The sequence below is a fragment of the Colletes gigas genome, unplaced genomic scaffold (assembly GCF_013123115.1).
Source record: "Colletes gigas isolate AHSC1104 unplaced genomic scaffold, ASM1312311v1 Colletes_gigas_Sc00037, whole genome shotgun sequence".
NCBI lineage: Eukaryota > Metazoa > Arthropoda > Insecta > Hymenoptera > Colletidae > Colletes > Colletes gigas.
In genome coordinates this window covers 549,684-755,963 of record NW_025106666.1, presented here as the reverse complement: position 1 = coordinate 755,963, position 206,280 = coordinate 549,684, and the positions used below count along the sequence as shown (strand labels likewise).

The window sequence follows — 206,280 nt, the reverse complement described above, 5'->3', positions numbered from 1 at the left end:
AAATTTCAAATCATTCTGGAAAAATTATTTTCGATTGCAGGAATCAATTACAATCATTTTTGGTCAATAGATATACTCTCGAACTCCTATCCAGTTTCGAGAGAAAAATTCGAGAAGGTGTGAAATTTTTCGACAAAATTAAAAAATTTCAAATCGTTCTGGAAAAATTATTCTGAGTTGCGGGGGTCAATTGCAATAATTTTTAGTGAATAGGCCTATCCCTGAAATCCTACCCACTTTCTTGAAAAAAAATTCTGTCCGGGCGGAACTTTAAACGTTAATAACTTTTTAACGAAGCCTCCATCAACAAATTAGTATTCTCGATTTTCGTCTTATTTTGGCCTCTAGAATCTCCCGTTAAAATTTTTCCCAGTGGTGGCCGAACACCCTGTATATTGCAAATTTCCAAACGTTTTGGAAGGCGTCCCCTCTAACAGAAAAGAAAAGGATGGTTGTTACAGCATGCAATCTGTCTACGTTAACAATTTTTGCACTCTTTTTCGGAAACACTGCACAGATTGTTTACTTTCAGATGGACAATTTTTCGCATTTTAAATAAACTTCGAACGATCCTCTGTCTTCTCTAATAATTAAAAGGTTGAATCTTGGTTTCTCTCATATTTCGACAATTTTTTTATCCCGAATTTTCGTCTCATTTTGGCAAGTAGGATTGCACTAAAAAAATTGCTTGCCCCTAATTAAATACTTTGCACGAAGCACTCGCATACGGCGTTAGATTAGTTCAATTACACATCGATTAGGCCGAATATGCATTAACTCCGTGTATCGAGTCAGCATTATACTTTGTTTACTATCGATAAAAAATGATGTTCATCAACGTGCACAGAGTCGTCGTTTTCATTTTCGCGTTTTATTATTTCTAAACAATGCACGCGAGAAGGTGGAACGTGAATTGAGTGGCGATCTTCAACTTTGATAATCACAGGTAAGAAACGTTCCGTAAAACAATCGAACGAAAGTGCACCGGTAAAGAGTTCTATCATTTCCGCTTGTAGAACCGACGGAAATGAAAGGATCTCATTTGGCTAACGACGCGTATGATTTCAGAGCTTTTCACTTGACGAACAAAAGAAGAAAAAAAAGGAAGAAAAATCGATAATATCGGGCAAAACAGATAAAGGGAACAGCCGTTAAGCTGCAGAACGAATGATATCGCAACACGAGATAATTAGTCCAAAAATGTTTAAAGGTCTGCTCGCCTAGAGCTGCGTTAATTGCTTTTTTCCTTTGACCATTCTTTCCTTCGCTGAAATAATTTTCAGTCAAGGAACGAATATTACAGAGCTTTACAATTCAGACGCAAGCATTTAATATTAACAGAGAGATATTGCACTCGAGAATTCTGATTTTTACATTTGATATATTAAATGTTGGTGTTAATCGAAACAAGCATGGGCTGGAAGATTGTTGAAATATAATGTGTATCAAATTCATGATTAAAAGTAACGCAAAAAGGGACTGTAGCAAATGCTAAATTATATTTACATGATAAATAGTAAATATTTATGAAACAAATGAGGAAATTCGAGACCTACACTTATCGTGCAATGGAATTGATATTTAACACTTCAGAGTATTAATAATTGAGCGTCTCGTTGAACGAAATGAAATTCTCGCGACGAACTATTTAATTTGAATATTTCTAGTGCTTAATTCATAAGATCCTTAAATTTTCGTATGCTTATGTATTATTATAGAGGGCATTGTAAACGCTGAGAAATGTAGTATCTTCTATGTTACTTAATTTAGCACAAATTTCGTTTGTACTAACTGTATTGGAACAAAATTCCTATTAACACGTTGACTGTCAGACTAAAACCGTAAGTTTGTTTACGAGACCAAAACTTTTATTTTAGACAATTATAAACTACATAACTTAAAACTTGTCGTAGCACTTACTCTTGTAACTTCACTAAAATTTATAAAACCTATTCATTTTCTTTAACATTTCAACTTGAGAATTAATTGTTTTAGTTTCACTGTTAAAAGTTCTGTCACCCATATATGGGTGACGTGGCAGTCAAAGTGTTAATAATACACGTAGAGCTGCCGTTTTGTTCCATCGAGCAACAAACGGGCGCTCTATTAGTTGAAAATACGTTGTCGTTACGAGTTAAGGGTACGCGTTTTAAAATAATAAGATATGGGACACGAGGAAATACAAAAATACGTATCTGTGTTTAGTAATGGTTTGGTTGGCCGTCGAAAAAGTCATGCTCGTGAATTTCCATCACAAACTATACGTAAGTAGAAAACGTATTCTACGGTCGGGGAGTATTATCGTATAAGAATCACCCAATTGGTGTAAAAATTCTCTAAAATACGTAATCTTTTATTCTACCAAACGTTTCTTATATTTTATGCAGGCTGACCCACGTAGAACGTTATTGAAATAGTTAGGGAGACGATGTAAGAACTTTCGTCTTTTATATTACAGAGTTTAGGTTTTAAATATTTAATGAAACGATTCTCAATTACGTATGATACGATAAATTAAATTTCAAATATAATAAATAAGTCAGACGTTCAGAAAGTATTGTTCTGAAAAGAGCGTTTGTAGTTTAAATTTTTTATTTATTTAGAAGGAATAATTGGTCCTGATGAATGAGTTTTATATTCATTAATTTATGCGTGCGTGGGGAGAGCTCGTACCGCATTACGTGGACCAGACTGTATAAGTTGTTTAATAAATCATAGAAGGAGCTCGGGGATTAGTTATTTCTGGACTTAAGAGGTAAAATTATAAAAAAAAATTAGGGGACTCCATGGGAAATAGAGGGGAAAAATTCCACAGCATGAGATTGTACGCGTTAACGTGTTAAATAATTTTGAAAATAATTAATATTCGAAGGTGATCAAGGAATAATTTGCAAAGTTTAAATACATACAGCGTCCAGTAAGCTATTTTCCGTGAAACAATTAGAAAATCGCCTTCCAATTAGGTTGATGAACACGTGTCAGCGATATCGATCGCCCGTTTTCTCGGACGAGAAAAAAAGCAGCGAGAATCTAAGACAGCATCTAAAAAGTAGAATTATATAAAATTTATTTAGAAATCAAAGGAACGCGAACGGTTCTTCGAATTTTAAACGACGAATTATCTTTTTCGTGAATTATCTGTCGGTCCGGTGAACGCTGAAAACACTTTGGATCGGACGTTAAAATTCGAAATGGAAATTTTCGCGACAAAGAAATTAGTTTCGGCCGTTTCAGTCGCATATGGTTGATAAAGTGTCGTCGATGCACACCCATTAATTGATCCCTTTCGCGGATGAGGATAAATGACGATGAACAGGACGAATCTTGATCCTTGAAGGATTTTACCCCGAACAATCATTCTTTTCTGCGGACACTGACGTGACTACGACAGGGCAGATAGTAGGATTATGCAGATGGCCGCTCTAGATTGCGCCAGAATGTTCGAGCCACTACCCCTGGATGACATGGATTGCGCCGTGTTGTCGATTCTTCGTGGTCGAACCTCGTTATCGATACTTTTTTGCCCCTTTGTTGCCGCGTCGTTTTTAGCGTTGTACCCGTCGCTGCTGGCTCTACCGTGTAGTCGAATATCTAAGAAAATGTAACCAACATATTAGATCAATTGTACACGGTATATTTTCACTATGCAAATTTTATATTTCTAACATCTCGTCCACGATGTAGGTAAATATTACTGCTTATCGATACGATGTGGATTCACTAGTACAATAATAAAAGTTTTTTATTTCTCCTTTTCTCGTTTCGAAACTTTTAACATATCTGTAACGTTTAACTAAAACCAAATACGACACAACTTTCACTTGTTTTTAATAAATTATAACAGAAGCAAAATTTATTTAATTCGTGTTTCTTTATAACCGAGCCAGTCAACTTGCGACTCTCCTGTCACTGTTAATATCGAATTTGTTCGCACAGAGACTCGTGTCATTTAAATCGATTTTATTTAAACCATTCATTAAAATAATTCGCTCAATTTAACTTCGCGACGAATGAGCTAATGAAAGAAAAATTGTCATAGACGATTATTAAAAAAGCTTAATACGATTCAATTTCATAAAAGTAGGAAATAGAAAATAGTACAATTTGATAATGCACAGAGAAAACGTCGGATTTACTGAAAAACTATTCTAGAAAGATTTAAGAAACTTGATAATAGCTTCTTTAATAATTGTATCTTTTAACTCGAATTAATTGGCCATTTTCTCGTAAACGTTCTTGCAATGAATAAGACCAATTTAATTTTTCGTTACCGTTGACGCAAAGAAGATTTGATTCCTCGTGAATGAAATAACTAAAAAGTGCATGTTCGAATGGGGGTGGAAAATGCGCCCCGACGATACAAAGTCTTGGGGCAGAAATTCCGAGCTTATTATTCTCATCTTTCCGCCGCGTTTTCTTTCTTTCAATGCCTGTTCCTCGGCTAGATTCCACATTTTATGCATGGCAGTTGACGGTCGCTTTTTAAACACATTTCTCAGACTTAACGTCACTCAAATGCATCTTTCATAGCAATTCCATCGCGCGCGTACATTCGCAGCCAGGAAGACAAAAATCATTTTCGGTGATACAAAAACGTACAACATAATCCTCGAAGAAAGGACACTGTTAAGTCATAGAGGGGTTTACTGACCCAAGAGCGTACAGCATATGCTATACACCGTTGGAAAGGTCTCGCCAAGGCAAATCGACTGATACCATTTTTAACTTCGATATCAGATGGGATAATGTCGAAAAATGGCCTCAAAGTTCGAGATTTTGCGGTTTTGAACAAAAGAAACCGGTAGTAAAAGCCCATCCGGCCCGAGGGACCTCGGGTAGGCACCTGAGGAAAAACCGAGGGGTGTAAGCGATACTCTAGCAGATTGGGACGGCAAATGTGCCATACCACCTTCATTTCAGTGCCGTGTTGGGCCTGCGTTTGCCGCATGGGGCCCGTTCCAAATGCCAAGGGCGAAATCGCTAATGGATCAGTTGTTTTTCATGAACATATTATTCATGGTAGACAATTCGCAGGTATAAGTTGGGAATGTGCAGGTTAGTATTCAGACTAATGCGTCACTTACAATAGTGAATGGAGTGACATTTTATTGATTGAACGAAACATAATGATGTGAATACTGAATACTAACCTGCACATTCCCAACTTATACCTGCGAATTGTCTACCATGAATATATTATGTTCATGAAAAACAACTGATCCATTAGCGATTTCGCCCTGGGCATTTGGAACGGGGCCCATGCGGCAAACGCAGGCCCAACACGGCACTGAAATGAAGGTGGTGGGGCACATTTGCCGTCCCAATCTGCTAGAGTATCGCTTACACCCCTCGGTTTTTCCTCAGGTGCCTACCCGAGGTCCCTCGGGCCGGATGGGCTTTTACTACCGGTTTCTTTTGTTCAAAACTGCAAAATCTCGAACTTTGAGGCCATTTTTCGACATTATCCCATCTGATATCGAAGTTAAAAATGGTATCAGTCGATTTGCCTTGGCGAGACCTTTCCAACGGTGTATAGCATATGCTGTACGCTCTTGGGTCAGTAAACCCCTCTATGACTTAACATTGTCCTTTGTCTGTAACGTTAAATCGATTTCAGATTTTACGAAATTATCTTCGTTTTTCGTGTTTTTTGCGAGCAACGCGAAGAAAAGCTGCGAAAAAAATTTCTCGAACTGAAAAATCAGATTATTTTCTATGGCTGAGACGACGCAATAGTTTAAAATCTTGTTGAGAGCGGCGTTTGTCGCCTCGCAGAAGATATACGTCGTAATGCCACGTTGCTGAAAGTTCGCGGGTAAATTTCACGCCTTCTCTTAAACTTCGCCTTCAAAAAGTTTCCCACCCTGCTGTGCGTAAGTTCTCGCATTATGGCTGGGAGATGATTTAAAAGGAAGTTTTCCAGAATTTCTGAGCGGCATAACGTATTTACGTTAAAATACGCCCACTCCGTCACCTCGTTTTGTACGCCTTAAACTTTACGATGAAATTCTATAATTAAATCCGATATGCGACAACCATTCGATTCAAAAACCTCAACAGATTTTGTTCGATCAATTTCAAATTTACACAAGCATTTATAAATTTAGGGGAAACGATTTTCTGGACGAAAGAAATTCTCTTTCTCGTAATAAAATATCTCTAACAATTTTAAAAAGAAATATCGATCCATAATTGTCTCGTAAAGGATTAATATTTGTAAAAATTGATATTCGTTGGTCCATTTATTCTGCTCGAACGTTTGATTAATCTGAAATCGTCACGAAAAACGTTAAAATTGCAAAACCTTTTGACGGAAAAGTTTCCAAGAGCTGGGCGTTTTTAGAAAACGTGAAAAAATAAAGTTTCCTTTTATCTAAAAACCGGTTAAGCCCCTGAAAGAACGAGTTCGCCCACATGATTGGGGGAAAAGGGCTCAACGACCTTCGTAGAGTCTAGAGAACCGGACAAAACGGGAATGCCAATGTAGCATCGTAACGCGGCAAGTTTAATTCAATTTTTGTTTCGAAGTTAACCGGGCGACATGTAAGCCGCGGTGCGCACGTTTGAATATTCAAACTTGTTTCGACAACAGTGCAACTGTTGCTGGAATACAGAATTGCAGCAATGAAATGTAAACCGGGATCGTTTTCAACGATACCTCGAGATATTTAATGCGGAAATGAGACGGTGGACAAGAATTCGGTTCGTTTGCCCCGGGGTAAAAGCAAATTTCAAACATGTTTTATAAATGGGAAAATATGCAACAAAACGATCGTTTCGCGGTGTCGTGTGGACCGTGATATTCTACTAATAAAATAAAATTCGATTGGATAATTAAAATCGACGGTGCGCGAAATTTAATATTGTAATCGCGCAAAATGTTCGCGCATACATTTGTTTAAGAATTTCATGTAAAATCCTGTAAATTTGCATTCCCGGGCCGTTGGGCGTGGACGTTTGTACTGTTTCAGCTTTCGATAAATTATTTTCAACTTACGAATCGAACGGGGGACAGAATTTTGTCAAAGGAGGATGATAAAAAAGTGCCAAATTTGTACCCCGTCAGGCACCTAAAATAATTATAAGGCATCATTCTACAGATTCTACACTTCGAATTGCGCACAATTGTTTATAGCAAATGTGATGAGAAAGTCGTAAAAAATGTGGTTGAAGTTGACGATGTTACGAAAGAGGAATCATAACTTTCTGACTTCAAATAACTACTTTTAACTTCGAAGTGAATGCATGAAACGTAACAATTCCGATGCTATTTTGTAAAGAAAAGTCAATATTTATATAATATGCAAAAAAATGTTGCCCAGATTTTTGGTTAATAACAATAAAACGCAAGAGATGTATTAGGATGCAAATATTCCTCAAAATATTGTGGGGATGTGAATGTGAGTGTGTTGTTGTGAAAGTGCGTGAGGCGTCAATTGATTGCTATGACCGGAGTCGAAGTCAGCTGTTCATACCGAGTAAATAAATTAATCGATTGCCAGGTTGCGAAGACGAATGCAGAATGCGTGTAGGTTTTGTCTCAGGGCGTACGTGTGTGTGTGTGTATATGAGAGATTAGGTGAATGTGATCGGTGGAGGAGAGTAATAGAAGCGAGTGGAAAAGGCGGACCGGCTTGATTCTACAAATTGGGGGCTCGTCCGTGCTTCGAGGAAGTGAAAGTTATCCTCGTGAAGCAAAAGTGGCATTTGAAATCAAGACGACAAGAGGGATTCAAGATAAAAGTGTTAATTATAATTGTGACGATAAAAGTTGTGAAACTGTGAGAATTAGTTAGTGGGTCATTCCATGCGAAGTCGGACACCTTTCGGAGTACCATGTCGGATTTTGTTCTAGTTTGAATATGTTGTAGTCTTTAGTGATATATAAACGTATCTCGAAGGATTTTTAAAAATTTTAAAAATTGTTGGTTTTACATCTGTTTGAAATATAGAGCTCACTTTTTTTCAATAAATAATAGCTGCTAAAGTAAGGAAGTTATAAAAATGAAATTTTTGGTACTTGTAGCAGACCCATGGGAGTATCAAATAAAAATTATTTCAATTAAAAAAAAAATTTTGTTAACTATTTATTTTGCAATTGTTTACAACAAATGTCATTTTTTTATAGCGGGGAAATATTTAAAAATCTGAAAAAAATGGGCATATAGTCCTGTTTGTCCCCTTCACGGACCAAGTTTTAAAAATACGGACACTTTAAAATTGGCCTTATAAAAATTAATTGAATGGAACGCTGGGTCGCGTCGTGGTATGCTGGCTCGACCGGCCAAGTCGCGCAGTGCCTGCAACCGCCAAGCGGCTATACCTGCTATTGTTATACATAGGGTGTTGGACTGCTGGAAAATGTAACAGTTATTGGACACTCACTCTTTGTCAATGACACTTAGAATTATACACATTTAAGTTGTCAATATTCAATGGGATAGGATGTTCAATGTTCTAGTGGGATAGGATATGATGGGATGTGATGGGATTAGGTTCTGGTTAAGAAATAATGGTTGGATTGTACCAATGATCATCTACCGGATTAAATTGTTTGTTATAAAATTACTTACCTCATAACAGCTACAACTGTTGTTTTTTCACTGTCTGAATAAATTCGGGCAGTTAAATGCGTTAGTTCTTTAGTTGGTGTAAATAAGTGAAAATTGCGTGTTCCGCAGATTGTTATAGCCAGTCCACGCCTTTCCAGCAAGAATTCCGAATGTTTCTTATATTCTTCTGTTGAGCTGAATTGCAAATGTATATTTTTAATATTGGCAGTTGCCCAATCAAATAATTTTTGTGGTGTCGTTATCTGGTCTTCCAACGGTCTTTGTAAACTAGCTCGAGCAGTAAGGCGTTTTAAAGAACCACCAATACCATTTCATGCATTTTTGCCATGCGATGTTGCAAAGTAATGCCATTCGGCGTTGATTCCAAAGTCTTCAAAATGGAAATTGAGAATTAATAAATTATATTTATTTTTGTACTATGATGATGCTCCGTCAGAAAAATATTTGATTTCCTTGATAGTTGTGCCATGTGTTTCCTTCAAAAATTCCACTAATTTCTTCTGGTATAAATGGATTGCAGTGCTGTCATGTTGGAGACAATCCGAAATAATTACAAAGTTTTCATGGTTTAAACAAATATCCACCTGATAATATGCAATGAATGTGTGTATTGTCGCCTGTTTGTTGGACCAATGATAATTTTGGATTTCGTCTTGGGTAGCGAAGGAATAATTTTCCGCAAAATCGCCGACGACAACAAATTCATCAGGTCCTACATTTTCTTTAGAATATTTAAAAAAGCTGCTTTGACTTCTTGCAATAAAATCGTGAATTTGCAACTTTGGTAATCGGATTTCTAATTCATCTACAAACTGTGTTGCTGTTAAAAATGTACATTTTGAATTCAACTCAAAATAAGAATATAAGGAACATTCGGAATTCTTGCTGGAAAGGCGTGGACTGGCTACAACAATCTGTGGAACACGCAATTTTCACTTATTTACACCAACTAAAGAAGTAACGCATTTAACTGCCCGAATTTATTCAGACAGTGAAAAATCAACAGTTGTAGCTGTTATGAGGTAAGTAATTTTATAACAAACAATTTAATCCGGTAGATGATCATTGGTACAATCCAACCATTATTTCTTAACCAGAACCTAATCCCATCACATCCCATCATATCCTATCCCATTAGAACATTGAACATCCTATCCCATTGAATATTGACAACTTAAATGTGTATAATGCTAAGTGTCATTGACAAAGAGTGAGTGTCCAATAACTGTTACATTTTCCAGCAGTCCAACACCCTATGTATAACAATAGCAGGTGTAGCCGCTTGGCGGTTGCAGGCACTGCGCGACTTGGCCGGTCGAGCCAGCATGTCACGACGCGACGCAGCGTTCCATTCAATTAATTTTTATAAGGCCAATTTTAAAGTGTCCGTATTTTTAAAACTTGGTCCGTGAAGGGGACAAACAGGACTATATGCCCATTTTTTTCAGATTTTTAAATATGTCCCCGCTATAAAAAAATGACATTTGTTGTAAACAATTGCAAAATAAATAGTCAAAAAAATTTTTTTATTAATTGAAATAGTTTTTATTTGATACTCCCATGGGTCTGCTACAAGTACCTAAAATTTCATTTTTATAACTTCTTTACTTTAGCAGCTATTATTTATTGAAAAAAGGGAGCTCTATATTTCAAACAGATGTAAAACCAACAATTTTTATTATTTTTAAAAATCCTTCGAGATACGTTTATATATCACTAAAGACTACAACATATTCAAAGTAGAACAAAATCCGACATGGTACTCCGAAAAGTGTCCGACTTCGCATGGAATGACCCTAGTGTGATTGAGATAGTGACGGTTAGCGTTGTGAGTTATTTTTCATTTTACCATGAGTCTGCTAACGAGAGCTGCTAGTGAATTTTCCGTAGTGGAATTGAAGGAGAAGCTACGAGTTTTGGGGCTGAGTTCGTCAGGAGTAAAATCGGAATTAATAAACCGGTTAATGGAAGCTGATCCATCGGGTAGCTGGACGTGAGACTATTCAATGGAATCGTCAGATCATCAGGAGGACTTAATTGAACAGTCGGGGGCGACAAACATCCCTTCTATGAGTGTGTTGGAACGGGCAAACATGCAACGGGAGATTGAGCTTTGCCGGGGAGAGAAGAAATTGAAAGAAGACGAACTTGACCTGGCACGCAGGGAGATTGAGTTTTTGAAAAGCATGCAACAATTTACAATTGGTGGCAATAATCAGGCGATTAATGCACCTCGTCCGATACAATATGAGACAACACCGCGCTTAACTGCACCGATGGTAGCGGACATGTTAAATCATTTCGATGGCAACAGCGAGACGTATGAAACATGGGAAAAACAAGTGCGGCTACTGAGAGCAACATATCAGGTGGCAGACGGAATAGTAAAACTTGCCATTTCGTCACGATTAAAAGGGAAAGCGTTTGAGTGGTTCCACTCAAAACCCGAGTGCATCGTAATGACGGTCGAAGAGCTCCTAGAAGGTTTACGAGGAATGTTTTTTCACGAGCCAAGCAAGATTCATTTGCGGCAGGAATTTGAACGGCGTATTTGGAAACGAGAGGAAGCGTTTAGCCAGTATATGCACGAAAAAGTGATTATGGCGAATCGTATTGGCTTGAGCGACGGAGAGACAGTGAACTACATTATTGAGGGAATTCCAGATTTCACGTTAAGGAAACATTGCTCGTGCTCAGAGGCTGAACACGAAGACATCGTTATTGGAGGCGTTCGGGAAAGTATCGTTGTATGGAAAATCCTTGTCGACGACGTATCCATATACAAGGAAGGAAGAAAATATGTTTCGACCATGGAGGACAGAGGAGAGGATATTTCGACCATGGAGAACAGAAGAGAGAACGTTCCAGCCATCGAAAATAGAAGAAAGAATGTACCGTCAACCGGGTCCTGGCGACAGAGCGTATAGACCGCTGCGACTGGAAGAGAGGCCATTGCGACCATCGAGGGAGAACGAAAGAATCACATCACCGAGAGTCGAGGGATACGAGAGAAGGGAAGTATCCAAAAGTGTTAATCGTTGTTTTAATTGCGGTATGGAAGGCCATTATAGTGCGAACTGTCATTTGAAAAGTCGCGGCGCGAAATGTTTTAAATGTCAAGCATTTGGTCACGTAGCGGCGAATTGTTCAAAGAAGGACGATGTAAACAACGTTTGTGATATTTCGCGGTATATGCGCGAAAAATATTATAAGAAAGTAAGGATAAATGGAGAGAATTTAACAGCGCTAGTTGATACCGGTAGTGATTTGTCGGTAATGCGTGCAGAGCAATATGTGAAAATAGGATCACCACAGTTATTACGACGAGAAATTACATTTTGCGGAATTGGATCTCAAAGTAACAAAACAATAGGCGAGTTCAATGCGCAAATAGAAATCGATGGTAATAAATACCCAATTAACATCTGGGTAATATCTAATACGTTAATGCAACATGATTTGATAATTGGCACCGATTTTTTAAATGCAGTTGAAATGAATATTAAGAGAGGCGAGATTTCTATTCGTAGCGTTGAAAAAGAAGATCAGTTAGACAGTAATATATCCGAAATTTACAAAATAGATTGTATAGATGAAGCAAATGAGATCGATTTGTCGAATATTTCCAATACCAAACATAGAGGCATCATTCGCGATTCGATAAAAAATTATGAACCGGTCAAAACACGAGAAACGGGTATAAAAATGTCCATAACGGTTAAAGATGATGAACCAGTTTACCAGAGGGCTAGACGATTATCCCCTCTTGAAAAAGAAGAAGTTGACAAACATATAAAGCAGTGGCTTGCTGACGGTATTGTGCAGCCGTCTCTTTCTGATTATGCCAGTCCAGTAGTACTTGTAAAGAAAAAAGACAATACAACCAGGCTCTGTATAGATTATAGAAAACTTAATACAAAAATAATTAAAGATCGATACCCGTTGCCACTAATCGAAGATCAATTGGATGCTCTACAAGGTTCACATATTTTTAGTACGTTGGATTTAAAAAATGGATTTTTTCACGTGCTTATAGATGAAGATAGTAGGAAATATACTGCTTTCATAGTTCCAAACGGCCAATATGAATTTCTATATGTTCCATTCGGTTTATGTAATTCACCAGCGGTATTTCAAAAATTTATAAATGCTGTTTTTAAGGATTTAATTAATAAGAAAAAAGTTATAGTTTATATGGACGATTTAATTATTCCCTCATTAGATTACGAAGATGGTATAGAAAATTTAAAATAGTGTTGCGCGTTGCAGAAGAATTCGGTTTGAACATTAACTGGAAAAAGTGTAGTTTTCTGCAGACAAGAATAGAGTTTTTAGGGCACATAATTGAAGACGGAAGCATTCGCCCGTCGGAAAAGAAAACAGAAGCAGTTATGAGATTTCCCCAACCACAAAATTTCAAGCAGAATCAAAGTTTTTTGGGTTTGGCTGGTTACTTTAGGAAAATTTATCCGAAATTATTCCGTGATTGCGCGACCGTTAACAAACTTATTGAAAGCAAACGTTAACTTTCATTTTGGGGAAGAGGAAAAATTAGCGTTTACGAGGTTAAAAACTATTTTGAGCAATGGACCAGTTTTTGAAATTATATAGATTAGAAGCGGAAACGGAATTACATACTGATGCTTCAATGTATGGTTATGGTGCGATTCTTCTACAGCGTGATAGTAATGATAATAAATTTTATCCAGTATACTTTGCAAGCGGAAAAACAACACCAGCAGAATCGAAATATATTAGTTATGAGCTGTAGGTTTTGGCAATAGTTAAAGCCCTACGAAAATTTAGAATATATTTGTTAGGTATACCGTTTAAAATAGTTACAGATTGTCAGGCGTTTACATTAACGATGCGTAAGAGAGATTTGTGCGTTCGAATTGCGAGATGGGCTCTTTTATTAGAGGAGTTTAATTATAAAATAGAGCACCGTTCGGGAAATAGTTTAAGACATGTAGACGCGTTAAGCCGGAATCCGCTTCCAAAGTGTATGTTAGTAGACGAATGTGAGGATAGTATGATTGTGAGGTTACGTAAAGCGCAGTGTGAGGATGAGAGTTTGAAACCGATTGTTGAAGCAGTGAATGAAAAACAGTTAAGTGGGTTTGTAGTGCGGAATGGCCTTTTATTTAAAGAAATTGAGAGTGACGTAAAATTAATAGTGCCGCGTATTATGCAATCGCAAATCATTCGACGTGTACACGAGAACGGTCATATCGGGAGTGCGAAAACGGAGACACTAGTTAGGAAAGACTATTGGTTCGCAGATATAAAATCAAAAGTAGAGAAAGTGGTGCGTAATTGTGTTCCGTGTATTCTTGCTGAAAGGAAACATGGGAGACAGGAAGGATTTTTACATTCTATTGACAAGGGAAATGTGCCATTAGACACATATCATATTGACCATCTTGGACCACTTCCATCTACGCGAAAGACTTATAAGCATATTTTTGTAGTTGTGGATGCATTTTCGAAGTTTGTGTGGCTGTATGCCACGAAGACTACAGCTACCTCCAAAGTGATAGAACGTTTGAAAAAACAATCGTCAATTTTTGGAAATCCCAGGAGAATGATCTCTGATCAGGGTACAGCTTTCACTTCTCATGATTTTCGGGAATATTGTAGATTGGAAGCGATAGAACAAATTTTAATAACTGCGGGAATGCCAAGGGCTAATGGTCAAGTGGAGCGCGTAAACAGAACGCTAATACCAGTAGTGACAAAGTTGTCGGCACCGAAACCGGAAGAGTGGTATCGCGATTTGGATATTGCGCAGAAATTTTTAAATGCAACACCTCATAGGAGCATCAGTACAACGCCGTTTAAGTTACTGTTTGGGACATACCCACGAATGAAGGATAATCCGGATATTCGTGAGTTAATAGAGAAGGAATGGATTGATTTGTTTCAAAGTAACAGGGAAGAGCTGCGGAATCAAGCTAAGGAAAATTTTTTGAAGATTCAGCGTGAAAATCGTCGCGGATACGATAAACATAGAAAGAAAGCTCGGCAATACAAAGAGGGAGAGTTGGTTGCTATAAAGAGAACCCAGTACGGCCCGGGTTTGAAATTTGCGTCCAAATTCTTAGGTCCGTATCGAGTTGAAAGAATCCTAAGGAATGATCGTTCCATTGTGTGTAAGGTGGGCGAGCACGAAGGTCCGCAGCAGACATCGACTTTGGCGGAACACATGAAACCGTGGGTTAATGAAGCTAGTGATATCTCATCAGGTGAAGAATGAACAATGGATATTTGAGGGCAGATATCATGCAAGATGGCCGAGTGTGTTGTTGTGAAAGTGCGTGAGGCGTCAATTGATTGCTATGACCGGAGTCGAAGTCAGCTGTTCATACCGAGTAAATAAATTAATCGATTGCCAGGTTGCGAAGACGAATGCAGAATGCGTGTAGGTTTTGTCTCAGGGCGTACATGTATGTGTGTGTATATGAGAGATTAGGTGAATGTGATCGGTGGAGGAGAGCAATAGAAGCGAGTGGAAAAGGCGGACCGGCTTGATTCTACAATATGTTTACGTGTATACTGTAACTCAGCTCTAAAACGGGATGGAATGCATTCAACATGAAGAACTATTTTATATTTCATCCTCCTCTTCTTCTTCAGATGATATTTCTTCGATTAAGTATCTGTTGAGGAAGTTGGCAGGTGAATGTATGGATGTTTGATGTCGCGCAAATTCGAAGTACCATAATACTGTTACCATATGTGAACAACACCCCACTACACTTTGGCCTATTTTACACTCACAAGTATGTCCAACAATTGCAGCAAGTCCAACCTTACTTTTAACGAACTCTGTAAACTGCAACCAAAGATGCCCCTTTTTCTTGACATATGACTTCTGTCAATGTTCAGCAACACTTTTGAACTCTGGGAACTGCTTCATAAAACTAATCTACTTCTATAAAAGTGCTGTCACCCGTGCTATTGACATTTCTGCTTCGATAGCATCCCATACAATAGCAATTGTCATTGCACTTATGGTATTTGTTTCGAGCTAACTTTGCAAGTGACTTGCTACAAATAATACAGTTTCTCTCCATTTTACACTATAACGTGAGCTACAATACACTACAAGAATTATATTAGGCTACAAAGTACATTACACAAATCGCACTAGACTACAAAGCACACTACACGAGCACACTACAAAAATCGTAATACAAATGTAAATGTAATGTAAAAACATGTCTTCAAAATAAAATAAAATCTCAAATCTAAAAAAATCTAGGAATCGCTTGGTTTGCACTGGATAGCATTTCATATAAGACTGTGGTCCAATTCCAGACGAAAGAAAAAGTATCGTGGAAAACCATAGTGGTGTCATCTTCTCCAGATAAACAACTCTACAAGAATGTAACGAACCAGCTGAACCAACTGAAGTATAAACACTTCAGATCGCACGATAGCAACCATATCGTATATGTTGTGAACGTCATCGTTAATGTTAAATTCATTAAAAAATTATGATCCAAAGAAGAAGGGGATGAAATATAATAACAGTTTTTCATATTGAATGCATTTAATTCTATTCCAGGAAAGAGTTACAGTATACTATTAAACGTATTTTGAGGAATATTTGCATCCTAATACATCATCTTAATCTCTTGCGCTTTATTGTTACTAACCAACAATCTGGGCAACATTTCCTTGCATATTATAGAAATATTGACTTATCTTGACAAAATAGCGTCGGAATTGTTACGTTCTATGCATTCACTTCAAAGTTATAGTCATTTGAAGTCAGAAAGTTATGATTCGTCTTTCGTAGCATCGTCAACTTCAACCACATTTTTCACGACTTTCCCATTGTACTTGCTATAAACAATTGTGCACAATTCAAAGTGCAGAATCTGTAGAATAATGCCTTATAGTTATTTTAGGTGCTTGGTGGGGTACAAATTTGTTACTTTTTTAACATTCTCCTTTTTACGCGAGTCTTAGATCGAATTTGAGCGTCAGTCGACCGTAATATTAATTATTACGAGAAGCTCGAAAGCTGATTTCACAAATACCGATCAACGTTTTGCAACGTCTATATTTAAGATGATTATTAGTAACGATAAAAATTACGTACCATCGTTTCGAATCATATTGGGTAGCGACGAATCCGATTTTTGATCTGGACCGAGTTCTGCGCCAGGGAACGGTCTCTGTCGCGAGTTTTGTATATTTTCAACTGAAAGCAATCAAACGCAAATATCAGTGTTACTATTTCCGCGTTACAACAGCATTTGTCACAGTGTAGATTGTGGCTTGACGCTTTCACGGTCTATGACCCGCATACGGGCCATAACGCTGTGCGATTGGATAGGCCTGATGAGAGTCTGGACAGTGAACGTGTTACCATTGCGGAATTAAAGGAAAAATAGAATTTCGTGGTGATTTAAGCTCTCAAATGCGAATCCCAGCTCCCACCACATTGTTAACCATTTTATCTGACCTTTTATAAACATTTCTTTGCTTTAATAATCATTCTTTGTAAGAAATAATTTAAATAATTCCCTTTAGTTTACATTGAGCAATATTACTAAATAAATACTACTAAATAGTAATATTCATCCGTAAGTATCTGATATTTATTATTATTACTGCTACAACTCTTTATACGATGGGAATTATCCGTGAAATAACTCATTATAGAAATTAAGTGTTTAGTAGCTGTACGAATGTACAATACGACGATAAAGTAACGATATTGTTTTTTTTTAAATTGGATAAATTTTCAGTCACCTAATTTGCTATAGAATCGTTGCAATTAATCTATCGAATCTATCGGGGACTGTTTGCACGAAAATAAATACATTGGTATCTTTATTTTTATCAGACCCATTAATTTTCTGTCGCCCTGAGTAGCATTAATAACAGTTAAAGAAGCATTACGTTGCAATTTATTTTACCTTCCTGAATCGTTGGGATTGGGGTTGTAGTCGTCGTCTTCAATTCCGTTGTCGGTGATGGAATATCTGCAAACAACGTAAATTTAATCGGTAGGTTGCATATTTTACAAACAATGCTCGCACAAACATATGTACGTTTGTTATCGTTGAATGTATAAAATCCTTTCGATTAACCAAATGAAATATAATTGTTACAACGAGCAAAACTGAACGGCTGGCCCAGTTTATTTAAATAGATTTCACATTTTGTTAAATATAAATCGTGTTGGAGGGCAAGAAATATTCCTGTTCGACCCAGTAACGAGAAAGCGGCACATTAAAGATAAATTTTCCGGTTTAATTTCGGCTGTCCATTAAAAATGTTATTGCTCAATTTGTGAAATCTCATTCCATCAGGGTTGCTTGCTATTTAGAGGGGAAATTTAATACGGATACGTGCATCAAATCGCGATCGCGACCGAACGACTGTTTAAGTAGCTTTCCCAGGAACGTATCGAGCGGATAGTTGATTAAAGCGCCATGTCAAGAAGTTCGATCCGCGAGTAGGGCAACGCAGAACACACAATTACGGCTTGGATTGATAGCCGCGGCTTCTTTTCGTCGGGAAACAGAGGGACGATCGCGGTTATCGGCGATTCGCGGAAATACGATTTTCAGGAAGATAGAAAGGCTCGCTTTATCGCGACGATAAATTGCTTTTTGATATTTGCACCCTCTGAAACGACTGGCAATCGTTTCCAAGACTATTTTTCTCGCTCAAACACTTTTACGAAATTAAAAAAAAAACTTTAAAAGATCAGTCACCAGAGGTTTGCGATTTTTGATCAAATTTCTTCGGTTAAAAAGAATGTGAAAATAATTCGAAGAACTTCCAGACTGCTGTAGCAATTTTTATTTTGAAATCGTTTATAATTTAATAGATTGTAAACATACTTACGATAGAGAGTAATGGTGCCGTCCGTTTCTCCGATAGAATTCCGTGATATGCATTTATAGGTTCCGTAATCGGTCATTCTCACCGATAGTATAGTGAGTAACATGTGTACCTTGTACGTACTTATCGTTTGCGACAGGTTATACTTCGCCCCTGGAAGAGAAAAGCAACAGTTTTTAAACGATAGTAGCGTCGTGAAAAGTTTAAACGAAATCGTTGACAACTCGACAAGAACTAAAATTAAATGATAAGAACGTATTTTTCAATACTATTTGTATAGTTCAATTATAAAAGATTGCTTCCAGTAATCAATAATCGCTAAAATGTAGTTTTAGAATTATTAAAGTTTCCAGAACGGGCATTTCTATTATTTTCTTTTATCTTAATTTTTCTTACGACTTTGTCGGTTACTGTTTAACATTTTACGTGACACTTGGAAGGAGTTATGAAAATTCGAATCGGTTCTTGGCTCGACCAGGTAATTTCGTGCAGATAAGGAAACAGTTTCTTTTCCGGAACCGATTATTTTTTATGACAATAGAGAATCGCAGCGATTTAATTTGAATTTAACGCGACTTTCAATTATCGTAGCTTTCTCGTTAAGATCCTGTGTATCGATGCCTTTGTCATGTACAACGAGGAAACTTTATACCATATGCTTCCAATAATGAAAGAAACGGAGTTGGAGAACTATTATAGAATTTTATCACGCTATACGATCATTATTTCGCCGCTGGACGTTCGAAACGAGACTAGTATATTGCGCAGAATTATGGGACTAATTTGAGATGTTCGGCTCGTAATCCACGGACATTGTATACAGCAACAATGAAAGAACTAAATTCTTGATCGCTAACGCGACCGTTCCTTTACGAAATAAAAATAATTTCTACGTTTTGATTTGTGCTATTTCTAAAATCAGAAATAAATTTTAGAGCATCCAGAGAAGATTTCAAAGAAACGGTATGCTAAATTCGAAATATTTGTATGATTTATGACATACATTTTACACGAACCTCTCGTTTCCTTCTAGTTCAAGCAAGAAGTAATAAAGCATAATGCAAGGGAACAGGCAATAATAATTAACCCGATATAAATTTTACTGAACGTGGAATTCTTTCTCAGGGGTTAACGAAATTCCTCAGAAACGAGAAGAGTGACGCAAAGAGCAAAAGTCACGACAACCACGGCGTCATTAAAGTAGTGCATGGGGCGCGTTTACGTCGAACGAATCCGCGTACAAATATCTAAACATTGTCGTTGAATTTCAGAAGGTATTCGCGAGCTTAGAATTTTTTTTCGCCCACGAATTACCAACAGAGCAGACGTCGTTTTCCCCGGGTGAACCGCGCGTTAGAAATGAAAAGAGCGGCGCAAAGAGCAGAAGTCATGACAATCACGAGTCATTAAAGTTGTATGCGTGGCCCGACGAACCCAGAAAACGTCTGGTTTGAAATGGTCGAGAAGGGTGCAAGTCGTTGTGATGCAGAGAGGACGGGTTAGAATGGTGCAATGGTTGAGAAGGGTGAAAGGACAGTAATGGCATTGGTAAGTAGCTTGAGGCAACCCACTCTTCTGCAGAGGTTGCTCGAGCACCGCGTTACTTTCTTTTAATATTGTTCGCGTGATGCTGCCCGCTATCCACCAACAATCTTAGCTTACGATCGCGTGGACAGCCACGAGGAACGAAGCTCACTTACAAAACCAAACGAACGTGGATGCAAGTGTCAATAGTAGATAGTCAATAACGAAGTTAGGTTTGTTACTTTCAAAAATTGATTCGAGTAAATGATAAGTAATAATTTTGAAGAACCTTTCCACTTGTCTGAGTTTTGCGTTTTCTGTTGTATTCTGCGATAAACATCGTTGAATCGGTAACGAAATATACAGGGTGTTCAACCACCTCTGGGAAACATTTTAACGGGAGACTCTAGAGGCTAAAATAAGACGAAAATCAAGAATACCAATGATTGTTGATTGAGGATCCGTTAAAAAGTTATTTACGTTTAAATTTCCGCCCGTACTGAATTGTTTTCTAGAAAGTGGGTAGGATTTCGAGGGTAGGTCTATCCACCAAAAATGATTGTAATTGACCCCCGCAACCAGAAATAATTTGTTAAGAACGATTTGAAATTTTTTTTTCCGCCGAAAAATTTCACACCTTCTTATATTTTTTTCTCGAAAGTAGATAAAATTTCGAGGGTATGTCTAATGACTAAAAATGATTATAATTGACCCCCCCAAACGAAAATAATTTTTTCAAACCGACTTGAAATTTTCTTTTTGTAGCCAAAACATTTATTCCCCTGTCCATTTTTCTTAAAAGTTTGTTTTTCATTTTTAATAAATTTATATAGATACCTTTACTACTGTAGGAGTTATGGCCGTTTGAACATTGGACCAGTTTTAGGGGGTTTTTCTCATTTTACGGTGTCAAGGAACAACTTTTTCAATACTGTTAGAATTTCTACATATTCTCCACTAAAATACGCATTATTTGCCTTCTGAAACATTAAAATCGTCCAATCCGTTCAGGAGTTATGATGTTTTAAAGATTCGCATGAAAATTCGGGCAAGCATTTCTAGCCTCACATTAGATTTTCGGTAAGGAATTTTTTTCTCGAAACTGCGTAAGAATTCTGGTGTATGTCTATTCACCGAAAATGCTTGTAATTGACTCCTGCAACTGAAAATATTTTTTCCAGAACGATTTGAAATTTTTTCAATTTCACCGAAAATTTTCAACTACTCGAATTTTTTCTCGAAATTGAGTAGGATTTCGAGGGTATGTGTATTCACCAAAAATGCTTGTAATTAACTCCTGTAACTAAATATAATTTTTTTTAGTATGATTTGAAATTTGTCAATTTCGTCTAAAAATTTCAGTACCTACTCGAATTTTTTTTTCGAAAGTGGGTAGAATTTCAAGGGTATGTGTATTAACCAAAAATGATTCTAATTGAGCCCCGCAACCAAAACTAATTTTTTCAGAATGATTTGAAATTTTTTAATTTAATTTTTTAATAACTTTTTAATGAAGCCTCAGTCAAGAAAGTGATATTTTTGATTTTCGTCTTATTTTGGCCTCCAGAATCTCCCCCGTTCAAATTTTTCCCAGGGTTGGCCGAACGTCCCGTAAACATAAATAAAAATTCAAGTGCCAATACACTCATGCAAGCTCCGATAGTCGAGTAACGAAGCTAGGTTAATTATTTTCAAAAATTGGTTCGACTAAACGATAAGTGATAATCTGGAAGAACCTTTCCACTTGTTTGAGTTTTGTGTTTTCCGTTGTATTCCGCGATAAACATCATTGAATCGGTAACGAAATAAATATGCATAAATAAAAATACATCGTGTCATCGATTCCACACGGCGCTCAAACAATAATACGTATTATCAATATGCAACAACTCGGCTGTAAAACGTTTTTGTTTCTTTATTCGCCGTGTTTCGGTTTATAATTCTCACGTGCGCGCGGAAAAGAATAATCGAACGTATTATTGTGAAAATACCGAACGTTTCACACTGTTGTATAAGGATGAGAGGTGTGTTCTATGAATTAGAAATTAAATTCGAACCATTTTTATTTTTAATTTAAAGACAAATACAGTACAATTGAATAATTTTGTTTAGTTTCTTCGGAAAGAGTAGAGTCTTGATTTTATTTAATTTCCCCCCACTGGAAGAACTATAAAATGAAATTTCGATGCTAGGATAAAATGCAAGATTCGAAATTAGCAACAAAAGTTAAATTAAAAGCACGCGAAAATAGCAATCGTATCGGAAGGAAACGAAAAAATAAGAGACAGGTATATGATTTCAGTTGCAATATGTTTTTTCACCGCGTTTGTCATGCAAATTCCTCGCCATTTTTTCCTCTCTGTGATTTTGTTATTCCACGTACAAAGACACCTCGTCGTTGTCACGATGTTAGTTCGGATAACATGCTCGTTAGCTCGTTATTACGTTAATGCAGACATCAGTCGGAAGGCAAAATACAAGGCAAGTTACCAAGCCTTAGATATCTAAACGGTAAAGCATGTCATAATTAGAACATCGAGTCGCCTTAGGGCATATCCGAATCGAGTAGTGAATGCAACATGTTCAATACAATGCTTCGGATCTACCTGTCACAAGATAGGCCGAAATAATATATATATTTGTCATAGTAAAAGAAAAACAAAAGAACGCGGAGATTAGAAAAGTTTTTCGAAACGTTCCAAACAGCAGAGACCTTGAATAACGAAACTACCAAGAATTTTTATGAGTCCTTCGAAACAGATACCGTTTATGTTTCAAGATGGTCGAAGGTCAGTCAAGGTCACTTACCAAAGTTTTTAACCACGTAAACTTTCCCGAGCGGTTTAAAATTACGAATCTCGCCTAATTAAACTTCTGAGGCTTCGCAGAAGTTTCTAAATGTGACTTGTCTGCAAACGCAGTGTTACGCTTAAAAGGAGTTTAATAATCAAGTAAAGTGGTACGGATTAAAACTAATTATTAAAATTGTCTTTGAACTTGATTTTTATAGAATTTATAATTTCTGTTCTATTTTCATTGCAACATTAATGTTAATAACTAAACTGTATTATGGGGTACTTTAACAGACCAGCGACAGTATTTATTTTATTCATAATTAATATCTTGCTCAATCCCTGTTTTATATTTTGAAGGGAATATACGATACCAACTAAGGATTTATTTTCTCTAGAGACAGGAATATAAAATGCTATTTTTGAATAATTTATTGTTAGATTATATTCTCGTGTTTGCTGCAGAATTAATACAGCAATGTTTAACTCGCAGGCACAGTACGGTGCATAAAACGGTATTGTTATATGCACAAACGTGGCGCTAAAATATTCTGTAAATAATCCTCGTGCTCGAAAAGTTTAGCACGAAAGTCTCATTATTCGAAGTAATTATTGCTCCATGCATTTTCGTGTATCCCATTGCGACGTTGTTAGACCGTTCCAGTAATGTACGGTACATATGTGTCGTGTACCGTGCGTACATTCGTTAATAAAACAGCGTTAACTATGTTGGCCAGTACGGTTCAATCGCTCTTCAGTGAATTAGCAGGCCAGGAACACGTCCATTACAAACGTGCAAATGCGAAAGTACAGTAACGACAAATGTGTGAATCTCGTAATACGGGGGAAGGGGAACACATTTTTATTTAATCTTATTTATTTAACACTGCGTGTACAAGTTTTAAATTATTTCGCATTAACGCGAAGACAACGTGAAGTACGAGGCAAGGGGATCGTAGACCTTCTTAACATTAAACGTATCGACACTTTTACGAACTATGTCGAAATTTTTTAATTTTCATCGGATAGATGATGAAAAGCCTTCGAAAACGAATTTCGTTTCAAGTCGATACCGTAGTTGAAACAATACGCATGAAATTTCAGTAAAATAAGTTCTAGTCAGACATTATAGTTTCGGTAAAGAATTTTTTGTTCGAAAGTGCGTAGGATTTCGGGGGTATGTTTGTTTACCAAAAATGGTTGTAATTGACCCCTGCAACTAAAAATAATTTTTCCAGAACGATTTGAAATTTTTTTTTTCCGAAAAATTTGTCCACGTATTAGAATTTTTTTATCGAAAGCGTGTAGGATTTTGGGGGTATGTCTATTCACCAAAAATGATTGTAATTCAGCTCCACAACTAAAAATAATTTTTTCAGAATGATTTTAAATATTTTAATTTAATTTTTTAATAACCTTTTAACAAAGCCTCAATCAAGAAATTGATATTCTTGATTTTCGTCTTATTCTGGCCTCTAGAATCTCCCATTAAAATTTTTCCCAGGGGTGGCCGAACACCCTGTATATTTCCTATTTAATATGTGCAAACTAATATGTATACAAATTTTCAAAAAGACAAACCTCACGGTTTATGCATTTTAAAAATAAAATTGAAAATAATTTTTAACCAAGAGATAAATGAAAGGACTTGCATGCATATCGAAAACACAGATGCTAGTGCATTAAATCGTAATTAAACAAGCAAAATTCTCAATGGCAATAGTCGGTGGTAGAATTACTTTGTTTATCGCGAACGTGTTTGTTCAAACTTAATCGAATTTGTATTGCTTGTTTAACTATAGGCACCGTGTAATGAAAATTGGGCGCAATAGCTAATTTCAAATACCAGATTCTATCGTCTCGTTGTTTTCCTTCTTCCAATAATGCAGCGATCTCGGGAATGCTTCTGAATTACACTCCAGAGTCATATCCTGCCCTTCCTTCGATCCTACCAACTGATTCTGTATATAAATCGTTGGAGGAACTGCAAAGTCCCGGCAAACGAAACGCGGTTTGAATTTACTGTGAACTCAATTCGACGTTTAAAATATTTACTTGTAATATGAAAAATCTACTCACAATGCACTGTGAGCATTATTCTTTTGCTGACTGTAGGCGGTACTCCGTTGGAAGCGATGCACAGATATCCGCCCATCTGCATTCTGTTTATCTTCGTGATATTGAAGACCGATCCGTTTACGTTTCTCACTGGAATGTTAAGTAAAATCGTGACAGACAAATGTTGAAAAATTCACAGGAGAATCACAAATTAATGTAATTGTGTGGGAGGACTTTGGTAGTCAAATTAAATAAGCCTCTTCCTGTTTAACAAATTAACGTATATATATTTTTCACAATGTTCTCTCCACGTGTGCATCACACTCTCTCCATACATGGGACTTCCGCGCCCCAGCGTTGCCAACATCCACACTCATTCATTCCCTACTCACTCACCAGGCATACCACACAATAAAAATAACCCCACACTCACCCCCCTTGGTTTTATTTGTTATTAACATCCATGAAACCTTTAACATTCTTCAACAAGTTGGGTCCGCTCAAAGCCTTAGTCAAGCAATCAGCCTTCATCCGATCACTTGGAACATGTAATACTTGCATGTTATCTCTCTTTACAGCTTCTTTAATAAAATAACATTTTCGATTCAACAATTTGGATTTAGTTTTAAAATTGCCCCCATTCGCTAACTTAACTGCATTCAAGCTATCACACCTAACTTCCTTTCTTAATTCTTTTCCCAATCCAATCTCATTCAACAGTCTATCAGTCCATATCACTTCTTTCACACCTTCTATCATCGCTTCCATCTCACTTTCCGTTGATGACAATGCCACGACAGTTTGTTTTTTTGCATTTCCAAAAAATCAAATCACTATTTCTATAGATTAATACTCCTGTAAAAGATTTTGCATCTCTTGTTTTATCCCATGACGCGTCAGTTTCACAAACGATTTCATTCCTGGAGCACTTATTTCCAAATGTTAGCTGATAATCAATTGTGCCTCTCAAATATCTCAGCACTCGTTTTAATCCTGTCATGTGCATCTCTCTGGGATCAGTGTTGAATTGTGACAGGCAGTTTAGTGCATATGAAATATCTGGTCGTGTGTGGACACTCAAAAACATTAGTCTCCCCATGAGCTCTTGATAATCTTTTATGTTGCATCTTTTGCTTGTTTCATAATTATCCATCTTCACGTTTAGGTCTATTGGAGTTGTAGCCGTATTGCATTCTCTCATCCCGTACATTTCCAATAATTTCTTTATGTATTCTCTTTGATATACATGTATAATTCTTTTCTCTTGATCAATTTGTATTCCCAGTATACTCTTTGCTTCACCTAAATCTTTTATATCTAACCTTTCTTTTAATTTTTTCTTGTACTTGTCTTCAATTTCATCGCTATTCGATACCACTATTATGTTGAGTTATTAAAACTGGCTTCGCAAACGCGCGACGTCTTAGCCAGACTCGGGTCTAAAATAGACTGGGCGTCTTTCTTCTCACGTCCCCTGAATATATACAATTTCTTACCCTAATAGCAAAGGTAGAGAAAAAGAGACAGGACAGAAAGACGGAAAAACGAAACTGGAAAATACTCAGTGTAGGAAAAGTTTAGCGAAAGAGAGTCATAAAAGTCAAGAGGCTCGCCGGGCCCGGATCAGGGTGGTCCGAGGCCCAGGCGAAACCTTGAGGGGAAACAGACGCCTCGCACGGCTCTGGTCGCCAAGTGTTTAACAGGACGACCAGGCTCGCACGAGACCCTGGGAAAATGGAAAAATAGAAAGCTTAAAACTATCCTTACATTCCATTCCCATTCATACTCTGGCAAGGGCGTAGTGGCCATACAATGGCCGCTACAATGTCATCCACGTGAACGCCGAAAAACAATAGGTCATTTCCTTCCTTTTTATAAAACAAACATGGATCCTCTCTTGATTGACATAATCCGCTTTCTATGAACACTTCTGTCATATACTCATTCCAGCATCTTCCTGCCTGCTTCAGCCCATATATGCTTTTCTTTAATTTGCACACTTTGTTTTGATTTGCCTGATATCCCATCGGCGGTTCCATATATATTTCCTCTTGTAAAACTCCATGCAAAAAAGCAGTTCTGACGTCGTACATTTTTATTTTTCTCCCATTTTCGGCACTTATGCTATATAGTAGTCTAATTGTTTCCGTCCGAACAACTGGAGCGAAGGTCTCGTCATAATCAAATCCAGGACGTTGTCCACATCCTACAGCCACCAAACGTGCCTTATAACGCCGTTCACTCGTACTCGGATCTTCTTTTATATTAAAGACCCATTTACTGTTTATGATTTTTTTATTGCTTGGACGTGGTACAATATCCCACACATCATGTCTTATCATGGATTTCATTTCTTCGTCTATTGCTTCTTTCCACTTGCTCCAATTATCGGATTCTTTGGCTTGTTGTATACTCTTTGGTATTACTTCATCAATTATTAACATTGCTAAATGTTGATTTTTTATTCTCTCTGATCTCCTAACATCTCTTTCTTTGACTCGTTGCTCTTCTTCCTCTCGTGCTTGTTGTTTCCGTAATTCCATGACTTCTCTGGTCGTTCCTAAAGGTCTTCCTCTATCTCTTATTTCTATACGATTTCCGTCTTCATTTTCTCTCAGTAAGTCATCTTCATCACTATCCATTTCTTCAATTGCATTTTCATCATCACCACTCCTTGTTCCGCTTGTCACTTCTATGTTTTCTTCAATTTCGTCATTTAGTTCAGTTTCTTTGTCCTGATTCTCAAAGTCTAGTCCCTCTATGATCACAACATCATTTCCTTCATGTTCCTCTCTCTCCTTAATTTTCAATAATTCTCCTCCACTCCTACTTTCATCAAACTTCACATCACAATCACTTCGGATTTTTTCCATATGCGGAATATATACTCTGTATGTATTGTTTGCTGCATATCCTACAAATACTCCTGTATTTGTCTTCGGGTCAAATTTTGTCTCGACCCTTCCTTATTCAATATGTATGCAACACAGCCAAACCTTTTCATGTACTTTATATTTGGTCTTCTTCCATACCATAATTCATATGGCGTCCTTCCATGAACATTTGATTTAATCCTGTTCCTTATGTGTACTGCCGTACATACAGCTTCACCCCAGAAATCTAGTGGCATTTTTGAGTCTGACATCATGGCTCTTGTCATCTCTATCACCGTTCTGTTCCCTCTTTCTGCAACTCCGTTGCATTGTGGCGTTCTTGCTGGACTGAACTCATGTTTTATGCCTTTTAACTGCAACCATTCTTCCAGGTCTTTCCCAATAAATTCTCCACCATTATCGGAACGAATTGCTTTCAACTTCCTTTCAGTTTCGTTTTCTCTCAAAACGACCAATTTTTTTTAACTCATTTGCCGCTTCACTTTTTTCCTGTAACAATGATACAAAAATTACTCTCGAATAGTCATCAATTATCGTAAATATGTAATTCCTTCCGCCTCTTGTTGAGGGTTTGATGGGCCCAATTAGATCCATGTGCCACAGTTCCATTATATTACTAGCTCTCCTTTTCACAATTCTTGGATGGACTTTCCTGCATGCCTTTCCTTCAATGCATGAATCACATTGAACGTCTATTTTATTTTTTTCTTCCATCCCCACAACCAGGTCTTCATTCTTCATTTCTTCTATTACTCTCTTGTTTGCATGTCCGAGCCTTTTGTGCCAAATATCATCTTCTTTTATTGTTGCTGCTTTTTCTTCATTCACACTCTTTGATTTTACATAATACGCATTCCCTTCACGTACAGCTATCATTTGTGTTTCATCCTCATTCTTATATATCATTGCACCATCTTTGTCAAATAATACTTTGTATCCGTTATCAGTAACCTTTGCAACTGATAGTAGATTTGCATTTAAATTGGGAACATACAATACATTTTTTAATCTTACTTTGTTTTGAATCTCCTGTTGTTTCATGACAATTTCTCCTATTCCGCTTGAAATCAGCTTCTTTCCCTCTTTATCTGCCATAGTTACTTCTCTCTTTTCTTGTTCCATCACTTCAAAAATTCTCGCACTGTTTGCCATATGACTCGTCGAGCCTGAGTCTAATACCCACTCTAAGTCTTCTTTTATTGTTCTCTCCATAGATATTTTCTCATTTACCTGCAATACAGTCTCACCATCGGTTCGCATCATTGCTTCTCCTCTTCCACGTACATGGGAATTGTATCTTCCTCTACCAATTCTTCGATGTCCTCTTCCTCGTGTTGATACAAACCTTTTAGGCTTTTTACATTCTGCTGCAATGTGATTATGTCCTTGACAATTGAAACATTTTAATTTACTATAACATTCCTCTGCCATATGCCCTTTTTTCCCACAATTATAGCAATATGTTTCACTCTTTGGTTTCTCTCTCACCTCCCTTACGCTTTCATTGTCTCTTCCAGCCCTTTCTCCCCTTCTCTTTTCCTTACGTAGCTCTTCTTGTTTTAGTGTGTACCTTATATCATTGATGGTCACATCTCTCTGACACTCTAGCACTCTTACATTTTGGTCGAACTCTTGTCTCAAACCCTTCAAAACATACATTCTTAGTTCATATTCCTCTATTGACTTACCTAAGAGAATACATTGATTTTTTAGGGCCTCGGCTCTGTTTATATATGCATCCACACTTTCCTCTTTCTTCATTTGTAAATTTGACAACTCACTCAAGAATCTCGCTTTTAATTGCTCTGTCTCAGCTGCCATATTATTTTTAATTGAGTGCCATAATTTGTCTGCATTCCTTTCATGACTGTATCTTAAAAGTTGTGCCTTAGTCATTGTGTTTAAGATAATTGTCCTAGCAGCATAGTTGTCATCATCCCATTCGTTCCATGCTTTATATTTAACCTCATAATCAGCATCTTCTTCTTCAGGTTTCTTCAGTGATTTCACCCCTATGATTTTTTTCCATAGTTTTTTAGACCTCAATATTCCTTCTATCTTTTCACACCACAGGAAATAATTTGTATCATCTAACGGTTCCACCGACGCTATATTCCAACTTTCCGCCATTACGCAGCACGTGTTGTTCTTCTCTTTATTGTTTATTCTCACACATAAAAAACACTTTATAAACTACGAACCACTCTCTGCTACCACTTGTAGGAGGAATTTGGTAGTCAAATTAAATGAGCCTCTTTCTGTTTAACAAATTAACGTATATATATTTTTCACAATGTTCTCTCCACGTGTGCATCACACTCTCTCCATACATGGGACTTCCGCACATCCCCCTCTCGCGCCCCAGCGTTGCCAACATCCACACTCATTCATTCCCCACTCACCCACCAGGCATACCACACAATAAAAATAACCCCACAAATTGCACCGTATTTTAGAAACAACGCTGAATATCGCAAATAATGCGAAACAATATTTCATTAAACAGTTTTCTGTAAATAAAATGAAACCTTAATGAACGTCCATAGATAAACCCAACGGAAGATTTTGATTGAAACCCATTACGTCAATGATTACATTAAAATGAGACTCTTCTAATATAAAACTATTTATTAATATTGTTTCACGATACGTTCATAAATTAATCCAGTGACGTTGTAATAAATTAATTAACAAGTATTGGACGCGTGTAAACGAATTTTTCGACTCAAAGTTTCTACATAATTGCTTTTACTCGAACGTATAACGGGTTCATCGTTTCTGTTGGCAGATTAATACTCATTTGGAGAACAGTGGCGTTGATTTTGCGCCACAAAAGCATCGTAATGGCGAGCTCGAAATTAATATTCACTAATCGAGCCGCCTGTTTGTTTCTATCGATACCGTAAACACGCTTTTTGTTAGTCTGTTTAATCCGAGTAAGTATCTGATACTGTAAATACAGTCTCGGAGAAATGTGTTGTAGGCATAACGTTTGTCGGGGATTTCTTGCTCGCAGTGGTTTACTAGGAACACGCTTGATTATGTTCTCTTGTACCGTTTAGAATCTGATTATGTGCCCAAGGAAAATTATATCACGGAACGCAATTTGAATTGAAGGAAAACGAAAGGCGCCAAGTTACCGATATTTCGTTTTACTATCGTTGTTTGAAAGTTGTTACTTAAAGAGATTAAAATTCAGATAACAGGATGTAAATAATAGTATTCAAAGAGTCGTCTCATCCCCAATTACAGGGACGATCCTGTAGAATTAATTGTAACGCCAGTATTATTTTAAACAGCGTGAATCTGTCGTATCTAAAAATATTTAAAAACATCGTGAGATAAGTGTTGCGTCGCGAAACGTGTCGTTCCATTTATAACAGCAATTCAGCGTTTACATTGACGCTACAAGTCATTAGCTAAATGGTTTTAGTATCAATGTAAACTAAATCACATAATAACCGCCATAAAGGGCCCACTCCAGCGACCTCGCGACCTGGTCCTGACCGTTGGGCCAGGGTTTTTCCCGAAACCTGGGATGCTTGGTCCACCCTCGCAAACACGAAATGCAAGAAGTATCAGCGCACCAGTCCTGAACGAAAAGGGTTCTGATTGGATGCGGCTGGCTTCTTGCATTAGGATATAAGGCGCAAGATTTAGCATACAAGAGACAAATTACAAAACGTCGAAACATCACACACAACACCGTACGAACGAGAGAGGGCCCACGTCCAACAGAAATGCAGTCCACTACAGCAAACCAACGCCTTGCATATCAACAGACGTGCAAGAAGAGCTCTCGACGTGCAACACATTGCACGAGCTCTCAATAATAAGAAAAGTCGATGATTCGTTGGAAGATTTCAGACGGTGTCCGTGAAAATAATTGCGCCAATTGCAATAGTAATCGTACACGGAGCGCTCGGCGAATGTAAATCTTGCGGCGGTAAACTAAAAAGCGGTCACGACGGTCGTTTCTGGTTAAATTTTCGATTCGTTGAGCTCTGACTTTGTCTGCCTAAGCGTTTAATCTCTGTACAAAGCAATATATGTTATTGAAACGCCTGTCGACTCCGCCCGTAATCACTTGCATACCAGATAAACTCTAAACCACTAACCAAACCACTCGATACGATTCGTGTTAACCGCTTTAATTAATTCCTTTCCAACTACGACTGTTACCCGTGTCAGTTCTTGATCGTCCATTCTTTTTCTATTTTTCAAAACAACGATCACTTACGATTATCTTTGGAATTTTGCGAAAATTAATAGTACAATATAGTAAAGTCTGCGTTATTAAATAGTAGGAAAACCAAAGTGGCGACTGGGTGATAAAATAATTTTTAAAGAGACGTTTAATGTATACGAATTAATAATTCCTGAATTTTTTCACTCTTCCTAAAGTAAATATTTCCTTTTAAATTTATGAAATACAATGATGGGCTCTGAAAAGTGATATAACTGAAAAACTTATGCTAATAGAGACTCGTGCAAGCTATATAGACTTTATCAGAATTTTTGGGAACGCAAACGCTTAGTTATCGCGGTCAAGAAGAAAGACGGACCGACTTTCGAAACGGTCGCTCTCGTTTATAGATTAATTTTGGCAGTAAATCTTCTTATAGAAGTTTCGTTCGCCGTGGAAAAAATGTATGTAAATAAAGACGATAATTTACGGTGACTCGCGCTATACACGCAGAGAAGCGTTAAAACTACAAGAGACATTTTTCTCGCCGGGGGCAAGACAGTTCCCTATAGAAGAACATGGCGCTGATAACAATCGGACGAGCGCGAAAGACAAAAGAGTGATAAATCTTTATCGCGCCACGGCGTATACGAATAATGCCGTTGATATTACTCGGTATTACTATACAAAATGCAGAGTATGTATTTCATTCCGACATCAACGGCATACCAACCGAACAACGACTGCCTCGCATGATGCTTTTACAATACTAGCCGTTTACAACTTCGAAAGGAGCCAGTGATCAATTTTCCATTACGTGTCCATTGTTCGAATGCACCTTGAAAAATTGGCTAACGATTTCACTCGTATTTTTTTAGGCGTTATAGTTTCTCTACACAGACGAAATTGTTATAACTTTAAACAACTTTCATTTGATCAATTACAACGTTCAAAATTGTTAATTAAACAGGACTATGTTCTTGATTTTCTCAGATTTTTATATTTTGTTATTACACTTTCGAGCTGAAAAGATTTTTATTTAGCTCGAAACCTTACTCTTATCCAAGCTGCGAATTCTACTATAATTTCGTCGATATTAATGCTAATCATCGTGATCTGCAACGAAACTTTTATTTATATGTATATTCGACTATTCCTAATTTATTGGCACGGTGAGCGCCAACACCGAACAATGGAACCGTTTGGAAGAAGAATAAAAATCCCTATGTATTGGAGAATCGAATATTTATTCGCGAAGAAATAAAATAATTATCGAATCATCTCGTGAATAATTTCTACCAAAAACATTAGTATACATATATTTATTACCTTCTTCTCCGTTGCTCAGACGTATAGTTTCTCCGTCCTCTCTTCTCCAAGTGATATTTGGCGTTGGCAATCCCGCGGCTGCGCAACGCAATGTCACGTTGGTTCCTTCGCGAATCACCATGTCGGTGCTCGTAGAATTATCCAAAATATCGGGTGGAACTGAAGGTAGCAAAATAAATAGAAATAAGTAACGTTCGAAACACATTCTGATATACCGTTCTATAACTATAACTTTTAACGTTAGAACTACAGTCAATTATGGTGTTTTGGCCACGAGCAAATATTCGCAGGTTACACAAATCTTGCTCGTGGTCGTTGCGTATTGCACAGCCACTCTGTGCCCTTAACCTTTGCCTTAACCCTCAGAAGCTGTTGCTTCTGATGCGCAGAACTGAAGTCTGCGGAGACTGATTATTGAGGTTGTTTCTCTGTTCAAGTTAATCAATCAATCTGACCGTTCTCTATTTTCCCATAAGGAAACCTCGGTTTCCCCTGCCAAGGTGACAACGACGAACATTGTCTACCGGAGGGAGGATTGGTCAAGCCAATCCTCATCATAGTCACCTTGGCAGGGCGGTTCCTAACAATTTGCAACATTCCCGCCCACCCTGCCGTCCAGTGTCCAGGTAGACCATGCAGGAGTGAGCGAGAACGCTGTATTATTATTAACATTGGGAAATGCCCAATGATCGCGAGACCCCGGTGGTCCGCAGCTGTGTGCCAACGCGGGTGTACGATACGTCAATCGCTATTGAGGCGAGGAAGAGCTCCAAGGATTCCAAGTCCCGTGTGGAGTTTGGAGGTTCCTTAATGACCGTATCCTAATTTATCAAGTAAAAATGTCTTGAAGGCCTAATCCTCAAAAATAGCGGAAAAGTCACGTCCATATCATAAACTCGCTCGCTGTACCGAGCCTGAACATATGGTGTATCTATTTGTAAATAAATGTTTATTCGTTCTGTCATAGAAAATCATAGTAAATTTGCAAAAATCCTGTCAAGTAGATTTATTACAATTTTGATTAGAAATTACAAATCAATTTTGATCACTTCTGATAGTCCTAGTGTTGATGTGAAGATTTTAATGTAAAGATCAGCGTGAATAATAATTTTTGTTAGGTTGTATAAAATTAAAACCAACCTACAACTTCCAGGTAACCAGTCTGGCTCTTCATCGGTTCAGTATTTATCTGGCACATGTAAGCGCCTCGATCGGTTTCACGCACGTCGTGTATGTGCAGATGCCATGATTTGTGATCAGTGTGGGTTATTGTAATTCTTCTGTTCTTCGTAATCACGTGAGTCTCTATCGTCAAGATTGTTTGCGTGTCCACTCGCAGCCACGCCACCTGTAAGAAACAGAAAAGGCAAAATTCAGCTTGTTTTTGACGATTATTTACTTGCAGAAGAAGGGAATTTATTTTATTATCATAGTGCTCGTTGCAAACTGGTCGATATCGTTGGAGAAAAATTTCTTCGAGAAGAAAATAACTATATTAATAACACCATGATGGAATACAATAATAATATATTTTTTGTGAAAATTGCCCATTCTTCTGTATTCTCGTTCACAATTGATGCAGAATACGATTAAGACAATCGCTCTATTTCGGTCTAAGATACTTTAATACAGAATATACAGTCGTTTGTACGGGTAGAAACGTCTGTCGCAGTGTTCAACTTTAATGCCGTTTTTCTCAGGACTGCTTTTCCCGAGTTCACGCCCATAAAAACTCCGACATTAATGAACCTTCTTTGTGAAATATGACACACGCACCGAGTAAACGCTTGATCGTCAGCGATCATTCTCTTCCATTTAAAAATCACTTTCTGTTGAATTTTGCTACTATTGTATTTTTTAAATCTTTATTGTCTCGAGAATGCTTCTGTTCTTTGCGCATCAGACTATTTTCTTATTTTGGAATTTAAACAATTTATTTTCAAGCTGAAATGTTAATGGAAATAAATTTTAATTCATGCAATTTACGAGGGTGGTCCCAGAAATACCCGGCCTGAGGTATATATGGCGGTTATTGTTTTAAAAAAATGACTATGGTCGGAAGTATCAACCTTACAAAGCTTAAGTTTCAAGTTTGAAGACGCTACATTGTTTAGTATTTGTTTGACAGCCATTAATAGTGAATGCTCTCAGTGAATTTGTAAACATGAAAAAAATTGGCCATCGTTATGTGATACAATATTTTCATTTAAAAAGTCACAGTCCGACCAATATCAAAATTGAGCTAGATTTTACTCTAGAGGAGTCTGCTCCTTTATTTACAACAATAAAATATTGGGTTGCAGAATTTAAACGAGGCCGTACGAGCTGCCAAGACGAACACCGCAGTGGTCGATCAAATGAAGTGACCACACAGGAAATGGTGAAGAAAATTCATTAAGCGGTATTGGACGATCGTCGACTGAATTCCAAACATTGGACTCAAACATTTCCAAAAGTGCTGTACAACGCATATTGAGTGAAAATTTGGATATGAGAAGGCTGTGCGCAGATGGGTGCCGCGCTTGCTTACAATGGAATAAAACCAGCGTCGTGAGGATGTTTCAATCGAGTGTTTGGCGATGTTTCACAGGAATAAAGCCGAGTTTTTTCGTCGATTCATAACCATGGATGAAACCTGGATCAGGTAAGAGGAGAACTAGCTCCAAAGAAGGCGAAGACAGATCCATCTGCTAGCAAGGTCATGGCGTCAGTTTGTTGGGATGCGCGTAGAATAATTTTCATTGATTATCTTGATAAAGGAAAAACAATCAACGGCGAGTATTATGCGAATTTATTGCAGCGTTTGAGTGACAAAATCAAGGAAAAACGGCCCCATTTGGCGTAAAAGAAAGTGTTGTTTCACCAAGACAATGCACCAGTTCACACATCCGTTATCGTGATGGCCAAAATCCAGGAGTTAAAGTGCGAATTTTCTCTTTCCAAACTTGAAAAAATGGCTCGGTGGTAAAAGATTCTCCAATAATGAAAAGATGGAGTCTGCGGTTAATGGCTATTTTGAGGAGTTCGATGGTTCTCACTATAAACAGGATATCGAAGTTATTGAACACCGCTGGGAAAAGTGTACCCAGCTAAAAGGAGATTATGTTGAAAGACAAAGATATCTGTTTCCAAATTTTTTGTGTTCTTTTTTTTAGGTCGGGTACTTCTGGGACCACTCTCGTACAATTGCCTAAAATCAATGTTTTGGTCTCACAAGAAATTTCACGGTTCTTAATAAATCAAAATTTTATGTAAAGAAGAAAGAAACTCTCCGTTTAAAATGCACAAAGTTCAAGAATAGTCAAGGATAACTAAAAAAAAAACGATCTGTTGACGGCGTTGTGAGAGTTTGCAAGTAAAGTAACCCGCTTCTGGCGTTCGTTAGATCGATTCGCTTGAAACGAGGGTCGCACGAGATCGCTCCAGGGGCAATTCGCGCGACAGAAGAAAGCTAAAAATCAATATCGATCCGGGGATAGGTTGATTTGCGCGAGGAGATAACGAACGTTTTGTCTGAGCAACGTTACTGGTCGGGGCAATGCCCAGAGAAATCAAACCGTCGTATTCCGAGGCATATTGTACATTGTTGCTATTCAAACCGCACCGTGAAGAGCAAGTTATTGTTGAGCATAGCACAATTGGTAAATGCTTGTTTGTTCCATTGTGTTCGGGGAGCGGAGTAGACCTAAGAGAATTCCGTTCCTTGATGACATAATGACTGCAATGACAATCACGCGTGGGAATTTCATCGCTACCTGTTTAAATGCTCGCCAAATTTCCATTTGTCAGAAATATTTCCTATCGAAACGAACTACTCCATAAATTAAGCGTTTGTTCCCGCTTCGAGGCTCGTAGAATAAGCTTCGACATTTTCGTTAAAGGAGTACTTATTGCGATACAATTAAAACTAGATTTTTAGCTGGTCTAATGTGTCCTTCGAACGTTCGAAATGATTTGTATTTTTTTTACATCAGTTTTCAAACGTTGGTTCACATTTGTATTATATTTTTCGTAAATTAAGTAAAATTGTTCAGAAATGATATTTTTTGTTTATCAAATTAAATACAGTTTTCTTTATTTATTCAGTTACGAACATATATATACATTATAATTTAGTTACATGAATCGTTGATTTATGTGTCCACTTTCTGTTTAATTAGTTAAGTATAATATAACTCTTTAAGTAGAATCGAACTTCTAAAAGCTAAAAGCTTTATAATAAACCACTCTTTAAAAAGGAAGCTTCATAATCGAAAGAAACGTGAGATTCTCAAATCGTACGAGCATCGAGAGATTTTAATTAATTTGAAAGCTAAATAAGCACGTCTTTCTCGTCGCCTATATTCCTATATTTTAATCGGAATACGTGTCTCGCGAACCGATATCGCTTTTATCGAGCCCTCCGCGCGACGGAAGTCGTAAATTAAGCATTCCTCGAATATAAATCTGTTCCTAACGTTTATTTCTTCGCGTAAAACGAAGTTTAATGAGAGAAAAAAGCGAACGAAATACACGTAAACCTGTTGATATCGTACATTTGTCTTTCTGACTTTTCATTTTCAAGACTCACACTTCCGCGCGAAGGCACAGGGGTATACGGATGCGTTGCTGTAAGTAAGAATGAATTGCCATAACGTAAAAGCGCATCGTTGTACAGTGGGGTGGAGGAACGGAAAGAAAAAATTACCGCGGGACAAAAGTGGAAGGTTTCGCCTCATAATACGGAAAGGGAAAAAGAATCGTGCTTCGTCATGTCGGCGATTAATAAATGGGCAAAAGTTTCTTCCTCTGATGCCCTGTTCCCCATTAATATTACCAATTTTCGCGAGAACGAACGGCCCAACAACATCGTACGCAACAGTATAAAGTTCTACGTTGTACGTTCACTTATTTATGGGACAATCTTTACGCGACTGAGCCGAGAAATTAACATCCTATTTAAAAAATAACGCGTTATCCGCGTTTATTACACTTCTATATTCTCGCGTTCAGATCTCGTTCGATTTTAAACAAAGTAAGTCTATAAATATCTTTTGGTGTATATTTTAACGAAGCAGCAATTAAATAAAAATATACATTTTGATACATTACACTATAAATAACTATTATCCTCGGTTAGAATAATATTACAAATTATATTTGAATTAAATATCAGTCATATTTTTATTTCTTTTTTGAGAAACCAGTATGGAGTTAATTTGTTGTTTCGTACGATGAGAATATCCGCGAAATTTGATTGTTGTTTTCCGTATTCTATAGAGAATTTTAATCATGGATGTATCGAGTCGAAAACCTCAATGTTGTGGTCGACGCTGCCTTTGTATACGCAGATTAAAATATTATCCATATATTGCTTGTAAAACCGGTGGCATATGTGTGTGTGTACTTTGTTCAAACCCTTCCACTTCAATTTTTACTCGAACATATGAACAGAGGTAGAAGAGCCGATTAAACCCATAGAAGAACTCATGAATCTATAAAATATATTTTTAGAACGTATTAAAATAAGTATTTTAAAATAATTAAATGAATTGAAAAATTTAACGAACGAAACACGACATGCAGAATGTTAGTAACAAATACGTAGCGATGGAAATATACATAGAGTAGGTACGTTCCAGTAAACAGTATCGATATAAAGAAACGCGAGTAAAACGGCGACCCCAAAATGAAACTTTCAAGAACAAATTTTCATTACTTCCACAAGATTCGCGTTCGGCTGGCAGAACTCCAGAAAAATAATAACGTAACATTTCACTTCGAAGCGATCGACTTCCCGATTTGTACGAGGATTCTTCGAAAGTTATCGCGACCGATATCGCAATAAACATTGAATCTTTTCGAGAGAGGCGTTACTTTCGAACACGTACGATCACAACGAATAACCAAATATGGAATACATTGAATACCAGACAAACGCTATTTTATTTACTCGATCGCCGCGAATGACTAATTGGAGTTCACAAGAAGCTAGAATCGTTTCAAAGATTTCCACTTCTGCGGAGACTCAAGATTTCACAATTTTTAAACGATTCGATTCTTTTAGACGATGTTAATGCAAACGTTAGCAAGGTTACATTTATTACAGTCCGCTACACCTGCTCAAAGCATTTATGTAAATGTCATGTCGATTGCGCGTCACTACTCTCGAAGCACCACGGCATATAATGCGTTTCAAAATTCTAATGACAAATTAAATTTCGCTTCGCGGATTATGGATGCACGGAAATTTAAACGGAGCAAACAATATCTGTAATAATTCCACGTTACGTAACGGATAATTCTATTACAATCTGCTATTCGTGCTCTTTCATACTCCTCGATTGTTAAATCGCTATATAAATATTTGTAAATAATTTTAAATGGGCATAAATATTCAAGAGAATTTCTTTTTGTAAATTCTTATACAGTTGAAGAATGTTTGTAGAAGTTGTACATGTTCCTCAATAGGAAATGTTATTAGCCATTATATAAATATTCTTAAATAGGCACGAATACTGAGGGGAATTTTTTAAAAATTCTTATATAGTTGGTGAATATTTGAAGAAGTTGTTTTACTGTTACTGTTACTGTTACTGTTACCACTACTCACTTACTTACTTACTCATTCGCTCACTCACTCACTCACTCACTCACTCACTCAAGTAAGTAAGTTACTGCAGTTACACGAGTAGTGAGTAGTGAATAGCAAGTAGCGAGTAGTGAGTAGTGAATAGTGAGTAGTGAGTAGTGGTAACAGTAACAGTAACACTAATCAAACAGTGAGAGTGACACTAATCAAACAGTGAGAGTAACTAACACAGTAACAGCAGACACAAACACCAAAGGAAATTTTTAAAAAATTTTTATACAGTTGAAGAATATTTGAAGAATTTGTACAAGTTCTCCAGTACTAAGATTACAAGTCCATCGAAATTTTTTTCAGCGAAACGATATATTTTTATCATCACAACAGCTGAGTTCGAAACGAATGTACATCAAATTTATAAAAGTTGAACTAATCGATGCAAATGGCGATGGACGATGATCAGCGAAGGAAAATTTATTTTAACAAGTGTTGAAAATTACGAATGGGAGATAGACGAAACAAATCGACGAAAAGTTTGGCCGAAAAGGTGGAAGGACGTACGTTATTTCGTTGAAGTTTGTACGCTGGCTCTCAAAAGGAGTCTCTTATCGACGACTGCTATGATACTGGAAATATCGGAAAGTCGGTAGCGAAGCGTAACATCATCGCCATCTTGAACTCGAGCCAACGAGTGCATTATGCTCCGCTCGGCTCGCTGAATTATATCAATGCGTTATTTGCGAGCAAAAATAACAGGGATAATTAAGAATTCAACGACAACGCCTCGAAACTGCGCGTTTTATGGTGTATGTATTATCGAAACTTCGTGTGTAACCGTTAAATAGAATGCGTTTATTTACAAACGAGGCGTCGCGGCAAAAACAATCAGTAAAATGGAAAAGCCGTGAGCAGTTTTCTCCATTATCGCGAATTTATATATTAGTTGTCGGGTCTGGCGCTGCGGCGTTGCATTTCAGTTTCGCGACGATATTTAATTTGCGAGTTGCTCGACGTCCAGTTTCGAGAGAAATTAATTCCCCCTAACTATACGCGACGACAACGGTCAATTCTCCACGCTTTGATTTCTGCTGTTCTCTGTAATCGCCATAAACGTCGTACGCTTTTCGCTTTCCCACTTTTTATTCGACGTGTCCAGTCGAATGTTTCGTTAATAAAATTCTGTTTGCACGTTTTGTTTTCTTTTCATGAACCGTTAGCTTAATATCATTTTCATTCCACCATTCGATGCAAATTTTTAATCACCGTTATTACAATATTATCGGGGAAAAAACTGTTAAATCGTTAGTTCAGTTTGAGAGTTTTATCGATTCCAGTGGCTTGAAATCAAGTGCGTTTAATATTTACACTTTCGAGTCTTTTTCATTGTGGAAAATGGTTTCGTGATTGAATGAAAAGATTCTTATGAATCTATATGAGAATGTATAGAATTTAAAATACACAAGTTCTGTGAAATAATTTTAGTGAAACTTGGAAAATGGACGTCGATTTTTTAATATTACTTCAATTAAAATTTGTTTAACTATTTCGTATCTACGTTGAAATAAATTTTATAGTTACACATCGAACACAATTATTGACTGACTCTCGTACTGAGCACAATTAATATCCTATACCACTTGTCACCCCCAGTGAACGTTTTAAATGCTCTGTTTGTAAAGCGTGCACACTTTAGATATTTACTAATTGGAACCAGCGAAAGCGTTTTTTACATACTTGTTCCGTTCCAATTTTATTTATCGTCGTTAATTAATTGCTTCTTTGGCCTTATCAATCCGCTTGGAAGTTCGCTTTTAGATACATTTATTGTTATATATTATATGTTTTAACAAAACCAGACCGCTAATTTCTTCACCTGATCGTTGGAGCTAAACATAAAGCACACTTTTCTGTCAAAGTGCACTTTTAATAGCGAATACAAATCGAAAACATTAGAGTACACGTTCACTGACTGTCAACTTTCATGATTAAATACGAACGTTTATATACAGTCGTAGACAAAATTAAGTGGACAGAACATAAATTCTGAATAATCTCTATTTTCATCTATTGTATTATCAATTTATTTGAGATGCTTAACATGAAAAATGTTTATACACAACGAAAGAATATATTTAGTATGTAAAAGTATAGATATAATGTTTCTGTTAATATTTATACGTATTTGTTTGTATGGGTGTCTTTGAGACCGTGAACAAAGTGGATGCAGAGTACATTCTGTATTGGGACGGAAAAAATGTAAACAAACGTTCCACTCTCGCAATGTGTGGAGTATATCGTCCTCAGTAGACATTGAAAAAGTTAATTGTTTCAGAGTGCAAAAATGGTCTAAGTTATCGTAAAATAGCTGAAAAATACAAGGTTACTAAGAGCACAGTGCATAAAATTTATTACAAGTATTTACAGTATAATACTGTTGAAAATTTAATCGATCGAGGACGAAAATGTAGCACAAATTCATACGGTGATAGACAAATTGTAAGAGAAACTCAACGTAATCCATTGATAACATCACGAAATATTGTTGAAACTCTACAATTAAATATTTCTTCAAGAACTGTGAGACGAAGATTAAAAGAAGTTAATCTGAAGAGTTGTCTAGCTAGACGCAAGCTACACATTAGTGCATAAAAAGAAACGTTTGGCTTTTGCAAAAAAATATGTGAATAAACCATTATCATTTTGGGAAAAAATTATATGAAGTGACGAGAGCAAATTTGAGTTATTAAATAAAAAAAAAAGAAAACACGCGGGTAGAGAAAACCGAATGAAGCTCTCAAGAAGCAGTATGTGTTGCCTAAACTCAAACATGGAGGGGGATACATAATGGTATGGGGATGTTTTTCTTGGTATGGAGTTGGAAATTTAGCACCCATCCATGGCGTCATGAATGCAGATAAATTTATTGACATTTTAAATGAAAATATGGGAGAGTCAATCCTAAAAATGGATCTCGATGAGGGATGGATGCTACAACAGGATTATGATTCTAAGCACACGACAAAGAAAACGAAAAAAGTTTTACAAGATTGTGGGATAGATGTTCTCTCCGTTAGAAAAACGTCATAATAAAACAGTATTTTTAAATGAATTGCAATGAAAATTTCAACAAATTGATCGAAGTTACCTCCAAAAACTTGTGGAAAGCATCCTACGACAATTAGAAGCAGTAATTAAAGCAAGAGGTTACAATACCAAATACTAATTGTTTATTTTTTAAATATTTATAAAGTGTCCACTTAATTTTGACCATCAAACATTGTATACAATTTCGATTAATGATTATATAATCTATTATATTAATTGTTATTATTGATATTATTGTTTATTTCATTAAAATACACTTTGTTAACTTAAATGTTCCATACAATTCTGGTTTATTAAAATTGTGTTTTAAATTGCATTGATTTTTTATTGATCATTAAACTTGTCCACTTAATTTTGTCCACGGCTGTAAATCTAGCATGTAAATTGATATTTCTTAATTTGTCACGTTTTCAAAAAACAGAAACTAACTCCCATCCTTTCTCCGTTCCATTCCCAGCAGTTTTAGTTAAAAGTTCGGACTATATTTTTTCCTTTAATAGATTCAGGCGCTTAATTCCGTGCGAAGCAATCGCAACTCGTGATTCGTTTAACGAGTAGAAGAAACTTACGGAATTGTTTTCCGCCGCTGTTCTTTCCCCGTGTCTGCAGCTTCCTGTTCCGTCCATTTGCAACCGTTCACGATGGAAGAGATTAAAACGTGTACGATTCGAATATCGCGGAATTAGTTTAACAATTTAATAACTACATTCGTTTAACGTTATTAGATTTTCTATTAAAACGTTTCCGTAACTGCGGGGTCACAGTAATTATTTCCCCGAAAATGTTAACATTTTCTATCGCTTTTAAAATCCCCGAAAATCCCTCGTTTATTCGATCCACAAAGATTAAATGCGATCAGAGTAGGGCAAATTTTGTTTTAGAATAACGAACAAACATTGCGCGTGTTTTTAAACGAAATTTTAGAGTTTACGGATAAAGAAATTTACGATTCTCAATTCATTGTTTGCGAATAAAATTTTACCTTAGAATAAAGCGAAACGAGAACGGAGACATATTTTTTTTTCAGTTTAGAGTTCGGAATTGACCGTTCTCGTGTTAGTTCGAACGTCATAATTATTTTTTTAGGGCAATACTTTAATTACCGGAATTGATCTAAATCCAGTTCGGCCGCATACATTCTACGGTATGACATTGGGCAGCACGGTATAGTAAACAACTAGCAACGCCACCAATCTACTAATGGCGCAATGATACGTGGCTGTGTCTTCTTTCAGAAAAAAATGAAAAAAGAAAGCACGATACTGCAAACCAGAAACGCGGCAATGTAACTGCGGATGCGCCGGCTAAATCCTGCTGGTGAGACAGTACGCGGCTTGGAAATTGAACTACACGTTTGCGTTGGACGCAACAGTCTAATAGCCACGGCAAACCATATTTCTAACGATACACTATGCTTCACTTTTTTTATGCTCGTGATACATTGTTAAAGCTCTGTAACGACCAAAGAAATTTCAACCGCTACGGTGACAATCTTTACGCGTACAAAATGAAATCTCGAAAAAAAATCGTATATCAATTCTTAGGATAGTTGCTCAAGAAAAGAAGCTTCGATATTCAAACTCGCGGCGAATTCAATCGTAGAAAAAAATGTTCAGAAGATTCTGGGAGTAGCCCAAATAGTTTTCGTATTTTAGAAAATTTTTTCGCTTTTCTCTGAGTTTAAAAAGGTGCTGTTTTCACGATGTTATTAATTTCCATGGGTGGTGATTAATCAATTTTTATTCGTTTGGAACTTAAAACGCGATGGATTCTTCGTTTTGGTGAAAGTTTCAAACGCGCAGCGCGTGGATGTGCTGAATATGGATTCGGTTGGTTAAAATTAGTCAATATTCTCCGTAGCTTTACGAAACACGCGAAATAGGTGTTAGAAGCGTGGGTGACAACGCGTGTAATGGGTAAAGTGTGGACCCCTTCCAGTGCGAATCTGTTCTGCAAGCATGATGCTCGGCATATTGCCAACATCCTAATTATTCTTGCTCCGTTAAGCTCGTTTAATACATCGATTTGGCAATTTCTGTTATTTTACGATGTATATAATTTATGCCTGTACAACGCGTTACGCGCGTGTTAATTCGTTAAAAATTACAAATCTCTGCAAACGTATAACTTTCGCGCCTCGTGTCAGTATATTACGATTATACAAAGCCAATCCATTAACGGTTCAATTTACTATACAATCTACGAAATGTACGAGATTACTGGCTTAAACATGTATATTACACTTTTATGTTTCCACTCAGACTTTGAAACTTATAAACACGAAATTTATCCACAAACGTAATTAAATTAAACAGAGATCGTCTTTAGTACTTTTTGTTCAAGGTTCACTATACGGTTGGAATTATTTTAAATAAATTGTATTCAATGTTAGAAGAATTTATAATAATATGTTACATTATATAAAGTAGTAGCAACAGGCGAGACAATTTCTTCCATTATTCGTCGAGGATGCAAATAATTATTCGTCTCTGCCAAAAACTATTGGAACAAAATTTGCGTTACGTGGCGTTGGGAAGTTCGCTAAATTTTTACAAGCAGGCCACAGGACAATGCACCCTGCTGGAAAATTCCTACTCGCCACGTCGTTTCACCGATCGAAAGACAGCAAATCGTACAGAGACGAGGTGGAAAGTTAACAAGCGACCATAGGACACGCAATCTACTCACGTTCGTTATTCATTCGTACTACGCTATGTTCGGCCAAACACATAATTTTCTTTTGACTTTGAACACACGTAAATGTTTATTTTTCTCCCGGCGCGTGCATTTGATACTCGAAACTTCCAGGAATATACTCGTCCCCTCGTCCAAATTGTCGATCGCTATAACATGCTGCTGGTTGGACGGATGTTTTGCATCCATTTTTCGAAAATTAAAGAATACAACGAATCGTAAATTAATACCACTTCTAACGCAAATTCAACTCTCTGTAGAAGCAAGTTACTTTAAACAATAGTTCAAGCATCTGTAATAAAATTAAAACAAAATGTTCGTTCATTGTTAAAATATTAATTTTATTGTACGTAATACAAAGGTATACTTCAATTACTTATTTAGTAGTAATTAATCATTCGTTATGTATGGAATTTAGAATTATGTACAAGTATAAATAACGTCTAAAAAGTGTGAGTTTGATTTTAAAAGGTCGAATTTGTAGTGCAAAACCTGTATGGATACCCATTTTTATAATAACAATCGTCTAAAAATTCACGTCCGACAGTAGATTGTAAAATAAACGTAGAAGATGGCGTAAATAATAATTGTTGTTGTGGTCATGGGGCAGGGGATGAGAAGCCCTTTAAAATGAGCGTTCGTTAAAGTCGATAGCGTAATTTGTTCCGGAGATATGGCGATTTTAGTTTCAAGTCGATGCGGTGGCTAGTTTCGGAGATATAAGGGTCCGAAGCTTTGTTTACATTTCATTGTTGCGGTCGCGCGAGGTCATTGATCACACGCACGTAGATAGTAAAGAGTGCGTAGTAAATTCTTGGAAATGGACACGTCAGACGGAGACAGAGATAGTCAAATTAAGAAAAATACCCTTTTACATAAATTATGATATCTCGAAAACGGGAAATCCGATCGCCAAAAACCGTTTTAAAGGGGAAGGTTTACCGCTTCTAACGATGGCTCAATAATTAATAAAACACTAGTAGTTTCGGAACAGCACGCGTCTAAAGTTTTAGTATTTTTAATACGCGTTAATAGGCTTGCGTAAGACCGCGAGTGGAATTTTAAAAATTACCTCTTCATATAAATTACCTATATCTCGAAAACAGAAAGTCGGATCGTCAAAAACCAAAAGCCATTTTAAAGGGGAAGCTTTACCGCTTTTAACAATTACTTGATTGTGATAGAACATGAATAGTTTCGGAACTGTACGCGTCGAAAGTTTTACTATTTTCCATACGCGTTACCAGCCCATTTACTAAAATATTAGAATTACTCAGATAATTTAGTTCGTAACAATTCTATTAAATGTTTTTGACGTAATCAACAATGATTATTTCATGACATTTTGTTTATTTTGATAGTCTGGTAGCCTCTATTTAACGAGACTAACACGATTTCAATTAAGCCGGTTAAATGAGGTGTCGAAATTTGGATATGCAGTCAACGAGAGCTAATCGGCTTTCGCGGATGCGGACTGGGCATAAAATACGATCGATAAAAAATCGAACTTTGGTTTTATATTGCAACGAAAATTATTTCGTAAATCATAGTTGCTCGAATCTCGTAAGCAACAGCAGATTCAGCAACAGGACAAAACACGCAGAGATTTAAATTAAGAAAGACGTGGATCGAGCAATTAACAAATTATTATTACTGTCGTCGTAGTTGAGAAATGTTCAAACACGTAAGAAAAATTTAAAAATCTTTGTTTTCGCTAGGGAGTTCTTAAAAGTAATGTAGCAGAACTGTTTTTCTCGAACAAGACTTCTACTTTTATGCTAAACAAAGTTGCCTTCCTATCTGCTATATAGGACTTATGCTCATTAGTTTACGCCACATATGGCCAACTGCCACGTACGGCCAGATGTAATCTGCAGCATTTGCAAACAATTTATGCAAAACGATGTACAGTTTTGATTCAAAGTATAATTCGTTATTCATCAATGTAAATAAGAAATGAACTTACGCAAGTATACTTTATGCTTTATGCATTTTTGGTATTATTTAATAGACCGTTTAATAATCTGAAACCAAAATCAGAGGTCGAAACAATAATAGAACTTTTTCTAGAGATTCCGTAGACGCAGCTGAAATGGAACTTTTATAATAAAAGTTCTCATATTATAAGTTTCGACAAAAATAGATAAATAAAAATTCTTGTGTAACAGGAACAAATCTTTCCTTCATCGATAGTAAAAAAGTTCTCGATCACTTTTACATCCGCAATCTCAAAACTTTCAAAGTTCTTGGCGGGATCTTCTTAACTTCGATAAATAATTTATAACTTCGTAAGTACTAATGATTTTTAATACAATTTTATGCATAAAACAATAATTGTACCGTAACGGGGTACAATACAGTTTTGATCGTCGTAGGTTTATATAAAATTAAAATACAAATGAAAGTGAACTAGTGAGAGATATTTTAAATGATGGGGATTAAAATTTGTATTCTTTTTTGAATTTCTAACTTGACATTTGTTTCTTCTAAAGATTGTTAATATTCCTCCAATATTCGTACACTGTTTTTGGCTCGTTATTGCCTCTAATGACATCAAAGTTAGCACTTTAAACCTATTCAATTTGTCCATACCGAGGCAACGTTTGTAAATCCTCTTTTAACTGCTTCCCTCCGACATTTATCGGAATTTCATTTTAAGGCATAAATGCAATTAGTCGTAACACTACGAAAGAAATTGATGAAAAACAAACGTAACGTACACTACTTATAAGGCAAATTATAACTATTTCCAAAAGCATCGTTTTATAATTTGGTCGATTAAAAGTTTTGGAATAATTAAAAGATTTCATAACTGTATTACTGTAATCGCATGACATTACATGTCTTTTGATCTATATTCAAAAATTTCTCTTTCGTAACTTGGAATCTATACAAAAGTATTCGAAACAAAATATGTTTCTTCGCGGTTCAATTATTTACAACCAAATTAATGACTTTGAAATTTAAAAAATTCACCACAGTACGCCCCCCTTCCCCATACCCCCGTGAAATTAAACAACTTCTGCTCGAAACATTTAAAAATAAACGAATCGTCCGACCGACTCGTCTCAAATTACCCATTCTGAAAATAATTTTATTTCGAATCAAATCAATTAAAACTAATTAAATGCACGGCTTCGGTGAAATATCAAATCGACGTTCGTCGCAAAACACGCCAGTGTCTCTGAGATCGTAGGTGGCACGATCTACGCAATTTTTTGCTAACACCGTGAAATAACGAATGTTTGATGTATAACTCATGGCCGATTCTATTACTCTTTCTTATTTGGTCAGTATGTAATAGGTCTGGAAGGACGATAAGTTGCCGAACGAATCGCTGGGAATATGGCAAAAACTGTTCCTATTTCCACAGCTGAGGGTGGCAGGGATAACTTCCGCTCTGACTCCCAACCGCAGTGGAAAGGAGACGTATATTTCTTCTCGAAAGGAGGGAGAGGGGGGGAGGATAGGGTGGAGGCAGATAGATCAACCGACTATCAGATAATTAAATTCCTTGTGCACTGACACATTTTGAATATTTTATCCATCTGTGTCCGGTTATTTTTTATGGATCGTCCAGAAAAATGCACCGTTTAATTAAAATACCGGAAAAATCGTTCGTTTAAATTCGCTTTACCTTTATCCGCACTCGCAGTATCCTTTCGCTTGGTTCCAAATAATTAAAATTAACCCCCGAACGACGGATACTTCCTCTAATTCGGTTTCCAAAGTATCGAAACGATATCTATGGTAGCCCTCGTAATTTGCCAAGGAGACAAAAAAATGTTTACGAGAATACAATAGTATTATCTGAGAAAAGAGATTGTACAGTACTTGCGTCAGCCTAATTAGAGGTTTAAACCGTGTTCGAAATTAAATTTAAAACTAAACTCAGCATTTACTCGAGAGTAAAATCCGATGAGTATTACAGTTTGTTTACCAAAGTTGTTAAGTCCCTGAAACGCGTTGAAGTTAATCGTTTGAACTGAAAAACTTTTGATTGTCTGCTTTTTGAGAACTCTTATTAATTGGAAATGCCAACGGAGATTAACGTCCGAATATTAAAGAAACGAGTTTCGTTAAAAGTTTCTTTCGGAGTCGCAAAGTTTTCGTTTCCAGTAAATAAAAATGCTATTAATAGTAAGAGAACTGATAATATAAAAAAAATTATTAAATAAAGAATTTGTAAATAAAATGTTTCGAACCAAAATGGACCCCTGAGACGCCGGTTCGAGGGTTGATTACCAACCAATTAATTCATGGACCGTTTACAATCCAAGATCCACTACTAAAATTGACTGATTATCCAACTATTGGAAGCATGATTGCTTGCAGGTCTCGTATAAGTGATCGATAAGTGACTACTAACTTCTGAATGCTAACTAACCGCCAAGTATTTCAAAGGCATTGCGGACTGCTTTCAATTGCATCCTTGACGCGGTTTCCTCGAGAAGGAAACGATACCTGTTTCTGTGTTCGCTGGAGCATACATTTTCGGCAATCATGCGAAATTCCGGGCCTCGAGTTGACCAGGATCCCTGTACCATCACTTTCTCCACCTTCAAAAATATCTAAACTATGTTCTTCGCTTTCTAAAATTTTTTAAAAGGTTTCAGAATTCCACAACCACAAATATTACATATTCCTAATAAATTTTATAAAAACTTTTAGCAATTTTTCTGTACGTTAAGTGATTTTAATTTACAATTATCACACGTTACTTTTGATCCCAATCTGTTATTTATTATTTATTATTCCTGTTCGGTAAACGAAAGCTCGCTCATTCCGCTGGCCAACTCGAGTTGTTTCCGGTCCTTTATGTTGCCAGATGCGGGATCGGTACTACGTTGCAAACGTCTTCGAGTCTCTCGCATCTGGCAAATGTCAATGTAAAAGAATAGCATTTTTGGAAAACGAAAGAAACGCGACACTCGAGTTGACCAGCGAAGGGCTATATTGTTCCGCGGGTGGTACGGTCGTCGAGGCCAAATGTAGGCACCGACGACAACGGCCATCGCCGACACGCGGAACAATATAGCCATAAAAACAGACGTAGACCAGACGCAACCCCTTGTTGCGTGGATAATCCGGAGTTCCGTTTCTTCCTCGATAAATTAACGCGGCCGTCGACTTGGGGAGGAAACCTCGGCCACCCTCGCCAGCGTGGCCTGGGACTTTCCTCCACCACCGAGGTGAAGGAGGAGCTTGCTGCCAAACTGGGGCAGGAAAATGGGTCCTCCTCTCCCAAGTCGATGGCCAATCAATCGACTCACGATTCCACAGAGGAATTTGCAAAACACCCCCAAGTGTACCTCTTGGAGGGGATCTAAGCTGAGGAGGAAACGGACTCCGGACACATTGGGCATTCTAGTTTCAGTCGTCAACCGACAAACCAGTTTCGATTCTAGTTTCAGTCGTCAACCGACAAACCAGTTTCGATTCTAGTTTCAGTCGTCAACCGACAAACCAGTTTCAATTCTAGTTTCAGTCGTCAACCGACAAACCAGTTTCGATTCTAGTTTCAGTCGTCAACCGACAAACCAGTTTCAATTCTAGTTTCAGTCGTCAACCGACAAACCAGTTTCAATTCTCGGTTCAGTCGTTAACCGACTAAGTCTAACAAGTCTAACTAACAAGTCTGTAACAGTACAGCAGTTTTACTTGAGTTGAACGCATTTTGATAAAGTAAGCGCGGGGGAAACAGTTCCTCCCACAGTTCAACGCGCTTGAAAACATTCATACAGTCCACTTTGTTATTATTAAAAATAAACCATTTGAAAACTCTCCAACACGACGACATCGCATCACTCCAATCCGACCTACAATAATTCGGGCGCGAACAATTCCTACCACGATCGTTGCTCTTAAGGGACCTTTCTACTTTATGGGATTTAAAAAGTTGAATTTTGTTTGCATTTTCTTTTAGTATATAGTCTCGAAAATATATCTACCAAATATTAAATTCAAATTCGGAAAACTAACGAAATTATAGCCTGCTGAAATGTACTACGCGCAGGTATACATAACAACTGGACGTGAAACTTTAAAGCTGTTTTTTTCGAAACTGCATTTTTCAGCTCTGCGTAGACGATAACACGAAAACTATTCAAGATATCGACATCAAATTTATACAGTATCTTTAGAACTTATCTCTCTATTGCATGAACTAGGATAATTGCGATATATGCAATACTTTTTCTTTTATTAACAAAAAAGCAACCGAACATATGAAAATATTCAGTATCTTTTCGTAAAATAGCTGCCATTGTGCCATTTTTCGTTTTTTTTTTTTAAAGATTCTAGTTCATGCAATAACCAAACTAATCTATATTAAGAATATCTTTGGTTTTTGGATTTAGAAAATATCTTCGCAAAATATTACATACGCAGTCGGGCGCGGTTCGTAAAAACTGTTGTTCGTTGATCAAGAAAATCTGCGTAATCAATAGATATTATGCGTTGCAAAAAATCGTAAATATAGTTAAATATACAGGGTGTCCCAGGATCAGTGGTATAACTAAGAAGGGGGTTATTCTATATGAAAAAACAAATGAAAATTGAAGAATAAAATTTGTTCATTTGAGGCTTTGTTATTGAAAAAATTGATTTTGAATATTCACTGAGTATGTATACATTTTACTATGTCGGATAGATCTCAATACAGACTTTTATTGTGTTTTCTGCACTCCTGCACACTCGTGTTGACAAAACCTCCTGAGCATGTATCACAATTTTATTTATTGTCTTATTGTTAGTATGTTATTATCTTTGGTTTTGATTAATCATGGTCTCCAGATTTGATACTTCTTGATTTTTATCTATGGTGTCATGTTAAAAAAAAAGTGTGTAAGAAGAATATTTTAAGCCTTCCTCAATTAAAAGTGAGAATCATTTGGTATTTGAATAATTAAAGACAGAGAATACATTAGAATGTAAGGTCTTACAAATATAATTCAGAAAGTACAGTTGTGTTACAGCACAATGAGCAATTTCCAACAATTATTGTATTAATTAAGTTAGTTTAATAAATTAATTACATGCCTTATTTTCATTTAAATCCTGTAAATATTCATACTTGATTTTCTCGACATCAAAATCTCAAACGAAAAAATTTTATTTTTTATTTTCGATTTGTTTTTTCATGTACAATCACCTCCTACGCGCTTGTACTACCGATGCTGGGACACCCTGTATAATAAATATATCCACAAAACCCGGAATTAATAGCTCTTTAATAGCCCGCAAAAAAAATCACAAAGAAACACGTATTTTTCTTGCCTACAAAGTAAAATGGCCCCTTAAATGTTTACACGTAAAAAACTGTATCAACGAACTATACATAGGTATATGTTATTCCAGTTAAACTTAGTAAACGCTTAAACAGTTTATTAGTCGATGTACGTTTAACGAAGGAGAGACCAAAGTGCTAAAGGAAACTTTCCTGACAAGAAACTAAAATTTCAGCGAAAATGTTCGCTAAACTCTTGACTTCGTTATCAACATAATATTATCGACTTCAATTTTGGAAGAGTCTCGGAATTTGTACTTTGTCTTTAAGTGCTCGACGTACTTTAAAGTCCCTTTAATGAAAATAATGCGAACCGTGCAGCGAGCAAAGTGTACTTTCACGACGAGAAACGATGTGTATTTTTCTTTCGGAAGAGTCGCATAAAAGCAAAATACTTTTGCAACCGTTTTCACAGGGCGCGTGTCGACCACCAATGTATCTCACTTTGCTAAATTAATACAAAACATTAACACGAGTCCGTGTGTTTCGCATTTTTCACAGAATTTCTTTAAAATAGAAAAAAACATTAATACTGTGGGATCGGGAAGGTAATGACTCCGCCCTGTTCCGTTCCGCACAATTTTATTGTTGCTGTCGTACAACGACGTGACTCGTGGTGCGGGTTACGCTCGACTCTCTGGTACGATCATCGCCACCGTACCAAGAGGCCTTCAAAAACAAAAGACGGTCAGAGACGACAACGGCTTTTCGGCTCACGCGGCTCTGGTCGTCTCGTGTGCAACCATCGTCTCGTGTGCAACCATCGTCTCGTGTGCAACCATACATTGTAGCGGCTTCGAACGGCTAAGGCGTATGTGGTGCCTTGGCCGCCACAATACAAACGTTAGAATCACTTGCTGTATACAAATCGTTTGAGCGAAGTCGAGATTGGATTTTATAATTATAATTAGCTGCCACTTTGTACTTCTTTTCTTTTTATAGTATGTATCTATATTGATCTTTCTTCCATGTTTAAACTGTATGTACAGCTTGTCCAACGAAGATACGAGAAAAATAAGATATAAACAAATTGTTGGAATCGTGGCCATTTACCAATAGTATTTCCAAAGGAATAATTTATTATTTTAAAGAATACAATACACGAGAAAATTTTGAAAAACATTGACAAAAATCGTTATGAGGTATTGTTTAATAAAATAAAAGGTTCTATTAATTTTCTACGAAAAGGATAATATTATTTCAACGTTTCCAGTATCCAAGCATCGTTTCCCAGTTGATAAAAAGTGTTTGTAGTTGAAACGATAGCGATTGATTGATTGTTTTTATTAAAACGCGGTAAAATCGTCGTGACAAGTATTTACGTCGAGTCAGAATATGTAGAGATTAATTCGTTCTCCACCATGTTATCTTGGAATACCTAAATCTGTGCACGCAATCACTAAGGGAATCTCATTAATTATTCACGAGCAAATATCCGTGACGTGAAAGCAATCACCTTGTCGTTCCTGTCGTTTAATGTGTAGCTACTAGTCCGTACAGAAAATCGATGGTAAATATTAGACACCATTGATCACTTGTATCGCGGTATAATTATTTGCGCTGTGTTTTGTGGCGACCGTACACAACGGAAGTTACGCGTTTCTCATTAAACGAGATTTACTTTTTGCTTACCCGAACGCGTCACGGATTACTAGCGCGCAAAAATAACAAATCGTCCGATTCTGGTCCTCGATACTTCAAAACTGTCATTTCCTTAATTAATATTCGTTACACTCGCGTTTATCGAGCGCCTTTCTTAACCATCTATAACAAAAAATGACCCGTAAGCGTAAATTTTTAATTCTTAATTTAACATGCAAAGTGATTTTTTTTCTAATTACAAATTAATAGTAGTACATTAAATATTGTTGTATAAGGTTTAGGCATATTTAAGTACAATCATCATAGGCCAAAAACAAAGATATATATTATGAAATTATACAGATGAAGGTTACAAAAACTATTCTACATAACGTTCTTGGTCGGACTGCAAGCGTGCCACAATGGCTGCCAACTTATATCTCTAACAAATATAAATAGTATGATTTTATACTTTCTGAAAGGTAAACTATGTTTTCGATGCTTTACCTTATGAATAATGAATTGGAAGAAAGATGAAAGACGCTTTGCAAAATATTTCGTGTACCATCTTATTTAAAAACATTTGTTTCCCGCGTACGCGAGAAATTCATTCCAGTGTTTTTCAATGGAATTTCGCGGAATATTTGGAAAGTGCACGTGTTAAAAGTAAATCATAGCGTTGTATCGAACGGTGTAATTACTGATATATTTTTGGCACGATAGAACCCGTTTAAAGTAGCGCTGCCATGAGTGAAATGGGTTCAATTTGCCAAAGTTGGTTCACCGTGGGAGGGAAGACAACTAATCGGATGTCGGGCAATGCTGGCTAACAGACTCTTGATTTCTATCTTTGCGTTTCGTGCCAGAAACAATTATTTTTAACGATTAAGATCCGCTGTGTACACAAGACTTATTCCTTATTCGGTATCAAAGCGCGTATACTTCTATCGTCTATCTATTTCGTTAATTTCCTGCGACTTCGCAACAGTACTTTGCGAATTTAATCTCCTCAACTATTAGCGCTCATGCCAAACGAGGAAATTAGAAATCTTTTCGCGTTATTCAATAGCGATACCGCACGGTGGCTAATTTCATAGATGTAGGTGGATACAATGAAAATATTAATGTTATCGAAAAAGCCACAAATCCTGTGAATTTATTTCATATACTGTAACATGCCTAACTTCATGAAAATCGTTTGATTGCGTAATAGAAAAGTTAGTATTTAGTTTGTTATACGTTTATTAGTTTGTATTTATTACATCAGTGCATGCTATTAAAGGAAATATCTTTATCATGCTAGAAGATTCCGTAAAATTTTTAATTTAATTAAGTGTACAATTTGATTTCCGTTTTATTCTGTAATAATTCTTTGATTACTTTAGGGAACATATATATTGATGTATTAATCTGGCCAAAATCTGGTTGCCCCGACCTGCCCCTGTAGTTTTTATATGTATTTTCAGGAGGCTATGTCATACCTCGTAGTACTCTCTTCGAGATATGGCTCAGCAAAAGAGAGAATTTCGACAAGAACACGAAACTGTATTCATACATTGTTAATTATTTTGATGTCAAAAATGCTGAAAAAAAAATATTGAAAATTGTTAGGAATAAAATTATGAATTTTTGTTATAAACTTTCTGAAAGATGGACAAGATGTAACTGCACAGAAAAGAGGTTCTTAAATAGCACTGCGGAATGGTTAAAAAAAGGAATAGTATTTCAAAATCCTATATCACCATCGTCATCATCACACCAACAATAACAGCAGCAGCAACAACAACAACAGCAGCAATAACAGCAACAACGACAACAATGACAGTGACAATGACAATAGCAATGGCAATGGCAATGACAACGACAACGACACCAACGACAACAACGACAATAGCAATAGTGATAACAATAACAATAACAATGTAATGACAATGATAATGGCAATGACAATGACAATAATTAATATCACCATCATCATTATTATTAGTATTATATTACGATGCGTTTATATTATTGTTAAAAACCGTAAATATGTATAAAAAACAAGTAGTGGCAAAGAATTCATGAACCTGTTTCTTAAGTTTGTCCATCTAGTTAGTTTAAATTGCCCCCACTGTGTACCGGCTTGAAAACTTTCGAAAATGCACCATTTTGCGAACGTAAATTTTCAAATGCTCTTCATCGTCCCAAGAAACTTCTAATTTTTAATTTGACATGCTGTAACAGATACCTTTTTACGAGAATAACAACAATAAAATAGGGACAGTGAAAGAATTATTTTTTTTTATTATTAATTTAACCTTTTTTTTATATTAATTCAATCTTAATGAATTTAACTTGAACAAGTGACCTGATATAAAATATAAAAATTTCTCGTTAATGAATCCAGACTTTTTATAACGTACGTTTCATTCTTCGCGTGTAAAACTAATATTATGAAAGACATGAATTCAAAATGGTTTTGGTAATCGTAATCTTGAAGAAGTGCCGTGTTCTACGGGGGTCTACGCAAACACGAAACGTATTTCGACCGTGGAAAAAATATTACAGGGAATTAAACATTGGAATAAATCTGAGTCTGCGTACGACACGCGAACGAAGTTTTATTGCACGCGAAAGGAGAAAGGAAAAATGAAGATAGATGATCCCCGGTAATTCATAAACTGCAAAACTAATACATATATTTTCTGTGACGCGAATGTGTACTTTCATACATATATTACGGAGGACGTGAAATGATAGATTAAGAGTAATGCGTGCATCGACGCCTTGATCGATTTCTGAACACAAAAGTACTGCCATGAAACTGCACTTTTGTCTCAGAGTTATTACAGCTGTCGTCCATAGTAGCCATTACCGTCGTTGATGCCAGTACTAAACTTTAATAACCAGAGTAATATTTTATCTTCTTTGCTCGTATAAATTATCGGGCGATGTGTCGACAAGACGAGTGCGTTTATTCGACTTCGGAGTTAGAGATATTAGTCTGGTTAATATTTTACAACCGAATACACGTCTCAAAATAGAAAGTGGAACCAAATTGGAACTTTTGCCCAACCGAGCAGATTTATTTTCCTATTTTTTTGTACGTGATTTTAAGATGCTAATATATTTTTCAATTCAACTTCCTCATTATTCACGACGATGAATAATTAATTTCCTGGCAGAACTATTTTATTATAAGTAAGAAATTCAGTAAAATTTACTACTTTCCATTACCCTTCGCAGAAGCAAAATGAAAAGTGATTTTGTAAACATAAAGTTAGAACGATTATTTGAGCCTAAATTTTACGAAATGGCGGTAAAAATAATTAATAGTCTCGATGAAATACATATGAATCGAACATACTCGAAATTTTTAATTTATCTTAATACATTATCGGTAAATTATCAATATTATAGATAAATTATATTATCGGCAATAATTTCGATCGGAACGAAGTTTAAAGTCGCGAATTATGACGATGGAATTTATACTGCGTGTAGCAATTCCACGAGAACTCGAATTCGTGGAATCGTTCGCGTTCTAATTAAATTAATGAGGCCCGTTCCATTACGCGCGACGAATATTTTAATAGCCACGTTCTTCTTCGTGTAATTTTCTGGACTGACGGTCGCGGAGCCATTGTCCGTCGTAAGATTCTGGTAACAAGATTCTACGATCCGTGTCCGGCATATAAACTTATCCCAACGCGATTGCCGACGAGAGAAATTTGGAACCGAACGCGTTCGATTTTAAGAGCACCGTGGAAAACGTTTCCGACTCGCAATTCCTTCCAACGGCGATTCCAACTATCCAAAGTCGGGGGGCCTAACTCTTCTTCGCCATAAATAGCGAAAAAAGACAGCCCTGAACGACTGACGACGCTCGAACACGATTGGTCGAAGTGAAACATTCCAAATTCAAGTTCTTACAAATCAAATTCACCGACAATTATTTCCTAAAAGAACGAATTATTTAAAAGGATTACTAATGTGCGTGGATGATCACAATTTCAGAGTAAATCCAAATCATATTTATCGACGCGCGTCGCAGGAAGAGATTTTTTCTATTTTGCAGGTGAAAAATATGAGAGCGGTGAATAATCTCGATTATTGCATAAAACCTTGTTTATCGCAGGACTGACAAAAGAGGTGTTTTATTTTTTATTTACCTGAATGAAATCACCCTTCAAAATTCACAAAAGGACCGAAATTTTCTGTCATATTATTAGCTCGAAAAATGTTACAACATCCTGTTGAATAAAACTCGATACAAATTTAATGCACGTCAGAACTGATCATGATAATTATTATCGTCCCTCGTCGAAGGAATAATTATCAAAAATTTACAAACTACAAAATATTAAATAAATGTTTTCAGAAGGTCGAATAGAAAGCAAAATAATAGAATGCAAATAATTATTTTACGGTGATCCAAACGTCCATTTTGGAACATTTTACAAATTGTAATGTTGTAATTAACTAAAGAACAAGGAATTATAACCGTGAGAAGTTGATTTGTCATCTCGATGCGAACGCGTGCCAAATGTTTAAAGCGACAGGAGCAACTCCCATAGAAACTCCATGAAATATGCATGTTACAAATTACGTCTCGGATTTGTTGGCAACTTATTATAAAGTTTTACTATGCATATGTAACGCGATTCTTGCGCGACACAAAGCAATAACACTTGTTATATTTTAATCAAGAATTAGAATATCCGTGTATACGCATGGGTGGCAAACTACATTCTCGCGAGTTCGCAATAATATTGCCACGGAACACCTAATTTACGCGACGTTCTATTTGCATGCATAGATTCCTAAATTACATTGTGAAAAACGATAATAAACTCGATACCTTTTTCTGTTTTGTAATATTCATCAACTTCAAAAGACCCTGATCGATGCAGGAATTTGCAAAGTTGATCTCTCCGGATTTAAATCGTCTTGTCTTTCTTTTATGGGCCTCGTGGATAAAGGGTACATGGTTCGTGTAGGTGCAGAACTTAAAACAACGGATTAGTTTACATTTGTAACGCGTTTAAACTGGGCGTTGCAGCGACATATAGGATCTTGAATCTGGGACAAACCGAGGATACAAAAAATCTGTTCAGTGCACTTGCATTGTTTGGCATAAATCGATTCTCCTCCGTGCATTAAAAACCTCTAAATATTTTTAAATAAATTTGATATCGCGTTGAATGGAAATGTATTTTACTCCCGTCCTGATCCGAAATTCGAAACGCGGGAAATATTTTTCTATTTTAACACTTTGTACCTCTATAATTTCTGCGATACGAGAATTAAAAATGTGAAATTTTTACTTTTTAATGATATAAATGTAGGATGTGGTAGAGAGGGGTGACGAAAAGACGGTAATCTAACCACTTAAATGAGGAACAATATTTAATGAGAATAAAATAGGTAATCTGATGGACTTTACACGTGCTTTTTCTTTGACTCCACCTTAGCGACTGCCACGTCGCGGACGAACAGGACGATCGTCCACTGTCCTCACGCACACACACAGCATACGCGCTCCCGCGCGCACCTACTTTGTAACATTCCCTCATAAATGCAAACAAGGAATCTCTCAAAGAATCGAAATAAAGTGTCACTGTTTTCTTAAATATTATTTTTTTCAAACATTTGTAACCTAAATTCAGTGTATCACAGGTTGCATAATTGCATTCGTGATGTAAGTTATACAGTCACATAATTATTTACTATGTAGATAATTCAAAATGTCGGAACATTACTCAAACAGCTCGTTAAAGAACAGTTTCTGTTGTTCCCATTAATTATTGTACGCAAGCCGCGCGTTGCACATCCACGAATATTATATGTAAATAATCTACAATACAGATACATAATTTTAACAAATGGCGTTACTCCGTTTCCCGCTCGGAGCGATTAAACTTATGGACCGTAGTGTATGTAAAGATTAATCAATCTTTATGCTGAAATATATCAGGCTGGAGTACATGATTGCATGCTTTAGTGCAAATTATACTGTTCGAACTGATAGTCCTCACCCTGGAAAGTGTCTTTTCAATGAACTTTTACAGTAGGATACTTGAAGGAGAATCAATACTTACGAGGACTAGTTACGATCTTGACGAACATTTTTTATTAAAAGTAGATCCACGTATAACGAAAGATAACGTTGACCAGTGTTGGGATAAAATTTAATTTTCAAAGGATAAAATATTTTTTCGAATTGATGCAAAATCGATCATCTAGAAAATAGGTTGTGGTACGAAACAGTAGTATTTTCGATGTTATAAAAACGTTAATAATGGTTTTGTTATCGCACACGACTACGTAATTACACATTCCAAGCCTTTATTACTTTTATCTAATTTTACTCGTGTCATCTAAGAAAGTGATCGAAGAATTTATTGTATAGTTTATAATTACAGTTTACAAAATGAGGTCTCTGATTCTATAAAATATTTTTGAGATAAAAAAAGTTAATGAGATTGATCACGAAATAAACATATTGTACTTTGAACGTACATATTTATTTCTGTGCAATCATCATTTAATGTAACACACTTCTGTAGACTCTCCAATTTTTCCATTTCGTCCATGAAGAAATATTTTGATTTACTCTCAATCCAACTGTTTTCGAAGACATTCAGAGAAACATTTAGAATATTGTTAAACCTCCAAAAGATATATAATGTAATATCTACTACTTGTATACATCAGCTTATCAGACAGACAAAACACGTAACCACGTTGATACATCGACATAAATTCGAGAAGATGTTTCTCCAAATATCCCAAAAAACAACGAACCCACAGGAAAATATTTCCAGATAAGTAAAATATGATTTCGAAATGGAAACGTACGTTTACGATCTCAACTAAAATGTAACACCCTATACACCTACAAAACCTTGAATATTTTTAGTTTCAACCTGTCGAAAATTGCATTCACATTGCACGACCGATTATACTTAAATTCTGAAACTTGTATATCGGTAATATATTAATTTACGCGGAGCATCGTAATCCGCACAATGGGTAACACAGTGTGCTGTAAACTGTAGTCGTAAACCTAACACGCACGATTTAATCAAAGTGTAGAATTAGTGATTAATATAAGCGGCTTAATTATTAATAAACCAGCCGTGCGGCGTAACGCCGAGGACATCGACGCGTTACGAGTGCGTTGTTACAATTACGGTGTTGTTGAATCGATATTTGCCGTGGTCCGACGTGCAAATGGGGCAATAATCCCGGACGCAATATATAATTATGCCTTACGTGGCACGTTATTACAGATATAGGCTTGCACGCGACTCTTGCGCTCACGTCGGCGCAACCGGGCCATTCTCTCCAGAGGCTGTTATCTTCTCCTCTCGGTGCATGTGCTCGGCTAGCGAGTAATGCGAACCTCATATGTAAATCCCATTCTGATTAACATCCACGTGTACCAACACAGAAAGCCCTTACATCACCCTCGGTATCCTTCTTCGACCCTGCCTGCCCCTAAACCCTCTTAACTGCCGCATCATGTGAATGGCCCTTCCGTGTGTAAGCTCGTTCCTGTCGCGTCTGCCAATATTAACTTCCTCGAGGCTTCGCGATATTCCCATTTGCCTCGCGGTGCCCCAAAAATTTTTATAAAATACACCACATCCTTCCAAACGCCGCAATTTTTCGATTTTACTTCAAGGACCACAAACTGGGAGTCAGTCGTTAATTTTACGATTTTTTTTTAGTAGATATCGTTTCTATTCGTTGGTGATTCAGAAAGATGTTGAGAATTGGGAATTGAGAATAGTTCGGTGAATCTAAATTAAAATTTAGGGTACCCCAAACTTTTTCCTCGCCAAAATATACCACACTCATCCAAACACCTGAATTTTTCTATTTTATTTCAAGGACGACAAACTGGGAGTCAATCGTTAATTTTACGATTTGGTTTAATAGAGCTCGGTTCTATTCGTTGGTGATTTAGAAACATGTTTGTTAATACTTGTGAAAGACACGTACGAAAATAAAATAATACTAGAGAATGTAATTAATCAGAAAATTGGGGATCTGTCAAGGATGGTACATTTGCAACTGCATGGAAAGTAGACCACACTGAGAATTGATAGTGAGGTCAATCTGAATTAAAATTTAAGTCGTTTATATTCGTTGGTCATTCGGGAAGACGTTTGATAATACTCGTGAAAGACATGTACGAAAATAGAATAATAGTAGTGGATGTAATTAATCAGAAAATTGGAGATCTGTCAAGGATGGTACATTTGAAACTGCATGGAAAACACACACACAGTGAAAATTGATAGTCTGGTCAATCTAAATTAAAATTTAGGTCGTTTATATTCGTTGGTAATTCAGAGAGATGTTTATTGATCGTGAAAGACACGTATAACAATATAATAATAGTAGAGAACGAAATTAATGAAATCTTTGCACCTGTCGTTATATTGTACTCTGTTATTAAAACTCATTTAAGAGAATTTAGGTCGTTTCTATTCGATGGTGATGCGAAGAAATGTGTGTTAATAATAAACGAGTACAAAAGTATTCTAGTATGTCTAGTACAAATGTATTCAGAACCAGAACAATTAATAATTCATTTTACTAATCAAGGTCCATGCCTTGCTTCAAGGCACGGACACTTTGTTTGCAATATTTCCACGACAGGTTTTCATCTTCTGCCACGGGAGCGAACACGTAAACAAGTTTGGACTGTTATTATGACACTGACAAGGAAACGAAGAAACCAAGAAGTCCCCACCTATGAATAAGGTTGAACTCGTCTACGAACTAATGAAAAAAGAGCACGATGATTCGAGACTCGAGTACTCGAGGACTCTAACCATTCCAACGAAAATAAAGAAAAATTATACAGAATGACAATTATTTTCTCATCTAAAATGTTTTCAGTTACAAATACCAATTAGAAATGACTGATATTTTCTTTCGTTGACCAATATAACCACTATCAACGAGGAAAATATATTTAAAAATAATAACTATCTTACAAGTTTCTACAACAAAAATCATTAACGAAGAGTTTGTTACCTAAATGAAGAATAATAAGCGCAAAGTCTGAAGCAAATTTTTCAAAAGACAATTAATTAAAAAATGTCGATTTCTTAAGTTTTTGGTTACACAATTATTGTTCACGACCAAAACATAACTTGTTTTCCAACTGCATTTGATTAACCATTTCTTTTATTTTACGACGTGGTTTACAATTTATCAATTTTTGGTTCAAGTTGGAATTCAAATTACATCATTTATGGTTTGCAGAATGATTAAGATTTTCTTTGGTAGAGAGATTAATATTTCGTGTTATGTAGGGTCACGTGATACTATAGGATTTTCGCGATTACGCACACATGAATGTAATAAAGCGGAAAATGTCTGCGTTAGAAAGCTACTCCTAATCCAATTTCTGTCGGCTATTTTGATGTGTATCCACCTTCTGACGTGAATAGGGCATTTAATATACAAGTTTGGCGATGACAGACCTGATTTCCCGACACTGTTACGCGAGAAATTACTGATCGTTGATCCTAAATAGAGGTTTCATTAGGAGCGAACATTATAATTTTGATGAAAATACTCAATTCCGACGACGTCCCACGTCAGATTTTAATTAGAGTAGAAATGCAACTGTTTGGCAACATCTTACTACCTATTTTCAATTTATATTAATTCTGACTTATTCCAGAAAGAAATGAACGGAGTTATTTTATTTAAATCCCGACTTTACAGTCTCATTCCATGTGCAGTATATATTTCTCACTAAATATCATTTTCATGGTCAATGTTTACTACAACGATTCTTCTATGATTCGTTATAATTCGTTAATTTTTAAAAGAATAACGTCGTTGGAAGCGTTCAGAAATAATTTCTTTTAACTCGATAATTATTTGAATCTTTCTGTAATGTCAAAAAAGGCGATCATAATTTGTCTGGAACTCGTGTTTCATTTAGTATTTATCGTAACTTTAAACTCTAAATATGACGAGGAACGAGATCGTTGAAAATATTTAGAAGTGCATCAAGCTCGAAAAAATTTAGGAATTTTTCCGGTACGTCGTAAATATTAAACATAAAAATATCCAGAGACGTTTTCGGGGTGTTCCGCTTAGTAATAATTGCAAAGTGTTAAGTTGTAAGATGGATGACGAGACTAAACGGTGTATTATACGGTGTAGGGGAATCCTTTGGAGAATGTAGCTCATATTTTTCCAAATGAATTTCGCTTGTCACGGAAGAAATACGTTTCCTATTTCAAGCGGTTCGTGAACGAGGTTACCTTAGCTCGGCCGAATGGAGAGCGGAATGGTGAGAAAATGTGCGAACGAATAGAAGACCGAAGAGAGAACGCGTTCACCGCGGACAGTAAAGTTTCGGCGTGTGCTGTTCTTTAAAGCGTCGCAAATCTCCTGCAGATTCTCTCGCGTATTCACGCCGCCCCTGAATCCTTGTCGGAAATGAACTTATTCTATTGATACCGTCACGCGAAACCCCGGTCCAGCGTTTCTCAAACTCCCACATCCCTTCCACGACAAAAAAACGCCCCACTAAACAAGAAAATCAAACGAAAATCGTCCCCAGTATTTTGCATTCGTTAAAAACAACCCTCAGAATTCTTCTCGTAATTAGCAAAACAGAAGAAATACGAATATTTTACACGTCTGTCAGAAATAATAAAAGATATCAAAGTACGAGTAAAGAATATAAATTTCTTTTTAAATAGTATTAATAAATTTCAAGAATATGTGGTTGGAATTATTATATATATTTATTTACATTGCTGTGAGAAACGAGATTTAAAAATATATATTTTTTTAAGACTATTTTGAAGCCAATTAACGTCTGTAAATAGGTTTTAGAACGATTGTAGTCGAAGAATAATGATTTAATTCTACCCTGAGGAGTTCTACGGGTTTCCTTCGTTTGAGAAACACTGTTTTAGACAACGTGACAGGCGTCGATGAATGTATCGAAACTATCTTTCACAGATTGAATAAAAATGTACCGTTGCGCGATCGAAATTTATCGCAATACCGTTCTGTGAAATTGAAATACGCACGAATAAATATTACGTCCACCTTTATTCGTATTTTTAGATCATCGTTCCAGAAGTTAAAAATCCGACAATCTTTTTCGAACAACCTCTTCGGTAGTAATTTAAAACGCTGCGTGTTTTCTCGTTTTTCGACGCTTCAAACTTCGGAGCGGATAACGATGAAAACATTCGTGCGAACGATATCTCACGAATATGAAATAATAATAAGAGTCGAATCGAAATCGGGTAAAGTTATTTTCAGGCATTGTTTTTTATTTTATCCGAGCATAATTGCTGAAATTGAACGAATAATATAACGAATAAAAAGTTTACATGCAGGGTGTTCGGCCACGTCTGGGAAAAATTGTAATGGAAGATTCTAGAGGCCAAAATAGAACGAAACTCAAGAATACTAATTTGTTAATGGAAATTTCGTTAAAAAATTATTAACGTTTAAAGTTCCGCCTGTACTGAATTTTTTTCTCGAAAGTGGGTAGGATTTCGGGAGTATGTCTATCGACCAAAAATGATTGTAATTTACCTCTGCAACCGAAAATAATTTTTTTAGAACGATTTGAAGCATATGAAATTTCAAGGGAATCATTCATTCATGGACAGACATTATATTTTCGGTAACGAATTCTTTTCTCGAAATTTGGTAGGATTCCGGGGGTATGTGTGTTCACCAAAAATGATTGTAATTGACCCCCGGAACCAAAAATAATTTTTTCAGAATGATTTGAAATTTTTTAATAACTTTTTAACAAAGCCTTAGTCAAGAAATTGATATTCTTGATTTTCGTCTTATTTTGACCTCTAGAATATCCTAATGAAATTTTTCCCAGGGTTGACCGAACACCCTGTATATGTATTTCCGAACTTCGGTTTACAAATTAATTCGTTGATTGATTTTTACAAATCGACAGGGGAAAAAGTTAATTTACCAACGATTCGTACGAAAGTAAAGTTTGCTCGACTCTGCTTACGAGCAATAAAAATAAATCGGCGGGGATGAAACGAATTCCAAGAAGTAGTTAAATTTTTTTTTGTCGCTGATATCTTACAACTATTTTATATTACCGCGGCTGTATTCATTCGGGCGATGCATTCTCCGACTGATTAAACCAGTATTCTCGGTATTCTAGTATTCGGTGGAATGGGAAGGTGGAAACGCGATAGGAACAGCTTCCGTCCGCCAGGAGTCGTAATTGCGCAATATCCTTGCTTAATCTGACACAGTTAAGCTAAGTCTGCTCTAAGTCTGTCAAACAAACGGCCATTCAAATTTATATGAATTTCATGTACGATTATTCCTGCCTTACAGATTTAAATAACAATTATATCGTACACGTTCGAACTTTCATATATTGTATTATTATTAGTTCCATTTCCAAAAACACTAGGAAACTATAGTTAAAGGTATTGATACAAATAAAGCAAAAATAAGCGCTTGGAATGTTCCATATAATATTTTTCTAAGTATTTTTTGCCACACTTTTCTCTTAATAATTACCATTAAAAATTCATTTATTACACTGTATTCTTTTTTGTCGACTTCCCAAATTTTTTCTTTAAAATTTCAGATTAAAACTGTTAAAACGATAAAAAACTCGCGGCGCTAGAATATCTATGTACGTCCATGCACGCGGACAATAATACCCAGCGTCCATCTTTTTTGTTTGCTCCGTTTCAGATAATCCACTCTTTATTCCTGTTACTGTCTGCGTCACAAATGGATTACCAGTCTTTTTAATAAATAATTGCGAGTTAAAATTGTATCTAATGAACTCTTTCTCGTTAATTCGAGCGGAACGCACCGATTCGTTTTTACCGACTTTTACCAATGGACGGAGGTCTTCGCAGAAATTAATAATACTGTATCAGTATCTTCGCTGTATTGCATAAATGTATACAGTAGGTAAAATATGTAAAGAAGCAGAAAATTTGCACCCAAAAATAATTTTTAGCAACGATAAAAATAAACTCGTTTCATTTCGTGCAACCACTGTAAAATATTTCTCAAATATTTTCATATTCTCAGAATTCGATATTACAATAAAGTCCATGATAAATTCCTCCGGACCAGAGGAAGAACGAGTACCATATATCGAAGATTTCGTTCGAAGTTTAAACAAAGCAATGTTTCTGCGTTTGGTGTTAATCGATTCGAGTAAAAAAATAATTATAAAGAAACCTGAGGAACTAAAAGTTAATTTTTGGGATAATTTAGCACCGTGGACGACCAACTATCGAAATAAGAATGGAAATAAGGGAAACGCGAACGTTACGGTAAAATATTCTCGGGCGACAAGAACGTTCGAGGTTGGCGTAAAACGAAGAGGAAACGTAGAAGGGTGACAGGAAGCGTCTCCGGCTCGCCGTGAACCGTGACTTCGCAATACCCATGCTTAAACTGACGCACTTAAGCTAAGTCTGCGTCTGGTGTCGAGCTCATTTCACCACCCGCTATACTCATTTTAACCCTCTACAACTTGACACCCTGCCATTCTCTTTTCTCTCCACCGCTAACTCCCCTCCTCGTTACCTCCGTCCCCTTCCGTTGTTAAACTCGCAATAATTAGAGAGATTTCTATTTCTCTAATCTTTCCTCTCGCGCCCAATTATCTTCGAAACGGACAATTTCGAAACATCCTTCGGTCCCGTCTCGTTTAAATAAATTTGAATTTATTTAAATAGAAATTACGTCCACGCCGCACGCGCGCCCGATCGATCTTTTTCCCTTTTTAGTTTCGGCTTCTAGGTATTTAAATTTTATGCCGACCGTGTGTGTTTCGCACGAATAAGTAAGCAGCCACTGTCGGGGGTCAAAGATCGAACGAGAAAATTGTTCGAAACGCAGTCGTATCGCGACGATGTTTCGTTAAAACGGTATTCAGCCGCAGATTCCCATATTTAAAGGTACATTTGCGATCAAAGTTACGAATATATTTTACAGAAATAATAACGTAACCACTTAGAGAAAGGTCAGATTACTAACAAAAATATTGTACTAATAAATATGCAACGATCAATCTTTTTCGTAGCAAAGCTCGATAGAGTAATAATTCTGAAACTATAATAAAATTATTAAGCTCGAGATACAGTAGTGCCTCGAATATTGACAGAATTTTACCCCCCTTATAAAGTTAACAGCTTTCACATTTTCATTGTATCTTTACGAAAGTATCGTAATTGGAATCACGACTATATTCAGACTACTTTGCACGCAAAGAAGCACTTTATACTAATGTTTAAATATAAATGTGAAACTCTATATCGAATTAAATTAAATGTAGCAAAAGTAATATAAGTATCTGTAGAATAGTTGTTCTCGTGTAATTCTTTTTATTTTCTGCTTTGAACCAACCCCTTTCATGCGTACGATAAGGAAACGAAACGTATTAACATATTCATGATTATATTAGGACCGTTGATTCTCCATGAATGATAATGGAGAACCGTTCGTAAATCCAACGAGCAAAAATTTCGCAATATTGCTAATTTGTTTCGCACAAACGACTTTCCGCAGCAGCAATTCGTGATTATTCGATCGCGAATTCACGAAATTTGCTTACGCTCCAGTTTTTCGTGCACACCGTTCCCCAATTGGTCATGCGAGAACTGTAGCCTTTTGTTCTTCAGACTTTGCTACGCGAGCTAAAGGATATTAAACGGAATCGACTCCTATGAGGGAAATCGGCGAATATCTCTGTCGCAGGTTCGGCCTAAAGTCTACAAACACTATTTGTGTATCTCAAAACTAAATTAAATTTCAAATTTTCAACGTTCGATACCTTAGATATCGATCAAAAAATATAATAAACATTTTCAATAATACGAACAAACAATTCTAAAGATGCGAACATGTAGCTTGTCCACGAGCGTTTTACTAGTAAATGAAAAATTTTAGTCTCGTGCGTGACACGGATGTTTTAATTAATCTATTAATGAAAACATAGCTTTGTGTAAAAAATAATTTACCTCCAATTAAGATACTATTAGTGAGATACGTTAGGGGAAATTAATTTTATTTGAAAGCAATTTGATTGTAGTTTTCGCTGCTCGTCACGGTTTGCTCTACCATCCACGTATTTAGTACCTTTTTGACCTATACTTAATCGCCTCGTATTGATATATTAACACGAATTTAACGGAAATCACAGCCAACGCGACTCTGCAATTTGAACGGACGTTTCGACTACAGTGAATAATATTCACTGAATATTATACGATTCGGGAATTATCGCAGACGTCGCGAAACAATTTCTACGCCACCAAATCATTCGGTTTTCCTTAAATTTAGAAATCGTATTGTTATTAAGAACTCGTCAGCATCAGAAATTATCATCAGTATTTTATATATAATAATTAAAAAAAAAAATTCGTATAAAATAATTGAAACAACAGTGTCAATTTTAATGAAACTCTAGAGGAAACTCTACGAGCAAACAAAAAGGAATATACAGGGTGTTCGGCCACTCCTGGGAAAAATTGTAATGGGAGATTCTAGAGGCCAAAATAGGACGAAAATCAAAAATACTAATTTGTTGATGGAGGCTTCGTTAAAAAGTTATTAACGTTTAAAGTTCCGCCCGGACAGAATTTTTTTCTCGAAAGTGGGTAGGATTTCGGAAGTATGTCTATTGACCAAAAAGAATTATAATTAACCCTCTGCAACCAAAAAATAATTTTTTTAGACCGATTTGAAATTTTTGAATTTTGTCTAAAAATTTCAGTACCTACTCGAATTTTTTTCTCGAATGTGGGTAGAATTTCAGGGGTACGTGTATTCACCAAAAATGATTGTAATTGAGCCCCGCAATCAAAAATAATTTTTTCAGAATGATTTGAACTTTTTTAATTTAATATTTTAATAGCATGTTAACAAAGCCTTAGTCAATTGATATTCTTGATTTTCGTCTTATTTTGACCTCTAGAATCTCCCAATGAAATTTTTCCCAGGGGTGACCGAAATGACCGAACCCTTGTATACTATAGATGAGGCAGAAACCATTGTAGCAAGAAAACGTACAAGTTTATCAGAGTGTCAACATTCTGATATAGATTGATTACAAACCGATGAAGATGGCGTCGATGAAGAACTAGAGTCTAAAAAGTTCCAATTGGAATTGAGAAGAAAAGAAAAGAACAAGCGACACTATTCCTTTCCTGTGCACTGTTTTCCAATTGATCTACACGTAACAAATTTAAAAAGAAAAATTATCTTAACGTTCAAATTATTGTGCTTACATTAAATAAATGGTACCTTACATTTTTTAAACTAGATACAAACAATTTCTTCTCTCTTCTATTCTCTGTCTTCGTACAAATTATTCTTTAAAATTTATTGATTCTTATTCGTCTAAGCTTTTCCAGCGATAAAGTAGCACGTGAGGTTTCGCCTTTCAGAATATCTGCTTCACGGTTGTCAAAGCTGAAAGCCTTTCCTTGCCACTCTTCCAATAATCAACAGCTTTCTTCTCGTAATTGGGCGCGATGTCTTCGCGAATTGATTCTTCCGATTCCGTGCGTTCGCCACCTGAATACCTTTCTTTCGTTTCGCGTGGCAAAGAGCTCGCATAATTGGATCCATAGTATCACAGGCAGTAAAGTTCAATATTAGATCTTGTTCCATATCTACGTCCCTATGTGTCTTAATCAGATTGCTGATATGGTCTGGATTAGACATTTGAAAATATTAAATTGACCTCCGTAATTCGGAATATAAATTCTTATTAAATCTTTCTTTAATTTTAATCATTTACGAGAGACTTGTTTCGACATTCGTGAACAAGCATGTACTAGCGAATGCATACATTTACTTGTGATTTTAGCGAAAATATACACCGAAACATTCGAGCTTATTATAATTAGTATGCGTGACATTCCTAGTGAATGTATCCATTCAGTTCACGCTTTGGCGGCAACGTACACAAATAGAATGACGTTTCGAAATGTTGCCTTATTTATGTAATTACGCCCATTCGCGTTTGACGACCATTCAGCACTTTAATGGCGAAAGTGTCATTAGCAAAATGGTGCAAGTAAATACAGTGAATATTATTTGTTAATTACAAAATCAACAACTATGATTGCATTATACCGGGCATAATAAAACATAGAGAAAATATTTTTATTGAAGACGACTCTGTTAAACTTTGAAAATCCATGCACATAGCATGAATTGTAATACTGTTTTCAAAGAAGATTTTAATCAATAAATTACAAACCCTCGTTACTAAAAGGATCCAAAACAGAAAATAAATTAACTATCATTTTATCGGTACATGAATGTTTAAATATAGTATATAAATTTTATTAGAAATAAATAAATTACTAGAATAATTAATAACGAATATAAATACAAATTTAATGGATTCGATGATATGTACGAATTGTTATATGAAAAATCGTCAATAATCGTCCGCTTGTTGACTCTGCTAACGAGAGTAATCCCGAAAGTCTGGCCACTTGGCATCTTATTGTAAACCGTTTCAAGCCTACCTCCACACATAATCAATGACCCGATTTACATCAATTGTCACTTATCGCGCGTGGTTTCGTCATCGAGCAGGTTTTCCAACTGCTTCCAGTTCGTTCCACATATCCAGCTCTATCCGGTTCCTTCAATTATCCAGCATCGAGCATCGTAGTTTCACTCCGCCACGTTATTTCGCTCGCGGCAATTCGAAAAACACTTATTTATCCGATTTCTTATTGTCGGTTCGGTGTCCTTACACTCGACGAAACTCGAGTGTTTTCGGATAGAGTGTTATTGTTCGCAGTCTTCGAACTAGGTCGATGCAGACCACGGGACTTGAACTCGTCGACCTCGGCTTGACCGCACTTTCGAACACGAACCTGTGAATTAGTTTATAGATCCTGCACACCGGACGACCATCAATAGTTACGATAACGGTGCTCTAAGTATTCTATCGATCAACTTAAAGTCAATTCCAGGTATTGCTCGAGTACATTCATCGAAGGTGCCTCATTTTTTTAATATGTTATATCCCCTGTCGTTCGAACTTTCGTGCATTTGGCCTGTGGTTTGTTCGACGTTCTTACTGTTGTCGTTTTGTAGGAATCCATGAGCTCTACTTCATAAATTTTCAATGAAGCACACTCACTATTGCAGGTGTTATAGTCGTTTGAAAATTGGACTATTTTTATGGGGTTTTTCTCACTTTACAGAGTAAAGGAACAACTTTTCGAATATTTTTGGAATTTCTACATATTCTTCGCCAAAGTACACGTTGTTTGCATTTCGAAATATCAAAATCCTTCGATCCGTTCGCAAGTTATGATGTTTTAAACATCACGCATGAAATTTCACACATTGTATTTTTTAAAAGGAATTCTTTTCTCAAAAGAGCGTAAAATTTCGAGGGTATGCGTATTCACCAAAAATTATTGTAATTGCCACACGCAACCAAACTAATTTGTTGTAGAACGATTTGATATTTTTTTTTGCCGAAAAATTTCAGAGGAATCGGTCAGACATTGTATTTCCAATAAAGAATTTTTTTTCTCGAGAATGGGTAGGATTTCGAGGATATGTCTATTTACCAAAAATGATTGTAATTAACCTCTGCAACCGAAAATAATTTTTTTAGAACGATTTCGAAATTTTTAACTTTGTCGAAAAATTTCAAACATACTCGAATTTTTTTCTCGAGAATGGGTAGAATTTCGGAGATATGATTATTCACCAAAAATGATTGTAATTGACACGTACAACTAAAAATAATTTTTTTAGAACGATTTGAAATTTTTGAAAAATTTGTCCACCTTCCTCAATTTTTTTCTCGAAAATGTTTCTAGCCGTTTCAGAAAGAAAAATAAAAAGAATATGTTCATTAAAAAGAGTACATTTATGGTTGAAACTAGAAAAAAATCAAAGCTTTGATAAATAAAAAAATGGGGACACTTGAAAGTGAAAATTTCGATATATTAGTTACTCATAACTAGAAACATATCAGTCAAAAAGCATATATAATTTTTCTCGTTCGTAGTTGCAACAGTTTTGATCATAACATTACTTCAAGAACTTCTAAGTGCTCTTTGAAATTAAAAACACAAGAAGACTACAATACTATTGTGTTTAAAGATTTAATGGCGAGTGTTCGAATAGTTTTGTGAACCACTGTTCCGCGATAGAACCGCAGATTGACTCAGCCAATAATGAAAATTCGCTGGAGCAGAGATATCGTTATTAGCTACAGCCAATCAGTCCGTCTATCCAACAAGTCAGCCCCGCACAGTACATCAGCGCTGTCCAACTAATGGCGCCTCCCACGCAGCATTTACGTTGTCAGAGAAACCGCGTGACGTTAAAGAGGCAGTCATGATAAGTCCAGCCGTCCTCGAGCGTTAAAGTAGTTCCCTGGCTACAATAGCGCTCAAAAGTTAAACATAGATTCCTCGCCATGCTTTTCCACGCGTGCCTTGTTCCCTCTATGAAGGGACAAAGTTATGAAAATGCGTGTCACTCGCGTAAATGTCGCGTTCGCAGCCTACTATTAAACTGGCAACTTCATATAAATTTAACACCTCCGAAGAAATAACAATTTCCTTCTGCAGGTATTTTTCTTTCAATTTTCTTATTCAATTATACGCGGGACAAAGAATATTCTGTGAAAGTTTCGTTAGAAAATTCCCAGAGTCGACAAAGTTGTTACAGAAATTGTAGGTTTAAAATTGAATAAAACTCTGTTCGGTTTACAGATCATGTACACAACACTTTTGTATTTTTAAAAAATGATATATGGAATTTTCGATGCTTTGCAATTATCAGATCTGAACGTTCTTCGTATAGGTGTGATATGTAAATGGTTTGAAACTTCTTCTAAATTTTTTTCTCAGCTCCTAATCCCTTTTTTTGGCACAACCTACCCTCCTGTGGACTTAATCTTCCTCACAGTGCAATTTCTCTCCCGAAAATCTTGAGTTACGCTGTATCTTTAGTGGCGTTTCGAGCGACTGTTGCTACTTTGCGTTCCTTTGCTTCCCCGAGTAACGCGTCACGTTTTGTCAACTCATTCTGAACTCATACTTCATCACCCCTCCCCGAAGATTTCCCTCGCTGATTATGGTGATTGTGGTTTATGGACCCTGTTTTCTTCCCCTTTCCCCGCTGCAGTTCTTCATTCGGCGAATAAGACCTAGAAGAATAAATTTCCACGAACTCCGAACGTATTCGAATAAGTTCGTATAATAATACTCGTATAAAAGTGATCGCATTGTTATACAGAGTGTCTCGAGCAACCGTATTCTTTGAAGCTATTGGATATGTAAGAAAATTTCAAAGGACAGAATTCCGCACAATTCTATCCGCAATTTCAGAAAGTGGAAAATTGTTTTCTGTACAAGCGCGTATGTACCAATATGTTTCGATAAAAATAGAGTTCACCTACCAATTTTTAAAAGAAACAGGAATTACAAATTTTATTTAATTCACCAAATAAATAATAGACTATTTTAAAACCACCGTACTCCACAAACTGTACGATACAAACGTGGTAGCTGGTTCCACAAATGGAATGACGCGTTTTCGATTGCAATTGTTTTTTAATCGATCGAAAATGTAATTGATTTGTGCCGAACGCAGATTTCCAGCACGTCGTTCCAACACGAGCGTTTCCACGGTCTGGCAATTTAGAATAATTGCACTCATCTGCCTGACACACGAAGAAAGCGACGCGAGCAACGTATTTGCATAAATGTTCAACCTATAAACAGCCCAGGTACGAGAATTACACCACGGGATCGTCTGGCTGGTGTAAGCGAAGAGAAGTCGATGCAAGTGGCATAACTTGCGCGAACTTCCTTCAGATCCTCTTGTGGGAGCTATTCATCCCGCGTATGAAAATTTCGGCGACGATTGTCGCCTCGAGTTGCTTACGTCGGCATCAAACCGCTAACGAGATGGATTTCTAAGATTCTAGTTAGCGAAACACTTTCAAAATCAGCTGTGTTAAGGATTCTTAAGGAACCTTCACATCGCGGGGTTTATGATATGGACGTGACTTGTCCGCTATTTTTGAGGATTAGGCCTTCGAAATATTTTTACTTGACAAATTGCGTTACGGTCATTAAGGAAACTCCAAACTCCACACGGGACTTGGAATCCTTGGAGCTCTTCCTTGCCTCAATAGCGATTGACGTATCGTAAACCCGCGGGAGCGCACATCTGCAGACCACCGGGGTCTTGGGGGCGTTGGCTTTCCCCAAATGTTTATAAAAAAGGCAACGTTCTCGCTCACTCTTGCATAGTGTACCTGGACACTGGACACCAGGGTGGGCGGGAATGTTGCAAAAAGCAGGAAACACCCTACCAAGATGACGACTTTGAAGATTGGCTTGACCAATCCTCCCACCGGTTAGCGCTGCGCATTTTCGTTACCTTGGTAGGGGAAGCCTAGCTTAGGTTAAGGATAGCATTAAGTTTTCGGATTAGACTCGTTTTTGATCGAGCCTTACGAACTCAACTAGACTCTCCACAAGACGTTTCATACTCTTGTGTAACACGAAGAGCAACGGGCTCTCAATCAGAATCAATGGGCTTCAGTTATCGGTATTTTGCCAAACACCAGTTTGGGTGGTCCTTCGAGCACAAGGAAAGGGAACACAGTAAGGAGCTGTGTAATACGCACGGTCCGCGCAACACATAGCACGTGGGCATAGTGCTTCGCGGCCGAAGCAAGTTGATTAAAATGCTTTGCAAACGACAATTTTAAAAACTCGATCATTTCTTGCACTGCTCGTTGGTTCTGGTATAATCTTTTCGAAATATTAAACGAAACAAATCGTTCTAAATAAAAATTTCGTACAGAATAAATATGATTTTGTTTTTAATGGGTCTGCTGAAATTAATGTAGAAATATTCACGAAGTCGTTTCAGAAAGTTCAATCGAATTGATAATTACAATTGAGGTTGCATGTATAATTATAATGTAATTTAAAAACGGCAGATGTATGTTTTCTCAGAGATTTTACATTTTTCTTTAGCAGTCGATGTTTCCTGCCTCTTCGATATGAAATACTTTTTATAAAACTTTGAACGAAAAGATTGAACTTTTGATAGGTGATAAATAGTATAGCCACCGTGGTCCCGTTGTTAGTCGTGTGTAGCGAATAAAAATACAATGGTGGGAAATAATTGGAACTTTTTTCACCCAGCCATCCATCTTCATATTCTTCGCCGCCATTAACATTTCGTCGGGGGCGTAACGAATATACGCAAAGTTCTACGGCGAAAGAATGAAAAACAGAACGCCCGGTAGAAGAAATATAATGACTCTCGTAAACGTGGACCCCAGACGATATAGCCATCAATTATTATTTTAGAACCGCGTCTAGAATGCCTTTTCTAAAAGACGCGAACGAATCATCTTTCGAGAAAATTTTTCCCCCGAAAGCTACGAAAATATTCGAATGCTTTCGAACGAAAATCTATAAAATAATTAATAGGATCGATAAAACGAAGAGACTAAATTTCAGTGTATTATTACATTTTAATTGAAACTTATTATATTTTCCTGAAATTCTTGGAGTTTTATTCTGGAGCAGAATTTTGCACAATTATAATAATTTATAAATTAATAAATTTATTAATTATATAATTAATAAATATATTTTAGTATTTTTAATAAGCTTATAACTCTGATATAAATTTCTAATATAATTGAAACTATTTTTAAAACGACGAGAAATTATTGTTTTGGGAGTAATATTTTAGTTTGGGAGCAGAATTGTGTACAATTTCATTAAATACTTTTTAGTATTTTTAATAAGCTTGTAACTCTAATATAAATTTCTAATATAATTAAAACTATTTTTAAAATGTCAAGAAATTATTGTTTTGGGAGTAATATCGTTCTAATTGTTGTACCGTTTCCGATTGTTCCGAACATTTTTAGTATCATCCTGCGAATAATTTGCTAAACGTATCTAGGAATCCTCCCGTCTTAATCCTTCCATTTCAGGAGTTTCCTATGTGTACCAGATGATTCGCTCGTATAATTTGTCACGTAGCAGAGTGGAAAAAATTATTATCCCGCGACGAACGAACTTTAATTTATCAAAGTTTGCAGCGTCACGGGAAGGATGTTCGTTATACCGCAAAATCCATTTGGAAACGTTCAAAGTGTGCAGCGTGCTGGCGAATGCATTCTGGACGATGGAATTTCACGTTTATTTCAATCATTAGAGACTGGAAATTCAGTTAAATCTTCAACGACTGCGTACTATGTAAATCAAGTGTTCCATGAACTTTTTCAATACACTGTCATAGCAATAGCCAGTGTGAGAGTCAGACTTTATTGAAATTTCTTAGCTATTTTCCAAAACATACACTCAAAATTCTAGCAAATATTAGCGATGGAAAATAGCGTTAACGATTAGAATTATTGGTAAAGATCAGTGAAACGTTTTATTTATTTTTGGAACGTAGAAATTCTACAGGACATTTTTTTTAGAAAATATACTCGCACTACGTGACTTTGAAAACTATTTCGAGTTAAAAGATAAATTTAAATTTCGTTCACAGTCCTCGTAGAACCCTCGTTAGTAAATGAAAATTTTACAATTGTAATTGTTTGATGTTTACTTCGGGCAAAATATTGTATTTATTTTGAAAATTTTAAAGAACATTTTTACATAAATAAAAGTAGTATTTTGTCTGTAATTTAACGAACAAATTTGTAAATGTTTCGAGGATTGAATGATTTCAAAAGCGTATTCACATATTCTGTGTCCTTTCTTCATTGGATCGCGCCGTTTTAGCTCGCGGTTGCTCTAAAAGTGTGGTCAGAATAGGCAAACAAAAGCCGCGATGTCCGTCGATTCGGCCCACAGGCCGGTTGAAATCGAGTTACTCGATCAAAACTTGCCGCTCGACGAACAACCATGGATTTTTATACCAAACAAAGCGTTACATGCTGCTCTACACGAAACCACCGCGAAAGTATTCAACACTAGCTCTACCAAAGGCATCGAAATAGCAAAGAATTTCAACTTTCAAATTATTTTCCTGCCCTGTAAAAAGCTAACTGTATTCGTGTTTTCGAGGCTTGATTTCCATTTATGGCCCCGTGTCGTCAGAGTACCTAATTAGACAGCAATTTACCAAGTTTCGCCATCGTGTTCATCGGATTCGCGCGGTTTATAAGTTTAGAACTTGCAAGTTCCACTGTCTAATGAGGCTAATGTTGCGAGTCGCTCAGTTTAGCAACGAAACATTTTCAAGGTTTTTGGATGACGATCCCCCGGACAAATTTTCGAAACAGTCCCACAGGGATCGATCTCCGTCTCCGAATAAAAATAACTGACGTCGTTATTGCAAAACTTTTACGGTTTCAAAGTTCTAATCAAAAATTGTATGAACACAGGCGAAAGAATTTATTTCAGCTTGCCTATTATAATTCTGACGTAAGCACGGATCCGATGCGCCCCGAATTGCTTTTGCTGATTAGGATCGGACGATGCTCGTCGGTAAAAGTCTGAACAAAGTGTAAGATTAGGTGACATTGTTAGTGGAGAAATTACCTTGTAGATAGAAAGATTCGCGACGACGCAGTGAAGCACGGCGTCTCTGTTCATTGAGACCGTCACGTTTGTTATTGGTGAAACGAACCTCGGTCCCTCTGAAACACAAGGTCGTCATCTTCTTAATCAATCTATCAATATTTTTATCACAGAGTAAACAATCAAGTTCGCATTAGTTGTCTGTTCATATAAGTGTAATATATTCCTTTAAAATTGAGTAACTCCCTGGCCCCACTTCCTGTCGTCGCTTTGACTATTATTTTCATAAATGTTAACTTGTTTGAACATTCATACAGTTGTTGATAATCGGGAGAAAAAAATTTTGAAACTGTGGCGCTGCTTTGCTGCGATTAGGAACTTGCGGAATTTTGTAAGAGGACAGAAAGGCTTTCTAGCAGGCCCTGCCTTAAACGACTAGGATTATTGGGAAGGATTATATATACATTATGTAAAATAAGTACCTAGAATTTGTAAATAAAACTCAAATTCCTTACTTAATCATCCAAATTTATTTTATCGCCTTCAAAGTAGGCCCCATCAGAAGCAATGCATATACGCCAACGCTTCTCCCAGTCTTCAAAACACTTTTTAAACGCTGAAGAAGGTAGCGCCTTCAGCTCCTTCTGCGAATTTTCTTTTATGGCCTCTATCGACTCAAAACGCCTTCCCCGAAGGGGTAATTTGAGTTTCGAAAATAAGAAAAAGTCACAGGGGGCCATATCTGGTGAATACAGTGCTTGTTCGATCACATTTGTTGAGTTCTTGGCCAAAAATTCGCGTACCAAGATCGATCTGTGCGACGGAGCATTATCGTGGTGCAGGATCCAAGAATTGTTTTTCCACGCATCTGGCCGTTTCCGACGAATATTTTCGAATATTTCGACGCTCAAATAATATTCTTTATTTACTGTTTATCCATCTGGAAGGAATTCCGAATGAACATCACTACGATAATCAAAGAAAACAGTGAGCATGACCTTAATTTTCGAGCGACTTTGACGCGGTTTTTTAGGGTTTCGTTCATTTTCTAAGCGATATTCCGAAGCTTGTTGACTTGTTTGCATATTGTACTCATAAACCCATGTTTCGTCACCGGTTATGATGCGTTTCATGAAGATAAAGTTACTAGAAGCCCGTGAAATCATGTCTTCAGCAACTGCTTCTCGATGTTCTTTTTGCAGAAAATTCAGCTCCTTCGGAACAAGTCGTGCAGCGACGCGTCTCATGCCCAAAACTTCAATTAAAATGTTATGCACGGACATGTGAGACATTTCCACTTCATGAGCCACCTCTCTAACACTCAGGCGACGATTATTGATGGCCATTTTTTTTATCTTTTCGATGTTTTCGTCAGTCGAAACTATTGACGGTCGGCCGGCACGCGGCAAATTTTGCACTTATTCCCGGCCCTCTTTAAATGCCTTGTACCATTCATATGTTTGCGTTTTTAATAGGCACCAGATACCATAGGCTTTCTGTGACATTTGTAACGCTTCGGCACAAGAAATTTCGTTAGAAACGCAAAATTTAAGGCAAATTCTTTGCTCGACAGTTCTTTCCATCGCAAAAATCGCAGAGCACACTCGAGATCGACTGGTGTAAATAATTGCCGTGAACACACTGGTTGTCATATTGCGATCAAATTTAGCGTAACAACTGAATACAATGTTGCCTACTTACACACAAAAATTTGTTTCAATACATGCACTGTGGGATTTAAAAGTGAGAAATTCCGGAAACTTATTTTACACAATGTATAGCAACCGAGGGGTCTGTCGAGCACTTGTAAGAACGCGATCCCCTCTGGTGGCGAGCATGGGAAGCGACGCCACAAAACATACAACGTGGTGCCACGTATTCAAATTCTTAAACCTGCTTTAATTATTTTAAATAGAAAATAACTAAGTGGATTTATATTTCTATTCGAAGACATTTTATTTTTCACTTTATTGCCAATGCATATTATCGAAGAAAAAAAGAAACAAAAATACATCAAGTTCTAATCGATGAATTAAAAAACAAAAATACTTTTACTATTTGTGCAATAATTGCTACACCGGTAATAAAATTGAATCGATCGATAAAAGATTCTTTGCTTGGACAGTGAAATTACTACCACAGTGGGAATTTCGATGCTTGCCAATGCAGGTTAACTAAAGCAAGGAAATTTGAACCGCATTTTTATTTCTATCCATACATATTCAAATGTAACAGTTTTTAATTAAATTTCTCCGTGTTTTTTTTTTGTTTCTTTATGTTCCGGTTTTTCAGCTCCAATTCTTCTCGAATATCGTTCTAATGAAAGAACGAATAAAAAGTACGGGATTCGGGATATTTATTAGAACGACTGTATCGGCCGAGAATGTTCAATAAAAGGAACGCGTCTGGCTAAATTACGAAACAGAGTTTCCCACTGTAAACACGTGACGCTTCACGTTCCCCAAGTAACTCGTACTCCCGCATACTGTTCCATCGGCATAGTATTGCAAATTTACGTTCTGTACAAGCACGTGCAATATGTATATCCGGTTAAACGTAGTCAGAGAGTTTAACACGTTATGTTACGTTTGCTCGACAGAATTTCGCTGTCGTTCATCTTCCCCACGCTGTCACTATTTAAGACAATTTTAACAAACCTTTTAATATTTGTAAAGAAACAGTAACGCTCGAATGTTTTCATTTTAAATCAGAAGCTTAAATTATACATATTTCTTTAATTGAGATTAAATTTATTTTAGTAGATATTAATAGTAATTACCCAATTTCCAGCTAAACATTTTAACTAAAAAATTACCTTGATCCTTCGAGCAATATATTATTCTACTGGAAATGTGTTTAAATATAGTTTTAAATAAAGTATCCTTCCGCCCCATGTTACAGCATATTTTACCTATTTAATAAATTCAAATTTATGTGTACTGAAACATGTATTTATATCGCTGACTGAATTCGAATTTACTCCTATATTCTAGCTGTAATTATACAAATGCGTGGCGATAATTTAAAATGGCGGGTTGGCATTTATAGTGGCATAAGTCAGACACGTTTTGCGTTTGCTTTAAAAAGTTCCATACAGTAAAGTTTTTGTACTCGTGTATCGAGTAATAAAGATGTTAAATAAATAAAACAAACAGTCGTTTTACGATCAAAATTGACCTACTGGTTCGACACGCCAGCGCTCGAGAATTAATATTTTATAGAATATATCTTGTATTTAATAATTGCTTTCAACTTCCTATGCGCAGGATCAATTTACCTTTCTCGTAATTGACGGTCCTGTTTTATTTCCCCTTTGCGAATGTTTCATTAAAGCGAAAGAATTTAAACATAGTAACCTTCGTAATTTTCCTTTTACACATTCGCGTAAACGCTCGATCGAACTTCTTTCGAGAAATTTAAACGAAAGGCCAATGCTAGAAATTACCTGATTTTTTACCTGCTTTCAAAGTGCACAATTATTTATCCTGAGGTCATGAAAAATTAGCATATAGCCTATTTGAAACATCTATTCCGTAACTAATTTTCACTAACATATTATGTATATTTTCAATATCAAGTTTAAGTATACTTGCTCTATAAAATATTCAAATATGTATATTAAGTCATTATCCGATCTATAATGTGCAAATTAGCAACCATCCCCTAGTCCATTATAGTGTACTGTGATGGAACCCCCACCATGTTTCAGTGTATCATTTTATTCATAATTTAAAAATATTTCAACGAGCACGGTTTATTTTAAATAAATTCTCCGAGATATTTAAAATCAAATTACTACACGTCCTCCTTGATACCAAATTACTTTTGAAACATTTTTTTTTTGCACAACAAATAGTTTGCAGGGTTAAATAATACCCTGTGTGACAGAAAGTTTCGAATCTAAAGACTACATATTTTAAAGAAATATAATTTTTAGTCAGTTCACGTGTACGTTGAAAATACGTGCATTTAAACGAGGCAAAAAGTTATGTTAGAACAATGCAAAATTACTGTGATTTAATTAATACGGATCGAAGCCTTACAACAAGAGCAGCCACCATCAGAATCCAATCACCGGCGCATAATTAGATACAAGCTCCAATTTATGCAGATGTGATAAGGTAATAAGCTGCGAATAATATTACTTATTAATTACATTAGGAGACAATACTAACATACCCCTATTTGTAATACAGAAACTGGTACGCGTCCAGATAATACGAACATCGATTACATTTTGTAAATGTTAACGACCTTCCCACCAGAAATAACAAAAGAAATATATCCTTGCAAAAATAATAAAATTAACGTAATTGAAATTGTACATCCAATAGGAATTGCTAACAAATAATATTTACGAGTCCTATAACAAGCATGTAAATAGAGAAAGAATTTTTTTTCGATATACAATACATCCTTTTAAACTTTTGTAATTCCTCTCGTTCTCTTTGCTCGTGTTAAAAGTATAATACTTAAAAGTTTTGTCGAGAAGGTTTGTTTAATACTTATATGGAGTCTGAAGTTTGGTGAATCGAGTTTTTCCTACTTTCGACGACCAGTAAACCGTGTTATTTGTTAAAAGAACAGTGCTTTTATAAAAAGGGGGAAAATTATATTTAATTCGGAGGATTATAGCCAGTTAACAATTCGTTGGTAAAACGGTTCGAAAGCAGTTACGTTAAGTAGTCATGTAGGAGTCGCGTAAAGGCGATGAGGAAGCAAAACGGGGATGTTGGCAACCGGGTTCAAACCCGGTGTGCGCCAACAGATAAGCACTGATCCCAATTACACGTTGGGTAGACCGGTTCCCGGGCTGAACGGATCATGGATTATTGACTCCATCTTGATTGCTTGGCTCCAATCAATACAATTGAGAGATCGATACACCTTGAATTTCCTCCACTTGTACCGCGCGCGACTTTCGTCCATATTTACAACGCGTTTACTTCCTTCTTTTTCCTTTCTAACACTCAATTTTTAAATCACCATTTTTTAAATCACTTTTTTTCATTGATTTGAATTATTTTGATCCTTCGATTTTCCGAAGAAGTTAACTGTGTTGGTACGAGACATCTTGTTATAGATTACTTTGATACTTAAAATATAATTCGACTATTTATAAATGTACAATAGAATTACCGTAAAGAAGCCAAACATTAATTTGCAGATGTAATGATAGCCTTTGTAAGGCGTTGGTCTCTCGATTGCACTCAAATTGCACGTAAAATATGATTCGTGGTGTATAAATAAATGTATACAGTTTATGCATAAAATTTGGTACACGACGAGTCTTTGAAACTTGCGTGAAATCGAAAGTTCACTGTGGGTCTGTTAATTAATTACTGTTTTCTTTCAACCTTACGAATACCTCTAGACACGTTTCATATATATTTATGCTAATACGTATACAGAGACAACGTTCATCATCATAATGCTAAACGGAATAGCTTGTAGATGTATATATATATTTATCTTCAACAAATATGCAAATCGTTTGTTGCGGGTCTAGGTTAATTATACGGTTCAGCTAATTTATTTAATTTATACGATGTGGCTGCATGCTGTTTAGAATACTAGTCCGTTAATTATTTACAGGCCAATAGGCGCCTAGAGGATTTTTCGAAATTTTCTGATGAAAATTATTCCACCCGTAATTTTGTTCGTGTAGTCAAAATTAAGTTGACTTTTTTCTTCACTTTTAATAGTTTCGTTCAATCGATAAAACTTTTTATTAAATTTAATATTTTCCAAAGCTCGGGATAGCTTGAATATAGAGACTTGTAAAAATGGGTGATATAAATGTAAAACAAACAATATTGGTGGTCATAAAAATTTGTACCGAGAAACGTTGTTAACAAAAAATCGGGGGTAACAACCGTAAAGTCCGAATCAAATTTTTTGTGCAACAACGCGACTAAAAACTATCGATTTTTAAATTTTTTAGTCGCCCAATAATCGTTATCTGTGACCGATATTTTTTTTCTGTCGCGGGGAAAATATTTTTTCCGTCCCGTTCGACCAATCAATTTTTCTGCTTTACGTATCGGATTTTGTTCCACCATAGCCAGATAGTATAACATTTAGAATTAAGGGCGACGCTAACCGTCGATGTAACTTTTCGAACGACGAAAGAAATAGCGAATAATCTTGCGTTTAATTTGGAATCCGACTTCTGCGATTGGAACGGTCAAATCCGATATTATAAGCGCATTAAACCGTAGATTGGAATCAACCCGTTAAGGTTATGAAGATTATGCTCTAAGTTTTAAGCTGTGCATCCGATTCGCATTCGGTTACGTTAATTAATTGATTAGTTAGATGAGCCTGGTGATTGACGAAATCCAATTAGAGTAACGAGTTGAATTCTCGAATAGGATTTAATAAAATTACAGGATTCACAACATAGAAACATAGTTAATTCCGCTGAATTGTAGCTCCTATGTTTGTGTCAATTCCAACTTCTGAACTGCACCTACAAACCGTGTGTTAACTTCAGATTACACTGTTCAACGTGAAAAGCAAGTATTTTTGGTTTAGAAAGACCAGTCTCGTTTCGGAAATCGACGCGACCGGACGTGTTATCAAATAATTCGTACCGCTGACGAGTGCCATATACCGAGCGAACAAACAAGTGTCTACGTTAAGCTGTGTTGGTCGCACCAACACAGCTGTGCGAATCCACAAACCGGGTATACGTACGTGGTGTGTGTGAGTGCGTGTGTGCCACCTTGTCGCTAAATAAGACCCACCACAAAGAAGAATCCGCTACCCGCAAAGATTGCCACCAAAGCGATAGAAACCCATACACTCCAATGGATAAGGACCATAACATTTCAAACAACTCCACCGATCCAAAAGTCTCATACGCAAATATCACGAAACAAGAATATATACCAACCCAAGACCAGGCCATAATACTACAGTCAGTTGATGGCATTACAATAAAAGAATACGCTCGGGCCATAGGAAACATAGTAGGACCCAAAGCAATCAAATTCCTATCAAGAATATCCAATAGTAGAATATGTATGTACCTGGATAGTAAACACGCGGTCACAAACCTAACACATAAACATAAATCGGTGAACATAAACAATATAAACGTTGAAATCAGACCAATGGTGCTACCAGCCCAACGGATTATACTATCTAACGTTGCACCTATAATCCCCAACACCCACATCGAGAATATCTTTAAAAGCAACAATATTAAACTGCTCTCGAAAATTACTCCACTAAAAGCAGGAATTACTGATCCAGATCTGTCTCATATTCTAAGCTTTAGGAGGCAGGTTTACGTCGATCCGGAATAAGCCAAAAGTATACCGAGTTCCTTTACAATAACACTAGATAACAACACATATAGAATATTTTCCACAACAGAGAAACAGACATGCTTCAACTGCCAACAAGAAGAACACATAGCAAAACAATGTACAAACACGACAAACCCAAACAAACAAGATTCACACATCCATACACACACAATTCAAAATCTATCCCCATACTGCCCTCCTGCCGATTCCGCACCTGAAATCGAAATGCAAACTGAAACAGACATTACTAAAGAAACCGATCCACCAACACAAAATATCCCCGAAATAGCCGAACCCAGGAATGAAGGAACAGGAGATCCAATAGAAAACAAGACAGGAAACAAGAGACCACTATCCTCGACATCCGAAGAAAATATAATAAATCCAGTAAAATTAAGTGATCTTGACCTGGATACCAAGAGCCCAACTCGGCAAATAACGGAGAAACGTCACAACGCCCCTGAGCCAATCTTCAAAAAACCTAATCGCCCCCAGTCGCCCGCCTTCTTGATAGTGTTACGAGCGGGAGCGCGAGATCCTGGATTCGGTCGAGGGGCAGTACTCGACCGGTGGTTTTGGGTATGGTTAGGAAAAGAAAGGAGGCCCGGACGAACCAGGGGCTCTATACCCTGGGAGCCGTAGGTGGAGGTTACGTGGACGAACCAGGGGCTCTATACCCTGGGAGCCACGGGGTTAGATTTATAGGGAAAATGAATGGTTTCACGGACGAACCAGGGGCTCTATACCCTGGGAGCCGCTAGTAGGAGTGGACGAACCAGGGGCTTTATACCCTGGGAGCCACGTAGGTTTTTAGGATGTTTTAGGATCTTGCTCTCTTTCGTGATGGTACACCTCGAGCGGTAAAGGTGTACCGGGTTCGTGAGATACCCCTAGCCTTACGGTTAATATGGTTCAGGGTTGCCTTGAGTGAATAACACACGTAAGGAACAATAACTTGAATATATATTTTTGACGATGCTCAAGTACAGCTATGGGTTTACAAGAAGTTGTACAATTGCTAAATTGCCTCGAAGGCGAAAGATTCGTTATCGGCTTTTAACGCGGCGCGTTCGCGGGAGCTCTACTCGATTAATGGACACTCACTGATAAACCGCTAAGGTAGATAGTCGTAGATAGTTGCTTGAAGGGGATTATAGCCCGATCTTGCCCTGAGTGTCACAGTAACGTCGTGCCAAGAGTTTAGGTAAAACTGAGCTCCCCGAGTAAGAAACCGCGGCCCTTATATAGTTGAAAATGCCCAGTACTAAGGCGGGGCATTACCATAAAAGGCAATGAAAATTGGGCCGGGTGTGCGCATACGGCATGAGTCAACCCCGTTCAAAGGGTTGCTCGCTAGATGCTCGAGCCAACGCCCAAGTCACCAAACGTTTCAGCCCCATGCATGAATGATATGTAACAATAGATAGAATTGACGAGATGCTCGAACCAGCAAAAGAGTACATCGACGACAAAAAAAATAACCAAGTTTTGGATTATCTCCAATTCAAAAGCTTTTTAGAAAATGCAATAAGTGCACACAACCCGAAGGAAATTTCCAAACAGTACACCAGCAACATGTCAGCCTTAGCCGAATTACTAATTAGAATCCACCCCCTACTCAAAGAGCGGTCAATCAAAATAAGAATACGCAAATTGCACCAGAAAATGGTTTGGGACCCACCTGAGCAATCCACACCCAACTGGTCATCGGAGGTAGAGGACGACTCATCAAGCTAGGTAACTACTAATTATTACCAAGTAGTCTCTAAACAACAGCCTGCTGCACAATGAAAACAATCATTCAGTGGAATATAAACGGATACTACACTCACTTCAAGCAACTTCAAATTATTGTTAAACAACACAATCCAGATATCCTATGTCTACAGAAAACAAATTTCAAAAAAAACCACAATCCATCACTGAAAAATTACAGCCTCCTTGTCAAAAACAGAGAAAATAGTAACATCGCCAGTGGTGGAGTAGCTATTGCAATTTCCAACAAACATTCAGCAACTGAAATCCCGCTAAAAACAAACCTGGAAGCAATTGCAGCGACCATTCACTTCCCGAATAAAATCAATGTTTGTAATGTGTATTTACCAAATAGCCAACCCCTTCATCTCCAAGATATACAAAACTTAATAGAACAAATCCCTCCACCTGTAATCTTAACCGGGGACTTCAACAGTCACAACCCTCTGTGGGGGTCATCCAGGACTGACGCCCGTGGAAAAATAATTGAGAAGTTACTGCAAGACCCAAAACTAATTTTGCTTAACACAGGGCACCCTACACACTTTAACGCAAGCAACGGTTCTTTTAGTGCAATCGACTTAACCATCTGCGATTCCAAACTGGCTCAACGCATAGAATGGAGTGTGATAGAAGACCTACACGATAGCGATCATTTCCCACTCACTGTAACCTATGAAGACAATACCACCTACTGTCAACCGTCACAAATTCCTAAGTGGAACTTGAACAAATTTGACTGGGAAACATACCGAAACCAGATCAACATATCTCTTATGCCAATACGCAATAACACAATTAACCCTACTAAAATTAACGATATTGTCAGTGAGTTGGAATCAATTATTACCAACGCAGCAAAAGCGGCCACCGGTTCTACTGTAACAAAAGTTCCAAAAGCATGTAAAAAACGTTTGACTCCCTGGTGGAATAAAGAATGCGAAAGTGCGCTAAAAAATAGCCATCACGCCTTCAACAAAGTCAAGAAGAATCCTTCTACAGAAAACCTAATAGAGTACAAGAAACACCGCGCCAAATTCCGCAGGGTAATTAAAGAAAGTAAAAAACAATCTTGGAATGTTTATGTCTCATCCATAACAAACCAAACTCCCGCTAAACAAGTGTGGCAAAAAATCAAGCAAATAAATGGGAACAACCCTTACTTCGGAATCCAATACCTCAAAACGGACCAAAATCAAGTGATGACCAACGCAAAGGAAATTGCCAACACCCTCGCCGAAAAATTTAAATCAAACTCGAGTAGTAGTAACTACCCCACAGCCTTTCTTTCAAACATTACCGAACGAGAGAACGAAATAAAGGAGAAGCTTCGCCGTAGGGACGAAAAGGCAATAGACCCGATAATAAACTCCGATATATCTATGAGCGAATTAACCAACTGCCTTCAAATAACGAAAGACTCATCGCCTGGCCCAGATAATATTCCTAACAGATTACTGAAAAACCTCCCCACGAGTGCGAAAAGCTACCTGCTACAAATATACAACTGCATATGGACACATGAAGTCTTCCCTGATAACTGGAAGAAAGCCATCATTGTTCCAATTCTCAAACCTGCGAAAAACAAACACGAACCTGAGAGCTACCGCCCAATTGCACTAACTAACAATATGTGCAAACTATTTGAAAAAATAACCAATAGAAGACTCCGCTGGTTTCTTGAAAGTAACAATCTCCTATCCCCAACTCAATATGGATTTCGCGAACATGGCTCCACAATGGACGTACTCACCAGCGTGCATACAAATATATGCGACGCTTTTCAAAATAACGAGGCTCTAATTGCAGTGTGCATGGACATCGAGAAGGCATACGACATGGTCTGGACACCGAAAATCATAAACTCTCTCATCGAACTAAACATCAACGGTCCCATGCTAGCCTTTATCATTAATTTCTTATCGAATGGGTCCATCCAAGTAAGAATCAATAACACGCTATCAGATCCGATGGAAATTGAAAACGGTGTACCCCGAGGTTCGGTGCTCAGCGTCACGCTATTTCTGCTTGGAATCAACGACATAACAAACGGCATAAGACCACCTGTAAATGCTCATCTATTTGCAGACGACCTCACACTAACGTGCAGTGGGAAAAACATACAAACCCTAAAAGAAATCCTGCAAACATCAATCGATAACCTACAAGAATGGTCCTATAGGTCTGGTCTCAAATTTTCTCCGCAAAAAACCCAATGCATTTTGTTTTCCAACAAACCCCGTCGAGAAACCCCAAACCTAACTATGGGGAATAATGAAATCAAATTCGTTGACAGCATCAAACTCCTCGGACTAATTTTTGACAAGCGACTATCCTGGATCTCCCATATAAAACATCTAAAATATTCCTGCCTAAAAAGGTTAAACGTCATCAAAACTCTGGCCAGTCACAACTGGGGTTCCGACCAAGAAATCCTACTCAAAACATACCAAGGCTTAATCAGATCCAAAATTGATTATGGTTGTACCGTATACAATTCAGCGAAACCACATATTTTAAAAATGATTGACCCCATCCACAACGCGGCACTGCGATTATCCATGGGACTATACCGCACATGTCCAATCAGTGGTGTGCTATTTGAAGCTGGTGAGATGTCACTGGAGCACAGAAGAAAATTCCTAAATATAAAATACGCACTCAAAATGTCATCTACTCCCAGCAACCCCACGTACCATTATACATATATTCGACAATAGATATTATGAGCTATACGGAAAAAAACCAAACCTGCCATCACCACTGTATGTCACAATTAAAAAGTACCTCCCCTCAATTACAACACAAAAAACAAGTATCATAGAACGGAAGCAAGACAAAATCTCCCCCTGGCGGACCAAAACTCCGGAAATAGACACCACACTAGCCGAGTGCAACAAGAACCTCAGATCAAGCCTCGAACATAAGACCATGTTTCTAGAACTAGACAGAAAATGCACATCTTGCAAAAAATCTTCACTGATGCATCTAAATCCAAACAAGGAGTAGGATACGCCATTATAACAGATGATAACGTTATCAAGAAACGTCTACCTACCCAAACATCTATTTTTACCGCAGAAGCCTACGCAATACACGACACACTCAAACATATACACACCTCTGATGCTCAAAACCACGCAATTTACACTGACTCCATGAGCGTCACCCAAGCCCTAAAGAACACCGTCAAAAGAAACCAAAACGAAATAATTAAAAATAGCTTAATACTGTATACGGAACTCATCTCTTCCAAAAAAAAGATATCCATCATATGGGTCCCCTCAGACCAAGGAATAACTGGCAACACCCAAGCTGATTTGAGGGCCAAAGAAGCAGCCACCCTCCAAATGGAACAACATCCAACTCCTATCCCACTTCAAGACATCATCCACCATGAAAAAGAAAAAATTAAAGACGAATGGAACAACATATGGAAATCGAAACCATAAAAAATCCATAGCCTAACCACAAACTTTTACCAGGATATGCCCCGCGGTCACATGAGCAGGAAAGAAAGAATTGTACTCTTTCGTTTGAGTACTGGTCACACCAAGCTAACACATGAATTCCTCATAAAGAAGACCGACCACCCCTTCTGTTGCGAAGACCCGCTTACAGTGCACCACATTCTATATGACTGCCAAAAACTTTCTACCCAACGACTCAAATATAAAATCAACTCTAACACGGCCCTTACGTCTGAAGAACATACAGGAAACACCATCGAATTTCTCAACGAAACCAACCTATCCCACAAAATCTAAGACCAACACAGCAACACGTCGCTAATGACCACGATGTTGATGCGACGTAAAAAAACTCTACATAAAAAAAAAAAAAAGACAATAACAACACGGAATAGTACGAACGTCGTTTAAAATTTTTGGAAATCTAATATTTAGTTTGTAAGAGGACTAGTGTTTCCCTGTGGAAACAGGGAGGGAAAAGAAGGGAGGTATTGGGAGAGGATGGAGAAAAGGGGGTAGATGAGGAGGGTGCGGGTGTTTAGAGTGACACGAACGACTTGGTAGGATGCAGGAGTCTGCCCGGAGGTGGACTCGAGTTTATTGTAATGCGTATACAAAAGGTCCGGCGGAAGATCCGCCGTCGGAGATCGTTAGGCCCTGGCCAAGTGCGCGGGGCCGTTGAGGATTTCTCAAAGAAAGGCGGTGGGCGCTCTCCTGCAGTTTGGCACGTCCGCGTAGGAGCCGGCACTGAGGAGCTTTCCCGTGGCGAGTATACCCGACGGTTAGTCGATAGGTTTTCCAGCAGTTTGGCACGTCCGCGTAGGAGCCGGCACTGTGGAGCTTCTCTGACTTTAGTCGGGTAGCGACTGCCGAACATGGGCCTGAGCCGCCGCTGATTGGTTGCGACCTTTCTATTTTTAGTATTACCTGCTTGTTTCTAGCTTAGTTAACACTAAGGGCGCGGTGTGTCTGCGAAAGTCGCGTCGTCGTTCTTATATGTATGGAAAAATATTATGTCGCGTTACAAGTTTAATTTTGCTTCTAATACAAACGTTTCGTGGCATTCGTACGAAAATTTCATCGAAAAGCGACGAACGTTTTAATTATAGTTTTCATAAACATCCAATTTATTTACTTTTTTATTATACGATCCGTTAACCAAATATTGATATTAAAAATATTTTTATAGACAGACGTGTGGCGTCGCCTCCCATGCTCACCACCAGAGGGGTCGCGCTCTCACAAGCGCTCGACCGACCCCTCGGTTGCTATATACAGTATTTTCTCTATATAAGCTCAGAACTCGTTCACGATATAGGCAAATATCGTATCCTCTTTACTTATCCCCATTGCGTACCGTTAGAACTCAGCACTCGCTGTACCGGCAAGTGTGCCTTCCTATGGGCGGTTCTTCAAGATAGCGGCGCGCTTGACGGTCGGTCGTCGAACATTGTCATACGATACGGGTTCAAATTACTAAGGCAACACTAGTGCAATAATACAAATTTTGTATTTCTCCTTTTCTTGTTTTGAAACTTTTAACACGTCTGTGACAATTTTCTGATTTAACTAAGATCAAGTACAACATAATTTTTATTATTGTTTTTCATAAATTATAATATACATTTGTCCTTTCTTTAAAGTGTATCCTCATCTGAAAAAAGTAATTGTAATTTAATTGGCCTATCATTTATTTGCCGAAATCGTGAGACAGCTCAGAGTAAAATAAATTGGTTAAACAGTACAAATTCGCAAGTTGTATCTATTTGAGTCATATCACTATTGCAGTAAACGTGCGACACATACATATATGTACTGAAGTTATGACACGATTTAACTAGTACATAAACAATATTAAATCAACAACGAAATTTATCTTTATTTTTGCTCTTCCTTTTTTCAAACTTCATCAACATATTCGTGATACTTTTCTGATTAAAATGACACCAAATACGATATACAATTTAGATCCTATTTACTAACGCAATAAGTGATCAAAGGCACGCATCGCTCAAGTGACTCCATGTCGGCTGTATCGAAACACAGGCGATGTTTACAGGAACCTATACAGAATCAGTATTTCATTCTGCGACCTCTACCAAGAGAGGTAGAGGTCGGAATTAGAACACTGATTTCATATAGGCTTGCGTAAACATCGCCTGTGTTTCGTTACAGCCGACCTGAAGCCAAGGAAGCGATAGCAAATTCGGCGATGCTCGGGCGCTCAGTCCCTCTTTGTCATATGCTCGCTGTTCTTTTCTACACTCACCGCCTCCAGTAGGCGTCAACAAAGTATCAAAAATCGTTTCTTGTCCACGATATAGCCGAGCGTTGAGCCCCGAGAGCGTCGCTTCTATAGAGACAATACTGTATACATTCCTCGACCGACTTCCCAATATCCCAGTCGGCTAAGGCAGGGCCTGCTAGAAAGCTTTACTGATGAGTCCACAAGCAGGCCCGAACGAAACGCGCCCCCTCTTTTCCTTTCCTGTTCTCCAACGAAATTCCCCCGAAATTCTATCCACAGCGATGCAGCGCCACAGACGCAATGACAAAATTAAAAGCTAGTGAATTTATCGAAAAAATTAATTTTCGTATTGTAGGGAAATATACAAAGTGAGAGAATTTTTTTTAATTAATTTTGTTGTATTCTTTATTGATTAATTTCTTTTTTTTTTATAACAGAGGAGGAAGCGTAATAATATTTTCTGGGTAGATGCATAAATGGAGCGAACGGTGGCTGTGCTTGAGAGTATTAGCAAAAGAGTATTAAATAATTAAAGCGAATGTTTCCTCAGTTTTGTAAATTTACTCGGCAGAAGGGAGATTTCGTTTCAATTAGGTATAGGGAACATCACGTTGCGAAATTGAATCTGATGATCTTCTGTTTGAAAGCGATACCGCATAAAGTTTCAGCAGTTAAACGTAACTGGAAGACTTAATGAAAGATTCTTCCGTCTATTGGATAGGTAATTTATACAATGTCTCGCGTTTAAAGATCCTTGTTGGAGATTTATCTAGCTCCGATAAACAATACGCGGATCTTAGTCTTGATACAAAAATGAAAGCCAGATTCGTCTCGAGTTCTATTTATTTTTTATTCCGACGATGCAACGAAATTAACAAGGAATTTAATATTATTTGAACCATTACAATTTCTTGACATCACGCGGTTAGCGATTTTTTACCGAGCTTTAAACGTTATTAAAAGTCATCGATATTTACGTTACTCCGAGCAAAGGAACAAAATCTCAATTTTAATTAAATAATATTTTCACTCGAACCATCAAACGATACTTTGAACATTTTATATGGCGCGAAATAACTCGTGTTCTACATCCGAGTTAGTGAAAAATATTTATCATTGTCCATATAACGTTTCGTTTGAGAAAATTATGATAAAATCTCTAAAAATTGATTCTTCGTCGTACTTTAATATTTACCTTCGATACTTTATTCTATAGTCGAAAAGAAATTTCAGATTAAAATTATATACATTTTATATCTATGAATTCTCAACGCGTTTAAATTTCAAAAGTCCAATAAAATGATCGAATACGAATGTTCGTGTTTTCTCAAGAACGAGCAGTACATAAAATTGTCAAGTTTTCTCCCTAAGTATATTTACGACATTTATTTTAATAATAATCGATAAAATTTCGAGTAAAAAAAGTACGCGCGTAATAATGATCTATTTGTCGAGAAATCGTAAAAATGGTTATTTGTTTCAACGATCTGTACTGTTTGATTTCTAATGGAATGTGACGAGGTGACAGCGGAATTCCGGCCCAATATTCTCGAAATCGTCGATGGTTGCACATTCTAGTAATTTTCTACGTAGCGAGTACTAAATGCGGATCCATTGTTACCGGCTCCTATAACTGCAATTTGCAGATCATCGGATTGATGTACGTTACGGTGCCGTTGTAAATGTCCTTGTCGGGCACAAATCACGGAATTCCGAATCACCCTATGATTTGTGTGCCCGTCGATTTAGGTATCTTTAACGATATAATTGTGCTGCCGCGCTATAATTTTGCCTACACTCTCCCAATGCCAATATCATATCTACAATTTCGCTGCCCGTGTAATCTGCCGTCGTCCATAAACGTCATACAAGCAACTATAATGGGTACCAAGCGAAGTAATTCCACTATAATCATTATACAATATTCAACGATTGACTTTCATCGTTCGTAACCTCGTCGACATCTAACGTGTACTGTTCGTAAATTTTTCATTTTGGAAAACTATTCTGACATCCGAAACTTGGCCTTGAGTGATCTTGCGTGTCATAAGGTTATTCGATACCACTTGGAAAGCCAAAGGTATCAATATTGTAAACATTAATTATTTACATGGTTTTAGAATATAGAAAATATTAAGTGAAGCCCTCATTCGTTGCATGCTCGAATTAATAACGTGTAAAAATATTTTTATTTATGAACGTGCTTCTTTGGTTGGTGTACCTTGTACTATCAAAGCAATATATCAAAAAATATTACGTCTCTGTACAATTTTTTTTCGATCAAACTACACTTTGAAGTCGACAGAACGTGTCACTGATTTTTGACAAGCTCAAAACCTTGTCACAGTTATGAAAGTTTGAAAAGTACGACTATGAAAGGCTTTAGATATAACAATTGTGGTTCGAGTAGATTTTTCGGAACGAAAACATTGATTTTTGATGCTCCTAATGCTTTCTACCTCTTCGATTGTTTAGCTCCAAGAGTGTTTGTGAAATTATCATGAATATAAATCTAATTTTCTACTACGTCATTCAATTTTCAATTTTTGTATATTAAACGGTTATATTTCCCATTCATTTGCGCTATTCTACGCAGAAAAATAAGTAGAAATAAACTTTATTCGTACAATGCTTCGTACTTGATCATTTTAAGTAGAAAAGACGAATATATGTCGGACATGGCGGACAAATGATATGGACGTTCCACTTGCCCCAGACATACATTTTCAAATTTAATTATTTCGAAAACAAAGCACTTTAGGAACAAATTTTATTTTACATTTTTTATGTATTTTTACGTTTAGAATCATCTCTTATTTTAGGCGCACTCGTAGAAACAGAATTATTTCTACCAAAGATGTCAAGAGACCAAAGGAAAACTATTGTTTACGAACGCAATGATGGCTATTAACAAAAGTAGACACGAAAGAAACTTCAAGCTGTTTTGTACGTCTAGTTGAAAAGTACAGAGAGCCCTGCCTTTAAAAAACTAATTTCATAGTATGCGGAAGATGCTAACCTCCGGGTTCCCTCTGTTAGGTGAATGGAGGAGGCTGTCTTGAGGAGTCGAGACGGGAATGCAAGAATGGCTACGAGAATTTTTTGTACGGCTTTCTGAATTTTACATGCGCTCCACAAACCTCGTTACAAGAGACATTCAAGTATGCAATACAGAAACGTTTACCGTGCCCTGAATTTAGGAAACTCGGTCTACGATTTCTCAAGATAAAATCTGTCTCGAATCAAGTATTCGCCTGGCCTCGCGTAATCGTAACTCCTCCAAATAAAAAATTAAATTTTCAAAATTTCTTCACTTCGAACGAACAAACTAAAGACAAATTAATATATGATACACGCGTAAAAATAAAAACCAAATTACTTTGTTACTGCAAACCTGGTTATTGTTAATAAATACCCACTGTAATAATGATGAAAAAATTTAGAAGATCTCTGAAAGTCTAAATACAATTTTGCACTCGTAACGAGTTTTTGTATTCTACACGTATTATTACACATAAAAAAAGTCGCCTTTTGAAACTAATTAGAATATTAAAAAACAATTTTGTCTCTATTTTTAATAGTACCCAGACGACCAATTTAAAATACTCGATGTAGCCAATAGTGTTACAAAACTATTTAAAGTTCATTTATGTTGGACAACTTTGTGAAATTTGTGTCTAAAATTTAATGAATTGCCCTAACTAGCTTAGAGCATTGCACCCTTGCGCTTAGAATCAAAGGACTTTTCGTCTGGTACTGTTCTCGCAGTTTCTAGCTTTGCTATCGATTCAAACATCTGGCGTTTCAACTACAGAATATCCTCGCGTTTATGGCAGGGTCCACTATATTACCTTACTAAGAGTATAATAGTCGAGGAGACAAAATTGGTCTGTCAAGGTCGTTTCTCCGTCCGTAAAACACGCAGGACCACTGCATTTACGATCTTGGTACTCTATTTAATATTATTATCAGTACCATAATTACAGGTAAACTATGCTAAGTCCAAAATAAAAGTATCTTCATTGCTATTTTTATTGCTATTTAAAATATTAAATTTCGAAATATTTTTCACCCTCATCTTTTACTATTACAAGTATCACGAATTTAAAAATATCAATTCAAAATTGAATACGTTTTATTTTAACACGACCATAAATAATTTTTTTTCCTGTTACCTTCTACCTCGGTACACGTAAATAAATAGGAGAATAATCGTAAAGAATACAAACTGTCGTTCTCAATTTGTTGACTATATTAACTAACAAATTTTCTTTTCGTTATCAGAATTATAAATGGATGCTAAAATCTAATATAATTCCCTTATGAATTGCTCCAATAATCAACAGATAAACTTTTATTTGTTCGATAAACGAATCTCGTACGTAGCAAATAGATTAAATCTTTTTATCACGATTTACTTACCACTCGTTCTTTTTTTAACGTTTAATATATTTATCTCAGAGAGATACATATCAAACATTAGTTAGTAATACTAAATTGTTGAAAATTATTGGTACGTTATTGCACGCAAACATCGAAGAAGCTCAGCGACAAATATTTCATAGGTGATATTAACAATTTATGCGTCCGCAAACATTGGCGATATTAACACTCATGTAAACGAGCGAAGCGTCGATATCCGACACTGAGCAATAATCCGATAATTCGATAATTGATTTATCATGTATTACCGGGTGTATAAAACTAATCCAACTGGGGATTGCCAGCGTTAATTAAAACAAACACGCCTATGGATTTACCAACGAAACTTTTCTCACCGCGTATAACTAACTGAACGATTGAATTCGTTGTTTATAGACAATTGAATTACCGTGTACAGTTCAATCACTCTTAAACGAATCGTCCCATGCTTTACCTTCCTTTTTTTTCCACCGTCACTGATTACCACAGATTTCGATTTAAGTTTCATCGTCTCGGAAACGCTAAGCATTCCATAAGTAGGAATAATTTTTATACGCAGAAACGTAATCGCATTATTGCAGATTATTTCCCTGATTACTGGACTGACGTTTAATCACATTTAACTTTAATTCTACGCCCGATAATCATTGTACGATTGCAATTTTTACAATAATGAGCCTTTCTGGTCTGGATGGAAGTAAATTTTATTTTATATTTCATAAAAGTATATTTGGGAACGTTTATAATATTCAGATTTTTCGTTCCTCAATTTCGCGATTAAAACGACTTGTTTGCAAATATATATTACTGAATTCACATGTAAAATATAGCGAATTATCTGGAATATTTTTATAATATTTTGTTATATTCTTTGGCTCGAATATCGAACGAAGGAAGCAAGTTTTAAAATCCTCAAATCTGCAGTTGAATATCTCTCGTCATTAAAACTTGTTTACGTTTCGTTAACGCTTTTAAACGTGTTTCAAATTTTATTTTGCCAACTACCTAACAGTCTTGTGAGGTAAAAAGTGGCAAACCAGTGATAGGAATATTTTTGGTGGACTGTATTTAAAGCGATTGAAATCCGAATTTCACACTTTTGCGCTAAAAGTCTACCTGTAACATTATTTTGTTGGAAATTTAATTAGATTAATGTCGTTAATACTCGAAAACTTTGTCACGGCGCGCCAGTTACGTTATCACTCGAAGTTCGGTTTTCTGTCTCTGCAATCTGTCGAATAATTAGTAGACTTACAAGTTTTAATCAGTTCCACCCTACGTATTCGACAACTTCTAGATTCCCTTCGATAATAGCTTTGTAATATGCGCTTCCCGCGACCTTCAAGGGAACCCAGCTGTTTCTGAAACTTCCGTGTTAGACTAATTAAAGTGTCATTAAAATATCAGGATATCGTCCCACTCGCGGTGACCGCAAAACAAATCTTACGTAGAATCGAAACTGTATTTCTCAGAGAATGCTAACCTATGACTTCGTCGATTTTACAATATTCAACTGCAAAGTAAAAGAAATTGCATTACTGGAGCGTTCGAACAATTTTATTCCTGGTTAGGAGTAACCTTCAAACTTAAAAGTATGATCCACGAAAGTTCACCAGGAACTGTTGCTTATTGGAGACCGTCGCGAAACTGGAGCAACTAAGAGAATAAGTAGCGCAAAGTACAAAGTCGTTCGAAAGCGCCACAAAGACTGTGAAATTTAAGTGCTAGTAAGCAGAAGCAAACTCCCATTAAAACGGAATTTTGAATTTATTCGTCGTCGAAAAATCTCTGATATCGATTTATCAGTGAAATTAAACCGTCCATATTTCTTTCAGAATATCAACGCCAGATTTACGGAATTACGAAATACTCGAAGTTGCAGAACTCGTGATTATTATTTGTTATTCTAAATGAGAATAAGAAACTATTTTAAACTGATAAGCTAACCACTGGAAATTGTAGTTCTCGAGTATTTTGTTATTCTTTCTGGCAACTTGTATTTGGTAAAAAACAACACATGTTGTAATCGAGGCCGTAGCAATGTTGTAAATAATAGCTCGAGCATATTTACGTTCTTGGGATCCAAGGCTGTTTTCCGAGGAAAAACCAAGAGATTTCATAGCCGCATCGGTAATATTTATGCTTGGAAAAATGCAACTGGAACGGCATACAAACACCAAGATTTAGTTTTTCTTCAATCTCCGCGAGCGGTGTACTGTTTTATGTATGTGGGTGAATTGTGGAACGGTTCAGGCGATATGACATGACGTTTATCAGTATTAAGATGCATTCCATTTTCCTTGCATTAGACATTCAGTTTCTCTGTAGGTCACTCTGCATTTTAATAGTATCTTCGCCACATATCACTCCCTCCAGACCTTTACAATCGTTATTAAAAAATAACGAGACTGATGTACCATTGTATCTTGTTATTTCAATCTTTAACATGGAATCTAATTTTATTATTAATATCTTGTTAATTGGAACGCCTGTTGCAACGTTATGGGGTGAGTGAATAATTTTAGGTTTGTATTAAATTGCCAATAATTATTATTACAATTTTTTTATCTTCATTTCTAGTACTCACGTGGCTTTCTTAACACAGAATTTTCACCATCTTTCTAAACTCCCTCGTAAACTTTTCCACCTTTTATTATTTATTCGAAATATCGTGCAGAATTTATTTCTTTGAGTTTTCCTCTACTGAAAACCTTTCCTAGGTAGGTTCGGAAATTTTCAATAATTCGTAGCGACCCCTAATGCACCCTAAGTTGCCAATAACCGTCAGAGGATTTCAGTATGAAAGCGCATAAGTCCGTAATATGACACTGGACCGTTCTATTCACCGATTTAAGGATATCGTCGAAAGCTCCTTAAGTTTCCTATCTGTGACCTAATGCCCCAAGAATTCTTAATATTACGTTCTATAGATTGTAAATTTGACATACTAACCGAAGATTCGTCGCGTATGTGTGCCTCGTACGAATTGAGAAAATGGAATATGCTTCATAATCGAGCAAACATGAAGTAGAAAATATTTTACAACCTTTGCATAAGGTTTTACATAAAAAAAGTAAGCTGGGATATCTTCATTTTTTAATAAATTCGGTATCAATTTTCTTTCTATAGCGTGTAATCTCATGAATGTACGATAAATAATAAATTCAATTATTTGCTTCTTAACGCGTTTATGCGCCGAAAATTTCGTTTGAACTACACGTCATTCTCAACTCCTTGATTTTCAATTACATCGCGTTCTCATACATCAAAAATTCCAAGTGACACGTAGTTAATTACTTATTGATTGCAAAACCTGTACTTCGAGGTTATAGTGTGTTGCCTGGCGTACTCGAAAGTGGTCCCTAAAATTTTACTTATTTTTTAAATTAATTTCTAACGAATCATTGAAATTGTAAACAAAGTCTTGAAAACAAGAAAAGAACAGAATTGGCTGATTCTAAAATAATTAATTCACAGAATTAAAAATTCTACTATCAAAAAGTTATAATTTCGAATGAATTCGTCACTGTATTTGCAATGTTTAACACCAATAATTCAATTCATATTTCGAGTTCTCGGCGAAGGAATATAGCGACGCAGGTCAGCCATTGTAAGTGGTGGATTTTCTAAGTTTTTATTGTACTTTAAGGGGGCAAACAAGCAGAACGCATTAAAGGGAGACCGTGTTCGTCCATCTGCTGCATCTTTCAAACCCGCTGAAGTCTCTGAACCATTTCGTACGAATCTCTCCCTAGTAATTCAATCACGAATTACTTGAATAAGGTAATTTCAACGTATTTTGCCAGTTAACGCAAGACTTTGAACCAAAGGGAATTTATAAACTTTCAAATCTGAAGTAAAAACTATTTCAAGCACTTTGAGTTTTAAATATTAATTAAATTTACTCTTGAACACTCGTCTTTTTTAAATTACCTATTTCGCCATACGAATAATTTACAACGCGAATATTCGACTAATTTTCGACAGCGTTAGTAAAAAGTGAATAACGACATTCGAAATAAATATTTCGATTTCCTTCGAACTAGAATAATTCTAAAACTAACGAGACGTTGAGTAATAAAACAGTTTAAAATCAACGTGGATAGAGTGTAAGTGAGAGAATTTAATTCGGAAGTAAAGTTACTTCGTTCATAAAGTGTATTAGCAGTTCGGAGTTGTTGATTAAAGGCTCAGATGCGCTAAAGGTACGAGCAAATATAGATCAAAGGTGAAGAGACATTCATAAGTCTCGCCTCACGAATTAGAGCCACTTGATGCGATCATTGCCAAATCGGAGAGTAAACAGCATACAGGCAACAGCCCCAATCTCGACAACTTAATAAAAGACCTTTGATGCAGCATATCTGTCTCGTAACGTCGCATTTATCCTCAACAGGATCTTATTTATCATTTGACATTTTCACTCACACTCAAGCCCCTGAAAATTTTCAGTTATTAATTTCTTTAACGGATACGTTTACAAAGTCACTTATTAAATTACTAATTTTCTTTTTTTCGTGCCTGAAAGATAAAATAGCTTAAACCTTGGAGAATTTTACATGGTATTGTGGCGTCGCCTCTCACGCTCGCCACCAGAGGGATCGTGCTCTCATAAGCGCTCGACCGACTCCCCAATATCCCAGTCGTCTAAGGCAGGGCCTGCTAGAAAGCCTTACTGACGGGTCCGCTAGCAGGCCCGGATGAGACGCGCCCCCTCCTTTCCTTTTCTGCTTCCTACGATTCTCACAAGTTCCTACCCTCAGCAAAGCAACGCCACAATTGGTGACCCGGACGGTGAATAGGACAACTAGGAAGCAGCTCGAGATTTTTCAAGAAACGCAGACCGGACGTAGCCTAAGACGAAGGAGGCAGCGCCAAAGGACAACGTGTCTAATCGTATAGCAAATAGCTTTTTCGTAATCCCTTTCCTACGGTGGCCTTTCGTTCACTCGATCGCTCGTCCTGACTAAATCTACCTGTCGACTCCAGGAGAACTCACAGGATTCGGAGCAGCAGCAACAGTAAAGCACGCATAACGGGGCCACAGGTAGGACAGCAGCATATACGCTCGATGGCTTCAGCAGCGCAAGGCACGAGAATGACTCGCAATATCCTACGGCGCAATAGAATTGAAGTTCTAGCCAGATTTAGAAAAATCTCCAGAGATTGTCAATCGAGATAGAGGCGCTATGCAAAAACACGACGACGATAAGTCCCAGAGGAACGGAATAACTGTAAATAAAATGTACATAGTATTCGATAAGTCCTGTATATAGAAGACTAATCCGGTACCGTTAGCACTGGCAGAGGGGTAATGTGGCGTCGCCTTTCATGCTCGCCACCAGAGGGGCCGCGCTCTCATAAGCGCTCGACCGACCGCTTGGTTGCTATACACTCCTCGACCGACTTCCCAATATCCCAGTCGTCTAAGACTGGGCCTGCTAAAAAGCCTTACTGACGGGTCCGCTAGCAGGCCCGGATGAGACGCGCCCCCTCCTTTCCTTTTCTGCCTCCTACGATTCTCAAGAGTTCTTGCCCCCAGCAAAGCAGCGCCACAGTATACATTTCTATTTCTAATTTTGTTTAATTTCTTATAAGCACGCGTTACGTTTTGTTTCCTTCGCTCTTTAAAAATATATTTAAACCAGTTAACATGCTAAATTCAGATTAAAGTTTTAGTTTCGAATTTCTTCAATTTTATACGATTATCATCGTCTCAGAAACTAACGGAAATATTAGGATTTCGAATATAAATGGTACCTTCGACTTTCATTAAACCGTATTACCATACAAAGGGATATGCAGAATAAAGAGTAATCTAACAATTTCCGTTCGATAATGAAGTGATAGGAATTCGATCTGCCGCGGAGCAAGTAAAATTTATTGTAAGAGGAATAAATTTTTCGGGATAGCCTGATGGCACTGTGGTATTAAAAGCGTCACGAATGCCAAGGCTTTGAAAGATCTTGAGGATGTCAGGTGTATCAAGAACCTGATACTGAGACTGAAAGCAGAGTTTTCTTTCGTATCCAGCTGGAAAGTGGCATTCAATGAGTGTGTACTATTCGAGCGACATGTCTTTCAAGGGCCACTCTCTTCTCCGGCGAGCTCTAACAGAAAAAAAATACCTAGTTGGTCAAAGAGTTGCAACTAGACGATCCGTCTTCGCTCAAATATTAAACTGCGCCCACCAATCTCGAAACGCGGAGAACACAGCATTCACAGCAAACCATTTCTACTGTTTTAAATCGTCAAACAAATATTTAACATTTTTTGTGTATCATTAAAAATATCTGTATTTCTAGAATTATTGTTAGCAATTTATTTTAAAACGTTGTGATTTTATATTTCATTCGGGCGTATTTTAACTTTAATCGTGATACGTTTTCAAATTTAATTTTTATAATTAGGAGAGACCGGAGTCAAAAGTAACGTGTTAAATAATTTAAAATCTATCCTACAGGGCTTTCACGAATTTTACACACATTTATTATTGAAATTTCTGTTTCAAATGCGTGCAGCTATTAAACGACCTACGGAAGATCGTTCGAATCGAAGTGATACGGTTTGGATCCTCCCTTAGTAAGTGCCCTTCTCCCTCCAATAATTGGTCGATAACCGCTAGGCTGATGAGAATATACATATAAGCCTTAGGTCACGTTCTCACATACGCAACAGCGCGCAACGAACACGTACCTGTCCTGGGCAGCCGAAATCACGTCCAGACATACGTTACGCGCTCAAAACTTCGCTCGAGACCCTTGAAAAGGGTCGATTTGATGAGGCAACGCGCACTCGCAGGCGTTTGAGGTCCGTCGATCCCACTCTGGATGGATATTACGCGCAAATGCGCGCATCGTCAAAACCATTGGCGGAAAATTGTATACTCCGACCGAATATATTCCACCCACGTCCCAAAATTAAACCATCTCTCGATCAATCGATTTGCAGGAAAGAAAGAATCAGAAGAATATAAGCAGACTGGATTAAAAATATAGTATCTAATCTCAGCCAAGTAAAATCAATTTCAAATTTCACGTATCAAATATTATTTTCATAACCAATAATTTCAAATGTTGTTATTATATCTCAGAAAAGAAAATAGTAGATTAATAAGTCAGGAATGTTTAATAAAATTTGTTCGTATAGTGTTTTGTTTTCGACGTAATTAAATTTTAGAACATTTATTATTAAAAAATTCCGATCAATATTCGCTATTTCCACTTCTGCCAATTTGCAAGTCGTACTAATTGAATGTTTAAGGTCACATGCACCTTCTTAGGTTATGAGTGACCACGATTGCTTTGGAACTGTAAGGTACTTATGTAGGTTCATAATTATCTTCAAGGCTTACAGTTTGTGATAGATTCCGATATCTTTCAGGAAGGCTAGGATTTTCCTGCATGAGTCTGTCTTTTGTAGCATGCTTGTTACGCTTGATATATTATATCGCATCCTTTTGGCACAATATTTGGGGCATTGGACTAGGATGTGTTCGATGGAGATTTGTTCGTTGCATACTACACACACCATTGGGCTTGATTTGGTGATTAGGAAGGAATGGGTTATTCTGGTGTGGCCTATTCTTAATCTGGTTAGAATCACTTGATCTCTTCGGTTCATGTAAACTGCCGGGCTAATGTCATATACATTGTCGCGAATTTTGTGTAGTGCAGTAGGTCTTGAGGTTATCCAATCTTGGTTCCATCGTTCCTTTGCAGCTTTGGTGAGATATTTTTGGAGATCTTGACAGGGAACAGGTATACATAGAACATGTTTCAGATGTGGAGGTGCTCGCTTCTTTTGCCGCTGAATCTGCCGCTTCGTTTCCTTTAATACCTACATGTGATGGGATCCAGGAGAATAGGAGGTTTTTCCCAGAGCTGTTAAGAGCAACATTTTTTTCGATAATATTTTGTATTATTGTATTGTCGGTTTCCAGATTTTGTAAAGCGGATATAGTACTTAGGGAGTCGGTTAATATAATAAATTTATTGTATGCTGATTTCTCAACATACAGCAGGGCCTGGAGGATAGCATAAGCCTCGCTCGAGAAGATTGAGTAGGAATCCGGTAACTTGAAAAGGAGTTTGTCTTCTGGGGTGCATACTGCGCATCCTGTCCCTTCTTTTGACTTCGACCCATCCGTAAATAGTTGTTTGTGGTTTGGGTAATCATTAGTTAGTTCAAGAAACAGGGATTGTATGATGTTTCGATCTGTATTTTTGGTGACTTGTAAGAATTTGTCTATTACACAAGGTGGTTGTATTGTCCATGGAGCAATCGCTAATTGTTTTCTGACAAGAACTGGGGAAATTTCAGTTTGCATGTCTTGCAAGTATTTTTTAAGTCGGAAGTTCAGTGGTTTCGGATGCGTAGGTTTTATGCGGAGGCTGAGTGATTGTTCATCTGACGTTATTAGGCCATGTATAGGGTTTGATAGCGTGGAAAGTTTGGCAACCGCGTAGGTTAGACTTAATTGTTTTCTTCTGACTTCAAGTGGTTGTACATTGGCTTCGGCTAGTAATGCGACGACTGGGCTAGTCCTGAATGCTCCGGATGCAATTCTGACCCCACATTATGGATAGGTGACATTATTTTAAGAAGGTGCGGTTTTGCCGAATCATAGACAATTGAGCCGTAGTCGATTTTAGAGAGAATTAGAGCTTTGTATGTTTTGATCAGAATATGGAATTCAGCTCCCCAGCTTTTTGATGCTATGGTTTTTATGATATTTAATTTCTGGGTACATTCGGTTTTTAGGTTCTTAAGGAATGGAATCCATGTGTGTTTTTTATCGAAAACCAGTCCAAGAATTTTGGAGGTGTCTGTTGTTTTTAGTTGGTGTCGCCCGAGATACAATTGGAGTTGGTAATTTTTATCCTTCCTACTACTTGAGAAAATAGTTACCATAGTTTTGTTCTTGGAGAATTTAAAGCCAGTTAGTGATCCAAAGTTTTGGAGTCTGTCCAGATTGTCTTGCAAAATTTGTTGGCTAGTTTTGATATCTTTCCCGGTGATATAAATTGTACAGTCATCCGCAAATAAAACATGCTTGACTGGTTTGGTGAAAATATTTGTAATTTCATTTATTGCTACTAGAAATAATGTTACACTTATTACTGAGCCTTGTGGTACTCCGTTTTCGATTATGGTTTTATTCGAGAGGTGACCGTTTACTCGGACATAAATTGATCTGTTTCTGATAAAGTTGCTAATGAATTGAAGCATATTTCCCTTGACGTTTAGTTTCTGTAATTTTTGTAGAATCCGGTGTCTCTATACCATATCATATGCTTTTTCGATATCTAGGCAAACTGTGATTAGGTGCTGTTTTTTAAGGAAAGCCTCGCATATGTTTGAGTCCAACATGGCGAGACTGTCGATTGTTGATCGATACTGCCTAAAACCGTTTTGGTTTTCGGCCAGTAGGTTGTTCTTCTCTAAGTACCATCGCAGCCTTTTATTTAAAATTTTTTCTAATAGTTTGCATAGGCAGCACGTTAGAGCAATGGGTCTGTAGCTGTCAGCGTGGGATTTATTTTTGCCTGGTTTCAATATGGGAACAACTATTGCTTCATGCCAACTATCAGGGAACACGTTATTAAGCTATATGCAGTTAAAAAGTTGTAAGAGATATTCCACTCCTGACCTTGGCATTTGTTGTAAAAAGATATTTGGTATATTATCGGGTCCTGGACTGGAATTTTTTAGTGTTTTAATCGCCGATTGGAGTTCAACCAATACTATTTTGGTATTCAAATTGTTGTTATCTGCACTGGCGTCATGCCACAGAGATTTTTCAGCCTGAATTTTAGCGTTGAGGAAGTTTGGATCGAAATTTATATTGCTAGAGTTCATAGCAAATGTGGTTGCTAATATGTTGGCTATTTCTTTGGAATCAGTTGTGATGGAACCGGTTGGTGCATTAATGGAAGTGATTTCAAAGTAGGATTTTTGACCGTTTATTTTCTTTAACTTACTCCACATTTCTTCACTTGTTGTTCTGCTATTTTGCGAAGATATGTAATCCATCCACGAATTTCTTTTGGCTTGTTTCAGGGTTTTCCTTGCTATTGCTCTTCTAAATTTGAATTCACTAAGATTTGCGTCAGTCTTATGCTTCTTGTAAACGTTGAAGGCATGTTTTTTGTTTCTTATTACGTTATCACATTCTTGATTCCACCAGGAAAGACTTTTGTTACATTTGTTATTGGAAGTTTTGGGTACGGAATGTGAGGCTGCGTTAATAATTAGCTTTTCGAATTCTTCCAGTAGCTTGTTGATTTGTTTGCAGTTGTCATTGTTAGGAAATTCCAATAATGGAGCGTTCTGTTCTATTGTTTTACGGTAGTTTGACCAATCCGCTTTTTTAAATTTCCATCTGGGAGTGATTATGAGGTTGTTTGTATTTCTTCCTATTAACTCGATAAATAGAGGAAAATGATCGCTGTTATACAAATCCTGAGAAGCTGTAAATTCTATGGTGTCATAGAGGGAAGGACTGCAGAAGGCCAGATCGATTGAGCTGTAGGAGCCGTTTGTTAGGTTAAAATGGGTTGGTTCGGTGGTGTTTAGTAGTACGAGGTCGGATTTGGTTATCACATTTTCTATAATTTTGCCTCTGGTATTTGTGTATGTTGACCCCCACAGCAGGTTGTGGCTATTCAGATCTCCTAACAGAATAAAAGGTTTAGGGAGTTGTTGCATAAGGGTGATTAGTTCCGCTTCCCGCAGTTGATAGTTGTTCGGGATGTACACATTGCAGATAGATATTTTCTTTCCAAGTAGCGTAACTGAGGCTGCAACTGCTTCCAGATTGGATTTGAGTAATATTTCGGAGTAGTATATGTTTTCTTTTAATTTAATCTAATTACTGTAATAAGATCTCGAGTATTTTGACATATTTGCAGTAGTTGAGGACTATTCTGTTTGGGAGAAGACAACAATGCTGTCCAAACGCGAACGAAGGGAAGAAGTGACGAGCGGAAAACTATGCGTTTTCCAGATACCGCAGAAAGATAGCAAAGTAGCGGTTGTCTCGGTGAAATGATGGTTAAGGGGAGCTTTAGTGGATCGTTGACTCGGCTTGATATTCCATGCGTCGCGGATTACGAGGGGTAATAACATTCCTAGAACGATTCCGTAGATATAGAACGCGATCTAAAGGAAGATCAGCCAGCGAAGAATACTCGAACGGCTCGTCGCTGAGAAGCATGTTGATTTTTCCCGGTGGTCAGCCAAGTTCTTCGAAATTCAGGCAGTTTACTTTCATGGCGGGACAAAACTTTCTTTATCTAGAGCACCACGTGAAATATAATAAGAATGCAATTCGAATGCAACTCTCCGCAGACGCAAGTCGAATTTCTCGAATGGGATTCACGCTGCGAGGATATCCCTAGAAATCGGCCAATTTTCGACCCGATTGGCAACGACTGCTCTTCACACGATATACTCCGAGGATTTAATATAATCAGGACTATCTATTATTCCTGGATTTATTCGTCGATATCCAATATTTCACAGTATCGAGAGTAAATAAAAAATTGGAGTTTTAACTTTTTTCCACTCGACCATTTTTTGAAAATATACAGGGGGGTTTGGCCACCCCTGAGAAAAATTTTAATGGGAGATTCTAGAGGCTAAAATAAGACAAAAATCAAGAATACTAATTTGTTGATGAAGACTTCGTGAAAAAGTTATTAACGTTTAAATTTCCGCCCGTACTGAATTTTTTTCTAGAAAGTGGAAAGGATTTCGGAGGTATATCTATTGACCAAAAATGATTGTAATTGACCCCCGTAACTGAAAATAATTTTTCCAGAACAATTTGAGATTTTTTACTTTTCGAAAATTTTCACACCTTCTCGAATTTTTTTCTTAAAAGTGAGTAAGATTTCGAAGGTATGTCTATTCACCAAAACGATTGTAATTATCGCCCGCAAGCGAAAATAATTTTTCCAGGATGATTTGAAACTTTTCAATTTTCAGGGTAACAGACAGTTATAGTCAGACATGATATTTTCAGTAATGAAGTTTTTTCTCGAAAATGGTTAGGATTTCGGGGGTATGTCTATTTACAAAAAATGATTGTAATTGCCCCCCCCCCCCACCCCTCTCCCAACCAAAAATAATTTTTTCAGAATGATTTGAAATTTTTTAATTTAATTTTTTAATAACTTGTTAATGAAGCCTCCATCAACAAATTAGTATTCTTGATTTTCGTCTTATTTTGGCCTCTAGAATCTCCCATTAAAATTTCCCCCAGGGGTGGCCGAACACTCTGTATAATATGGAAAGGTTGAATTTCACGCTACCAGCAGTTCGCAAAATATTACGAGACGTATCTGAAAGCATTCGACGAGAAGCAAAGATAGATTACAAACGCGTTTGTAATTTCTTTGGGATTGATAAACTTTACTCGACTTTCCCAATTTCGAAGGAACATATTGGAAGTTTTAATTGGATATATTTGTTCTTTTCCTGTTAGAAGTTAAATTGCATTGTAAACAGTGGCGTTTACATGCAAACGAGTGTCCGAGATAACGGTCCCAAAAATTCGAATTAAAACTTAGAAAAGTTAGGAGCTTTTTTTCTCCTCTTTACGAATAGGTGATTCCCGGGCATAGTCAACCCGCGAGAATGGCGGATTTTCCGACGTTTCAAAACTTTTAAATCTTCGAAATCAACTTTGCCAGTTTCTCACAGTTAAAGGCATGTACTTCTGCAAGTCTAGCGCGAAATTCGAGAAAACAACGAGGAAACTGTTCGACGTTCCACGCCGTTGAAATACGCGATGAAAAGGGAAATTAGACCGTCCGCTATAGATCAATTTCTAAAACCGGACTTCTCGCGAACTTTTAAAGCCAGATTAAACTTTTCAACGGGGAAAGAAACATGGGAGAAATATGGTGTAAATGAGTTTCGTCGCGAGCTTGTAACCGCGACACCTCCTGTAACAGTCAGGCATCTTTTACCCATAGATAATAAATTCCATCGTTCTATTTCGTCGTTATATCATTTTTAATCTTATTAAGCTTGGAAAATTATATGTATTCAATTTCTCCAAGAATTGATACTTATATTTTGACCCAATTTTGAATTTTATTATTTCGGATTCCGGCAAGATTTCTGGTTTAAATTATTCTTTATAGTACTTGTAAATTCTTTGTTTACATATTGTTTAACATTTATTAAAGGAAATAGTTTGCACGGGTCTGAATGGACCCAGAGTCCACAAAGCAAAGATTGAACAACAGTGTAACATTAGAAAGAAAATTCAAAACATTTGTTATCATTGATAAAACGAAGTATATTCGATACAGAGACTGCAGAATCAGTTCCAAAATAAATATCTTCGAGTTCAAGATAGAGAATACACGAAAAGATAAGATTCGTGGGAGTTGTAAACAAAAATATTCGAGCTTCACGATGGAACGTTTTCGGATGGAGATGGGGGCGAGTGCAATCGACGCGATGTTAAATGTTTTGAAATAGTGACGAGCGTATGAACGCCTTTCGCGAGTGCCTTTACAACCACCGAACGATAAATCTACCTTCAGATTCCTGTTGAAACGCCAGACGATTTGTCGTATGTCACTGCTTTACCGAGAGCAAACCACTTTCCTTTCCACACCTATTTCATTCTCCGATGTTTCACGCTCTATACCTCGCATCGAATTGAACCTGTGGCAAGCCTCCGCAAATAGTCCAACACTTACTATTTTGGGAAATGCAACCGTTTGCAAGTGCCCGATATTCGCCTACAGATAAATACGCTACGACTGCACCTGGCAATTGTATATTCCGGTCTGGGCTTTCTTTATTTTTGTTTTTTTTTTAAGTCATAGACTTTGCTTTGTATTGGGATTTTGCGTATCAATTCAGCGATGTTTTGAGCATACACAGTATTTTTTTCAAGTAAAAATAATGAAAATTGTACAATCAACCGCATCGTCGAAGTCCAGAATCAAGACATGCGATTTTTAGACCTCTGTATTATTGTTTAAAAAGAAAACCCTGAACTGTTTTGTATTGAAATTTTGTACATATATTTAGAAGTATTGTGACCATATACAGTATTTTTTTTAAGTAAAAATAATAAAAATTGAACAATCTAACGCATCGTCGAAGTCCGGAATCTAGAAATGCGATTTTTAGACCTCTTTATTACTTTTTAAAAAGAAAACTGTGAATTATTTTGCATCGAGATTGTGCACATATATTTAGTAGTGTTTTGAGCATATACAGTATTTTTTTTGAGTGAAAATAATGAAAATTGTGTAATCTACGATTCCTTGAGGAATATCCTTTTAAGGGTGTATTTATAAACCAGCCTGGAGTTTAGACGTGCAATTTTTGGACCTCTTCATTATTTTTTAAAAAAGAAACCGTGGACTGCTTTGCATTGGGATTTTGCAGGTATATTTAGCGGTATTTTGAATGTATACAGTATTTGTTTCAAGTGAAAATAATGAAAATTCTACGAGACACAGAGCAATAAAAAAATACTGAAAAAGAAAGAGTAACTTAAATTGCATTTTTCGTTAGTTCAAGAAATTTCGTAAAGAACCAAAACAAACTAGTATCTATCGAAGATTCAAGTTTCGATCCTCAGTCTCATCCCTGACGTCCCTTTTCGCAATGTTAGCAAATACAAGACACCTTTAGCAATTAAAACGAGCGAATTGCAAGAAATAAATTCGCCCAGTTCGGTCGCAAGCACACGGGTCGAAAATCGTCGATGTAAAGCATGAAAATTGGTGGTCCCAGGATGTCGGGGCGTTGGAATGGCAGAAAATGGCGCGGAACGGGAACGACCAAGGCGAAAACGAAGAAAAGGTGTCCGGTGCTTAAAAGGAGAACAGAAACCGGAGACTAATATTTCTCGGCGGAGTTTAGACGCGTCAAAAGCAGCGGCGCCCGTATTGACTCCGCCGGCATATTGGATGTACGATGAGACCGGTGGAAGGTTTGCACGAAATGGTCAGAAAAGGTTAGAGAAAGAATGAGGAAAGCAACGCCAGCAAACAGGTGTCATAAAGTGAGAACGTGTGTCCGGACAACGGAGGCAGGCTGGGAGGTCAAAACTAAGACGTGACCTTACGTCCACTGCTAGGGGTTACTACCTTCCGCTGGCTAACACGATCTATGTTCAGCCATCGTTTCCGGTTACAAACGGTGCTCCGTAAAAAAATCTTTATGGATCGATTCCAGTGGCCAAAAGTCCCCAGTGCAAATTCTACGGTTACAATACTCTCCATTTACCTACTTGGAGGGTATTTATTTTTATACATTAACATTAGAGGCAACAACGATTAATCTAGTTGTAATATTTATAAAATATCTTTACTCATATTTTTCTCACGTTTTAAAGTGGAAAAATTTATTATTAATAACGAAGAGAGTTTTTCCAAAATGGAAATAGAGACGTATTTCTTGCATCTATCTAATTCGATGTTATTTAAACCTTGTTCTTGCGATTCTTCGACGAACGATGAAACAAAATTGATTTTGATAAATTTTCACACTTTTTTTTCATTCTTTGACGTTTAAAAGTGGTACATTTACTATTATTAGCGCAGACAGCTCTTCCAAAATGAAAATGGAGACGTATTTCTTGCATCTATCTAATTCGATGTCATTTAGACTTTTTTCTTGCGATTCTTCGACGAACGTCAAAACGAAATTGATTTTGATAAATTTTCACGTTCTTTTTTCATTTTTTCTCGTTTAAAATTGGTAAATTTACTATTATTAGCGCAGTCAGTTTTTCCAAAATGGAAATAAAGACGTATTTCTTGCATCCATCTAATTCGATGTCATTTAGACTTTTTTCTTGCGATTCTTCGAAGAACGATGAAACGAAATTGGTTTTGCTAAATTTTCTACGCTAAATTTGTCGAGGTTGGTCTGGTAGAAATTACTTTGTAGCGTGTTTCGGAAATGAAATATGTCCAAACGTTGGAAGGTTGGATTCCCAGTCGAAATTCCTACGAAAAGGGAACACGGTGCGTACGTTGGAGGAAGGAACCTTATTACCGAGGATCGGGTGAATACGAATAGGTGGAGGTATCCGCAATCCCAAGCATGATTCGTCGATAGTGTTACCGAAACGTTCTCGACATTATACATGGTAGAACGCGTATTTCCTGCCTTTGGAAGCCGACAGGACGGTTTGTATGCTCGGATGGCTTGGTTCTTGAGGAGGCGGATCAGACGACGTCCTATGTACTTTGCGCTTTCAATATTACACTCGTAGGTGGATGGTACGCCGGGAATGCGAATCGAGACCGGAAGGAATGGAGAGTACGCATAGTATTCAGGTATTAGTCGCTTGCTATCGCCCAGAACCAATCCATCGTTATTTGCTGGAAGGATTCGTGAAAGCGCGAAATATTGACTTCTTCGCTTCAACGGGCCCCGTGAGACTTCACCGACCGCATCCTGAGTCCGGATTAAAGTGCTATGATAGACAGGACAGCCAAGAATTCTCCTCGCTATCATACTTCCGCACACGAACCGCGAAAAATAGTCGTGTACCCTTCTTCGGCCATTTTACACGCGTATGCGATATATTCGGAGAAACTTAACTCGAAAACCAATTTTTACTTTCACCAGCGACTCTTGGATGTTTGAAAAATATTAATATATTCTTGAATTATGTGATATCGTTGTACGAAATAATTTGAAATTCTTTTTCTTTCAAGTTCTTACGAACTCTATTTGATCGAAGTTCGAGAAATACTTGTCTTTTTGTTTCTGCAATTTGTAACATTATTCAGGAAGATGAAAAGAACCACGAGGCTGAATTTATCGTTTCGCTTCTGATTTATTTTGTGCGTGTGTCTCCGTTCAAGACAGAACGATCAAATCGTAGGATTCAAACACGTAGGCAATAAACGTAATTATATAAATTATATTATTTAATATCTACTAAAACTATTTAACATAAAGAACATAAAACATAAACGTAAAACCGAAACTGTTCTCGACTAGTGTTGGATGCAAAGTGACGTTCCTGCAGTCAAAGTCGAACCTTCCTTATTCCTATCTTCATAATAATCTAAACAAACGCACGTTCGAGGCGCAGTCCCCCGAACGCATTTCAGCCTAAACCTAAACACCTGTGGGGTGAGTGCGTGTGCGTGTACGTGCGCGTGTGTGCGTGCGGGCGACCAGGTCATGCTGCGACAGACCGGCGCCGATATGTTTGGGAATCCGTTAACGGTTCAGCGTTGCACACGTCGTGGTTTGCACACGGCGTGGTTTGCACACGGCGTGCAATCGCCCTTTTCGGTTATGGCGATCGTCGATTGTTAAATCGAACCGTTCTTAAGACGAGCACCGTGCCGTGCGTTGATCAGATCGTCGCGAGTTCACGTCGGAGAGTCTTGGCGAGTTGCGTGCGAGAAGTCGCGTTGTTAAAATATAATAGATACACATATACAGGGTGAGGCATTTTAAACAGGTCACCTGAATAACTCGCTTGTTTTTGAAGATAGGAGAAAATGCATTAGACCAAACTTATTTGGTATCGGGGGGCTCATAATCTGGTATTACCAATTTTTTTGTAGGTGGAGGCGTCAAGGAGATATGAAGGTCAACTTTGTTTTTTTAAATGGAACAGTATATTTTATTACTTACATTCTGATAGAGTGTTTCAAGGCGAATACAATGACCTATTATTAAGGTCATTCAAGGTCACCCAAAGTCAACTGCAATAGAAAATAAATTGTGTCAGAGTACATTTCGAATACTTGTGTATCACGTGTGTGTATTGCGTGACACGGGTCACAAAAGATAAACAAACATTCAATCACATTGTACGCTTATCCGTATCCTCAAACATTATTGGTAATTTTACTACCGACTAGAGCACAGCTTCGTAACATTTATTCAGTCTAAGTGTTTAGTTTTCTAAAATGCGTTACACGATAGCAGAGAAAGTAGAAATGGTTCTTATTTATGGTGAATGTCATAGAATTATGAGGGAAGCGGTACGTGTGTATAGTGAAAGATTTCCCGATCGTAATAATAGACCTTCACTTTCTGTCTTTACAAACATTATAAAAAAGTTCCAAGAAACTGGAACTGTGGATAACAAAACACGTAATCTTGCCAAACGAGCAACTGATGATGGAAACTCGATAAATATTGTAGCAGCTGTAATACAAGATCCACATGTTAGTACAAGACAACTGGAACGCGAAAGTGGCATCAGTCAACGAAGTATTTTACGAATATTACACATTAACAAATTTCATCCGTTCCACATATCACTTCATCAACAATTAACTGAAAATGATTATACAAAACGTTTACAATTTTGTGAATGGGGCTTACAAAAACTACAAGACGATGAAATGTTCTTGAGTAAATTGTTATTTACCGATGAGGCCACATTTACAAACCATGGAGCAATTAACCGTCACAACATGCACTACTGGTCGGTAGATAATCCACGATGGTTGAGAGAAGTCGACAAACAGAGACCTTGGTCTGTAAACGTCTGGTGCGGTCTTCTTCATAATAAAATAATTGGTCCATATTTTATTGATGGCACGCTAAATAGTAGTAAGTACCTGAGAATCTTAGAAGACGTTTTGCCAGAATTGTTAGAAGACACTTCACTGGACATACGACAATCCATGTGGTTCCAGCAAGACGGATGCCCTGCTCATTCAGCACGCAATGTTACAGAATTTCTAAATAGAAAATTTGGAGATTCTTGGGTAGGTCGATCAGGAAGTAACAAATGGCCGGCACGATCCCCAGACCTGACACCTCTCGATTTTTATTTGTGGGGAAAATTAAAGGCAGAAGTGTACCGCGAAAAACCAACTACCAAACTTGACATGCAAGAACGTATAAGAAGAGCTTGCTCTGTAATAGATACAAATGAAATTTGCCAGGCAGTGTCATCAGTATTGCAACGATTTAGACTATGTATCCATGTTCAAGGTCGCCATTTTGAACACTTGTAATAGCAGTATCAAAGTATCCAAGTGTTCGAAGAGTGCTTTGACACAATTTATTTTCTATTGCAGTTGACTTTGGGTGACCTTGAATGACCTTAATAATAGGTCATTGTATTCGCCTTGAAACACTCTATCAGAATGTAAGTAATAAAATATACTGTTCCATTTAAAAAAACAAAGTTGACCTTCATATCTCCTTGACGCCTCCACCTACAAAAAAATTGGTAATACCAGATTATGAGCCCCCCGATACCAAATAAGTTTGGTCTAATGCATTTTCTCCTATCTTCAAAAACAAGCGAGTTATTCAGGTGACCTGTTTAAAATGCCTCACCCTGTATATATATACCAGCGGGTTACATTTTATTTAACCTCCTCGTTTCCAGAGAATCCTACACACCTTACTCGAAACGTACTCTACCTTAGACTTGAGGGGGCTGGTGGGTCAAATAATAAACCCGACAATCTACCCCACAATTATTAATGTTTATTCCCTAGGGTGTGGGTACGTAGTCACAAGTAGGTTAAGGTAACAATGATACTACGACGTCTCTAGCAGACTGCGCACGTGAACGTCACGACATCTTTACCAGACCGAGCCTATGACAACACCGTCGTTAATCGACTGAGCTATGTACACGACGTCTTTACCAGACTGGCCGTAACGCGTCTCTAACAGGACTGAGCCTTTTTCTTCAAACCTCCCTTCAATATAAACATTTCCTTAACCTTATTAGGTTTACTATTGTAAAGGGGGAGAAAAAGAGATAGGACAGAAAGGCGGAAAAACGAAACTGGAAAATACTTAGCGTAGGAAAAGTTTAGCTACAGTGAAAGAGTCAAGAGGCTCGCCGGGCCCGGATCGGGGTGGTCCGAGGCTCAGGCGAAACCTTGAAGGAAAACAGGCGCCTCGCGCGGCTCTCGTCGGAAAGTGTTTAACAGGACGACCAGGTTCGCACGAGACCCTGGGAAAATGGAAAAATGGAAAGCTTAAAACTATCCTTACATTCCATTCCCATTCATATCCTGGCAAGGGCGTAGTAGCTATACAATGGCCGCTGCAGACTAAACATCATCGACGCCAAGGGTCCCACAGTCCAAACGCATACACTTCTTACAAATTGAAAGAAATAAAATTGGTTTTACTCTCTTCAAGAAGAAGGTGGCGAGCAGTGGCCCTGATTAATGGAGAAGAGGCCACGTAGCTGGATTTGAAGCTGCCTGTGCCAGAAGATCCTTTCCCAGTTGTGTCGAATCCTCCGACGTGTCTTTTCCTTTCCTTAGACGGTGATGTTGACATTATGACGGATCAGTAGCGAAAGGGAGACGCTCAACGCGAGGTTTCGCGAAGCCGGTCGCGCCCCACCACCAAACTGCGCGTATTGGGCAAAGGCGCGTTTTCACGACATGTTACAAATTATGCACTTAACATGCAAAAATATAAGAAATACTTAAAGTAAGCAATTATTATTTTATTTTAATTTCATCAATTCTATTAGTAAAAATATGAATTTGCATAAAGATCCGCAGTCTGGTGATATTAAATTGTCTTTCATATTAGATTGCAGACAGTCGTATAAAAATATAATTCTAGCAATTGTTTCATTATTGTGCAAAGCTAGCTATTTTTGCACCACGATTGACATTAGATACGACAATTTTCCAATTCTCCGTGCAATTGTTAACGTAAAAGTTTGCAAGTAAAGGTACAGAGTGAGTCGTTAGAGGAGACACTATGTCACCGATGGGTATGGAAGTCGTAAAGTAAGCCGTTACTGTTCGTTATCGGTTCGAGATTTTAGTGACAAGACACAAAGCGTTTCTTCCTCGACGCCTTATTAAGGGAAACAAATGTACCCATGCGCAGTGAATCCGTAGGATCCGATGAAAGGGCAGATTCAGTGGTCCCGCGGGTATGAATCATTTCCGACCAAACCGTGGTTACGCTAGATGATAGCTTTTCTCGATTTCTCCGTCCCTGTCTTCCCCGTTCTCTGCCCGTCTGAACCGTTCTACGAGTAGAACCCCGAGACCCAGTTTTAACGAGGAAAACACCGATCTGCATCTACGAATATATGGAGCGTCCCGTAATACGTATCCTTCCATCCGCGCTTTCTGCAAATTTTCAATCCGTACGCGTTTGGAAACGATAAATTTTTTTCAATTTTATTTTACGAGGGACACTCAATGACTGCAAGTGAATTTTCCGACAGACCCGGCGACAAAATACTGAAACATTTATTTGCTATTTTTATTAAAACATTTTTTAACATTTTTAAGAATTAATACGAAGGATTTTTACTCGTGTCTATATTAATAAAATTATGAAGAGCTGGTTGTTAGACGTTCTCGAGCGGACATTTGAAAATAAATGTTTACACATTTTTATAATAGTTAAACAAAATTAATGTGCACGTTTCATTTATTGCGTATATGTATATTTTTCTTTTCATCTTTAATATTTTATCAATGCATTCCAAGTGCAGCTTTGCAAAAGTGAATGGTATATATTTGTCTTGGAAAATTATTCAATACTCTTATAAAAATCTCGACATTCTTATATACGTTCAATATTATATAAGTAATTTTATATATTATTTCTCTAATAATATTACCAAAATTCTTGCAATGTTAATTTTTATACAGAATAGCTCTTGTAGAAATATTCGTCACTCTGCTGTACAGTTAAATTGCAATATTTTATTTACACCAGAAATAAAATGGTTTCCATTATTAAATTCTACATATTGGTTTTCAGCTTTCTGTCGTATCTCTATTTTTTTAATAACATTGCTAAAATTCTTGCAATTTTTTCCACTGGTGTTCTCGTAGAAATTCTGTAAAGAGCGGTAACAATAAAAGAAGCAAGTCTTTTATGGGATCGAACAAGACCTCGTTAAGTACAGGATACGCGCGAAAGCCGATCAATCTATTTCGGATGGAATTCCGTGCCACTCGTATCAAAGTTTCAAGGTGCAAGCAGCATGAGCCAAGAAACCATGCGATCGGAGGCGGAAAAAAACCTGCTTCGGACACAGGGTACGAATCGATCACGGAGGACGAATGATCATTGAAGCCGTCTATCAGGAAAACACGTTTCACCCAGGGCTGTAAAGTCTGAACGAAGTACGAAATAGTCGAAGTAACACCACCGACTTTTTCAGGGACAAAAACAGTAGTAGGCTCTCGTTAACGTTCGCTATTCTTCCTCGATAATTGTTCGCGATGTCGTCTCCAACATCCCATCAGTTCATAACACAAGGTTAACAAAATTTTCTCGAAAATTTTTTACTTTAGTAAATAATCTTATAGTTGCTATGTTCAATATAAAAAATTTAAGTTTAAGCTGTATTCTCTCAACCTATTTTTATCACAACAATTTTACTAATATTATCGTTTCAATTGCAAACGATTAACAGAATCGCATAAACTACAAATCAGTTATGTGATACTATTCAGGGTGGTCCACGCAACTTGTGCAGCTCTGTAATTTCCAAAATATGCGTTACACAGAAAAATTTTATATGCAAAAATTGCATGGTTTAAAGGGATACATTACGTAATATATTTATTTTTTTTTATTGGTGGAGACATTTCGATGATTTGAAGGTCAACGTTGTTATTTTAAATAGAATACTATATCTTTTACATCAAAATATGGAAGAATATCGAATTCTGAATAAGAGAGTATTGACCCTTATTAGCCCTAAACCTAACAGCTAACGAGCAATTTCACTTTATTTCTTGATAATTTTCACTGCTCTGCAGAAATCTGTGATAAGGTTGAGTCTCCAATTTGATCAAGAATTTGGTCAAGAAATGAAGCAAAATTATTCGTTAGCTATCAGATTTAGGGCTAATAAAGGTCAATACTTTTTTACTCAAAATTCGATATTCTTCCATATTTTCATACAAAAAATATAGTATTCTATTTAAAAAGAACAAAGTTGGCCTTGAAATCTCCGAAATACCTCCACCTAAAAAAAAAAAGTAAATGCACTACGTAATGTACCCCTTTAAACCATGCAACTTTTGTATACGAAAGTTTTGGAAGTTACAGAGCGGTACATGTTGAGTGGACCACCCTGTATATGTTGAATTAGTTAAAAGTGATCTGATTTGCATGGTGTTTGGGCTCGTTTTGATCGTCAGAATCCCAGAAACGCGTTGGTATCGTTTTCAAAATAATCAAACGAAGTTTTACCGATTCTCTTTTCGCGCATGCGAAAGAAACGAATCGTGAGAAGTTAACGGGACAGATTTTAACGAAAGTTAACCGTGTACCTCGAAGTGGAGCACAGTTAGCCTCTTATCGATTCGGACTCCCTGCGTTGGGTGATTTCCTGACGGTTAGCAGCTCAACCGTCCATAAATCTTGGTCGACTCTGAGAAATACGGCTGGTCATTACAATTTATTTTTATAGGGAATCGGAAGTCACGGTAACTCGCGAGGAGAACCAGCGAGTACATTGGGACCTCTATGTGGGAAACGGTGAAATTTTAGTAGTTGCAGATAGGAGAGCTGCCATGTGCCAGGGGGTAGAGGTCAGTCTCACGTGATGGCTAACGAGCACGGTGATCGTTGAAAGAGAAGTGGGGTAAAAGGAAGAAACCCGGTTGGAAACCCCAACATTGCGGCTTCAACCCGCTAGGCATTTCATCTGAAACAATTTTACGCGGCCCGTTCCGTACACCACGTTTCCAGTCTGTCTGCTCAACGAACACTTTTTATCTTTACTTTGTTTATTTAGACAGATTAGACGAGTACAATTTTTTTGCTTGTCGGAACCTCTCGTGGCTCTGCAGAATATTAAAATACCGGGTCCCCCGATTGGAACTTTCACACAAAGGCCACTTCGATTTTGTTCAAACTGTATCCAATATTTTAATGGTTATTTTATATCATTCCTAACGACAGTAACGATATTTAAAATTTCATCAAAACTAGTGCTCGTTCTATTTTATAAAATCGTTGTAAATCTACATGGCACTAAACGGAAACTTTTGCAGCACGACTTTTACAGATACCTCCCGTTCGGTCTGCGCGCGCACGTTTATTCTTTGGATAAGTTTCCGTTTCCGGAAGACAGCTTTCGAGAGAACGTAATATCTGTGATATATAGTACTAACGTATAGAACAGTTCAGCTTCTGAAATTGAATCGCATTCGTTTCAAACGATTCGAAGCGAAGAGTTATTGTCTGTTAGAATTTGTTGTACCCTCGAAAATTGTTTATAATCGTATCGCTCGGAATGACAGGCAAACCCAATTTCTGTATGCCAGGAAATCAATTATAATTAGCACCAAGTCAATGTATTGGAGACTCGTGAAAATTATTTTTCTCTAATAAATTTGGAAAATCGAAAAAAGGAATATACGATTGTGCTTTGGGTATTTTTTATGGGAGTCTCGAATAAATCAAACTGAAAGAATATAGTTTTACTAGGTGTCGCCAATAGTCAACAAAAAATAGATACAGAAATTATATCTTACTGCAATTTTAAATTAATTTGGATGGACCAAATCCTGACAATTTTAATATACACATCCAATCTTGAGATTTCCTATAATCCTCTGCTTTATTCGAATCTAATTTCTACGATTCTTCTAGGCCACAATTAAGTGTAGAGACCAGAACCAAATAAAACTGAAAAAATTTGGTACTTTTGATGTACGCGTGTGTCGAATCGCCTGTAAGTAGCGCGGAGGTCAAGTAAGGTTTGGAAGGGGATGGGGAAAAAATAGGAAAAGAACGCTGAAGGCTCTGTAACAATCCCAAGAGACTGCGAAGCAATTTTAGATTCCGCATTGGACGTATGGCCAGCTTCGACTTCCACTTTCACGAGGACGAATTCTGGGAAGCACATGGAATCTGAGGTACGCAATACGAACAAACCGGGCAGTTCGACCTAGTGAAACTGGTTGGTTCCCGCAAGCAGTATCTCCTTTTATTCCCCGGGAGATTTTTGCGGGATCCCACTTCACCAACTGCACTCCATCCGGAAGACTCCTTTCTCATCCTCAAGATAAGGCATCTCAATTTCAGCAACTTTCTCTCTCTCCGGTGTCCTCGTTCCTCCGTCGGTGTGTCTCTACCCTTTTTCAGGATCAGACGAGAACCTCCTTAACCCCTTATATAACCGTACCGCAAAATATCGATTACCGCGAATGCTTTTGTTTCCAACGAACCGTAAATACTTGTTGGCATGGAAGCTAATTAGTCCGGTAAATTTATTTGTCCGTGAGAACATTAAAAGTATTCGACGGGTAAAGAAGAGAAACGAATCGAGAATGTTTGAATAAAATTTATTTTTTTACTGCTGTATCGCGGTTGTTTTGTTCCGATCACTCTCGCTCTTTTCGATTTTTACCACGGGAGTAAAAAAGTATTCGGACAATTTTCCAATAAAATTCCGTGTAACTTTCTTTATTATCGAATCGACGTTCGAGTAAATAATTTTGTACTACAAATGGATATTTTAATTTAAATTATTTGCCAGAATTACACGCCTATATATAGAATCCTCTGCCAGGAAATTAAATATAAACAAGCTATTTTTTTTGTGGCAAACAATGGTAACAGTGTAGTTAAAGTCGTAAAGATAAATAAAAAGTGGAGACGAATTTCGTGTTTCGCAATGTATCGCAATTTTCCCACCGAAATATTTCGTACTGTAGTGACGATCGTGAAATTTAAAAGATGCGAAATCGTTAGTCTGAGTATATAGAAAGAAGCTTATACTCGGATTTCTGAAAATAATGAAATTCGAGCTGAGGTATAAAACTTTCAACGAGCTTTTCTCGAAACTATGTTTCGCAGGATTAGTTTTTCTCAATTATCGTAGCACAACGATTTCACAAATATTTTTCGATATATTTCGAAAAGCGAGAGACACTAAGAATACTTAATGAGACTATATTAAATTAACTGTCGAGTGAAGGAAGTTTTCGAGGAGTTTTTAAAATCATGCTGTTCCCCGAACAACAACATCCTCGTTAAAGCAATAAATTCCAATAATACGAGACAATCGTGGAGGAGGGAGGAACGCACTTGACGATGGCTGCCAACTTTTGAGGAGTTCAAAAGAGTTTCGGGCAGGACGAGTTAGGTGCTGTTTTAATTGCCAGTAAAGTGACGGAGTTTCCTTCTTCGGGGGCTCTCGATCGGCCCAAAATTGAAAAATAAGATAGAGAAAGTAGCAGGAGAACGAAACGGTTCAACCCTTGGGAGCTACATCTTTTTACGACAGCTGCTTAATGTTCCCATTCATTTCTAAAGCAGAGCTCGGCTTCTCAGGTTTCTCAGAATGTGAGTTCTAGTTCGTTTAAAATAATCACTACCTTACTTCGTTCAAGGGCAAATTAAACTTTGTTTCTTGTTATTTTTATTTCTTTATTTAAGAAGAAGAACGTATTGCAATCGAAAACAATTTTTAACGAGTTTATTTTACGCGAAAAAGCGCATCTACAGCGATCGTTGAAGTTATAACAAGGTAGTGGCATACTAGCGCCACCAGTGGGGAAGCGATAGTCACTGTAGCTGCGCAAGATAGATGCGCAGAAGGTTATTTCCTCAGTTTTCTAATTTTTCTTATTTCTGTAATGTGTATTTGTTATTTTTAAAAATCCTCAACAGCATTTCAAACAAAATTCAGAGGAAATTAAATTTAACATAAAACAATAAGTTGTCTATCTTCTTTAATAGAGAAAAGATTAATGAAATTGAATCCATTGTTGTTGAATATCTTTGGCTTGGAAAAAAGACAAATAGACATATCTATTTCTTAATACAATTCTTATTTTGAGAATATTTTTAATTCTGAAGATAAGAGTTCTACGGTGTTCTTTATATCTGAGAGTCTGTTTAGAAACAGTATCATCTCTTAAAGGAAATGCGAAACAAACTGAAATATTCCAGTGACAGTGAGCAAAGTTTCTGAAGAGGAAACATTCTCGCTCCCCTTGGAGACCACGACTTCCTAGACGGTATGTCGGAAATATTTCGCTGGCTTAGCGTTTTCACAACCCATGATGGCATAATGCTCGTTTGATGGTTCCTTGTGCGATTCATGGCTTAAGCAGGCTCACAGGAAACGACCGTACCTCCATTTTTCATTTCGCAAACGATGCTATTCGATATCGACGCGTTGTTGTTCATATATGTATGTCACGTTCGGGTTAAGTAATTTAATTCTCAAAAAACAAACAGCAGTTATTTTCAAACAATTACTCTAAAGCTAATACTTTTAATATCAAAAGGGACTCGAAATTGCTTTCAACACTAAGAGATAAATAGTGAGAATTGAGAGAGTGAAACAACTGCTGAAAATTGTTACAAATTTTACACGATTGCTCGACTATGGTATTGTTCGTAAAATTAGTTGGGATCCAGTTTATAAAAAGCGTGTCACTGTTTATTTCCATGCGAAGCGTTATTGCTGGCAATATGAATGATCTCATGAATAACTCTCCGAATACCGACAGCTTTTATTCGCCTCGCAACACGAATTAAATGCTTTCCACTTTTTCTAGCAATATTTTTTCATCGTAACATTGCCGAACGCTCAAACGCGAGAATACGGGCTATACACGCAGCTACAAACATCTGTATTTATTTGAAAATGTCAGGACAACCTTAAGAAATAACCTTAATATTTTCAATCGGTGGAAAAATGTTAAATTAATAATTGATATATTTTTCGAAACCAAATAACTCCGGGCAAGCAAAAACTTCAAATATTGCTCACTTTTAATTGGTAATATTCTTTGTACATTTCTTTGATATAGTTACAATATTATTTTTTTCAATGGTTATTTGACATTTTATTTAGTATTATTCATTAAACTATCCTTTCTATTTGATTTTTGTACACGTAAATTGTAAATCATTGTGTAGACATTGAGTCTTCTAATTTTATTGCCCAATTAAACAGATCGTAAAAGTAGACACAAATTAATATTCTTTTTTTTCTTACTTCTCCCTTGTTTGTTCATTAGGAAACGTAATAATTTGCATTAACGCGTTGTGGAATATAGTTTATACAATTCGTGCAGCTTGGGGAGGTTACAGACAGACGAATATTTCTCTCACTGTGGTCGGAAGGCGCGGTCTGGCGTGAAACTTTCTCACTAAATAAAAACTCAAAATTCTGCCCCATAAGTTCAGGCCGGGGGAACTCTGTTTACGGAAATCCTAACGCGGAAAATGCAGAGGGTGCTTTGTATGTCTGCGTATAACGCGTTCTTCTCCAAGTCTGGCATTAAAATTAATGGCCCACCACGTTATTTCAGCAGCGTGATTTTTAAGCACGCCCCCGGTACTTTCTGTTTGTTCCATTTTTCTTTAATGCCTAATTAATGTTGCGGTTGGAACGCGCATCTGGATCATTTCTCGCCACGGTTAAAATCATTCTCCTTTTCAGGACGTTTTACACTTCGTTTAATCCGCGTATAAACATTTCTATATTTTTTTATCAACCTTGGACCACTTTTATTATTTATGGTCAGAAGTTGGTCAAAACAAACTGACATCATAAAATATAATTTGTACGATATAATAGTTTTTTAAATTATCGATTAAAATATGCTTCGAAATAGACGTTTTTTTAAAAGAAACAATCAAATAAATCTACGAAAATTTATAGTAATGTAAAATAATTGCAGGAAGATTACATTTATATTTGCAAAATGAAATGTGATCTTCACGTGAACGTGCAATATTCAAATTAATTTATTATGGGTAAATCTCCATTAATATTCATGTCTCAAATTATTTAAAAGCCCCATTATTCTACTTCTGTTTGAACATAATTTCGAATACTCTCTGTTCTAAAAATATTAAATCTCTTTCAAGGACTTTAACAATATTTTCATTAACGATAACAAAAACTACGCGAACGCGAGAGCAAACGGAATTACCTACATTTCGTTTCAGCATAATGAATGCAGACATCGCGAATTCAACTATTGTTAAATAACCTCGAGGTAATAATAAAATTCATAGAAAAAGACATCCTTTAAACATATAAAATCCAACTGATGTTCGACTTGGTTTATTTACTTTGTTATGTTCCAGAAGAAAAACAGCTTTTCTTATTTTTCAGTTCGATTATTTAAATACGTTATCGTTGGAATCGAAGAAAAAATAAAAGAATATTCAACAGACCTGTATCATTTGTTGAATAATCTTCAGTATCTATTAAAGAAATATCGTTTATCAAAAAGGTTACAAAGAAGCTCAGAGACAGCTTGTAAAAATAATTATTGACTTTAGTGAAACGATATACAGGAATTTATATGTGTTTAATATTCCATTAGAGTCCTACAGCATGTCGAGGTCATTAAAGTCGAGCAAAAATTAAGTTTGAAAATGAAACGCGTATTAAATGTAATGGTTTAATATTCTGAATTTCCTTAAGGACTTGTTAATTGCAATTGAGGCCGCTATATACGTTTTGTATTGTACGCTTGACATCGTTAGTCGAATTTTCCATACGGAGAACTACTCGGAAACCCTCGATTTCTCTTCCGACTTTCAGACGTATACAGCCGCTTTCAATAACCGTGGAGAATGACTGCCATCTATTTTGCATACGCCATTCCGTGCACATGTATAAGATTTGCGTTATATCGCCCAATATCGTTTTATTTTAAACGCGATCATTCGTTCCTTTCATGCGTTCAAAACACATTTCACGCTTTTCTGTTCAAATAAGGTAATCATTTTCTTCTTCTATTTTCCAACATTCCGTATCCATTTCTTTTAATGAAACGGGTAGAAAGTATTAACGTTTACATACAATTCTACTTTTTAATGAATGCCCATCGAGCAAATAATTCATACGCATTTTCAGAATCGTGGAATAAATTTTATCGACGGATGTATTCAGATACGTGATGTAATTAAATTTCTGTTAAATGCGCATGTAAAACTGGGTTGAAAGTGTGCAACAATATTTGTTGATACGAGGCTTCGTTTATGAGAATATTAAATTTCAAAATATATCTGAAACAAGTGAAAATCCGTACCATTTCTCAGCCCTGTCTGACCATATACAGACTCTTTCTACTTGGTTTTGGTATTTGTATACACAAGTCAGGATATTATTTATTCTAGTTATTTGTGTTAATTTTACAACTTTTAGGAACCGTTAGGACCGTTCGAACATTTTTGTTCTACAGCACCAAAAAGATGCAGGTGGAAATTCAATTTAGGTACGCGAAAGTACATGGCTTAACCTTTAAAATGATTCCAAGAAAATCGCCGTAAGACTTCCTTTATTTCCACCGTAGATACACATTGTGACCGTATTTATTTTCGAAATTGAAACACATAATTTGAAAAATAGAGTCTGCAATAAATTTCACCTATGACGCACAAAATAATTTCTACGCGTAACAACTGTATGAGGCGTTGAATCAATTATTGATAAAGTGATTAGCGCGATTGGCGCAGAGAAATATTTTCACAACACAACGTAACTACCTAAACGAATAAATAGTTTATATTTGTCATGATTTACTGCGTTAATAAACAATTCATACCTTTTATTAACATTCTACTGTTACTCTTTTATTTAATACATACTATGTGCCAACTATTTACTTCTAGAAGTGCATATAATTTCTACATATTCGTTATTTGTGGAAACTCTAAGAGAAAATATTAAATTTTACATAGAAAAAATTACACAAAATATTTTCATTTAAATAATTTCCGTACCGTATAACTATTGTTTCAAATAATTATTTTGATGCTGGAAACAGTCAGAGAAACAAAACGCAATCCACCGTTTCTGCTTCATTCCTTGCCTATCGGTCGATAAAATCCAACGAGTCGGTTTAAGTATCGACGCGATAGGATTCTGCGGGTGTAACCGTCTGGTACTCGAAAAATAGAAATCTAAAGTTTGGGTTTGTAAGGTGCTGATACTATCTAAACCCAGAATTTATTCAAACAACGTAGGAGGCGGTGGGCTTTCGAATTTCCATAATCTCTGCGTACGTTGTTGAAGGAGTTACTTCCGCAGGTGGTAAAGGCTAAAATATGATGTATGCGACACACTGGAACGTTGTAAATCATGCTCCCATAGACGCTCCCATTTTATACGTTCGTCGCAGCCCCGTGGCATCGGACCCGATAAACATAATTTATCGTTGTTGATTTGTCCTTGATAAAAAATTTATTGCCAGAGATATCCTCCTTACGACTTAATTTATGCCAGTATCTTAATTATTCCACTATTGTTGGCTCGAATGTCTCGCTACACAATTAACTGCGCGTTAAGTTTTAATCTGTAATCGTAAGGTTCAGGTAAAATGTATAAAATTTATATTTTCGCGTTTATCGCGAAAGCATTTTCCGATATTTAAGAAACCCAATGCATACAGAATTCACAGCTGCTGTATATTGCAACGTTGCATCGTCGCATCATTCATTGTTGATGCATAAGTCGGTGATAAGAAGCCTACATACATCAATAAATCCATACGAAACAAGCACGACGTCCGGAATGGAAAAGATTTTCTTGCCGTACCCTTTCTTATGATTCGCTAATTCGTTTCTTGTTGTTTGCTTTCTTGCCAGAATCTGTCCTTATGTATATTTTCCTAATAAAACTACTGTTGAATACGAGGAATTTTTATTTCAAAAATTATTGAAATAGCATGTCGACGAATTTCCAGTCGATTTCAGGTCCAGGTCTTTGGATAGCTGTGAATGTTTACGAAATAAACACACATCGAAGAATAAATGGCACTCATTTTATATCTTATAACAATACTTTCTTTCGAGTCTGGCTTTTCGAAGAGACATTAATTTTTCGAAAAGTACCAATTCATTATCTATTAGAATTTTATCAACATGAATACGAAATTACGATATACTTCCGTTGAAGTTTAATACTATAACAATTCTTTTTTCGAGTTTGGTTTTTCGAAGAGAAATTAATTTTTCGAAAAATACCAATCCATTTTCTATTAGAATTTTATCAACGTAAATACGAAATCACAATATATTTCCGTTGAAGTTTAATACTATAACAATTCTTTTTTCGAGTTTGGTTTTTTGAAGAGAAATTAATTTTTCGAAAAGTACCAATCCATTTTCTATTAGAATTTTATCAACGTAAATACGAAATCACGATATATTTCCGTTAAAGTTTAACACTAGTAAATAATACAGTATATGTCAAGGGAAACTGAACGAAAACTAGCTTCTTTGGACCGGAAGAAGACATTTAAAAAAATAGATAGATATAAAACTTGGACCGATAGTATTAAAGGGGGCGAATGCAAACACTGTACCCTCGACATAAATCTAAAATTTCTCGAAAGTTATGCGATCCGACGCATTTGTGTCATGTTTCCTGTTTATGTAAATACAGGCGATAAATCGTATTCTCGCGTGAATTTGTTACTTCCGGCCGGTTGCCTTCGATCTGTCGAGCTTCTTCTTCCCAGCAGCCAAACGTTCCAGGGAAACTTGAGCATCTTTTACCGATTTCCTGTTGCATGTTTTTCGTCTTTTCGAAATTGAAAATTTTCGAAGATGTTACTATGAATATTTACTTCGCCTTTGTAAACACAGCGATACGTGAAATATCATCGAAAACGTGAATAAAAATAAATCTATTCGAAATACTGCAACCTCATAATCTCTACCTCTCTTAATCCACGTCTGCTATCTAGTCTTCGAGGTTTTCGTCACAGTTGTAAACTTTTTGAATTAGATTGAATTGCACGTTCAGTTACTGATCTCTGGCCGAATACTCGGTTAAGTTTTCGAGCAGTTTCAGCAGCTTGGCGTCCAAGCTCGAAGTCGTACAAGAAAATCATAGAAAAGGTTTCTTTTCGAAGTTTATTTCCAAGGACGAAATCAAATATAATAAAAAAAAGGCACGGAAGATTTGTCCAGTACGATCTCGAGAGCTCTTCCACCGAGCTTTGAAATATTATTTATTGTATGTAGCATTCTAATCGAGCTTAACAGTCTTTGGAGAACGAATTTTATTTATTCACAGATTTCATTTTCTAATTGAGAGACGTAATTTGCGAATTGAATGATCAAAGACGGGATACGGGTCAGAATCGACCCCCACTTGAATGGTAAATACATCAAACATTGGGAGTTCTGCATAGTCTGTCGATACAGAGGCATAGTGACGCGATACACATGGTGTTACATCAGTTTCATCAGAAGCATTTCAAAGGTATGACATCCAATATTGCGCTTCGACGAACTTATCAAAAAATGTCTTTGTAAAGGATCCATAAAAAATATTGAAATTCATCAATCGCACGCGGAAAGTGCTTACTTTATAGCTCGTACGACTCGTATCGATGTGCTTCCTTTTTTATTGACGAATTTATTGAACATGAAATCTGTAGGCTTATAGTTTCTACAATGCTTCATCCTCTCTCTCTCTATGTATGTATATACGTATGTACATTTCCACGACTTTGTGTACAGTTCATTTATAGCAGAATACGGGTTTGACAATTTAATTTTCCTTCAGCCGACCGGAAAATTCGGTTCATCCAGATTTGTACTTTCTTCCTTAATCGAATTTTCTTCTTCCCGTATACACGTATTGTTCCGCGAATGCTATCGAATTTTTTTACCCAGTAAACAGGACCGGGAAACTTGCTTGGACAGAAAGGAGGAAGAAACATGTAAAAGTATATTTTCTTTCAGTAGAAACTCAAAATTTGCTTCTCATTCGTATACTGATATTTGAATTACTTACTTATGCAGCCAAAATTTAAATTTCACTGGAAATATACATGGTGTTCGGCCACCACTGGGAAAAATTTTAATAGGAGATTCTAGAGGCCAAAATAAGACGAAAATCAAGAATACTAATTTGTTGGTGGAGGCTTCGTGAAAAGTTATTAACGTTTAAAGTTCCTCCCGTACTGAATTTTTTTCTCGAAAATGCGCAGGATTTCGGAGGTATGTCTATTAACGAAAACTGATTGTAATTGACCCCCGCAACCGAATATAATTTTCCCAGAACGATTTGAGATTTTTTACTTTTGTCAAAAAATTTCACACCTTCTCGAATTTTTTTCTCGAAACTGGATAGGATTTCGAGGGTATATCTATTGATCAAAAATGATTGTAAGTGACCCCTGCAATCGAAAATAATTTTTCCAAACCGATTTGAAATTTTCTTTTTGTCGCCGAATTTAGACACCGGCCTCTGTCGGTTTTTCTTACAAATTTGTTTTTCATTTGTAATAAATTTGTTTGACGCTCTATAGAAAAGTTGTCTAATACTTTTTTGTAGGTACCGATGAGGTTTACTCCAGAAAAAAATTTCAATGAAATACCTTTACTACTGTAGGAGTTATGGTCGTTTGAAAATTGGACCAGTTTTAGGGGGTTTTTCTCACTTTACGGTGTCAAAGAACAACTTTTTCAATATTGTTAAAATTTCTACATATTTTCCGCTGAAATACGCATTATTTGCCTTCTGAAACATTAAAATCATCCAATCCGTACAGAAGTTATGATGTTTTAAAGATTCACAGAACTATTTCTGACCTCGCATTAGATTTTCAGTGAGAAATTTTTTTCTCGAAAGTGCGTAGGATTTCGAGAACATGTGTATTGACCAAAAATGATTGTAATTAATCCCTGTAACTAAATATAATTTTTTTAGTATGATCTGAAATTTTAATTTCGTCTAAAAATTTCAATACCTGCTTGAATTGTTTTCTCGAAAGTGGGTAGGATTTCGGGGGTATGTTTATTCACCAAAAATGCTTGTAATTAAGCCCCGCAATCAAAAATAATTTTTTCAAAATGATTTGAAATTTTTTAATTTAATTTTTTAATAACTTTTTAGTAAAGTCTCAGTCAAGAAATTGATATTCTTGATTTTCGTCATATTTTGGCCCTTCGAATCTCCTATTAAATTGTTCCCAGGGGAGGCCGAACACCCTGTATAAAAGTATTCAAATCTTTCAATTTCAATTAAAAATTCATTGTTATCTACATAGGTCCTTTAAATGTTATGTTTAATTTTAGACACTATACAGTTAGCTTAAGCACAGTGTTTAGAAGTAAATATATCTGAATATTAAATTATAAATGAAAGTGGAAATGAATTTGACGATATTAGAATGTAATAGACCATGGAATAGAATGTTGGAATAAAATGGAGAGGCGATGTTGGTTTTCCTATAAAGTTTATTATCTCGCGAGTGTCCTTCCTACAAGGAATTTTCACGCATAGAGAGTATTTAGATAGTCACGGTTAAAGTGGAACTCGTGTTGGAAAACGTGAGATACTAGATGGGGGAAAAGGATAGTTTTCAACCGTCGACGTTTGACTTGGTCGTAACAACGTTCGGGTGTTATTCCTTTGGAAAAACCTGGGAACGAGGAAATATATTTTCCTAAAATGGTTACGTTAAGGTCGTCTACCTCCGCGGAGAAAGTATTGGAAATTGGAAATTCCTAGCACTGTTTCGTTTAATGTCGACCAGACGTCCATCGAGTTCTTCTTTCGAACAGTATGACAGAGAAAAATTATTGCAGCTTTTTAATTAACAATTTTGTCGAACTGCTGCATGATGCATCGTATTCGGAGAGCTTGTGTGCGTGGTTTCAGCATGATGGGGCCTCCACCACATTATGCAATTAACGCGAGGCAACTTAAACGAAACCTTCTGAGAGAGGTGGTCTGGTAGAATGGCCTCCTCGATCACCTGACCTTAATCTTTTAGATTCCTTTTTATGGGGTCACTCGAGGACAATGGTATACTCGTCGCTGATAAATAATGTGCTGGATTTACGGCCGCGAATAGAAAATGCCTGTCGTACAACGCGAACCAGAGAAGAAATATTTGAAACATTATAAAAAATTAAAAATTAAAAAAAACGACGAAAGTAAACAACACAGTGTTAAAATATTTCGTTTGTTAAATGTTTATTAGTATTGTCTATTATTGTGTCGCGATATTTTTTACATTTATTAAGAACAAAATAACACTTTAAATTTTTAATTTCCATTCGTTTAATTTTCATTTTCACGTAATGAATTCTTTTAGACTTTATCTAATAGGACTCTACCATTTCGAATAAATACTAATAAACATCAATGGAAGTTAAATCGTTGAAGTATAATTTGTAAAGTTCAAAAATCAACGTAAACCGGTAATGCGTGATTTAACATCATTTTGCGTATACTTCGCGTAGAATTGTGCTTTTATAGCAATTTTTGAAGTCACAATAATGCGTTAAAGTGCTCGAGCATGATGGTTTACGCCATCCGGCAGGGAGAGAGCCTTCCAGCGTTCGTCTTGAAAGGACTAGAAAGCAAGAATAGATTACATTCTATGTTAAACAATACTCCTACTTCTCTTCTGTTCCATAAACACGTTTCTTCCTCCTTTAATCGGCTTAAATAAATATGGAATTACATTTCACACATCTATAGATATTAGAATAGAATGTTAATAAAATCTAGTGTATCATTTTGTTCCTAACTTCATACTGAAACCATTAATGTGCACGATAACAATGGTAATTATAGTCTATGCCTGATTCATGAATATGAATTATTGTTCTGGTTTAACAATGTCAGGAGTTTGAATTCCAGAACAGATCGAATTCCACATTCACGAGCTTTGGCATAAGTAGAATTAAAATTAACATTATAGTTCGTTATTCTTCGAAAAAAAATTAATAAAAAGCGATCCTTTGAAATCAATCTAGATCGAGACAGTTGGATATAACATTCGAATTGGAATTACTAAGAATGGAAGAAGGTGGAAATAGCACAAAAAATAAACAAAATTATACGAATATAAATATGTATTAAATATATTTCGTCTGTATTAATTTTTTATTGTGATCTGAATATCCTTTTGAGATACCTTCGTACAAAGGAAGGTATAATAATAATCGTGCGAAACGATATATCTAAGTTTCAACATTCTTTAATATCGCGAAGTATGAAATTTAATTTAATTCCTCGGAAGCTGAAATTCTTTTATAGATCTGGTATTTTCGCCGAGGTACGGACGAACTTCTGTGCGAATGACATCGCAGAATTGTAAACATAATTGTATTCGGAACTTCAATCTCTTTTCCGGTAATTTAAGTGTTTGATAAATGTTGGAATTGAATTCGCATAATCTCGTAACGCGTATATGCGCGTGACTTTATTTCTTTTTATATCCAACGATCTGTCAATAAAACGTAATTTCCGAATAACCAACAAAAAAAAAAGAAACTCCCTTTTGAATCGATACGAAATATCCAGCTGTCAGAGAATTATTTATACAATAAAAAATGTGCACCGTATTCTCGATGATATTTTACATTTCCACTTAAAATTATTTTCACAGTATCGATAACCCGTGCGGACTTAAATAACAAATTTCAGTCTGTTGCGCGGAGTGTTCATAAAATCTCGGTTTCAGAATATTCATGAAATTGTATATCCGCAGTATGTAATTTACTTTCTCTAATTTGAATAACAATGCTATCACTTACAACATAATAACAAGCATTATATCAACCGAATTATTAAATATTATACATCCAATAGACGGTAAATGTGTATGAATAAAAAAAAAAACTGGCAAAAAGCAAAATAATATCTTCCGAGTAAATATTCTCTTCATTTTTCCGACTTGTAATGTAATTTATTATTACTTAAGTTTTTATTACTCGATCTTTAGAAAGATCGTATCCTTTCGATGCGATTGCTTTCTATAAATCACGTTATTTATCACCGATGAACAAACCCAAGTCTTTAAGTTAGTGTCGCCGTAAAAAGAAATCCAAAGGATTTAAATCAGATGAGCGAGAAGGTCATTTCTATTGGACTTTTTATCCAATTCTCGCTAAAGGTTCGGTCGAGATGTTGTCTCAAATTAATTGAAATTAAATCTCTTCCCGATAACGAGCAAATCGGTAATTAAAAAGGAACAATTCCTGTTCAATAATGACTTCAAATTCTGAAGACTTGCATCTACCAATACGTTCACATATGAAAATATATTTTACATCGAAAAGATTGATTTCAGAATGTACGTAAATTAATCTCGTACCCTCTCAGCGTGTATTATAAACGCTTAAATTTGACACCCTGTGTGCATATCGAATAACTGCGACCCCACAGGTGCACGGCGCCATTTTTCATCGTGGTCACGCTTAATCGTGCGTTGCAACGACAACGCAAAAGAAAGTCAAGAAAACTGATAGGAAATTCTATCGTGGCTTGCTCTCCAAATACTACGCCAACAAATTTCTATTCGCCACTTTCATTAAAAAAGTTTCTTAATGGCGATGCTTTTAAGAATTTTAAAGCAGAGCGAAGTAAGCGAGTCGATCTCCGTGGATATAAAATTCCGTAACAAGGATATTTATAACATCCGTTCGTTCGTAATAAGGAAGTTAAAAATGTTAATACAACATGCGAAACATCAAATGAAAACAAATTACAAAATCTCTCGATATTAAATTGTGACTGATGAATGCAAATATTTAAATAGCAATTAATCTTTTTATTTGTATCCTGCAGGGTCAAATAATGGCTTCTGACAATGAATATTCACTCGATAATGGACTACCAGTGATTTTAATGTTTTTGTAACGCGTTCTGCCGCCTGGATAATAACAACAGTCTATAAACAAATATTTGACCCGATACTGTTTACCAACAACCGTTATAAAAAAAAATACGCTTTGCCACGGTTCGTGCAACCAAACATTTCCAACTCAATACACATTTAAGCTACGCGTTCCTTAATAATTGTTGTTTATTTCAAGAATTTAAATTGTAAGTCGAAGATTGAATTTCCTATCTCTTATTTTCCTAAGGAATAATAGTAAATTCTTGAAAATTTTGTAATTTGTATCTCGTAAACATAAGTTGATCGTACAGAGACTTAAATAAAAATAAATTCGTATCGTCGGAATATTCTCGTAAATTACTTGCCTGAGTTTCGAGGGTGTTAAGTGGATATTACTGTTCGGAGTTCAGCAGTAATTTTGCAAATATGGTTAACATATGAACTGTGAGTATGAGCAGAAGACGAGTGTGTGACCAGCCCGTCTAGGATGAAAAATGGACGGCTGTTGAACTGAATTGTTACAGGAGATGAAAAATGGTCGTTACATAGTGCAGCGGAGAAAGAGTTGGTGGATCGGATTGCTGGCCCGGGATTCGAATACGAACTTTTCGCTTGCCGAACGATTGCTTTAAGCAATTAAGCTACCGAGGCCGACCGACGAATCCTTCTAGGTCTCACAATCCGCCATGTCCACCACACACGGTTAGCCTAACAAATACGGCCGCCCACGCACCACTCTCGTAATCCCAAAATATCGCGAAAATTAAACGCCAACTAATACAAAAATGTATTCCATTATTTGAAAATTAAATTTTCTTTGTTTGCAAGAGAAAAAACAGAGCATCGTGTATTCTAATTATTTTTTACATTAATTTTACTTGTAATTTGAAGGTTATAATTTAATTGAGTAGTAAATTCACATGGTGATAAAAATGTGAATTTATTAGGTCTACAGAGATATTTCTATTATCAGAATAGGGTAAAGAGAGGAAAGAAAAAAAATTTCGAATTTTCCTGAACAATTATGATTGACAGAATCATTTAGACAAGCACAAAATCATGGAGAACCAAATATCAAATAATTCACAACGATGAAATGATAAGTAATTTTAAAAATCGATAAAGTTCCGAAGTAATCACTGGATACGGTGGTAAAGCAAATAAAATGGAGTCATTTAGAACGAGAGAAGGGAATATTTCACATATTTACAGACAAACACAAAATACAATTACGTTAAAAATTTAATTAAAAGAGAAATACAGGGAAAAAACTCGTACCGCTTAAAATACCTACCGCGTGTGATTTATTAATTTTTTTCGTTTTATTCTCATTTTCATCGTCATATTATGTTATATTATTACACTTCGTAAACTGCATTTTTTAAATTTGCCACCGTATCAAACCACACATTATTCGTTATATTCTGCAAAACAGCACCGACTCGTATCTACGAAATGTGTTTCGTCCACTCTACTTTGTATTATGATTAACTAAACGTCATTGGATAGGGGCAGCTAATGATTATTTCCTGTCGTTAATTTGCCTTTGAATTACTTCATTTGCTCGCTCCTGTAAAAAAATCTGTCGCCTGTTCGTGTTTCAAAAATATTCAAACACGAACGAGCTATTACGAATAAACAATGCACATTTATAGCAACAATATAGTATAAAACATTGAAGGAGGTCACTTTTGACTCGCACGTTTACACGAACAAGCTTCACTCATCTGCTGTTTATTTTCGTTAGTATTTTATTAATATATTTGCAGGAAATAAAAACATGGCGAAAACAAACTGGAACATCGAATGCACTTGTTAAATATAGATCCATTATTGTCTGTTTATGTTGTCTGTTAAGAGCACATTTTCCAATGTTGTTCTCGTAAAATTTAATTCGTTAAATTACACCATCATCGATACGATAGAACTATTAAGCTTCTTAAAGAATTTAGACGCGCAGACACGTACACGGTGATTTATATAAAGTAACCAAGTCGGTTGTTTCTGAAACGAAAAGAGATAAAAATATACGGGAGACAGAAGTGTTTTGTTCGAATGGGAACACCTTGTGTCAGACACAGTGGGTCTGTAGACGAAGACGCTTAGGGTATCTGATGGATATCTTTGTTTTTTAACCCTCCCAGAAACACCCTCGTTTTTCACTAACGCCTTCCTGGAACCCCGAGTATTTCAAGTCCGATTGAGGATTAAACATTCCCGCACCATCCCTGTCGTATCAAGAATCAATTACAATAATAATATCGATCAAACTGTTTATTTTTTTGTACCTGTGCAGGTGTAAACAGAACAGTAGAAAATAATGAATTTTCATGGATGCTTTCAGCGCAGTTAAAATGTTTTAAAAATTCTAAATAAACTCAAAACAAAGAATTACTTTAAACTGTTCTATCCTAAGAAAACATATATCTATACAAAGACAGGAAACTCGTATTTTTTATTTTTTACTTGAAAGTAATTAAGACATAAATATTCAGAACTTTCATTAATAGAATAAAAGATGTTGAAGCGTTAATGTAGAGAAGATAATTTAAAATAGAAAAGGAGAGAATCTACAAGTGAAAAGCTTTCGTTTCTACAAGTTTATAGTTTCGTTGGGGGACTGCGTAACACGCGTGGACAAAACTCGTCGAATAGTCGTCGTACACACTGCACGAGCAAGACGCGTATCGCTTTATTCGAGACTCCGAGTACACGCGACTGTGCTTTTCACATATCATGCTTCTCCTGTCGATTTAGACTGCATTGTAGAGTAAAACCGCGATAGAACCGAGCCAGTTCAACCAAACCGATATAATGGGAATACTTCTCTCGGGTGCAATCTGCCTTTTGCACATTAAACAAGTGCGGTGACCGCACTAGTGTTCACGATCGGTAGGCCGGATTGTGTGCGAGCGCGTGAAACGTTTCGCGATATGTACAACCATCCAGTTAGGAGTTTGATTTACATGCGGCGTTCGACCGTGTCGCTTTTCCGTGTCACGGCGGGTAAACCATGAAGCAGAATCGAGAGCCGCTCGTTAATACTTTTCGCGCTTACGACAAACAGCACCCTCGCGCACCACTCGAACCTACATCTTTTAATATTCCTACCCAGATCACAATTTTTTAACGATTTCTTAGAAATTCTTATCGAACGGGAATGTTTTTTCCATTCAGCTCTGCGTTTCGAGAGTGTTCACAATTTTTTTTCCGTGAAAAAATATTAAAAATTGCGCGAGTTACGAGGAATACAGCGGAGACCTTTATATTGGGAGATGGAAGCGTTTATATCGGGTACCCGTTAAGTTCCTGATTGTCTGATTGGCACCAAACTTGGAAGGACTCTTCAATACTTAGGTATTTATATTTTGGAATTAGGATTTTCAAGATTCGGATGCCTTTTAGTAATTTTTCTTGAACATAAACAACTCCCAATTTATAGGAATTTTTCGTAAAATTTAACAAGGAAATAAAAAGTATCACTATGGTGTAATCTGGTGTAATATGAGATTTTATATAATACAATTATCAACATCTCTTAGGTAATAAGGAATACGTTTCATTTTGCAGTACATTACTTTTTTCTATTTCTAACCTTTCCCAAGTCGAGTAGGACACCCTGTATACAAGTTTTGCAACCGGAAGAGATTCTACGTGAAAAAGTGAGTTGAAAATAGAGAGTAAAATCAAGTGAAATTCCATACCCCTAGGCTGACCCACGTCTAACCATAAATCGATATTTCTACTTGCACCGAAGATCAAGTCCACAATTTCTTAACGATTACTTACAAATTTTTATCAAACGAGGACAATTTTCCCCTCACTCTTTTTCAGTACACACTTTTAGCTATATGTTTTAAGAGTGTCCACAATTTTTTTCGTACAAAAATATTAAAAATTACAGGAGTCACAACGAATCCAGTGAAGGCCTTAAAAAAGGGGGTTTTACGCGATATCTCAAGTTCCAGCCGACAGATTGGCACAAAAACCAGGATTCCAAAAATCCAATATTTTTTACTATTTTTTAAACGTACTGAATGTAACCCAAATATAAAAAGACGATTATTCCAACTTTAAAACGCTGTCGAATTTTTTATTTTCAATATTTTTGTACGATTCGAGTTTCAACAATAGCCACATCCATACTGAATAAAACGCTTTCCAATCTTTTTTATTCGAAACGACAGGAACAACGAGAAAACGGTTGATAAATTCTTGTTTAGAATTTTTCCACAATTTGTCTCGATTTCAACGAGTGGATCATTAACGAGGAGTCGTAATTCGTGCCAGTGCGTCCTTCTTTTTCAGTTTAACGCACCACGACTCGCTACGCAAGAACAATAGCAAACATTTTTACGTACGAACAAGTACACGAAGGCTACAACAAAACATTATTCGTTCGTTCGCAGTGTGCATTACTTTTGAAATAACCCTCCAATTTTTATCTTTGTTACGAGAGACCCGTCGAATTGTAAAGGTGGCAACTGTGGATTTAAAAACTGGCTGGCTGAACTTCAAAGGCTGTGCCGCGCCCGTATCGATGCGCCAGAATTGGCTAAATTTAATTCTCGATAAAAGGATAAGGAACAATTACTAAATCCCTAGGATCATGAATAAGAAATAACGATTTCATCAAAATGTAAATTACTCGTTGTTCGGTAATAAATCTGTAGTGTTTTACGGGAACAAATTTATCGAAATAAAAGTTTATTTTCTATTTAAGGGTGGACAAACGAGATTAACAAGTGTCGCCGTCAACCGGTGTCCGTTTGCGGGCAGTTTATCACAATTTAACAACAATTCATATTCGACAAACGGGACGACAATTGCAATCATGCTTTAATTAATACGATAACGGATTAAATATTCGAACCGTTAAAATCGTTACAGTGCTAAATGTTTCTATGCACAGTGTGAAATCGAGCGTGCCACGAGACTATGAATTTCCAAACATTTACAGAGTTGTTATTGATGACGTTTGACGTTAACTTATAAATTGGAAAAATATTCAAATGCATACTATTCTTTGATGCACTTGTTATGAACATTAAAATGTAGTTCCAAAGGTTTGTACCAATTTTATTCTAAAATATATGAATTTTCAAATTTTTATAAATCATACTACATCGTTTAAACTCAGCACAAAATCTGCAAAGAGATTTGTCTCGATTTGCATTACATTTTTCTCAAACACTCGTTATCCGCACTAATGCAGTGCACAAATATCTCTTGCAACTATGTTCTTTCAAGAATATGAATTTTTCACGCGAGACAAATTGAAAAGCCCCGCACCAGGTATGTAATTTTTTAGCTTTCGTGGAAAAATTCTGCAAGATTGTTTGCTGTTCTATTTATTATTCACATATATTTAGAAGTGTAATTATTAGAAAATAAATTCTGATAATTCAGCACAGAGGTAGTTCCTATCATTCGGTAATTCCTGCAATGAAAAGGCAGAAGTTAAATAATTTTAACGAGAGTAAAAAAGAAATAATAGCTCGGTGACTGTTACCGCAGACTCTAGTTAAGAGTTCACACGAGAGTTATGTGATTAAAAGGTACACCTTGCGGTACTGTTGGTATTTAGGTGGCGGTGCCAAAGACATCTAAATGTCTGCTTCGTTTTCTTATGTGGAACACACTTCTTTATAACATAATTCGGTAGAGAAACCAACTTTCAGAATACAAAGATTAACGTAAAAGAAACAATACATAATCTAACCAATATTACTATATTCCAAAGTGTCATGTAAAATTCTCTGTAATTTTCCCTCACTCTACATCTCAATTTTAATTCTTTAAAAATCAATTATATTTTCGCAATTAACATCGAAGCTTTCCCCAAACGCCAGAAACATCGATTCAATTTTATGACCAGATTTGAACTCAATGTATCAAAATCTGTGGGAATCGGTGTACAACGAACCACGAAAAAAGAAAAATGCGCTGGTTGAAGAATAATTTAAAGAAATAGTTTTTGCTCGAAAACTACAATATTGTCGGACGTTTTCGAACCGAAACATGGGGTCTGTCGAATTTACCTAGGCTCTAATTTATTTTACATCAATTTTCTATCCCGTCTCTATAAAAATTTTGGGATTTTTTACGCAAAGTTGGACATTTTTGGTCGCTGCGTCGGATCGATCGAATATTTCGGTTATCTCTAACGCGTGTTGCGTTCGTACGGAACGAAACGAGGCACGTACGCGAATTTCGTTAAATAGCTCACCGGGCACTCCGCGCGGAAGGAACGATGGCGGAACAAAGCTATAGAACAGGCTGGTTTCAGGCTGATGTTGAACGGGCACGCTATATAAGCAAAGATGCGAGTCGGTCGAAAATGAGAGGTTGAGGAGTCTGTAGACGGTACAAGTAACTCTGCGGCTTAGTTTAAAAGGTAGTTTCACCTCTGTTTATACATGTGCGGTCGCAAACAGTTACAGAAGTGGATCCTCGCCGCTCACGCGGGCTCCTTTGTGCCGCTTCACCGTGTTACGGGTCTGAGAGCTCTCAAGTTTCCCCCGATGTTCATCTACGTATTATTGCAACAAAGCACGAAGCTGATTGATATTCTAAGATGTATTCAAATACTAGAAAGGATTCCGTCCACGGTAAAGGAACAGTACGAGCCAGGGAAACGAAAAGCAACGAAATTCGTGGCTCTCCTCCGGGATCGAAAGGCGACTTTATTTCCCGTGAAAGAAAAACCTAGCAACGCTAAGAAATAATTCTCTATTTAGACCTCTGGAAATTTTAAATACTTTTGGTCCATCGAGCCCGGTTGTCGGTGTTAAAAAACAATTTGTTAAAAAGTAAAATTACTTCTGTATGTTACACTGTAAATTATTGGGAAACGAAGAAATAAAAATGGAAAAGAGACTGTTTTACGAGTGATAGTAAATAGAGTCGATCGTGGCTACATTAAATTATTTATCCCGGTTTATGAAACTAAATTCAATTTTTAAATGGTCGTTTCTTTGTTTAGAATTTAGTGTTGATGTAGGACAAAGTTTTGCAAAGTGAGCAACTAAAAGGAAAAAGTGTGAAAGAATGGGTATGGCTCAAAGAACGAACAGCAGTAAAATACAGAACGTACAAAAGACCGGTGAACAATAATGATTAATTCTTCCAGCCACGCCGCGTACGTATGACAATACGAGAGAAAAAATCGTATTCTAGTGGTATACCTAACGAAAGTAATCATCTATACATTTCGTTTGCGCGGGTTAGCAACAGAGACTCGTTACGTGCTTGCGTTTATGAAAATAAATAAATGGAACAAGCTTTGTAGAAAATTTACGTTGTAACGTACGTTTCGCGGTAATTCCAAAGTAAACGAAACATCGTGCTTCATGAAAGTATTTTGCTCCTTTCCATTTAAGTCCGAAAAATGATATAAAATTACAAAATTGTTCATTATATTGAGAAAACAAAATGTTTTGACATGCTCTATGAACATTTATCTACGAAATGTGTTAGGAACTTGGCGAGGTTTACGATACGGTCGCTTGTGAATACCGCTATTTTTGAGGATAGCTAATTTCAATTCGCTTGTTAATAGTTACAGCTAAACGAGGAGTCAGGGCCCTAAAGAATCATTACAAAATTGAAGCAATTAGGAAGGGCCCTGCTCCGTCGTCCTCAATAGCGATTGACGTGTCATAAACCTTACAACTAGTCGCGCGGTCGAGTAACGACCTTAGTACCTGGGCACGGTCCCCGGTCGGGTGTTAGGAATTTCCCATTTCCAGGGAGGTCTAGTTTGTACCCCGACTGATGGGCGGCAACCTAGACTAGGCGGTTTTTGGAAATCCAACCCCCGACCAGGGACGTCGACCGATTGGTCAGGTCCTTCACACCTCATCGGCAATTTTAGTATATAAGAAGAACATTGGAAGAGTTTAGTTAGATTAGCAACAGAATCATAGTTAGAAACGTTACTGTAATACTTATTGAATTCAATAAACACTGTACCGGATATGCTCGCGGACTTTCTTGTGAGAAATTGTAAGTTTCTGAAGTCGCGAACCCGGCTTGCTCGTCTAACAAATTAATGCCATTGGAGCAGGTTACGTATCGATAATGCACTGAGGACGGTTTTTGTGTGTTCTTTTATTTCGTATGTTTCGGTTGACTTTGCACAGAAGAAGTGACATTTTTTGGCGATGTTCATGGTTTACATAAGCTCGGATCTGTTTCTATTGGTGGAAAATGTTGTGGATGGGGGTGTACGAATTTTGTCTGATAGGTGGTTGGCGATGGTAGTGGGTGTAACTATTTCTGATTGTGAGGGGAGGTGTACGGCGTAGGAACTTTCCGTACAGGGAAAGTTCCTGAGGTCCCTGGGATTGAAGACAATGAGTGCAGAAAAAAAGGGGCAGTAAAGTGGCTGATGGCTGCTCACGTGTTCGGCAAATGTTGCCCTCTTAGGGTTTTTGATTTTGACTGATTTTGGTGACAATGGATCGGTCGGGGACTCGAACGTCGGTCCGACCGTTGCCGTTGCCGATGACCGAAGGCACGCTAGCCGTAGCCATAAACCGCGGGGACAAGGTCGGGGGGCCCGGATGCACGCCTGAACATATCACCCCCCTTGACCGGCTACGGTCAATATAAACTCTATCAGACGATCGACAATATATACATGTGGATGTGTGTGTACGCACGTGTACAAGTGTGCATCTTAACCTAATTATATACATGTTTTTTTTTTTTTTGACGTGGGTACTAGCTGAGTATTTACATTGTCTTAACTTATTAAATATAGTTCGCATGTGCGTGGGGGGAAAACTGATACTACTATGACTATTTACATGGTGCTAACACGATGCGGTTAGATTTCCACGGGCAACGGCGAGAGGTGCTTAATGCACCGCTTGTATTCGCCCCCAATTGTCTTTACGGTCACGACACGGACGATCTGGTCTTCTCCAGGATGTAGGGCTGTGATCCGTCCAAGTGGCCAGCAGTGGGGCGGTAGGTGATCCTCCTTGATGATCACTAAAGTGCCGATTTTTACGTCCACGGGTTTGTTGTTGTGCCATTTGCTGCGAACATTTAACTGGTGCAAATATTCCTTGTGCCAGCGCGTCCAGAAATGTTGTCTCATTTGCTGGACGTGTGACCACATCTTCAGCCTGTTCGCTGGCAGCTGCGGTACGATTGGCTCCGGAATATTTGCTATTACGTCACCGATGAGGAAATGACTAGGGGTGAGGGCGGATAGGTCCCTTGGGTCGGAGGATAGTGGAGTGATAGGACGCGAGTTTAATATGGACTCTATTTCGACTAAGTAAGTATTCATGGCTTCAAATGTTAGTACCGTCTTACCAACTACTCTAATTAAGTGCGATTTTACCGATTTTACCGCGGCCTCCCAAATTCCGCCAAAGTGAGGGGCGCGTGGTGGTATGAAATGCCAATTTATTTGTTCGGTCACCATGTACTCCCGTATAACGGGATTGGTTGTGACTTGAATGAATGACCTGTGTACTTCGCGCAATTCGCGGGCAGCCCCAACAAAGGTCTTGGCATTGTCGGAAAACATGTGAGCCGCTTTTCCCCGTCTTGCAAAAAATCGCTTTAATGCTGCTAAGAATGCTTCCGTGGTCAAGTCGCTTACTAGTTCCACGTGTAGGGCCCTTGTCGCGAGGCAAACAAATATTGCCACGTAGGCCTTGATCGTCTTTGTATTGCGAAGGCGTTTCTCTTTTACTAGAACGGGCCCGCAATAGTCTACGCCGGTGGACAGAAATGGGCGCTCGAACGTGACGCGGTTCATGGGTAGGTTACCCATTTGGTAGGCAGGTAGACGAGGCCTTGCGCGATGACACACGATGCAGCTCCGTATATATTTTTTTTACGTTGCTTATTCCGTCAGTAATCCAATAATATTGACGACTGGCGTTTAAAGTGGCTTGTGCGCCTGCGTGAAAGTGCTTTAAATGAAACTGTCGTATGATTAGTGTTGTAATGTGCGATTGCGAAGGTAAAATGATCGGGTGTTTCGCATCGTGTGCGATCGTGGCTCGCGTGATTCTACCGCCGACGCGAAGTACACCCTCGTTGTCTAAGAAGGGGTTTAGTGGGGCTAGTCTGCCCTTGTGTGGTTTGTTTGACTCGCGAAGTACCCGTAATTCTTCAGCAAACTCTCCCTCTTGAAATATTTTGATGATGCGAGTGGTCGCGACCTGTATTTCCTGCACCGAAAGCGACCCTCGATCGTTCGAGAGCCTTTTTGCATTGTTGCAAAACCGAATACAGTAGGCGATCGTTCGTTGCAGTTTGTAGAAGGAAGAAAATCTGTCGAAATCTTTTGATAACGTATTGGTCTGAGTGTTTAGGGTTATTATTGCGCGACGTTCTGGGACTTCGATAGCCACTCGCTCAAGACTTGGCCATGTTTCGGGCGAATCCCTCAGCCATCGAGGACCCGTAAACCACGCTTCGTGTTCTTTTAATTCGATGGGGTCTATGCCCCTCGACAAACAATCTGCGGGATTGTCTTGCGACGATACGTGCCGCCATCGTGCGTGCCTTGTGTTTTTCTGAATGTTCGTGACTCTATTAGCGACGAACGGTTTGAGTGTGTGAGGGGGTGTGTCTATCCAATGCAGCACGATCATTGAATCTGACCACAAAACTATTTGGTTGATTTTCATTTTAAGGGATCGAGAGGTGCTGTCCAATAGTTTCCCTAGCAGTACCGCTGCGCACAACTCAAGACGCGGAATCGTCTGCGTGTTGAGTGGTGCGACTCTGGATTTTGAACAAATTAGGTGTGCCGAGGTGTGACCGGCTGCATCGGTAGACCGTAGATACAGGCACGCGCCGTACGCGCGCTCGCTCGCGTCACAAAACCCATGTATTTGGCTATCTATCGCTTTGTCTATCACGATTAGCCGCGGAATTGACACTTCCTCAATAAGGTGGAGTTGAGCTTCGAAAGCCTTCCACGCGTTGTGCACGCTCAATGGGATTGATTCGTCCCAATCGAGTTTTAATTGCCATAGTGTTTGCATGAATATTTTCGCTTTAACTATTACCGGGCCGAGAAAACCCAACGGATCAAACAGTTTGGCGACGCGTGATAATATGACCCGTTTCGTGACTTGATTGTGTGCGTCACTACGAGTCACCACATATTTAAAAACGTCCTGCTCACGATGCCACGATAAACCTAACGTTTTCTTTTCTTTATCGCATCGAATCGTCAGCGCGGATGCATCGTCGCTAGCCGCCGACGCAGGTAGTAGACCCTTTTCGTTCGACGACCATTGTCGCAGTTCGAGACCCCCTTTGGCCGCGAGACCGTTGAGCTCGTCTCTAAGGTGTAGCGCGTTTTTAAAATTGTCTGCACCGGTTAACAAGTCGTCCACATAAAAGTCGGATCGGAAGGCTGCCGCGGCGATGGGATGTGTGTGCCCATCGTCTTCGGCAAGCTGGTGCAATGTTTTGGTCGCGAGATATGATGCCGACGCGGTTCCGTATGTGACCGTATTTAAAAAGTACGTGGCGATTGGTTTCGTTGGATCGTCGCGCCATAATATTTTTTGGTATTTTCGATCCGATTCGTCTACGTTTATCTGTCTATACATCTTCGCGATATCGGCTGTGAGAACGTAGTTGTATTTTCGAAATCGGACTACGATAGAGAATAGATCCTCTTGAATGGTCGGGCCGGTCATTAACGCGTCGTTTAACGAAATGCCCGTTGACGATTTTGCTGATGCATCAAAGACTACCCGGGTTTTGGTAGTTACGCTCGTCTCCTTTCGCACTGCGTGATGCGGCAGGTAGTAGCCTTCGGAGGGTGGGCTCGACTGTACCTTGGTCATGTGGCCGAGACTTTCGTATTCCCGCATGAACCCATTGTATTGTTCGCGATACTGGGGATTGCGCGCTAAAGATCGTTCTAACGCTTCGAACCGTTTTAATGCCGTCGTGCGCGATTCTCCAGGATTTTGTACCGTGGCCTTAAATGGTAGCTTTACCGTGTATCGTCCCGTCTCCGGATCGCGACGCGTGTTTTCCTTGTAATGCGTTTCGCATTCGCTTTCTTCCGCGGACAGCAATCGCTCACGCGGACCTTCCTCAATCTCCCAGAATCTGCTGAGCTGCTCTTGTAACGCGTTTAACGTCACGCAGCATCTGACCTTTGGAGGTCCTTGCCGTGCGTGTATCTCTCCTACCACTATCCACCCTATTATCGTTTTTTGTAAATACATGTACGGGGAAGCTAATTTGATTTGGCCGATACAAAGTAATTTCCAGAATAACTGCGCGCCTACTAAACCGTCAATTTCTGATGGAGTATGAAACTCTGGATCTGCTAGTCGGACGTGTTTCGGGATTTCCAAGTCCTTTTTATTTATTTCCATGGATGGAACTATATCCGCGATTTCCTTCACCACTAAAAATCCGAGGTCCTGAGAGAAAGCTGTAGTTCGCGATTTCATCCGTGCGGTCGTGAAGTGATTAATTTGTGAGGTCATTCGGTTCATGCCGGGGATCGGGATTTCGACCTTTTCTGTCTTTAATTTCGCGCGGTCTACGAATTTCTGTGTGAGGAAATGAGATTGCGCGCAGGAGTCTAAAAGTACGCGACATTGATGCGACTGACCGCGATTGTCTACTATGTCTATTACCGCGGTGGCAAGAAGCACTTGTGCTGCTGAATTTGTTTTTAAGCAGCTTATGTTGACTCGCGACGTAGCGGGCTGTGGCTCGTTAGCTGGCTCTATATGTAATAGTGTGTTGTGTTTTTTTTGGCAAACCCTGCACGTGCTGGATTTGCATTCCGCGACCGAATGTCCCTTCCGTAAACAATTAAAGCACACTCGCTTCTCCTTTATCAATTTGATACGCTCGGCGATCGGTGCTTTTAATAATTTTTCGCATGCGTATGTACAATGGGACCCGTTGCAGACGCTACACGTGTTCCCGTTTTGCGTGGCGTAGACTCGCGGCATGGCGACGTTGTTCGTGTTGTGGTATTTTTTATCCCGTGACTCGTTATACGGGTTGTTGCGCGGTGCGTTGACTACGGTTACGGATGGCTCTAAATCTTGGCATCTGTTGTGCAGAAATTCAATTAACTCTTCCATCGTGGGGAAGGACGTGTTACGCGTATGTTCCTTCCATTTTAGATTCGTTTCTTGGTCTAATCGTGAGAGACACAGGTGAATAATCAGCGTATCAGCCGACGGCTGATTTATCGTGGTTAGCGCTTGATGATGCGATTCTATATGCGTGAGGAACTGTCGAAGATCACGATGGTTCGCTTTCGGTACTGGTTTCACGTTGAAAAGGGCGCTAATATGATTGGCTACAATTACCGCTGGTTTATTGTATCGTTTTTCGAGCAGTGCCCACGCGCATCGGTAATTTGCTGAAGAATTCGGAAGCGATTCGATGTTCTTCGCGGCCTCTCTCCGTAAGCATGACCTCAGATATAGCAATTTTTTGCAGTCGTTGAGACGCGCGTTCTCATGCACGGCCGATCTAAATTGATCCGCGAACCCAGGCCATTCCTCATACCGCCCGCTAAATTCCGGCAAATGAAACTTGGGCAGGGTAACGTCCTGCTCCGCGTTGTCCATGCTGCCGATCGGATCGCGCTCGGTGTTAGCCCGTGCTTCGGCGGTGCTCTGAGAGGCCCCGATAAGGTCGTACGCGCGCGCGCGACAAGACATGTACGTGTTTTTTATTTCGATTCGCTCTATCATGTATGACCCGCTATCGTCCGCCATGTCTAAGTCAGCCTGTGTTTTTGCGAAAATTGAATATTCTGCTTCTAAATCTTCTACCCTAATTTTTAACTCGGACGATTGATTTTCCGGTTTGTACGCGTCTAATGTATTTTTAAATATTTTCAGTTCTAACTTAAAGGCCTCGCGCCTTGACTTTAATGTTTTGATTTTATCCTCGTGCGACGGAGCCATGACTACTTTTTAGCCGATTATGTAATGAGAGGAAGGTAACCCGTGAGAGGAAAGTAAGTGATAGCAAATATTCGGTGCGTACGTTACCGTTGCTGCTTGTTCTGCTAGTGTGATCTCGCTGTGTCGTCTCTGGACTCTGCTGTGTCGTCTCTGGACTCTGCTGCGTCGTTAATACGGTCGAGGTTGACTCGGCCCGTGCTGCTGTCCTCGTTGATTCGAATGCTGATTCCGGAACAGGGTGAAGCGATGTCTTCACTGCTGCTGCTCTCAGGTTGCGTCTTGATTCAGGCGTAGGATGAAGCGTCTACTTCACTGCTGCTACGTTTGCTCGATGGTGTCATCCTCGTAGATAAATTCTCGAGGATCCGGCTTCGAAGGACCAAATTATGTACCGGATATGCTCGCGGACTTTCTTGTGAGAAATTGTAAGTTTCTGAAGTCGCGAACCCGGCTTGCTCGTCTAACAAATTAATGCCATTGGAGCAGGTTACGTATCGATAATGCACTGAGGACGGTTTTTGTGTGTTCTTTTATTTCGTATGTTTCGGTTGACTTTGCACAGAAGAAGTGACATTTTTTGGCGATGTTCATGGTTTACATAAGCTCGGATCTGTTTCTATTGGTGGAAAATGTTGTGGATGGGGGTGTACGAATTTTGTCTGATAGGTGGTTGGCGATGGTAGTGGGTGTAACTATTTCTGATTGTGAGGGGAGGTGTACGGCGTAGGAACTTTCCGTACAGGGAAAGTTCCTGAGGTCCCTGGGATTGAAGACAATGAGTGCAGAAAAAAAGGGGCAGTAAAGTGGCTGATGGCTGCTCACGTGTTCGGCAAATGTTGCCCTCTTAGGGTTTTTGATTTTGACTGATTTTGGTGACAATGGATCGGTCGGGGACTCGAACGTCGGTCCGACCGTTGCCGTTGCCGATGACCGAAGGCACGCTAGCCGTAGCCATAAACCGCGGGGACAAGGTCGGGGGGCCCGGATGCACGCCTGAACAAACACCAAATACAGAACCACTAATTTCCTTCAAACGAAGGTGGTCCTTCGAGTTTTGTATTAGTCGGCGCACACGTGCAAACTCAACAATTTCCGAACGAGCAACACTCGACCACGGAAAGAACATTGGTCCTTCGAGCCGGATCTGGTAGCAGCAGACATAGCAACGGTGGAATTGGAATTCAATACAAAGGTTTAGTGACACTAGAACCGAGGATTCTTCATTGGAAGGAGGATCTTCACAACAGCAGATTGGATCTGATATAGCAGAATCTCCCAGCATTCATCGTCGGAGATTTGCAACTTGCAACAAGGAATCACACAATTGATTCCCACAACCACATTCGTCGATCACTGGACAATCTCTTGGCGAGAAATCGTCCAAATTCTGCGGAGAACCTGTGGCAGCCAAAACAGCATTCAGGATAGAGGCAGTGCACGTCATCTTCGAAGGACGTACTCCACCTGAACGAGATAGCAACGTTGTCGCAGGAGACAATATCAACGGTCAACAGCGTACCTGGACAAGACGAGCCAGCATCGCCATCTCCGTCAATTGTTCCCTATACTGTAAGTCTCCTTTCAATTTCTAATTGCAAAGAATAGTGTATAAAATGGATAGTCAATTGAAAGAACTCGCTCTGGAACGCGGAAGAATCAAGTCTGCCTTGACTCGCTTTAGGAATTTTTTCGATTCGTCCGCGAACACCACTAGTATAGAAATTCTCGAAAAACGTTTAAAATTAAACGAACCCTTACACGACAAATTTGATGAAATACAATCGCGAATAGAGACACTAGCAGTAGGATCGGATATTGAAACAATTCATGCAAAGGAACGGGATGAATTTGAAGTGGCGTACTTTGAAATTATTACGAGAGTCGAACAACATATTGCACAATTCCGTAGAGCTAGATCAACGCCAATTTCAAGCTCGTCCTCGCCCGCAATTAAGGAACCACCGGTCACGCCGCGATTACCTACAATAGTTTTACCCGAATTCAATGGGGATTATAACGATTGGTTGCGTTTCCGTGACACATTTGAGTCATTAATTCATAATAATGAAACGCTATCGGATATACAGCGATTTCATTATTTGAATTCTGCATTGAAAGGACCCGCGGCTAGAGTCACACAATCTTTGGGTGTTTCTGAGGCAAACTATCGGATTGCATGGTCTGCTCTAAAAAATAGATTTGAAGACCCTAGGTCATTAGTTCATCACCATACCAATGCGTTATTGGATCTACCGATCATGCAAAAACAAACTAGTTCGAGTCTCCGAGAATTCATCGATACGGCAAATAACCACATTCGTGCATTGGGTGCTCTCGGTGAACCGGTTCAAACGTGGGATACCTTGCTTATTTCGATCCTTAGCAAAAAATTAGATCCATTCACGGCTAAAAAATGGGAAGAACGCGTAGTCACTATGCCAGGAAGGCTCAAGCTACACGATTTAGTGGATTTCCTTGAGCAGCAATCAAAACTGCTCGATCGCACAACAACCAATCGACAACCAACCGTAAATTTCCCAAAACTTACGAACAAAATAGATACCACTAAACCAAGAATTAAAACTCAATTCGGTGTAGCCTCTCACCTTGCAAGTACGCAAGTTCAATGCATATTTTGCAAGGGAGAACATTGGTTACAATATTGCGATAAATTGAAAGCGATGCCTCACGCTCAATTACACGACACCATTAAACGGTTGCAATGCTGCTTTAATTGTCTGCAATTGGGACATAGCATAAAAAATTGTACACGCGGACATTGTAGACGGTGTGGAAAAAAGCATCATACGCTTTTGCATCGAGATGATGCTACTCCACAGACGCGCGAACCATCTCACTTAGACTCTCAAGCAATCGCTAGCACATCTCAAGTACAATCATGTTTGTCAGGCTCAAAAACGCCCGCAATAGATTTTACGGTCCTCTCTACAGCATTGATACATATTGAAGATTCATTCGGGAAAAGGCACGAATGTTGTGCATTATTAGACGCGGGCTCACAAGCCCATTTTATAACCGAGGATTTGTGCAGTAAGCTAAGACTTCCATTAAAATCTACCGCGACGACCATTGGCGGTGTCGGTAGATCGATTAACCCTATTAACTCTCGGACAGAGGTAGTCATACGGTCAGTGTGTAATACTTTCAAATCAAACTTGTCGTGTTTAGTGATCGAAAATATAACCGAGAACATGCCAAATGTGCCGCTCAATCGTTCAAATATTCCGATACCTGACGGAATCACAATAGCCGACCCTCATTTCAATGAGCCAAAACGAATCGACTTGTTAATAGGTGCCGGACTTTTCTGGCAGCTATTATGCATAGGCCAACACAAGGTTGGAAACGGATTAGTATGGCAGAAAACTCGCTTCGGTTGGGTGTTGGGAGGCAGCCTGAGCTGGCCAATAAATTATCCGATAGTCAACGCCAACACGTGTCATATCGCGAACGACGAATTGCACCGGGCAATTTCTAGATTTTGGGAGATAGAAGACGGGCACTCGAATCAATTAGAAGCCAGTAACCATTTAGAAGACTCGGAACGACATTTTACAGACACAACGATACGCGACAATAACGGGCGCTACGTAGTAGGGATTCCATTCAACGCGCAAGTTAAGGAACTCGGAGAATCCAAGGCACAAGCGACAAATCGCTTAATGTCCATAGAAAGAAAATTCGCGAGACAGCCCGAATTGTATAGACAGTACGTAGACTTCATGGACGAATACGAAACCCTTGGACATATGACACGTGTTGATGAAAATTCGAATATTACAGAAATAGAATTGCACGGATTTTCAGACGCGTCGGAGAAGGCATATGGCGCGTGTTTGTACCTACGATCACTAGACATCGATAGTACTTGGACTGTCCGATTGTTATGTGCAAAATCTCGAATCGCTCCGTTAAAGAAGTCCACAACAGTGCCGCGATTGGAACTTTGCGCGGCCCTTCTCCTCGCTCAATTAGCATCTAAGGTAAAAAATGCTCTCCGCATAGAGATAGACAAGAAACACCGTTGGTCGGATTCTATGATAGTTCTAGCATGGATTCAAAGTCAACCCTCTAGATGGAAACCATTCGTAGCCAATCGCACATCCGAAATTCGATACTTGACAAATGCTGAGAGTTGGTCACATGTAATTTCCGAAGAAAATCCCGCGGACGTAATTTCGCGCGGTTCAAGTCCCCTTTTGCTAGCAGGTAACGAACTTTGGTGGCACGGGCCGAAATGGTTAATGCAGGAGGTCGAGCAATGGCCTACTGCACCTATGACGGTCCAAAATATACCTGAGGAACGACAACATCAGACAAACTGTATTGTAACAGATACGACACTCTTAGACAATTTCGACATTTTTACGCGATACTCATCCTATTCGAAATTACGCCGAATAGTCGGTTACTGTTTATATTTCATTCGAATCCTCAAAGATCGGATTCAAAGACGTGAAACGTGTAGCACGACCACATTATATGAGACAAATAGAAAATCATATAATTTATCCGCAAACGATCTTATACTGGCTGAGAGAATCTTGGTTAAAATTGCCCAGAGGGAATGTTTCAGCGCAGACTTAAAGGCGTTGAGACACAACAAACAGGTTTTAGCTAAACCAATCCTAGCATCGCTTAATCCGTTTCTGGATAAAGACGAACTAATTAGGGTGGGCGGTAGACTCGTTAACGCATCCATAACATATGATCAGAAACATCCAATGATATTGCCATCAAATCATCCATTGACCTCATTGATTATTAAACACGAGCACCATAGATTACTACATGCTGGGTGCCAGCTAACACTTTCGTCCTTACGCAGACGATTTTGGCCATTGTCAGGGAAACGCACCGTAAGGGGAATATTGCACCGGTGCGTCAGATGTTTTAGAACGAATCCCAAAGGCGAAAGTTACCTTATGGGAAACTTACCTGCTGCACGAGTGACACCAGCACGGGCTTTTTCTACCTGCGGTGTAGATTACGCAGGTCCATTTTTAGTCAAAGAAAGGGGACGCGCACGAATCACTCGTAAAACCTACATTTGTATTTTTGTATGCTTTGTGACAAAGGCTGTGCATATTGAACTTGCCACAGACCTGAGTAGTGACGCATTCCTCAATTGCCTGCATCGTTTCATGGGTCGCAGAGTTCGTAGCCAATGTATCTATTCCGATAACGGGACTAATTTCATCGGAGCTAAAAATCAATTAAACGAATTAGGAATACTGCTAAATAGTAAAACACATAAGGACCGCATACAAGGTGTCCTAACCCAAGAACAAATGCAGTGGCATATGATCCCACGTCATGCACCGCATTTCGGCGGTTTATGGGAAGGGGCGGTCAAATCAGTCAAAACACATTTAAAGCGAGTCATAGGCGAACAAAATTTGACTTTCGAAGAATTATACACTATTCTTGTGCAAATAGAAGCTTGTTTGAATTCCCGTCCCCTCCACCCTTTGTCCAACGATCCTAAGGATTTAGCGCCACTAACTCCTAGTCATTTTCTAATTGGCGATGCAATTACGGCACTTCCACACCCAGATCTAGCCCACGTGAAACAAAATCGACTGAATCGGTATCAACTGATTCAATATACTATCCAGCATTTTTGGAAACGATGGCATCAGGAATATTTGCACGAACTACAGCAACGCCATAAATGGCAAACAGATTCACCTGGTGCCATCAAAATCGGAACCTTAGTTGTCATCCGCGAAGATAATCTCCCCCCTCTTCGATGGCGTTTGGGACGAATCATAGAAATCCACACCGGTTCCGACAACTTAGTTCGAGTGGTCACGTTAAGGGTAGCCGACGGTCTAATTAAACGACCCGTAACAAAAATTTGTCGTCTTCCTATAGCTGAAGAAAGTCAGAAATAGAAATCATTCGCCCACGTGTACATCTTGTATATATATGTATATGAATATATCGACCTAACGTAAAATAAGTTAGAATAGTAATCGCACTCATTGTAAATTTTAGAATATAAGCTAATATTCCGTCTTTGAGCATATGTATAGTTTCGAACTGCAGAGCAGTTCAAGGCGGGCGGGATGTTAGGAACTTGGCGAGGTTTACGATACGGTCGCTTGTGAATACCGCTATTTTTGAGGATACCTAATTTCAATTCGCTTGTTAATAGTTACAGCTAAACGAGGAGTCAGGACCCTAAAGAATCATTACAAAATTGAAGCAATTAGGAAGGGCCCTGCTCCGTCGTCCTCAATAGCGATTGACGTGTCATAAACCTTACAACTAGTCGCGCGGTCGAGTAACGACCTTAGTACCTGGGCACGGTCCCCGGTCGGGTGTTAGGAATTTTCCATTTCCAGGGAGGTCTAGTTTCTACCCCAACTGGTGGGCGGCAACCTAGACTAGGCGGTTTTTGGAAATCCAACCCCCGACCAGGGACGTCGACCGATTGGTCAGGTCCTTCACACCTCATCGGCAATTTTAGTATATAAGAAGAACATTGGAAGAGTTTAGTTAGATTAGCAACAGAATCATAGTTAGAAACGTTACTGTAATACTTATTGAATTCAATAAACACCAAATACACAACCACTAATTTCCTTCAAACGAAGGTGGTCCTTCGAGTTTTGTATTAGTCGGCACACACGTGCAAACTCAACAATTTCCGAACGAGCAACACTCGACCACGGAAAGAACAAAATGTGAAAATGTTTTATTATAAAAACAATTTTGAAAAAGAAATTTCTTGTTATGCAAGTAGAATTGATTAGAGATCCAAAATAAATTTTCAATCTTCTCCATTATTATTTCTTACAGAGCAAACGTTCTATGGGTATTTTCGATTATATTTAAAGTGGAACAATAAACCTAAAATGTCGCCTTTCATGCAGTTATAGTTGCATAAAAAATGTTTCGAGCTTCTGGGAGTTGATAGAATATGAAAATTTAACTTACGACTGCGAAAGTAGATGGCTCAACCTTAAAAATGAGCCCAGAAAGATTATTGTACGACCGTTTTTCACAATGTTACGATAATTGAAAGCTTGACCATAAGCTGCTCCAACGATTGTACTATGCAAAGATCGAAAGTTGTCAACGAGTCAGATCAGCCGCGACGAAAAAGAAACATCTAACCACTATGGACGCTAAGAATCGAAAGATGAAGGATTATATGGAGCAAGTAACCTATCCCCGTTGCCACGATGCGTGTTATACGAAGAACGATTGGAGGGGGAGGCAAGCTAGACAGCTCCGGATTAAAGACTTCGAATCGATCCGAATTTATGACGCGAACTTGGTTTACTCGTTATTTTTCGGACGAGTAACCGCCGCGTCGATGAGATTTTAAAGATTTATCCGTTTGTAATTTGGGACACGAGGGAACTTTAATCAGGGCTTTCGTGACTGCTCTCTACAAAATAGCCTTTGACCGTTCGTTCTTTTAGCCGGGTCCTTCATTAAATACACTACGACGACGGCGTTTCGCGTACAAGAGCACTCGAGATTCGAGATCGGTGGTCGCCCCAAATGTGCAACACCCTGAGCCAAAATTTCGTGCAGCTTTTCGTCTTGCGAACCACGACTACACTCTGCTCGAAAAAAGAAGACAAGAATCTATTCCGCGTGGGAAAATTAAAATTTTCAAGTCCAACGGTTTGGCAACCCTAATTTTCCCTCAGGTTGACCCTGGTCGGGTCTCAGAGTATTGCAATCGTGCTTCGTGGCATTCGGTTAAGACATTTTCGACGCGTCAGAGTTGGAAACTTTCTATTACCATCACTCGGTTCCACGTTGCACAACCTACGAAATCTCTGACCAGGGGCAACGCAAATTCGAAACATTCCGGTTCACCAATCACGGTCGCGACAAATGGTGGAGTCTCAATGATCAAAACTCGAAAATTAATAAGTAACAGCAGAAAAGCAACCTATTCTTACTATTACTAATTCGAATTACTGGACCAAATTGTAGGTGTATTCTAACAAGTGAAAATCGAGAGAGGCTGTACAAAGAACTCTTTGGATTTCGATATTGGATAACTGAACGAAAACTATGATGAAACATATCAGGAAACGTACGAAAGAATGTTTGGAATGGAGATACATCTGAGTACTTGCTATAAATACTAGTAGAAATAGTGGAAATATTCAGACGTATCAGACAAACTGTATGGATTTTCACTTATCCCAGATATATTTTCGAATTTAATATTCTGAGAAACTAGTAGTCTCGTAGGAAATTTGGTTATTTGATATTAATTATAGTAACGCATCTAGATAGATCTATTTTAAAACCAACCTCAGAGTTACGATTCCTAGTTTAGATAAACTGACTGACCTAAAATAATACAAATTTAATAGTGTGGAATCGATTTTCTGACAGTTCTGTTATCTTCTAACCAATTAGAACAGCATAAAATTAATACTGCCCTGATCTGTGTGTGCAAATACAAAAACAAGTAGAAACAGTGTACATATGGTCAGACAGGTCAGAGAAATGTTATAGATTTTCACTTGCTCCTCAGATATACATATTTTCGAATTTAATATTCTCATATTTCTGCAATTTTTTTTTGTAATTTTACATTGCAATTCCTAGATTAGATAAACTAACTGATCTGATCGAAAAGTTGACATTGTAGGATCAAGATTGACTCATTCTTTGACTCTATACGCGAGGGTAAGTTTCACACTTCATGTATCGTGTAATTTACTTTTTCAGAAGGTAGTATATCCATAAATTTTCCATTTTCGTGTAGTGGCCACACTCGGCGAAGACGATCGATCTAGAAGTCGACCGTCAATAAATAGAGCGTCACGCGGAACGTCGCCAGCGAGTCAATTAATCAACGTCACTGCAACTATCAACGAGCACCCGTTACCGCGTAACATTCCTACACTTTAACGTATATAGTTCAACGCAGAAAGAAGTAGCATAATTTACTGCTAACCACACTAAGATTTTAATATAATAATTTGTCAACGCAATGAACTTTCGACCCCGTTCTCCTCGGATCTACTGCAGGTTTTGCTCTGAAAATTAATCATCTTGTAGATCATATTCACTTAGACGATAATAAACATAACAAAATTAACATAAAATATTTATTTAACACTGAATCGATTCGATGATTGCGAATCAAATCTAAAGAAACGACAAAATAAAATTGTATCGATTCATTTTTCAGTCACTCACAAGTTAAATTTCTTTTTTTCTTCCTACTTCCATTTTTACTTTTTGGTTTTCCACCATTTCCAACTCTGCCAATATCCACTTTTACCAACAAATCCATCACCGACTCCCCAAAATCTGGTCCGATTCCAACTGTCGGTCCATCAATTAAACATCGATGGAAATTTATGTTAAAATCCCTCAACATATCGAAAAACATTGTTATCAATAACATTTGATTTTGTTGTTCTGTACATTAGATTCTACGAAAACTGATCGGAATAAAAATTTCTTCCTCGATTTAATGAAATTTATTTAAATAACCCAGACACGATTTTTGCAGTAATAAATTATTATACTACTAAACAATAATAAACTTGAAATAAACAATGATAAACTTCTTCAATCTTCGTGTTGTTTTGATCGTTCGTAATTGCAATTCGAGTATCAAAATCTTTTTAAAGCCCTTTATTTATAAGCTTTGATCTAATTTTAAGTTGCATCAATTCTTTTCCAAAATTACACTTTAAGGTCCACATATACGGCTTATTATTCGTTCGTTTCAGAGCATTGATAATAAACACAAATCACAAAGAATTCGTTGTATTTTCATAAATTAATACCCCTTGATATCTATCCGCGAGTAAATATAATTACTCGTGTTTGTACTTGGGCGTAATTGTTTGGATAAATGTTTCCGGCGAATCCTGGAGCATGTACAAACAGATGACAAGTGGAATAAACGTTTTATGCGGATTCCATACAATTGAAAATATAATAGAAATATGCATCCAATTTATGCCACTTATAAAACTGATTACGAAACAATTTCTGTTTAAAATATCTAGCAGAAAAGTGATACGATACATACGGAACGCAAATATTATAATTTCATGCCCACTTTATAGAACACGAAACTCATTTGCAATTTTTATTTTTTACAATTAATTAGTACCAAAATTGACTCTTATTTCTTTTATAAAACTATAAAAAAACAAAAAAATATAATCTTCCTCTGCTGTTTAACGATCCAAAGCGTTCACGTAGATCGAAAACTTAATTAAATGCACCGTGTATCTTCGTAAATAAAATAAGTCGAGTCTAAAGTCAGTTTAAGGATAAATGCTACTGCGATTCGCGGTGGTTAGCGCCTTGTTCTGATTTAATCGCCAGCATTAGCTTATCAAGTCGGCCGAGGAAGTATTCATAATGGGTTTCACTGTACAGGGACAAAAGATAATCGAGTAGGACGATCGATAACGTGCCCTAAAGAGCCACAAGGGATAATACTTGCAAGTTCACGGGGGTTTGTTCCGCCGGGAACATGAACGGGGAAAGCACGACGATCAGGAAACGTAAGCCTCGACTTAAACAAACAAAACTCTGGGCAGAAAAACGAACAATTAAGGGACTCCTATGAACCAGATTTCGATAACAGTTTGTGCTCCATCTTCGTTTGCAGCACTCAAGAATGCGTAAGTTTCTGTCGGACCAAATCGTCAAAATAAACCAAAACCGAGCGAAATTTATTTTAAATAGAAATTTGAAAATAATCGTTTCAAATAATTTTACTAGATATTTTATAAATAACATATTTTAATTGATCTTGGCAGTTCTTCAATTGTTACTTAGAAATTTTTGTCAAAAGAGTATTTTTCGTCATGATATCCACAATTTTTCACCCGTAGAAAAACATTAAAAATATTAAAAGTATTAAAAAAAAGCGGTTTTGATTTATTTCACGAAGATGTATCTTTCCGTTAACAAATCGTTTTATTTGTTTTGCAGTACAATTTCAGAATGTCGAATTAATTAAATTCATGTTACATTATTCTGACAATATTTTACTCGTTACTAATGAACATGGCAAATATTAATTATGCAAATATAATAGATATTCGGTTATATTAAAATGGAATCGAATTTAATTACATCGAAGGGTTAGTTTTATCTTGATAAAACAGATTAATTCAAACAATTATTTATGCAAAGATCTTTTTAATGTCATTTCAATTATTCGTTCAAAGTAATTCCTGTCATTTCAATGTAAACAAGGTTAAATATATTTCAACGAATCTTTATACATATTTAAATTAACAAGTAATTTTATGATTCCTCTAGAGGCTCAGAGGGAATTAAATTCTATACGAAAATGTTAAATAAACATTTTCGCTAACAATCCAAAAATTAACTGAAATCCTATTCGTTGCCTACTTAAATCACATTAATATCGTATGGCCATAAATGTTTCAATAAATACATTCGTGAAAATAATTATTATTTCCAATTGCGGCAATATTAAAGGAACGCGCCAATTAATTATTGCAATGTGTTCCTTTCAAAATCAAAATAAATATACAATAAGTAAGACTGTATGAGGAAGCAAAGGAAGAATGTTTAAAATAAAAAAAAGGACTTGTAGAAAAAATATACATTTGAAATGAATCGAATTAAAAAAATACTAAAAAAAACAGCAATTATCGACAAAATTCTGCCATTAATTTGAACGATCGTTTTCATTTTGATAAAATCCATGACGCACGAGTTACACATTTCTCTTACATTTTAACGGACTTTAGTGTTGATTTCATTTTACAATTTACACCCCTTTGCAATGTCGATTCAACTGTCCTCGGTGACTTATGGACGGAAGAACGTTAGAAGTTTTCGCGAAATAACCTTGTTATTTAATTGCGATATGATCCACGTTACGACGACAAACCACTGAAAACATTGTGTATTTCATGCACACTTGCAGTCACACGCTCAATTATTACAGGAAAAATCCATCCGGTGGAATCTATTCCTTCCGGTCTGAAAACTGCTGAACTTGCTCCTGGATATTATCAAAGTTTTGCCGCCCAAACCCTTTCCGCGAAAGAATAAAAATGGGTCCAACGAATAATGCATTCTCCGTTGTGAGAACCGGCCGAAATGGTGTGCAATGTTCCCCTTCCCACAACCACCGATGCCTCATCCCCTGGAAATCCATTCTGATCCTATCTATCTCTCGCTATTTCTTCCACGCGCATAGAAACCTCCACGATTTCGCTCATTTATAAAACGAAGCGAAGTAATGAATGCCGTCTATCCTGCAGTCCTTTCTTCGACTAGAAAAAAAAAAAAGAAACGCGAGGAAAAGAAATTTCAGCTAATATCAGGTCGTTTCCAACCAATTAAATATTTATTGGCACGAACATATTAAATAGCAAAACAGTTGCCACGTTACGATACGATATTAAATTTAATTTACAAATCCAACATACACTAACGACGTTCTTCTGGATCCACAGATCGATTTTCCCTGTAAAAATAATTTCTTTCGACGTAGTTATTCTTCTTCTTCGCGTCTAATAAAATAAGAAGGAAGAAGAAAAATATTTCAACATTAAAACGTATTTTTTTTAAATATTGAGATGTTTTTACTTTGAAACCAAACGCTCATTCATTTCTTGGGACAACCTGGATGTACTATTAAATAACTTCTACAATATTTATCGTTTTTATTCGAATCTTATTTTATCGTCTAAATTTATAAAAGAATTAATATTACAATGTACGTATCCAATTTTTCTATGAGTAGATACACTTAATTATATTTTATCAAAGATTCTACGGACAATCTACTAAAGTGGACCGACCCTCAAAGTATTAAAACGTGCCATACTGTGCAGTGATGCATGAAGACGCTTTAAGGGATCCCTTTAATCTTCTAAATCCAGAAACTGCGATAAGTATGATCTATCATCGTGTCTCTGTTTTTATCTGTTTTAATACGTACGTTTCCTAAAATATTGACGTATGTTTGTCAAGCATCTTGTACGAAAATAAATTCTTAATCCGATTACTTAAAAATCTAGAATTACTCGCAAATAATTAGTGAGTATTGACCGTCTCTCAAGGTTTCGGTTACGCAATAGTGATTGTTTATAACCGAGAATTATTTTCTACATATTTTCTGGCAGTCCTATTATCTTCTAATCAATTGAAACCGCTTGAAACTAACAATACCCTGTTTAAGTGGAAATAGTATGTATATGGTTAGACATGCCAGAGAAATTGTATGTATTTTCACTTGTCCCAGATATATTTGATATATGATTTATCGTCGATAATTTCCATGGCCAATAGTACAATCCTGGATTAAAATGATTGATGGTACCAGTATTATCACAGAGGATCGTTTTAGTACAATTATTATGAGCAACAGAAACAAATTGATAAAAATTCGCTATAACCGTTGATTGTAAAGAGAAGCTACTTAGCCAAGAAAATAATTGTTATTCCACAACTTTTTCAATTTGTAATAATTGGGGCTACTGAATAAACGTAGACACACAAAGAAGCGACGTTTACTTTGCCAGAAAAATGAAAAAATGTTATACGAATTAAATTACGTTACATACGTCACGCAACCGTTTTCTATTGTAGCTCTTTGTTGAAAATAACTACACGAGAAACTGAAAAGCGATAGAAAAAGTTTTCTTGCACACTGATGCAAAAGTACCGAAGGCGACACGTTGCTAACTCGAAGCGCTTTGGAACTATGAAGAGAAATATGGGGGTGGGTGACGCGTGTCACCCGACGAAACTAGCGGGAAGTTAATTATATTTATATTGAAAATTTGTTTAATTAAAATAACGTGCACGAATTTACCCAGAAGGCGTAATAAGACTACCTTCTAAATTAGCGAGAAACATTTTAAAAACTAATGAAAAATACGAGTTAATAAATATTAGAACTCGTCGCACCCTCTCTCAATTTTTTCCTCTTTGAATCTTTGGTCTTTCAATATTGCTAAAAGGAATGATAAATGTTGAATGTTTCTAATGGCCATTCGATAGCCAGGGGCGGAAATAGGGGTGGTAAAAAAATATTAACGATCTTGCAAGGTCCGTTTATCTCAGATATAGGATTGATATTGGTCTTCGGGGGTTATTGTAGAGTTAAATACCATGGAACGAACATTGTAAATCAAATACAGTTAGAATCCAGATACCGTGCTAAATGCTATCATATTTCACTGACGTATCGCAAGAACTAGGTCCAATAATCGTAAGCACACCTCGAAGGTCCGTAATATAGTACTGGTAATAAAAACTTCTATCTATAGAGTACAACAGTAATTTTAGGATGCAGACTAACGCGAAATGTTATTTTACGAATGCACTGTGGTCTTTTATACTCTACTGACTCTAGTTATGGTAGATGTCCAAACTAGAAAAATGAGTTAAGTAATGCAGAAAACATCTGAACAAATTTATATAATAATATAAATATAGATCAATTAATTGGGATTCAATTTATGGAGTATAAATTGTTTCTCAGACATTAAAACAATGTTTCAGTGGTTCACAGAATCACTGAATACGAAAGAAAAAGATTTCAATGCCTATTATTAAAACAAATTTTGAAGTCACAAAATCTAAATGTTATCGAATAGTGGTTTCAAGTGACTTTGCATCGTACAAAGGAATAAGACCACTATTCGAATTTTGCAGACCATGCATGGTAGACCGAAGACAGACAATAGAGCGGGAAGTGTATGGTTCACGTAGTTTACATTAAACAAACGTTCGCGATCGCCCATGTTCCAACATCAGGCATCAAACTGTTAGTCAGAAAATGGCCAGGAAATGGCTGCAAACTTCGTTAGCACCAGCACCAGGCATTATTTGTCCGTGACGTTACTTTGTGAACGATGCTAGCAACTAATGTATTTTCCTGGTCGTTATTGAATATAACAGAGAGGAAGCACTGCTATCGGTTAAAATTTAACCCTTCGCGTCTCGCCTCGATGCGAAACAGCAATAAACCCGAATTAATAATTCCTCTAAAGTAAATTAAAAATTAGTTGCATCCCCTTTCAGAAAATCTGACAATTGAATAATTAATTTTAGAGACGTGGAATTTCAAAATCTCGACATTTTGAAAATCTTGTATTCGAGCGAGAGCCCTCGAGAATTTATTGCATCCGGAAAGACGCCTTCTTTCAAGTAAATAATCAATTTAAAAGGAACGTAGTCCCCGTTGGAATTTTTAGGCGGGCAATCTCGCGATCTGAACGTTTTAAAAATCTTGTAGTCGAGCCTTCGACGAAAGTAGCTTCCGAACAGAGGAACGAGAGCGCTTTGTAAATAGCAGCTTAATTATACCGACGTTTCTGGTATGCAAAGCGAATCAGATAACTTCGTCCATGCTTGAATCGTCCCTATTTTCCGTCGTGCAGGTAACCGTGCAACATATCCACAGTCGTGTAGAAAATCAACTATCATCATCGTACGTAAACATAGAAGAAACGAATCTGATAATATTTTTCGTAAGTTGATACTCGATACGAACGATCGTACAAAACTAACAAAATTAACTTAAAATTATTTAACAATTTGAAAAACATCTGGCATTTATATGTCTGTTAGCAGCTACATAAATAAATATTCCCGTTCAGTTACTGCGTTTACGAACAATAAATGTGCTCGCGTACATTATCAAGCGTTCCTTGAGGATTACTCGAGTTTCACTCCCAGTCCAAGATGCTCCGTGAGTTCACCAGCTAACTATTAACTGCATCTAATTACAAGGGTTGGTGTCACATAGATGCCTAATTAATGGCACGGGGATTTACGCGCGGATGCGCGTGAGAGTTAAGTCCGTTGTGCATGAGACGTCTCGATGATGAATGCCTTTCATATCGTTTCTGATTCCGGTCGACGTTGACTGAGTTTAAGTAAAGTCCGACGAATCCGTTGTTGCGGGGAACGATGTAATATTACAAGGAACTTCCCTAGGATGCGTCGGAACGATCGCGATTTATAAGCCAACCGCGCCCGATCGCGTCCTCCATTCAGAAATACGCTACATTTGTGTATACGCTACGTGTCCGTAAGTTTAAAACCGCGCTACATTGGAACTCCATTTGTATAAATAGTTCGTAACAACAGGAGACTGCTACTTTTCGTTCAAACAAGCGAACGGAACGCGTGTACCTCGAAATTGACCGCGTTTTGGTATTTTTAACGAATATTACGAACGTTGTTGACAAACGCACGGCGGAGCATGTAACCGCTAAAAGCGGGAAAAAGTCATTTTATAAAAATATCCAGAGTGATGAAAAGTTGTTACACGCGTTTCTATCGTATGCCCAATCTGGGACAAATAAAAAAGAGACGCAAACTTAAAATTGATAGTCGCAATTTTTTTTAAATTGATAGAACAAGTACCAAATTATTAATTTATTTTTTTAACGAAGAATCTACCCTGTATAATACTGCATATTCTAAAAAATCTAAACACAATCTTATGTTGCATTAAATTGTCGAACTTGTTTCGGGAAGGATTCGAATAAATTGTAAATAAAACCAATTGTTACAGACGTCTTCGTCGAAAGAAAGCCTCGTTAGATGATCGGGGCAATATTCGTGGTGTTACCGTCGAAAAAATGAAATAAAATATATAAAAAATTTTGGATTCGCAATAGTGTTGACACACCGATTTGCAATTCTCTGAAGCTCCGGCCGTCAGTGAGCAATTCGCACACGGGATCCAATTTCCAGTTACCGAACGCTTGAACACACGGTCGAAAAAAACCCCGAAATACACCAAATCCGCGCTCCGTTATATTGTTTCAACGAAATTTACAATCGAAATCGCCAGATCCCGTAACCTATATTAATTTAAACACGATGTGTGCGCGGATTCCCAATTCTATCGCACCGCTCTTTACTATGAACGATTACAATGGAATGCTATTCAGCAAAAACGTCCAAATCACTATGGCGGGCATGTAAAATTTAGAAACTCTATATTTTTATATTTTCAATTTTTTAGCCTGATTTATTTTAATTCTTAATAAATAAAAATAAAGAAAATATGCGAAATAATAAAATTCTGATGACGAAAGAAACTAGTTAAAAATGTTTTATTAATATACGTTGGTTTTGGTTCTGCTTTGTACGTCAGAAGTGATTTATTAGCAGATCATGAAATTTTATACAAGAACTTTTGTACAAATGGAATCAATGCCAATGGACTTTTAACAAAAAAAATTAAATTCAACTATTTCTTTTTCCCCCCGGCTGTGAAAAGCGAGAATATTTGATAGGTTCTGAACAAATACTGGGAGAGTTTTGTAACGATATTGCCAGATTTTCTGTTTCAAATATCAGCAGAAAAAAAGCTGTACCAGACAAAAATTTGTACAAACATCCTTTCGTTCCTGAATCTATAGAAATTTATTCTATTTAATTTAAATGTCAGTGATAACTTGAAAGTATCCGTAAAAATGGTACAATGATTCGTTCTTCGAGAAAGTTTGAATTTTTAATCTCCAGTCGTTCATTAATGCTTCTTTTTCAAAATGAGAATCAGTTTCACGAAGTTCGAATCGAATTAAAAATTAAAACTTTCATCAAATTGTCCATTGTGTTAAGAGCTCTTTGAAATATTTTTCCAATTGTAACCGTCATAAAATTTCAGGGAACGCGAGAAATTAATAAAAACCGTTCGATGCTAATAGCAACCGCCTATGCCAATTTCATTTCATATTCTCGACAGTGTTTCGTAAAATATGTAGGAACGTTTGACTTCGCGTTGAAGGAAATGGGACTCGTATTCTAGCTCCAACGATTCAATTTCCTTTTTCTGTTTTTCAAGACGTACCGCCAATATGATTTCCCCGATCTTAAATATAACGACCGTATCATTCGCTTCGGATGAGACTGTTTCAGCTACGGGAGAATTTCAAGAAAACGTAGAACATAACTGCATTTTAGACAACCATTTGTACGAAACGTAATATTTGTCTTTCCACGGTTCCTGCGCGAACGTCAAATTTCGTATTTACGAACAGACTGAAACGAATGTTCGTTGAAAATCACAACCCGGGAATGTGACATTTTTAACGAGAAACATATTTATGAACGTAAAATTTTCTTGTTTTAATTGGACAATTATGATTATCGAATATTGATACCGTAACGTCGTATAAATAAATACATAAAGTGATACTAGGTATTTCTAATAACTAATAAACAAACCTCCAAATTATCAAAAGTACTAACTGTAAGCCAATTCAGTATTTTGTGAAGGATTTCTTTTCCGTTAACGAACTCTAAAGCACCAGATCAGAAAAATTAATTATCTGAATTCGAATCGTTCGACAACAAAATTTTCAACGATCATTAAAACTGAAATATTTCTATTTCTATTTATCTTCTCGTGAGGTTTTGTTAGCTATCCCCCTTTTGGGCTCTTCTAGGTCCGCCACTGCTCATAAATCAGTATTCCAAATGAGATTCGACTCGCTGTACCACTCGAACCAATATGTTTTCCGTCGCCTCCGGCGAACGCTTGTCTACACTCTTTATTTGATTACACGGTTGCTATTCCCCTGCTCTTTCTTGCCCCCTTTTGCCATTTCATGCGACTACTTAATTCATCGTATCCGCATAAAACGTCAAGAAATGAATTTTGTGTCATTCAATTTCCATTCCACGAATCTTCTTCAAAGAACTCAATATATCAACGATACTAAAAGAAAAATAAGAACCGAATTAGATTTCGTAGAATTACAAATTCTAAGGTTTTCCAACGTTTCGAAATTCTGATAGTTTGAGCAAAAATCACTTTTCTTAAGTGAAAATAATTTTCGAGTCAACCAAGAGAGACAACGAAATGTAATTTATGATTTTAATAAACGATGAAAACAACAACTTTAATTATGAACTGTCCAGAGCTCGACGGATAGTAAAAAATGCTTTTGCACTCCGGGAAATACATGAACAGCTTATGTAGGGTAGAGTTATTCTGACTGGAGAATATCTGACATTCATTTTTTCCATTATAAAAGGTCCCCGACCGTCAACGTCCTAATCCTATGAACACTCGGTGACACGGAGTCGTTCCATCATCGGAGGAGGGGAGGAGGTCATTTCACGGCAAATCGATCACTTTTGTACTGGATGTCAGGGATTTTGTTCAAATTGAAACGTGTCACAGTCTACGCGAATGCAGGGTTTAAGTCATCACTTCGCCATTTATGAAATTGTTTCAAAAACACAGACCCTTGAAGTCCAAAAGTTCCCTCCGATTTCTCCGAAAATTCGAAAAGTGATTTTAACCCAACTGACCGGCAAAGATACTTAAATTTTACTTTGTCTACAGCGTACAGGAGTTTTCTCTATCGTTAATTTTTTATATTATATATTTTCTGTTAGAAAAATAGTTCTTTTGTCTGAAAATAAACGATTCATTTGATTGAAATTTTTCTCTCGACAATGACGATCGTCGATTCTCCGGGATAAGTAAATCGTCGAAAGAGCTTTCTTATATCATCGTCTTATCGAATAAACCAAAGATTAAATCGCTGTACGTAGCCATGATGAACAAACTTTTTCCAAACAAAGCAAACTTACGAATGAGAACTACGTGAAATTGTGCAATTTCGTATTACATAAAACATCGGGATTACACGGGTCTGTACTTAACGAGATTTCAGTAATGAATTCAGTCCGAGGAATACAAAATGTTAGGAAATGAATGTCAAAGGACGAAAATTGTTTCGAACTTCGCCGCAAACTTGACTACGATATTGTTAAGGAAACGTGAAACGCATTCGTAACTGTGTAAATGTTTCAAATTCCTCGGAATTTAAGGTAGTAATTTAATAATAACGTTTACGCCAAACGGAGAATTTTGCATGCATAATTGTTACTTTGGTATGAATATTTCCGTAAATTAATTTACTTCGCGGCCATATCAATCCAGGAACGTTGCATAATTTAAAATTTCTCGTAGCACTTATGTTTTGGATTTCTCCAGATTCAATGTCCGCAAAAATTAAAAAAAAAATCCTTCTTCGTGGAAGGAAGCTCGACATCAATAAACAACTTAATTTGTTTCTCTGTGAAGTTCCCGCGGCATTTTCCCGCGTTTTTAATTCTTCGTCCAAGCTCTTAGGACGAAGTCGCTTCCGTCGAGCAAACTTTTTGTTTCAAAGTTCCCCGCCCGTAAAGATCGAGTTGTTTCTAACTCTAAAACGAAGCGTTTATGCGCAAACTTTAGATTGATTTAAGTTCGCTGGCGAATCCACCGAAAATTTTCTATGGTAAATATATATAACGGTAATTAACGACGATTGAAACGCAACTTTCAATATTTTTGTTTTGTATTTCGATCTATCCCAGTGGGCATTAATATCGTGACATAATGCAATCTTCTTATTACGAAGAACATTATCTACGCGTTCGTTGTTGGTAGTTTCTGTTCTAAAGGTATCGACTAACAAGGATGAGCTCATCGACATTTTCGAAGCTTTATGATACCACAGACTTCACTTTTATGGCGACCTTTCAATACCACTGACATTACCGATTCAAATTGTATTTCGCGTTTACGAGCCATTTCCACGCGGCGTTGTTTTACCGGTAACCCATCGTGTTTCCCCCCTCGTTGTCCCATACGAAGTTGCCATATGGAAGAAACCATCGGGCGGCGAGCAAACGGACCGATCTTAACGGTTTGCCTCTGGTTAGAGATGTCCTTTTCCTCTCGACGTTACCTTCGCGGCCACAAAGCCCAGAATTGTCTTTCTTTCCTGCGAAATGGGTCTCCAGAAATGGCCACGCTTCTCCTCAAACACGTACTAAGTTTATCGATTTTGCCTTCGACCCAGATAACGCGCAAAAGACATTCCGTAAATTTATTTCGAGAATCAGACATTTCCCTTGCTTTACATTGAAAGCTCTAAGCCTGAAGGTTTCACCAAATACCCGCTGAAATTAATTCTGGGAGATAAAGCGTCGAAGAAAATCAAATACCAAATGTTGGATCGAGCAATTTTCAATCGTCTGGGAGCAAGGTTTACAATATATTTAATTTATTTTCTACTGTACGTAATTCTGTTATAATGAATGGGATTTTTACCAGTGCAGAAATAAATAAAAATAACCTCGTGGAATAAAATTATTCCGTGCTTCGTTTCCAAAAGTATCGAATTTGAAAATGTTTATGTGTGTCTATTAATACTTGTCGACAGAATTCCAATATTGGTTTGAACTAAAGGCTGATACGAAAATTGAACATTTTAGACCCACCAAAGATATTTCTCCCGTGTGCTTCAATCGACAATACTATATTTAAAAAAAAAAATACAACGACTCAGAAGTGGAACTCGCGATGCTTCGTTAAATTTTGAAACTTCGAAAACGATCTGTTAGAGGAACTCGCTCGTCCGGAAGAGTCGAGTCCTTATCGAAACTTCTCGTGACCCAATTATAGTTATCCACGGTTGTCGATACCGAGGACGTTTAATTTTGTATTAGAAGTACATCGTGCATGGCAATCTATCACAGTCGTTGCCATTTAAGCCTGCTTCAAGTTTGCTCGGTGGATATCAATTTGTCAAACGAGTAGCGACAATAATATCGAGAAAGTTCATCGATCGAGAAAGAAGCTTTCCGGGTCTTTTATAGGCGCTCCTGAGCCTTAATATTTGTAAAATAGAATTTATTGAAACACTCTTACTCTTTGATGTGCTTTTAAAAAAAAACCTCGACAAAGTATAGCTTTTCACATGGTGAATAAAAATAAAATAAAGCTCAAATGAAACTTTGTGTTTTACCTTTTGCAATTTTATAATACGAGGGACTCGACCTGTTGCGAATAATGGATAGCCGCCATTTTCGGGTTCCCCGGTAAAATTCTGAACACCGTCCTTAGAAATAAGTCTGCAACATGTTAGCTCATCCGTTGCAGAAGCAGTTATGTAAATTGTGCAAAGTAACCGCAGCGAAATGTATCCTTTCACGCGAAGAATCGGCCTGCGAGCAGCATTACCAAACAACATACGATCCGCATAGTATGGTATCATCAAGCTTCTATTTGAAGAAAATCGATCGACGTTAGGCGAATCATACTCCCTAGATATTCGCTGCTCCTATTTCCTAAAAGTTAGTCTTAAAATACTCCGAGTTCTACTATAATACTGTTAAAAAAATAAGAGGGAAAAGCTTTATTTTTTATACCTAACATAATAGCGTCCTAACATAATTCCTGATTTTAAATTATTCAAATTCCACATTACGGTTTTATTTGTATAACATGACTCGAGGCAAATTTTATTTTGTAATCTACAACCTTCAAGACCATACAAAATCAAGAATAAAAGAACGAATTGTAATTTAACATTGTATTTTATACAATATGAATAGACCTCCAGTCATGAAAGTTCGATTGAAATTTATTTACGTTCTGGGTAATAAAATTCTGTTTTTCTGCTTTTACGATTCACCGAGTTATTTACCACCCTCTCTTTAGTGTTTGCTTGAAAAGGTCGAAGTTACAAATAATAAAGTTTCGAATAAAAGCATATTGAATCGTTTAATCGACATTTATTACACAGGAAACGAATAAGAATTATATTTTTTTTAATGGATGTTCACCGATATGGAATGCATGTTTGAAGGAGAATGCTTTAGACTCTAGATGGAGGTGTTTTCTTTGGCTAAGAGAGTATTATGACGTTAGAGGCTCTACCGTGTCCCAAAGTCTGTTTTAAAATTCAAACACTCGCGATGGAATTGCACCTACGAAGGAATAAATGTAAAAAAAAAAGTTGTCGCGTGACACGTAGTACAAGGCAGGATGGAAATAAAATACGAGTAGTGCCAAGGGTGCGATGAACCGTGCGAGGATTTGCTCACTGGAAGACCAAATTTACTATGACATTCGTGAAAAGTGGTTTCAAGAAAGATGCAGGCGTTACCATAATCGTGAATCATTCGCGTATAATCCATGTACTGTATTAGGTCAATGGCGTATCCTACGGTTTTTACACGTTACGGAACATGGTACCGTAAAAAGTGCTGCAGGATGACGGTTTGTATTTTACAACAGACGCCATAAAACCGACGCTGTCCCGCAACTGGACGCTCTTAACAAATTGCAACTTTATTTCTACTTAGTTAAACAAAAACTACCATCTTTTATTTATTTCGTATAAGGATACGAAATTTGTTATTTGATCTTTTTGAAACAGTTATTTTGTACTACCAACAATTCCATATTATTTGTAACGATTAATTTATTATACCGACCGATAGTTTAATCGACCGCAATGTAGAAATATACAATGTTTGGCAAAATAACAACAGAGTAAACGAGGAAAACATTTCGTGACTAGGAATAATTGAAATTTTTATTAGATCTCACAGCGTGGGAATTCCAACCATTGTTTTTGTAAATAAACAGAAGTATGGACATGTTGTTGAATATTTATACATCGGCTCGTGACTGTTCATGCAAAAACAATGATATTTATATTCGAGAAATTGCCCCTAAACAATCGGTATCCGAACAAAAGCGTTCCCTTTGCAAGCTCTTTCAAATTTTTAAAATTTCATAAACACGTTTGTTCGGTTACAAAATAATCATCGAAGAAATATGATACCGAATTTTCAGACTCCTTGTGCTTCTTTAGTTCTGTTTATAGAACGATTGAATAATTTCTTTTAGGCACAAAATATAAAACTACTTAAATTAAACGAAAATTGTTGATACTACGATACTCGAATTCCGCTCGGTCGATGCTTGGATGCGCGTGTACTTTTATAACTTCCACAGGTCAATACTTATCTAATTTATGGCAGTTACAAATTTCCACATCTCTCATTCCTATCTTATATTACGAGTAAATGGAAGGGAATTTTATTACTATTGATGACTCGAACCCTGGAGCAATCCTTCTAATACGATTACCCACAAGCAGAAGCACGTAGCACAATAACGTTATCTCCAACAATAACTCTTTGAGAAATTCGATTTGCCAATGGCGAAACTATGGTGAACCATACCGTTGATCTAAATGTAAGTACTTCAGAATCCAACTGTATCGGCCATTACGTAACGTGCACAATGAGCTTTCTAACGTTTGAAAGAGAACTATTAATATTTCTGCGTCAATTCGATCGTTTGTGAAAATAAACATTCAATAATTCAAACGATTCAGAAGTTATACATTTGGAATTTCGTAAAGTAGAGGGAAAGACTGCAGAAAAATTGAATGGTACGATAATGTTTACTTTTCTTTCGCTTTTGTCGTAGTAAAACGATACTTGCTTTATCAACGAGGGTATTCGAACGATCTGTCGTCAGATTATGAGTACTCGATACGCCATTACTTTACATTCTTCGTGTAAATTCTGTTACAAAGAACTCAAGGATGTTTCAATTGCTTGCAATATGGCGACAAAACGTTCGAACACATTCTTTGATAAGAGATTGGAAATACCTGACGAAATATTGATTAATATCTACTATTTTACAGAGAATGAAGAAAAAGATTCATTTTTATGGAGAAAAATAAATATTACGATCTCTCACCAGATTCGAGATATAAATTGCCTGACCAACCACGTGTACATGAGCCCAGTTAATTATTTTAGTAATAAGCATAGAATATTTGCATTACATATGTTCAGGGTCGGTACAGCGAGCGGGTTTATGATACGGACGTGACTTCTTCGCTATTTTTGAGGATTAGGCCTTCAAGACATTTTTACTTGACAAATTACGTTACGGTCATTAACCCCTTAGCTTACAATCACGTCTCAGAGACGTGATAAGTCTAGCGGGCCAAACCTTGGTGTCGTTTTTGGCACGCACAGTTGGAAATTAAATCGTAAGGCAAGAGGTTAAGGAAACTCCAAACTCCCCACGGGACTTGGAATCCTTGGAGATCTTCCTTGCCTCAATAGCGATTGACGTATTGTAAACCCGCGGGAGCGCACATCTGCAGACCACCGGGATCTTGGGGGCTTTGGCTTTTCCCAAATGTTTATAAAAAAGGCAACGTTCTCGCTCACTCTTGCATGGTGTACCTGGACACTGGACAGCAGAGTGGGCGGGAATGTTGCAAAAAGCAGAAAACGCCCTGCCAAGGTGACGACTTTGAGGATTGTTCACCAATCCTTCCACCGGTTAGCGCTGTGCGTTTTAGTCACCTTGGTAGGGGAAGCCGAGCTTAGGTTAAGGATAGCATTAAGTTTTCGAATTAGATTCGTTTTTGATCGAGCCTTACGAACTCGACTAGACTCTCCACAAGGCGTTTTTATACTCTTGTGTAACACGAAGAGTATAACCATGTCCTGAACCGTCCCCATAAACCTAGACTTCCTCGACAGCTGCACATCATGTGCTAAGTCCCCCAATAAACATTATCTGCTAATTAACCGACCAAAATTTCCCCAAAATGTTTAAACATTCAAATCACGCCTCAAGATCATTCCTGATCCACCCTCGTCACAACCGACCAATAAGAATTCATCCATCTCACCTTTCCACAAAATAACAGCAACCAATCGCAACCTTTACCAAATCGAGAAGCGCGCAAACCCAACTCCGTCCATCAGATATCATTCAACGCTCATTCAGACAGTGCACTCTAAGATTCTCGTCAGCTATCAGCTTTACCATTTTTGTAAATAAAGTGTTAACGAACAGTATATTGTCTTTGCTTCTCTAAACAACCCCTAAACTACTCACACAAATTTAAGTAGGCGTGTGAGTTACGCGTCCAAGAAAGCAAACGCGCACTTCGTTACGCGTACAAAACACTATGCTTGGAAAGTTCAAGTTTCGCTAATCTAAAAATTGGATTTCATAATCGTTTCTGGTCAAAACACGAATACAGTTTTTTTCATTTAACAGTGAGATATTTCTAAACAAAAAGCAGTGATTCGGAGTTCACCATGAAGGTACACAGGTTGAGTAATGCTGGCCTATTGATTCAAAACACGGAATGCGAGACAAAGTGTGACAGTGATTAATCGATGTTTCGCAACCTAACAGATTATATCTTGAATGCACACAGTGCATTGTGGATTTGATTTAATTACCTCTTTCGGGACGATTGGAATTTGTCTCGCGTCAGGCTCTATCTAACGGCAGATGCTCATGCATTCCGAAACGCGCACGTACACACGGTCGGCAAAACCGTGGGGCCTCCCTCGATTTTACTTTTATTTTCACAGTCGAGCTGTTGCTGAAATATTCTCTCCCTAGCCGGCGACAAACCGACGGGAAAAAAAATAAATCAAACGAATTCGGGCCACCGGATGAAAAGTTTCCAAATAACGAAGAGTGGGCACTTTAATTCTTCCATTACAATGACTGTCAATCCTGCATACGCGTTTTCGTGTTGCCGAATTTTCCACAGCGGCGCGTAAGTTTCGCGCAATTTTTTCTGACACGCGTTTTTATCAACGCGTTACATATGCTGCGTCTCGATATAAAAATTTATAACGATAGTATGGATTAATAGACCTGCAGTACGAACAATCCTCTGTGAAACTCGCTTAAACGACGCTCCGGAACAGCGTTTCTCAAATCTTTCCCCTTTTGTATCGAAAGAATCGAACTCTTTTGTTTCTGTCATGTAATTCTACACTGATTTTAATAATATCCACTCGATCCAAATAGTTGTATAGTTTGAAGTGTAAATAAGGAAAAGTACAGAATTGCGTTATATAAATATGTAAAATGTCAATTTTATGAAAATTCAGTCGAGGGAAGTGAAATTATAAAACTTAAGAAAAGTGTGATTTTTGAACATTGATACTTCAGTGTAAAATATATCATAATTCTTTTCTTGTATTCTGTATAAAACTCCAGCGCGATTCTATCTATGAATACACCTTTACCTTCACGTTCTAACCAAATAGCTTTACTGAATTTGACTCGCTTTACTGTTTGAAGTATTTTACTGTGCAAAACAGTTTTATTCTCAAAGTAGACTTCCAGAATAAACCGCATATAGAATCTACAAATTTGATTGCATCTTTTAGTGAGAAGATTATTAAAGTAGAATACGATTGCCTCTCGAGATATTATCTTTGATAATTCAGACTTCTATTCCATATTCTGTTTATCTATTTTTAATTTCAATCAAAGGACGTAATTCATAGGAACGTTTGAATAATATAAAAAGTAACAGATTGTAAGCAAGAAACTACGAAGCAAACTTAAAATTGTGAACAATATTTGCAAGAACTGCGATTAAATGAAATTGGTTACTGGCGATTATAAAATTATGAAAATTATGATGTACCTATAATATAATAATTTTAACATGCAAATGTATAAATGGATAAATATTTTTTAGATACAACCTTCCCCGCGAAAATTTGCTCCATAATTTATGCTTTATAAAACCGATAAATCAAAATGAGAAATTGTACACAGGCATTGGATATATTTTCATTTCGAGTATTTCTATTGACCATCGCTCGCATTGATACGAGTTTATTGTTTACCCACTCCGTCTCTCATCAATCAGCAAATATATGTTATCGCATATTTGATCGTTAATATCTCTAAAAATCTATTCCGATAATAATACTATTGCAACATGCTGCAACACAAGTGGATTGCCATATGCTGGCTCCTCCTACTATTGGCATGGTATAATCGAAGCATAGAATATTCCCCGCAATAAACATAATTTTAATAGGATATAACAGAAACAATATTTCACCCGTGTTCTACAAATTCAGTCGAAAAAAATAAGCTCTTTTTGAACATTTAAAAAAAAAACCATAAAATTTTTTCGACGAGAGTTCTGCTTACTTTTCTATTCACCGTTCGAGAATGTATACAATATTTTTTTAATGCAGAATAATAAAAATTGCAAAAGTTATTCGATAATAAGTCTCAAGAAACAGGTCTAGATGACTAACACGATATCTCAAATTCTAATTGATCAATTAGCATGAAATTTATACTGAATCTTCCAGGAGACATGCTTTTGTCACTGAAATTAGGGATATCAAAAGTTTTCAGGTATTTCTATTTCATTTGTCACTTAAATAAAAGAAAATCTGCATTCCAATTTTGATGGATAATTTTTTTAAGAAAAATACAATGACTATGCACCGATAATTTAGAATATCGTACACACGAACAAACGTCAACATTCGTTGAATGTTGCTAGAAAGAATAACTCACGAATGTTATGGCCAGTCGTTTGTTTCTTTTTTCTGACAAGATATCTTAATGTACGATTTATTTAGGCTAGTATCTGCAAACTGTAATATGTATGGATTGCACCGACTTATCTTCTAGATCCTTGTATGTCTCCGTTTGCACATTTACGGGGACGCCATTTCTTACGAGCGATTACATCCCTATATTTTCTTTACAACACGCACGGTGGGCAAAAAGAAGAATTGAATACCCGTGTTATTGTTTGATTTATGCGCGCTGGTATACAGGCTGTTCCCCATCCAATGCGCCATTAAGTTCAACGATCGACTCTTTTTTAAAAATACACAGAACCTTACATTCCTTACAACAGTATTAAATTTTAAATAATAGCACCACTACGGCTCGTCGTTTTACTCTACTTTTCTCTATCGCAATGAAACTTGCATTGTTGGGAACAATAAAATATGAAGGTTTAGAAACTGTTAATATTTAGTCACGTTGATTTTCGATAAATATCCTTTAAAGTTTACGATTACTATTTTTAATAATAATAGCCTGGTTTGAATTCTCTACGTAATATTCTGTAATTATCGCGAACGTTTCTTTTCTTCGTCCCATTGCATTTTCTTTGGTCGCTTGCCCCGAGTAATGCTGACTGTGTAAACCAGGGAGATGTTCCGACAGGGGAACACGAAAATTTAGAAAACTTTGAAAAGTTGTTTGGAAGTAGAGTAGTTCGTCCGTAACACAAAACCATTTTTCGTTCCGGCGGAATTACGGTTTGAGGGAGTGAAACCACCCCTTGAAAAACTGCAGCGTTTTCTTTCGCGTGAAATATCTCTGGACGGCGAGAGATATCGAAAAGACGATTGAGCAAAAGTTGAATCAATTTTCTATATCCAAGAAAAATCCATACCGATTCTTCCGGTTCGAATTTATGCAGAAATACTTCCTCGTAATCTCCGACGAAACCAAAGTTAATTTTTAGGACTTTAATGCTCCGTTTGACCAAACTTCGAACTTTTTGCGCAGCGTGACTTATGCTTGTTGTCATAATGGTTTTGTCGACGTTTATGTCTCACGATTGTCTTCTATCTACGGAAAAATATGTTCCTAGGAAACAATTCGCGGCTACCAATCAGAGCCACGTGGCACCGTGCCAAAAAGTACAATGGACGAATCGCACCACTGTCAGTCACATAATTTCTTCTATATAATAGATTTTGCGAAAGAAGTCTCGCTTAGCTTTTCCATTCTCCCTATCGCTGAAAATAATTAAATTTAACAAACTAAAATAAACGGTACATCGAAAAGGATCGTAAAAAAAATATTACACTGTATAGCTTTAATATTTATAGCTACCGTTATAAAAAGAATTCCAATACCATTGTCCGTGCACAAAATGGTCATAAAACACATTTACCAGAGTTTTATGTTATCCATTTTGTTTATGTAGTTCTTCTGTATAGGCGAATGCAGATCAATAGAGACAAAACTACACAGATTTTGTCAATAGCTACAAATGTTTGTACACCAACCCTCGTGCACTGCCAATACTTTCGACCGGCATTGTATATGATTCTACCATGTTATCAGCCCTTGGGGAACCATATAAATTTTTGTTTTTTTTTCGATAACCCCGCTAAAAGCAAGTTTTACTTATTTTTCTCATATTTCTTTGCATCACGAGCAATATGGGGCTTTGTATCTTTCATTCGACTAATTCTAGTCGAATACCAGATCCTGTACGAAATATTCATAGCGCTATTCATTGTTATATTTAATATTTTAAAGGAATATACTACAAATATCGTTTGACAAATAATTGCAAAAGCCAACGAGGATATTTTTATTATTTTTCTCATATTTCTTTACATCACAAGCAATATGGAACTTTATATCTTTCATTCGACTAATTCTAGTCGAATACCAAATCCTGTACGAAATATTTGTAGCGCTATTCATTGTTATATTTAACATTTTAAAGGAATATACTACAAATATCGTTTAACAAATAATTTGTAAAAGCCAACAAGGATGTTTGTATTATTTTTAAATATATATTAACCTTAGTGCACTATCATTTTAAACATTCCCATTATAACGGATGAAGAATAAAAACAGACAGGTCGAGTTCGGTTCGCGGTAGCACAATTTTGATACGTTACAACTTCGATAGCATCTTCTGTGTTCGGATTGTTCGAGTATCATCGATAGCTGGCCATACTGTTTTCCTGTTTCACTCTGTTGTGCCGCCTTTTTAGTTGATTTTTCACGAAGTTTCGCGTTTTCGCCTACTTATATTAAAACGTACCGTGAACCCTCGATGCGATCAGTTCGAGTTTTCCTCCACGGAAACTTCTTTATACGTTTTCTTGCCCGAAAGTTCTTAACTGTGCCGATCTCAGTTCTTTCTGGTGCACCGTAACTTGCAATGTTACGACGTTTCTTCGCCATTTCTTCTTCTAGTATCGATCTCTGTCACTCGCCTTTTCGAGTATTCTGACAACCACTCGAGTGTTTCTCTAATCTTTCACGCAAAACTGATGTTGGTTATCCGACGAAATATCTCTTACTTTCTATCCATATTCGATTCACAGACTATTCACGTGTATTCTGTCACATATTATTTTCAACTATCGTTCGATTTATAATTACTGTACACGTTGATCGGTGAACGTTTGTATAGCGGATCCAGGACGCAGTTGATATAAAGTCTCCTCTTACACGAGACAGTTTCCACTTAGGGAGCGTGTCTAAGACAAGATCCACTAAAAAAGCCTTACTGATGAGTATTCCAACGGATTTAGGACGAAACGCCTAATGTTCGCGCTCGTAGAACCAACGATTTACGCTTGTCGAGCAAATGCTAACCCGTGCTAAGTATCGTAGTAATTTAATCGTATTGCTTCTGGAGAAAATTGTAGACAGAAATGGGAGAAATTTTACAAAATTTATAGGAAACTAATTATAGCAGCTCCGAATCGGGGTCTACTTGTATTGTTGATCATGTAGAACGAATTAAAAGCAATTATGGAAGGATTAGTAAACGAAACCAAGCAGAGATATCGATAATTGATGGGGGCATGAATGGAGGAATCGACACTAAAGGTAAGATCGGAACAAACGACCCGGAAGCGCGGACCGTAAGAGAAAGTGGACATAAAGAGAAATAACGAAGCAGAACAACTGTTAAAAATGGTGGAAGGAAGTGGAACACGACGAATAGTGCTATTAGAGGGGACAAAGAGCATGAGCTTACGTGCGTGGAAAACAGCGATCGATCGCGTTATTTTCAACGAAGATGTACTACATGAAATCGACCGTTTCGAAGTTTTTATTTATGCCGGAGCATAGAAATCATTGAACAGTATAGGTTGACGTTACAAAACAGGAAGTTTGTACAAGGCAACGGGAGGCAAAGTTGGCAAGAATGGAAGGCAACAGTGTTAGACCGTAAGGAAGGCTGAAATAAAAGAAACAGAAAGCAGATCGTAAATTTTGGAGGGATAAATAATGTAGGAGAGGAAAGAGAAGCTCGAAAGAAAAATACAGAGGCTGGGAGATTGTCCAGAGAACGAACACTCGAAAAACAAATCATAGGTCGGTGAATCGCGTAAAAAGAAAATTAATGAAACGATAAATTTCTGGGCACGCGTCCAGTTTCATATTCCTATTTTTATTTATAATTTCTTGTTTAAGTATTTAATAGAAATATTAAATAAGTTACTGTATCTCTAACGGAGTATTCGTTCCTAAAATGAGGAGAATGGTGTCCATTACGATCGAAGATTGAACGAAGAAATTTATAGAATTACTGGAAGGGACGCAGATGCTAAACTCGAAAGAAGGGAGGACAAACGCTTCGAGGAAAAAGGAAGCGAGAAGACAGATATCGAAATTACAAGAGAAATAAGGAAGTCCAAGAAAAAGGAAGTGGCAGAAACACGGACTCGCGTTGAAGGATCGGCGAAGGGGAAATTATTTGAAATAATAAAGGAAGAAATAAGGGAGGTGCGAAAGGGAAAATGATTTCCAGAAGAATGGCGAGAGTGCGTAATTATTCCTTTAATGGAAGAAAGGGAAATAAAGAGAGAAATTACGGTGCTGAACTCTGCACATAAAATATATGGTATGGCGCTGTACAAATATAAAGCGCGATATGGAGGAAAAAGTTAATTTCAAACACGAAGAAGGATCGTTTGTAGATCCTACGATGGATCGCAGATTTAAATTGTAAGTCTCGTTCGTTGGTTCTCGATCGGATAAACAGATCCAAATTATGGAAGAGTTAAGAGATATACGAGGAAGAATGTGGTAATGGAAAGGTTCTCGAAGTCGTTCAGGATGGCAGATGGAGTCAGATAAGAATGTTCGATAAACCCATTGTTATTCACCTTGTCTATTTTAGACTTCGAAAAGGAATTAAGGGAAAAGATCCGGTATTGGTGACTAAAAGGAAAGAAATGGTCGGAAAACTGAAGGAATTCCGTGGAAAACGAGGATCTTCTAAACAGGCTCGAGGGTAAAAATAAAATTGAATATGGAGGAGATAAAAAATTTAAAGATTACGGAAGCGTTTCGTGAGAGCCGAGTTTCCGGGTCCCGCCTTGTGTATCGGTGGCTCCCGAACTTTTGTCGAAGAAAAATTAACTTAAAAATTGACATTACTCGCGGAATGACCCGACCGATACACTCCCCTGATATAATACTTTTATCCTCCTATTAAAAAGTTTTAATGTGGCTGTACTATTCGTTTTCGATGAAGGAAAGGCCAGCGGGAGAGGGAAACAGCGTTTTCCGGCCACCGGCGACGGAAGTTTCGTCGGTAACCGCACGAAATTCTGTTTCGTGTCGCGATTCATAAATCTCTCCTTTTACAACATTTATTATGTTACGCGCCTGTAACTTCCATACCGTTTTATTACACCCACACGAGGCTGTGTTTAATTCCGTCTACTATCGACTTCATCGTCCCAGACGATTCGTAGGTATTTTTATAAGCTGCCATACTCGACTCGGTATTTATAAAATTTCTCACGTTTAAAACTATATTTCCCATAAAAATAGCCAATCAAGGACGATTGGTATTCTACGATTTGCTCGTACTCGTCCCGTTTAGTCTCGCAAGATAAAAAACATCAGGATTGCAAGGGCTTCCTAAGAGTATTCGCATAATTCATTCCCTGTTCGGAACATCAAACGAAATATAATAGCTTATGAATGCAAATTACTATTTCGTCCAGGATACGCTGTTAAACTGGGTCCAATTTATTTGTATAACCTATTTAGCTCGATGCTCCAAACCCAAAACGAATTATGCGAAAGCTCCTGCATAGCTCCTCAGTTTGCAATTTATCAAGGCTTAAGACTTGTGAGGATTATTATTTATTGCTGGGGATCTAACAACTTTAAAAGAAAAACTGTATTATTCCTTCCTCGAACAACATATCAATGCAGAAGTTTCGATTATTCTGGTCAACAAATTTTAAACAGGAATTTGTATTCTTTTAGACTGTCGTTTTTAGAGAACTTTTAAGGCATCTCTCAAGTCCAATAGTTCGCCAAAACTGTACATCATAATTTTCCTAAAAGAATAATAAATATCGAAAGCTTTGAGTGATCCTAATTTAATGGGTCGTACCTCACTCGCGGCAGTAAAAATCGATCGCGACGGAATTGCTATTGAAAAAGGCCTTCGATTGCGCGGCGGGGAAGAATGTAGCGAAATTTGGAAAGAATTGCTCGGGACATAGTCCAGTAAATAAGGCACGTCGATCCAAACGGTGCACAGGTGGAGAAAATCGTTTGTAGAAGAGCACGCGGAGCGATCACGGACGACACCATTGAAACTATTCGCAAAAAAAAGAGCTCTTGAACTGCTCGTCCCGAGCGGGAAGTGTTTGAGTATCCCCCTCCCCTGCTCTCCTAACTTAGTTACTTCCGATCTATCATCTGTTTCCGGGGCCTGAACAAATTCCTGCGAGGTTCGCGTTCACGGCGAAATTTCTTCGAAACGGAAATCGAAAAATTAATTAACCGATATGATAAGTGTTTGGATTGCGGGAACGAATGGGCAAAGATAGAATAAACAAGAACGTTAGGTTCCAGTAAAGGCATTGAAATGAATAGTTTGATATGAAAACAGTGCAGAAAGTAAATTAATTAATTAAAAAATTAAATCTTACATTCGACGTCAGCAAACACAATTTCGAACAATTTGAATAGAAATTTCTTAAAACTGGCTCGAACGAAAGCTAGTATCAAGTGTTAAAAATTGAAGACTAATTGCGAAAAAGCAAAGCTATCCGATTATGACTCCACCTACCCGGTTTTACCCTACTTGCCTACATGAAAACCAATTAAATTACTCGGAACCCAATTTCCTATATAATTAGTCCAGGACACGTTGTTTACTAATCCTTTATAACGGCGGTAATATAGCTAAATTTTCCTGCTTGATAATAACAAAATTACTGAACTGATTATAACTTGCTCGTGTCAGAAATTGAATCAAATTAATCTTGAAGCATGTTGCAAAGATTGTCTTTGAAATAGTATAACTTTGTTCTGAGCAATTTTCTCGCATAACAATAATTACATATGTAATACTCAACTACAGCTTTCGTCAGTTTTTGATTTAAATTAAAACTAATTTTACTATGTAATTCAAACTGCACCCTCGACCCTCCGGAAAAATAAACTCAACCTTCGCCAATTTTGGGTTCGTTTAAAGTAAAACTAACTTTAATTTGAAATCAGAAACAAGAACGTTTACCCACGTTCACACTTTCACGTTTTCTTTATAATCCTGATAATCCTGATTATTTTAAAGTGTCTTGTCGGACATCAACGTGTTCATAACGTCTACTATGTTTCTGTTAGAGCATGATACGTTTCGTTATTATCGGAACTATCGCTACTTCGAAACGGAAATTTGATAAGTTTAACGATACCCGACGATCCTGCTTATGGAGACGTTCTATTTTCCGTAGACATTGTCCGTTGAGATTACATCCTCTCTGTTCGAATGATATCTTTTCTCGATCTTGACTATGTCACGCAACGACCATCGCTGATGAACCTGCGGGACGAAGAAACTCGGAAATAGCGATAATCTCCGCAAGTTTTGATTTAGACGAAAACGAGGTCGTTGAAAACGATAACGACGCAAGCATCGAACTTTTTAATATTGCTAAAAACTGATAAGCAACTAGCAGAAACTAAAATAGAAATAGAAGATCGCAAAGTGTTCTTTAGCAAAATTGTAAAACTAGTTTCTGGATTCAAAATTTCGTTTTATCAGACAGATTTCATTCTCGGTAATGAATTGCAAGCATACTTAGCGTGGCCTAGTTTGTAATTCCTCTCGGACATAGTAAAACTGACCTGTCACACAACCTCTGTACACCGACCACCGGCCACTGTACCTGTTGCAAGGCTTGAAACAGTCCAGCCAGACCTGGACGTCTTCAATTAATTTACAATGTAGAATTATGTAATATGTCAGATGTCAATGTTAGCGAACAATTTCAACCTTACTTTTTATACTTATTTAGAAAGGTCCTTTTGTCTTTAGCATGTCGTTTCGTATAATGTTTAACATTTTACGAAGAAGCTCGTTTTTTTTAAGTAAAAGACAATTTCACGGATAATCAGAATGCAACCGACATTACTCTGACACATCGAGCGTAATTTAGTATCTGATGTTGCAATTCAATATACAGAGCATGGAATTGTCATCGCCGAGGGTGGCAACTCTAATTAAACTGGCTACACTTCGATGATTCGTACCATAACTCGTGCAGTAAATCGCAGATTGACAATAATTCAACCAGGCGGTTTCTTAGATTTCCGACACACTGAAACGTTTAATCGTTGGATTTTGTCTGCAGAAATTCACGGATCGAATAAACGGTAATATATATAACAATAATATTTATGCATTGTTAGTTTGTGTATTGCTAAACGTAGAAGTCGCAAGTTTATCACCGCATTTGCGATAGAATTATTTACGGGCAATTTATCAAACTTAACGACGACCAACGAAAGAAATAACCGGAATTAATTTCGAAGCGCATTCGGTGTCATTTTTGTTTCTAACTCCAACTTGTTACCCACTTTTTTCCGCCCGGTTAGCGTGCGATACAATTTCCCCGGAGGACCTATATAATACAATAGCAAGCCGTCTCGCCTCTTTCACGCGCCATACACGGAAATTTCCACCATTTTAGTACAAAAGTACGAAAGACAGTATGCAAATACGCTCGTGCCGATACTATTAAATTTTGCTTTATATGCATATTGCTAAACTAAAGAATTTAAATGAAACATTATATGGAAATCATCTTAAAATTGTTAAGATGTTCGCGCTTAGATTTCACGAGAATATTATTCTGCACAAAATATCAACAAGTATCGAAAATAATTCTGTTGGTATTTATTTCTTCCATTTTATTGGTATGTTTACCAAAACGTTCTCGGTTTGTACCTCTTCTACAGTAAATTACTTTTTATTAAATCCTGAACTATTTAAAGCCATGATCTAACTTATTATAGTCGATGTTTAGGAGTGTCCATTTTGCAAGCTTACTTAATGGTACTGTCATTGCCATTTATTAAAATTTCACGATTCAAATGGATTAAGAACAGTGAAAAATTAAAGTATTTGCATCATTCGAACGAACACGACAAAGGGTCTTTGTTATGAAGAAAATAGTGGTTAACGCTGGTTTTTCTTTGGATCTATCGTGTTGGGACCGGAAGTAGTTACGTAATCCCGTGAATCCATGCCCATTAGTGTCACTTTCATTGAAAATTTCCACGATGAATAGTTTTCTGAGCCATTTAATTTTGGTTCAATGATGCGAATATTTTCCATTAAATTAACGGTCGTCGACTGTGACGCGCTGGCCGCCATTTCGTTCGCCACTTTACTACAGTACTTTATAACTTTCGAAAAAAGCTTTTCGAGAGTCGGATACATTTTTGTTATTGTAAATGATTGCGCTGTAACGACGTTTAGTGATATCCTCGATTGAAAAAGTGACGTCACGAAAGCTTTCAAAGAACTCAAAGATCTAGGTGAAAAATTAAAATAATCAAGACCAACAATGGTAAGGAATTTGCAAATTACTAACTGGAAAAATACTGGAAATTTATAATAAAACACCATGTATGGGGCTAAAAAGATAATCCAAGGATAAAATACACTCAGGGCTTAAAAAGCTCATAGTGAAACGCATAATAATTATAGTACAACAAAAAGGATAGAGTGTCACTCTAAGTTAAAGAATAAATCAAAACTGTAGAATAAGATTTGTTCATACGAGACCACGTTTTCGAGGAAATCAACTTAGAAAATTCAGTGCAAGTGGAAATAATGGATAATGGTCAGACCAACGGTATTGGAATACTTGTCCCAGATATATTTTCAAATTTAATTATCTTGAAAACAAAGCCTCGTTCGAGAAAATTTTATTCTACGTTTTTTACTTATCTTTTCACATAGAATCATCCTTTCTTTTAGTTTTCCTGCTTCTTAGGTTAGCTACCGAGTAATATGGGCGTGGTAATAGCGGAGCTGTAACACAGTTCGAACGTGTTCCACGTGAATTATTCTTTTTTAAATGACCAAATAAGCATGTAACTATGTTAAAATATTGTGATATGGCACATTAAGCGATAGGTCGGCGTTCGAGTCGTATAACGCGGCGCAAAAACCATTAAGGGGGTCGAAAAAGGTCGATTTTTATGGGTCCGCGTGTTTCAAATTGGCCAATGCTCCGCACGCGAGCGTTTTCGCGCGCATTTGAAATATTGCAAAAATATATGTTGTCGTCGTGTATATTTCAAAACGAAATCCACGAGTGTATTTGCATACTTATACATTACATTGCAGATTTTATGCACTTACGGAGTACACGAGTATGAAAATATCATGCATGCCTTTACGCAAGATGAAATGCTAATATTGGAATACCAGCTATTACTCGCAGCGAAGTTGTTTTCGACTACGGTTTCATTCGGGTTTTTCCCACTAACATTATGTCTGTAAATCGGAAAATTTGTATACGATAAATTATGCGATGGATACTTTTACTATACGGAAGTATGGGTTATATTCTCTAGAAATGCATAAAATTCATACCATAAAAGTAATGTAGTTCTAATATGATTTAAGTGCTGAAATGTAAATTTTGTTGAAACGAGTAACGAGAAAATATTAATCATCTACCGAATTAATAAAGACTGTGATATTGCTTCCCCCTCCCCTCATTTTGCTTCGTCCTCTTCTTTGAAGGAGGATGGTAATGGCCATTTTGCAAGCACGAACAGAATGCTTGTGCAGTGAAACGTTTAGTAAACATACTTAGTCGAAATAATACAATTCAAAAACGAAACAAAAAACAACAATGGGACTTGATTCGATTATCTGTAGTCCACATAATTTTCATTATTTTTACGTGAAAAAAATATAAAACAGTTTGGAGAATAAAAAATCACGAAAGGGGGGCTAGAGAACGTATGTCTACATTTGAAGAATTGTAATTAAATCGTATTTCGAGGGGCTGATACTACCAACAAATTTGGTCAAACGTTCGATCGCTGGGACGACTAAGCCAGGTATAAGTTTCTTTCGACAGAGAGTAAGTCGAAATTCCGAAGCCAAGGGTGGATTACAAAAGACTGCTCTTCGCGGATTGGCGGTAGTCTCGGTAGTTGCGACACATAATAACTCCTAGTTAAAGACAAAAAGCTCTCTGCGATGTACATTCCTGTTTTCCGTGTAACCCACCTAATTTAAGAGAAACAGAACAGATACGAGGAGCGTCCCAGTAATTCGCCACTCTCTCCCTAACGATTCTCGGGAAAACCGATATTCCTTCGGTTCTTTCAAGAATCTCCCTTCCTGGTAAAAAGTGGCTTTCTACTCGGCTAGTCACTTCTCTCCAGCACTCTTCTTCCCTTCTGATCTCAACCACCTCGTCCACTTAACTCGCTCGCTACATCGCAACTGTTGAGTTATCTCGTTAACGCGAGCATTCCCTTATCAAACGAACCATTTGCGGTGACATTGGTCCACGAGCATGTGGGACCCCCATCAGAGATGGTTTCCATATCTTTTCTTGAGAAAAAAATAATGGTAAATTGTAAGGATTGTCGAGTATGGTCAGAGGCGTATGGTCGGATTCAAACACGTGGACAATAAACGTAATTATATAAACTATATTATTGAATATTTACTAATACTATTTCACATAAAGATCATAAAAAGAAGGACATAAAACGTAAACGTAAAAAACCATAAACGTAAAACTGTAACTGCTCTGTGAGTTCCTGCAGTTCAAATCGAACCTTCCCTAATACTATCTTCATAATGATCCACACAAACGCACGTTCGAGGCGCAGTCCCCCGAACGCATTTCAGCCTAAACCTAAACACCTTACTCGAAACGTACTCTACCTTAGCCTAAACACCATCGACGCCAACAGTCCCACGGTCCAAACACACATATACATACACTTCTTACAAAATATTATTTTTAAGACAGGCATACAATTTCATGGACTTTGTATCCATAGATAAACTTAAATAGACGATCACTGTCAGCAGAAAATAAGTGAATGCCTTTTTTTTTAGGAAGAAAAAAGTGTAGAAAAATGGTGACAAATATTATTTTATAGAAACTCGAGTTATTCGACAAAACAGAACGTTACGAACTTTTATCGAATCCGTATCTAACCGTAGAAAAAAATTAATGGATGATTGCTATCTAACTCGGAGACTAACGAGCAATCACACGGTTGTTTCTGCCATTTTTATGATCTATGTCTTCGCGGCTGAAAAGATCAGTGTAACGCAATCGTGTCTGATCCTGTCGCTTGGAATTTCAGCCATCCTGTTTGCATAGAACAATTCCACCGCCAACGGATTAGTTTTAACCCGCACGGGCATTCCTGCGTTATCAGATGTATGCAATTCATAATCTACTTTGGCGAATCGTGTTGTGGTCGTCGTCAAAGCAGAATTTGTTAACTTCCGCGATGAAATCCGTTAGATAGGAACTTAACTGTATTCCAGATCACGAAGAGGATTACTGTTATTGAACGTAAACTGCCTTGTACCGCCGACTAATAACGAAACGGATCTCCTTACCGAGCTCAAAGGAAATGTTGGGAGGTCTCCGAATATTATTCTACATAATGCTAAGGAGAAACCGTTCGCGTCATTCTCCACTGAAATTTCCTAGGAATCGATCCTCCGGATCAATCGACTTCGAAAACTACAAAACTGGAAAACATTGTATCGAGAGGATTAACAAGAAGATACCAACGAGATTACATTAAACCCTGAAAACTAAAATTTTTGCAACCTCCTATACCGTTTCTTCCATTAAACTAATTTTGAGACAAAAGATCCTATCCAAAATTTATAAATTTTTATATTTTTACCATCGTTACGATAATAAAACATTAGACATCAAAAATGCAATTCCTTTGGTGAAGAATTTAGCAAAGCTTACTTGCCAAAGCTTAACCCGCTGAAAGATAAATTTCGATAGTAACTTTGGAACAATTTATTAGATTTCTCTTTCAACATCCTATCAGCAAGTATTTTTACCGCTATATCCACTTTTCTAATATTCATACAACACCCTCTGTTTATTTAATCATCATATGGAATATTAAAATACCCTTTGTAAAATTTAATCGTCGCGATGAGATATTAAAATACCGTCTAACCTTGCTCTTCGATCGGATAGAGGTGTCCAGATTGTTCAAATCAATTCGTCGAAAACTGGGAATTTAGCGACTGTGGGGCGCGTATGCGTTAATATAAATTTGATTCCAATTGATAATACTCTATGGCAACTCGAATTTGTGAAATTCCCGATAGGTGAATCAGACTGATGGGCTCTCTCATTTTGCATACACGCTTCTGCTATAGAGTGTGCACCGTTGCGCAGCAAATGGGTTTGTAGCATGCGAGGAATAACTACCAGCCAAATAATTTCGTTGTCATCCGTTTAATAGTATCGCGCAACTCATATAGCCATTATAAAGTGTTGCATAATAGGCATTCTGGTTAGGGTACATTAAATTCGACTTTCTTTCCCAGATCCCAATTTACCTAGTGCGCGAAATTGTACATGGGGGAGACTGGGATCAAAAGTAATGCAGAGTAATTATAGCATGTTAAATAATTTAAAATCTATCGCGCCGATTTTCGAAAATTTTACAATATACGAACAACGTCGATTAACCAGAGAAAAGAAATTTTGTTCCAACCGTATTTTTCGAGTCACGGTTATGGAAATTTCAAAATATTCATGATACGTTTAATGATCTTTCATATAATTATTGCCTCGCGCGCAATTATTCGCGAAATTATCATCGTATCGACGAATAATATTAATTTCGTAAAAATGATCGCGTGTAATTCGATCCGAAATAGCGAAGTCATTAAAATTATTAATACATCGAACCAAGCATTATTCGTTGCAAGACGTTATCTCGTTTTACGGAATTTATTCTAATTCGTGGAATAACATTGATTTCATTTAGGCTGACAGAGTCGGTGTATCAATTATGATTTAAATACCACGCGATCTTTATTGCGTTCTAGACGCATTATTAATTCTGGATTTAATTCAAAAGAAAATTTAATAATTTATCGTCGTCGCGGCCGAGATCGCAAGATTAGGCGACGCTGGCGCGTTGTTGATAAGGTATCGATTATTAACGCGAGGTAATCGCGGTCGATCGGTGAACCGTCACCGAGCATATACCGTGTCGAACAATATGACATAATACTCAAAATAGATGAAAGCAAATATTTATTTGTATTTTTGGGGGCACAACAGATTAACATTCAAAATTGAATAATCGTCGATCTTTTTTGTCATTCAACAGTAGAACGAATACAAAGACTTTGTCGCAATATGTGAAGGTGCATTATTAATTGTGAATGGCACCAGCCTGCTTACGAATAATCAACAGATGCAAATAACACCACCTTGATGCGATAAGTGCGTCCATCTTTCGAACGCGGATCGCACCAGTCGACATATAATATAATTTCGACGATCACAAATAACGGCGTCTCGTAAATTATACGGCTATCTTATTAACGAGAGTGGCGCCAGGTAACTAACAAACAATTAATACGGCAATTTCGACTGCTCTATTAATGCACGCCACCATAAATAGCGCGTATATCTTTGAACCAACGATCGCGAAACTTTGCGTTTCCTCGCCAATTTATAAAAATTCAAATTAACCACCAAAATGTTTTCTTTTTGTGGTGCACCCTATACAAAAGCAAGCTACTTACGGAGGAAATAGTATTAATTTAAGAGATATTTTGATTTTAATATTTTAAGTGCTGGCAATACGAAATTGTTAAAATATTAAAATCAAAATATCTCTGAAACTACTGACAAGAATAAAAAATGTTTCAGGTAAAAGTTGAATGGTTTCGAGGACCAAATAACCTAGTGTAAGTTTTTTCTAAATAAATTATAGCACTAATTCAGAAGAATTTTAATTGACTTAATAATGTAATCTACTCCGTGTGCCCAAACTTTAAATACACGCTTGCTGGTATACACGCAACGACTAATAACAACTCAGGCGAACGTAAACGTTAATCATAGGTCGAACGGTTCGACTATGTTTACATTATCGCTCTAACCTGACTCACGGAACTATAGGCGAGATATTACCCCGCGGCAACGAAAAATCTGTAACTTCGGGTCTGGTTGAAAATATTTTCACGAAATTTTGAAAATTTAAACCACCGGTTGAAGTAAGTTGTATTAATACGAGCAGCAATAGTACAACAAAAAGCTGGAATGCACGACGATGGAGTTGTTGTCCAGCATATGCGTCATCGTAAACCTATTAACCACAGTAATGTTCGAAATTAAATTATGGCTAACCGCCTATACAAAATTGGTATCTGGAACGCAAGTGGACTAATAGGGAAAAGCCTGGAACTCTGGATATTCCCGACGAACAATTATATTGGCATCTAATATCAGAAACGTTGCTTAGAAATTTGCAAAACCAGCGAAAACTATGTCTAAGCAATCAACATTGTTATGAAAGATTAACATCACATTTTCTCAACTATATACAGGATTTTACAGTGAAAGATTAACATAACATTTTCTCAACTATATACAGGATTTTACCGTGAAAGATTAACATGACATTTTCTCAACTATATGTATACGGAATTTGGGGGATTTCGATAGACAATGTTTTCTCAGAAAATTATTGCAAATAATTTGTCTAAACTAATTTTCGACGAAGTACATTGAAAATGCCTTCCAAGGAGTTTATTGATTTTCGAGATGCAAATTTTCGTGCACGTAGAATAAATGCTTCCGTGTTACGTTGGCAAACGTGTGTTCAGCATAATAGTGCTTATTTTGAATAAAAATGTTGAATTTCAGCGGAGTCATGTACTTTCGAAGCAAGGGGCTCAGTCATGGGAACTTTCAGGTCGACCAAATATTTTTAGAAAATATGTAAAAGATACTTTTTATCATAAAAGTCTCTATTCTCTCGAAATACAATGCAGAGATAAGCAACCAGAAAACGAAAAATCTCTCTGTTAAAACGAAAATGATAGAAAAGTTATAGCATAATTATTTTGGGGAAGAATATTTCGATAGAAAAGATGTTTCATTCTAATATTCAATAACCGTTCGACAATTAGTTTCCAGTTCATTTATAAGAATTCCTCTGGTCTTCTTATACCAAGCCTTCAAATAGCAAAAGTTTTGTTTATAGAAAATTTGTTTGCTAGTTAAAAATCGTATTGTTATCATCTAAACACGATTCTTATTTGTGTAATTTTCAGAGAACGCCGCGCCATCAACCGGTCGAAACAACAACGATTCTACAATTAATTTGAAAACGAAACATGTTCGCTAGAGTAAATACTAATGCGTGCTACACGCAGCGATTTCTACATGCTGGCATACGCAATCCTAGCCAAAACCTCGAAAACGCACGTGATTGCATTTGCCGATAACAACGCGAAACTGCATTTCTACCTGCAGCAACATGCGCGTATCACAAACTAGATACACGAAATAACTTTGAATAGTAATGATGACAGCCGCAGAATTGAAACTGAATACCACTATCTTGCGCGCGTTAATAATGGAAATTTAATCTTGCGTTCCAATAAATGCACCTCGACAAATTCTTTTGAATAAAGAATTCGCCTAATACTCTGGACGTTCAATAGGATTACTTGAGATATTAATATATCAACTGTGTGTAACTTCCTTTACAGGAAGGGCTTCCTTAACTTTAAGCACAACATTTTCAGACCTTCCTTTGTTATTTAAAAAAAAAAACCGTAAACTGCTTCCTATTGGGACTCTACGCATATATTTATTTTTTTCAAATAATAATAGTGAAAACTGTACGAACTATAGATTATTGAAAACAGTCCCTTTAAGAAAAAGTGTCATCGTATCTGACATATCAGACGATTCCAGCCGTTCTAATTTGCAACAAAAAACAAGAGAAAAACTATCTTCGTTAGAAACTATGTAATTACAAACAAGGGAAAAGTAAAAATCTAAAAAAGTAAAGTATCCATTGCTTTTCCTCGTCTTTGCCATAATAAAAGGGGTAAAATCGATTTTTCCGAAATTCTAGACCAGTGTACCCTTAAGCAAAGTCAGTTTATTTAACCGTTTGCAAAGTCGTAGTCTCACGAAGCACGAAATACGCTCATCTCGCGATGTTAATCGCCATTGGATCCTTCTTCGATACTTCACCTATGGAAATATTCCTGAATAAATGACAGCATTCGAACTCGAACTCGCGCGCAAAAAACACTCCGGGAGAAGGGCATGATACATTAACACTCTTGGAAGACGATTACACGCAAGCACTTGGTCCCGCAGGATCAACCAGAAATATCGAATACCGATAAATAACGAAACGCACAAGTCACACTTTCCAAATCGACGTGTTCACCGAAAAGTTAGCTCGAACGCGTTCGCCTCGTACGGACACAATCACCGTGAAACGAAATTCCCTCGTAAAAACCCCGACCAGGCGTCGATGCGTTGGCATGTAAAACGGCAAATCTGACGTTTCCGTACAGGAATGTCGAAACAGCTCCAGGACGTCATCGAGGGAGGGGGTGGCGACAGGCATTGGAATTCGTTAAATGTTGACGCGCGTCCGTTGCACGTGCACACGTCGCGACGCGACTAGACAATTTCGTTTAACCCTTTGTCGTCGCGATACGCTCGATTAGAAAACCCAACGATCCACGTGACTCCACATTCCGATTGCAACTTTGTGCAACTCGTAGAATAGTAACCGAAAAGAGTCTTAAACCTCTGTTTAACGTGCAAGAAATCATGTTTCTTTTTTTTTTTTAACGCGATATAGGGTTGATAGCGGTTGTCGGTGTCCTGGATCGCCGCCACAAGGACATCGCGAGGTGATTAATAAATGCACACTCACCGAAACCGGTGGAGTTGTCGGTCCAAACACTTCCCGCGAGCGACGAGAGTAGGAAAACCGTCATTAGGAACCGCGAACGGTCCTCGATGGTCAGTAGAACACGCTTCACAGATTCACTAATCATCACGGTACCAAATGGACGAGAGGATACGCGACCGGCATCCCGACTGAGGGATCGCGCCTCGCAAACCCCAAGAGCGTGTTTCTCTTTCCCCTCCCCATCCTGGTTGCTTTCTCATCACACCGTTCTCCCTACCACGTTTCCTTTCCCGCCACGCGCAGACGCTTCCACGTTCGGGATTCAGGGGTTTCTAACTCTTGAGCTTACCCTTCCATCCAACCCCACACCGCCCCCCCCCCGGGCCACCCTCCTTTAATCCCACTCACTTATCTCTTATCAATAGGTGACGATTAATTATCGCTGTACTTCCCTCAGTCTGAACCCGATGCTTTGCTTGCTTGTTAACCGATGGAAGCACCTGTAGAACGTTCTTTGGGCTATCTTTCGACTACGCATCACGGATTAACCTGAATCCCACGCTGGTTAAACGTGTACTTAAACAATCGTTTCAATTTTTCGTTTCTATCGAACGCTTTTGGCACAAGACAATTTTTAACGAGGGACTTTTTCGTAAATGTTTCGGTACTCGAGGGTGAACTCGATTATTTTTGTATGTGTATATGTATAAAAATGAAATTTAAGACCTTGAGGATTTACTTGAAAACGAGATATAAAATATGTCGAAAGTCGTCGCCCGAAGGCCTTTCGAAACCGTATCGTCCCTGATGAAAAATATTTTGATTCGACCGCCGGTAGAATGTTTTCACGGTATGTACATAGTATATTCACCATTTTTGCGGTACATATATTTGAACTTTTTATTCTACAGTTGGCTGATTTTACTTTTTCAGGTATTATTGAATAGAATCGCTGAGGACTGTAGTAATAGTCGTTCAAATTTTATCCTGGAATGTAGAAAAACCAGTTACAAAATTCTGCATTCTGTAATTGCTTTATACAAGATGATTGACCACTCCTTGGAAAAATTTTAATGGGTGATTCTAGAGCCTAGAATAAGACGGGCATCAAGGATATCAATTTGTTGATTGAGCCTTCGTTAAAAAGTAATTAAAAAATTAAATTAAAAAATTTCAAATCATTCTAGAAAAATTATTTTTGGTTACGAGGCTCAACTGCAATCATTTTTGGTGAATACATATACCCCTGAAACCCTACCCACTTTCGAGACAAAAAATTCTAGTACGTACTGAAATTTTTAGACGAAATTTAAAAAATTATATTTAGTTACAGGAGTTAATTACAAGCATTTTTGGTGAATAGACATACCCCGAAATCCTACGCACTTTCGAGAAAAAAAATTTTTACCGAAAATCTAATGTAAGGCTTCCCTGAAATTACATGCGAATCTTTAAAATGTCATAACTCCTGAACGGATTGGAGGATTTTAATTTTTCAAAATTCAAACAACGCGTATTTTAGTGGAGAATATGTAGAAATTCTACCAAAATTGAAAAAGTTGTTCCTTGACACTGTAAAGAGAGAAAAACCCCCTAAAACTGGTCCAATTTTCAAACGGCCATAAATTCTACAATAGTAAAGGTATATCATTGAAATTTTTTTCTGGCACAGAGCCCATGCGTACCTACAAAAAAGTATTGAACAACTTTTCTGTATAGCGTCAAACAAATTTATTAAAAATGAAAAACAATTTTTTAAGAAAAATCGCAGTGCTGAAATTTTTTGAAGAAAAAAATATTTCAAATCGTCCTGGAAAAATTATTTTCGGTTGCGGAGGTCAATTACAATCATTTTTTATCATTAGATATACCCTCGAATTCCTACCCACTTTCGAAAAAAAAATTCGAGAAGGTGCGGAATTTTTCGACAAAATTAAAAAGTTTCAAATCATTCTGGAAAAATTATTTTCAGTTCTGGGTGAATTATAATCATTTTTTGTAAATAAACATACCCCCGAAATCCTGCGCATTTTCGTGAAAAAAATTCAGTACAAGCGAAACTTTAAACGTTAATAACTTCTTAACGAGGCCTCCATCAACAAATTGGTATTCTTGATTTTCGTTTTATTTTTGCCTCTAGAATCTTCCATTAAGGTTTTTCCCAGAGGTGGCCGAACATCCTGTATATCAGGAATTGTTTACTGCTGAAATTCGGTATCTTCTACATATGAATAATTAACGTCATTAAATTAAATTAACAGAGATGAATATATCAGAATAATTTCCTACGCATCACCCTAATACTATTTTAATTGGAGATAATAATCATACAAACAAAATGGTATTTTCATTGATTCATTAATTATAAAAACACAGAATTCCAAACTAGCCGTATTTTGTGTTTTGGCATAAAGTATTCCTACCTAAGTTTACAGGAAAAACCAACAAGAATCGTTTTCTACTATTTTTCTTTTTTTAATGTTTGCATATGTGAAAAATTAAATATATACAGAACACAGATGTAAAAAAAATTTCTCCCGAAGTCGCAAAATAAAAATTGAATTTTCCAATTTTCCTTGTTACCAAAAACAAAATTTAATTACAGAATAAATTTCTAAAGCAAAGAATAAAGTCGCTCCATTTTTCCACCGCAGTTTTATAATTCTCAATTGGAAGTATTGACCATTAAAGGAGAGAAAATTATTTTTTATTATCGTTTCATGTCATTACATTCTTTTTTAAATAGCAAAACACCAATATCTTTGTAAAAATGTCTTATATGTATTTAAAATGTAGTGAATTAATTAGTTCCTAAAAAAAATATAACTATTTTTTCATCAATAAAAACGCAAAGAGTTTCCGCTTGACCTAAGAGCTCTATTAATTTGCAAAACTTCAATTTGAAAAGTATTGAACAGCTGCACACAAATATTCTTTCAATGAAACGTCAAAGTCCTTTGACGCATTTACAGTTTTATACATTTGATTGAAACGATTTCTACTCGATTTTTTGCATTCGTTCAAATAGCTAAGTAGCTTCTTCGATTCAGTGTCACAAAAATAAAAGATTATCCTGACTAGAAATATTTGAAATACTGTTTCTGTCTTTAAAAAGTGACCAAAATATATAAACAAGCGAATATTTGTCAGGAAACGTTGTCAAATTTTTTATTTCGAGTCACTGAATTTCCCTACAAAAACTATTGTTTTAATTCACGTTTGACTATTATCCAAACGAATTAGAATTTAAACTTACGTTTGCAGACAATGAATTAAAATACAAATTTCGCACAATGTTCGGAATTTACAGTACTTGACAGGGATTGCTGATTATTCAATCAACGAGAACCATGGTACACTTAATGGCTAAGATTAGGGTTCATCAAAGCAGTCTAATGTGATTATGGTGGTCCGTTAAGCGATACCAATCATCCATCGGTTGAACTGAATATACCAATAAACTTGAAACAACTGGGATTATACACAGTACAAGGTCGTTCGAAGCATGTACTATCCGGTCCAAATGAAGTGTCAAAATCTGTTTTCTTAAAGCCTGCTGAAGATTTGAAATTCACCTTTTTTTTAAATTAAATCTTTTGTTATTTGAATAGACTTTAATGTAACTAAATCATTTTATCGTGCACCATTACAGAAACGAAAAATTAAAATATATTTATAGCATACGAGATATCCGAAGCATCGAACAACCCAATATTTTTCATCCGGCCCTGGCTACGATTTTAGAGCTTCAACAAATTAAAAAAAAAAACGTAAACAAAACAAGAAATGACACAGAATATGGAAATATTATTTTCAAATTGTTCGAGGCTCGATCCAGGGATCGAGTTAGTTAAAAAAGAGTAACATTTCGCGATTAAACAAAAAAAAATACCGATGTTCGTGTTTTTAACGATTGCAGAGATAGAAATTTTTTTAACGAAACCAATGTTCGTAAAAATTGGTCGAAATAACTCGACTGGGGAGGAACGAAAATTACGAATAACCGAATTAAACGCAAAGTTTTTAGGTAGGAATCGTGATAGAGAAAATATTAGATTTGTGAAAAAAAATTATTTGTAAAAATATAATCCACCGTTCGATCTAATTTGGTTGCATTCTAGTAAGGACTATTATTATTTAACTCTAACAAAAAGAAAGCAGCGACCTTAAGTAACTTTAAACTTGACAAGCGTCAAGAACAAACAGTATTTATAAAGTATCTGATATTAAAAACTCTACGTTTCCTTGTTTTGCTTTTTAAATATTTAAAAGTAGCTAAAAGTTTATATTCTAAATTTGATATCCCTCCTGTTAATTCTTTTTATTATTTCAGTCGCCACGATTATTTATGTCTATATTGCAATTCCTTCAGTTTCATTCAGTTCGATAAAGAATTGTTTTAGAGGATAATGTCGATTTTTACTATTTACTTTAATATTGTAAGGACGAAGACACTCTCCCCCCTTTATTTTCAGATTAGCAGTTAGGGGATTGAAGAAGGCGTATATTCGTTGGAGAATCGTTCGATAGTAGTTTAGGGTAGACGAAAAATACCGTGTAAATACGTTGGTAATCCCCTGTTTTCGTTCCTCTAAGCACGGCGAAATCTTCGAGAATGGATAACGATACTCCCGGTAGGTGCGGATTAGAGAATCGTGGCGTGTAGAAGAACGTCGGAGGGTAAGTTCTTGCAGATGCCCATGCTGGAAGGCGTGTCCGGGAGACTCGAAGGCGCCAGAAGACACACTGCCATTGTAGCTTCCAACTTCTGACGATGCTGGTCCTCGTTCCTTCTTCCATTTCGCTTCCTCTTCCTCGTACCTCCTGCCGTCAACGCGATCTCTCCTCTTTGCACCCTTTGCTACACGACTATCGTCTGCCAGTATCACGCTGGCCCTTCAGTCCTCGAGCACCAGCGAAAATTCTCTCTTTTCTTTTCCCCCGATTCCGAAGCCAATCGACCGTGCTCAACTACAGCACACTCTACCTACCCCAATATTTTCTATTCCCTCATGAAACTTTCAATTGACCCTCGTGCTTCAACTATTACGAATGTGAAATACGGTTCGCCGGTTCTTTAACCATAGACGCGTGGTATAATGATGTCCAGGGAACGAAAATCGATCGCTTTCTACTCTGAATTCCGTACCTACTACTTTTACAACTTTACTCTTTGTTAAACTCTGTTTAAAAAAGGATTGTGGGACCTATGTCGATTAGAGATTTTTTACTTTTTTCGATGACTACTGTCAGCTTCTGAAAAGTCTTAGATCCTGTAGTTTCAGTATCAATAAACGAATATTGCGAGGAAAAACGTCGGTTTTCTGGAGGTTGACGCATGGACGATCAGTAAATCCCGAGCTACCGAAGGCAAACGAGCTGTAGGACGTTGCGTGACGACAATCGACCACGACGGGACACAAGGAACGGCCAGGATCAGCGTCAAGACCGTACCGCGAAGGAGAGGAGCCCAAATCACAGCCCGACCACAGCGACTCGTCACAATGGGGTAATTCTGGGACCTCGACGAGGACAGACCGACCGAGTAGGACTTTAGGTCGCTAACGAGGGGTCAGCAGGCGTTCGAAACCTTAGCACGAGGTACGATGCACCGACACGAACTAGCAATTTATGGGTAATGGTCCGAAGGTGCAACAGGATGCAACCAATTTTTACGGAACAGCCACCACATTTTCAGTTTACAAGCAAATACCCGTGCTACGAGGTCGAAGAATCAGTGTTTTTTATAGTAACAATGTCGTTCGTCCGCTATCTGCATTTCGAGACTTAGCTAAGCAACGCGTATATTATTTATCGTTTATCTGTCGTCGTTACAGTCGAATAAAAGGTTAATAATATCGTTTCCAAAGTGGGCAAAGTGGGCAAAACACTTTGGAAGTACTGAGCAGAGTGTTGGTAAACAAGGATGCGGAGGGCATGTCGCTTGGCTACTTCGAAAGCAAGAGCCGATGCACTCTACCTGAGGATGCACCGAGCAGATGCAACGACGATGTATTTAGGAACGTGACACAAGGCACGCTCGCTTCCGTCTGCCTGCATGGTCACAAAGTTACATCTCGTAAATTGCGTTTGTCAACAACGGCTAATTGCCTCTGGGAATGTTACTCAACTATGAAGAGCCTGCCTCATAATTAGGCCGATGGAACATCGGGAAATTCAATTATTTGCCATGCATAAACAGAAGAAACTTGGAATTGTCATTGACTCGAAAAACGCCATATTGGCAAACATCCGTACCTTTTTCAGTCTGAAAGGACTCGTCTGCCTAACTGGAAACATACTCCTCCATGGTTCTCCTTCAAATAAATTAAACAGAAAACAATTCTTAACACTAGTTTCAGATATCTATTGTGTTTACAATTAAACTAGAATGCGGTTTTGCATCGATTAAATTCGACATAGATTGCTAAGAAATAGTATTTATGAGCTCTCTGGCGTTAAGTTTGAAATCTGAACCTAGTGTTAAGATATGTAACTCTGTAAAAACTGGAATACCTCGAGTAAAAAATATTTTATTATAGTCTTGATGAGTTCTGGGTAAATAGTTGCTAAAATGTTTCTGAAATCGATTAAAATTTATCAAATTGCACAGATATTAAACGTTACTCGAACAGTGAAGTTCAATCATTCGATTGCTTCGTAATGTTTTGATAAAGTAAAACGTCAGTAATATTCTGGGCTTCACAATCCTATCGTTAAAATAACCATGAAATTTAAGCACAGGATTTTCCTAACATTACTGTCTTTAACAAGATTACTATGCCCTTTCAAATCACGACAATGCGTTCATTAGCGATATAAATTCATTTCCGTTTGCACCGTTCGCTGATCTTTCGGCGATTCGATTCTCAATATATCGAACTACTTTCGAGCATTGTGTAGGTAGGACGAATGATTTTCAGTAATGGTTGCCTTAAAAGAAATTTTCATCCAAGGAAAAGTTTTGCTATTTCTTATCTGTTTAATTTTTTAAATTGAAAAGAGCAATTAATCTATTAACTTTTACTGAATCGTACATCTTTTACTATCAAATTATTAATCAGAACTAAATTCTATTTAATTGAACATGAAGATATTCAGTATTTTACTGTTACCTAACGAACGTTCTTAATTTAAAATCAATGATAACAAACTTTAGCTACTGTGCTCGATACTAAACAGTGATACTTTGGAATTTAAGTAGTAAAACCAATAACTGGTCAGACGTTTACAAACTGAGCCTGATCTTGTTAAAATCCGAATAGTTAAACAATCGGAATACGATGCAATATACTGCAATGTTCAGCATGCAAATAGATTTGTTCCTTTTTGTGTACCTCGTGCAAACATTACTATCCGATTTAATTAAATACATTTAATGATTAACTCGCCTTTATTGGAACTCAAAATCAAATTGAAAACCATGCAAATCCATTACATGAAATTTTAAAACAATTATTTTTAACCATATACAAACAATCTCACATTCAGAATGATCTGTGACTACAAATTAAAACCAATGAAACGGTCGACGCTATGACGAATAAACAGAAGGGTATTTTTTAAAAACGTAGCTATTGTGTTACGAGGGGGGTTAAATATAGCCCCTGACCGTAGTACATGCAGTTAACAGGAGTCCTGCGCATCAACAGTAGATGATACTGTAACTTCCTACACACATGGAAGTGGTAATCCTGATTCTGGAAAGGCACCTCCTCCATAGTATATACACGATCTAGCGGTTAAGTTGAGTGGGTGACATAACGAGGTTAGCAAGGAAAGCAAGGACAGGCTTTCAACGGAATACTGCCTATACCGTTTGCTGGCAACCTCATCCTTCTCTACCTCCTCCACCTTCTACACGTCACTGCCTCCATCCCACTTGACTCGTGCCCCTTCTAATCCTCTGTTTCCACCAGTGCTTCTCCCGTTTTAGCTTCGGCTCCTCTACAACCTCCTACAAATCTGCTTTTGTTGTGCGATGGCCCGACCTACGACACTAGCCACCCCTTCTACAATCAACTTATTCCCCTAAAACACCGATAGGCATATACAGCGACCATCAAAAGTGACACACACTTATAGATTTTCCAAAACGCTGATTTAAATGCACTATATTTTATTGCAACCAATGCACAGTGATCTAGAAAGTGGTAACTTTGGCCAAAAGTCGCTGATACGCGGTGCAAAGTGGCTTGAATAGCAATTTATATCTTTTCGTTTAACATAAATTTCAAGCTACGACTGATTTTAATTAACTATATTTCCACGAAAGTCGTCACCTACAATTTGCCACTCATTTAAATATATTAAATATCCTCGACGTTTGTTAAGAATTTGTCTATTTTATCATTAAATAACTGCAATTTATGTTGGTTTAAAGTACATACTGTATAACACATTAAAACTAATCTTTAATTATGCTCGTGATTATAAAATTGGAGAAACTAAAAACCCAGAATAAAATAGAAGACACTGAAGTTTCTGATTTGAGTAAATTCGTGTCGTTTATCAATTTTCTTTAATCGGCGGAGCGACGGAGCCAATTAAGAAATTTTCACATGGCGAAACAAGTTAATTTCGTGAAGTGACGTTAGATATATTTAAGATTTTAATTAAGCGAGATAGAATGAACGCGCAACTAAATTTTCTTGAGCAATATAACGTCTGTTTTAGATCTGATTGCAAACCATTTAAAGGGGGAGGGGGAGGGTGGACTTTTGTACAGAGAAAGTTCGTTCCAGAAATATGCTTGAATAGCTGTCAGTGGTATTTTGCAAACGAGGAGTCATTTAAACGCTTATGAGCACTTGACGCTGATAGGAAAGTCAAATGCACTGTTTCCCCTTTCATCCCCTATCGCCTCCCACTCCTTCCTCCATTTTGCTTCGTCGACTGCCGTTCCTTTCCCATTTGTTGAAGCAAAACGCTTCAACAAATCGCTATAAGCGCTTCCGACGATGCCAAACTTCTTCCTCTTTTTATGCAAAAAACTCGCATCCATTTTAGCATATTTATTTACAGATGACGGCTACGCGAAAACTAGGTTCACGAAATTCATAATTTCTTTCGGTGCCTCGTTCCGCCTTATAATTTTTTAAACTTTCGCTCGACGTTCTCTCGATCGACCCGATGGGAATTCTTTGCTTAAACAATTTAAACGATTTCAAAACTTTATAGAAAAATCTATGCAGTAAGAGTCCACCACCAAATTGTCTATCTAATATGCACAAGAAAAGCTCGGTTACAATAGCAATTATAATTTAAACTATTTAACTAGCATTTTCCTTTTCTCGATATGGACGAATTTCTAACGACCGATTCCGGAATCGAAACTCGATTACGAATGTATTCGAAATCGATTCGTAGGAAACGATTTTCTTCGGTCGCTTTCGCGTCTAGCCGGCGAAAAACAAACACGCTCATCCTTCGAAAATGTTTACGCGGATAGCTGATAGCAAACTCATAAAATAATATGACGCATCCGAGAGCGCCGCAAATGCGACGCATGAATACATTCCGACGCTGCCACCGCAGTTTTGTTTATTTCATTTTGTTTGCCCAACAACAAGGTATCCCCAATTTCCAGGACCAATATCGTCGTTAATATTGATTTCCACCATGGAGTAAAATGAAACGACGACGCCGTGCAACGCGCCAGTACAATTACACGCGGATGACTCCTCGCGCGTACAGTTGACGCGTGTACACAAACAGACATTAATCTTCATAGGTAAATCTATGCATGACGCACGGCGTGGCTGGGAATAGAATTATTATTATGTGTAGGTGTTGAAGCAATAGAAATGCCTAACAAGATTTATCGCGAGGATAACAATTTGCGTTCGATAACGAGCGTTGCTATTTGTTCTTTAAACT

At 37.2% G+C, this 206,280-nt stretch overlaps 1 protein-coding gene across 1 annotated transcript; it reads right to left on the bottom strand.

The window, feature by feature from the left end:
* Positions 1-3,150: 3,150 nt before the first annotated feature.
* On the bottom strand, positions 3,151-196,494 carry LOC122402537 (opioid-binding protein/cell adhesion molecule homolog). Its single transcript, XM_043405409.1, has 10 exons — positions 196,423-196,494; positions 79,047-79,144; positions 34,364-34,571; positions 33,224-33,382; positions 24,836-24,964; positions 24,603-24,740; positions 18,444-18,593; positions 17,507-17,572; positions 16,684-16,785; positions 3,151-3,591 (listed from the first exon to the last, which is right to left on the bottom strand). Exons 1-10 carry the CDS (start codon positions 196,484-196,486, stop codon positions 3,383-3,385), a joined length of 1,323 nt encoding a protein of 440 aa, XP_043261344.1. The 5' UTR covers positions 196,487-196,494; the 3' UTR covers positions 3,151-3,382.
* Between the last annotated feature and the right edge of the window lie 9,786 nt (positions 196,495-206,280).

Coding starts and splice junctions, on each gene's coding strand:
- LOC122402537 (XM_043405409.1), bottom strand. CDS start 196,486: ATGACGGTTTTCCTACTCTCGTCGCTCGCGGGAAGTGTTTGGACCGAC. Junction 24,741..24,835: donor AATAATGCTCACAGTGCATT/GTGAGTAGATTT, acceptor GGGACTTTGCAG/TTCCTCCAACGATTTATATA. Junction 18,594..24,602: donor CAACGAGACGATAGAATCTG/GTATTTGAAATT, acceptor TTTCTCTTCCAG/GGGCGAAGTATAACCTGTCG.